This window comes from Hyla sarda, chromosome 8 (genome assembly GCF_029499605.1).
Source record: "Hyla sarda isolate aHylSar1 chromosome 8, aHylSar1.hap1, whole genome shotgun sequence".
Classification (NCBI taxonomy): domain Eukaryota; kingdom Metazoa; phylum Chordata; class Amphibia; order Anura; family Hylidae; genus Hyla; species Hyla sarda.
The window spans coordinates 201,336,330-201,624,687 of record NC_079196.1 but is presented as its reverse complement, the minus strand read 5'-3'; the positions used below and the strand labels follow the sequence as shown (position 1 = coordinate 201,624,687).

At 45.5% G+C, this 288,358-nt stretch overlaps 5 protein-coding genes and 1 long non-coding RNA gene across 11 annotated transcripts in view; 3 read left to right on the top strand and 3 right to left on the bottom strand.

Moving 5' to 3' along the window:
- Positions 1-115,896, top strand: part of IFT140 (intraflagellar transport 140) — a 128,202-nt gene extending 12,306 nt beyond the window's left edge. Inside the window, exons 2-31 of one of the 4 annotated variants that reach the window (XM_056533601.1) lie at positions 2,185-2,254; positions 23,439-23,606; positions 23,707-23,928; positions 25,026-25,147; positions 27,533-27,654; positions 36,361-36,536; positions 37,545-37,636; positions 38,075-38,181; positions 38,716-38,861; positions 41,719-41,922; positions 43,042-43,114; positions 48,403-48,494; positions 48,903-49,030; positions 49,290-49,407; positions 51,799-51,917; positions 52,662-52,824; positions 54,615-54,746; positions 61,271-61,473; positions 91,023-91,200; positions 91,898-92,088; positions 92,300-92,395; positions 95,931-96,063; positions 96,253-96,396; positions 100,538-100,666; positions 101,161-101,343; positions 104,167-104,373; positions 104,587-104,799; positions 104,876-105,042; positions 113,577-113,718; positions 114,422-115,896. In XM_056533601.1, coding sequence (XP_056389576.1) covers positions 23,460-23,606; positions 23,707-23,928; positions 25,026-25,147; positions 27,533-27,654; positions 36,361-36,536; positions 37,545-37,636; positions 38,075-38,181; positions 38,716-38,861; positions 41,719-41,922; positions 43,042-43,114; positions 48,403-48,494; positions 48,903-49,030; positions 49,290-49,407; positions 51,799-51,917; positions 52,662-52,824; positions 54,615-54,746; positions 61,271-61,473; positions 91,023-91,200; positions 91,898-92,088; positions 92,300-92,395; positions 95,931-96,063; positions 96,253-96,396; positions 100,538-100,666; positions 101,161-101,343; positions 104,167-104,373; positions 104,587-104,799; positions 104,876-105,042; positions 113,577-113,718; positions 114,422-114,622 — 4,350 coding nt within the window. In that variant the 5' untranslated portion in view covers positions 2,185-2,254; positions 23,439-23,459 and the 3' untranslated portion in view covers positions 114,623-115,896. Of the gene's footprint in view, positions 1-2,184; positions 2,255-19,007; positions 19,156-23,438; positions 23,607-23,706; positions 23,929-25,025; positions 25,148-27,532; positions 27,655-36,360; positions 36,537-37,544; positions 37,637-38,074; positions 38,182-38,715; positions 38,862-41,718; positions 41,923-43,041; positions 43,115-48,402; positions 48,495-48,902; positions 49,031-49,289; positions 49,408-51,798; positions 51,918-52,661; positions 52,825-54,614; positions 54,747-61,270; positions 61,474-91,022; positions 91,201-91,897; positions 92,089-92,299; positions 92,396-95,930; positions 96,064-96,252; positions 96,397-100,537; positions 100,667-101,160; positions 101,344-104,166; positions 104,374-104,586; positions 104,800-104,875; positions 105,043-113,576; positions 113,719-114,421 lie in introns of those variants that run through there. The other 3 variants (XM_056533599.1, XM_056533600.1, XM_056533603.1) reach the window with 3 other exon arrangements.
- TMEM204 (transmembrane protein 204) lies at positions 64,758-78,318 on the bottom strand. Its single transcript, XM_056533604.1, has 3 exons — positions 77,308-78,318; positions 68,485-68,640; positions 64,758-65,578 (listed from the first exon to the last, which is right to left on the bottom strand). Exons 1-3 carry the CDS (start codon positions 77,567-77,569, stop codon positions 65,334-65,336), a joined length of 663 nt encoding a protein of 220 aa, XP_056389579.1. The 5' UTR covers positions 77,570-78,318; the 3' UTR covers positions 64,758-65,333.
- A 21,246-nt stretch (positions 115,897-137,142) lies between the features above and the next one.
- RNPS1 (RNA binding protein with serine rich domain 1) lies at positions 137,143-155,195 on the bottom strand. Its single transcript, XM_056534705.1, has 7 exons — positions 154,967-155,195; positions 147,796-147,951; positions 147,507-147,701; positions 145,433-145,535; positions 145,038-145,191; positions 139,799-139,943; positions 137,143-138,062 (listed from the first exon to the last, which is right to left on the bottom strand). Exons 1-7 carry the CDS (start codon positions 155,041-155,043, stop codon positions 137,963-137,965), a joined length of 930 nt encoding a protein of 309 aa, XP_056390680.1. The 5' UTR covers positions 155,044-155,195; the 3' UTR covers positions 137,143-137,962.
- On the top strand, positions 155,155-198,374 carry LOC130284394 (uncharacterized). The gene is made up of 5 exons (XM_056534704.1): positions 155,155-155,292; positions 193,985-194,489; positions 195,864-196,045; positions 196,135-196,242; positions 197,751-198,374. Exons 2-5 carry the CDS (start codon positions 194,033-194,035, stop codon positions 198,057-198,059), a joined length of 1,056 nt encoding a protein of 351 aa, XP_056390679.1. The 5' UTR covers positions 155,155-155,292; positions 193,985-194,032; the 3' UTR covers positions 198,060-198,374.
- A 9,454-nt stretch (positions 198,375-207,828) lies between these two features.
- On the bottom strand, positions 207,829-261,461 carry LOC130284591 (uncharacterized). Of its 2 annotated transcripts, none has more exons than XM_056535067.1 (15): positions 261,193-261,461; positions 255,196-255,352; positions 251,156-252,200; positions 250,558-250,771; positions 249,765-249,907; positions 249,430-249,537; positions 248,132-248,323; positions 245,701-246,245; positions 242,927-243,248; positions 225,252-225,462; positions 222,103-222,251; positions 219,531-219,644; positions 219,244-219,426; positions 214,860-214,953; positions 207,829-208,455 (listed from the first exon to the last, which is right to left on the bottom strand). In XM_056535067.1, the coding sequence occupies exons 3-15, from the start codon at positions 252,084-252,086 to the stop codon at positions 208,392-208,394; spliced, it is 3,270 nt and encodes a 1,089-aa protein (XP_056391042.1). In that variant the 5' UTR covers positions 252,087-252,200; positions 255,196-255,352; positions 261,193-261,461; the 3' UTR covers positions 207,829-208,391. The 2 variants fall into 2 exon arrangements, with proteins under 2 accessions (XP_056391042.1, XP_056391044.1); XM_056535069.1 differs by having other exon boundaries at positions 245,701-246,230; positions 261,193-261,458.
- LOC130284592 (uncharacterized) lies at positions 232,604-261,871 on the top strand. 2 transcript variants are annotated; one of them, XR_008847101.1, is made up of 3 exons: positions 232,604-232,688; positions 259,975-260,208; positions 261,678-261,871. It is a non-coding gene; the product is annotated as an uncharacterized LOC130284592 (long non-coding RNA). The 2 variants fall into 2 exon arrangements; XR_008847100.1 differs by lacking the exon at positions 232,604-232,688 and adding an exon at positions 247,944-247,995.
- Positions 261,872-288,358: the final 26,487 nt, after the last annotated feature.

Here is a 288,358-nt window from a genome sequence, read left to right as displayed (position 1 = left end):
TGGAGATTGTACCACCTATCTTCAAGTTAGTAAAGCCTACGTTAAACTGCAACCTAGTGTGGAGTCAATTCTTTCCTTGCTAGCCTGTGGGGACACGGAGTTCCCCGGACCTGTAGTACCCCGGGAGATACCAAGACTACAGTGGCGTCACGTGATATTAAGGGTTAATACCATCCGGCCCTGGGTTAATACCCCCAAGAACCGAGTAGCTAACCCCAGCGTAGTGGTGGCTGCGGACCTCACCCGTGGCCACCACAGAACCACAGGTGGTCCACAGAAATAGGATTAAACTATGTCTAAAAGAAGAGTTGCCAAAGCCACCACCTCCTACTCCCCCAGCTGCAAGACCGGTGAGAGAATATGTTCCAGGAGAAGGGATTCATCCATCAATGGACGTTCCAATGTTCTCCCCTCATCAGCCTGCAATGTTCTGTGGTGTACCGCGGTCAGCCCCAGTCCAACCATCTTTGATCTCCTCGCCCGGTTCTAATGAGTCTCCAGTGGCAACTCCAAGCAACGCCTATTTCAATGGGTTCTCTCAGTCCAGACAGGGATCTTACTCCTGCTTCCAGACCTCAAGCTGGTCCCTCAGGGACTGAAGTCGTCCGAGGGTTGTTGATCGACGAGGTTCCGAATAGTCAGATATGGTGTTGCGTCGTTCTCAAAGGTCTACTCAGGGTAATTAAGATACCAAGACTGACTCTTCAAATAATTCCTGTACACATAGTACATCAAATAATCACTTTAGTGTACCTACCTCACTCTAACTTAGTACACAAAACAAAAAAATATCTAATATTCTAAGTAAAATAAAAAATACAAAACTTTAACCCCTTAAGGACTCAGGGTTTTTCCGTCTTTGCAGTTTCGTTTTTTCCTCCTTACCTTTTAAAAATCATAACCCTTTCAATTTTCCACCTAAAAATCCATATTATGGCTTATTTTTTGGGTCACCAGTTCTACTTTGTAGTGACATCAGTCATTTTACCCAAAAATTCACGACGAAACGGAAAAAAAAATCATTGTGCGACAAAATCGAAGAAAAAACGCCATTTTGTAACTTTTGGGGGCTTCTGTTTCTACGCAGTGCATATTTCGGTAAAAATGACACCTTTTTATTATTCTGTAGGTCCATACGGTTAAAATGAGACCCTACTTATATAGGTTTGATTTTGTCGTACTTCTGGAAAAAATCATAACTACATGCAGGAAAATGTATACGTTTAAAAATGTCCTTTTTTGACCCCTATAACATTTTTATTTTTTCACGTACAGGGCGTTATGAGGGCTCATTTCTTGCGCTGTGATCTGAAGTTTTTATCGGTATGATTTTTGTTTTGATCGGACTTTTTGATCACTTTTATTCATTTTTTAATGGTATAAAAAGTGACCAAATACGCTTTTTTGGACTTTGGAATTTTTTTGCGCGTACGCCATTGACCGTGCGGTTTAATTAATGATATATTTTTATAGTTCGGACATTTACGCACGCGGCGATACCACATATGTTTATTTTTATTTACACTGTTTTATTTTTTTTATGGGAAAAGGGGGGTGATTCAAACTTTTATTAGGGAAGGGGTTAAATGACCTTTATTAACACTTTTTTTTACTTTTTTTTTGCAGTGTTATAGATCCCATAGGGACCTATAACACTGCACACACTGATCTCCTATGCTGATCACTGGCGTGTATTAACACGCCTGTGATCAGCGTTATCGGCGCTTGACTGCTCCTGCCTGGATCTCAGGCACGGAGCAGTCATTCGTCGATCGGACACCGAGGAGGCAGGTAAGGGCCCTCCCGGTGTCCTGCTAGCTGTTCGGGACAGCGCGATTTCACCGCGGCGGTCCCGAACAACCCGACTGACTAGCCGGGATACTTTCACTTTCGCTTTAGAAGTGGCGGTCAAAGCTTTGACCGCCGCTTCTAAAGGGTTAATACCGCACATCGCCGTGATTGGCGATGTGTGGTATTAGCCGCGGGTCCAGGCCGTTGATGAGCGCCGGGACCGACGTGATGTGATGTGGGGTCGCAGCGCGACCCCGCTTCATATCGCGGGAGCCGGCGCAGGACGTAAATATACGTCCTGCGTCGTTAAAGGGTTAAGGGATTGTAGCCTATGTCAGTATTCAATTTCTGCCACTGTTATGTACGCTAACTTTGTTCTCTTTACGTGTTCAGGATGCTCTTCCTGGCCAGAAGGCGCTCCTGTAAGCCTAAGTGTATACACGTATTCAAAAAGGTAACCTAGGTAAGGTTTATCTTACTCCAGTGTACTAAACAGGTAACTAATGTGATAAATAAAAATGTCAAGTGAGATTTATAATATAAGTAAGTAAAAGTGTTAGGATGTATCTAATGTCTTATAATGTCATCCTGTTACTAAATTCGTGAACAGAATATTCCTGTTCGTGAGTTTATCAGTACTCATGTTTGTACATCAAAAAAATGAATAATTTTGTTCACCTAAACATAAAAGAAAAAATAATAATACTAATTTCTCCTGTTGTGTTCATACAGCCTGAATAATGGACATTTAAAAAATTATGCCCAGAACTGTTAAAAAAAAAAGCAACTGTTGCACTTTGTCCCTCTGCCTTAGGGGACAGACGTCGAGGTCGACTTATCTTAAAGAGCACCTGTCATCAACTAAACTTTCCCTAATCCCCCTCCCCATCTGTCCCTGACGCTAACTATCTCTATCCCTGTATTTATTTTTGTTTAAAACCTCATGTATATACCTTTTTCATAGCATCTTCGGTAGCTCAGTGTTGAGCAGTATACGAGGGCAGGAAGTGGGCGTGGCCCGGCAGGCACGACGTCATCAGAAGCCTGGCTGGGCCAGCATCCGCCCTTCTTCCTGTATGCTGTGCTCTCTTTCTGGAGCGCGCATACAGATGGAGTACAGGGGAGGGCCAGTGTGAGGTGGATTGTTGCACCCCCATCAATTCTTGCATCTGCTCCTCCCCCAGCTCTCCGAAGATTTCCGAAGCTAGAGCTGGGGGAGGGCAAAGCAAGGGGAGAGAGGAGGTACACGCCACCTCCCTCATCTCCCCGAGGTCAGAGGACGCAGATCTCCACGGGGAGAAGTACACGCCCCATCTCTTATCTCCCCTAGCTGAGGCCTCAGATCTCCACGGAAAGCCAAAGCAGGGGAGAGAGGAGCATGGCTAGAGCAGGTCTAGAAGCTAGAGCACTGTTCCTCATGTCTGACTGTGTTTGCTGTACACGGACTGGGGATTCATACACTGCAGGGACTGGGAATAAATCTCTGCCTGAGGATGCTGGGAATTGTAGTCCCTGTTAGGTGTGTGTGTATGCTGGGAGTTGTAGTCCCTGTTAGGTGTGTGTATTTATGCTGGGAATTGTAGTTCCTGTTAGGTGTGTATGTATGCTGGGAGTTGCAGTTTCTGTTAGGTGTGTGTGTATGCTGGGAGTTGTAGTCCCTGTTAGGTGTGTGTATGCTGGGAGTTGTAGTCCCTGTTTGGTGTATGTATGCTGGGAGTTGTAGTCCCTGTTAGGTGTGTGTATGCTGGGAGTTGTTGTCCCTGTTAGGTGTGTGTGTGTATGCTGGGAGTTGTAGTCCCTGTTAGGTGTGTGTGTATGCTGGGAGTTGTAGTCTCTGTTAGGTGTGTGTGTATGCTGGGAGTTGTAGTCGCTGTTATGTGTGTGTATTTATGCTGGGAGTTGTAGTCCCTGTTAGGTGTGTGTATGTATGCTGGGAGTTGTAGTCCCTGTTAGGTGTGTGTATGCTGGGAGTTGTAGTCCCTGTTGGGTGTGTGTATGCTGGGAGTTGTAGTCCCTGTTATATGTGTGTATGCTGGAAGTTGTAGTCCCTGTTAGGTGTGTGTGTGTGTGTGTGTATGCTGGGAGTTGTAGTCCCTGTTAGGTGTGTGTGTATGCTGGGAGTTGTAGTCTCTGTTAGGTGTGTGTGCATGCTGGGAGTTGTAGTCCCTGTTAGGTGTGTGTGTATTTATCCTGGGAGCTGTAGTCCCTGTTAGGTGTGTGTATGTATGATGGGAGTTGTAGTCCCTGTTAGGTGTGTGTATGCTGGGAGTTGTAGTCCCTGTTAGGTGTGTGTATGATGGGAGTTGTAGTCCCTGTTAGGTGTGTGTATGCCGGGAGTTGTAGTCCCTGTTATATGTGTGTGTATGCTGGAAGTTGTAGTCCCTGTTAGGTGTGTGTGTATGCTGGGAGTTGTAGTCCCTGTTAGGTGTATGTATGTATGCTGGGAGTTGTAGTCCCTGTTAGGTGTGTGTATGCTGGGAGTTGTAGTCCCTGTTAGGTGTATGTATGTATGCTGGGAGTTGTAGTCCCTGTTAGGTGTGTGTATGCTGGGAGTTGTAGTCCCTGTTAGGTGTGTGTATGCTGGGAGTTGTAGTCCATGTGAGGTGTGTGTGTGTGTGTGTATGCGGGGAGTTGTAGTCCCTGTTAGGTGTGTGTATGCTGGGAGTTGTAGTCCCTGTTAGGTGTGTGTATGCTGGGAGTTGTAGTCCATGTTAGGTGTGTGTGTGTGTATGCTGGGAGTTGTAGTCTCTGTTAAGTGTGTGTGTGTATGCTGGGAGTTGTAGTCCCTGTTAGGTGTGTGTGTATTCTAGGAGTTGTAGTCCCTGTTAGGTGTGTGTATGCTGGGAGTTGTAGTCCCTGTTATATGTGTGTATTCTGGAAGTTGTAGTCCCTGTTAGGTGTGTGTGTGTGTATTCTGGGAGTTGTAGTCCCTGTTAGGTGTGTGTATTTATGCTGGGAGTTGTAGTCCCTGTTAGGTGTATGTATGCTGGGAGTTGTAGTCCCTGTTAGGTGTGTGTATGCTGGGAGCTGTAGTCCCTGTTAGGTGTGTGTATGCTGGGAGTTGTAGTCCCTGTTAGCTTTGTGTTTGTGCTGGGAGTTGTAGTCTCTATTAGGTGTGTGTGTGTGTATGCTGGGAGTTGTAGTCCCTGTTAGGTGTATGTATTTATGCTGGGAGTTGTAGTCCCTGTTAGGTGTGTGTATGTATGCTGGGAGTTGTAGTCCCTGTTAGGTGTGTGTGTATGCTGGGAGTTGTAGTCCCTGTTAGGTGTGTGTATGCTGGAAGTTGTAGTCCCTGTTAGGTGTGTGTGTATGCTGGGAGTTGTAGTCCCTGTTAGGTGTGTGTGTGTGTGTATGCTGGGAGTTGTAGTCCCTGTTAGGTGTGTGTGTATGCTGGGAGTTGTAGTTCCTGTTAGGTGTGTGTGTGTGTGTGTATGCTGGGAGTTGTAGTCCCTGTTAGGTGTGTGTGTGCATGCTGGGAGTTGTAGTCCCTGTTAGGTGTGTGTGTATGCTGGGAGTTGTAGTCCCTGTTAGGTGTGTGTGTGTGCATGCTGGGAGTTGTAGTCCCTGTTATGTGTGTGTGTATTCTGGGAGTTGTAGTCCCTGTTAGGCGTGTGTGTGTGTATGCTGGGAGTTGTAGTCCCTGTTAGGTGTGTGTGTATGCTGGGAGTTGTAGTTCATGTTAGGTGTGTGTGTGTGTGTGTGTGTGCATGCTGGGAGTTGTAGTCCCTGTTAGGTGTGTGTGTGTGTGTGTGTGTGTATTCTGGGAGTTGTAGTCTCTGTTAGGTGTGTGTGTATGCTGGGAGTTGTAGTCCCTGTTAGGTGTGTGTGTGTGTGTATGCTGGGAGTTGTAGTCTCTGTTAGGTGTGTGTATGCTGGGAGTTGTAGTCCCTGTTAGGTGTGTGTGCATGCTGGGAGTTGTAGTCCCTGTTAGGTGTGTGTGTGTGTATGCTGGAAGTTGTAGTCCCTGTTAGGTGTGTGTGTGTATGCTGGGAGTTGCAGTCCCTGTTAGGTGTGTGTATGCTAGTGTTTCCCAACCAGGGCATGCTATTTGTCAAGAAGTCACCCATTTGGGTACTTTTGGTTAACCACCATACTTTATGACCTCATGGTCCTTGAGTTATTCAGTCACCTACAATCTTTACTGTGAGATTATTCTGCAGATGGTTCATTGTCGTTTTGGTGGTGGTTACTTCCATCCATTCCGTGCTGTTCTTCATCCAGTTTTATTCTTGTCCTAATACCTGTTTCTTCCCCGCTGTCAAGCGCCACTGCTGTGGTCTTCCATGTCAGCGTTGTTTACTTGGCTACAGAGATAAAGTGCCTGTATACTCATGTCACTATTGCAGCCAATCCATAATCTCAGGCTATGTTCACAAGGCAATATCCGTACGGAAAATCTCTGTGTGGACATTGCCCCTGAATGCAGAGCGCTGCCATAACATGCCGGCCCTAAGACCACCGGAAATGTGTCATCTCATAGACATCAATGTATTCCATACAGAGTCCACAGAAAGAATAGACAAGTCCATTTCTTCTGAGGACACCGGAATTTGAATTTCTGGCTTGAAAATCCTGCTATGTGCACAGCGCAGCAGAATCCCATTGAATTAAAATGCAGAATTCCACACAGAAATTCTGGCATGGGAACATAGCCTCAGGGTTTAATGTCCTCTTTTCCTGAGATTGGCTGTAGTGTTGACATTGTAAAACATGTGAACTGCGCTGGCAGGGATGATCAGTGTAGAGGTGCCTGATGTAGTATGGAATAAACTGGTAAGTTTTTTATTTATTTTTTTCACACTAAAGCATTTCTTGTGCAGCAGCCTCCCAATGTCTTCAATGGGATTCTGTTGTGCAGTGCACCGTGCAGAATTCCGCAGCAGATGTTAAATTTTTTTCACCAGAACCCACGTGTACTACATTGCTGTCAATGGTGGCGGCGCATGTCCTTGCAGTCCTAGTGGCGATGGATTTTATCATGGCTGAATTTATTAACAATTCTAGAACAAATGACACCAGAGACACTTTTTATCTTTTAGATGCACGTTTTTATTAAAGAGCTTTATTTGCGCTTTTTAATTATATTTTTATTAGGGCGATCTTACAGGGGTATTAGCCACACTGCACCTGGACATGTACCCCAAAACAGAGGCCAGTCCAGTTACAAATAGTAGTAAATCACGTGGTAGTCACAGCTGCTAATGCCCTTCTAAGAGTGTCCTTAGCAGTAGGCAGAGGTTTCATAGTCTATTAAATAATGAAGCTTGTGACTCTTTCTCGGGTCCAGTACAGAGTAAACCTGAAGAAGAGCCACCGCCGGGTAATCCAGAGGAAGGCGAAGAAAAACCCCGGAGATTTCAATCTCAGGGGAAAAAATAATTCCTTCCTGACCCCGCAAGTGGCGATCGGACATAACCCTGGATCACGTCTATCGTCTGCCTCCTGCTGCTGAGTGTGACTATTATCATCTCTATACAACACAATGGTACTTATACATCTCTATACAATACAATGCAATGATACTTATTCATCTCTATAAAATACAATGCAATGATACTTATTCATCTCTATACAATACAATGATACTTATTCATCTCTATACAATACAATGCAATGATACTTATTCATCTCTATAAAATACAATGCAATGATACTTATTCATCTCTATACAATACAATGCAATGATACTTCTACTCTATACGATACAGTGATACTTAGACACTTTTCAATAGATCCCCCATAAAAGGGATCCCGCTTTCTCCATCTGTATCTTCAGCAGCTTCTTTCTTCAGCTAAATCTTCAGCCTCTTCAGCCACAACTCAGCAGCTCCAGCTGTGTCTCCTTCTTTTGTACAAGTACATCATTGTGATGTCACACAGTGTTGGTTTTGTGATGTCATGTCTTGCCAAGGATATCAAAGCAAACGGCAGCCATTTTGTTGGTCTTGTTATTAAATTTCTAATACTAGCTACTGGCCTTAGATCATTTATTCTCCAGGAATGCAGATTTAACCTGTTGAACACCAGAACATTTTAATATTATTGTTTTTTTCATCCTTGCCTTCTAGGCGCCATAACTCTTTTATTTATTTATTTTTATCTACAAAGGCCTTTTTTTTATTGCAGAGCCCAATGTCCTTCATTTTACCACAAAATGGACTACAAACCAATAATGAATTATGTATGGGTGAAATTGTGGTGGTCCAGTACAGGAGTTTTACCCCTGTACCCTAGCTGCCCTGTCAGGCAGCCTCCCTGCTGTGTCCCCTGGGCCTGCCCTGCACCTGTTCCCCCTGTACAGTTATCTTTATGCTGTGTATTGTATATAAAAGTGTTATGGGGGAGATTTATCAAAACCTGTCCAGAGGAGAAGTTGCCCAGTTTCCTTTAGCAACCAATAAGATCGCTTCTTTCATTTTTAACAAGGCCACTGCAAAGTGAAAGAAGCGATCTGATTGGTTGCTTTGGGCAATTGGGCAACTTTTCCTCTGGACAGGTTTTGATAAATCTCCCCATATGTCTTTAAGAACCGTTGACATGTGATTAACCAGTGTCATGTGATTGTAACCCAGTGAGGTATCAGTGACCATGTGACCTTAGCGTGACCTATGAAACCCCTCCAAGTAACCCGCATATAAGCCCTTGGAGGAGCTAGCTCAGTCTCTTGATTTCCAGTTAAAGGGGTACTCCGCTGCTCGGCGCCGTCTCCAGCGTTCGGAACAGTTTGTTCCTAACGCTGAGCAGCGGAGCACCCCTTTAAATCTTTGCTGAGGTCCAGTGCAGTCAAGTCCTAAGAGTGTGTCTGGAGTCCAGAGGAGGCCTCAAGTCAACCACGCAGCCACAAGTCTACAAGTTTACTACCCCCAGGTCCCAGTCAAACCCTGGTAAGCTACAAACAGGGTTTAGTCAGTCTCAGTCAAGTCAGTCAAAGTCAACCTGTCTTCAGTCAGCGTGGCCTGCATCAAAATTGTCCCAGTCCACTAAAAGTCCCAGCAAGCCCTAAGGTCACTGGTCACCTCCGTGGGCCTGACTAAGCTGTATAGACTATTCCACCTGTCTAACTCAGTAAAACTACCGTTGTTCCGTAACTTGGCGTCGGAGTCATTATTGCACCCGTGCCTAGCCCAGGATCCAGTGGTATACCTTCGTCTGGTATTGAAGATAAACCATGCCCTGGCATCACGAACACAAGGGGTTAATGCCATCTGCCCCCCGGGGTAATTCCATCTGCCCTGCATCACAACCTCTACCACAAAATTGGGAAAAAAAACATGATTCTGCAACATTTGTGGGGATCCATATATTCGCCATTCACCATGTGGTAAAACTGACCTGTTAAATATATTCTACAGGTCAACATGGTTACAGTAATAACCAATTTATATAATATTTGTTGTGTTTTACTACTTATATATGAATAAAACCTTTTTATTGCTTTGTATCACCATATTCTAACCCCTTTTATGCTGCGTGAAGCACACAGTGTAAACTGCAGTAAAATAGATTGAAAACAAATGGCCCAGATCAATGGCCCAGATCAATCTGCTTGAAAGCCAGACTGTCTGGTGTTGCCCATAGCAACCAATCACAGCTAAGGCTGCATTCACACCTTGTTCTCAGCCTACAGTTGCAGGATCCGGCTGGGGGAGGGGCAAACCGGGCTCTCCCATACCCCAGCCGGACCGGCGCTCCAATTCATTTACTTTAACCTCTTCAGGACATAGGGCGTATGGATACGCCCTGAATCCCGAGTCCTTAAGGACCGAGGGCGTATCCATACGCCCGTGGGAATTCCGGCCCCCACCGCTAGCCGGTTGGGGACCGGAGCCGGATGCCTGCTGAAATCGTTCAGCAGGCATCCCGGCATATCGCCCAGGGGGGTCATTATGCCCCCCCATGTCGGCGATCGCCGCAGATCACTGGACAATTCAGTCCAGCGATCTGTGGCGATTCCGGGTCAATCGGGTCTCCAGTGACCCGGTGACCCGGAATTACTGGCTGTTCGGGGCCGTCTCTGACGGCCCCGAACAGCCAGAGCCTGCAGGGGTGAGGTGGCACTGGTGCCACCTCACGATCGCCCTGATTCGTCGGCCGGATTACCGGCCGACCAATCAGGGCGCCTGCTGCGGGTGTCACTCCCGCAACCGCTCCGCCCCTCTTCTGGAGGACGTGAGCGGGTGCGGGACGTGCACCCCGGGTGCTGGGGACCCCGATCCCCGGCGCCCCTGTTGGGATCGGGGCCCCAGGAGCAGCTGCGGCGGCGGGACTGACCTGCAGCGTCTGGATCGTTGGAGGTGAGTGACAGCCTCCTGCTGTTGCTTACCAACAGCTCCCAGCATGCAAAAAGGGCATGCTGGGAGCTGTAGTTATGCAACAGCAGAAGGCAGACCACCACAACTCCCAGCATTCCCTTATGGGCATGCTGGGACTTATGGTTTTGCAACAGCTGGAGGCACATTCTTTCTATGGAAAAGTGTACCTTCAGCTGTTGTCTAACTACAACTCCCAGCTTGCACAAACAGCTAAAGTGCATGCTGGGAGTTGTAGTGGTGCATCTGCTGGTTGCATAACTACAACTCCCAGCATGCCCGTTGGCTGTCGGTGACTGCTGAGAGTTGTAGTTTTGCAACAGCTGAAGGCACACTGGTTGTGAACCTCAGAGTTTTTTTTTACCTAACTCAGTGTTTCACGACCGGTGTGCCTCCAGCTGTTGCAAACTACAACTCTCAGCGGTCACCGTACACCATGCACCGTACATGCTGGGAGTTGTAGTTTTGCAACAGCTGGAGGCACACTGGTTGTGAAACACTGAGTTAGGTCACAAACTCAGTGATACATAACCAGTGTGCCTACAGTTGTTGCAAAACTGCAACTCTCAGCAGTCACCGACAGCCAACGGGCATGCTGGGAGTTGTAGTTATGCAACAGCTGGATGACCCCCCCCCCCCAATGTGAACGTACAGGGTACACTCACATGGGCGAAGGATTACAGTAAGTATCTAGCTGCAAATTTGAGCTGCCGCAAACTTTCTGCTGCAGCTCAAATTGCCAGCGAGAAACTACTGTGAACCCCAGCCCGTGCGACTGTACCCTAAAAACACTACACTACACTACCACAAAAAATAAAATAAAAAGTAAAAAACACTACGTATACACATACCCCTACACAGCCCCCCTCCCCTCCCCAATAAAAATGAAAAACGTCTGGTACGCCACTGTTTCCAGAACGGAGCCTCCAGCTGTTGCAAAACAACTCCCAGTATTGTCGGACAGCCGTTGACTGTCCAGGCATGCTGGGAGTTTTGCAACAGCTGGAGGCACCCTGTTTGGGAATCACTGGCGTAGAATACCCCTATGTCCACCCCTATGCAATCCCTAATTTAGGCCTCAAATGCGCATGGCGCTCTCACTTTGGAGCCCTGTCGTATTTCAAGGCAACAGTTTAGGGTCACATATGGGGTATCTCCGTACTCGGGAGAAATTGTGTTACAAATTTTGGGGGGTATTTTCTGCTTTTACCCTTTTTAAAAATGTAAAATTTTTGGGAAAACAAGCATTTTAGGTAAAAAAAAATTTTTTTTTTACATATGCAAAAGTCGTGAAACACCTGTGGGGTATAAAGGTTCACTTAACCCCTTGTTACGTTCCCCGAGGGGTCTAGTTTCCAAAATGATATGCCATGTGTTTTTTTTTTTGCTGTCCTGGCACCATAGGGGCTTCCTAAATGCGGCATGCCCCCAGAGAAAAATTTGCGTTCAAAAAGCCAAATGTGACTCCTTCTCTTCCGAGACCTGTAGTGCGCCAGCAGAGCACTTTTCACCCCCATATGGGGTGTTTTCTGAATCGGGAGAAATTGGGCTTCAAATTTTTAGGGGTATTTTCTGCTATTACCCTTTTTAAAAATAAAATTTTTTGGGTAAAACAAGCATTTTAGGTAAAAAAAATTTATTTTTTTTTCACATTTGCAAAAGTCGTGAAACACCTGTGGGGTATTAAGGTTCACTTTATCCCATGTTACATTCCCCGAGGGGTCTAGTTTCCAAAATGGTATGCCATGTGGTTTTTTTTTGCTGTTCTGGCACCATAAGGGCTTCCTAAAGGTAACATGCCCCCCAAAAACCATTTCAGAAAAACGTACTCTCCAAAATCCCCTTGTCACTCCTTCCCTTCTGAGCCCTCTACTGCGCCCGCCGAACACTTTACATAGACATATGAGGTATGTGCTTACTCGAGAGAAATTGGGCTACAAATACAAGTAAAAATTTTGTCCTTTTACCCCTTGTAAAAATTCAAAAATTGGGTCTACAAGAACATGTGAGTGTAAAAAATGAAGATTGTGAATTTTCTCCTTCACTTTGCTGCTATTCGTGTGAAACACCTAAAGGGTTAAAACGCTGACTGAATGTCATTTTGAATACTTTGGAGGGTGTAGTTTTTATAATGGGGTCATTTATGGGGTATTTCTAATATGAAGACCCTTCAAATCCACTTCAAACCTGAACTGGTCCCTGAAAAATACTGAGTTTGAAAATTTTGTGAAAAATCGGAAAATTGCTGCTGACCGTTGAAGCCCTCTGGTGTCTTCCAAAAGTAAAAACACGTCAATTTTATGATGCAAACATAAAGTAGACATATTGTATATGTGAACCAAAAAAAATGTATTCGTAATATCCATTTTCCTTACAAGCAGAGAGCTTCAAAGTTAGAAAAATGCTAAATTTTCAAATTTGTCATCAAATTTACGGATTTTTCACCAAGAAAGGATGCAAGTATCGACAAAAATTTACCACTATGTTAAAGTAGAATATGTCACGAAAAAACAATCTCGGAATCAGAATGATAACTAAAAGCATTCCAGAGTTATTAATGTTTAAAGTGACAGTGGTCAGATGTGCAAAAAACGCTCCGGTCCTTAAGGCCAAAATGGGCTCCGTCCTGAAGGGGTTAAAGAGCCGACCGGAGTCAAACGGTGACTCCGGTCGGCTCATTTTTGATCCATATCCGGTTTCCTGACCAGACCTAAAACCGTCGTTTACTATGGTTTTAGGTCCGGCCACAAAACCGGATACGGGTCAAAATTAGCCGACCGGAGTCAAACAGGCTCATTAAAGTAAATGGATTTCAGCGCCGGTCCGGCTGGGGTATGGGAGAGCCCGGTTTTCCCCTCCCCCAGCCGTATCCGGCAACTGTAGGCTGAAAGCAAGGTGTGAATGCAGCCTTAGCTTGCATATCTTATTGAGCTTTGATAAAATGAAAGTTGAACTGTGATTGGTTGTTATAGGCATAGCCAGATCAGTTTGGTTTAAGGCTGATGGGTAAATCTGGCTGCACATTATATATGGTAAAATCTTTTTCCATGCCCGGTAGACGTTTCTGCCGGCAGTGATGGTGAAGAACTGAAGTCCCCTGCCGGCCCATAAGTAGTCCCCTGGGCAGGGAGCCATCCTCTGCTAGTCCCGTCTGCTCAGGCTATGATCACACAGAGGGGCCAGATCCCAGGATGGGTCAGGGTGTCACCGCACCGGGTGACAACAACACCCCCACCCCGTAGCAACAACACCACGAAGCTATGTTCACACAGTATAAAATTAAAGTAAAAATATATCCGTAAAATAGGGATAAAATCCATCCATATTTTGAATCGGATAATGTGCGCAATTAAATAAATGATGTCCGTATTTATAAACACTGTGGGCACTGACAGCCACTTTTCCATATACTTTCATTGTTCACATCAGATTCAAAATATGGACATATTGTTTTCCATTTTAAGGGTATGTTCACACTGGTTAAGGTGTGAGCGGAACGTTCGTTTAAAAAAATCTGCTAAAAAACGCAGGTTTTTTTTTGTGTTCGGAATTTGCTCTGAATTTGTGCGGAATTCCGCTCTGATTTCCTTGCGGAAATTAAAGACGATAGGACACACAAGTAATGCGCAAATTCTGTGCAAAGTCCGCGCGGAAGCGTGACAGACTGCCAACATTTTTTACATTGACTTCTATGGAGTTACGAGCCGAATTCCGCATGAAGAAAGAACATGTTCATTCTTCATGCGGAACGGAATTCTGTGACAGAATTCTGCTAGCGGAATTTCCTCAGTATGAACTGAGGAGAGGAAAGTTAACTAAATACTATGGGGTATGGCGCTGCTGAATGAATTGGAGAGGAATAAGCGAGCAGAATTACTCATGGAAATTCCTCTCCAATTCCTTAGTGTGAACATACACTTAAAGCCATATTTTTGCCTGAACATAGTCTAAGGCTGGGATTACACTTGGCATTTTTGTGATAAAACACCCCAAAAAACACCCTACTCACTCATTTTTGTGCCAAAAATACTATGGTTAGATACTAACTTGGAGTCAATAGAGAAATATATTAGAAGCCATGCCTACAATGCCTAAGCAAAAAAACATTATATATAGGTATGGCATTTTATATTTTACTATAAACTACCAGATAATGGACACAGCATTGTTTCAGGAAAAAAAAAATTAATGTGGGAAACCACACAGCTCTTGTTTGTCGTTTATTTTGGTCATTAAATGGGTATTCCGGGCAAAAACATCTTATGCCCTATCCAAAGAATGAGATGTCTGATCGCTGGGAGCCCCCTGCGCAGGGCCGTACCTAGAGCATTTGGCCCCCAGGGCGGTCCGCTTTGTTTAGCACCCACCCCACCTGCACCCCCCCCCCCCTTTAATTACACCCCCAACCACCCTTAATTACACCCCCACCCTTCCCCCCCTTTAATTACACCCCCTCCTCCCCCCCCCTTAATTACACCCCCTCCCTCCCCTCCCCCCAGGGGCGGACTGACAACACTCGGGGTCCCCGGACCAAAAAAAAGCTAGGCTCTGCAACTCGTCAATCTTCTGCCACGCTCCTATTCAACCCAAATTCCACACACACACAATAAACTAAAATTTATATATGTAAGAAACACTTTAACGTAGGTAAATTTCCATGACCAATAATACTGGTATATAAGGAATAAATATATACCACCACACAACAACTGGATAATACCGCCATACTGTACTGAATAAAACCACAATACACAGACCACTATACTATAAAGGATCTGTATACAATATAAGCGATTATATACAGGACCATATGGCGGTAGATATCAGCTATACGCAGGATCTGTACACCATATAAGCGATTACAGTTACATTTTGGGACTCACAATTTCGTCTTTTCTGATCAGCGTTGTCCTTGTTCCTTTTCTTCTCCGTCCGGATAAGACCGCTATGTGGATCTCTTAACATCTGCAGGAAAAACATGTTAGACTCTGCATTTTTTCCAGTGCTCTCCCCTCCTCTACAATCTTTCCATCTATAGACCCACAAACTGTAATAATGCCCTCCTTAGTGTCCTGCACAGTAAAAGGGCATATAGGTAGGTAGCCAGGTAAATAGGTAACTAGGTAGGTAGATCAGGAAGCCAGATATGTAGGTAGGTGACATGTAAGGTAGGTAGGGGGCTAGCTAGGTAGTTATGCAGCCATATATGAAGGCCAGGTATGTACATAGTTAGGTAGCTGGGTATGTAGGTAAGTAGTTAGGCATCCAGGTATAAAGTTATGTAGCCCCCTCCTTCCCTGTAGGTATAGGCAGCAGAGTTAACCCCTCCCCTTCCCTGTAGGTAAAGGCAGCAGAGTTAACCTCCCTCCCCCAAAGGTATAGGCAGCAGTTAGCCCCCCACCCTTCCCCATAGGTATATGCAGAGTAACTCCCCCCCCCCTTCCCCATAGGTATTTGCAGAGTAACCCCCCCCCTTCCCCATAGGTATATGCAGAGTAACTCCCCCCCCCTCTTCCCCATAGGGATATGCAGAGTATCCCCCCTTCCCCATAGGTATATGCAGAGTAACCCCCCCCCCCAGTTATATGCAGAGTAACCCCCCATCTTCCCCATAGGTTTATGCAGAGTAACCCCCCCCCCTCTTCCCCATAGGTATATGCAGAGTATCCCCCCTCACCCATAGGTATATGCAGAGTTGAGGGGGGAAAAAATAAAAAAGGATGCTCACCGGATATCCCACGCAGTGATCTCCTCAGCAGCAGGGCCCGCGTCTTCTCCCCTCAACAGTACAGGTGCCGGATGAGTGACGTCACCGGCGCCTGTTCTGTGTGCTGCGTGGGGGCGGAGGTCACGTCTCCTCTGTGTAAGCTGCAGATGCGGCTCACACAGAGGGGACGTCTTCTCCTGTATGTGCGTGTATCGCGCATACAGAAGAAGGCACCGCTGTCTGCTGGGCATCTGGGACGAGTGTCCCGGACCTCAGTAGCAGCGGCGGGTCAGTCCACCCCTGGCACCCCCATCGTGAGTGGCACCAGGGGTGGGTCGCCCCCTCCGCACCCCCCTTGGTACGCCACTGCCCCTGCGATCTCCCTGCAGCATCCGCATTCTATGCAGGGCTGTGTCTCCAGTTTCGGAAACCACAAGGTTTTCGGGACTGGAGACATGACATCACGCCACGCCCCCTTGTGATGTCACGTCATGCCCCTGAGCACTCCCCTAGCCCCCCATTCTTTACAGTGTAGTGTACCCCTTACCCCCCATTCTTTATAGTGCACCACCTCCTCACCCATCTATGATAGTGCACCTTCCACTTCAGCCTACACATTTTTACAATACACAGGTTTGGGTGAACTCAAGGATGGGAAAGGGACTGAGGAATAGATGCACCATAAAGCACCTGCACCAATACTGATGCATTTGTGGTGTCCCAGTACTGTATTGCATACCGTACCTTGTATGGTGGTCCCCAAAGTCAGAGTCACTACGTTCAGGTAGGGTCCCCCAGGTGGGACAGCCCCTAGTCGCCTCCTCTTTCTCTCATTTTATAATGTTTATGTGTACATATTTGATAATGTATATAATTAATATAATGTATATTATTAGTACTTACCTTGGTAGCGTCACAGGACCTTCGGTCATGTGACTATCTTAACTCCTCTATGGTATGTTGGAGGACCTTTGTAGGTCCTTGGGTCACATGTTTACCCATAACCCTTTGTAAAGATGATTGACAGAAGTACTGGACCAATGAGCTTTAATCCAGCCCCTACCCATATAAGGGAACTGTAGCCAATGATCGGTCTCTTGGGTTGCTGCTCTCGTGGATGCCGGACTAGCAGGACGGATCTGCGCAACTTTCAAAGACAAGCTAGGCCAGAAAACCTGCCGGCCTCAGCCTAAACTAAACTGTGAGTTAAAATCTCAATCCCCGCTAAAGCTAGCGTGATTACTGGACAGAATCTAAACCCCTAAATCCAGTGGATCACCGCAACAATTATCTTCCTAAGCTCAATAGACTCACGAGGTCCCAACCACTGTCAATCTCTAAGAGACTGTTCCAGTTATGAAGCTTGCATAAAATCTTCAGTTAAAGTTCCGACTGTTTTCAGCAAACTCTCCAGTTGTGGACATTCAATTATTCCATACCTCCCTATCGCTCTTGGGAAGGGTGGCGGTAGGACAAGCATGGCAGAGGAGCATTCACCCATGCGTCACGAATAGAAAGGGTTAATCAGACACCCTTTAATTACCGCACAGCTACACCCCATCTACCCTACACCCCCAGGCTATCACACATTGTATACGAGGGGGGACATCCTAGTGCAACTTTATAGTCATGTAAGTACTATCTCTACAAATGGCACCTGAAGTCCTCTGTATACCTGCTAGCACTACCCAGTAATCTGCCTGGCCAGGCAGATTGTCAGTCTGGGTCTGAATGGGACGACATGTATATGGGTGCCACCGTATAGCAGGTGTTTTTTTTCTTTTGTTCCTAGAGGAGATAACCTGCTGCGGGCGGTGTCTGGCAACTGCTCCTTCCTCTTTAGCCATCAAAATAAATATGCTGAAGTATGGATGTGATGGAGGGTTTGGGAGGAATAACTGTAAGCCAATAGTTACTAAATGTGAACGGCCACCTAAAGTCGGCCATAGTCTTTTTCTGTCCATATATAGCACTGTACTCGGCTATCTCCGGCAGCTCCCAAAGGCAACAAATGGAGTGACCGTGCCTTAAAACGTGAATTTGGAGCCCTTTATGAGATTGCGGGGGTCATCTCCGCTAGAGAAATTCTTCAAAATGAAATGAGTAATATAGATGATAAGTAATATCTGTCTGTAGTGCACAACAGAGGAACCCAGGTCAGCAGAACTAAACATGAAGGAAGGAATCATTAACTGGCATGTGCCTGCAAAATTGCGTGCGTTTCTATTTTGTGCATTGTCTTGCGCTTAAAAATTCATCCAATTTTGCACAACTTTATTTTGTCTATGCTGGCCTTGTTATTATTCTTATTGTGCCCTTCCAGGGGTTATGGTTTGCAAACGCACTGGTTTGGCAAAAGTTATTATTATTTTTATTATTAATATTATTATTATTATTATTAAATTTTTTGCGCAAATGTACTTCAGCTTTTCACCCTGACATTTGCACAAATTTATGAAGTATCCTGCACAACATAATACATTTTGTACAGCAGCTGGGAATACCACACACCTGTGCAGCAGATTTCGCATTGCGCAAATCAACAGTGCACACTTTTGCACAAATACTAAACCTGCTGTGTAAGTATGTGACTTTCCTACCTGCTGCCACTGGTTACTGGAGTACATTGGCGCAAGATAATTATTTCTGCTCAGGTGAAAAATTCAGCGCATCAACTTGTGCATCTAGAAGCGCCCGCATAACATAAAGAAAACACCACAAAATGAGATGATAATGTCAGTGCAAGTCAATGCGCAAAATAAAAACACGCTGTGCATGCAACGTTGTGGGTGTATGACGTTGACTTTCGCCAAAGTTATCATCTGGTTTTGTGCACTTTATTTGCTGTCTGTGCTGTTTTCGTCAATTTTCTTGTGTGCTTGCAGGGAGCCTGGTTAGCATAAAAACTGGGTGATGCGCTGAGTTTATCACTTGCGGAAAAAAACATTTTGCGCATATTTTTGCACAAATGTATTTTGCTGATCAGCTGATGTAGGAATGTGTGCGAGCTTTTCCCCCTTGTTGCCCTATCCAGGGGTTTTCTTTCATTTGCGCAAAGTTGTGAGGTGCGCAACATATTACATGTTTGGAAATCACGTGACCGGATAATTTCACAACATAACATAATCCCATGAAAGACCATAGAACTTTCATTCTAGAGCAATTCAAACCATTCACCGCCGGGTGGCGCTTAAGTGATGCAAGCCGTGATAGGAGCGTTTTGAGCACGTGGTTCTCTACCCCGTTGTCAGGGTAACGGGAAAGCGAAGCGGCCTGGTTGTGGAGTTGAAGCCTAACGGGAGAGCGGAGGAAAGCGAGGAGGAGGCCGGGGGGTGAGGAATATACCGCGTGAGTGACCGGGGGGACTGTGTGTACGGGGCTCAGGGGGATGTATAGACGTGTATATACGGGACGTCCCCTCAGTACATAGCGGTGTAATATACAGTCACTGATGCCTTTTGTGGTATATTACTATTATCTCAGGGATTATGTTTTTTTTTTATTTATTTTTTATTTTTTAATATACACAGTGATGTCACTGTACAGGGATAATATACACAGTGATGTCACAGTACTGGGATAATATACACAGTGATGTCACAGTACAGGGATAATATACACAGTGATGTCTCAGTACAGGGATAATACACAGTGATGTCTCAGTACAGGGATAATACACACAGTGATGTCACAGTACAGGGATAATATACACAGTGATGTCACAGTACAGGGATAATATACACAGTGATGTCACAGTACAGGGATAATACACACAGTGATGTCACAGTACAGGGATAATACACACAGTGATGTCACAGTACAGGGATAATACACACAGTGATGTTACAGTACAGGGATAATATACACAGTGATGTCACAGTACAGGGATAATACACACAGTGATGTCACAGTACAGGGATAATACACACAGTGATGTCACAGTACAGGGATAATACACACAGTGATGTCACAGTACAGGGATAATATACACAGTGATGTCACAGTACAGGGATAATACACAGTGATGTCACAGTACAGGGATAATACACAGTGATGTCACAGTACAGGGATAATACACACAGTGATGTCACAGTACAGGGATAATATACACAGTGATGTCACAGTACAGGGATAATATACACAGTGATGTCACAGTACAGGGATAATATACACAGTGATGTCTCAGTACAGGGATAATACACAGTGATGTCTCAGTACAGGGATAATACACAGTGATGTCACAGTACAGGGATAATACACAGTGATGTCTCAGTACAGGGATAATACACAGTGATGTCACAGTACAGGGATAATACACACAGTGATGTCACAGTACAGGGATAATATACACAGTGATGTCACTGTACAGGGATAATACACACAGTGATGTCACAGTACAGGGATAATACACACAGTGATGTCTCAGTACAGGGATAATACACACAGTTATGTCACAGTACAGGGATAATATACACAGTGATGTCACAGTACAGGGATAATATACACACAGTGATGTCACAGTACTGGGATAATATACACAGTGATGTCTCAGTACAGGGATAATACACAGTGATGTCTCAGTACAGGGATAATACACAGTGATGTCACAGTACAGGGATAATACACACAGTGATGTCATAGTACAGGGATAATACACACAGTGATGTCTCAGTACAGGGATAATACACACAGTTATGTCACAGTACAGGGATAATATACACAGTGATGTCACAGTACAGGGATAATACACACAGTGATGTCACAGTACAGGGATAATATACACAGTGATGTCACAGTACAGGGATAATATACACAGTGATGTCACAGTACAGGGATAATACACACAGTGATGTCACAGTACAGGGATAATACACACAGTGATGTCACAGTACAGGGATAATATACACAGTGATGTCACAGTACAGGGATAATATACACAGTGATGTCACAGTACAGGGATAATATACACAGTGATGTCACAGTACAGGGATAATACACACAGTGATGTCACAGTACAGGGATAATACACAGTGATGTCACAGTACAGGGATAATATACACTGTGATGTCACAGTACAGGGATAATACACACAGTGATGTTACAGTACAGGGATAATATACACAGTGATGTCACAGTACAGGGATAATATACACAGTGATGTCACAGTACAGGGATAATACACACAGTGATGTCACAGTACAGGGGAAATATACACAGTGATGTCACAGTACAGGGATAATATACACAGTGATGTCAGAGTACAGAGATAATACACACAGTGATGTCACAGTACAGGGATAATATACACAGTGATGTCACAGTACAGGGATAATATACACAGTGATGTCACAGTACAGGGATAATACACACAGTGATGTCACAGTACAGGGATAATACACACAGTGATGTCACAGTACAGGGATAATACACACAGTGATGTCACAGTACAGGGATAATATACACAGTGATTTCACAGTACAGGGATAATACACACAGTGATGTCACAGTACAGGGGTAATATACACAGTGATTTCACAGTACAGGGATAATATACACAGTGATGTCACAGTACAGGATAATACACACAGTGATGTCACAGTACAGAGATAATACAACCAGTGATGTCACAGTACAGGGGTAATATACACAGTGATGTCACAGTACAGGGATAATACACACAGTGATGTCACAGTAAAGGGATAATACACACAGTGATGTCACAGTAAAGGGATAATACACAGTGATGTCACAGTACAGGGATAATACACACAGTGATGTCACAGTACAGGGATAATATATACAGTGATGTCACAGTACAGGGATAATACACACAGTGATGTCACAGTACAGGGATAATATACACAGTGATGTCACAGTACAGGATAATACTCACAGTGATGTCATAGTACATGTATAATGTACATAGTGATGTTAGTCTTATGGGCTGTTCCTAAAGTTCTTCATGGGCGCCCAATGTTCATTGATGTGTGTGGGTAGTGAAGTGGGTTCAGTGCCCTCTTGTTAATATCCCACTACTGTAGACTATGCTGGCTGTGATGGTGTCATAATACACAGGGCACTGCAGATTGATGGGTATGGTACTGTGTAGTGCAGACCACTCAGTATTCCATGGTGACCCCATGTTCACTGCCTAAGGCACTCCACTGAGCATCAAAACTGGACCATGGAGCAATGGAAGAAGGCGTTTGCACTGATGGATCAGGTTTTTCTTTTACATCATGTGGAGGGCCGTATGTGTGGGGGTCACTTACCTGGGGAAAAGATGACAACGGGATCCACTATGGGAAGAAGACAAGCTGGGGAGATGGGCAATGGTCTGCTAGGAAACCTTGACCCCTTGCATCATTTGATGTTACTGTGACATGTACCACCTCCCTAAATATTATACAGACCAAGGACTGGTAAGTAGATGGGGCCCCGGTACAGGAGATCGCGAGGGGTCCTAGCGGTCCGGCCCCACAATCAGACACTTATCCCCTATCCTGTGGATAAGTGTGTCCTGTAGATAGGAGGAGATATGTGTCTGATAAGTTCACTTCCCTGGACTACCCCTTTATCTATTTGTATTAGCAAGAAATTGTACAGGTGTCTTTTTGATTTCTTTTCTGATATTTCTATAGATATTTCTGTGATAGGGTTCTTTACCTGAATAAATTGTTATACGAGCTTCATATTTTTAGTGTTTTTTAAAGTGGCCAGTGAGTGTATATTATGCTTGTTTGGCATTTCCAGGATACCATAAATTTTTTTGATGGAAACTAGGGCTGGGCGGTATACCGGTTCATACCGAATACCGAATTTTTTGGGCTGCACGATATGAATTTTCCGCCATACCGCAATACCGGTTGGGCCCCTCCCCCTCGGGAATGTATTATCAGCCCAGCGCAGCGCTGTCCCCACATCCGGGAACTAATCCTATGTTACCCACCAGCGCTGTTCTGCCCCCCTCCCCAATTAATGATCAGCCCAGCGGGGTACTACTCACATATGTCACCTTCAAGCACTGCCCTCCTCCTCTTTGTTGGGGGCCGCCGGGCGCTGGAACTCTATACTGTACGCCAGTGGTCTCCAACCTGCAGACCTCCAGATGTTGCAAAACTACAACTCCTAGCATGACCGGACAGCCAACGGCTGTCCGGGCATGCTGGGAGTTGTAGTTTTGCAACGGTTGGAGGTCCGCAGGTTGGAGACCACTGCTGTACGCTGTATCCCTATGCCCGGGCTGCAAAAGATACAGAAAATAAACTTTAAACTCACCTACGTCGGCTACACACTGGGGACTGGAATGTCGGACAGCCGTCAGCCTATCACCGGCCGGAGCGATGTCCCGCCCCGGCCAGTGATAGGCTGAGCCCACTGTCATGTAAGAAGCTGTCCAGAGCTTCTTACATGACAGTGGGCTCAATACCGTTATATACCGTGGAACCGCCGTAAGTTAAAAAAAATACTGTGATACACATATTTGGTCATACCGTCCAGCCCTAATGGAAACATCCCTTAAAATTACATGTATGTGCAATAAAAACACGGTGTGTACAGTGGTTGTGTGACCTAGCACAAGTTGTTTTGCATATATGTTAACCCACAGGTTATGTTTCTGTGGCACACAGGTCTCGGAGGCACTTAGAACAATGGCTGTGTATTTTGATCACCATATAGAAACTCCAAATCTTTCAGTATCGCCATCTATCATCACGTGGCATAATGTTCACACTTTGCTGGCTGTGGGTTCGGTCAGCCCAACTTCTGGTGGTTGTGTCGACATCTACGGTGAACTGGTAGGTGCTTTTGTGCTCCAAACGAGGGGATGTAAAACAAGGAGATTGTATCTTGATGCAAGTAGAAAAACTTACTTTTTTCTTGCCTGTTCTGTTATAGGGTGACCATGTTATTAGTTCACATGTCGAAAGATCCTACCAGCTGACCCTTCTGAGCTGGCATCCCACCAAAAAGTTGCTTGCAGTGGGATGGGCAATGGGCGAAGTCTTTATTCTAAATGAGCCAGACAAAGAGCATCATACCTTTCCATCAACACACAGTGCGGAGATCACATTGCTGGAGTGGAGCAGTAATAACGGCCGCCTCATTTCAGGAGACCTGGTGAGTATTGCAAGCTTTTAACATTGCTATTCAGCCCGCAATGGAGGCACGGAGCCGACTCATCCAGCTCCCCTGCCTCTTCCATATTCTCTGTCTGCCCTGCCCCCTTTATTAATATGCTAATGAATGTCACAGGTAAGCACTCTGCTCTCTCTGCACTTAGCTGTGTTCTTTATAAGCATAATAATGAAGGGGCGGGGTAGAAAGAGAATATGAAGAAGGCAAGGGAGCAGGGTGCAAAGCAATGTAGCAGGAAGTCTACAGTGCCAGAACTCTGCATATACTCACTGGTTTTAAGTAAGTGACCCCTCTTTTTGTAAAGCTGTTCACTCGCACTATAACCCAGTTTATTGCGTTTAGAGCGGGTAAACAGTGTCAGATTCTCTGTAAAGGGGTACTCCGCCCCTAGACATCTTATCCCCTATCCAAAGGATAGGGGATAAGATGTCAGATCGCGGGGGTCCTGCCGCTGGGGACCCCTGGGATCTCGGCTGCAGCCCCCTGCTGTCTTTATTCCACAGAGCAAACTCACTCTGTGTATAATGATGGGCAATACAGGGGCCGGAGCATCGTAACGTCATGGCTCCACCCCTCGTGATGTCACAGCCCACCCCCTTAATGCAAGTCCATGGGAGGGGGCGTGACTGAGAGGTAGAGGCGGAGGGAGGGGAAGAATATTGATGAGCTGGGCGGCGCTGCGGCCAGCGGCGCTGACGTCAGAGTGCCAGTTAGCCCAGCCGGTGCCAGTTAGCACCTAATAAGCATATACCGAAGATAACGGGCGAATGATGCGGCGGATCCGGGCACGGTAAGCATCAAACTGATCTGCGTCCCCCGCACTACCAGCCATTACTGCTGGTTAGTGTGGGGGGAGCAAGCTGACAGTTTTCCTTTAAGTAAGCAGAACTTAATCAAAAAGAATGTTGGAAAGTTTTATTTTATTTTTTTTCATTTTGCTGAAACTGTAATATCTTCAGGGCAATAGTCTAGCAAATGTTTTAGAATTCTAATCATGTGTAAAATAATACAAATGTTACAGTATTTAACATTCTGATATCATATCTGTAATAAATAAAAAAAATATTTATTTTTTGTAGAATGGTTTACTTGTTATGTGGAAACTGGACCAACGAGGGCGAGTTCAGGGGCCACCATTACTGAAGCTGGAGTATCACAAGCCTTTGACTCACTGCCTCTTCAAACCAGTGGCTCCACAGGAGTAAGTGCTAATCTAGTCAATATATTGCCAGCATATCGTTTTCTCTTTCCCTGCCAAGAGCGCTAGGTGCTGATATGCGCTATAAGCCACACCACTGAATTGCTTTTTTTTCTCAGGATTGGTCTGTGCCCCAAAGATTGACTCATTGGCGGTAATCTTTTGAGTTAAAATGATGCCTAAAATTTTGCTAACAATTTATTGCAGAAGGTATTTGCCCAAAAGGGATGTGCCATAGCAAAAAGTATAGCAGAGAAGAGGCTGTACACTCCACTATGCAATTGAAGAGACTCGTGTGCAGTCTTTTATGTCAGTGTGATCCATTTCCAACAATGACAGTATCTGAGACTAAGGTTTACATGACTGATTTCATTACTCCCTGTGGGACCAACCTGTTGCTAGCAACAGATGCTTCCCTTGCTGCAATTTCCCTTTATATTATACAGGAAGCTACAACATGCAGTATCATAATGCGGTGTGGTATTATGTGGCGACATTGTTACCTATACTATACTATATAAGGGAGGACCTGCCTACCACTAGGGGCTAACCTATCTACTTAGGGCAGTGCTTCCCAACCATGGTGCCTCCAGCTGTTGCAAAACTACAACTCTCAGCATGCCCGGACAGCCTTAGGTTGTCCAGACATGCTGGGAGTTGTAGTTTTGCAGCAGCTGGAGGCACCCTGGTTGAAACTTAGGGGGTATAATTGTTTAAATAGGAACCCTACCTGCCGGGGGTCATATCTATCTGGGAGCCTTTCTACCTACTGGAAAGCCCCAACTAATCATCAGGTAGGGCTCCCCAGTAGGTAGACAGGCCTCAAAATAGATATGACCCCCCAATAGTGATTGGAGTCATATCTATATGGGGGTCTGACTATCGGAGAGCCCTACCTGATGGGGGTCATATCTGTCTGGGGGCCTTTCTACCTACTGAAGAGCCCTACCTGATGGGAGTCATATCTGTCTGGGGGCCTTTCTACCTACTGAAGAGCCCTACCTGATGGGGGTCATATCTGTCTGGGGGCCTTTCTACCTACTGAAGAGCCCAACCTGATGGGGGTCATATCTGTCTGGGGGCCTTTCTACCTACTGAAGAGCCCTACCTGATGGGGGGGTCATATCTATATGGGGGCCTTTCTACCTACTGAAGAGCCTTACCTGATGGGGGTCATATCTATATGGGGGCCTTTCTACCTACTGAAGAGCCCTACCTGATGGGGGTCATATCTATCTGCGGACCTGTCTACATATGGGTGAACTCTACCTAATGGGGGACATATCTTTCTGGGGCTTTGTCTGTCTACTGGGGGAGCCCACCCTTCCTACCAACTGGGGGGACATATCTATCTGGGGCATTATTTACTTACTAGCGGAGCCCTACCTGCCTACCTACCTGATGAGGGCGCGTACCTACCTGATAAAGGGACATACCTTCCTAAAGGGGGGACTACCTACTTAATGGGGCAGACTTACTTATCATGGGCCCTATCTACTTAATGGGGTGACATACTGGTCTGCCTGTTAAGTTTCTATTAATAAAGACCTCATTTACAGACTATTTTGGTTGAAATTATTCTATGTACCTGGAAAAATGGATCGTCATGAGGGACAAGTAGATTGTGCTTTGTTTTAGTCCCTTAGACAAGTAGTTTTTTTTTAAATTTCCACTCCCCTGTACCTGTGTTGTCCAACCCTCCACATGCACTGATCTTGCATTGCCTTTCATTTGTCTACTTCAGAGTAGTCAACAAAATAAGTATTTGGTCTTTTATTTTTTTTTTTTCCCTGGATTTAAAGAAAAACTGTCAGCCTGTTCACCCACACTAAACCCAATACACTGGGTTATAGTGTGGGAGAACAGGAGTCCAACGCGGGATCACTTACTTAAATATGTCCAGTAGGTCCTGAGATATGTTCCCCAATTCTGCTGAATTCATGAATCGCGCACAGGAGGCGGGGCTCCGCCAGCTCAAATTACATATTTATTGTCTGTGACTCCACATCATAGTGAAGTGGAGTCACAGATAATGAATATTTAAATTGAGCAGGCAGAGCCCCTCCCGCCTACAACCTAGTGAAGTGGATCCACAGATAATGAATATTTAAATTGAGCAGGCAGAGCCCTGCCCCCTGTGCGCGATTCACTGAATTTAGCAGAGGATCTTTTGGGGGACATATCTCAGGACCTACTGGACATATTTAAGTAAGTGGCCCCTCTGTGGACTCCTGTTCACTCAAGCTATAACCCAGTGTAATGTGTTTAGTGTGGGTGAACAAGGTGACAGGTTTCCTTTAAAGCAAAAGGAGTGAATTGATTGGTTGCTACATCACAGTTTTTAAGCATTAGTGGTATGATATAATATTGTTATGCTTTTTTTTACAGGGATATGGCACAACTGGCCAAAGCTGCAGTGAGTGGGGATGAAAAGGCTTTGGATATGTTTAACTGGAAAATGAAGGCAGCCGCCCAACAGGAGTTCTCCTTCTTCCTTAGCACAGGAGATGGTATGTACAGTAGAGTATACACTTTTGGGTGATAAGTTTTTGATTATAAAGACTAAAGTATCTAATGGGTGCTTTCCATCTGTAATAAAGGAAGGGAAGTTTCCTATCTGACAAATCTCTCATAAAAGCTTAAAACAAAACAGGGACATGTATGGGTTATTTTCTGACAGAACTAGGGTCTAGGGAACACTGTGCTCTTGCCGGGATTCCCCTGTACACATTAGATTTACAGTAGGTGATGCCACTTAGGTTAAGTTCACATCTGCATCAGAGGCTCTGTGCTTACTACAAATTTTTGTCTGGTTACTTGAGCAAATTTTTTTGTCCTGTTAACATGAAGTAAAACGACGCACACTAGCTGGAAACCGGACTGACCCCATTTAAGTCAACGGGGTCCTTTAACCCCTTAAGAACGAAGCCCATTTGGGCCTTAAGGACGCAGACAATTTTATTTTTACGTTTTCATTTCTCTATCGGCTCCATTGGGGGACACAAACCTTGGGTATATGCTGTTGTTGCTAGGAGACTTGACACTATGGAAACCAAAAAGTCGGCTCCTCCCAGCAGGATATACCCGCCTACAGCGCCTGAGGTAATCAGTTTTAGCTTAGTGTCGCAGGAGATGGACAGTAGTCTGGGGTTCTCCCCAGACTTGGTCTAACTTTTTAATTTTTTCTAATAGGGACGTTTAGTTTCTTATTTCCTTTTATTTTCCTGTTTTCAGGTGGGGACTCAGGAACATAGTGTTCACTGTTTCCCCATTTGTGATTGAGGGGGCACAGACATCGTGGATGTACTGTCAACCCCCTCTCGCCAACGGCCAGCGCCTGGGGTTGTACCTCATGGGTCCGGGTCCCCCACCTTTCCCTGCTCGTCTCGCTTTTCAAGCCCGGCATGATGCAGGTGACAAAAAGCTGGCTGAAGACTTCATGACTGAAGACTTCATTAGGTAAGTTCATCAGACTAAGGTGAGTATATTTCCCCTTTTATCCTTAGGGCCGGATTTTCAACAGCTGGAGACCCCAAGTTTGTGGCCCACCTTTTTATATGGGGGCTAATGGGACTGGCCAGGAGGGTTTTTTTGCCCTCCTTTCTGCATTCTATGGGGGAAAGTTTTATTATGTGTGTGTTTGGTGCACTGGGGCGTGTCTCTCATTACTGCGGGCGCTCTTTCAGCCCAGCCGCACAGCGCCGTTTTTACTTTCACTTTGGCAGTGTAACTGCCGACTGCGTTCGCCCGCTCCGTTCCCCCGAGGCGCATATGCGTTCGCATTTGGGCGCCATCTTGGATCGGGCTATTATTACTTCGGCGACCTGGTGCGCTTTAGCTCCGCCCAACCAGGACAGCCGAAGCTTTTCAGGAGGGCGCAAATACCCTCCAATCAGCGCTGTGTGCGCGCAGGGTGTTACAGGGCCATTCAGCAGTGCCCTTAATGCTAGCACGCCCCCTCTGGCCATTGGTCCAGCGTTTGCTCTCTTTTCTCCCTCTCTCTGCCGGAGTTCTCCTCACAGCAGCAGCCTGAAGGACACAGACTTGGGTGAGACCATTCTTTTTTATTACTTTTTACACCTGTAATAACTGTAACACCGAAATGTCTGGTTCTGCTGAACCTACTTGTTCTGCCTGCACCACTGCTCCCCCAGACCCCCCAGCTATTACTACCCCGGATGTTCTACCAGACCCGGTGGGTTCGGCCTTCCCTCCAGCCTGGGTTTTTCCCTCTCACAGTCTATATCCGGCTTGGCGCAGGTCTCCCGTTCTGTGATGACTGCCTTGGAGAGGTCCTCCCTCCGGTGGCCCTCCGGGGGACTCGCTCCCCTTCTCCCTATGCTTCTCGCAAGCGTAATAGGGGTGGTTCCTCTTAATCATCCCCGGGGTCTTCGGACAGGTACGGGCGTTCCCATCATAGGTCTCGCCCCGTTACCTCAGCTTATCACAAGCGTCCCTCTTCCTGAGGATGCTCCCGCAGTCGCCGCTCTGGCTCTCCAGAGCCGCGAACCGGGTCAGTCTCTCCCTCATCTAGGGCCGCCCCAATGCGTTCCCATTCACCTGGAGAGCTTGTGGATGAGGTTTCCGAATCGGCATCTGACTCAGAGGACCGCTCGGATTCTGCCGACACGGTGAACTCATTGATTTCGGCCATAAGAGACACCTTTCATCTAGAGGACCCAGGAACTTTGACATGGCTCCAGAAGTTGCCTTTCATCGTGACTGACCTCTTCCAGGGCTGCCTCAACTCATTCTCTTTCACCTGGTGAACTTGTGGATGAGGTTTCTGATTCGGCCTCCGACTCAGAGGGCTGCATGGATATGCCTGATGTGGTGTACTCATTGGTTTCGGCCATAAGAGACACCTTCCAGCTAAAGGACCCAGGATCTTCGGACGTGTCTCCAGGAGGCACCCAAGACTTTCAGCTCTCTCATTGAATTTGACGCCCTGCTGGAATCTGCCTGAAGGCACCCTGACAATAAAGTTTCAGGAAACGAAGAAGGTTCAAGCGCCGCATCCCTTCGCAAAGGACCTTCATTGCGCGGTGGACCTTCTCTCCAGCTGTGAATCTACCGGTCTCCCGCCTCTCTAAGGCGACTGTCCTGCCGTTGACTAATGCGGCTACCTTCAAGGATCCAGCGGACAAGAAGGTGGAGACTTTGGCAAAATTTGCCTTTGAGACAGCAGGTTCTTCCTTTCTTCCTGCTTTTGCTTCTGCCTGGGTGTCAGATGCCCTTTCAGTATGGTCTCCCAACTCCGCCAGGGTAGTATTCAGGATCCCTTCAGGGGATTTATCGAGACTAGTTCTCCGATGGAGATTTTATGGTTTCTGCTTCCATGCGCAGCCGCTGTGCTGCCTTTGCCACAGGCTACCTGGTAGCCCTCCTTCGCCCATGTGGCTTATAGCCTGGAATGCGGTGAGGCGTCGGGCGGAAAGAGTTTCTTATACCTCGGGATAAGGCTCGCAGAACCCCTTTCCATCGGAAGTCTTCCTCCTTCCGGTCCTGCGGATCTTTGGTACCAACAGAGATCCAGCCAGGCGCCTTCACGGCAAGAGGGCTCCCTCCTTCCTGACCTGTCCATCCTGGAGGTCGGCTAACAGTTCCGGCCGTTTTGCGGCCCCATCAGGCACCCGTAGGCCTACCTCGGCCTGAGGGGTCGCCCCCACCCGCCGACTTTTCTCGGGTGGTTGGTCGTCTTACTCTTCCGCGATGCCTGGACATGCACATTCAGATTTCCTGGGTCAGGGATGTTGTAATCAATGGATACTGGGTCGATTTTGCCTCCCTTCCATGGGACTGCTTTTTTTCTTTTCCGGACCCCCCGGTCCTCTTCTCTATCAGAGGCATTTCGGGGTGCGTTCCAGTTCCCTTTCATCCAGGGAGTAATTGTCCCGGTTCCTTCAGGGGAATGTTTTCAAGGTTTTTCATTCCAACCTCTTTGTGGTTCCCAAGACGGGCGTTTCGGTTTGCCCAATCTTGGTTCTGGAGGATCTCCACCAGCATCTTCTGCTTCCCATTCCAAATGGAGTCTCTCCGTTCGGTGCTTGAGTCCATGGTTCATGGGGAGTTTTTGTTTACTCGGTGGACATCACGGATGCCTGCCTCCACATTCCAATATTTCCCAGTCTTCAGCGGTACTTCCGCTTTGCAGTTCCGGATGGCCATTTTCTATTGTGGCTCTCCCTTTCGGTCTGACCTCTACTCCGCGGGTCCTTACCAAGGACCTGACGCCTGTGATAGCCCTGTTACGGACAAGAGTTGTTTCAGTGATTCCTTACTTGGACGACCTCCTGATCAGAGCTCCAACCAGGGCTCAGAGTCTGGGGAGTCTTAGTCTCAACCTCCAACCCTTGTTTTCTCTTCAGTTGGATGGTTAATCGTGACAAGTTCAACCTCTCTCCTGGGGCTCCAGTTCGACGCGGCCTCTGCCCGCTTTCGACTCTGCCGGACATTCGGCTGACTCTCTCTCTCCAGTTTCCTTTCGCTTTTGCATGACTGTCCTGGGTCGGTTGCTGGCGACCGTGGAGGCCGTGCCATTCGCACAGTTTAATCACCGACCTCTTCAACTGATGATTCTCTTCCGGTGGGACAGGTCTCCTTGGTCTCTCGAGCACAAGATCGTTCTCTCTCGACAGTCTTGTCGGTCCCTTCTTGGTGGCTTTGTTTCCCCCTGCTTTTCAGGGACGCTCCTTCCTGCCCTTTCCTGCCGGTCTGTTGGACTGGGAGGTGTTTTCAGGACCGGGCGGTCTGGGGCCTGGGTCCCCCCAGAAGCCCTTCTCCCTACCAGCATGCTGGGACTAGGGAAATTCTATCTTTGCTTACTTCTTCAGGAAATTCCCTTCTGGGCGGAACTCAAGTTTCCGACCATCTCAGCGATCTTCATTCCGAACATACTCAACTGGGAGGTGGTCTGTCTCAGCTGGTCCTCAGCCGTCCAAGGCGAGTGGTCCCTACATCCGGAGGTGTTTGCAGTTACCTGCAACCTCTAGGGCGCTCCAGATGTGGACCTCTACTCGTCCCGCCACAACTGCAGCGTTCCTCTCTCTTGGTCGGGCTTTGCCCTACCTTATCTGTCTCTTAGTCGGGCCTGGCCCTACCTTATCTGTTTCCTCCCCTTCCTCTCATTCCAGAGTTCTGAGGAAACTCACAGCAGAGGGTGCTCTCACCATTCTCGTGGCCCAGACTGGCTCCGGCGGCATGGTACGTCGTCGCGGTCAGGCTCCTACCGACTTACCGCTGCACCTTCCCTCTCGCCCAGACTTCCTATCTCAGGTCCCCTGTGCCACCCCTATTTACCTGCTCGGCTTTTGACGACGTGGAGGTTTAGACTGCGGTTTCTCTTCCCAAGTGATTTGCACCATGCTCGCCAGCTTTCCTCTGTGAAAATTTACCACCATACCTGGCGGTCTTATTTTCATTGGTGTGAATCTCAGCCTTTTTTCTCTGGCCGTGGTTTTCCTTCCCCAACCCCTTTTCCCTTTCCAGTCAGGGTTGGCCCAAAGGTTGGCTCTCAGCTCCCTTTAGGGTCAAAGTTCGGCCCTTTTCATTCTTTTTCAAAGTCCTCTGGCGTTCAATTTTTCATGTCCAGACCTTCTTCAGGGAGTGACACACACTGACCCTCTTTCTCGGTCCCCTTCTCCCCCTTGGGACTTACACTTGGTCTTAGTTACCCTGTAAGGCGCTCCTTTTGAACCTCTCAGGGACATTCCTCTTCGCCTCCTTCCCTGGAATGTGGCGTTCCTTATTACTATTACCTCTGTTAGGTGGGTGTCAGAGCTGGCAGTTTTCTCCTGCCGTTCTGCCTTCCTGGTTGTATACGAGGACAAGTTGTTTTCCGTCCAGGTCCGTCCTTTTTACCTGAGATGGTTTCGACTTTTTCATCTCAATGAGGACATCGTCCTGCCGTCTTTTTGTCCGGACCCTTCTCATCCCAGGGCGTTTGCTCCACAAACTGGTTGTGGAGAGGGCTGTTCGGACTTATCTCTCAGTCACTTCCTTTCGGCAGTGTGACTCCTTTTTTTGTTTTTCCGGAAGGTCATTTTACAGGATGACCTGCTTCTACGGCCACCATTTTCTGTTGGATCCGGTCTGCTTCCGCTGCAAGGGGAAGATTCCCCCTTCCGGGTTTTGGCTCATTCCGCCCGTTTTTCGGGGCATCCTGGGCCTTTCACTTTGTGGCTTCGGCCTCGCAGTTCTGTACAGCGGCCACGTGGCCGTCTTTGCTCTCTTTCACAAGGTTCTACCGGATTTATACTTTTGCATCAGCTGATGCTACTCTGGGCCGTAAGGCGTTGCAGGCGGCGGTGGTCCAGCCGTTCGCCTGACTGATTCCTTACCCACCCAAGGGACGGCTTTATACGTCCCAAGGTCTGTGTCCTCCAATGGAGCCGATAGAGAAAAAGGGATTTTTGTCTTACCGTAAAATCCTTTTCTCGGAGGATCCATTGGGGGACACAGACCTTGGGTATATGCTGTTGTTGCTAGGAGACTTGACACTATGGAAACCAAAAAGTCGGCTCTTCCCAGCAGGATATACCCACCTACAGAGCCTGAGGTAATCAGTAGAGATGAGCGAATTTACAGTAAATTTGATTTGTCACGAACTTCTCGGCTCGGCAGTTGATGACTTATCCTGCATAAATTAGTTCAGCTTTCAGGTGCTCCCGTGGGCTGGAAAAGGTGGATACAGTCCTAGGAGACTCTTTCCTAGGACTGTATCCACCTTTTCCAGCCCACCGGAGCACCTGAAAGCTGAACTAATTTATGCAGGAAAAGTCATCAACTGCCGAGCCGAGAAGTTTGTGATGAATCGAATTTACTGTAAATTCGCTCATCTCTAGTAATCAGTTTAGTCACCAAGCAGTAGGAGATGACCGAGAGGCAGAGAACCAAGACCAGTCGAAGGCAACCAGAACAAAAAATAACTGAACACATCCTTGGACAGGTAACCAAACACAAGAACACCAAAGAAAGGGCGAGAGCTGTGTCCCCCAATGGATTCTCAGAGAAAAGGATTTTACGGTAAGACAAAAATCCCTTTTTTTTTCCTCCTCGCCTTCAAAAAATCATAACTCTTTTTTATATTTTCATCCACAGACTAGTATGAGGGATGGTTTTTTGCGTGACCAGTTGTCCGTTGTAATGCCATCACTCACTTTACCATAAAATGTATGGTGAACCAAAAAAATACTATTTGTGTGAGGAAATGAAAAAGAAAACCGCAATTTTGCTAATTTTGGAAGGTTTCGTTTTCACGCTGTACAATTTATGGTAAAAGTGACGTGTTCTTTATTCTTTGGGTCAATACGATTAAAATGATACCCATGATAATATACTTTTCTATTACTGTTGCGCTTAAAAAATCGCAAACTGTTTAACCAAATTAGTACGTTTAAAATCCCCCTATTTTGAAGACCTATAACTTTTTCATTTTTCCGTATAAGCGGCGATAAGTGCCGTGATCTGTACTTTTTATTGATACCATATTTGCTTATATAAAACTTTTAATACTTTTTTTATTTTATTTTTTTGGGAATAAAGTGTTATAAAAAAAGCTGCTATTTTGGACTTTTTTTTCTTTTTTCAAACGTTCACGCCGTTCATCATACGGTATCCAAAAAGAAAAAGAAACACGCAAAACAGTGCACACCCATAAATATCAAAAAGTACTCTTTATTAATACATGAATCAAAAAGACAGACAAGGTTATTAAAAACATTTAAAACAGGCCTAAAGCAGCCAAAGCACAAAACAGGGTGAGCCCCCCTCAACAAAGTAGTTTGTAGTGATTGTTCATCATACGGTATCATCAACATTTTATTTTAATAGTTGGGATATTTACGCACGCGGCGATGCCAAATATGTATATAAAACATTTTTTTACACTTTTTGGGGGTGAAATAGGGAAAATAGGACAATTTACGTTTTTATTGGGGGAGGGGGTTTTTCACATTTTTTTAACTTTTATTTTTACACTTTAATAGTCCCCATAGGGGACTATTTATAGCAATCATTCGATTGCTAATACTGTTCAGTGCTATGTATAGGACATAGCACTGATCAGTATTATCGGTCATCTTCTACTCTGGTCTGCTCGATCGCAGACCAGAGCAGAAGACCCCGGGAGACAGTGAGGGGACCTCCGGCCGCCATGCTGGATGATCGGATCGCCGCGGAAGCGCTGCGGGCGATCTCATCATCCATTCAAAGTACCACGATGCTGCAGATGCCGTGATCTGTATTGATCACGGCATCTGAGGGGTTAATGGCAGACATCTGCGCGATTGCGGATGTCCGCCATTACGGGCGGGTCCCTGGCTGCTATCAGCAGCCGGGACCTGCCGCGCATGACGCGAGCATCGCTCCGATGCTCGTGATTATGCATAGGACGTAAATGTACGTCCTGGTGCGTTAAGTACTAGCTCGCCAGGACGTACATTTACGTCCTGCGTCGTTAAGGGGTTAAGCTCCATTGGAGTCCGTCATGTAGCGGATTCGATGTCTCAATTTTTTTTCCATTTTGCTCCCAGGAAGAGCAAATGAATGGAAAGTTAACTGAGCCTTTACACAGGTGTGAACCTAGCGTTAGCAGTATTTACCTACATCTATCCAGTGTGTAAGGGCAGCTTTACCTTGTAGGCACATGCTTCACACCACCATTGATTTTTCCAGTGTTCAGCTCTAATAGCAGTTCTGGATCCCCTGCATGCTAAACATTAACAGTACCCAGTGAGTACCATTGATTTTAATGGTGTTTGCTATTTTACCAGACAAAATAGTACTGCATGCTTCACTTAGCGGTTTGGGATATTTCAGTGAATCTGTGACAGAGGATCCTAACAGAGCCTCCAATTCTAATGTGATTAGAGTTTAAAATAGCATGGATTTAGCTTATTTAGTTTCTTTTTATTTTATTTTTTTTATTCAAGCTTTACTGTTGTCCAGACATGTCAAAAGTTTTGATTGCATGAGATCTCAGTCCTGAGACCTGCTGAGATCACGAGATATAACCTGGTAAAATGGCTGCCTCAATTCACTCTATTATAGTTTATGGTGAATGTGTTGGGTTTGACTGCAAGCCAGGGACTGCCTCGCTTTTCAATGGCTTATAAATCTAACTTGCACCGGGTCAGTCAGGAAAATCCATTTTGGGTTTATGATACGATATCTATTGATCTGTACCTTTTTTTTTTTTTTTTTTTTTTTGGTGTCAGGTTCCATACACTGGGTGAATGAACAGGCAAAGAGCAGCCAGATAATTGGAATGGACAGTCCTGCGCAGAGGCTTATCTTCTTGGAGAAGAAATCCATATTAGTGGTGGTGACAGAGAATTTGCTGCTGTCACAATTCTTTTTGAGTCCCGAAGGAGATGCTGAGGAGCTATCCAAGGTAGGAAGTGTTTGAATATGTACTGCTTGCCTATAGTGATGATGGTATTTTATGGTTTCCCAGTTTTTATGGAAATACAGCACTGATCTATTTTCTTCCAGGATCCTGTCATGTGACTTTTGATTTGAACATCTATGTTTACCTCTCTGTTGCCATAGGGATTGACTTGTGTTGCGTAACATTTAGGACATCAGCGTTTGCAGACTACAGTAACAGATATAGTGCAGAAATCCACAGGCAGAGAATTTTTCAGCTGTGGGTCTTGCTGCAAATTTGTGGTCACTACACAACAAAATCTACGGGTTATATGCTAAATTTACAAAGGATTGCACTGTGGATTTCACCCCTGTACATTGAAGGATAGGACACTTCTGCTATATGTAGATGCCGTTTTCAAAAGTGCATCCTCATGTATCATACTGCAAATTGCACTAGCTAAATCCGCCATGACTAAACTTACCCGAACATGCACAACAGGGAGATAGTGGGGTGCTTAAAGGGGCACTCTGGCCCTAAGACATCTTATCCCTATCCAAAGGATAGGGGATAAATTGTCTGATCGCAGGGGTCATGCCGCTGGGGAACCCCCCAATCTCTCATGCAGCACCCACCTGTGTGAGCTGCATGCATTGCTGATGGCTCCGAGTCTGAAGCCTCGCGACCATGGGTCCGGAATATTGTGACGTCACGACTCCGCCCCCCGTGTGAAGGCGGGACCTCCGCGATCAGACATCTTCTCCCCTAACCTTTGGATAGGGGATAAGATGTCTTAGGGTCGGGTTTAAACACTACCTATTGCATGTTTATGGGACAGATGCGGTTGAGAGAATGTTCTTAAGTGTAAGGTTCCGTCTGTTCAATTCTGTTGGAGTTATGGAAACAGCCAAGCATGCTCAGGTGGGATCAGTATCTATAAAACCATATCCTGTAGACCTATAAAGCTTATGCCATAAATGTCCAGATGGGAATATGCCTTTAACTATGATTTAAATTGATTTTGTTGAACAGGTGAAGCTGTCTGGGAGGACTGGTAAAACAGCAGACATTATCTGTGTCAATAACACCTTACTGATCACAGCAACTGGAGAAAGTGTCATAAGGTAAGTCAATCTTTTCATTTCTTTTTTTATATTTAAATATGTTTAATCAAGTGCATGATGCACATGAAGACAGGTTGTTCTATGCAGCCTACTGAATCTACATTCTATGCTACATTAAAGGGGTACTCCGCACCCCTAGACATCTTATCCCCTATGCAAACGATAGGGGTTAAGATGTCAGATCACCGGGATCCCGCTGCTGGGGACCCCCGGGATCTCGGCTGCAGCCCCCACCTGTACGGCTTCCACCTCACACCGGCATTGCTTGTGGCTTCGGATCCCGACCACAATGGCGGAAGAGCGTGATTTCACGACTCCGCCCCGTTTTTCTCAGTGCTGTAAATGTTTATTTAGCTGTATATCACTACTTCTTTGTAAAGCACAATCAAAATCAGGGGGTAAAGCACAAACAAAATCAGGTGAATATTTTCTTTCCAGGTTCTGGGATCTGGAACGAGATGACAATTATGTGCTGTTCCTGGATGAGCAATTGGGATTTGAAGCAGAAGAAACAATAAACTGTATTTCTTACTGTCCTACCAAAGGTATTGCAGCCCCTCTCTGTTGTAACTGTAGAAAGAATTACGCAGCACTTGCTTATTGCTTCATGCATTGGTGTTTATTTACATATTAAATAGCATTTACAGATGCATTAAATGCACGCTGCATATGAAGCAATAAGGGAATGCTGGGCAGTTCCTCTGACCTTCTTGTTATTATCCCAGCAATGATCTCATCAAGATATAAGCACAGATCCCACTTTAACTATGGCTATGAGGATGCTATTTAACTTTTACAGTTTAATTTCACTGTATTTTCATGCACTTTTGAGTCCTTAAAGGGGTACTCTGCTGCTCAGCGTTTGGAACAAACTGTTCCAAACGCTGGAGCCGGCGCCGGGAGCTCGTGACATCATAGCCCCGCACCCCCGTGACGTCTCGCCGCACCCCCCTCAATGCAAGTCTATGGGAGGGGGCATGACGTCACAAGCTCCCGCCTCCAGCGTTCGGAACAGTTGGTTCCAAACACTGAGCAGCGGAGTACCCCTTTAAGTGCCTATACATCTTCATGTGTTGCAGCAATATTGGCAGCTGGCACCAGTAAGGGCAAGGTGGCTATGTGGAACAAAATCCCTGATGGACGGAAGGCCATGAGGGCCGAAGGAAAAGATATCTGGAAGCTTAGCACACCAACAGAATTGGAAGGCAACATCTCACAGATCAAAGTGAGTGGTTTTGGTGCAGCCTTATTTGTCACCTACAACTGGTAATGTAAATAAGTAGACTTGAAAGTGCAGCTCTCTGAAAAACAGTTTAAAGGGGTACTCCGGTGGAAAACTTTATTTTTTTCATCAACTGGTGCCAGAAAGTTAAACAGATTTGTAAATTACTTCTATTAAAAAAATCTTAATCCTTCCAGTACTTATTAGCTGCTGAATACTACAGAAGAATTATTTTCTTTTTGGAACACAGAGCTCTGTGCTGACATCACGAGCACAGTGCTCTCTGCTGACATCTCTGTCCATTTTTAGAACTGTCCAGAGTAGGAGAAAATCCCCCATAGCAAACATATGCTGCTCAGGTCAATTCCTAAAATGGACAGAGATGTCAATAGAGAGCACTGTGCTCGTGATTCAGCAGAGAGCACTGTGTTCCAAAAAGAAAAGAATTTCCTCTAGTATTCAGAAGCTAATAAGTGCTGTAAGGATTAAGATTTTTTAATAGAAGTAATTTACAAATCTATAGAAAATTTGCCCAGACCTTCCAGGAAAGTGTAAATAATTATTGTATATTCTATATAAAAATCGATAACTAAAATCGTGCTTCAATAATAATTCAATTGTTTTATTAAAATGACACAATATAAAATAAGATACTCCTCACAGGGCCCTTGCGAGAAGAACACATATAATAAAGGCAATTCAATAATAAAAATATATGTATATCACTGGTAGTGGAAATGACAATGCTCATATCCTTAGATAAAATGTATCAATAATAGACAGTTTGTAGCATGTGTGATACAATATTAACGGTCCTGTATGGTATAGAAGCAGTTCACTCGGCTCAAACAGCTTAAGCTGGAAGATGGATGCCGTTGATTAGGTGCTGAGATTGATGGTGGCACAATGTTGCAGGGTAATGTTGGTACCTTTAACAGGCGGAGTCCCGATATACAGCAAGAGTCTCAGGCAGAGAGTGCTGATATGTGTGGATACTCCGAATGAGCATTGGCACGTGCTGATGTTCCAGGAGACCGGGAGCCCGTTGGCGCTGGCAGGCGCTTTGGATGGTAGGTTTCCTCACCGCTGGACTTTGGAACTGGTTGCTCGCTGGAATGCAATCATAGACCTCACACTGTGTATGGAGGTCTCACCTCGTGTTGCCGGCATGTGACGTCAGCGGATGTTGTGGCCGAGGTAGCCAAAGCAGGACTGGGATAGCGAGGTCAAAGCAGGACTGGATCAATTGTTATGCAAAAGTCCACAGGCGTTGACCTATTCAGGCCGTATATGATGGATACAATTCATATGCAGCGTTAATACCAGTGATATAAATAGCAATATAGACTAGACGCGTTTCAGGGTTCTAGAGTACGACCCTTTCCCCTTTCCTGAGGAAAGGGTCGTACTCTAGAACCATGAAACGCGTCTCGCACCTCGGATCGTGTCGGTTATTAATTGTGAGCTGCACTTGTACATTTCCTTTTTTCTTTTAACTTACAAATCTGTTTAACTTTCTGGCATCAGTTGATTAAAAAAAAAAAAAAAGTTTTCCACCGGAGTACCCCTTTAAGCATGGAGCAAAGTGTAAGATTGTAAACGGAGCAAACTTGGTCACTAGACTGTGTTTGGTCCATTGATATTACGCACAGTTATGCCATGGTCAATGGGGGGTATTTATCAAAGGATTTATGTGTTTTTTTTAACGTAACTTTGGCGCAGTGTCTTTTTGCGCCAAAGTTTGGCACATTTTCTCCACTGTCATTTTTACAACTTTATCAAAATCACACGGTCCTGTGTGTGATTTTAACTTTAGTCAGTAATTCATCATTTGCGCCAATCGATCTTTGGCGCAATTTTGCGCCTTTATTTTTTTTTTGGCGCAAATCACCGCCATGAAATTTTGCACATGGAAAACACACTTAGCAATGTCAGAAAATGTAAAGGCGTCAAAATACATTAAAACATTTTTTTGTGAAAGCAGCGACGCCTCAGGGGCTGCGCAATACTATCCTGTGACATAGTTGTCTCTGAGGCACCTTCACCCTCCGTTGAGCCAGCATTGGACATGGCCGCACAGGTTCAGGAAAGGTAAGCACTAAAGCAGTGGTCTCCAACCTGCGGACCTCCAGATGTTGCAAAACTACAACTCCCAGCATGCCCGGACAGCCAATGGCTGTCAGGGCATGCTGGGAATTGTAGTTTTGCAACATCTGGAGGTCCGCAGGTTGAAGACCACTGCACTAAAGTAACAACAACAAAAAAAAAAACTACCCAAGTTGAAAATGAAATCCATTTCACATGGTGGCTATAAACCCCACAAAAGAAAATAACTCACGTCGCTTGCTGATATACTGCAGGAGGGACTCCGAAATGGCTGCTCTACAGGGTAAAATACGCGTCCTCTGTGGGGGTAAGTTCTGTGTAAAAGGCGCTGTGAACAGCTGATTTCAACATTTGAGCCAAAATTACTAACAACTTGCACCAAATGATAAATTTGTTGCATGTCCACGAAAACCAAAGTGAAAAAAAAAAAAAAAGGGTAAAAAGAAACTGTCAACAGGCAAAATTGATAAATACCCCCAATGTGCTGACATATCCCTGTAGAATGTAGGATATTTATCTGATGTGACCATAGCTTAAAACAGACAAACACTCAAACAAATACATCAGTCAGGGAAGTTTTTATTGAAAAGCTTATCCACATTAGCAGCCATCAACAATTTGCTAATGTAGCTCTAGGCTATCGTCTCATACATTGCAATTTAAAATACTTGTAGCCTAGTAAAATACTTGTTATCCTCACTATCTCCTCATTTGTTGTTCTGTGTCTAAGATATTTTGCTTTGTCCTGATACAGTGGGGATCATCAAAGAATCTGCTAGCTGTAAACAACCTCAGCACTGTGCTGATCCTCAGCGAGCATGTCATGTCCTCCCATTTCCATCAACAAGTTGCAGCAATTCAGGTGGCACCTTCCCAGCTCAGCCTGACCTATTTCAGCACAGGAACCAGGCACAGCTTGAAGACTGATATGTACATAAAAGGGGTCTTTGTCACTAAGGTGAGCAAACTGGGCAGTACTTGATGTCAGCATTTGGGTTCCTATACTGTAGCTTTACTGTATGTTTTGTTAATTCTTTATATATATATATATATATATATATATATATATATATATATCTGTTTATTTTTTAAATATATATAACTGTTTATTTTTGAAATTTTACAGGAAAATAAAAAAAATTTCCATTAACATATAGATAACATACAGTAACAAAGGACTAAGAAAAATATATGAAAAAAATAAAATAAAAAATAGAAACACTTTCAGAGATTTCCATCTACACATGTCCAATGGAGACAAAACGCCAATAGGGCGAATCCGAGACACATATAATCTGGACAGATAACATTCCTCAAATGTCATGTTTTGTTAATTCTATAATTCTATCATCACATTAAGTCTTGGTTTACCTATTTATATCATACAACTAACTGTTTTATGTACTAGGTCAGTAATCTCCAACCTGCGGACCTCCAGATGTTGCAAAACTACAACTCCCAGCATGCCCGGACAGCCGATGGCTGTCCGGGCATGCTGGGAATTGTAGTTTTGCAACATCTGGAGGTCTGCAGGTTGAAGACCACTGTGCTAGGTTAAATTAGAAAGCAGATTTTATAAGCAATGCAGTTCGATAGGAAGACTCAGTGGCTGACCATTTACATTCAACAAATATGTAGTAAATTTGAGTAGCCGTATTAGTCCAGTGATGCAGATGCAAATCATAAAATGTTGCAGTATCTTGTAATACATTTTTTATTGGACTAACAGTATTTTGTAGAGACAAGCTTTCGGGATTCCTCCCTTTTTCGAGGAATCCCGAAAGTTCAACAAATAGAAACAGATAATTTTTATATTTCAACCAATTTATTCCTAATTCTGTGCGTTTACATTGGAAAATTACTGAAATTATCATTCAGATTAATTTGGATAATAGTGATAATTATTTTGTGTAATTTGACCTTTTTTTTAAATCTTTATTTACCTAAATATGTAGTTGTTTACTGAAGAGTCATAGGTTGGCAAACACTTGCTTGTTGTTGTTCTTTACACCTGTTCTCTAGTAGTCGATATTTATGACAAATGACCAAGGTAAATATTTTTGTCTCAAATTTTCAGAACTTGGTTGCAGTATGGAATGGTAAATTGGTGACAGTCTATGAACTTGGTGGGCCCACCCTTAGGAATACAGGTATATGCATCAGCCTCATTAATCCATCCATTTATATTTTGACATCAGGCTTAAAACAAAGCTGTTATGTTGAACATGCTGTTCAGACTACCAGTAGCATGTTCTAGAGCAGGTTGAGCTGGGAATATTGATATATTGTTTTATGGGAAAATATTCTGTAAAAGTCTCAGTCACTGAGCAGGACCGCTTCCGGACTCCTACACACAGAATGAGCAGAGATAAAGATTAATATAATACAGGTTATACCGAATCCGTCCTTACAAAACTATCTATTCGTTTTTACAACTCCAGTTCCTGTATTACATGGCAATAGCAGATTGGGCTGCTTTTTGATTGTGACAGGTTTTCTTAAAGATCATGGTTTGAGAGTGATTAAGGGGGAATTCACACACACCAGACTTGTTGCATACATTTCTGCATCAAATGTGAGGTTGCTTTGGACTTTTTCTGCAAACCCATTCATTTTGGGAAAGCTGCAGAAATTTCTTCAACAAGTGTGCAACATGTAACAAGTGTGCAACGAGTAACATTCACACTATAAAATTCATCCGTTTTAAAGATCCGTTATGAAAACCCTTAAAATTGGCTGTTAAACGGCCTTTACAAAATTTGTTACATTATCCATTTTAACCTGTCATAGTCCGTTATTAATAACGGACATTATTTTGTGACTGGATAAAGAACGGAAGAAATAGTGTATGCACTATTTCTCCCGTTACTTTCTCCCCTCACAAAATAACGTTCGTTATTAATAACGGGCTATGACAGGTTAAAACGGATAATGTAAAAATCCCAAAGACTATAATTGGATTTTGTAACGGCTGTAAGTGCCATGTTGTATCACACAGCTTTATCCAGGATTGCAGCCAGGGCAATTGCCCTATTTCCCGGTCGGCTCCATTGGGGGACACAGGAACCGTGACTATATCTCGCTGCCACTAGGAGGCTGACACTAGGCAACATAAAAAAAGAAAGTCGCCCCCTCCTGGCAGGATACACCCAACCTACTGACCCTGAGCTAATCATGTTTAGCTTAGTGTCATTAGGAGGAAGACACAGGTCTGGAGTTCTCCAGACCTGGTCTTTTGCTTTTTTTATTTTCTAGTTAGGGCAATGTATGTAGGTTTTTCCTCCCTTTTTGTTTCTGTTTTGAGGTGGGAGTTCAGGAGCATGGTGCTACCTGTTCCCCCATATGCGATGAAGGGGCACAGGACATAGAGTATGCACTGTTAACCCCTTCTCACCACCGGCAAGCACCTGGGGTTGTACCTTTGGTCCGGGTCTGGCTCTTCACTGGAGTCCTGAGTCCCCCCACAGCTCACGCTCCTCTTCCCCGGCCTCCCGGCAGCGCCCTCACTCTAGGGGATGCTCTACAGGTCACCCTCCAAGGTCTCCTGCTCTCCATCCCAGATCCGCCTCGCCTGCGTCTAAGGCTCCCTCCACACGCCCCCGATCTCCTGGGGAACTGGAGGATGAGATGTCCGATTCTGCCTTGGATCCAGAGGACCGGGTCAGTGCATCCGACATGGTGGACAGTTTGGTGTCAGCCATCAGGACACCTTTTGTCTAGAGTACCACGGAACTTCGGACCCAGCTCTGAAAGTTTCATTCCGCTGCTCCCGTCGCTCTTCCAAGGTATTCAGTTCTCATACAGAATTTGACTCCTTGCTGGACACAGCTTGAAAACACCCAGACAAGCGCTTCCAAGGGACTTCAAGTGTAGTTTCCATTTTCTCAAGACTTGATTGCGAAGTGGACGCTACCTGCCGTAGATCCTCCGGTCTCCCCAGGCTAAAAGCCTGGGATGCTGATGCTGCTTTGAAGAAGTCTCTCACGGAACTACCCTTATCTGGTACCCGACTCTTCGGGAAACGCCTGAATGAGGTTATTTCCAAGGCTACTGGATATAAGAGCTACCTGCTGCCACAGAATAGACCTCGCCGTGCCGATTCCCGCCGAAAGACAACTTCCTTTTTACCCTTTTGGTCCTTTGCCTCGGGTTGTTTAGTCAAGCCGACACCCTCACAAGATCGGAAGGCTCCTTCCTTCAAGGCGCGCCCTTCCTGAAAGTCGGATGGCCGTCCTGGCCGCTTCGAAGCCAAGGCAAGGTAACTGCAAGTCTGCTCCGCCTGAAGGAACGCCCCCACCTGTGACTTCTTCTCGAGTTGAAGGTCGTTTGTCCCTGTTCCGGAACATTTGGTTAGCTCATATTCAGGATTCCTGGGTCCGAGACGTCGTTTCAGACTGCTATCCGATCGAGTTTGCTTCTTTTCCCTGGGATCGTTCTCCTTCTTTAGCGGCGGCCTTTCGGGTCGCACTGCAGACCCTTCTCGCTCAGGCAGCGATCATTATGGTTCCTCCCGAGGAGCGTTTTTCAGGGTTCTACTCAAATCTTTGTTGTCCCCAAGAAGGGGGGTCTCCGTCTGCCCTATCCTGAATGTGAAGCTACTCAACCACCACTTGCTCCTGCGGCATTTCCGCATGTAGTCTCTCTGTTCTGTAGTGGTGTCCATGGATCAGGGGGAGTATTTTTCCTCCGTAGATATCCGCGACGCGTATCTTCACATCCCAATATTTCCTGCTCATCAGCGGTACATCCGTTTTGCTGTTCTGGAGGGCCATGGCCCCCAGGGTCTTCACCAACATCTTGGCGGCGGTAATTGCCAACCTTCGAGCCCGGGGTGTGTCAGTGATCCCTTACCTGGACGATCTTCTGCTCAAGGCTCCATTCCGGACCCAGAACCCAAACCTTGTCCTGTTTTGGCTGGGTGATCAACTGGGAGAAGTAAATTCTGTCACCCACCCAGTCTCTGATTTTTTTGGGACTCCAGTTCAACACGGTGGCCACTTGGTTTCGGCTTCGCCTGACTAGTGCCGTCGTGCTGCTCCGGTTTCCATTCGCTCATGCATGGAAGTCCTGGGTCGGATGGTGGCAGCCATGGAAGATGTCCCCTTTGTCCAGTTTCATTGTCAACCTCTTCAGCTGGCCCTTCTCTCCTGGTGGGACAAGTCCCCGCTTTCTCTAGATCGCAGGATTCTTCATCCCTCCAAGTTTTGCCAGTCTCTCCTGTGGTGCGGCGGGGACTGTCCTTCCTTCCTCCGACGGATGCGAGTCTCAGCGGTTTGGGGGGGAGTCTTCCCGGATTGGACAGTCCAAGGCCATTGGTCCTCACAGGAGACTCTCCTCTCCATCAACATTGTATCTACTAACCACACCCCCTGGAAGTGCACAACAAGAAAAATGTTGCAGACATCATAAAGATAATGCAAAATTAGATAATAAAGTCAATGTGCAAAATTAAAACACACCTTCAGGGAATTTATCTGAGTGGCAAAATTGCACAGTCCTTGGTCGCGCTTCATTGGGGGACACAGATACTCATGGGTATATGGTCTTGCCACTAGGCGGCGCGGACACTAAGGAAAAAAAGTGGCTCCTCGCGGGCACGATATATCCGCCCACTAGAAGAGGCGAGGTAATCAGTTTAGCTTAGTGTCAATAGGAGGCAAGACACAGGTCTGGAGTTCTCCAGATCTGGACTCTTTTTTATTGTTCTCTAATTAGGGCTGTTTAGTTATTTTTTTTTTTTTTTTTTTCCTTTGTCTCCTCCATTGGGAGCGGCTTCTTCGGGGCCATCCTGTTCGTGTCCAGTCGGACAATGCCACAGCTTTGGCGTGTGTCAATCGTCGGGGCGACACTCGCAGCCCCTCGGCAATGGCTGAAGTCTCCAGGATCCTGCTCTGGGCGGAACATAGAGTTCTCTCCATCTCAGTGATTCACTTTCCGGGGGTGGACAATTGGGAGGCGGACTTTCTCATCCGCTCCTCGGCCGACCCTGGGGAGTGGTCCCTTCATTCGAAGGTGTTTGCGGAACTCTGCAACCGCTGGGGGACCCCGGATGTGGATCTCTTTGCGTCACACCACAACAGGCAAGTTCCTCGCTTCATCGCAAAGTCCCGCGATCCTCTGACTCTGGCCGTGGACGCACTAGTGATCCCCTGGTCGCCCTTTGTCCTTCCCTATCTCTTTCCTCCTCTACCCCTCCTTCCCAGGGTCATGAGGAAGCTCAAGGCGGAGGGTATCTCCGCCATCCTCGTGGCTCCGACGTACCAATACGCCGACGTCGGTCGCCTCGTAGCCGATGTACCACTGTGTCTCCCAGCTTGTCCCGACCTGCTCTCCCAAGATCCCCTCTGCCACCCCAATTTACTGTCGCTGCATTTGACGGCATGGCTGTTGAAACCGCGGTTCTGAGGGCCCGGGGAGTTTCTCCCCAGGTGATCCGCACAATGATCCGAGCCCGTAAACCTTCCTCCGCAAAGATTTATCACCGTACTTGGCGGGCATATTTCCGATGGTGTGAGTCTCAGTCATTCTCACTAGTCGTCGTCTTTCCTTTATGCAGTCTGGCCTAGAGCAACCTTTGGCCCTCAGTTCTCCCTGTTGCCTCTCGGCCCAGGGCCTGGCCCGCGAGATTGCAACAGTTGTGGTTCAGTCTCTTGACTGACTCTCTCTCTAGGGTTGTTCTTCCCTCCCTGGGGGACTGCTTTGGTACGTGCCATCAGTATATGTGTCACCTAATGAAGAGCGACCAAGAAAAGCTGATTTTTTTGTTCTCACCGTAAAATCTCTTTCTCATAGCCTTCATTAGGGGACACAGCACCCTCCCTTTTCTTCATGTCTTGTCTGGATGATCTTTTCCGGTTCTGGGTTTTTAATCCTGGATTCCCGTCAGGGGTCCTTCGGACGTGTCTCTCGTTGGCTTCTCCTACTGCTTTGTGACAAAACTGATTACCTCACTTCCAGTGGGCGGGTATATCCTGCCAGGGAGAACCCGACTTTTTTTCCTTAGTTTAAGTGCCTCATAGTGGCAAGAGCATATACCCATCTTTATCTGTGTCCCCCAATGAAGGCTACGAGAAAGAGATTTTAGGGTGAGTACAAAAAATTTACTTATATTCTGCAAGCCCTGCAAAATTGTTTACACAAACTTCTACTTTTCGTAAATATTTTGCGCAAAAACTAAGCTTGTGGGAAAAAATTTCACAATGTTGCCACTCTGCACCAGCAAAGAGAATGATAAATTCCTCCAACTGGCACCCAATTTTGATAAAAAAAACAACTTTTAGCTTTTAAAATGGAAGCATATCGGAGTGAGACACACTGTCAGACTCTTGTTATTTTTTTTTTTTTTACATTGCTTTTACAATATCTAGCACTATGTACACAAATGTCATTGTGAAATTAATTGATGTCTTTTGTTGGATAATCATAATATTACATCTAGGTTCCTTTGCCAGTGATTCTCCTGTGCTGGCAGTTCATGAGGAGAATATCTACACTGTAGAGCCTGGCAGAGTCCAAATTCGTACATTGCAGGTAAGTACATTAGAACACATTAGAAGAATTGTATTATTTTTTTTTTTGAGTATATAATCAAAATTATACAGCCGAAACGCGTCACTGTACCCTGTGTTCCTGTTATGACCATCTGGTGAATAAATATTATCCTCCGAGTTTCTGGACGCTGGACTCCTCTTTCTTCCAAAATTATACAGTATATAATTTAACAATATAATTATATTATTTAATTTAACAATATATAATCCAATATAAATTCTGTCAATGGATAATTTTTATGGTTATATCATTCAACATGTGGGATACATAATATTACGTCATTTGTGGCAATACCAAATTTTATTGGCTTGTATTTTATATAACAAAATGTATTGATATGAAAATACCCTATGTATTGGTGTTGATCTGCCTTTCTTATGTTTCCAGGGGACTGTGAAGCAGCTGCTCCCATTCTCTGTGTCAGAAGGAAACCCATGTATGCTGGACATATGCGGCACTTTCCTCGTGGTCGCCACTGATGCCGCCCACTTCAAGCTTTTTGACCTTTCTAGGAGGTACGATTATTGCTTTTGAAGAATAATCCGTATAGTCCTGATATCAATGATCTTGTCATTGCTGCTAAATCAACAGATCCAAATATAAAGACACTAGAAGAATGGGAATCAGAGGGCAGGAGCTGGTATACCATGATGTGTTTATCCATAATTCTCCCAGAGACAATAATAATACCCTAGTAAATGTTCTCTTCATCACGTCGTTTCTCTTTTGTTACTGGCCTGTGATTATACTGACATTTTTTTTGTTTATCTAAAGGGAGGCCAAAGCCCACAGCAATTGTAAGAACCTCTCTGAGCTGGTGCCAGGACTTGGTAGCATTGTGTCTATCAGGTGCAATGCCAATGGCAGTAAAGTCAGCATCCTCGCCAATAGGGTAAGAATGATTTGGTAATCACCTGCATTATCAAACATGACATTTAGAACACTCATGTACATTACTATATCTGTAGTTTCTTACTTCATTGCCTTGTACGGTTCAAATATGCCAAGGATACATTAGGTATAACATATTTACTCCCGAATCTGCGGACGACAATTTTTGTTTTTGTTGTTGATTTCTTAAATGACAATGGAAAAAAAACTGTTACAGATCTTGGTAAAAATAAATCATTGATAGATAGTGAATGCTGTCTACATGCCCCCAGATCTCTGCCGATATGTATGGTGTTTTATGGTACCCTACGTATATGTATTGTTACAAATTTTCAAGGTAGATTCTGCAACTTATCTGCTCCATGGGAACATCAACATTGGAGCATGCTTTTAAAAGGGTATTCCTATCTTCTAAAGGTATCACTTTATGTTTGGGGGGGAGGCTAGGGGGTCCAACCTTTGGAACAAAGGCCAAGCCTAAAAAAAGGAAGCCATTAAAGCGCTAAATCAGTTCTGCAGACTCCACACCTTAACAGGACCAGTAGGTCAGTGTGACCATTAGCAACCAGCAGGTGACCACCAGGTTGCCACTGTGCAAGGAGAGACTGTAAAAGGGATGCAAGAAGTCCCAGAAGTCAGACCCCCACAAATCATAAAGTGAAAACATATAGTAGTGATACGTTATCACTTCATATGATGGGAATAATTCTATCAATATAAAGTTTCAACAAAGTTGATTTTCCTTACTTGTTCTGGAAAAGAGAAACAACAACCACCATGAGTACATTTCATTAATTCATTCATTCATTCAGTCACTTTGTTCTGTACTTTAAATCTGTCATGACCAGGTCTTCAATGTGCACAATTTCTTTATTTTTAATATATTTGTAGCCTTAGCGTGACCTGCATCAGACATACATGTATTTTAAGCTTTCCCCATTTTAAATCTCTAAAGCAAATCTCTAGGGCTTATGGCATGGGGGTCTTCTGAATTTCCAGGAACATTTATTTCATTTTGTTAATGCTTTGCAATGCTGATAATCTGTTCTGATGTTCTTATCTGTTTTTTGCCCATTATTTTATAGTGTTTATCTTTCAAATGAGCCGTCATCTGAATGTTTACACTTTAGTAAATTACTATCATTTTCTATTTTATTGCTTTGATTATTGTAAAGATTTTAATGCTAAACTATAAATAAATATGGGACAATAAGACTGCATCAAAATCTTTACAATAGTTATAGCGTGGAAAACTCCATTCCGGCATCCGCAAAAAGAATAGGCTTTTGCTTAGAAAAGGATTGCCGTCTATGAGACTGCACATTTTCGATCAGTGCTATAGTCTGCTGGATTATTCAAATGTGGACATTCGCACATTTTACACTGTGTGAACAGGAAATCTAGGAATGATAGCATCCCTTGATCCAAGGGTTTTCCTGTTGGAGTAATCATAATCTTGCAACGGAGGCTTGTCAGGCTTTGTTTACCACTAGGTGGCACACAATATATATAATGTGACCACTACAGAAATATCCATGAAAACACAGATATTCCTGAAAATGTCTTCAGTGTATTAGTAAAACATTAAAATAAGCTACACAAGTGATTTAAATTAGTAGCTCCTTTCAAGTAATCTACTTTTATTAGGTTGGGTCCACACATTGCATCTGCGATTGAAATGTGCATTTACTGCAGTAAATCTGCAGCCCTAGACACTTATCCCCAGCGTTCGGACCCCCCCCGTGATCCCCTGTATGGGGCCGCGGCTCTCCCGTGCAGGAGGCATGTCGGGCCCCCTCCATGTATCTCTATGGGAGAGGCAGAGATACAGAGCTGTAGGGAGGGGGCATGTCTTCGACTTAGTGAGGTCAACAACACGCGCATTAGCCATGCAGAGCCACGTCAATGCTGGGTCCCCGTACAGGAGATCGTGGGGGGGGTTCCCAGCGGTTGGACCACCCGCAATCAGACACTTACACACTATCCTGCTAATAGGGGAGAAGTGTCTAAGACTGCAGTACTTCTTTAATGGCTGCACGGTTTTGCAGGTAAACAATATTTTAACTTCAAAAAATTTCACCGCTAAAAACAAATTTGAAAACTATGCTGATTTGCTGTTGGCATGACTACAGTCGCAATGTACCAAGCTCAAATGTAAAGCAAAAAAAATTAGTGCACAGTTCAGCTTATAGACTATTACATTGTATGTAACATTTTATAGTTACACTATGAATTGTATCACATGTTTCTTTTAATCATCCTGTAATAAAACTAGTTGAGATCATCAATGTTTACATTGAAGACCTATTCTTGGTGTCTATACATTATTTGAGCTCAGCATTAAACACATTTCATCCCATCTAATTTAACTCTGTAATGACTATTCCTCAAGGCTGACGGTCACCTGGACTCCAAAATGTACTTCTATGATGTTGACCTGGATACCATTTCATTCTATGACTTCTGGAATGGCCAAGCTGATCAGCAAGATCCTACATCCAACGTGGACCCGTAAGAAATTCTCCTGCTTTACATAGTGTGGGTGTCAGAATAAAGATTACTGGAGGTCTAAAAATTTATTGCTGGTGCTACAAATATGTCAAGTGCCTGACTCTGGAGTAGAGGATACACACAGTGAGCGTGATGACATTTAACTAGATTATGAAAAACTCCATGTGATCCAACTCCTGCTGCTTGGCATAAGAAAGCTTACAACATGTTTGTGCATCTGCTATGGATATGGGACTAAATAGTTTCCACACTTAAGTGTAAGATAAATGTTTGTTAGGGTTTATAAACACCATGTTATTGCAATATATGGCAGCAGGATCCAGCGGGGGAATTCTAAAAACAGATGCTGCCGTATCCCCGTCGAACCCATGCCGCAACCCATTCAATCGAATGAGAAGAACGGAGTCAGATAGTAACTTCGGTCTGTTCATTTTTTAACCGTATCGGCTTTATTGCCAGAATAAAAACCGTGGCAGACCACGGTTTTCAGTCCAACAACAAGACCGGATATGGTTCAAAAATGAGCCGATCGAAGTCACTATTCATTAAAGTAAATGGGGTGCTGTGGAGATGCGGCAGCAGACCTTTTTAAATTCTCCCGCTGGATCTGGCTGCCTTATTGCAAAAACGTGGTGTGAATGCACCCTTAGTTTTGGAAATACTTGGAGTATACCACAACACCCAGTAGAATTTCCAAGTGTATTGTTATTTGAAGTAAGATTTTTATTTATTTCCTACCTACAGGAACCTTACAGAGAGCACAAAACTCCTTGACCGCATTCCTATCAGTCACTTCTGGGATCAAAGCGAACCGCGGCTGCTAGTATGTGAGGCAATGCTGGCCATCCCGAATTCAGTTAATCCATCGCCGAAACACAACCAGCTCATAGAGGTTCCTCAAGGAAAGGTGATGATTTAAGTTCTATTAAATCAGTAGTAAATGTGGCAAGCCTAAATGGTTATTCCCATCTAAAGCCCCTTTCACACTACTGTTATGTTCCTGCATTCTGACACCCGTTATTCAGCAATAACGGGTCATGAAAAAATGGATGAAATAAATGAATACAACGGATGATAACTGATGACCAATTTTGATAGACATTCTGTCAAAATAACCGACAGGTGCCATCCGTCATGCACCAATATAGTCCATTATTTTATTTCCATGTGACTTCCTGGTTGTGATGCTGTACTGAGCATGCTCAGTAGCAATAACTGATCATAACGGAACATAAAAATGACAGATGTCATTCATGAACATCCGTCACCCATAGACTTCAATGTTAAAATTTTAATGTCCGTTATTCCACTGTTCTTTTTGATGGGACAAAAATTAGTGCATGCACCGTTATTTGCCCCGTCAAAAATAACAGACGTCAGTCATAACGAGACATAACTGATGCAAAAGGATGTTCAAAAAAATCCCATTGACATGAACGGCTGTTTTATGGACTTTCTGACGGGAGTTCATGACTGGAGTTTTTGCAGGGACATAACGGTAGTGTGAAAGGGGCCTAATAAAGGTATGCAATGTCACCAGGGATACTATCTTTGCAGATAAGGGAAAGCGGCACTAAATCAATGCAACATCCCCCTTCATTCTCTTGGACTTCCTGGTGATATGACTTTGTAAGATGGGAAATGTTATTATTATTTATGAGGTCACTAATAATGGTTCCGATTTTATTGATTGCCTATGTTCAGAATAAACCACCAACATCTGACTGGTGGGGGTCCAACATAGTACAGTGGCTGTGATGGGTTATTGCAGCTCAGCTCTCATTGAAGTGAATGGGAGCTTAACTTCAGTAAACCAGCACAGTAACGTCACAGAAATGGTGTACTAGCAAAAACAAGGGTCCTGAAAGGGTTAAAGGACATTTGCATTAGCTGTGTATCCTCAAGAGTGGCCGCAATTGTAACGTTGGGGGATCCAATACCGTGAACAGAGCTAGAAGCAGACAGCTCTGTATAATGTGTAGGGCAATAGATTATTATTGCTTCTTATGGTCCGTTTTTATTTTACATACCTCGAGTCTATTCTCAATTACAGTATCCTGCATGTATTTGATGTGCAGGATTTAATGCTGTGTTTAGTCATTTAGTTTACATTTAAATCTGCAGCTTCAAATCCTGTGCATCAAATACTCCCCGGATACTGTACATGTAAATACACCCCTTAATTAAGTCTGTAAGAGCCCATGCAAGTAACTACAGTGGAGAGTAGAGGTTTATATGGGCAAGCTCATTAAAAAATGTTTTGCTATTGCACTCCTTATGGTAAATAAAAAATCTTTCTAATGTAGAAAATAAAGTTTTCTATGTTTTATTTGTGTTTAAAAAATATGCCACTAGTTCTCCCCTGTATAGCTTCAGATGATGTCACACCTGCTGGGGAACGCCCCTTCCCAGTTTGTGAATCTGACTGAGACTGAGCAGAAAATAGAGAGCAATATCAAGGTAGAAAACTAAAAAATAATAAAAATAAAGGGGTGGCATGGGGCTGTGGCAGCAAAGGGATGTAATGGGCACTAAGGTCTGCCCCCCGCTTTAGTTACTTACATAAAGGGCTGTAACAGAATTACTTCATAACTGGTAAAGGGCAAGGCCTACTTATTTTGTGATTTTCTTATATCACATTGACACTGTCCAGTGGTTTAGATCTTGGATTGACAGCTCTGATCACTTTACTTACAGGAAGATGTGCTGGTTATGTCATTCTTCAGCACCCAGGAACATGGCCTATTACTTCAGGAAAGCTTTCCACGACCTATGTCCTTCCAGTCTCTTCTCGGTATTGAGGTCCCACATTATTATTTTACAAGAAAGGTGAGTGAGCAGTTATTGTGCAGAAAATATGATGATTGTATACCAGGGCATACTGAAAGAAGCCTCTCCAGCCTATGTATTTGATACTGCATGTAAGAACATATAAGTGGATTTTCTTTCTTGGAGGAGAGGAAAAAAAACATGTACCAAATAAGAGTGACACGTTTTCTCAATGTGGAATACAGCACCATGGGTATAGCACCTGTTATTAGGAGGTTAACGCTAAGAATCATGTTTGGTTCCTGGTACTGTTGCCTTTAATTTAATTTGCATTCTACTAATGTGTAGCTAGGTGGCGATATATTGCACTGTGATGGGTACAAAAGAACACAGTAGTAGATCAGCTCACCAACTCTTCATGCGTAACAGGCACCATTCTGTAAGGTCCCGTAATTAAACTTGAGAAGTTTAATTACCTTTCACCTTATCAGCTCCCAGCCCAGCACATCAGTTCCTATCCCTGGAGGCGGGCTTTTCACGGCAGGCTCTGACACTATTCAGTAGGTATTTAAACCCCCGTGTGACATGGTACCGGTGCCATGACTAAGAGCTTATGCTCAAAACGCGTCTGTGTTTCTCTCCTGCTTTTATGAGTGACATGTCACTTGCCGCTATGGTGGCTTACCATTTTTAATGTGCAGGAATAAACCTTACATTTTACTGGATTTTCCTTTCCTTCACTTTCCTGATATATTGCACTACAGCAGCACATTTGAATGTACTACAAAATAATGTTATACATAATGGCCCCGATTTACTAAGAGTGAAGTGTAGTTTTCTTTTGTGGGTTTTAATTTCCTATAATTTTTTTTCCACGGTATTTACTAAGGTTTCCCTACATTTTCCACTTTCCCTACACTTTGCTTTTTTTTTTTTTACACATGCTCTGATCTGTCTGCTTTTCCTCAGCTCAAATCCACCACATTTTCTATGGAAACCTTAGTAAATATGTTGTTTTTTTTTTTTAAATGTCGGGGGCACGCTCCTTTTCAGTGACAACGCCCCTTTTTCAGAGCCCCCCCCCCCCCCCAATTAAATTCTAGTGCAAATTCTGGTGCACGCACAATTTGTGGTGCAATCGCAACACGTGTTGGGTTTACAATAGTAAATCAGGGCCATAGTGACCACAGAAACATAGCATCAGAGACTCAAATTAAAGGGGTTATCCCAATCTTAAAACGCATGCTTGACTGCTGCTCTGTTCACATGGAGGGACACAGGGCCTTATTGTAATTGCTAGAGGTTCCAATGTTCAGATACCTGCAACAGACAGAAGGTTTTAATACTCTGATAAGTTCGGGTACTCATGTAGTTATATGTTGGTTTTGTAATCCTGCCTGCTAGTAAGCAGATGTTGTAAGTGTTGCACATTAACTGTGTCCTGTCCTTTCCACCATGAACATATTAGGTAAAATGTTCACAGATAAAGAGCGCAAATGCACCACTGGCTTGTCAATAGATCATTGCATGCACATCTAGATGGCACTAGCACCAAACCCTTTGCCACTTACTGCAGTTTCCTGCTGATTCAGCCAAGAACACAAGATTATCCCACAGTTGCTCTATTGTTGCTGCAGTCAGGATGCAACCAGCAGATATAACCACAAGCTAACTATGTCTTCTACTGGGCAGAGGGGGCACAGGAAAACTATAACCTATATACCTTCCATGTGAGACAAGATGGCACTAATCCATCATCCAGTCAAGAGCTAAAAAATGACATGTAAGGGTGCATTCATATCCATTTTGTGCCTCCATGGCATCAATCCGATTTCTAAACACGGAAGACAACGGTTTTCAGTCCAATTCTAAAGTCTGATACAATGGAAGAATGACCTGAATGTAGTCACAAGCTGACTATGTTCGGGTTATAGGATTTAATAGCATCAATGGAGGTCTGTGAACAGATAGGATTGTAGCCAATTTGAGCTTTAGAAATGGGATAAATGCCTCAGAGGCCTAAAACGTGAAGTGGAAGCCCCCTATGTCAACACCTGCCTTTTATTCCTCTCAGATCTTTCTGCTTGGTTGCGTTTTAGCTCACCCCACCTCAGATTGGCTGATGTGTATAAGGCCAAGTTTCCACTTGTTTTTTTTTTCTGGCAGTTTTTGGAAAACTGTCACTGCAGTTTTTGAGCCAAAGTCAGAAGTGGATCCATAAGGGAGGAGAAGTCCTTCCTTTATATGTCCTATTCCTTTTTAATACACTTCTGGCTTTGGCTCAAAAACTGCAGTGACAGAAATCCAAAAACTGCCAGAAAAAAAGCCAAGTGGAAACTTAGCCTAACACAAGTCAACCTGACCAGAAATTCTGTGCATGTAGCGCATTATGCTGAACTATAGACTTAAGAAACATCTGGTTTGAAAAAAAAAAAAAAAAACATTGAGTTTTTCGTACATACACTGTGTAGGAAACAAGCGCTAAATCAGTTCTGCATTTTTTTCTTGTGTTTTTCCATCTCTTCTGTTTCTGTTCTGCGTGTCTTTTTGCTTCTTTTGTTATTTTTGGTCATACATTTCTGTGCACTTATTTTTTGCTTTGCATCTCATATTTATTTCTGTTTGTATTTTTTGCCATTTGCCTTCAGTTGTTGTTCCGGAGAGGCTGTATTTATCAGCCTGTTGTAAGTATGAATGCACCGTCATGTAGTATTTTGTTTGTTTTTTTGTTTTTCTTGATTTGGCTCCTTCTACATGCAAAGTTTCACTTGGAAATGTGCACTGAAATCTTTACAAAATAACTCTGGGCATGCTGGAAGTTGTAGTTTTGCAACATCTGGAGGTCTGCAAGTTGAAGACCACTGATGAAGGGATTGACAGGTGGTGATGATGAAGGGGGGGGGATGATGACCGGGGTCTGGATGATGACATGGGGGGATGATGTATTTCCCACCCTAGGCTTATAGTCGAGTCAATAACTTCCTGGGTTTTTGGGGTGAAATTAGGGGCCTTGGCTTATATTTGGGTCGGCTTATATTCGAGTATATACGGTAGTTCTTGTCAAGGTTAACTTTAGGTAATCTAACAAGCATTAGTGCCTTTCAGAGCTATAAATGTTCTGCTAATGCAGTGTGCCCCAACCTGTGACTCTCCAGTTGTGAAAAAACTACAACTCCCACCATGTCCTGACAGCCAAAGTTGTAGTTTTGCAGCAGCTGGAGGGCCACAGCTTGGGGCACACACTGTACTAATGTTTAGCCAGGCGGTGACATGCCACACTACAGGATGCAATGTAAAGATGTAGGATAATGGCAATAAATAGATAAAAAAGAAGAAAAAAAATTGTGCTGTCAGACATCTAAACATAAGTATACAAGAGATATGGAATATATGTCTCTGTATTAAAAAAAACAGATAAATAGGATCTATTGTTCGCTTTTATCAGCTGTCTCAGGCACTGGATTAGCGACACTTCCCCATGCTGCCTCTATGTTCATTACTCTTTCTCACATAGTTCATGTGAATAGTTAGCCTTATAAGATCACTCTTTTGTACTATGATCTCTTAAGATTCACCCTTCAAACAGGACCTGTAGTTAACTCCAAAAAATTACTTGTTATTATCATTAAAGGGGTACTCCGATTGAAAACAAAAGTTTTGAAATCAACTGGTGCCAAAAAATTATACAGATTTGTTAATAACTTCTATATTAAAATCTTAATCCTTCCAGTACTTATCAGCTGCTGTATGCTCCAGAGGAAGTTGTGTAATTCTTTCCAGTCTGACTGCCACCTTTGTCCCTGTCAGGAACTGTCTAGTGTAGAAGCAAATCCCCATAGCAAACCTCTCCTATTCTGTACAGTTCCTGAGACAGACAGAGGTGGCATCAGAGAGCATTATTACGGGACACAGAGACCGTGGATATATGCTGCTGCCACTAGGAGGCTGACACTAGGCAACAAAAAGAAAGTAGTTCCTGATACAGACAGAGGTGGCAGCAGAGAGCGCTGTGGTTAGACTGTAAGGGAGTGTTCACACATGCGTATTTTCTGCTTCAGCAGATTTTGCTGCCCATTGAAGTTATTGGCCAGCAAAATCTGCAGCAGAAAATACGCTCGTGTGAACATACCCTTAAGAACTACACAACTTTCGCTGGATCATATAGCAGCTGATAAGTACTGGAAGGATTAAGATTTTTAAATAGAAGTCATTTACAAATCTGTTTACCTTACTGGCATCGGTTGATTTGAAAACTGGAGTACCCCTTTAAATAACATATGCTGCCCTGATCACACATCTGTTTACCAATCCTTGTTACGTCCTCTCGTTCCTTAGATATGAGGGTTTAGAATTTGTCTGACAATTCAGGGAATCATATAAACACAATGGAGAGGCTCCTGTCTATCTGACCGTCACTGAAGACCCGACCAACCCAACAAACACCTATACCCACGGTGTAAAAAATAGGGACAATATATTAAAAGTAAATGGGGCTCAAAGGTCAAAGATATCTGGTTTAGAATAATTTGTATTTATTAATATAGAAAAAATGAATTAAATAGGGAATGCACAGGGCCCTTGTACTCCCCTAATTAATTTAATACACAGTAAAATATATAATAATCCCAATATAAAAATAGCAACTAAAAACTAAAATTAAATATAAACTAAAAATAACAACTATAAAATTATTCTGCGATTTGAGCCTGTGTGATCAATAGGGCGATCTACTAATCCTGTAGAAAAGCACAGTACAAATGTTCATTCCTGTTCTCAGAGCTCTTCAATAAAACCGATACAATGTAGCAGCTGCAGATAACGGTTAGTCAATTGCTATTGTATCTGTCCAGCCAGTGGCAACTAAATTCCACCGATATAGTGATACAATATAGCGCTTTGTGGATAGTCGCTTAAAATCGATCTTTAAGTATCTCTGTATATACCGCAAAATATCAAATGAACCAGTTGGCAATAAACTCCATAAAATGCTCACCGCTCCCGGGATACCATGGATCTCCCTTCGGTGTAGTCCTGTGGACCGGCTGTATAGCGTATTTCGCCCGGTGACTAGCCTCAGTCAGGGATCGTGCTGCTGGAGTCTCGGCCGACTCCTAAGGGCGCAGCACTTGGTGGTGGGCACCGTTTGGGGGAACTGCAGCGCTGTCAAGCGGAGTCCCTTGGTCGGACCAACTGGGAATGAAGGCGGTCAGCAAGTATCGAATCCTTGGTGTAGATAGCCCGGTTAGCTTTATACTTGTGATTAAAATAGCGGCTGGATGCGGTATGTAGAGTGAATAACCCGGCGGCGTTCCTCGTGCACAGGTCGCGCGCTCGGGAGATAGCGCACTGTAACAAATGTCTTGGATCTGTCGGATGATCGCTAGTGCTAGTCAGATGGGCATTAAATTATTTCTCATATTGGGAATGACGGGGTGGGTAATGGGCGGGATTATACAGTCAGGGGTGTTTTAGGCATACACTCCCCTCAATGCATAACATTCACACCCCTTGACCGTATAACTCCGCCCATCAACTTATAGTCACTCCTATTATTAAAATGAAGTTAACGCCCTTCTGACTGATTCCCTGAATTGTCAGACAAATTATAAACCCAGATAAGGCTGGGTTCACATCACGTTTTTGACATACTGTTTTCAATCAGTTTTTCTAAAGAGAACCGTATGGCAAAAAAACGGATGGAACAGTATGAGAAAAAGTAAACCGTATGTGTTTGTAAACAGTATACTGTTTTTAAAAGTGCATACAGTTCCGTACGTTTTTATAGAAAAAAAAAACATACGTTTTTGAAAATTTTGTCCATTTTTAATGAGAGGGGTGTTGGGTGGGGACTTTAGGATGCAAATGCGCATGTGCAAAGTAAAAACCGTATACGTTTTTCCCGTATGGAACCGTATACATGTGCGTTTCCCATTGACGTCCATGTTAAAAAAAAAAAAAAAACGTATGCGGTTGGAGTACAGTTTTTAAACCGGAGTCAAAACTATGGTTGACCACGATTTTGTCTCCGGTTTAAAAACAGTACTGCAACCACATACGTTTTTTTTAACATGGACGTCAATGGGAAACGCACATGTATACAGTTCCATACGGGAAACCGTATACGGTTTTTACTTTGCATATGCGCATTTGCATCCCAAAGTCCCCACCCAAAACCCCTCCCATTAAAAACGTATGTTTTTTTTTTCTATAAAAACGGACAGAACTGTATGCACTTTTAAAAACAGTATACTGTTTACAAACGCATACAATTTACTTTTTCCCATACTGTTCCATCCGTTTTTTTGCCATACGTTTTTTTTTTTTTTTTTTTTTTTTTTTTAAACTGATTGAAAACAGTATGGCAAAATCGTGATGTGAACCCAGCCTACCTCGGAAACAGAAGGACATATCAAAAAAACTGTAAAAAGGTGTGTGATCAGGGCACCATAAACTATTTAATGATATTTGAGTAGAGTTCTTCTATAAAAATACACTGTAAAATGCACCTTATGATAGATGTGCATTCTGCTGCCTGTGTAACAATAGGAAGCTCTATTCTTTTCTTATGCTTTGGACATTTACAGCCTGGTGAAGATGAAGACAAACCTGAAAGTACAGAAGTGGGCACACCACAGATCCCCCAAATGGTGGCCAAGAAGCCACTGCGAGACTTCATTGGACTAGAGGACTGTGAGAAGGTAACACGAGATGCCCTGCTGAACTTTAGCTTCTACCTCACTGTAGGAGACATGGACGAAGCCTTCAAGTCGATCAAGCTCATAAAGAGGTAGGAGGATCAGTGTGTCTGTACACATATACAATGGGTGTTTATTTTACCTATTTACAATGGTTAAAATGGGTGTTTGTTTTCTAGAGATGCCCACTGGTCAGTAGGGAATGGTGTTTTTATAAATTTTTTTTTTTTTTATAAAAAAACATTATACAGCATCTTTCCAAGTTGCATCAGTCACCAGATTATTCCATATGTTTCATATATGGGATTCGACCACTGTGACCCCCACCAATCTCTAAACTTGTTTGTAGTGGAACAAGCAAGTTTCTGGAGGTTTAAAGAGGTACTCCGGTGAAAAGCTTTTTTTTTTTTTTTTTTTTTAATTCAACTGGTGCCAGAAAGAATCTTAATCCTTCCTGTACTTATTAGCTGCTGAATACTACAGCGGAAATTCTTTTCTTTTTGAAACACAGAGCTGTCTGCTGACATCACGAGCACAGTGCTCTCTGCTGACATCTCTGTCCATTTTAGAAACTGTCCAGAGTAAAAGGAAATCCCCATAGCAAACATATGCTGTTCTGGACAGTTCCTAAAATGGACAGAGATGTCAGCAGAGAGCACTGTGCTCATGATGTCAGCAGACAGCTCTGTGTTTATAACGGAAAAGAATTTCCACTGTAGTATTCAGCAGCTAATAAGTACACGAAGGATTAAGATTTTTTAATAGAAGTTATTTACAAATCTGTTTAACTTTCTGGCACCAGTTGATTTAAAAAAAAAAAAAAGTTTTTCACCGGAGTACCCCTTTAATGGTTATAGTCAATCACCATGCGGAGAAGACAGTAAACTAAATATAACTTAAAGGGGTACTCTGGTGGAAATATTTTTTAAATCAACTAGTGCCAGAAAGTTAAAGAGATTTGTAAATTACTTATATTAAAGAATCTTTACCCTTCCAGTGCTTTTTATTGGCTGTATACTATAGAGGAAATTCTTTTCTTTTTGAATTTCTTTTTTGTCTTTTCCACAGTGCTCTCTGCTGACACCTGATGCCCGTATCAGGAACTGTCCAGAGCAGGAGAAAATCCCCATAGCAAACCTCTCCTGCTCTGGACAGTTCCTGACACGGACAGAGGTGTCAGCAGAGAGCACTGTGGAAAAGACAAAAAAGAAATTCAAAAGGAAAATAATTTCCTCTGTAGCATGCAGCTGCTAAAATGTACTGGAAGGGTAAATATTTTTAATAGAAGTCATTTACAAATCTGTTCAACTCTGGCATCAGTTCATTTAAAAAAATAAAAATTCCACCGGAGTACCCCTTTAAAGGGGTACTCCGCCTCTAGACATCTTATCCCCTATCCAAAGGATAAGGCATAAGATGTCCGATCGCGGGGGTCCCGCTGCTGGGGACCCCTGCAATCTCTCTGCTGCATTCGGTGTTCGTTTAGAACGTCGGGTGCAGCGCCGGAGGCTCGTGACGTCACGGCCACACCCTCTTAATGCAAGTCTATGGGAGGGGGCGTGACGACCATCACGCCCCCTCCTATAGACTTGCATTGTGGGGGCGTGGCCTTGACATCACAAGCGGGGCATGGCTGTGACGTTATGAGCCTCCGCCCCGTATCGCCAGTCATCTGGCACGGAACGAAGTTCACTTCGTGCACCAGATGTCTGGGGGTACTGCAGACGAGATCGCAGGGGTCACCAGCGGCAGGACCCCACGATCAGATATCTTATCCCTTATCCTTTGGATAGGGGATAAGATGTCTAGGATTGGAGTACCCCTTTAAGCTGGCCATACCCATTTGATATGTTTAGGCAGGATCCGCTGATTTTGGTGAGACCGGCCATCATCTAGTGTGTATTGTGGTGACTCTACTCTTCCTGACAGCTGATGTAGACATATTGGATTTCACCTGCCCGACCCTTTTGTTCCGAGGGGTGGTATGCCACCTTAATATGTGATTGCCAGCAGTTTTCTCCTCTCTCCCTGTTCAGAAAGTTTACATGCCTTCAGAACAGGCATGTGTGTGAAAGGATGGGAAGCAATAATCCATCAGTATCTGTATGAGACAACCTTTTAATATTTATTTTTGGAATCTGCAGCATCAAATCCTGCGCATCAATTATGTGCAGGATACTGTACGTGTGAATACACCCTCAATGTGGATTTCACACTTAAATTTAAAGGGAAGTGGCCTTGGACCCTTTTTGCTGAGGACCATGATTGTTTAGGAGACTGATGCGTCTCTCAATTGACAAAGGAAATTCACTCAAGCTGTGACTTCAAAAGGAAATCCACACTATGGTGCAAGTTGTTTCTTTAATAGGGACATTTTCACACCACTTAGGAAGTGCTCAGTAAATGATGAGTTGAAAAGGAAGTAGATTTGGCTTGTATTGAGGATCCGCAGAAGAAGAGGATAGGGCGACATTGAGGATTTTTCAGAACTGTTGGAGTAAGCAGCTTGGGCTGCATTCAGACAGTGAAAAAAAAAAAAAAAAAATATGGCTGGAAAATATGTATAAAAAAAAAGCTTTTTTTATTTTAATGATGTGTTCCATTAAAGTCTATGGAAAAGCGTCCCTTAGTGCTCGCACTCTATAATAATGCAGCCGTTTTTATATCTATTTTACAGCTGTATATTTCTTTTGATTTTAAAAGTGTGAACCCAGCCTTAGAACTAGGGATCGACCAATATCATTTTTTTTAGGGCCGATACCGATAATCGGTGGAGGTTAGGGCCGATAGCCGATAACTTATATCGATATTCCGGTATAAGTTATCGGCTATTTAACCCCCCGAGACACCGCTGCAGATCATTGATTTAAAGCGGGCGCTTTAAATCAATGCACTGCAGTGGCTTTTGCGGTGCCATAGGCCGCCGCCACCACCCGCTTCTCTCCCCCTACCTGTCAGGGTGGTCTGGGTCATCCTTCCTTCCTGTAGTGTCCGGCGGCATTCCGGGTGGAGGGTGAACCGGTCCGGGCTGTTCTTCTTCTCCGGGGGTCATCTTCTCCACTCCGGGCACGGCTGTCACGCCCCTTCCCAAAGACTTGCATTGAGGGGGTTGGGTGTGACATCATGAGGGGGCGGGGCTATGACGTCACAAGCTCCCGGCGACGGCTCCAGCGTTCGGAACAGTTTGTTCCAAACCCTTTAATGGTGCAGTGATTCTAATGAAAACTATTTTAATCTTTTATTTACATTTTTTTTTAATCTGCTAGTGATACCTACTTAGCATTTTTAAGCTAGATTATCTTGGTGGCTGCTGGATAATAATGTGTGGTCGTATTAAAAAAACGTTCAATGGTAATTTTTTTTTTTTACTTTATAATGCAAAATGGTGATAAATAACAAAACATAAAAATATGCTGCTATTGGTTATTTTAATACATTAATAGGATATAAAATAGGTCACTTGTGAAATCTTTCTTTGCTCAGTATGCAGATCCTTCAATGCATCATAAGGAGAATGACCTTTTGGTTTTCAGTTAATTGCTGACTAGTTTCATAAATGGAGAATCCTAAGCACTTTGGTCCTGGAATATTTTAAGTTTCGGACTCGTAGGTAAAAAAAAAAAAAAAGTGCTGCGTTGCACCGGTGCAAGCACAGTGAAGCATCATGGTCTCATGAAAGGTCCAACACAAGAAAGGTCAGAATCTGCAGCCACCTTCTTGTAGCACCTTATAAACACAGTGATGTATAACCATGGTAGGTTCTCCATATTGTATCCATACACATTGTGAGATGTCCATAATAATAGAAGAGGCCCTCTGTAAGTGAATAAATGGTGTGATACATATGTATGCATTTAATACGTATGGATTTACACCACTTGCTGAATTGAGAAAGGCGTCGATCCGTATACCATATGAAGACTATCAATGGTGTCCCCTCTCTGTGCCCTCATCAGCAGGGAGATTCAACATAATCATTGTCCAGGCCCCTGCGGAAGCGGTTAGTGAGTGTACGGCTGATGACAATGACTCGAGGTGCCATACAGTCTTCCCGCCGGTGGAGGATGTTCCAAATCAGGATAGCAGCGGCCAAAGTTGCCAGTAGGCAAGCACCAATATCTAGGTAGCAGGACCAGGATAAGGTCGTGTGGGGTCCAATTCGGTAGAAGGTCACCAGACCTATGACCAGAACAAAACCTAAAAACGAAAAGAGTAAGTTGTATTAGTGTGTCCCTCATAATGAAAAGTTATCTTACAGGCGCAGCTTTAAAAGCATTTTTATTCTAGCTTTGTTCTTATTACTTTATAAAAAAAATTTAGAACACGTGTTTTGATACAGTTTAGTCCAGTTTTGACGAATCAGTTTTTCATCAAAAACCTGATACGGGAACTGTATTGCAAAAACGTGGTGTGAATGCACCCTAACCACTGCGGGGCATCCATACTGTAATGCAGTGTTTCCCAACCAGGATGCCTCCAGCTGTTGCAAAACTACTACCCCCAGCATGCCCGGACAGCCTTTGGCTGTCTGGGCATGCTGGGAGTTGTAGTTTTGCAACAGCTGGAGGCATCCTGTTTGGGAAACACTGTATTACAGTATGGATGCCCCGCAGTGGTTACACGGATTAGCAGCTTTCTTTGCCGCGGCCGCAGTCATCCTGCCTGTTGTGAATGGGAAGGAAGCTGAGTGTGTTGTTATTTTGTCTCTCATGGCACACAGCAGCATGCACACTCCCCATGGCTATATTTAGCCTGCCCCGAACTTCCTTTTTTTGTGCTGCAGTCTGCTCCGAACACTGGGCGAAGGGACAGAGACTGAAGGGCGCCAGGATGTCCCCTCACAGGAGGAGGAAATGCCTGTTACTACCTGTTATGCAAACTGGGCCTTGAAAGCTTGGGACATGAAAAATCGAAAGGGGGGCTTTGGAAGAGAAAAACTGTTGAGGAAGCAGCTTAAAGGGGTAGTCCCGTAGAATGCCATAATGAGATAATGGAAAATACTTTACTGTATAAACTATTAAGCCTGTGATAGCACTGCAGGTGTTCGCAGGCTTTATAATCAGGGCATTGAAGTGGAACATCATGTTCTTGTTTTTTTTTTCTTTTTTGCTTACGTATGTGCTTAAATATATGCAGTATATGTTCAAATACATAAGAATAACCCGAACTGTAAGAAAAACGAACTAGATAAAGACTGACTCCATCCACTTGAAGCACAGATGACCAGCGTGAGGTCATATACTACAGGACAAAAATATGTGACGCCTGAATATCACATCCATACCGGTTTTTATAACATATTATTCAAAGACCAGAGACCGTAATGGACGCTTCCACTTTGTACTAGATATTGGAGTCATGTCTATTCTTCCACAATAGGGTTAAAGGGGTACTCCAAAGGATAGGGGATAAGATGTCTGATTGCGGGTGTCCCGCCGCTGGCTGGGGACCCCCATGATCTCCCTGCTGTAAGCGGCGTTCATTTAGAGCATCGGGAGCAGCGCCGGAGGCTCGTGACGTCACGGGCTTGCCCAGCTCGTGACATCAAGGCCACGCCCCCTCAATGCAAGTCTATGTGAGGGGGCGTGACGGCCGTCACGCCCCCTCCCATAGACATGCATTAAGGGGGCATGACTGTGATGTCACAAGCCTCTGCCCCGCATCGCCAGTTTGCTCCGTGCACCGGATGTCTGGGGTAGGGGATAAGATGTCTAGGGGCGGAGCACCCCTTTAAGGTAGCACTCATGTTGGTGATCCAAATTCATGCTAGGAGTGTTAGGGTATGTTCACACTATGTAATTCTCACGGAATTCTGTGAGCGGAATTCCGTGAACGGAATTACGTGCTGTGAACATAAACATCAGTGTGAATGGGTTTCTGAGAGACAATTGTCCGCCGCTGAAATTGTTCCGCGCAAAGAAAGAACATGTTCATTCTTTGCGCGGAAGTCCGCGAACACTGCATAGTCGTCAATGGTGACGGCGCAGTGCCGCGCGGCCGTACTGCCGAAGTATTTCGGCGGCAGTCGCCAGAATGGAATGTCCGCTCGGGGAATTCTGCAAGCGGAGATTCCGTTCATAATCTGTAGTGTGAGAGTCCGAACTCGCCCCTCTAGAGATACAGCTACCTCTTCCACCAGGACCCGGTATCACTGGCTAGCCTTCTAGTCCACTGCAGAATACCAACCACTTGGAGTAGACCATTTGTCATCTCCTTGTTGGGTCTGACACCACTGAAAGTGCATGACATTTACCGTTAGCTTCTAAGAAAAAATGGGACTGGAAATAGTCAACTTAGCTCCATTCTTAGAAAACTTTGTTCAGTATCTTCTTTTGCTATAGCCCAGTGGTCTCCAAACTATGGATCTCCATCCTGGGAGTTAAAGGGGTACTCTGCTGGAAACATCTTATCCCCTATACAAAGGATTGGGGATAAGATGTTTGATTGCGGGGTTCCGTCGGTTGGGACCCCGCGATCTCCTAGCCTGCAGCGGCGGTGTCCAGAACACGTAAGCTGTAAGCTTGCAGTTTTCGCATTCGTGACGTCACACCATGCACCCTCTGTTCATGTCTATGGGAGGGGGTGTGACTGCTAGTATATAGCCCTCATGCCAATACACATGAATGAAGCATCGCCAGTCATCGGGCACGGAGCGGAGTTTGCTCCATGCAACAAATGACAGGGCCACAGCGGAGATCGCTATCTAACCTCTTATGCCCTATTCTTTGGATAGGGGATAAGATGTTTCCAGCAGAGTACCCCTTTAAGGTTTTAAGGTCCACAATTTGAAGACCACTGCCATAGCCCTTCCTAGTAGCTAATGGCTAATGTATCTACTGTATCTACTGTATGTATCTAATGTATCTACTGTATTTACAACTAATGTATCTACTGTATGTGTGACACTAAACATCTCTATAAACCAGTGTTTTTCCCAACCAGGGTGCCTCCAGCTGTTGCAAAACTACAACTCCCAGCATGCCCGGACAGCCTTTAGCTGTCCGGGCATGCTGGGAGTTGTAGTTTTGCAACAGCTGGGGGCACCCTGGTTGGGAAACACTGCCATAAGCATACGAGTCACATTTTTCACATGTCATACTTACTTGCAAGTTGAAAGACAGCAGCTATGGCTTCTTCCCACCACTGAGAGTCTTGGGTAATGATGGGCAGCTCCACTAGACCCATGAGGAAGATGAGCTGCCCAGCAGTCAGAGCAACCGTAGCAATCAGATTACATGCCCTCATCATGTCAAACTGCACTGTACGGGGAGACAGGAAACATCATGTCACTACACCCATTTTATGTTTACAGTTTTCTTAATTTAGAAAAAAAAAAACATAGATTTCTACAAAGAAACATTTTAGAGAGACGGGCAAAAATAGTATCTCTAGGAGCCAAGATGTATGGAAAGATGTAACCGCCTTCGTGTTTAAAGCGATATTCCATCACCGGAAGGATGTAGCCTAAAAGCAAAATTCGATATAAATAAATGTTTATTATTTCTGTTTATAATTGTTGCGGCTCTGTTTTCTCTGTTACAGAGCATTGAATCTCATGTAAAGCCATAGAATAAAATGTAATATTTCTGACTGTCAGCAGCCGTCACTAGGGAGAGATGACAGCATAAAACTGGATAAATATTTATGGGATATGTTGGCATCCGATGATCGCCACTGGAAGCAGACAACAGTTCAGCTCCCTGATGCTGTAAGACATGTCACCTGACAGGTTAGCTCCCATAATGCACTGCATGTTACCAGCATCGTTTTGAGTTTAGCTTTAGGAGATGTTTACTACTACAGAAATTATGCACTGAATTTCCATGAGGAAATTCAATGTATATTCCGCTGGCAGCATCCTCTCATTGCTTTCAATGGAGGCTGCTGCTTTCAGTGGTAGACTGCTGCTTTCAGTGGGAGGCTGATGCTTTCAGTGGGAGGCTGATGCTTTCAGTGGGAGGCTGCTGATTTCAGTGGGAGGCTGCTGCTTTCAGTGGGAGGCTGCTGATTTCAATGGGAGGGTGCTGCTTTCAATGAGAGGCTGCTGCTTTCAATGGGAGGCTGCTGCTTTCAATGGGAGGCTGCTGCTTTCAGTGGGAGGCTGCTGATTTCAATGGGAGGGTGCTGCTTTCAATGAGAGGCTACTGCTTTCAATGGGAGGCTGCTGCTTTCAATGGGAGGCTGCTGCTTTCAATGGGAGGCTGCTGCTTTCAGTGGGAGGCTGCTGCTTTCAGTGGGAGGCTGCTGATTTCAGTGGGAGGCTGCTGATTTCAGTGGGAGGCTGCTGCTTTCAGTGGGAGGCTGCTGCTTTCAGTGGGAGGCTGCTGCTTTCAGTGGGAGGCTGCTGCTTTCAATGGGATGCTGCTGCTTTCAATGGGATGCTGCTGCTTTCAGTGCGAGGCTGCTGCTTTCAATGGGAGGTTGCTGATTTCAATAGGAGGCTGCAGCTTTTAAAGGGGTACTCCACTGCCCCAGCATCCGGAACAGTTTTTTCCAAATGCTGGGCATCGGAATACCCCTTTAAGCCAAATATTAGTTAATTCATATCGTAGTTTTTTTTTGTCTCCATTTCACCATTTCCAGTACATTATGTTTAATTTCGTTGTATGCATTGTGTGCGGAAACATAGTCAACTACATTATTGTGTACACACACACACACAAAAAAAAATATGTTATGGGTTAAGATTTGTTTTTCTTATGATGTAACTCAGTTGGGAACAGATTGCATACAGCAGCATCCATTAACGTATATGTTCTTTCCTGAAAATCATATACATTAAGCAGAAACAAAAACGTGGTAAATGCACCCTTACTAAGTTGCTGAACATTATGAAAAAAAAAATACATATAGATATGGGAATTCTAGTTCAAAAGCAGAAAAGTCCTTAAAATAATTCCTGATCTATGTCTATTAAGTTTCCCGTAATTGTAGGCACTGTATCTCCACACACATAGAGCCTTGATAAGGACAATACTGAAGAAGGTGCCACAGCAGGGATTGTTTAAAGTCCAGCGACAACAGTGGATGTTAATGTCTACGCTGCTGTTGTGTATGAATGTTATGGCCTTCTGCTATGGCAACTTCTATTAAAATCTTCTGTCTCGATAAGGATCTCATTATTACACTGCATAGTCTTTGTGTGAATTACACATGCTGTTGTGTATCCTGCACATGTGGTTCTGGATATCCTGTCCAGCTTTACTTCTCTTATATCAGGCCTAAGTTACAGTTAGTTCCATAGCTGTACTCTGTATTCTACTGGTGAGGTCACTGTGTACATACATTACATTACTGATCCTGTACTGATCCTGAGTTATATCCTGTATTATACTCCAGAGCTGTACTCACTATTCTGCTGGTGAGGTCACTGTGTATATACATTACATTACTGATCCTGTACTGATCCTGAGTTATATCCTGTATTATACTCCAGAACTTTACTCACTATTCTGCTGGTGAGGTCACTGTGTACATACATTACATTACTGATCCTGTACTGATCCTGAGTTATATCCTGTATTATACTCCAGAGCTGTACTCACTATTCTGCTGGTGAGGTCACTGTGTACATACATTACATTACTGATCCTGTATTATACCCCAGAGCTGTACTCACTATTCTGCTGGTGAGGTCACTGTGTACATACATTACATTACTTATCCTGTACTGATCCTGAGTTATATCCTGTATTATACTCCAGAGCTGTACTCACTATTCTGCTGGTGGGGTCACTGTGTACATACATTACATTACTTATCCTGTACTGATCCTGAGTTATATCCTGTATTATACTCCAGAGCTGTACTCACTATTCTGCTGGTGAGGTCACTGTGTACATACATTACATTACTTATCCTATACTGATCCTGAGTTATATCCTGTATTATATTCCAGAGCTGTACTCACTATTCTGCTGGTGAGGTCACTGTGTATACACATTACTTATCCTGTACTGATCCTGAGTTATATCCTGTATTATACTCCAGAGCTGCACTCACTATTCTGCTGGTGAGATCACTGTGTACATACATTACATTACTTATCCTGTACTGATCCTAAGTTATATCCTGTATTATACTCCAGAGCTGTACTCACTATTCTGCTGGTGAGGTCACTGTGTACATACATTACATTACTTATCCTGTACTGATCCTGAGTTATATCCTGTATTATACGACAGAGCTGTGCTCACTATTCTGCTGGTGAGGTCACTGTGTACATACATTACATTACTTATCCTGTACTGATCCTGAGTTATATCCTGTATTATACTCCAGAGCTGCACTCACTATTCTGCTGGTGAGATCACTGTGTACATACATTACATTACTTATCCTGTAATGATTCTGTGCTTATTATTCTGCTGCATTGGCAAGTTGTTGAATAGTCTTATTTAATCAGCAGGAAACATCCCCAAGTCCTATGACACTTATATATTCTTTGAATGCATCTCTGTTACTCCGTAGGACATCTCCTCTAAAACTAAATCTGCTGCTTTGAATACATTGACAGAGCATGTTATGCTTCTCCTCACTTTGGAATGGGTCCCACATTCTGGTGATAATAAGGATCCTAATGATAGGACCGCTGCCGATCTAGCATCTATGGAGCATGGGTCCAACATACCATGCATTACCTCTGGGGAGCGCCGGAGATACTTGAGTACACGGCTCATGTATATCCAGTGCTCCCATAGAGAATGCATGGAGTCCGTTCGGAACACCCTGCGATCAGACACTTATCCTCTATCCTGTGTATTGCACATATTCATTTACTCGCTGGAGTACCCCTTTAATAACCCCAAGGCAGCGATCACACAAGTTATAAAGTATAGTGGTTTGTTAGAGAATGAACATGGCGGCAGAGAATTGGCTTGGAGCGCTGGCTGGCGCTGCACACACTATCCTGTAACATGCACTTCACTAAGCTGCACACTGTTATACACACTGCTTTCTACATGTGGTATTTGACCTTTGGGGGAGCGCAGAGGGGGGGAAGGAAAGTGAATGATGAATGTTTTATTACCAGTGACCTAATGCATGCTGTGCATTTTCTGTGTAACCATTTCCATGCTGGCCAGAACCGTATCACACTACAGCTCTCTCTCTCCTTTCACTAACGGAAGAGGTTAATATCCTAAACTACATTACACAGGGATAAGGGATAGGCCTCAGAATGTCTTCATTCTTGGACTGGCAGGAAAATACCAGATTTTTCTGGATAGAATCTTTGAAGGCATCCTAGATTTTTCCTTTTTTGTGCAGGTCCTATTGCAAATTTCTGGTCATTGAAATAAAAAAAACATACAGGATTCTGTATAAAAACACTATACAGTATTGTTGTTTTGAACATTTAATACAGATGTGAACCTAGCCTGGTGACTAGATAGTTTAGCAGACCATAAAGGGGTTCTCCTGTGGAAAACTTTTTTTTTTAATCAACTGGTGCCAGAAAGTTAAACAGATTTGTAAATTACTTCTATTAAAAAATCTTAATCCTTCCAGTACTTATTAGCTGCAGAATAGCGAGTAGGAGATCCCCATAGCAAACATATGCTGCTCTGGACAGTTCCTAAAATGGACAGAGATGTCAGCAGAGAGCACTGGGGTCATGATGTCAGCAGAGAGCTCTGTGTTCCAAAAAGAAAACAATTTCCTCTGTAGTATTCAGCAGCTAATTAGTACTGGAAGGATTAAGATTTTTTTTTATAGAAGTAATTTACAAATCTGTTTAACTTTCTGGCACTAGTTGATTTAAAAAAAAAAGTTTTCCACGGGAGTACCCCTTTAACCCCTTAAGGACGCAGGACGTAAATGTACGTCCTGGTGAGGTGGTACTTAACGCACCAGGACGTACATTTACGTCCTGTGCATAACCGCGGGCATCGGAGCGATGCCCGTGTCATGCGCGGCTGATCCCAGCTGCTGATCGCAGCCAGGGACCCGCTGGCAATGGCCGACGCCCGCGATCTCGCGGGCGTCCGCCATTAACCCCTCAGGTGCCGGGATCAATACAGATCCCGGCATCTGCGGCAGTGCGCGATTTGAATGAATGATCGGATCGCCCGCAGCGCTGCTGCGGGGATCCGATCATTCATAACGCCGCACGGAGGTCCCCTCTCCTTCCTCCTTCCGGCTCCCGGCGTCTCCTGCTCTGGTCTGTGATCGAGCAGACCAGAGCAGAAGATCACCGAAAACACTGATCTGTTCTATGTCCTATACATAGAACAGAACAGTATTAGCAATCATGGTATTGCTATGAATAGTCCCCTATGGGGACTATTCAAGTGTAAAAAAAAAATGTAAAAGTAAAAAAAAAGTGAAAAATCCCCTCCCCCAATAAAAAAGTAAAACGTCCGTTTTTTCCTATTTTACCCCCCAAAAAGCATAAATTTTTTTTTTTATAGACATATTTGGTATCGACGCATGCGTAAATGTCCGAACTATTAAAATAAAATGTTAATGATCCCGTACGGTGAACGGCGTGAACGAAAAAAAAAAAAAGTCCAAAATTCCTACTTTTTTAATACATTTTATTTAAAAAAAAATTATAAAAAATGTATTAAAAGTTTTTTATATGCAAATGTGGTATCAAAAAAAAGTACAGATCATGGCGCAAAAAATGAGCCCCCATACCGCCGCTTATACGGAAAAATAAAAAAGTTAGAGGTCATCAAAATAAAGGGATTATAAACGTACTAATTTGGTTAAAAATTTTCTGATTTTTTTTAAGCGCAACAATAATAGAAAAGTATGTAATCATTTTAATCGTATTGACCCTCAGAATAAAGAACACATGTCATTTTTACCATAAATTGTACGGCGTGAAAACGAAACCTTCCAAAATTTGCAAAATTGCGTTTTTCGTTTTAATTTCCCCACAAAAATAGTGTTTTTTGGTTGCGCCATACATTTTATGATATAATGAGTGATGTCATTACAAAGGACAACTGGTCGCGCAAAAAACAAGCCCTCATACTAGTCTGTGGATGAAAATATAAAAGAGTTATGATTTTTAGAAGGCGAGGAGGAAAAAATGAAAACGTAAAAATTAAATTGTCTGAGTCCTTAAGGCCAAAATGGGCTGAGTCCTTAAGGGGTTAAAGGGGTACTCCACTGCCCCAGGGTCCGGAACATTTAGTTCCGAATGCTGGGTACGGGCTGCGGGGGTCGTGATGTCACACCACGCCCCCTCAATGCAAGTCTATGGGAGGGGGCATGACGGCCATCACGCCCCCTCCCATAGACTTGCATTGAGGGGGTGTGACGTCATGACCTACGCACCCAGCGTTCTGAACTAAAAGTTTTAGACGCTGGGGCAGTGGAGTGCCCCTTTAAAGAGGTACTTTGATACTGAAGTTTCTGATTGCGGGAGGTCCAAGCGATTAGTCCCCCTGCCTCTCCTCATGCACGGAATGGTGTGCGGTGGTCGACACACCCCTTCAATGCATCTTAATGGGAAAGTCGGAGATACATGAGCGCTGTATCTTTGGCTATCCCATAGAGATGCATGGAGGGGGTGTGTCGATTAATGCTCTGTCACAACTCTGTGCACATAGCCGTCTTTGATCGCAGATCGCAGGGGGTCCCAGCCATTGGACCCCCCCACGATCAGACACTTAGGGGATAAGAACTTTTGTACTGGAGTTCCCCTTTAAACATGGGTGTAAATAAGCTACATATGGTTCATCATCAAGGTTCATGGCATACCTTTTCATCTCCATTGACCTTTCCAGTGCCTAAATATAATCCTTTTTGTAATATGTAAATGAGGCTTAAAAGTCCAAGGGGTGTTCTCTAACATGGCAAGAGTCCGGGTAATTCCAGCCATGTCCTTTTTATCAGTCAAACAGGGTAGGCGGATGCAATCGGGTTCCGAACTATGGACGTGGGTGGCAGCCTCTAGAAGAGCTATAGGTGTTGCTAGTAATCTAGTAATGCTTCCACGCACATTGGGGGATATTTATCAAAACCTGTGCAGAGGAAAAGTTGACCAGTTGTCCATAGCAACCAATCAGATTGCTTCTTTCATTTTTCATAGGCCCTTTTCAAAATGAAATAAGCGATCTGATTGGTGCTATTGACAGACCTTCTCCCCCAGGGTATTGTATATTCTAATGCTAAAATGCATAAAAGTTTAGAATACTAGGATAGACTCCTCAAGGCATGAGGAGCCCTGCAGTTCCTGACACAGCCATTGGGGGCAGCAGAGAGCCCACTATCAGCTCTTACTGCTACAACTTGGTGTATAGAGTATGTAACAATAAAATAGTAATTATTTTTCTAATAAAATTTTAATTACTAAACAAAATTAAAGAAATGTAAAAATAAAACAGAAAAAAAATTCTGGAGTGCCCCTTTTAATAGCTATTTGGTTAAAAATTAAAATAAATAAAATATAAACATTTCATAATACTCATACTAATTCAAATGAGGGATAGAACCATTTAGGACCCTCCACTACAACCCAGAGTAGAGAGCAGCTGCAAACCTGTACATTACAGAGACAGCACACTGATTTCAATTAGAGCCGTGTAATACTTTATTGTATCTATGGAGGAGCTAGTCCACAACCCCCATCCCCCCCCCAAAAAAAAAATTAATAAAAATTTACAAGTGATTGCTCTTTGACCAAAATTGCTGATTTTATGTGGTTGCTTGACTACATATACGTGACTCTATGAACAGCATGATCATTTCTGTCTATTCATGTATGATGTATTCATGTATGATGCATCTTAATACATAGTCACTTAGGTAGTTGCTTCATGTGTGTGCCATATGGAGCATTTACCATAACAACCATATTTGATCCTCTCACTTACCTGGACATGAGTTTTAAAAAAAATCCTACTTGGTACGTACACCACATTTCACCTATTCCTTAATCCCCTTATAATTCATAGCTTGCCATGGGGCCATACTGTAGCTTTGTTTTTTAGTTAGTTTTTTCACATATTTATGCAGAGGGGATAACATGATGCCTAAAGGTGTGTAATACAGACCTTTGGGCCTTCACGTAGTAGCATATAGAGTCTATATATACACACAGCCATTCTTTCTCTGTATGTGATGAGGCCATAAATTGAAACATCGCCATAAATTGGAACGTCTGTAGACAAAATTATACAGGACATAAACCACTAGAAGTATTGGATGTCTCCGAAATCAATTTCTACTATTAACTAGAAGGAGCGTAGGCAGTGTTTACAGCTCTTCAATGTCCAGGTGACCTTGTCATGAGATCTTATGGTAAAGCAGATCCCACTGATCATGAACAATGGGATCAATTATTGCATATCATAACAAGTCTGTTCCTTTAGTTGTAAAAATATTTCAATACACTACAATCCTATAAATATCCAGGAATTTAGGCAAATGCAGAAATCAGAATGAAATGTTATAGCTTTACATGATGTTACCCTTGAATAGTATGTTACCTCTGAATATCTTAAGCACATCCTTCACAGAGTACAAGTCTGTTTAACCGGTTTGTTTGGCAGAAACTTAATACTAATATTTAGCCATAACTAATCAAAAACTTCCCGCATCAGTCTGAGATATTGCTGAAGAATAAACTGACCATAGACCTAAAAATTTCCACCAGTCTGACCAACATTCAACATCTGACGCCAGTCATTAAAGGGTTATACTTTTACATTTTTTCAATAAGATTTAAATCTATTTTCTTAGTAGATATAAAAAACCTTCCTGCTGTTCAGTAAAGTTTGGAGCTGTGCAGATTGTTTTTTGTTTTCTAAACTATTACATAATTATTTTAGTTATGAGGGAAGCGTATTATTGTTCTTCCTACCATTCATTGGTCTGAAGTCCATGAATTGCCTCTTATGCACAATGACAAGTACTACTCATTGATAGTGGTGAAACATGAGAGAAGTGAGTATATTTACACTCATACTTACACTTGACCGTGTTCCGGGATTCTTGCAAGCCAGATGGTTCTGACCCCCAACCAATAGATTGGCACACCCTTTCATCTCCTTGTCCTGGCCTGGTGTTTAATCCTCTACCGGCCAAACACATTTTCCAAAGACCAACGCTGCGCTTGCGCCCTTCCTCCATCGTTTGGTATACCCAGTTTGGTGTGAAGGCAGCCACATTGTTGAGAATAAGCGATACCAATGCTACCGCCACAGCCGCAGCCACAAGTTTTTGCATGCCCATTGCCTGCTGCCACTGGACCTCCGCTTAAACAGGATGAGCCCTTCTGCACCGCACAGGGTCAGGAGCAGCTAGAGGACATCTCCGCTCATTTTGGGAGGTAGAAGCCCCCCAGAAATGGCACAGCCAGCCGCGCCGGCTTGGCAGTCCCATGAAAAAGGAGATCTGAAGCAAGGAATCCCAAAAAGTTTCTGTCTCCACTCTATCCACACTCCTGCAAGGCAACCCCCACCTCCGGCACTTGGAGATGCAACAGCATTCCCGTCTGGACCCCACCAAGCAAAGGAGCCCCCACGAATGGTGGAAATCAGACTCTCGCCTTCCCACGCTCAAAGAAGACAGATGTGTTCCAGATGTGGCTCCTCTTAGTCCCAACCAAGGTGGGTGTCAAGTAGAAGTCACTTAAGAAGCAGAGGGGCAAAACTTTCCATATTGAAGGTGAATTCAAAACTGAAGACTACAGACTTCAAGGGAGAAAGTGAACTTGAGGAGAAGAAATCAGAGTTTCTCCCTGCGGCTGTTGGAAGATGAACGCTCAGTGAGAGCTCAATAGCGTGTGTGTGCAAGCAAAGCAAGTCTCACAGAGAGAGGGGATGGGGAGGCAGCAGCTGATAGGAAGTTTTTGTTTTACGGATATATATATTTTTGGCATGGGATTTTGATAATTTATTTCCTAACTGTCTCTCTCGGAGCAGAGGAAATGGTTTTTTTTTTTTCTCTCCTGTCGCTGTGTTTCCCACCCCCCCTTTCCTCCCAGCATCTCCCCTCCTCATTGGAGAGTTTTGGTCAAACTACTGGTGTAGATAGATATTTTGCGAAGAACCTCAAAGCAGGATGCATTTCCTGGAAGGCAGATTTTCCCGTCCAAAACCTAAATCCCTCCCCCCTTCCAACACTGTGTATTATTATTCACCATCTTATAAGAAGCACAGTTGGAGAGGTAGCAAGTACTCAATCCTCCTGAAAGTCATAAGGAATGTATTACTGTCGAATGTTCAGGTCATCTAATCTAAATAGACTGGAACCTTGACTAACTCCCTCAGGGTGAAATATTTTTTGTAATCAAAGCCAAACTTTGGATTTCAGGAATTTTCAACTTTAAAATAATTTTTTTTTAAATCCACCACCTCTGGTAAAACTGATGGAACCCCTGCACTTGTCACCCAGATTTATGACTTCATAGTAAATACACAAATCACAGCTATGACACAAAACAATGCTTAATAGCTGCACATTCTGGCTCCATGAACATTCCTCAGGGAAGATTATTAATGTCTTTATGTTTTTCTACTTCAGGTAACAGTAAACAATTTGGCATTACTCAGTTTTCAACAATTTTCTTGCATTCTGCATTTCTAGCACAAATTTCAACACTAAAATTGTAAAATTAAAAACGTTATGGTCAGCTCCTCCATGATAAAAATAAATGCACAAGGGCAACCTGCCAAGAGCGTGAATGTGAATAATGGAAAGAAATCGAAAACTCTTATGAGTGTGGAAAAAGATTTGGTTGTTCCCGATCACCCGTGTGTAAATTTTGGTGCATGTGTAAAGAAAATGGGTAAACAAAGAATGACATCGAAGCATCATGATGTTTTAGTTGAACAGAAAACTTTTCAATCCTGTGGCACAACCTTTCAAAGTGATACTTTCACTGGGATCAGAAAACCCAGTCTCCGTCTAAGGTCTTGCAAAGTCAGGTTGCACTAAAGTGAGACAGCTTTTAGCCTGTGCTGCCAAGGCAATATAATTTTCAGATAGGTTACTGTCTGCCACAGCTTGCACTTCTTTTACACAACTTATGGGGTTGCAGCAGTACCTTTATTATGGGAGTTGTTCTGAGCCTCTTGGATGCATTTTCTACGCCATTTACCTTGTGGTTGAGCCAACATGTTATTTTGGTACTTTAGGCCGGCCTGATTACAGCAATACCAGATTTGTAAAGTTTCCATCATGTTTTTTTTTTTTTTTACTTTTATGTCATTATCCATACAGGACATATATTGTTATATTTTAATATTTCGCACAATTGCGCACGCAGTGATACCAAATATATTTATTTTTATTATGTTTTCATGTTTTTATATAGGAAAAGGGAGTCCCGTAGGGGACTTTTAGGAGGAATCATTAGATTCCTCATACAGATCAATAGAGTTCTATTGAACTCCATTGATCTGTGTGCTCTGTGATCCATTGATAGAGTCTAGTCCAGCCAGGCTCTATCAGTGACAGAGCCACGGACACCAGGGAGTCAGAGGTAAGCCCTCCGACTACCTCTATAGTGGATCGCCCACCAACCCCCCTGCAGTCGTGCTGTGGGGGGGGGGGGGAGGGGGCGATCCACCCCACTAGCCCACCAGGGAGCATTCACATGTCCCTTTAGACGCTGCTGTCAGCTTTGACAGCAGCGATCTAAAGGGTTAATAGCCAGCCGCGCCGATCACCACATGCTGGCTATTAGCGGCGGCCCCCAATTACTGTGAAAACAGCCGGGGATTGCACAGTATGGAGCAGGCAGGAGTCAGGAGCCGCTCCATACACCCCTCTGAGCGCCGCCGTGCTTGTCAGGGGCTTTAAGGTCCAGCCCTGCTGAAAAATGTACCTGCCTGGCGCCTGGAACTGCATGTTCCGGGCGTTGGGCGATAGGAATTCCACATCCCTGCTACATTATAAAAGGGGAAGATAGTGTAGATAGAGAACTGTGACTTCTTAATATACCTGGGGGTTGAGAGGAGGGAGGTGTCAGAATAGTTAATAGGGATAGGCTTCATAGGAAAAAAAAACTCTAAATTTCATCCTGACTAATGCCAGAAGCCTGACCAATAAAACTGACGTTCTGGAGCTGATAATGTCTGAGGAAAATTATGACATAGTGGGTATAACAGAGACATGGTTGGACTATAACTATGAATGGTGGTCAACATACAGGGTTATAGTCTATTTAGGAAGGATCAAAAGGAGGGAGGAGTTCTTCTTTATGTAAAGTCCAGCCTGAAGGCCGCACTGCAGGAGGCTATATGGAGTAGAAATGAGAATGGAGAGTCATTATTGGTAGAAATATAATAAAAGCGGCAGAAGATCAATTATTGAGGCAAATGAACAAGATAGGAAATTACAACAAGGTGGTTATTATGGTGGAATTAGGATTATTTATTTAAGGAAAAAGACGTTGAAGGGGTGACCTAATAACTATTATATCAAGGGGCAGTACAGTGATCTCCCCCATGATCTTTTTACACCAAGAACTTTGTCTATAACAAGGGGTCATCATGTACGTTTTGTGGAGAGAAGGTTTCTACACCAGCACAGATGGGGGTTCTTTACTGTAAGAGCAGTGAGACTATGAAACTCTTTCCCATATGAAGTGGTCATGGTGAACTCCATAAAAGAGATCAGGAGGGGCCTGGATGCATTTCTGGAAGAGTTATAACATTACAGGTTATGGATACTCGATTTCTAGGGACAGAACGTTGATCCAGGGATCTATTCTGATGCCATATTTAGAGTCGGGAAGGAATTTTTTCTCTGTTATTGGGACAATTGGCATCAGCTTCATAAGGGCTTTTTGCCTTCCTCTGATACAATTCAGTAGAAACACAATAGGGATATACGTTGGACTTCATGGGCTCTTTTGTTCAGCCTTAAATAAATGAATGGGTGGACTACAGAGCCCAGAAAATTCTTAAAATGGTCAATATAGAGATCTCTGAACTTTTAAGAGGATGTAGCTCAAAATCAGCACCTAGCCCCCTAATTTTTATAATATCACTTAAAGGTGTACTCCAGAGGCAAAACGCCCTTCAGTACTTATCAGCTGCTGTATGCTCCAGAGGAAGTTGTGAAATTCTTTCCAATCTGACCACAGTGCTCTCCACATGAAAAACCTCTCCTGCTCTGGACAGTTCCTGACATGGACAAAGTTGGCAGCAGAGAGCACTGTGGTCAGACTGGAAAGAACAACACAACTTCCTCTGGAGCATAGAGCAGCTGATAAGTACTGGAAAACTTAAGGGGTACTGCAGTGTAGGAAATATATATTCCCTATCCAATGTGTCTGATCATGGAGGGGCCAACACCTTGGACCCCCCGCAATCTCCTGCACTGTGCTCCGCCTCTCCTCGCACATAGAGCTGGGGTCGGCATACACCCTGCCATTCATTTTAATGAGCCAGAAATGCTAGAGTGCTGTACTCGTGTATCTCCAGCTCTTCTAGAACTCTTCTAGAGATGAATGGAGGGCGCTTGCTGACCCACACCTCGTGCGCGAGGAGAGCCGGACACTACACTACAGTACCCCTTTAAGATTTTTAGATAGAAGTAATTTACAAATCTGTACAACATTTTGATACCAGTTGATTCCAAAACATTTATTTTTCTTCGGAGTATCCCTTTGATGTGATAGGGGGAAAAAAAACTTTTAAAACACTTTGGGGAATCATCTTTTAAGTTGAATTTGAAATGTTTGAACCTTTTTCAGCAGTTAGGAACAAGCTCAATAGGGGGCGCTAAAGAGAACTCAAAATTTCCACAAGGACAAAACAGTCATACAGGGAAAAGGAAAGAAGAAGGGAAAAAAAAAAAGACATCCATCCTCTGAAATCTGAACGAATTTTTCAATATTACTTTTAATATTTTTTTCTTTCTGTGCAGCATTCAAGCAGCCAACATTTTAGAAAAATATTGTTCCGCTCATGTACACTAATAATCCTATAATTTGGCATCCGGTAGTCCACAAATCTGTCTATTCTTAGCATGTTTTCTGGAGGAATATATAAATGTCCTCACCCATGATGTTAGGACTTATTTAAGGACTGCACTTTTACACCCCCTTCCCGGGTCCCCTTTGAGTAGTCACGTACCTCTCATCCACAGGGATGGGCCCCACCTTGTAGCTGCGTCACTTGTCTATTAGCAGGAAAATTGTTACCATGAGCTGCTCGGCCGGGGCTACTGATGTGATGAGAGTCTAGAGGAAGAGCGGGGTACACACCTTATCCTCTCCGTGCCACACACTCTTAAACAAGATTAAAGAGCCGCATATCATCTAGCCTGGAAAGGATAAAGCAGCAATTGTTCACAAGTCCTGCAGCATGCTTAGTGAATTTAGATATGAAATTTGGAATATAAATAATTTAATATTTTAGGATTTATTGGGTTTCCTATTAACCAAGCTTAGTGCTATAGAAGTGTCTCCCAACCAGCGTGCCTCCAGCTGTTGCAAAACTACAGCTTCCAGCATGCCCGGACAGCCTTCGGCTTCCAGACATGCTGGTAGTTGTAGTTTTGCAACAGCTGAAGGCACACTGGTTCGAAAGCACTGGCTTATAGTCTGGAGTAATCCAGCAGCAAGTATTCCTGCACTTACTGACATCCAGAAGAAGGAGTGAACAAGTACCATTACAAGTGTCAATAAAGGGGTGCTACAGTGGAATTTTTTTTTATTTTTTTTCAAATCAACTGGTGCCAGAAAGTTAAAGGGGTATTCCAGGCCAAAACTTTTTTTTATATATTAAGTGGCTCCGGAAAGTTAAACCTATTAAAAAATCTTAATCCTTCCAATAGTTATTAGCTTCTGAAGTTGAGTTGCTGTATTCTGTCTAACTGCTTTCTGATGACTCACGTCCCAGGAGCTGTGCAGCTCCTATGGGGATATTTTCCCATCATGCACAGCTCCCGGGACGTGACATCATCATTGAGCAGTTAGACAGAAAACTTCAGAAGCTAATAACTATTGGAAGGATTAAGATTTTTTAATAGAAGTAGTTTACAAATCTGTTTAACTTACTTTCCGGAGCCTGATGATATGTAAAAAAAAGTTTTTGCCTGGAATACCCCTTTAAACAGATATGTAAATTACTTACCTATTTACAAATCTTTTTCCAGTACTTATCAGCTGCTGTATGCTCTACAGGAAGTTCTTTTATTTTTGAATTTCTTTCCTGTCTGACCACAGTGCTCTCAGCTGACACCTCTATCCATGTCAGGAACTACTGTCCAGAGCAGGAGCAAATCCCCATAGAAAACCTCTCCTCCTCTGAACAGTTCCTGACATGGACAAAGGTGTCAGCAGAGAACACTGTGGTCAGATTGGAAAGAAATTCCTCTGGAGCATACAGCAGCTGATAAGTACTGGAAGGGTTAAGATTTTTAAACAGAAGTAATTTACCAATCTGTTGAACTTTCTGGCACCAGTTGATTTAAAATTATTATTATTATTTTTTTTTACATCAGAGTACCCGTTTAAGGAGTTATATCCCCCACCATTTATTTTGACTTGTAATTCTCATTTAGAAACGCAAAATGCAGCACTTAAATGGGTCCTGTCAGAAGCAAAAACTTTTTATATGTTGTACATCTTGACAAAACATTAAACTTTCTAATATAATTCATAAAATAATTTTCTGCTTTATATAGAAATCATGGCTTATAAAAAAAAAAAGCCATAAGGGGTCCCCGTACCATCCAGAACATAATCCTGTCCGGCTGCAGCATCATCTTTGTCCCCAGCTGAAGCACAGGCTGGGACAAAATCCAGGAAGGGAGGGCGGGATTAGCATTCCTCTGTGCTCATTCCTGTCCTGTTAGGGTACGTTCACATGCGCGGATTTTCTGCTGATTTTACGTTGCAGATCCGCTGGTGAAGGCCTGCTCTATGCTGGCTTTACATGTGCCTGCTCGTAGTGGCAATACGCCGCTACCAGCATGCACACTGCGATGTGCGAGTCGCAGTATACTCGCACATCGCGGGAGCTCTCTGCCTAGCTCAGAGCAGGGAGAGCGGCCGCGATGTGCGAGTACGCCGCGCACATCGCTGCAGTGTGTCTGCTCATAGCGGCGTATTGCCGCTACCAACAGGCACATGTAAAGCCAGCATAGAGCGGGCCTTCACCAGCGGATCCGCAGCTAAATACGGATTGGATTAAGAGATCCAGCACAGCAGACTCAGGGAGAAAGTGAATGCATGGTGAGTGAGGGCAGGCTCGGTGCTTACCTGGGAATAAGTGAGCAGCAGAACAGACGGATTTGTGAGCCAAATACAGAAGCTAGACACATGAGGAACACATGGGAAGAATCTGCATGACTTAGTAAATAACATATAGAAGCATTATTTTTTTCTGTGATATGACAGGTATGCCTTAAGATTGCAATTTCAGGTACAGTTTAGCGGCACAACTGTACATTCTGGCAGCCGCATGCGGATGAAACTATGCCTAATAGCCGCACGATTTACCAACAAGAATCTTCTGGCCATTGGCCACCACATGTGAGTATAGTTTTGTCCCCATGAGGCTGCTTTGTGCGGCTTTGCTGTAATGGGTGTATCTGCGAGTATCTTGAAGGGGTACTTCACTGGAAAACATTTATTTATTTATTTTTAAATCAACTGGTGCCAGAAAGTTAAACAGATTTGTAAATTACTTCTATTAAAAAATCTTTACCATTCCAGTACTTATCAGCTGCTGTATGTTCCAGAGTTCTTATTGTTTTCAACACTGGATACCTCCAGCTGGAGGGCTTTTTCTCCTGACTATGGAAACACATCCACATATGGGGTAATGTGCTGGGCGGGCGCACAACAAGGCTCAGAAGACATAGAGGTCTATGGCATATCAGTAGCTGACGGTAACATACTTTCAGAGGAAAATACAAAAATGAAACACCAACATGTGACACCATTACAGAAAGTACCCCCCCTGAGGAATGGGTATAGGGGTAAAGAGGACATTTTGAACTCACGGGTGTTTCCTAAATTTATTTTCCTGGAATGTAGCTTTTGAAAATTGCAATTTTCAACCCATGCTCTGCTTCATTTTTCTGGGAACAACTAACATGTGACTCCGAATTGTCGCCTGGAAATACGACAGAGCTCATGAGCGAGAACTCTTCGCATTTGAGGCGGATGTTTGTTGCGGACCTAACAGTTACATACATTCAGAGGAAAATACAAGAAAGGAACACCCACATGTGAGCCTATTACAAACAGTACACCCCTTAGGGAAGGTGCATAGGGGTGAAGTGGAGATTTGGAACAGATCGGTGTTCCTTAAATTTATTTTCCAGGAATGGATGAAGTGTTCTATGGGGGGGAAATTGCAATTTTAATACTGATATGACAATTCCCAGAATGAGGACCCAGAGTATAGCCAAAAGAAAAAATGATGCTCGCCCTAAACCCTATGCTCTGAATCATCATTCTGGGAATGTGAAGTGTGTGGCCATCCCTAACCTGTTACCTCAAATGCGCACCCCGTTCAGGGGGAGAGAGAGCGCTGCACATTTGAGGCAACTGCAAACCCCCAATGTTGTTGACTCTCTGTCCCATGACCCATTTTTTGGGGGGGAAAAGATATTAGGGGTATTGGGAAAGAGTTTTTTTTTTTTTTTTTGGGGGGGGGGGGGGGGTATTGGTTTTAAAATTTGGAAGACAATGTACTCTGGACTGGTACATTGGAGTCGAATTCTGGGGAATTAAAATTAGGGAAAAGGATAAAAAATGTAGTGCTCCATGGAATTGTGATACTCCCTGAAGCAGTTTTTAATGCAGAGGCCTGGATGATCGGGGCAAGTGTCGCACTGAGTGGTGGTGTCCTTTACGAATCCCCCTCCTGTGACACACTGCATTTTTTCTGGGATCGTTTCTTTTTTCCAGTGTGGGGGACCTCACCTGGAAAGTGTTGGCCGGGGACGATCCGGGGCACTGAAGTTCCAGAGGTGCTCTGACCCGCTCTTTGGCGGTCACCAAAGATGAGGGCCTTTAGAACTACCTCTAGAAACTGCAGGAATGTCCCTGTGTTGCCAGCGTGCTGGAACAGTACAAAAGAGTTGTACATGGCAACCTGTACCATGTAGACCACATTTTTTTTGTACCATGTCCGTGTTTTCCGCATGGCATCATATGGCTTGAGGACTTGATCAGAAAGATCAACTCCCCCCATATACTGATTGTAGTCCAGAATACAATTAGGTTTGAGGACCGGTCCTGCGGTACCTTGCACAGGGACAGGTGAGCTGCCGTTCCCATGAATAGTGGTGAGCATAAGGGCATCCCTCTTGTCCTTATACCTGACCAGCAACAGGTTTTATGGGAAAAGGCACGGGACTCACCCCGGGTGATAGAAGCATGTAGGGGATGGGGTGGAAGGCCTCTTTGATTCTTCTGGACTGTTCCACAAGCGAGCGTGGACCTGGCGACGAAGGATGTGAAGAGAGGGATACTAGTATAAAAATTATCCACGTAAAGGTGGTAACCTTTATCTAGCAATGGGTGCAAAAGGCCCCAAAGATTTTCCCGCTAACACCCAAAGTGGGGGGACATTCTGGGGGTTCGATATGGTAATCTTGTCCATCATACACCATAAACTTGTAAGTGTACCCTGAGGTACTCTCACAAAGTTTATACATCTTCACGTCATACCGCGCTTGCTTGGTTGGGATGTATTGCCGAAAGTTAAGTCTCCCCTTAAGCTGATGAGAGACTCCTCAATAGCGACCTCCTGCTCAGGCACATAGGCCTCCCAAAATTTGGCCCCGAAGAGATTGATGACCGGCCTGATTTTATACAGGCGATCATACGCGGGATTAGTTCGGGGGAGACATGCTGCATTATCAGCATAGATGATCCATCAGAGGTGAGTGGATATTTGAGCATTAGGCTCAGAATTTGTGCTAGGGTCCCATCCTAAATGAGGCCACCTCCCGTGGTGGATGGGAGACACGTTTTCATCAAAAAGTGCGCTAAAAGCCTCAATTTTTTTGACCAATGTGTGCTGCTGCAATCCTCTTTTTTTGTATACTCTGTTTCTGCCATAGCAGTGTGCACCCGTGTATTAGGTTGTTGTGCTGGCTATTTTTCTTTTTGCTTGTTTGTACAACTCAGGGGGAATGGCACCCTCTTTAGCTGTGCACCCCTCCCCCTTTTTCACAGGTGGAGTTTTAAATTGTTTATGGATCCAGCATGTCTCCCAGTCAGAGGCTATGTGCCCAGCAGAGATGAGTGGATATTTGAGCGTTAGGCTCAGAATTTGTGCTAGGGTCCCATCCTAAATGAGGCCACCTCCCCGTGGTGGATGGGAGACACATTTTGATCAAAAAGTGCCCTAAGAGCCAAAATTTTTTGACCAATGTGTGCTGCTGCAATCCTCTTTTTTTGTATACTCTGTATCTGCCATAGCAGTGTGCACCCGTGTATTAGGTTGTTGTGCTGGCTATTTTTCTTTTTGCTTATTATCAGCATAATGCAAACATTTCCGAATGGCCTTGAACTGGGGGAAACCTTTTTGGTGTGTGTGCTGCATGTGGTATGGTGCGATACTTCCTTCCCTAACCCACCCTAACCTAACTAACTAACCTGCCCTAAGAACAAAAATATAAAAATATAAAATAAAACTAATCTTTAAAAAAAATCGACTTCTAGTGCAAAAAACCCTGCGCCCCCCAAAAAAAGCTGGGGGCAGACTGCAGCGACCCTATAGGGCCAGGGTCATGCAGCTAAAGGTGCTAAGGACCCGCGGACACCTACAGACGGTATGCCCCCCCCCCCCCCAAAAAATCATTTTTTTAACCCCTAACTGTCCCTACCTAATCTAATGCTTTACCTGACGTCTTTCTGTGCCCAGGGGCCACAAAAAGGGGGCAAGGGGGCACTTTTTAATAACTTTTTTAGAACTGTGGGGGGAAATGACAGTACGGGGCGCCATCCTGCACACCAGTTCTCTAGGAAATGGTGGGCAGAACAGAGCAGCGTGCTCCTGATCCCACCTCCCCATACTGCAGTGATTGGTGCGTTCACAGTGTTGCCCCACAGTACTGTACGGATGATGATTGGTGGTGTATATTACACCAACGATCATCATCATTATCCGATCACACATGACCCAGATGACCCGGAACCGCGGCAGACCGCCGGCAGGCATCCAGCTCCGATCCCCACCCTGCGAGTGGCGGGGAACAGAATCACTGTCCTCGGCGATGTGTCGGGATGCCTGCTGAATGATTTCAGCAGGCATCCCGGTCCCCAACCGGCTAGAGGCGGGGACCGGAATTCCCAAGGGCGTACCCATACGCCCTCAGTACTTAAGGACTTTAAAACAGGGGCGTATGGATACGCCCGGCCTTCCTTAAGGGGTTAAATTAGAAGATTGGTGACTGTCAGCAGTGACAAAGCCAAAGTATTTAGTGGGCCATTGATGTCCCCTTCGCAAGAATGGATGTTAAAGGGGTACTCCACTGGCCAGCGTTTGGAAGTAAATGTTCTGAACGCTGTTTTTGCACTGTGAGGGTCGGCCACGCCCCTTGTGTCATCACAGCCACGCCTCCTCAATGCAAGTGTATGGGAGGAGGCGTGACACCGTCACGCCCCCTCCCATAGACTTGCATTGAGGGGGCTTGCTGTGAGGTCACAAGGGGCGTAGCCGATCCCCGCAGCAAAAAAAAACATCGTTTAGAACATTTACTTCCAAACGCTGGCCAGTGGAGTACCCTTTTAAGTGTTCCTCAAGTGCATGGAGTGGCAGCACACATTCTTGGCCAAACCTTTATTCACCATTTATGGGACTTTTGAACATGGCCGAGTTTAGATCCTTTTAACGGTTGGATGAGATTATAATAACGTGGCTGCTATCTTCCAGAAACCAGGTCATCATGTCCTTGAGCTACATCTTTTATGACAGCCCACCATCGTTAGGTTACATTCACAAGGGATTGGGTACACTGGGGATTTTCCATCTATGTTTTCAGGGGGAAATCTACAACGTTTTAGTAGGAAAAATCTGAAACCGCAAACTTTTACTAAATTGTGCTGATTTTGTAGATATTTGCAGATATTTTAAAGTGAAAAGTTTAATAATTTTTTAAAATAATATGGACACTTTAACATCTCATAGAGACATGCTCCCCCCCCCCCCCCACACTTTTAAAGTGCCATGGAACCAAGGGCAACTTATAAATAAATAAAAAATAATAATGTCAGAAGTTTGGGTGCTCAGACCCCCACCGATCTCTAGAATGAGCAGGAAAGAGGTGTTCAGCTAAGTGCTTCTACCCTATCTCTCTCAGCAGTAGATGAATTTTATAGAAGGTTTATGGAGTCCATCTCATAGAGAGAGCACTATGCCAAGTGTGTACCCCAGCTCATTTTAGCGATTAGTAGAGGTCTGAACTGAACACCTAAGACCCCGACCGATCTAAACTTTTGACTCTATTGCTATGCTATGTCAGGTGATTAAATGAAAGTGACACTATAAAATCTCATTCGTTTTGCTAGTACTGTATTACCCTGCTGAATTTCTGCTCCAAAAATCCAAATGGAAAACCCACAGTGTGTCTTTCCCAATCTGGACATTTTCTTAAAGCGGTACTCTGCCCCTACATCTTATAAGATGTCTGATCGGCTGCGGCACCCCAGACATCCGGTGCACGGAGTGAACTTCGCTATGCGGGACGGAGGCTCGTGACATCATGGTCACGCCCCACTCTTGACATCACGGCCACGCCCCCTCAATGCAAGTCTATGGGAGGGGGCGTGACGTCCATCACGCCCCCTCCCATAGACTTGCATTGAGGGGGCGTGACCGTGATGTCACGAGCGGGGCGTGACCGTGATGTCACTAGCCGCCGGCGCTGCACCAGACGCTCTAAACGAACGCCGGGTGCAGCAGGGAGATCCCCAGAGGCGGGACCCCCGCAATCAGACATCTTATCCCCTATCTTTTGGATAGGGTATAAGATGGCGGAACTGCAATACCAGTGGCAGCCTGTGGACAAGAGTGTTGCTGTTTCTGGAAGACAGCAGCTATGTCTTATCTTTAATCACATAAGATGTATAAAAGGAGACATGTCATCTGTTTTCTAATGCAACTCTCGATTCCCAGAGATGCGTCTCTGTCTCTCTGACCTACCTTGTACCCCGCACGCCTTCTCCTCTCCTGTCATTCAGACCCAATGTTTCTCATACTGTTCTCGGTTTAGTAACAGGAAATCCTCCTACTCCAGCATGGTGGGAATAGGAAGGTGTTTACTGATGGGAAGGCAGCCTGTGTACGTGTTCTCGTGTTGAGCCGTGTTTGTGCTGCCCATGAGCCATCCATAAACACTCATCACCCCATCTAGTAAACATCACGGACATAGACATAACTATGAGGCCATGCCAAGATTCAAAGGTCACAAGATGGTTCTCCAGCAGTGAACTTTCTCTCCATTTTATGGAGATTCTGCATATTTATCAATATATTACATACCATATATCCTGAGACAACCAACATGACTACTTATCGTAGGTATATCAACAACTAATCGGCTTAGCATACATGGGTGAAGGATGTATGGCTGCTTAGAGTTTCTATTTAACAGCCCCTTTGGAACCAGTAATGGAAGCCATATTGATTATCATCCATATTTTTTACATTATGTGATCAATTTCAATTAACTACCTTTCCCTGTTGTTTTTTTTTTTTCCTAGTGAAACAGTCTGGGAAAATATGGCTCGTATGTGTGTCAAGACGAGAAGACTGGATGTCGCCAAAGTGTGCCTGGGAAAAATGGGCCATGCTAGGGGTGCCAAAGCACTGCGGGAGGCAGAGCAAGAGTCTGAGATAGAAGCCAGAGTTGCCATGTTGGCCATACAGCTTGGAATGCTGGTGAGTTATAAAGGGGTTATCCAGGGAAAAAAAAACAACTTTTTTTTATACATCAACTGGCTCCAGAAAGTTAAACAGATTTGTAAATTACTTCTATTAAAAAATCTTAATCCTTTCAGTACTTATGAGCTGCTGAAGTTGAGTTGTTCTTTACTGTCTAAGTGCTCTCTGATGACACCTCTGTCTGTCTCGGGAACGGTCCAGAGCAGAAGCAAATCCCCATAGAAAACCTCTTCTACTCTGCGCAGTTCCCGAGAATAGCAGATATGTCAGCAGAGAGCACTGTTGCCAGACAGAAAAGAACAACTCAACTTCAGCAGCTGATAATTATTGGAAGGATTAAGATTTTTTTAATAGAATTAATTTACAAATCTGTTTAGCTTTCTGGAGCCAGTTGAGATATATATATATATATATATATATATATATATATATATATATATATATACATACGTACATATATTTAAAAAGTTTTTTCCTGGAATATGCCTTTAATGTCTATGGACTGAATTGGGTATCTGACATAGGTACAGACCAAAGCATAAGCGATACTGGACTGACATGAAAGGGTTTATGAAGCCTATTCCTCCAACCACCACCATTACTGAATCATCTGTATAGCTGTGTTAGGGCATCCTAAGAGAGTATATGGATGTTGGTTGTTTTCTGCATGTACAGTATCTGTGCTTTTTTGTAGGAGGATGCAGAGCAGCTATACAAAACCTGCAAACGTTACGATCTTCTGAATAGACTGTACCAGGCTTGGGGCCAGTGGCAAAAAGCTATTGAGACTGCAGAGAACAATGACCGCGTCCACCTGAGAAGCACCTATTATCACTATGCAAAGCACTTGGAAGCTATGGGAGAGCATAATGTGTCACTTAACTAGTAAGTGCACTGTGGATGCGGACCGCCTATGTCAGTGTTTCCCAACCAGGGCGCCTCCAGCTGTTGCAAAACAACAAATCCCAGCATGCTGGGAGTTGTAGTTTTGCAACAGCTGGAGGCACCCTGGTTGGGAAACACTGCCCCATTTATAAGGTAGAACTGTAGATCTGAAAAAAATATTTCCCTGAACTCTTCTTTTTTTATTCCTTAGTTACGAGAAGTCAGACACCCACCGTTTCGAGGTTCCTAGGATGCTCCTAGAGAATCCACAGAACCTGGAGACCTACATCAATAGCAAGAAAGACAAGTAAGGCAGCTGGGGACTTCTCATTAAGGAAAGGGTTCCAGGATTCATATATATTATACCCTGATCAGCCATATCATTAAAACCACTGGCAGGTGAAATCAATGGCCGGCATTTATCATTGTAGGTGTAAGTGAAGCATTTTTCACCAAAAAGCTAAGTTAAAGGGGTACTCCGGCAGAAAACATTTTTATTTTTATTTTTTAAATCAACTGGTGCCAGAAAGTTAAACAGATTTGTAAATTACTTTAATAAAAAAAAATATTTATCCTTCCAGTACTTTTTAGCAGCTGTATGTTACAAAGAAAATTCTTTTTTTTTTTTTATATCTTTTTGTCTTGTCCACAGTGCTCTCTGCTGACACCTGATGCCGTGTCAGGAACTGTCCAGAGAAGGAGAAAATCCTCATAGCAAACCTATGCTGCTCTGGACAGTTCCTGGCACGGAGAGAGGTGTCAGCACAGAGCACTGTGGACAAGACAAAAAATAAATTCAAAAAGTAAAGCATACAACTGCTAATAAGTACTGGAAGGATAAATATTTTTTTTAATAGAAGTAATTTACAAATCTGTTTTAATTTTCTGGCACCAGTTCATAAAAAAAAAAAAAAAAAAAATAACGTTTTCCACCGGAATACCCCTTTAAGTCTGGGCTTGTGTAGTTTTAGAGACTTTTCAGTGGCTTTGCGCCTTTTTTGCGCCTTTTCACAAAAAGGCGCAGTTCATAAAAAAAAACTTTCATATCATGTGTATTGCCAAAATCAGTGGAATGCAACTCAAAATCAGCAGAAATGTGTAAACCAAATGGCGCAAAAAAGGCGCAAATAAACCCTGCTTGCGCCTTTTTTTGTCTAAAGACAATGATAAATGTCGGCCAATAACTTTGATTATCTGGTGATAGTGGTGCCTGTCAAGGTGATATATACTGAATTAAGTGAAAAGTGACCATTCAGTTCTTGAAGTTAAAAAGTGCAGAAGCAGGAAGCATGGGCAAGTGTAAGAATCCTAGCAAATTCAACAAGGGCCAAATTCATATAGCGAGATAACAGGATCAGAGCATCTATAAAAGACACCCACCATTTCCAAACCCACTGGAAAGCTGTTGTAGGGAGAAATGCCTTAAATCACAGCTTGTTGTGTATGGGGCTATGTGGCCCCATGCTGACCATTTCTACCACTGAGAGTACTTTCTAAAAGTGCTTCCTGTGCCTCCTTGTTCTCCTGGAGGTGTGTAATATGTGGAGATGTATACTGATGACTAAGTTCAGACACAAAAGAAAAATGAAAAAAATGTAATAAAAAGGGAATGTGGAACATAGGCTGTGGTCAACCCAGTTTAGGCAAAACACATTTCTAGACCTTCTTGGTCCCTTCTTCAGTAGTTACAAGTTTGGTGACGTCTAGAGGGCTATTTTTCATCTTCTTAAATATTATTGTAAAATACAAAGAGAAAAAGAAACATGGCCGCACATCCACTATTTGTATTTTGATCTATTTGCTTCTCAGCATAAATTCAAACACTAACAGGTTGTTATTATGCATTTTGATAAAAAAAAAGTACAAGCCCACTCGCCACATCATGGCCACCTATTTAGAGTGGGTCCGTAACCCAACATTGGCATAGCGGCGGCCACCACGACCGCAACACCATGCCCACAGGGGGAGCGACCCAGTGGCCAGGCAGCCCCACTGCTGCCCATCCAAGCCCCTGGCTCCGGGCCACACATCACCCCACAGACAAAGCATCACAGTAACAATGACCACCGCAGTGCAACCACACCAATGTGAATACCTACCAAGTGCTCCCTGCAAAAGGGCTGGGAGAAAGCTAGGAGGAAACCCTTATACTGTCTCCTGCTAATTAAAAATGCCTGGGCCAAATAGGTGGAGCAGAGTGTTGGCCATGAAAGAGGGGACAGACTACAGCCCTCTGGCAGGGAACACTTGGTAGGTGTTCACACTGGTGGGGCTCTCTGTGGCGGCCATTGTTTCTGTGATGCTTTGTCTGTGGGGTGGTGCGGCCCAGAGCCAGGGGCTTGGTCAGGCACCAGTAGGCCTGCCTGGCCACTGGGTCGTTCCCCCTGTGGGCATGATGTCTCGGAGGCAGTGGTCGCCGCCCCGCGCTACGCCAGTGTTCAGTTAGGGACCCACTCTGACTAGGTGGCCTTGATGTGGCGAGTGGGCTTGTACTTTTTCATCAAAATGTATAATAACAGCCTGTTAGTTTTTTAAATTATGCTGAGAAGCAAGTAGATCAAAATACAAATGGTGGATGTGCGGCTGTGTTTCTGTATTTGTGTTGTACATTCCTAAATATTATACCAACCAAGTCCCCCCTTCATGGCAGCGGACTCCCCTAATGTGAGAAGCGTTTTTTAGCAGGATAATGTCCCAGCCACGTGGCAAACATTGTTCGGGAATGAAGACTATGGCAAGGAGCTCAAGGTGGAGAATCCCCAGATCACAATCCAGTCAATCATCAGTGAGATGTGCTGGAAAAACAAAGTCTGATCCATGGAGGCTGCACCTCACAACTTACAGGACTTACAGGATCTAATGCTGATGTCTTGGTGCCAGATACCACAAGTCACCTCTTGTGAAGTCCAGGCCTTGGCGTGTAGGAGATGTTTTGGAGACTTAATTATATGGCTGATCAGTATTATATATTTTGTTTTGCTTAGGTACATGTTTTTGGATTGGAGACAATACAGTTTTCTAGTTGGGCCATCTTGGTCCTATCCTTGACACTTACAGATATTCTTTCATTAAAGGGGTACTCCGCTGTTCATCGTTTGAAACAAAATGTTCCGAACGCTTGAGCCGGCACCCCCTCATGATGTCACGCCCACCCCCTTATTGCAAGTCTATGAGAGGGGGCCTGACAGCCGTCACGCCCCCTCCAATACACTTCATTGAGCGGGCGGGGTGTAACGACATAAGGGGGTGGAGCTATGACATCACGAGCTCCCAGCTCCAGCATTCGGAACAGTTTGCTCCAAACGCTGAGCAGCGTTTAAAACTACTAGATCTGCATCCTCTCCATCTCATTGTAATTTACCTGAGACCCCTCCCCAAAACCTGTTGGGTCCCATTCCTTTACTTTTAAATACATTTTTTTACACAAGCATTGATTTTATATGGCATTCTCCTGTATATCTGTATATCCTACTTCACTCTTCCTTTAGTGATTGTATCAGTTACCATCTACTTGTACTATTTTGTTATTATTATTTTTAAAATATTTATTTCCGATTTTCAATACAATCAAATGGCAAAATTTCCCTACGCAAAGGGATGCAAACAAAGGAACAGTACCAATAAACAAGAAGGCATGGCCAATAGGGGGGCCAGGGCGTTCATCATGGACCAGACCAACACACATGGACATGTTATCTATTTGTACTATTTCTGTTTGGATTCTACCAAGCTTTGGGTTTACACAGGTTGCAGTAAACAGGAGGCTGTTGCAGGAAACAGAAGTCTATGATGATACTTTACATCTAACTGTTTTATGTTTTTTCCTGACTGTCCTTATACAGAATTCTGTGGAAATGGTGGGCACAGTACCTTGAGAGCCAGTCAGAATTGGATAACGCTCTCAAATATTATGAGATGGCACAAGACTACCTGTCTTTAGTGCGAGTACACTGCTTCCTGCGCAATATACAAAAGGTATGAGACAACAGCAGTATATATACTTTATATATGTAATGCATTCAAAGGTTTTTTTCCATTTCAGAACATAGTACAGTGTTTTCCAACCCAAAAATGGCTTAGTACATGTATACAGATTATCTCCAACTACTCCTAGGCCAGTAATAAAAACTACTTCTTGTTTTTTTTTTATTTATTTTTTTCCAGGCTGCAGAAATCGCCAATGAGACTGGTAACTTGGCAGCTTCTTACCACCTGGCACGTCAATATGAAAGCCAAGGGGATGTAAAACAGGCAGTGCATTTCTATACCAGAGCCCAGGCTTATAATAACGCCATCAGGCTTTGCAAGGTAGATACATATATTTTATTACCACACTGTTCAATGAACCTTAAAGTGTACCTGTTGTTAACAAAAACTTTTTCTATAATGTAGATAATACAATATACAATATGTATATTTGTAATATACATTGGTTAATAATGTGTATATTTTGGGGTGAAAAAAGGCTATCCCTGCAGTTATTGCATGTTTGTCTCTGTGAGGAGATCAAATACAGGTAGTGACGGTAGGACAAGTAGGGCTCTTTGCAGACTCTCGAATTTTCATGACCAAATATGTGTATCACTGTATTTTTGTAACTAATGACAGTCCCACGCTATATAACGGTATTCCCCCCCCCCTTAAATCATGTGACCCGCAAGCGCTGTTCTGCTACCCCCCCCCCCCCCCCCAAATGAATCATCAGTCCAGCACTGCGCTGTCCCCATCTAGGTACTACTCACATATGTCACAAGCAAGCGCTGCCCTCCTCATCCTCCTGTTTGTTGCGGGCTGCCTGCGCTGGCTGGAACTGTGTACTGCACGCTGTATCTCTATGCTGTATCCCTATGCGGCCGTCAGCCTATCACCGGCCGCAGCGATGTTCCGCCTCGGCCGGTGATAGGTTGAGCCCACTGTCATGTAAGAAGCCGGCCAGAGCTCCTTACATGACAGTGAGCTCAGCCTATCACCGGCCGAGGTGGAACATCGCTGAGGCCGGTAATAGGCTGACGGCCGCATAGGGATACAGCATAGAGATACAGCGTACAGTACACAGTTCAAGCCAGCACAGGCGGCCCAAAACAAACAGGAAGACGAGGAGAGCAGCGCTTGCGGGTGACATATGTGAGTAGTACCCTAATGGGGAATGCGCAGTGCTGGGCTAATGATTAATTTGGGGGGGAAGCAGAACAGGGCTCGCGGGTCACATATGATTAGTTCCCCGATGTGGGGACAGCGCAGCACTGGGTTCATAATTCATTCATTCCCGAGGGGAGGGGCCAAACCGGTATTGCGGTATGGGGAAAAATTCATATCTTGCAGGACAAAAATTTCAGTATTCGGTATGAACCGGAATACCGCCCAGTCCTATTTCAACCATCCTGCCGGGGGCATGTCACAGAGCCTCACTGCACAGAGCCCTACTTGTCCTCAGTGTACAGAGCCCTGCTTGTCCTCACTGCACAGAGCCCTGCTTGTCCTCAGTGTACAGAGCCCCGCTTGTTTTCAGTGTACAGAGCCCTGCATGTCCTCAGTCTACAGAGCCCTGCTTGTCCTCAGTGTACAGAGCCCTGCTTGTCCTCAGTGTACAGAGCCCTGCTTGTCCTCAGTGTACAGAGCCCTGCTTGTCCTCAGTGTACGGAGCCCTGCTTGTCCTCAGTGTATGGAGCCCTGCTTGTCCTCAGTGTACAGAGCCCTGCTTGTGCTCACTGCACAGAGCCCTGCTTGTCCTCAGTGTACAGAGCCCTGCTTGTCCTCAGTGTACAGACCCCTGCTTGTCCTCAGTGTACAGACCCCTGCTTGTCCTCAGTGTACAGACCCCTGCTTGTCCTCAGTGCACTGAGCCCTGCTTGTCCTCACTGCACAGAGCCCTGCTTGTCCTCAGTGCACTGAGCCTTGCTTGTCCTCAGTGCACAGAGCCCTGCTTGTCTTCAGTGTACAGAGCCCTGCTTGTCCTCAATGTACAGAGCCAATTTTAAGAAGTTACCCCCAATCCACAGGAAAGGGGATTAACTAGGGAGTCTGATTGCTGGGGCCCCACCTATTCTGAGAAAAGATTATTATCCGCTATCCTGTGGAGAGAGGCTAACTTGCTCAGATGACAATACCCATTTAGGGTAGGGTCACATGTAAAGGATCCACAGCATATTTTACGCTTCGAATCTACCGATGATACGACCCATAGTGTGCCTCCAGCTGTTCCCACCCCCTGCCCCGCCCCTTGGCCCCCTTGCAGCAGCAATCCGCCACTCCGAGCAGCCAGAAAGGGGCCTGCAAGTTGCCGGGTGCATGCGCAGTGTACTTAGACATTGTGGCTGCTCCGCGATGTCTATTAACACTGCAGTGCACTTGGCAACTTGCAGGCCCTCTGTCTCAGAGCAGCATATTGCCGCTGCGAGCAGGTTAGGGGGCGGGGCGAGGTAGGGCGGGTTGTGGCCACAGCTGGTGACTAATACCAAAAAAGAAAGAAAGGCAACCACAGATAATGCACACCAACACATGTATAGATGAATATGAAAATAACTTTATTAGCAAAACCACAAAAGGGGAGACCATATTAAAAACAATTAAAACCACATGTAAATACACAGAGGAAAGGGACGTAACCCTACCTCCACCCCCTAACCCACGCTTAATAGCGTGTAAGTTGGCAACTGTCCAAAAAATAAATGCAAATATACCATGCCTAGCCCTCTAAAAATGACAAAAATATAGATATCAAAAATGAAACTATGCAATAATAATAAAGTGTCACGTGCAATACCGATAATAATCCAAGAAAAAAAAATGAGTGAATGAATAAATAGACACCACTATACACTCTACCAAATGATTAACACCAATGTGCCTATAAAACAAATGATGTATACATCAATAAACTATTCTCCTAAATGGAGAAGAAATGTGTAGCAATGGACAATAAGGTATACTCAAGAACTCAAGCCCAAGGAAAGAATGTAGAAATGAAAAAATACAGGACAGTTTCCACCGCGGGATAGGGGGACAAATCTTCGCCATGCGGTAGTATCAGATATGTAAAAAAAAAACTGTTATTTTACTTTTTTTGTATAGCAATAGGAAAAGGGGGAGCTAATTTTTATTGGAGGAGCAGTTAATTAAATTTTTTTTTTTTTTTACTTTACTCTTTTTATATAGCACTCCTATACACATAGGGGTATGTGCAGACTGCAGAGCATTGCACCCGACCCATGTCTGTAGTACAGACTCTGTAGTACTACAAATACTAGCAAGGGGTATGTGCAGAGCATTGCATCCTACTGTCTGTACTACAGACACAAGGGTGCAAATGCTCTGCACACACCCCCATGTGTATAGCAGTGTTTATGTACTACATACACACCGCTATACCCATGGGGGGTATGTGCAGAGCATTGCACCTTTGTGTCTGTAGTACAGTGTGCAGTGGACACCGCTATACCCATGGAGGTATGTTCAGAGCATTGCACCCTTGTGGCTGTAGTACACCCCCATGGGTAAAGCAGTGTCCACTGTACTACAGACACTAGGATGCAATGCTCTGCACATACCACCATGTGTATAGCAGTGTGTGTGTGTGTGTACTACATACACACTGCTATAAATATTGTATTATGTGCAGAGCATTGCATCCTAGTGTCTGTACTACAGACACAAGAGTGCAATGCTCTGCATATACCCCTATGTGTATAGCAGTGTGTGCAGAGCATTGCACCCTCGTGTCTGGAGATTACACTAGGGTGTGTGTATACATATTTACACAATTAATTCCCTCCCAACACCTCATATACAGGGCTGCTGATGCACTTACAGGGAGCTGTCTTGCTAAGTGCCTGGAGGAAGCCTTGCGCTCAGAAACACAGTAGCGGGACTGAACTATAGGGTGGTGGTGGGACAGAACTGTAGGGAGGCGGCGGAACAGTGTTTACCGTGCGCCGCTAACACAGTGCAGGGAGTGGGAAAGGTTTTGGATGGGGATTGTGCGCATCGTTAAGACTGTAGCCCGGGGGTGGGGAATGTTTGCACGCCAATTACACTGTGGGACTGAGATCTGGTTTGCCAAACCTGCATGTGTGATTTGTAAGCAGAGGGTGGGACAGGGACTTGATGAACAGAGGCTGCGGCCTAGCGTCTGACCACCCTGCCCACAGCAGCCTTATGACCGGTGCCAACGAATCAGCTGATTATTCGATGACGTGATTCGTCGACAATAATTCCTGTTATCGAATTTAATTGAATAATCGTTGCAGCCCTACATCAGACCCTATTCATTCTGCATCTAATTTGTGGTCAGGGACCACTGTGCAGGGCAAAATCTGTGAATGAGATGCAGCACTACGATTGGTGGAGGTCCCAGAGGTTGGTTCTCAACTCAATCATAGTAATATACCATTACTTTATGTGAAAGAAATATGCAATATCAGATGTTACCCACATACTCATTTCCATACAGGAAAATAATCTGGATGACCAACTCATGAACCTGGCATTGCTGAGCACCCCAGAGGACATGATGGATGCAGCTCGGTATTATGAAGAAAAGGGAGAGCAAATGGATAGAGCCGTCATGCTTTACCACAAGGTAAAAGGAAAGAAGCTAAGGACTGGATGAGAAGTGTTTTGTATTATCACTTTTGTGTTACTAAGTCGATACACTGCTAGTAATAACATACTTTACTTATTATAATACTGTTATTCTACTATCAGAATTTAAGCATACTTTTCATTAATAATTCTATGCTGATTCATTTTATAGCATGTCTCAATAAGGGTCTAAGCCCCTTAAACCATTGAGGTAAATGATAAAACTCTGGCTGCCTGTAACCTCCATTAGGGGGAGCAGAGGAGCTAAACAAAGACTGGTTTATTGTTATGTTCAAAGGCAACTAAATATGTCTTAGTAGTTGATCATTTAATGCTAAATCTGTTTATATGGAAGCAGGATTTGGGGGATTTATACATATAAGCTAAATAGGCTTTGAATAGTTTCAAGCACTAACTAGTTTTTTTTAATAAGATTATTTGTATTGATTTTTAAAACAATTTAACAAACATACAGATTCTTCTCACTTCTAGTCAGGTCATCTCTCCAAGGCGTTGGAGTTGGCGTTTGCTACTGAACAGTTTGGTGCTCTTCAGCTGATAGCCGAGGACCTAGATGAGAAGTCGGACCCAGCCCTTCTTGCTCGCTGCTCTGATTTCTTCATTGAGCACGACCAGTTTGAGAAAGCTGTGGAACTGCTGCTAGCCGCCAAAAAGGTAAAGTGTTAATATATTTTGTTTTGTTTTTTTATCAGAAACATTTTTAATAAATACAGTGAACATGCCCTACAACTCAACACCCCCTTAATCCTCTGGTACAGGTACATTTACCAAAGAGCACGAAGTCCATCACACTCATAAGTTGACGTCACAGAAATTGTTAATATATTACAAAGACATTGATGACACTGCGATCTTTATTGTGGAAGTCACACCGGATTTTTTATATATACATTTTACATGCCAAATGCACTGTAGTTACCATGCTTGTAAGATTCCTTATCAAATATTGTATTACAGCAATTTGAGCAGAGAAGGCCAGGTTATGACTATTAAAGCAAATAATTGCTGTATCATGTGGAATAACAGACCCCCATGACACATCATTTGATACATTTACACACTTTAAGTTAGCATGGGAGTCTATGTAGCGGATTTATCTTCGTGAAATCCCCCACGGATTTGCTACCCCTTGACTTCAGTGGGTCTGCAAACCTGTCACTAACTTTGGCAAGTTCGCAAACCCATGAAAGGTGATGGGTAGCAAATCAGCAGCAGATTTCATACAAATAAATACACTATGTAAAATCCTCTGCTGACTCACAGAGCGGGAACATACCCTTAAAGAGGTTTCCCCACAAAACCTATTTTGTGGTTATCTCCTAGATATGTTAATGGTGCAGGAGTCACATATTTTTGTTTGAAACAGGGATCACTCAGGGACCAGTTTGGACTCCTAATCAGAGATACTTTTGTTTTGTGTCAAATTCAAGGGGTATTCTGGAAATTATAATTTTTTTGTATATAACTTTGTCCAAGCAGGGGGTAAATAAAAAAAAAACTACGGTATACCTACTTTCTTTTCTCCTCCACCACTGCTGATATTACAGTGCTCTGGTCCCATTGCACAACACTTCTGGGATTTGGGTCGGCATGTAAAATTGACCATTTAGCCAGTCGGTGGCCGCTGTATTTTCCCACCTCAACCACTGATTGGTTGAATATGTATAGCCACAAACCGAACCCTGAAGTACTGTGGAGTGAGGAAGGTTAGTATATGTTATTTTTCTCTTTAGCATCTGCCTGGGCACATAAATAAATACTTATCCCCCAAAAAACCCATGTAATGTGCCATAAATGTTTTTTAATGAGAAAATCCCTTTAATGGAATATCATTGAGCTTAAAGTGTACCTGTCAGGTCCCACAAAAAAGTAAAAAAAAACTGTTATATGTTACTCAGTACCTTATCCTGATCCATGTACATGTACTTTATATGTCTCTATCACCCATATTTTACAAAAAAAAATTGCATATTATAGCTGCTCAATGTCTTTTCCATCTTGTCAAAGGGAGGGGGTGTGTCCCTTTCTTGCCTGCACTGTGATTACTCCTCACCTCCCTCACTCTGCTGACTCACTGCTCTTGGGAGCCTGCCAATCCTGCTCTGTACCCCTTTCCTCTCTAGATTTATGCTGTACACACACACACACACACACACACACACAATGGTTATTGGAGATTGCCTGTACTCTACCACTAAAGACAATATCGTGAGTGTATAACTTACATCTTCCTATGTCATTCATGTGTATCATCCTTAGGCAGTCCTGTAATGCTGGGACTTGTAGTTTAGGAATAGTTAGAAGTACAGTGTTTGGATAACTCTTTAACAGCTGTGTTGCCTTCAGCTGTGTGCCTACAGCTTTTGCGCAACTACAACTCCCAGCATGCCCAGACATCTTTTGACTGTCCAGGCATGCTTGGAGTTTTAGTTTTGCAACAGCTGGAGGCACATGTTTGGTAGAACTCTGTGTTACAGCAGTGTTGCTGCAGGCTGTGTTCCTCCTGCAGCCTTGTCAATCAGCCATCTTGTGTCCATGACCCTTGGACACGCTCATTCTTCTGTGGGACTCATCAGTGTCCCAGGAGGTATGGGGTCCCCTAGTGGTGGGATTTCCAAACGCAATTTTCCATTTTTCTTTAATAAAATGTGAAACATTTTTAAAGAAGTATATGAGAAAAACTATTGTTTTGCCAAGATGTACAACATATAAAAAGTTTTTATATCTGACAGTGCCCATTCAGCAGGGCTTGTCCAAATGGAGCACCAATGGGGACCCCACAGATAGGGACTAGGTATTAATCAGGCTGTTTTCCAGAGCAGGAGTTCCTTTCCTAATAGAATATGTAGACTTGGGTTCATCAGTTGGTATAAGGCTGGGTTCACATCCCATTTTTCCCAATAATGGACCGCATAAGTCTGGGGGGAGCTAAAACCGGGCGCTCCCGTATCCCTGCCATATGCCACCCGTATGTAATGATTTCAATGAGCCGACCGGAGTGAACCGGTCGGCTCATTTTTGCCCGTATGCGGTTTTCTACCGGACCTAAAACCGTGGTATGCGGTCCTGTATTGGGAAAAATGTGATGTGAACCCAGCCTAACCCTTGTAAAGCATTGGTTGAAGGCATTGGGAGCCTGAAGGATATTACAAAAAAAACAAAAACATTTGGTTATATACTTAAATGGGTATTCTTATCTCATAAATTGATGGCACATTGCAAGGTTGTCCCATTACTTTATGATGAGTAGGGGTCCAAACCTCTAAATAGAAAGGGGCTGCAGAACTGTGCAGAGTGAATCAGCACTGCGACCTTGCCTTCCTCTGAGGGGGTCTGACCTCTGGGACTGGAATGGGAATATATCTTTAATGTAAAATACAGGCTTAGTCCCCCCCAACTCGGGTATCGCTTGGAACAATGTGGTGACCATGTGTGTTCAATTCACATTCCAATCTTTAGTGTATATTTGTCCCGCAGTACTATGATGCCCTGCAGTTGTGCCTGGAGCAGAATCTCATTATCACAGAGGACATGGCAGAAAAGATGACGGTATCTAAAAACTCCAAGGAGCTTAGCGAGGAAGCCAGACGGGAACTGCTTGAACGAATTGCTGACTGCTGCATGCGACAAGGGAATTATCACCTTGCAACCAAGAAATACACTCAGGCTGGAAACAAGGTCAAGGTAAGATGTGATATTAGTATGGAAAAGGAATCTTCTAACATGCATCCTATGTGGATTCCTGCCCATGGGACACTAGATACTATAGTATAAACTACTGTATTAGGTAAATAAGGATTCTTACTGCATTTAGAGTTTTCCCAGTGCACAGAAAGGAGGCAAACTGAAGCAGGAGGTCACTTCTTATTATTGTGACGTATCTTCTCTTTTTTCCAGGCCATGAGATCTTTATTGAAGTCAGGTGATACTGAGAAGATTGTGTTCTTTGCTGGAGTGTCCCGACAGAAGGAAATCTACATAATGGCTGCCAACTACTTGCAGTCTCTGGATTGGCGGCAAGATCCCCATATTGTTAATAACATTATCAACTTCTACACCAAAGGAAGAGCTCTTGACCTTCTGGCCGGTTTCTACGATGCCTGTGCCCAGGTGAGTCATCTGTACAGAGACTTCTCCATGATCTGCAAATCCTCCTTGTCTTCTCCTGACTTCTTTTCTGTCTTAGGTGGAGATTGATGAATATCAGAATTATGAGAAGGCCATGGGAGCACTGACTGAGGCTTACAAGTGTTTGTCTAAAGCCAAAATGCGCAGCCCAGAGGAGCAAGAAAGGCGACTTTCTGATATGCAAAACAAGATTACTCTGGTCAAGAGGTTTATCCAGGCTCGTAGGTAATGTGTCCAGAGCAGGGCCGGAATTTGGGGTGTACAACCTGTGCAATTGCAATGTGTGCATCTCTTCAACAAGTGAAAGTGGGAGCAATACTGCCTGCGTTTCCACTCCTCTGTCTGTGTTTTGAGGTGCCCGGCAGCTTTGCAGCTGTATGTCTGCTCTGCTCTCAGACATGATGTATCACATGACATTTCAATGCAGCATGTTTGTCAGACTCAGTGGAGCACTAAGGCCGGAGCAGAGAAGGAGCGCTAGTAAGCAATGAGTGGTAATTGAAAACCACTGCTTGGTCCTAGGCTCAAATGCAGCCATAATTTATGTTATTATAGAAAATAATTGCTATGTGGCACAGTGGGGGACACCAAGGGGTTGTTGGGGGTATAAGTGGGCTGTATGCTGTGTGGGGAGACATAATGTTATTGTGTGACAGACAATGGGGGCATAAGGGGGCTGGCTGTTATATTCTGCGTGGAGTGGTGTAAGGGGGCAGTATTTATACTATGTGGAGTTCACACATAGTATTATACAGTGTGGGGTCACTAACAGAGGCTTTATATTGTGTTGGGGCACTAAACGGGGCCCTATATTATGTAGGGAACTTTGGGGCATTATACTGTGTGGAGGCACTATGGCAAGCATTATAATGTGTGCTGTTTTAATGGGTGCAAGTTGTTGGGGCATATAGAGGGTGGGCCATTTATATGGAGACACCTTAATAAAATGGGAATGGTTGGTGATATTAACTTCCTGTTTGTGGCACATTAGTATATGTGAGGGGGGAAACTTTTCAAGATTGGTGGTGATCATGGCGGCCATTTTGAAGTTGGCCATTTTGAATCCAACTTTTGTTTTTTCAATAGGAAGAGGGTCATGTGACACATCAAACTTATTGGGAATTTCACAAGAAAAACAATGATGTGCTTGGTTTTAACGTAACTTTATTCTTTCATTAGTTATTTGCAAGTGTTGGATTGTCAGTGCAACCCTTTTCTCCCACTCTTTACACACTTATAGCAACACCAAAGGAGAAATGCTAGCACAGGCTTCCAGTATCTGTAGTTTCAGGTGCTGCACATCTCGTATCTTCACAGCATAGACAATTGCCTTCAGATGACCCCAAAGTTAAAAGTCTAAGGGGGTCAGATCGGGAGATCTTGGGGGCCATTCAACTGGCCCACGACGACCAATCCACTTTCCAGGAAACTGTTCATCTAGCAATGCTCGGACCTGACACCCATAATGTGGTGGTGCACCATCTTGCTGAAAAAACTCAGGGAACGTGCCAGCTTCAGTGCATAAAGAGGGAAACACATCATCATGTAGCAATTTCGCATATCCAGTGGCCTTGAGGTTTCCATTGATGAAGAATGGCCCCGCAATCTTTGTACCCCATATACCACGCCATACCATCAATTTTTATGTTCCAACAGTCTTGGAGGGATCTATCCAATGTGGGTTAGTGTCAGACCAATAGCGGTGGTTTTGTTTGTTAACTTCACCATTCACATAAAAGTTTGCCTCATCACTGAACAAAATCTTCTGCGTAAACTGAGGGTCCTGTTCCAATTTTTGTTTTGCCCATTCTGCAGCACCTGAAACTATGGATACTGGAAGCCTGTGCTAGCATTTCTCCTGCGGTGTATATAGTAGTATATAGCAGTGTATACTGATACTGAAAGCCTGTGCTAGCATTTCTCCTGTGGTGTATATAGTAGTATATAGCAGTGTATACGGATACTGGAAGCCTGTGCTAGCATTTCTCCTGCGGTGTATATAGTAGTATATAGCAGTGTATACGGATACTGGAAGCCTGTGCTAGCATTTCTCCTGCGGTGTTGCTATCAGTTTGTGAAGAGTGGGAGAAAAGGGTTGCATTGACAATCCAACACAATGGGCAGCACATTGAACACATTTTATAAGTGGTCAGAAACTTGTAAATAACACATGAAAGAATATAGTTACGTTAAAACCGAGCACATCATTGTTTTTCTTGTGAAATTCCCAATAAGTTTGATTTGTCACATGACTCTTCCTAATGAAAAAACAAAAGTTGGATTCAAAATAGCCGACTTCAAAATGGCCGCCATGGTCACCACCCATCTTGAAAAGTTTCCCCCCTCACATATACTAATGTGCCACAAACAGGAAGTTAATATCACCAACCATTCCCATTTTATTAAGGTGTATCCATATAAATGGCCCGCCCTGTACATTATACTGTGCAGGGACACTTAGAGGACAAAATACTGTGTCTTTAAAATAATGTGTCAACAAAAATTATTAGCAGTGTACTCACTGTAGTATTTGAGCGCACTCCCTAATATACATTTTGGCCCTTCATATCGCTGCGGGGGACCGGAAGTCTTGTTTCACAGTCTCCTTTTCTTGGTTGGCTCCATTGGGGGACACAGAGACCGTGGGTATATCTTGCTGCCACTAGGAGGCGGACACTAGGCATACAAAAGAAAGTCGGCCCTTCCTGGCAGGATATACCCCGCCTACTGACTCTGATCAGTTTTAGCTTAGTGTCAGTAGGAGACAGACACAGGTCTGGAGTTCTCCAGACCTGGTCTTCTTTTTTATTTTATAGCTAGTGCCTGTTGTAGGCCCTCCCCATTCTTCCTTCCTTGCTTGCTTTAGGGGGCCCCTTATACCTCATTTTTTATTACTTTTTATTATGGGGGGCAGGAATACAGGCTCCGGTCTTTATATTGCAGTGTCGGGACTCCGGGGACCACGGGGCAGCTCTCCTCCCCCTCCCCTTCACCATCCCCGACACTGCTTACTCACTTTCATTCTTCTCTGGCTCGCCGAGCGCAGCGCCTGTCAGCTGGGCTGCGTTCGCTCGGCCAGCTCTTCAGTTTACTTAAATTTTGGCCCGCTTCTTGGGCCACCGCGTCGGGCATGAAATCAATTGAGGCCGCGGCTGTGGCCTGGTTCGGCACCTAACTCCGCCCACTCTTCACATTCGGGTGCGCTGGTGGGTCTCCCACCTCCTGCTGCCGGCCAATAGTCTATCAGCACGCGCACCAGGGGGTCACTGATTCTCCTATCAGCTCGGTGCGTGTGCTTTGGGGGGGGGGGGGTCAACTTCTTTTCTCCTCCCTCTCCTCCTCCAATGGGGTCCATCTGGGTGTGGAGTCCGCCCCCCTTCTCTCCTTTCTGCTCAACTCCAGCTGCGGGACACAGGACCTGGGTGAGACTAATTTATTTGCTGACTGCCTCCTTACTAGCACTTATGTCCGACCCCAGACCCGAACCTCCCCCCGGACAGGAAGCCACAGTCTTAGTCGCCTACTACTCTTGCGTCGGCTGCATGACCAAAGTGCCCTGTGGTTCCACTGAATTCACCTGTTCCGCCTGCTCTACCACGTGCTTCCCCTCCTGTGTCTGTCTCTCAGGATGTCCCCCTGGAACTCGCGGTGTCCGCCCCTCCCCCAGAGTGGGTTTCTTCCCTTTCTCAGTCTTTCTCCGACCTGGCTAGGGTCTCCAGATCAGTGGCCTCTGCTTTTGAACGGTCTTCCCTGCGCACGACCCCCAGGGAGTCCCGCTCAGTTTCTCCTGACCCCATCTTCCAGCACTCTCACAAGCGTCCTAAAGTGATTTTGTCAGGCTCTTCTCCAGAGTCGTGTAATTGGGATAGACATTCTCCCCGTAGATCTCGCTCCTCCTCCCCAGCTCGCCGGCAGCGCCCCACTCTAGGGGCCGCTCCCCCTGTGCCCATGCCAGGTCCCGACTCCTTGTTCTAGGTCTAACACACCTCAGTCTAAGGCTACTACCGCACACTCCCACTCTCCAGGGGAAGTAGCGGATGACTGGTCAGAATCCACCTCGGATCATGAGGACAGCTTGGTGTCAGCCATCAGGGACACGTTTCATCTGGAGGACCCAAGAACTTCGGTTCCTGATCCGGAAGTTTCTTTTCACCGCTCTCAGCGTTCCCCCAAGGCTTTCAGTTCTCATGCTGAATTTGATGCCTTGTTGGACACGGCTTGGAAGCATCCGGACAAACAATTCCAGGGAACCAAGAATTGGTTGGAACCAAGAATTCCCTTTCCGCCGGATCTGGTTTCCAAGTGAACGGCACCACCTGCAGTTGATCCTCCAGTTTCTCGTCTGTCCAAATCTACTACCCTGCCTCTGGCGGACGCAGCATCCTTTACGGATCCTGTGGACAAGAAGATCGAGAACTTGGCTTAATTTGCCTTTGAAGCGGCAGGTTTATCCTTGTTACCCACCTTCACATGAGCTTGGGTGGCCAAGGCAGTTTCGGTTTGGGCTTCTCAGCTATGGCTGGGCATCCTGTCAGGCGCACCTCGGGAGGACTTGGCAGATCTTGCTCGCCAACTTTCTCAGGCCGGAGACTTCCTTTGTTCAGCAGCCTTGGAGTCAGCCCGATGCAGGGCCTTTGCCTCGGGTAATTTTGGTTGCGATTCTTCGCTTCATGTGGCTGAAGGCGTGGGATGCAGATGCTGCTTCAAAGAAATCTAACAGAGTTACCGCTCTCCGCTCTTTGGGAAATGCCTAGATTAAATTATTTCCCAAGCTACTGGGGGTAAAAGTTCTCTGCTGCCGCAGAACAAACCTCGCCACTCCGATCCCTGTCAGAAGTCGGCTTCCTTTCGGCCCTTTTCGGTCCTATGCATCGGGTCGCCCTCCTAAGCAGTCGCACTCCCAATCTTTCAAGGCACTTCCTTCCTGGAAGTCAGACAACCGTTCTGGTGGTTTAACGGCCAAGTCTGGTAACTGTAAGCCTCCTTCCTCCTGAAGGGATGCCCCCACCTGTGTCCTCTCCTCGGGTGGGAGGGCATCTGTCTCTTTTCCAGGACGTTTGGCTAGTGCAGGTTCAGGACTCCTTAGTCCGGGACGTCCTATCCGATGGTTACCGGATAGAGTTCGCCTCCCTTCCCGGGATCGTTTCTTCTGATCCCGCCCTCCTCGTTTCCCTTCTTTGGCGGCGGCCTTTCAGATTGCTTTAAGTACCCTTCTCACTCAAGGAGTGATTGTGCCAGCTCCTCCAGGGGAGCGCTTTTCGTGTTCTACTCGAATCTCTTTGTCGTTCCCAAGAAAGAGCGCTCTGCCCACCCCATTCTGGAGCTCAAGCTACTCAACTGCCATTTGCGGCTACGTCATTTTCACATGGAGTCCCTCCGCTCCGTGGTGGCGTCCATGAATCAGGGGGAGTTGCTTTCTTCAGTGGATATCCGGGATGCCTATCTGCGCATCCCCATTTTCCCCGCCCATCAACGTTTCTCCTCTTCGCTGTTCCCGCGGGTCACTTTCAGTTCGTGGCTCTTCATTTTGGCCTAGCTACGGCTCTCAAAGTCAGGGTGGCGGTGATTGCCATCCTTCGGGTCCGGGGGATCTCGGTCCCCCCTTATCTGGACGATCTTTTGATCAAAGCTCCGTCCTAGTCCCAAAATTTGGAGAGCCTTCATCTCATGGTACAGACTCTGTCCGCCTTCGGTTGGGTGATCAACCAGGAAAAGTCCAACCTGTCTCCCTCCCAGTCTCTTGTCTTACTGGGTCTCGTTTTCGACACAGTAGCCGCCCATGTTCGACTTCCGTTGGACAAGCGGCGCTCCCTGCAGGAAGTTGTCCATCGCCTACGGCGCCCCATCCAATTGTTCCAATTCGAGGTACTGGGCCGGATGGTGGCGGCCATGGAGGCGGTCCCTTTCACCCAGTTCTGCTATCGCCCTCTCCAGCTGGCCATCTTGGCCCAGTGGGACAAGTCGCCATCTACTCTGGATCGCCAAATTTTTCTGCCCCCCTCTATTCGTCGGTCCCTTCTGTGGCGGCTCCAATCTCCCCTCCTTCTCCAGGGGCGGTCGTTTCTTCCCCTCCACTGGCAAGTCGTCACGACCAATGTGAGTCTCCAGGGTTGGGGAGGTGTGTTTCAGGACCTGATGGTCCAGGGTCGCTGGTCCCCTCAGGAGGCACACCTTCCCATCAATCTTCTGGAGCTCCGTGCCATCTTTCTTTGCCTCCTTCACTGGGAGATCCTCCTACAGGGTTGTCCGGTTCGTGTCCAATCGGACAACGCCACGGCTGTGGCATATATCAATCGTCAGGGTGGCACGCTCAGTCGCTTGGCGATGGAGTAGGTCTCCAAGTTTCTGCTCTCACATCCACACCTTCCTGCAGGGCGTGGCCCATGCGGCGCCGCCTTTCTGGTCTCCCACTCCTCCTTGGGATCTCAACCTGGTGCTTAGCGCTTTGAGAGAGGCTCCGTTCGAACCTCTCCGGAACGCCTCTCTTCGCATCCTTTCGTGGAAGGTCGCCTTCCTCATCGCGATTACCTTCATTAGGAGGGTCTCCAAGCTGGTGGCTCTCTCTTGTCGCTCTCCCTTCTTAGTCCTTCATCAGGACGAGGTGGTTTTTCGTCCGCCTCCCTCCTTCTTGCCCAAGGTGGTTTCCCCTTTCACATGAACGAGGAGATCGTTCTTCCTTCATTTTGTCCTTCCAGCGCTAAGGAGCGTTCCCTACATAGTCTGGATGTTGTTCGAGCTGTCCAGATCTATCTTTCCGTCACCTCCTCCTTTCTGTAGGGTGACTCCTTCTTTGTCATTGATCGCAAGGGTCTTCAGGCTTCCAAGGCGACCATAAAGGGAAGCTCCCACCTTTTCGAGTTACTGCGCATTCCACGTGTTCCGTTGGGGCTTCTTGGGTGCTCCGCAATAGGGCTTTGGCTTTGCAAGTCTGTAAGGTGGCCATCTGGTCGTCTTTGCACACTTTCACTAAATTCTATCAGGTGCACACATTTGCGTCAGATGACGCTGGTTTGGGTTGCAAAGTGTTGCAGGTGGCAGTGGGTCAGTCTTCTGCCTGATACTGAGTTGGGTATTTTTCCCACCCCGGGGACTGCTTTGGTACATCCCACTGTCTCTGTGTCCCCCAATGGAGCCGACCTAGAAAAGTAGATTTTTTTTTTAATGCTTACCGTAAAATCTTTCTCGGAGGATCCATTGGGGGACACAGCACCCACCCATTATGTTTGTTGGCTATGGTTCGGTTTTCTTTCTGATGGGTTGTTTTTGGTTCCTTTTTTTTGTCTGGTTCCCTTAGACACCTGCTGGTTTCTTCCTCTGTCAGTCCTCTCCTACTGCTTTGGGACTAAACTGATTAGCTCAGGGTCAGTAGGTGGGGTATATCCTGCCAGGAGGTGCCGGATCACCAGTCAATTCATTTGGGAGTTTCTGCCTCTTCTGGTCATTTTTCCTCTCATTAGAATCAATGGGAGGTTTAAAAACTGCGCTCCTTTAATTTAAAGAGTACCTGTCATCAATAAAAACTTTTAATATGTTGTTCATAATCATTAATGAAGACATATTGTAATATATCTCCATTAAAAAATATGAATATTTATACCAGTTTTTTCATTTTATACTTTTGGCCACTAGGGGTCTCTCTTCTATGCCTGGTCTGCAGGCAGCTTCCTATGCTTTTCATAGTAAGTGTACAGCTTTTAGGACTAATGCTGAAAGAGCTCTGGTCCTTCCACAGGAAGTTCAGTACTCTCAGCTCACTGTGAGCTACAAGCCTGCACATGCCTCTCATATAACAGAGGCCAGTCACTTTCCCCCATGCTCTGTGTTCTCCCTGCCCCTCACCACACGTTATTTTATACTTTGTATTATCTCACTGCACTCCCTGCTCTGTACCCCCCCCCCCCCGGCATTCATCTTAATTACTGCCTCTGTAATTGCTCCCACCGCCCCTGGTTCTCAGCATTGACTTTTTAGTGCAGAGAGACACAGGAGAGAGAGAGAGAGAGAGAGAGACAGAGGCTGCCGTCCCTCCCCTGTACTTAGTCTGTATGCTGTTGGCTGTCTGGGCGTGCTGGGAGTTGTAGTTTTGCAACAGCTGGAGGTACCCTGGTTGGGAAACACTGCTGCAGAGGGAGAGCAGCATACAGGAAGACTGGCAGAAGCAGAGTCCCGGCCAGGCTTCATGTGACATCATGCCTGCCGGGACCCACCTCCTTTCACTCCTCAGAAAGACAGTGCTCCTAAGCTAATGAAAAGGGATAAAAAAAAAGGTATTTCCACAGCATTTTAAACCGCAATAAACACAGGGATAGGCATAGTTAGAGTAAGGGACAGATGGGGAGGGGGATCAGGGAAAGTTTAGTTGATGACAGGTACTCTTTAATCATCTTGTGTGCTTCTTTTGTTCTTCTTTTGACACTGAAACACTCCAAACGCAGTTTTTGCAAGCTTCTTTTTACATGCATGAATATATCCTTACATTGAATAGTGCCCTGTATAGTGCCTTCCATTGCTATCCCCCTAATAATGTACTCTTTATATAGTGTACAAATGATCATACAGTAAAGTGCTAAATTATATGCCACACTCAGTATGGTAAATAACTAGTCTATACAGTGCAGCCACCACCACACACAGCACAAACAATACAGTATGTAATACTGCACAATACCACCACACAGTGCTCAGATAATAGCTTCATACATTTGTTCTGTTTTGCTGGTACTTTAATCTGACATTCATAGTATTTGTATTTTTTACAGGGCATATCCCACAGACAAGCAGGAAGCCATCAGACAGTGTGAGCTGCTCCTAGAAGAAGCTGATTTAGAGGGTGCTGTCCGCATTGGCGATGTGTACGGATTTCTGGTGGAACATTACACACAGCAGGGAGACTTTCAGAAGGTACAGATGAGAGTCCTGTTGGATTTCAGTGTGCATATTCCGTCCATCCAACCACCAGAGGTGTCTGGCAGTAGCTTACCCCTTCTTCCCTTGCAAAAACACTACCTCCAACAACCAAGCCTGCAAATGTATGGGGAGTTAAAGGGGTACTCTGGTGGAAAACTTTTTTTTTTTTAAATCAACTGGTGCCAGAAAGTTAAACACATTTGTAAATGACTTCTATTAAAATAATCTTTAACCTTCCATTACTTTTTAGCAGCTGTATGCTACAGAGGAAATGCTTTTATTTTTGAATTTATTTTTGTCTTGTCCACAGTGCTCTCTGCTGACACCTCTGTCTGTGTCAGGAACTGTCCAGAGCAGCATAGGTTTGCGATGGGGATTTTCTCCTGCTCTGGACAGTTCCTGATACGGGCATCAGGTGTCAGCCGAGAGCACTGTGGAGAAGACAAAAAAGAAATTAAAAATGAAAAGAATTTCTTCTGTAGCATACAGCTGCTAAAAAGTACTGGAAGGGTAAAGATTTGTTAACATTTACAAATCTGTTTAACTTTCTGTCACCAGTTGATTTAAAAATAAAAAAAATAAAGGTTTTCCTCCGGAGAACCCCTTTAAGGGAAATAGCTGTCAAGTGAACATGTGTTTGACATGTATCTGAAGTATATGGCCAGATTAATTCTAAACTGTTGTCCTTTCTCACCAGGCGTATCGGTGCCTAGAAGAAATGAGATCCAAGATGCCGTCTGTCAATCTCAGCTTCTACGTATCACAGAGCACAGTGGAGGCCATATACCGTGCCCTTTCCATCCCAGTCACGCACCAGTCTACTGAGCATGTGCGGCACAACAGTGTAGAAGACAGCGAGGAGGTGGAAGAAGCGCCTGACATAGACTTTGACGGTTAACCCTTTCCTCATCACAGATTCCTTTATTTTTGTTCAATGTCATCACGTTTGACATATATCCTTAAAAACACTGGCAGCCTTTGCACCAAATGTCCTTAAGGGACTGCACCACAGATGTGGCAACTTAAGCAATGAGCGTGTAAAGCAGTGTTTCCCAACCAGGGTGCCCCCAGCTGTTGCAAAACTACAATTCCCAGCATGCCCGGACAGCCGAAGGCTGTCTGGGCATGCTGGGAGTTGTAGTTTTGAAACAGCTGTGGGCACCCTGGTTGGGAAACACTTGTGTATAGAACATGATGTACTGTACCATAAGGCACGAGGGCATGGCATGCAGTTGTATGTTATTTGAGGGCATGTACAATTTTGCAAGGAATTTGTTTATAATTCTGAAACGGCTTAAAAAAAAAATATATATAACTTTTGCAGACAGTCTTCGATAAAAATTTCCAACCGTTTTGCATATACAGCTCCGTTGCCAACCTATGTGTATCCATGGCAACGTACCACACCTAAACCATGTGAGTAGTCTGATCCCACAGTCACGTTACTCCATTTCCCAGTACAAGATGGGTCAAAGTGGAAGAGAGTAAGGGCCCATTCACACTAGAGAAATTCTGGCAGAGATTCTGGCACAGCAGCAGCCTCCCATTGTCTTCAATGTAATTCTGCTGCACTGTGCACACTGCGGAATTTCCGTGGCAGAAATTCAAATTCCGAATTCTTCTAGAATAAAAAATGAACATGTGGATTTTTTCTGGGGAATTCCACAGGAAATTGCATTGTAGTCCGTGGGGACGGCACATGTTGACGCGGTCATAGCACTGATTCATTCCGTCGGGCCCTGCTGCACACGGAATCTCCATGCAGATTTTTCTCTGAGTGGAAATTCAATAGTGTGAACGGATCGGGTTCACATGTGGGGGAAACCACATATATATTTGTATAGCTAAGATGGCCTCCATCATACCTAGGTCCCAATAGTAATACAAACAAACAAACAATCATATACATCGCAGTATGTTTATTATTACATTATCCAACTAATTTAAATAACACTAAGGTCTGTGCTATTTCATCCAGCAAACCCCTATGGATACATCCTGAATGGAGGCTAAAATTATACCCAAGTGACCCCTGTTGGGTAAATGGTGGAAAACTTTATTTATTTATTTTTTTTTTAATCAACTGGTGCCGGAAAGTTAAACAAATTTGTAAATTACTTCTATTAAAAATTTTCATAAATCTTCATCCTTCCAGTACTTATTAGCTGCTTAATACTACAGAGGAAATTATTTTCTTTTTGGAACACAGTGCTCTCTGCTGACATCTCTGTCCATTTTAGGAACTGTCCAGAGCAGCATATGTTTGCTATGGGGATTTTTTCCTATTCTGGACAGTTCTTAAAATGGATAGAGATGTCAGCAGAGAGCACTGTGTTCCAAAAAGAAAAGAATTTCCTTTGTAGTATTCAGCAGCTAATAAATACTGGAAGGATTAAGATTTTTTATAGAAGTAATTTACAAATCTGTTTAACTTTCTAGAGCCAGTTGATGAAAAAATATAGTTTTTCATGGAATACCCCTTTAACGCATGTGCCGGGTCCTGTTCCAGCGCTTGTGTTAAATGAGACCTGTTGGGCACTGCCTTCTTTAGAGGCTGTGTAGTTCAGAGGACAAAGGATTTGCTTGTCATTTGTTACCATGGAGACACACAGTCCTATACAGAAGCTGTACTGGTAGAAAATGGTAGGGAATTTTTAATAAAGACATATTGCTTCCTTTTTATTTAGATGCAATGAGGCAATAAAAATGGTTGCCGAAGTCTATGTCCTCTATAAGGGTACGTTTACACGTACATAATCCGCTGTGGAATTCCTCTGCAAGAAGTACGCCAGTGTTTCCCAACCAGGGTGCCTCCAGATGTTGTAAAACTACAACTCCCAGCATGCCCGGACAGCCAAAGGCTGTCCGGGCATGCTGGGAGTTGTAGTTTTGCAACACCTGGAGGCACCCCCGATGGGAAACACTGAAGTAAGTAATCGGATTATGTTGGTACCCATTGACTTCGATGGGTCTGCAGAAAATCTGCTGCAGAATTTCCGCTTCTGAACGTACACTAAGAATGTGCGTGGACACCTAATATTCCATATAAACCGCAGCACTACAGGAGCCCTCATATGACTTGTATCCCAGTGACCAGCATGTAGCCAAAATCTGAACGCTTCCTTCTGGGTCCACGTAGTGTCACAGTGTCTGCGGTAACGTATACTACCACGTCCCCACCACAGAAGTGAAACCGCCGGCCTGCTCTTACTTTTTATATATATTCATAACAAAGGAAATACTAAAATGTGTGTTTTTCTACCTAAGTAAATTATTTTTTATTGTCAGTTTCTATATAAGTGTATATAAAAAAAGATTTTATTAACTGTTGTAGTGTATTCTCTGCACTGAACCGCCATATCTAAGTGTACCTTAGGGACAGGGCAACTGAGGGTTGGGTTGCTGTCCGGGCATGCTGGGAGTTGTATTTTTGCAACAGCTGGAGGTCCACAGTTCAGAAACCTATGCTATAGAGCGGTGTTTCCCAATCAGGGTGCCTCCAGCTGTTGCAAAACTACAACTCCCACATGCCCGGACAGCCGAAGGCATGCTGGGAGTTGTAGATTTGCAACAGCTGGAGGCACACTGGTTGGGAAACACTGCTATAGAGCAACTACAAAAGGATAACAAAAACACACTTATGCAAATTTGTGGGGCCGTCTTTTTTTCTGAGTTCATCGTACGGTAAGTCCGGCATGTTACCTTTCTTGTGCAGGTCAGTACAATTACAGTAATACCAGATTTATTTCATTTAAAAAAACAGCAATACTCTGACCCCCTTTAGCATATTGTTTTTACCTATGTAGCTGTGTTTTTGTCTTTTTCATGCAGTGATCTGTACTTTTTCTTGGACCATTTTGGGGTAGATGGGACTTTTTGATCAGTTTTTATTCCATGTTTTTGTAGGATGTGAGATGACAAAAAAACACAGTTCCAGCAGGGTTTATGATGTTCACCTTGTAGGATAACTAAATCTGGACACTTCTGCTTGCAGTGATACCAGATATGTAAATTTCTGTTAAAGTTTAGATTAGTTTATTTTTTATAAAATAAAAAATAAGGGTTAGGGCTTGAATTTTTAGTAGGCATGATTTTTCATATTTTTAAAACCTTTATTTTTACACTTATTTTTAATCCCCCTTGGTGACTTGTGCAAGGAATATTTATATTGCTTATACAGTAACATAGTAATATAGTTTATAAGGTTGAAAAAAGACCAGAGTCCATCAAGTTCAACCTCTAACCCTAATGAGTCCCTACAGAGTTGATCCAGAGGAAGGCAAAAACAAACAAACATCATACTAGAGGTAAAAATTCCTTCCCGCTCCAAATATGGCATCAGAATAAATCCCTGGATCAATGTTCTGTCCCTATAAACCTAGACTACATAACCAGCGATGTTATTATTCTCCAAAAATGCATCCAGACCCCTTTTGAACTCTTTTACTGAGTTCACCATGACCACCTCCTCAGGCAGAGAATTCCAGAGTCTCACTGCTCTTACAGTAAAGAACCCCCGTCTGTGCTGGTGTAGAAACCTTCTTTCCTCTAGACGTAGAGGATGCCTCCTTGTTATAGATACAGTCCTGGGTATAAATAGATCATGGGATAGATCTCTGTACGGTCCCCTGATATATTTATACATAGTTATTAGGTCTCCCCTAAGCTTTCTTTTATCTAAACTAAATAACCCTAATTCTGATAATCTTTCTGGGTACTGTAGTCCTCCCATTCCCCTGGTTGCCCATCTTTGAACCCTCTCCAGCTCCACTATATCTTTCTTGTACACTGGTGCCCAGTACTGTACACAGTATTCTATGTGTGGTCTGACTAGTGATTTGTACAGCGGTAGAATTATTTCCTTGTCGTGGGCATCTGTGTCCCTATTGATGCACTCCATGATTTTATTTGCCTTGGCAGCAGCTGCCCGACACTGGTCACTACAGCTAAATTTACTATTAGCTAAGACTCCCAAGTCCTTTTCCACGTCAGTCGTCCTAAGTGTGCTCCCATTTAATACATAATCCCAGCCCAGATGTTTCCTCCCCATGTGCATTACCGTATATTTATCAGTGTTGAACCTCATCTGCCACTTCCCAAACCTCCAAACTATCCAGATCCATTCGTAACAGTGCACTGTCCTCTATTGTGTTTACCGCTTTACAAAGTTTAGTATCATCTGCAAAGATTGCTACTTTACTATTCAACCCCTCTACAAGGTCATTAATAAATATATTAAATAGAACAGGACCCAAGACTGACCCCTAGTAACAGTCACCCAATCAGAATAAGTACCATAAATAACCACCCTCTGTTTCCTATCACTGAGCCAGTTACTTACCCACTTACACACATTCTCCCCCAGAGTTTACCTTATCTCTTTGTATTTCACCTGGCATTTCATTTTCCCAGGTGAATACAGTGGAGAAGAATTTTTTTAATATATTAGTTTTTTCCTGATCTCCGTTTATAATTTCTTCTTTCTCGTTTTTTAAAGGGCCAACACTTAAATTTTGAACCTTTTTGCTATTTATATAGTTAAAGAACATTTTGGGGTTAGTTTTACACTCTTTGGCAATGAGTCTCTCTATTTTTGCGGCTTTTGTCAGTTTTTTTTTTACATATTTTAAATTTTTCTCTATAGCTCTGTAATGCTTCTTCACTGCCGTCTTGTTTTAGTAGTATAAATGCTTTATTTTTGTAATTTATTGCCCCCTTAAAATTTTTATTCATCCATATTGGTTTTCTTTTATTTCTGACCCTTATATTCCCATAAGGTATATACATCTTACAGTGAGCAGGGCATACCTGTACGCCCTGCGCCCGGTCCCGGTATATAACGCGGGGTCCTGCCGTGACCCCGCGTCATCCCGTGGCTAATGATAGCCACCACCCTGGGCTAATAGCGTGCGTCACCGATCGTTTTGCCGCGCTCTATTAACCCTTTGTACGTGACGATCAAAGTTGATCGCCGCATCTAAAATGAAAGTAAAAGCTTCCCAGCAGCTCAGTTGGGCTGATCCAGACCATTGCGATAAAATCGTAATCTCCCGATCAGCTAGCACGCGAGCGGAGGTCCCCTCATCTGTCTCCGTCACGTCCGATTGGCGATTGCTTGCTCCAAGCCTGAGATTCAGGCTTGAGCAATCGACCACCTATAACACTGATCAATGCAAAGCTATGGCTTTGCAGTGAACAGTGTAAAAGATCAGTGTGTGCAATGTTATAGCCCCCTATGGGAGCTATAACATTGTGGAAAAAAAAGTTAATAAAGGTCATTTAACCCCTTCCCTAATGTTTGCTTCACCCCCCTTTTCCCATAAAAAAAAGTGTAAAAATAAACATATGTGGTATCGCCACGTGTGGAAATGTCCGAATTATAAAAATATATCGTTAATAAAACCGCACGGTCAATGGCATAAGCGCCACAAAATTCCAAAGTCCAAAATAGCGTATTTTTGGTCACTTTTTATATCATGAAAAAATTTATAAAAAGCGATCAAAAAGTCCAATCAATACAAAAATGAAGAAAAAGCAGGACAGTGTGCACTGAAGCTCTATAACATGCTCCTGGCTCATACATCAGGATGATTAACAAGCCAGGAGTCTGCACAGGGCCCTACTTGTCCTGTCCTCACTTCCTGTTTTTGGACTCATCATAGAGACACATAGCTGCAGGGACAGCATTTTTTCACCCAAAAATAATACAATTTTTAACCAACGTAAATTACAATTATACATAGTATTATCTACATTATATTAAAAAAAAAAAAAAAGTTTTTGTTGACGACAGGTACACTTTAAGGGTCTATTCACACCTACAGTATCCTGCTCATATTTGATGTGCAGTATTTAAAAGGTAAACTGACAGTTTACCCGCACTAAACCCAGTATACTGTATTATAGTGTGGGTGAACAGCTTTAAAATGATGGGTAACTGGAGGTGCAGAGTTATGTTGGTAAATACCTTTAGCCTAATGCGCTCCAGCATGCATTGGAGGCAGGGAGCCGGCTGACTAGCTCCCCTGCCTCATCTATATTCCACCTGCGGCCCACCCCCGGCTTCATTATTCAAATTGTTCACTCTCGCATCACTACGAGGTGAGAGCCAGTGGTGGGGGGGAGGTGAGCCCTCTACTCTCTGAGCAGAGAACAGGCGCCAAAGCCTCGCTACACCCGGAAGTCACCTCACTTCCCAATCACCTCCGGGAGCAGCAAGCAGACACTTGAATGGGACAAGGCTGCAGTACCCTACTACTATGAATATGGTGATGTAGGTATGAGTGCTGGTAAACAATGAAGGAGCTGTGGCACTCACTAAGTGACAGATCAGCTTATCCTAAGGATAACAAGTGGAACAACAAAGAAAAATTACAGACCTAATAACTGCTCACAAATATGACGAAAAAAAAACTCGAGGGTGAGACTTTAACACAAAAATGCAGGGCCTTTATCAGTCCATGGTTTCAGAGAATTGCTCTCCTTCCTTAGATTTTAGGACAAGCTTGCATCCCTTTGCGGGCCGGGCATGCTGGGTGTTGTTGTTTTGCGACAGCTGACATGCCACGGTTTGGAGAAGGTTGATTTTAAGATGTGAGCCATCATTTTACAAAATCTGCCGTGTTCAGTCAGCTCCGATAATTTCCCCAGTTAAGGTGTCTCCCAATTGCTCATATGCCAGGGGGAGCCGCCCTGTGCACGGAGTCGTGAGAAGATGATCCCGCTGAGTATTTTTAGCTTTTTATGTTTTTTTTTTTTTTTTTTTTTTTTGCATGGGATCAGCCTGGCTTAATATAGTGTGTCCTCTGTGTGACTCCTCATCTGCCAGTTCCTTTTTCCTTCCCCAGGACTTTTTGTCCAGGATGTAGAATTGAGTCAAACAACATGAAAAGGGATGTTTGGTTTCCTACCTACAGCCAACATGGCTGCCAATCTAGTCTGTGTGTGCGTGTGTGTGTGTGTGTACAATTGCAACATGGTGCAATTTACATTACTGCACTCACAATGTAAGGCAGTGTTTCCCAACCAGGGTTCCTCCAGATGTTGCAAAACTACAACTCCCAGCATGCCTGGACAGCCAAAGGCATGCTGGGAGTTGTAGTTTTGCAACACCCTGAGGCACCCTGGTTGGGAAAAACTGATGTAAGGTGTCCCTAAAGCAGTGGATCAAAGTTATTTGGAAAGATCATGTGCATTGTGCCACCCCCCTAAGGTGGCAAAGCAATCAGGGAGGCTTTGTGTTTACCCCCTCTTCATCACAGCAAAATATTTTTCATTCTTTTTTTTTTTCCCACTCACCTTAGAAGATCTATTAAAAGTCATATTATGCTTTTTTTTTTTAACTAGCGCTCTTCATATTACCTAATAACATAATGCAAATTATTATTATTTTTTTTTCTATCTATGGAGTTTTAGGAGTTATTTTTTTGTGCAGTGAGCTGTACTTTTCTAGGAACATTTTGGGTTAGATGGGGCTTTTTCGTGGGTTTTTATTCCATGTTATGTAAAATGCGCAGTACCAACAAGAAAAAATTAATCTGACTGGGTATTTTTTTTCGTTCATGTTGTTCACACCTTGTAGAATAACTAATGTAATATTAGTTCGGACATTTCCACTCACATAAATACCAAATAATGACTGTATACTGCAATAAGGAGATTTTTTTTGACTTACCGTAAAATCTTTTTCTCGAAGGATCCATTGGGGGACACAGAACCTTGAGTATATGCTGCTGTCTCTAGGAGGTTGACACTATGGTAACCAAAAAGTCGGCTCCTCCCAGCAGGATATACCCGCCTCCAGGCCACAGAGCAATTCAGTTTTATTCCCAGAGCAATAGGAGGAGACCGACAGGTCAAAGGAAAAAAAGATGAACTGTTCGAGTACCAGAAGAAAAATCAACTGCACACTCCCTCGGACAGATAACTGAAAAGGAACCCCAGAAAAGGGCGGGAGCTGTGTCCCCCAATGGATCCTTCGAGAAAGAGATTTTACGGTAAGTCTAAAAAATCTCCTTTTCTCTATTGGCTCCATTGGGGGACACAGAACCTTGGGACGTACCAAAGCCGTCCCTTGGGTGGGCAGAGAAAAAAGGTCAGGCAGTCGGCTGTACCAACGCCGCCTGCAACACTTTATGGCACAGAATAGCATCAGCCAATGCGAAGGTATGAACCTGGTAAAGGCTCGAAAAAAGTGTGCAAAAGTGGCCGCTTTTCAGATCTGCGAGGCCGAGGCCTCGTTTCGGAGAGCCCAGGATGCTCCCACAGAGCGGTGAAATGAGCCAAAAAAAAACCTGAAGAGCGGGACCTTCCCCATGCAGCGGTAAGCTTCCGAAATAGCACATCGGATCCACCTGGAAATGGTGGCCTTGGAAGCAGGCTGTCCCTTCCGCCGACCTTCCATAAGGACGAAAAAAGAAAGGATCGCACTGGCGGAAGGAAGAGGTGAGAGATAGATAAGCCCGAACAGTCCGTACCACGTCCAATTTGTGGAGAAGCGCTCCCTGGGATGAAAAGGAGCGGGACAAAAAGATGGAAGGACAATGTCCTCGTTGAGAAGAAAAGACGAAACGACCTTAGGTAAGAAGGACGGATCTGGCCGGACAACAATGTTGTCCTGAAGAACTATCAGGAAAGGAGAACGGCAGGAAGAGCTGCCAGCTCAGATGCTCTCCTAATGGAAGTAATAGCCAAGGAAAAACCACCTCCCAGGATAGGAGGCGAAGAAGGACCTCCCTAAGAGGCTCAAAAGGTGCGTCCTGGAGAACATCTAGGACTAAGTTCAAGTCTCGAGAGGGAGAAGGGGACCGGTAAAGGGGGGACAGCGTGTGCCACGCCCTGAAGGAAGGTCCGGACATGCGAATTGGAACCAGGGGACGCTGAAGAAATGGAAAGGGCCGAAACCTGACCCCTAAGGGAGCTGAGAGTCAGCCCTCGTTCCAACCCCGACTGCAAAAAGGAGAGGAGACTGGAAACTGTAACTGGAGAAAAAAGGGTCCGAGTTTCGCACCAACGAAAGTAAGCCCACCAGGTACGGTGATAAATCCTCGCAGAGGAGGACTTGCGAACCCTGAGCAAGGTGCGAATGACCTGGGAAGAGAAGCCGTGGCCCCTTAGAACCGCGGTCTCGACCGCCATGCCGTCAAATGCAGCGATTGTAAAAAGGGGAGACAGAGTGGACCCTGTGACAGTAGGTCTGGATGAAGTGGGAGACGGAACGGAACGTTGTCCAGAAGCCAGACCACGGTGGCGTACCATGCCCTTCGGGGCCAGTCTGGAGCCACCAGAATGGCGGAAAGTCCTTCCACTAAGAGCTTACTCCGAACCCTGGAAGAAGAGGGAGGGAACAGAGAGGGCAGGAAGAAAACCCGACCACGGAATTAATAGGGCATCCACGGCAGAGCCAGGGGGGTCCCTGGACTTTGACACAACATCTGAATCTTCCGGTTGTGTTGAGACGCGAAGAGATCCACGTCCGGAATCCCCCAGAGGTCTCAAATCTGTGCGAACACCTCCGGAAGAGGAGGCCATTCTCCGGGGTTGGCTGAGGACCGACTGAGGAAACCCGCTTCCCAGTTGAGCACTCCCGGAATGAGAATAGCCGAAACGTCCGGAACTCCGTGTTCCGCCCAAGGGGGGGATCTTTGTCACCTCGGACATGGCTGCTGAGCTGCGAGTGCTGCCCTGCCGATTGGTGTACGCCACGGCCGTGGTGTTGTCGACTGGACACGGACAGGGTGGCCCTGAGGCAGGGACTCCCAATGCTTCAGACAAGATATATCGCCCTCAGATCCAGGATGTTCATGGACAGAAAGGCTTCTCGGGGAGGCCGAGGCCTTGAACCGTCTGATCCCTGAAAACACTCCCCCAGCTCGACAGGCTGGCATCCGTCGTGACCACCTGCCAGTGGAGGGGGAAGACAGAGCCACCAGCGCAGGGACCAACGGGTCCAAAGAGGGAGAACAATCTTGAGATCGAGAGAGAGAGGACGACCTGTCCCACCGGCAAGAATCGCCAGCTGAAGAGGACGAAGAGAAACTGGGCAAAGGGCGCGGCCTCCATGGATGCCACCATCCGACCCAGGACTTCCATGCAAGTACGGATGGTGACCGGGGATGGTATCCGGAGGGAGCGGATTCCTGACAAGAGGGCCAGACGTTTGTACGGCGGGAAGCGAACCCAAGCAGAGGCCGAGTCGAAACTGAAGCCCCAAGAAGACCAGAGACTGGGTGGGGGAGAGAACAGACTTGTCTCGGTTGACCATCCACCCGAAGCGATAAAAGGTCTGAAGAGGGAAAAAAAAAATCACATTTTCCCAAGCCTAGGCACTGGTGGAAGCCTTGACGAGGAGGTCGTCCAAGGAAGGAATCACTGAGACACCCCGCGACCAAAGGAGGGCTATGACGGGTGCCAAGACCTTAGTAAATACCCGCGGGGCAGAGGTCAGACCGAAGGGGAGGGCCACAAATCGCAAATGACCTTCCGGAACCGCAAGCGGAGGTACCGCTGATGGCCGGGAAATATAGGAACCTGGAGGTAGGCATCCTAGATATCCACTGAGGAAAGAAACTCCCCCTGATCCATAGACACCACCACTGAGCGGAGATATTCCATTCGGGAATGGCGTATTAGAAGGTGTTGATTGAGACCCAAGATGGGCCGCACAGAACCGCCCTACTTGCGAACCCCGAAAGCGCTCCCTGGAAGGGACCGGGACAATGACTCCCTGGATGAGAAGGGACTGAAGCGCCCCCCGAAATTCCCCCGCTAGGGAAGGAGATCGGGGGGCTACGGGAGAGAAGCAATTTCGATCCGGTATCCATTGGAAACCACGTCCGCCCGCCCAGACGTCTTGAAAAAAATAAAAGACAACCTCCCACCCGAGAAAAATTTGCGAGTGGGAGTGTCCCTTCATGCGGAAGTGGATTTGCAGGTGCCAGACTTGGCTGCAAAACGGGCGGAACGAATTTCCGATTTTCAAGAGGGGCGCGCCCGGAAGGAGGGAACCTTTTTGTCCCACGAGGGCGCCTGCCCCGACCCATTATTGGCACTAGCAGTCCGGAAGGACCGAAAGGCAAAGGACTTCCTACGGGAAGTAGTGCGAGCTCTATTCCAAGGTAATAAGGAACTCTTTGCCGTCCGTTGCCTCAGAGATGATTTCATCAAGTCGCTTGCCAAAAAGACGGGAGCCGGCAAATGGAAGCTCAGTAAGAGACTTCTCAGAAGCAGCATCCGTGTCCCATGCCTAAAGCCACCTGGAACAACGGAGGGCCACTAGGATACCAGTGGCAAGGGCAATACAGCGGACTGACTGCATGGGAGCGGAACATAGAAAGTCTCCAGCATTGGAGCGCTAGGTCAGACAGTTCCTCCGGAGGAGATCTAGAAAGAATACCTTGACGGAGTTGGGAGGACCAACTGAAAGTGCCTTCCGACACCCAGGCAGAAGCAAAGGCGGGAAGCAGAGAGAAGCCCGCCGCATCGAATGCAAACTTTGCCAAGGTCTCTACCCTTTTTGTCTGCCGGATCTTGAAGGCAGCCACATCCGCCAGCGGCAGCGGCGTAGCACTAGAGAGGCGTTAGACTGTCGGGTCCGCCGAAGGAGGAAAAGTCCACTTTAAGATGAGGTCCTTGACGAAAGGAAACTGCGCCAGAACCTTCCTACTTCCTGAAACCTCTTGTCAGAATGCCTCCAGGCAGATTCCAGCATTCAACATCTTGGGTGCTGGACGGGCACGATGAAAGGATAATTCAGGACTAAGTCCGAAGATCCTGGGTCCTCTAAATGGAAGATGTCTCTTATGGCAAAAACCAATGAGTTCACCGTGTCAGCCATATCCGATCGGTCCTCTGAATCAGATGCCAAATCGGAGACTTCATCCGCAAATTCTCCAGGAGAATGGGAGCGAGTTGAGGCGGCCCTGGATGAGGGAGAGGCTGACCTGGTAAGCGGGTCTGGCGAGCCAGAGCAGCGGACTATGAGAGCATCCTCTGGAAGAGAGACGCCTGCAACCTGCGGAGCAGGGGAGCGATTCCTCAGAGAGGAGCGTCCATGCTTGCAGGAGACTCAGGGGAAGACCCTGAAGAAACACCCCGATGACACTTACGAGCGCGGTTAGCATAGGGGGGAGGAGAACAGGTCCCTCTGGAGGGCCGGTGAGAAACCCAGGCTGGAGGGACAACCGAAAACCACAGGGTCTGTATGGGACATCCGGAACAAAAACGACCCGGGGGTCTGGGGGAGCAGTGAAGCAGGCAGAGCAAGCTGGTTCTGCAGAACCAGACATTTTAGGGTTAGAAAACCTTTAAAAGTGTAATAAGAAAATAGCCTCACCCAAGTCAGGTCCCTTAACCAGGCAGCTACTGGAAGAACTCCTGTAAGCTAGCTGGGATGGACCAAGGAGCAGGGGAGGGGGGCTGGGCTAGAATAAGGGCACACCGATTGGCTGAGAAAACGCCTCTCTCTCTGTGCGCGCAAAGCGCTTGTAGGAGAGTTTTTGTGCCAGAGAACAGTACAAGGCGGTGTGCGGAGCTAACCGCACTATTGTGAAGCCCCTGTAATGGCGCCCGGCCCCGACCGCATCTGCGAACCGCATGTGCGAAGGACGGGAGCGGACGGAGATAACCCGCCGGCAGTTTCCCAGCTGACGGCGGCCAGCACACACACGCGGCCGATGAGAAAGTGAAAGTAAAAGCGCTGAAGTCGGCAGCCGCGCGCATAGTAATCCCTGGCCCGGAGTGCTGGGAAAAAACACCACACAAAAGCACCACTGTACTTCCCCACATGAATAAAGAGAGCCCCTTCCCCACATGAATAAAGAGAGACCCTTTCCATATAAAAAAGGGGGCTCCATATAGAGAATAAGGAGGGAACTATACCCTCCAGGCAGACCCCAGAAAAAAAGTATAAGAGTGGTCACAAGTCAGGGGTCTCCAGAGGTTGCAATGGCTCTTCCAGGACCTGTAGAGAGAGAGGGAGATATACTCACCTTGTCTGAAGAACTTACCTCATGGAGTCTTCAGTCAGCATTTTCACCTGCGGCAAGCCAAGCTCATAGCGAGGCAAACAGGGAGGTAGGGGGACCCGGACCCATGAGGTACAACCCCAAGCGCTGACCGTTGACGAGAGGGGGTTAACAGTACATCCAAGATGCCTGCCACCTCTCGCAATGGGGAAACAGTGAACTGAGTCCCCACCTGAAAACAGAAATAAAAAGGAATAAAGAACTAACACATTCCCTAAACCTAATACCGTATATACTCGAGTATAAGCCGACCCGAGTATAAGCAGAGACCCCTAATTTCAACCCAAAATCCCAGGAAAAGTTATTGACTCGAGTATAAGCCTAGGGTGGGAAATACCTCATCCCCCCCTGTCATCATCCAGACCCGTCATTAACATCCTCATCATCCCCTTGTCATCATCCCACACATCCCCCCTTCATCATCCCCTTGTCATCATCCCACACATCCCCTTATCATCCCACACATCCCCCCTTCATCATCCCCTTGTCATCATCCCACACATCCCCTTATCATCCCACACATCCCCCCTTCATCATCCCCTTGTCATCATCCCACACATCCCCCCTTCATCATCCCCTTGTCATCATCCCACACATCCCCTTATCCGACACATCCCCCCTTCATCATCCCCTTGTCATCATCCCACACATCCCCTTATCCCACACATCCCCCTTCATCATCCCCTTGTCATCATCCCACACATCCCCCCTTCATCATCCCCTTGTCATCATCCCACACATCCCCTTATCATCCCACACATCCCCCCTTCATCATCCCCTTGTAATCATCCCACACCCCCCCTTCATCATCCCCACCCCCCTTCATCATCCCCACACCCCCCCCCCCCTTCATCATCCTCTTCTCATCATTCGCCCTCAGTGGTCTTCAACCTGCGGACCTCCAGAGGTTTCAAAACTACAACTCCCAGCAAGCCCGGGCAGCCATCGGCTGTCCGGGCTTGCTGGGAGTTGTAGTTTTGAAACCTCCGGAGGTCCGCAGGTTGAAGACCACTGCGGCCTTCAACATGCGGACCTCCAGAGGTTTCAAAACTACAACTCCCAGCAAGCCCGGGCAGCCATCGGCTGTCCGGGCTTGCTGGGAGTTGTAGTTTTGAAACCTCCGGAGGTCCGCAGGTTGAAGACCACTGCGGCCTTCAACATGCGGACCTCCAGAGGTTTCAAAACTACAACTCCCAGCAAGCCCGGGCAGCCATCGGCTGTCCGGGCTTGCTGGGAGTTGTAGTTTTGAAACCTCCGGAGGTCCGCAGGTTGAAGACCACTGCGGCCTTCAACATCATCCAGCCCCCTCTCACCCCCTTTAGTTCTGAGTACTCACCTCCGCTCGGCGCTGGTCCGGTCCTGCAGGGCTGTCCGGTAAGGAGGTGGTCCGGTGAGGAGGTGGTCCGGGCTGCTATCTTCACCGGGGGCGCCTCTTCTCCGCGCTTCCGGCCCGGAATAGAGCCGTTGCCTTGACAACGACGTATCTGCGTCGTTGTCAAGGCAACGTGACTATTCTGAGGCCGGGCCCGAAGCGCTTAGAAGAGGCCTCCCCGGTGAAGATAGCAGCCCGGACCACCTCCTCACCGGACCACCTCCTTACCGGACAGCCCTGCAGGACCGGACCAGCGCCGAGCGGAGGTGAGTACTCAGAACTAAAGGGGGTGAGAGGGGGCTGGATGATGTTGAAGGCCGCAGTGGTCTTCAACCTGCGGACCTCCGGAGGTTTCAAAACTACAACTCCCAGCAAGCCCGGACAGCCGATGGCTGCCCTGGCTTGCTGGGAGTTGTAGTTTTGAAACCTCTGGAAGTCCGCAGGTTGAAGACCACTGCGGGTGGGGGAGTTCACTCGAGTATAAGCCGAGGGGGGTGTTTTCAGCACGAAAAATCGTGCTGAAAAACTCGGCTTATACTCGAGTATATACGGTAAATAAAAAATATGAGACTTGGTCTGGAGAAAACCAGACCATGTCCACCTCCTTAGACACTAAGCAAAAACTGAATTGCTCAGTGGCCTGGAGGCGGGTATATCCTGCTGGGAGGAGCTGAGTTTTTGGTTACCATAGTGTCAACCTCGTAGAGACAGCAGCATATACCCAAGGTTCTGTGTCCCCCAATGGAGCCGATAGAGAAAAGGAGATTTTTTTTTGTGCTCACCGTAAAATCTCTCTCTCTTTCTCGTAGCCTTCATTGGGGGACACCTTACTGATGGGTATATGCTCTTGTCACAAGGAGGCGCTGACACTAGGAAAAAAAAAAGTCGGCTCCTCCCTGGCAGGATATACCCACCCACTGGAAGTGAGGTAATCAGTTTTGTCACAAAGCAGAATGAGAAGCCAACCAAGGATATGTCCGAAGGTCCCCAGAAAGAATTCCGGACAAAAAAACCTAACCACCGGATATGATCATCCGGACAAAAAGTGAAGAAATGGGTGGGTGCGATGTCCCCCAATGAAGGCTACGAGAAAGATTTTACAGCGAGTACCAAAAAATCTCCTTTTCTCGGTCGCTCTTCTTTGGGGGACACCTTACTGATAGGACGTACCAAAGCAGTCCCCTAGGGTGGGAAAAACAACCACCAGAGAAAAGGAAGCAGTCCCGAGACAGAAATCACATGTCCACAAAGGCCTGCGGACGAGTCCTCAGGCCAGACAAACCAGGCCCAGAAATTGGGCTCCCAGAAGATCCCACGTCCTGCAGAAAAAAACCATACCTGATTTACAAATGGTGCCGCACACCAAGCCTGCAGGCGCAGAATCAAGAGAAAAAGGATGTATGCGGAGCAGGAAACATACAGACACCGTTGGACCTTACAGGTAGAAAGGTCCCACAAAGATACACTTTGCGGAAGGTCACCTGGAAGAGAGACAAAGGACTGCAGACGTAGAAACGGAGGAGGTGACCTGATGGACCAGAAAAGCATACAGACACAGTCTGGTCATGTGGCATAGGGACCATGGCCACGCCGGTCCCGCATACGGAAACACACAGCGAAGTGAGATTTCAGCCTTAGATAGAGTAACAGGCATGCAGAGAGGAATCTGGTAAAGTAGGGAACCCTACAAACCAGCATGTGGTGCATAGTAGAAGGGCCCCAGAGCCACCCGAGGAGACTCAGAACTACCCCTTGGCAGTGTCTTATACCAGAACCACCGTCTACGGTGTGGAAAGAGTATGGCAGGTGACCCAACGTAGTAGGAGACCATGCGGAAAACCGTCCGGCCGACTGGAATAGGATCCCTGAGCGCACAGGGTCACTCCATTCAACCTCCCACAGAAAGCAAGGAACTGGAGTGCGGCCCATCCTATGGGCAACCTGGTGGCGTAGAAGACCAAACAGACGAAGGACTGTCTGACTGGCATGAACCCCTGTGAATCTATAGGGACCCTCCTCCAGAACCTCCACCAGGAGACATGGATAGAAACCCTGCCCCCTAGAGATAGGGGAAGGCAGAGGGGCTGTAGAATGCATCCTTGTCATCCGATAGGGTCCGCAGGACACGCATGGTCAGTTCTACGTATAACGCACGGCAGAGGGCCACCAGAATGCCAGCTGCGGATACATCCGCAGATGAAAGGCGGTGTAGGAGACACTGCCGACCACTGTCTGGCGTACTGGTACGGGTCCATAGCGGACAACAAGTCATTCCGACGGGCACCTCAAAGGGTAGTCAGGTACCGGGTCCAGCCGCAGCTACATCAGTCATGAGATGTGTGACAGGCGGTGTAGGAAACCATGCAGACCACTGTCCAGCTTACCGACATGGGACCAGAGGGGATAACCAGTAAATCCATCAGACCTGTCGCACAGAAGTGAGTTACCGTAATTCCAGCAGCAGATACAGCAGCCAATTGATGTGTGACCGGCAGCCGAATAACCATGCAGACCACTGTCTGACTTGCTGGTATGGGTTCATAGTAGACAAGTCATGCAGTCGGGCACTTCGTAGTAGTGAGGTACCGGAACTCCAGCCACAGCTACATCAGTCGTGTGATGTAGTAAACCATGCAGACCACAGTCTGGCTTACTGGTATGGGTCCATAGTAGATAACGGTTCATTCCATCAGACACCTTGCTCAGTAGTGAGGTACTGGAATTCCAGCAGCAGATCCATCAGCCACGTGATGTGTGACAAGCGGCAGAGGAAACCACGCAGACCTGTGTCTGGCTTACTGGTATGGGTGCATAGTGGACAACAAGTCATGCAGCCGGGCACCTCGCAGTAATGAGATACCGGAACTCCAGCCGCAGGTATATCAACCGTGTGATAGGCCATGCAGGAGACCAGGTAGGGGGGTTTGGTATACTCACCCATCCGCCACATACTCACCCTTGAAGACTTTGACCAGCTAGGGCCACCTGCCTTAAGCCGACCTGGTAAATGAGGGACCCGGACCCAGGGTACACCACCAGGCGCTGGTTGTTGGCATGGAGGGGTTAACGGCTCATCCAGCAATGCCCCGTGCCCCTAGCTCGCAAGTGGGGGATCAGACAGCGCAATGTTCCAGTCACCCCACACTAGAAAAAACAAAAGGAGAGAAAAACTAAACTTTAGACTGAAACTAAGGAAGAAAAAAAAAAGCGAGAAAAAGACATGGTCTGGGGAGCTCCCAGATCTGTGTCTTGCCTCCTTACTGACCAGCTAAAACTGGTTACCTCACTTCCGGTGGGCAGGTATATCCTGCCAGGGAGGAGCCAACTTTTTTTTCCTAGTGTCAGCGCCTCCTAGTGGCAAGAACATATACCCATCAGTAAAGTGTCCCCCATTGAAGAGCGACCAAGAAATAGTAGTATTGCAGTTTACAGTATAAGCAATTGCAAGATTTTTTTTTAATTAAAAATATTAAACTACCCATAAAAATTATATTTAATGATTTACTATTAACAGAAGGGCCTCTGAAGTCCTCTGGCTGCCTTTGCCATCAGATAATTTCCTAGTTGCCGTGGTCACCATTGACTTCAGCATCTAAGCAGTTAAACATCCTAGCATCTAAGTGATCTCCAGATCTGGCCACTGGTGGCTGCAGATAGCAGCCAGCACCCACTGGGTACAGAGCAGGCTTAGCTCCCGAGTCTTCTCCATCCTTCCCACCTGACATACGCGGCCGGAAACCTATTTCGAGAAAGGAGCTTTATAAGCCTGTATGCATTAGCTCACCTGGGAATGCAGTTTACATATAAAGGTTTTTGGCATTGGAATGTTCTAACAGGCAAAGATATTTGGGGAGGAAGATCATATTAAGGCAGTGTTCACATAGACTGATCCGCAGCGTCCCATGGCGCAGCACTTTTGCTCACACCATGGGTCAGGGGGTCCAGAGAGCTGTGGATCTGTCCGTGTGAACGCGGCCTAATACTATTGGCCATAGGAGAGCATTCCAAGATTTACACTGATCAGTGAGAAGAACCAGATGCGCAACATTCGATCTTTACGATTCCTTAGGTGCCCTAGTGATCATATCTAGGTCAACCACGGTTTTAGGTCCGGTGAGAAAACCGCACGGGACAAAAATGAGCCGACCGGAGTCAGCGTTTCACTCCGGTCGGCTCATTGAAATACATTACATACGGGCAGCATACGGCAGGGATACGGGAGAGCCCGGTTTTAGCTCCCCCCAGCCTTATGTGGGCCCGTATGGCTGAAAACATGATGTGAACCCTGCCTTATCCATTCTGCTACTAATTTGACCACCATAAAGAGAGCCTTCTTGCCGTAGCCACACGGCTAAGGGCTCTATCAATTAAAGGGGTACTCCACCCCTAGACCTTATCCCCCATCCATAGATGGGAACCCCCGCTATTTCGGCTGCGGCACTCCAGATGTCCAGTGCATGGAGCGAAGTTCGCTCCGTGCCGGATGACTGGCGATGTGGGGCGGAGACTCGTGCCATCACGCCCCGCTCGTGACATCACAGCCATGCCCCTCAATGCAAGTCTATGGGAGGGGGCATGACGTCATGAGCCTCCGGCGCTAAACCCAGCGCTCTAAACGAACGCCGGATGCAGCATGGTGGTGATCGCAGGGGTCTCCAGCAGCGAGACCCCGCGATATGGGATAAGATGTCTAGGGGCAGAGTACTCCTTTAACACCAATAACAATGGTAGGAAGGCATCCTTATCAGGTATCTCTGCAAGCCAAAAAAGGCCGGTTTACAAACATCAACTAGGACACTAGCACAAGGGGCACAATAGAAAACCGGGAACAAACCTAAGCAGAACTTGCCGCAGAACGTTCCACTCCATGGAATTGGTGAGAGATGAAGGCCCATTTCTGACATTGTGCAAAGCCAACATGTGGCAGGACTTGGGTACATCTAATGTTATCTATGGTCTGGGGAGCAAACACTATAGTCACCCTTAGTATTGATACGAGGGACATTGACTGCTCCGCCATATATGCCAGAATTCCAAATGGCATTTTTAGCAGGATCACGCATGCCCGGGTATCCTAGGAATGTCTCCAATATTTCTTTGGCTGCCCAGTCACCACATTTATCTCCAATCAAGCATTTATGGTGCCAGCTTCAGCAACCTATCAGTGTTCAGTGTCCAGCTGTAACATCTGTGGGCAAAAGTGCCACAGGATGCCATAGGGAACCCAACCATATCTCATCTTGTATTCACACTAGAGACGGCCAACAGGTAACTAAAGCCTCTAGAGTTGAGCGAACTTACAGTAAATTGGCTCATAGCGAACCTCGCAGCTCGGCTATTGATTACTTTAATCTGCGTAAATTAGTTCAGCTTTCCAAGGGCTCCTGTTGCCTGGAAAAGGTGGATACAGACCTAGGAGACCTAAGGCTGTCATCTCAGACTTTTCCAGGCGACCAGAGCCCTTGGAAAGCTGAACTAATTTATGCAGACTTAAGTAATCAACAGCAGAGCAGCGAGGTTCGCTACAAGCCAATTTACTGTAAGATCACAACTCTAAAAGCCACCTCTCACTTTTAGTTTTCCCCCAATAAACGTCTCTTTCTCCTATTGTAATCGCCTACATATATCATTACAGTCCCCACAGAAACTTTCATTCAACCCCAACAATTCCTACTTGCCGTGTCTCAGTTCTGTTTGACAACTGATTGGTTGAAGTTCACTCTGTGTCCAGCAGGTGGCACAAGCGGATCGCTCGTGTGTGATTCACCACGCTCACTCGTTTATAATCAATCAGGACTCTCAATGACCAACGAGACCTCTGCTCCATAAATCGTCTGTTTAATCCACAGTTCTCAGTTTACAGATATGGAACAGACATTTAAAATAAAACAAAAAAATAAACAAAAACACTACAAAATAAAACATTGAATGTAAAAAGGTCATCTGTACAGGTTCTACCTTCCAATATATTTTCCATACGAAGGTCAACTGGAAATATTAATCAGCTCCTGGCTGCAGAACATCGCACCCTGAAGACTCAGGGACATCGGGGGATCCTTACAAGTCACGGTCACTGGTTCTAAAAATGGTTGTAATATACTTGAGTTTGTCTGATCTCTTAATGATTTAGGGCAGTGTTTCCCAACCAGGGTGCCTCCAGCTGTTGCAAAACTAAAACTCCCAGCATGCCCGGACAGCCTCCGGCTGTCCGGGCATGCTGGGAGTTGTAGTTTTGCAACAGCTGGAGGCACACTGGTTGGGAAACACTCTTTTAGGTTATGTTCACACTTTTTTTGCTGCAGAGTTTCTGCATATTTTGCTGCAGAGTTTCTGACTAATTGGCTTCAATGGGAAGCAAAATTTGCTTGAGAAAATCTGCATCAGGAGGAGCAGAGTAGATGTATGTATATTATATGTATTTGTGGGGAAAGATTCAGTATAACGTGTCATTTATTAAAAATCTCCAAACTTTCCATGCTTTGGAGTCCAGTGGGCGGTACTAAAATAGAGTCACACCACCCACTGGACTCCTAAGCACAGAAAGAGATTTTAAATCAATAAAATTACAAGTTATGCTGAGGCTTTTCCCACAAAACTACATAAATCAATCTACTCAGCTCCTCCTGTTCTATAATCTGAGGCTGATGAATTAGATCAGTGTTTCACCAAACAATGTGCCTCCAGCTGTTGACGACAACTCCCAAAATGGCTGGACAGCATGCTGGGAGCTGTATTTTTGCAACAGCTGGAGGCATGCTGGTTGGGAAACACTGGATTAGACAGTGGTTTCCTGGTCATAGGTTCCATTTAATCTAACCCAGTGTTTCCTGCTGAGTGTGCCTCCAGCTGTTGCAAAACTGGCTGTACGGGTATGCTGGAAGTTGTAGTTTTGCAACAGCTGGAGGCACACCGGCTCCCGAAACACTTATCTAACCTAATGCTCCATCCCTAACAAGTTTAAAGAGGGTCGTCACAGGGAACCAATTGCATTTATAGATGCATGATGTCTTATCATAAGCTTTTGCTCCCGCCATGGGCCGGGGGTCCAGAGTTCTGGGTTTTATGAATTCAGAACCAAATCGTAGCTCTAAATGGTGTTCATAGGACTTTGCTTCCAATAATTATTGGTCAAACCCATCTCCATTCCTAAGATTCACATTGCATTTAAAAAGGGGTACTCCACTCAAAATGTTTTTTTTTAAATCAACTGGTGCCAGAAAAGTTAAACAGATTTGTACTTCCAGTACTTAACTGCTGTATGATCCAGAGGAAGTTATTTTCTTTTTGAATTTCCTTTCTGTCTGACCACAGTGCTCTCTGCTGACACCTCTGTCCATTTTAGGAACTGTCCAGAGCAGGATAGGTTTGGTATGGGGATTTACTCCTGATCTGGCAAGTTCCTAAAATGGACAGAGGTGTCAGCAGAGAGCACTGTGGTCATACAGAAAGGAAATTCAAAAAGAAAATAACTTCCTGTGGATCATAACAGCAGCTGATAAGTACTGGAAGGATTAAGTTTTTTTTTAATAGAAGTAATTTATAAATCTGTTTTAACTTTCTGGCACCAGTTGATTTAAAAAAACAAAAAATGTTTTCCAGTGGAGTACCCCTTTAAAAGGGGTCCCATAATGTACTGAGGACAGGGGGTGGTATGGAGGAAGAATGTTTTTATACACGATATAGCACCCCAATAAAAATTCAATGTGCTCTTGCTGGGACAGAGGATAGCATCAGTCTATAACATAATATGGCTCATACAGGTACATATAGATTTTTACGGGTGGTTTCACACACAGGGTTTCTTCTGGAAGAGGGGGGGTGGGATTTCTGCACCCCACCAAAACTTCCAATAGGAATTAATTATAAAGAAAGGATTAAAAGGGGTACTCTCGTGAAAAAAGACATTTTAATTCACTGGTGCCAGAACGTTAAAAAGATTTGTAAATTACTTCTATTTAAAAATCTTAATCCTTCCAGCTGCTGTATACCCCAGAGAAAGTTCTTTTCTTTATAAGTTTATTTTCTGTCTGATCACAGTGCTCTCTGCTGACACCTCTGTCCATGGCAGGAACTTTCCAGAGCAGGAGAGGTTTGCTATGGGGATTTGCTCCTACTCTGGACAGTTCCTGACATGGACAGAGGTGTCAGCAGAGAGCACTGTGGTCAGACAAAGGAAATTTAAAAAGAAAAGAACTTTCTCTGGATTATACAGCAGCTGATAAATACTGGAGGGATTAAGATTTTTTTTAATAGAAGTAATTTACAAATCTGTTTAATGTTCTGGCACCGGTGAATTAAAAAAAATAATAATAATTCACCGGAGTACCCCTTTAAGGCTCTTTTTACAGCACGATTGCCGAAACGTACACATGGCCCCCGGCCATAAAAGTGCCATTCTGGCCTCCATTATGGTGGTTTACATAAAAAGGTTTCGATGTTTGGAATCAAAAACGGCAATGACATTTTTTTGACAGAAAAGAAAAATGTGTGTGAAACCATCCCGTAAACCAGTTTAAACCATATTTAAAAGAGTAGGTTAAAAAAAGTCGAAAAAAAACAATCATCATCTATGACAGCAAATGGGAAACAGTGAGAAATGACAACATTTTGGGGGTATTAAAACAGTAAAGACAAACTAAGATTTCTGTTTTATTCTTACAAAACGTCTTTGATGGATATATATATTACAAGCTCGCCTCTTAAGGTCAGGCTACAGCCGTGTTTCGCCTCGTTCCGTATAACAGTCCTTGATGTGGCTGTACCGTCAACAAACGTGGGTCTTTTTATTGTGAGTTGGAGGCCTGGCGGGTGGGATGTCGTGACAAGAGGGAAGATGGGAGTTTCACCGTGATGAGTTGGAGCTGGAACGGCTGCGGTGACGGCGGCGTGCAGGGGACCGAGAGCGGCGCCGGACAGGGGAGCGTCGGCGAGGGGAACGGGACCTGCAGAGGGAACAGAGAGTGTTACCTGCTACACCATATATACTTCATATTTAAAAAAAAATAATAATTTAAAAAAAAAAGTGGACAATGCTTTAAAGGTAGTATTTTTTTGTTAAATTTTTTTTTTCATATCAACTGGCTCCAGAAAGTTAAACAGATGTTTTAATTACTTCTATTAAAAAAATCTTAATCCTTCCAGTACTTATCTGCTGAAATTGAGTTACTCTTTTGTCAGACAGAGGTGTCAGCAGAGAGCACTGTGGTCAGACAAAAGAACAACTCACCTTCAGCAGGTAAGTACTGGAAGGATTAAGATTTATTTTATCAGCTGCTAAAGTTGAGTTGTTCTTTTCTGTCTGACCACAGTGCTCTCTGCTGACATCTCTGTCTGCCTCAGGGACTGTCCAGAGCAGAAGAGGTGTGCTATGGGGATTTGCTGCTATTCTGGACAGTTCCTGAGAGACAGAGGTGTCAGCAGAGAGCACTGTGATCAGACTGAAAAGAACAACTCAACTTCAGCAGATGATAAGTACTGGAAGGATTAAGATTTTTTTAATAGAAGTAATTTACAAATCTGGTTAACATTCTGGAGCCTTTTTTTCATGGAATACCCCTTTAACAAGTGTGCCTCCAGCTGATGCAAAACTACAACTTCCAGCCGAAGGCTGTCCGGGCATGCTGGGAGTTGTAGTTTTGCATATGCTGGAGGCACACTTGTTAATAACACTGCTTTAAAAAGATGTGATGTAGGATTAGAAAAATGAAGAATGGATCCTAGAAACAATGGGCTGCAATACCAGACACCGCCACTAGACAAAAGTGACACAGATTTTTGGAGGGTCGGGGAAGAGTCATATTTGAGGCTTCCGTCTGGCAATATACCTCCAACAGATACACGTGAACAGAGCCTTTTGGAAAAAAAAATTCAAAAACACTATGACCAAATTGATACCATGTTTTGCTGAATGCAGAAGGGTACAGCCACGACACAGGGATCTCTCTGACATTTTTCGTGTCATGCTCTGCCCCCTGAGGCCCTGCACTTCGCTTATCACAGTATCAGTCCTGCCCAGAGTGTTCCTTTATTAAAGGCGCATTTGTGTTTGGAGCCAAGACTACGCTGCTCAGCCCATACAGAAACAGGGAAAACAAATCAGTGTCCAGAAATAAGGAAGAGATCACCCAAGGAGGCACAAGCTACTTATAGATCCAGGAGGTTAGGCAAAGCTTAAGCCATGAGAGTTAAAGGGGCTATCCAGGAAAAAAAAACTTATATATTATATTTAAAAATTAACGTGCTCCAGAAAATTAAACAGATTTGTAAATTAAATCTTAATCCTTTCCGTACTTATGAGCTGCTGAAGTTGAGTTGTTCTTTTCTGTCTGTGCTCTCTGATGACACTTGTCTCGGCAACTGTCCAGAGTAGAAACAAATCCCCATAGCAAACCTCTTCAACTCTGTGCAGTTCCCGAGACAAGCAGAGATGTCAGCAGAGAGCACTGTTGCCAGACAGAAAAACAACAACAACTCAACTTCAGCAGCTGATAAGTACTGAAAGGATTACGATTTTTTTATAGAAGTAATTTACAAATCTGTTTAACTTTATGGAGCAAGAATAAAGGGGTATTCCTGGAATACCCCTTTACAATGCTGAATGGAAAGGAGTTAGAGTTATAAAGGAGAGTGCAGAGAACATGGCTGCTTTGGTGCTTGCACAAGACAGAAGATGCACTACCTCCTCCTCATACGCGGGGGAGAACGACGCCACATAGGGGGAGGGGGCAACATCCGACGGGGAGGGCTGAATCTTCGAGGCACCACCCGCATGGGTCGAGGGGTTAGCACTGCTGAAGCGGTGATCTCCTGGCCGTCAATCTGTCCTGAAAGGGATACAAAAAACAAATCTCTGTCAGTTCCTGGCGTCATTCTTTCAAATCCAGCTGGCTGTACAACATACATGAGTGTGTTAGTCCAAACCAGCGTTGAGCGCGAATATTCGAAATGTGAATTTTTACCGCCAATATCGGCACTTCGGGATTTCGCAAATATTTAGACTATAGTGATATATATTCGTAAGGACGAATATTCATTTTTTATTCAAATTTTTAAGCAAATGTATGCGAATATCTGCACTTCCAGACTGGACACTGAGCCCTCCCTTCTTTTAGGTGGAAGATATAATTGCGCATGAAATGCAAATTTCATTATGAGTTTTCACATAAAAAAAAAAAAAAACACAACATAAGCGAATATGCAAATTTCATTATGAGTTTTCACATAAAAAAAAAAAAAAAAACATAAGCGAATATGCAAATTTCGCTAACATAGGACGAATATTCATCCATACAGTCACGAAATATCGCAAATTTGAATATGGCCCCTGCGGCTCATCACTAGTCCAAACCCACTGATTACTATTCTCCACCCCCCCCAAACAGCGGATGTTAGGGGAAGAGAAGGATCAGGCTGCTATAATTGTGTGCAATCTATTTGTTCTTAACCTCTTCAGGACACAGGGCGTATGGATACACCCTGCATTTCGAGTCCTTAAGGACACAGGCCGTATCCATACGCCCGTGGGAATTCAGGTCCCCACCGCTAGCCGGTTGGGGACCGGAGCCGGATGCCTGCTGAAATCGTTCAGCAGGCATCGCGGCATATTGCCCAGGGGGGGTTCATTATGTCCCCCCATGTCGGCGATGGCCGCAGATCGCTGGGCAATTCAGCCCAGCGATCTGCAGCAGATTCCGGGTCAATCGGGTCTCCAGTGTCTGACGGCACCGAACAGCCATAGCCAGCAGGGGTGAGGTGGCACTGGTGCCACCTCACGATCGCCCCGATTCGTCGGCCGGTTTACCGGCCGACCAATCAGGGCACCTGCTGCGGGTGTCACTCTCGCAACCCGCTCCGCCCCTCTTCCGGAGGACGTGAGCGGGTGCAGGAAGAAGACCCCGGGAGCTGGGGACCCCGTTCCCCGTCGTCCCTGTTGGAATCGGGGCATCAGGAGCGGCAGCGGCGAGGGACTGACCTGGAAAGCAGCAAATGGAGATGATTGACAGCCTCCTACTGTTGCTTAGCAACAGCTCCCAGCATGCAAAAAGGGCATGCTGGGAGCTGTAGTTATGCAACAGCAGGAGGCAGACCACCACAACTCCCAGCATTCCCTTATGGGCATGCTGGGACTTATAGTTTTGCAACAGCTGGAGGCACATTTTTTCTATGGAAAAGTGTACCTTCAGCTGTTGTATAACTACAACTCCCAGCTTGCACAAACAGCTAAAGTGCATGCTGGGAGTTGTAGTGGTGCATCTGCTGGTTGCATAACTACAACTCCCAGCATGCCCGTTGGCTGTCGGTGACTGCTGAGAGTTGTAGTTTTGCAACAGCTGAAGGCACACTGGTTGTGAAACACTGAGGTAGGTCACAAACTCAGTTATACACAACCAGTGTGCCTACAGCTGTTGCAAAACTAAAACTCTCAGCATGTACAGTCTGTCAGCGCATGCTGGGAGTTGTAATTTTGCAACAGCTGGATGTCCCCCCCCCCCCCCCCCCAATGTGAACGTACAGGGTACACTCACATGGGCGGAGGTTTACAGTAAGTATCCGGCTGCAAGTTTGAGCTGCGGCAAATTTTCTGCCGCAGCTCAAACTGCCAGCGAGAAACTACTGTGAACCCCTGCCCGTGTGACTGTACCCTAAAAACACTACACTACCACAAAAAATGTAAAAAACAACACTACATATACCCCTCCACAGCCCCCCTCCACTCCCCAATAAAAATGAAAAAAGTCTGGTACGCCACTGTTTCCAAAACGGAGCCTCCAGCTGTTGCAAAACAACTACTCCCAGTATTACCAGATAGCCACTGACCAGGCATGCTGGGAGTTTTACAACAGCTGGAGGCACCCTGTTTGGGAATCACTGGCGTAGAATACCCCTATGTCAACCCCTATGCAAGTCCCTAATTTAGGCCCCAAATGTGCATGGCGCTCTCACTTTGGAGCCCTGTCGTATTTCAAGGCAACAGTTTAGGGCCACATATGGGGTATCGCCATACTCGGGAGAAATTGGGCTTCAAATTTTGGGGGGTATTTTCTGCTTTTACCCTTTTTAAAAATGTAAAATTTTGGGGAAAACAAGCATTTTAGGTCAAATTTTTTTTTTTTTTTACATTTGCAAAAGTCATGAAACACCTGTGGGGTATTAAGTCTCACTTTATCCCATGTTACATTCCCCGAAAGGTCTAGTTTCCAAAATGATATGCCATGTGTAGGGATCGACCGATTATCGGTATGGCCGATATTATCGTCCGATAATTACCTTGCCGATAAGCCTATAATGCCCAGCCCCACGCACCGCCCCCACCGCAACCCCCCCCCCCCCCCCCCCCGCGACCGCTCCCCCCACCGTAGTGCTGGGCGGTATACCAGTATGGATTTTTGCCCATACCGCTATACCGGTCGGGCCCCTCCCCCACCCTCCGAGTCAATAAAAAAAAAATTAAACTTACCCGTAATGGGGGTGGTCCGGGCCATCCATCCTTCCTTCCTGTAGTGTCCGGCGGCATTCCGGGTGGAGGGTGAACCGGTCAGGGCTGTCCTTCTCCGGGGGTCATCTTCTCCACTCCGGGCAGGCTCAAGCCTAGTACGCTGCATAGACGCCGCTACGCCGTGACGTCAGGTGCGTCTATGCAGCGTACTAGGCCGGAGCCTGCCCGGAGTGGAGAAGATGATCCCCGGAAAAGAAGTACAGCCCGGACCGGTTCACCCTCCACCCGGAATGCCGCCGGACACTACAGGAAGGAAGGATGGCCCGGACCACCCTGACAGGTAGGGGGAGAGAAGCGGGTGGCGGCAGCGGTCTATGGCACCGCAAAAGCCACTGCAGTGCATTGATTCAAAGCGCCTGCTTTAAATCAATGATCTGCAGCGGTGTCGAGGGGGGATAAATAGCCGATAACTTACACCGGAATATCGGTATAAGTTATCGGCTATCAGCCCTAACCTCCACCGATTATCGGTATCTGTCCTAAAAAACAGATATCGGTCGATCCCTAGCCATATGTTTTTTTTTTTTTTTTGCTGTTTTGACACCATAGGGGCTTCCAAAAGGTGACATGCCCCCCAAAAACCATTTCAGAAAAATGTTCTCTCCAAAATCCCCTTGTGGCTCCTTGCCTTCTGAGCCCTCTACTTCTACTCAAAAATTGGGTCTACAAGAACATGTGAGTGTAAAAAAATGAAGATTTTGAATTTTCTACTTCACTTTGCTGCTATTCCTGTGAAACACCTAAAGGTTTAAAAACATTTACTGAATGTCATTTTGAATACTTTGGGGGTGTAGTTTTTATAATGGGGTCATTTGTGGGGTATTTCTAATATGAAGACCCTTCAAATCCACTTCAAAACTGAACTGGTCCCTGAAAAATATCGAGTTTGAAAAATTGGAAAATTGCTGCTGAACTTTGAAGCCCTCTGGTGTCTTCCAAAAGTAAAAACTCATAAATTTTATGATGCAAAAATAAAGTAGACATATTGTATATGTGAATAAAAAAAAAAAATATTTGGAATATCCATTTTCCTTACAAGCAGAGAGCTTCAAAGTTAGAAAAATGCATAATTTTCTAATTTTTCAACAAATTTTGGGATTTTTCACCAAGAAAGGATGCAAGTTACCAAAAAATTTTACCACTATGTTAAAGTAGAATATGTCACGAAAAAACTATCTCTGAATCAGAATGATAACTAAAAGCATTCCAGAGTTATTAATGTTTAAAGTTACAGTGGTCAGATGTGCAAAAAACTCTCTGGTCCTTAAGGCCAAAATGGGCTTGGTCCTTAAGGGGTTAAATTGTACCTCTCATGATCTTGTTACATTTTACAATCCTCCCAATTCACGGCCCCCATTATGATAAACCATCCCCTGCCTTTATTGTTATTATTTTTTAGTTTTCTACCTTGATATTGCTCTGTATTTTCTGCTCAGTCTCAGACAGATTCACAGACTGGGAAGGGGTGTTACCCAGCAGGCGTGACATCATCTGAAGTCATACAGGGGAGAACTTCCTCCCTCACTCTGCTACACACAGCCCAGAGCAGTTCAGTGTGAGATGTGCTATAATTGGCTAATGCTGCACTGACCTGGTGTCCAAAAGGAGCAGCTAACCCTGGTACAGGTAAAGACAGACACCAGTCAGTGCACGCACTTCAGTAGTACAGGTAAGGAGTAGCACAGAACATGTAATACCTCCCTGAACTGTAGGGGGCACTACCAGACACCAGTCAGTGCACGCACTTCAGTAGTACAGGTGTTTTATCAGTGAATGTCCATTCTGATTGGTTGGTTCTTCCAGCCATTGACACGTTTCACAGATCTGGACTGTCCGTACATTGTATGTTGAGTCTGGTTACAAGTTACAATGGTCCAGAAAAGACCATTACAGGTTGAAACTATTGTTGAGGCCATTGTAAGTTGAGAGATCACTGTATTGTCTTTATTACATAAAAGGGGTACTCTACTGTTTAAACACTCATCCCCTATCCACAGCATAAGTGTCTGATCATGGGAGGGTCCGTCTGCTGCCCCCCCCCCCCCCCCTCCTAAATATCTGTGTCTACATGCCACCTCCATGCATTCTCTATAGGAGCGCTCGAGACAACCAACTGCTGTACTCGTGTATCTCCAGCACTCCCATAGACAGTGCATGGAGGGAGCGCGCCGCCCCCCACTTTGTAAACAGGGACATTCAGGCGCCATTTGGAAGAAAGTGCGCCAGATTAAGTTGTCAATCGCTGGTGTACGCCTTTAAGAGCCTCATGCACAGGGCTGCATTACAGAACCCACTCTGTACAAATGTATGTTCTACACCAAGCATGACACACAAAACATATGGGTGCATGACCTATCCTATGACAATATACACAGACATCTCTACAAATATTGATAAAAACATCTTAATGTCCCTCCATTACCTCCATCCATGTGTTTCAGGGCCTTGTCTGCCTCATCTGGAGCCTCAAATTCCACATATGCGTAGCCCTTGTTGAGATGTGGGTGGATGCGGTCTATGGGCATGTCAATCATCTTAATCTTCCCGTAGGTAGAGAAGATCTCCATTATGTGGTCCTAGGAAAAACAGCATATAGAAATGTGTAAGTTTAGTCATGGGTGTGCGTTAAATCCATAACATGTCCATGTATGCAGCACAAAGATTGCGACAATTCCCCATGGAATTTATAGGGTAAAGTCTTAACCCTTTTGCTGCGGATGACTGACAGATCTATAACAAAATGCGCAACTGTGGAATTTAAGTCATTTTTGTTTTGACAACGGCAACTCAGGAAGACTTGGGGCAGTCTGAGCTAACCTTTGTAACGTTCCTTGTCAGCCTCCCAATATGCACTTTTGTTGGTTTTGGACTCGGACTCCTCCTTTTCCTCTCTTTTTCATCACGTTTTGGCTGTTTTGATCTGTTAACATAAATAAATAAAAATTCAATTTTTTTTACATTTGATCATTGTAACTTGAAACCAGACTCACCATACAATGCTACAGACAGTCCAGATCTGTGAAACATGTCAATGGCTGGAAGATATGAACAATCAGAATGGACATTCACTGGTAAAACACCTGTATTACTTAAAGGGGAAGTCCAGTTGTGAAAAACGTATCCCCCATCCTAAGAATAGGGAATACGTTTCAGATCGTGGGGGGTCCGACCACTGGGGCCCCCCCGCAATCGCCATGTACGGTTCCCCTGGCTCGCTGGCCATATAGCGGGTGTCGCCCCCTCAATACAGCGTTATGGCAGAGCTGTAGATTGACGAAGGCAGTGCTATAGAGTTGTTTTGAGGGGGCGTGTCTGGTAGCGCCCTCTACAGTACAGGGAGGTATTACATGTTCTGTACTCTTTACCTGTATCAGGGTTAGCTGCTCCTTGGGACACCAGGTGAGGGCGGCTCCATGTTACTATTTTAGGACATTGTGTGTTCTGTACAGGACCCTGAAGAAGCTCCTGTCCTCTACATAAACAGTGATTATAGCTCCCAGCAGATCTGTATTACTTTTAAATGTAAGGATTTGATTTATCTATATTAGTTATCTACTTATTTTTCTTTAATTCTCACTTTTTCCTATTTTTGGATGATATTTTGGTGGCTTCAGAACCAATTACCAGGTTTTCAGAGTTATGGTCTCAACATACAATGGTTTCACCATACAATGGTCGTCCTGGAACCAATTAATACTGTAACATGAGGGACTGCTCTGTGTGTGTGTGTGTGTGTGTGTATATGTATGTATGTATGTATGTATGTATGTATGTATGTATGTGTATATATATGACACTATAGGTTCTCCTGGTAACTAAAGGAAAGATCTATACTGCGCCAATGAATGTGCCTGTACTTGTTTCTGCTTTGTGTCCTGGCAGTTTAGCTTTGTCATATGGACATAACATAGTTCAGCTGTATAAGGATATTTATGCAGATGGTGAACTGCATTAAAAAAGAAAGAAAAAAAAAAAAGGGTGGGGGGCACAAAAAAAATTCAATAACTGATCTGTTTCATATTCACCCTAGTATAAATAGTGATAGTGAGAATGTGGACTCTTATAGATATAAGGGGTGATTGATCATTGCTGGTGTAGGTGAACAATTTTTGTCCGCTATTAAATTGTGCAGATGTGTATGTGCGCCAAATGTATTTATTCCATAAATACTGGGCACCTACACAATGAATGACATTTTAGTTCAGTACAACCTTTTCTATGGTTTTACTTGCTGCGCAGAACTTTACGACTTAATCCCATTGTGAAGAAAAAAAAGTTACCATTGCATCCACCAAGTAAGGCTGGGTTCACACTACGTTTTCTCCCATACGGGAGCGCATACGGCAGGGGAGAGCTAAAACCTTGCGCTCCTGTATGCCTTCGTATGCGCTCCCGTATGTCATTCATTTCAATGAGCCGGCCGGAGTGAAACGTTCGGTCCGGTCGGCTCATTTTTGCGCCGTATGCGCTTTTACGACCGGACCTCAAACCATGGTTGACCACAGTTTTAGGTCCGGTTGTAAAAGCGCATACGGCGTGTGCCGTAGTGTGAACCCACCCTAAAACAAACTTCAATAGCAAATCTGCAAACTTTGCAAAATTCTAATGCAATGTGCAAATATTTGTGATTTTGTAAAAAGTGTAAACACAATGCTAAATCTCCCCCCAAAGTTTCAAATGGGGAGAGATTTATCAAAACCTGTCTAGAGGTCAAGTTGCCCAGTTGCCCATAGCAACCAATCAGATCGCTTCTTTCATTTCTGAAAAACTAAAGAAGCGATCTGATTGGTTGATATGGGCAACTTTTCCTCTGGACGGGTTTTGATAAAGTGTTGTAATGGAGGCACTGAGGCAGCGCATCTGTGATCAAATGAAATCAGATAGAACATACTTAGAGCGGGAGCGCCTTCGGTTATCATGGCGGCGGCGGGAAGGACTCGGTGAACCGGAGGAGCTGCTGGAGCTGGAGCTTCGTGATGAGCTGGAGCTACCCGACCGGCTGGAAGCAGAGGAAGAACTGGATCCTGAGCTAGAGCCGGAGCTGGAGCCAGAGGATGAACTGGATGAGGAGCTGGACCGGGAGCGACTGAAAGGAAGAAGCAGAGAATACTTGTCATTCAGTAACAGAGACATCAGGGACCTCAGTGCTGAATCCTCAGGACATTACAGAGCACACGTACCTGCTGCTACTGCTACCACTGGAGGCGCTGCGCCTCTTTCTTGTTTTGTCCCGGCCGCGATCTTTCTCCCCTGCCTCTTTATTGGGCACCTTCTCTTTGGTACGCTCCTTAGCCCGGTCCTCGGAGCGCTCTTTGCGTTTGCTTGGAGAGGGAGCCCTGGAAGAAAATAAAGAAATAGAATGTGTGTGTGAGAGAGAGAGTGAGTGTGTGTGTGTGAGTATATTTTTTTCCCTACACATTCTATTATATATTACAAACTAGAAGCAATCATATAGCCAAAAGTGATAACTAATAATCCCCTTCTTCAGTGTGCTTCCAGCTGTTGCAAAACTACATCTCCCAGTATGACCGGAAAGCCTTTGGCCCGGGCATGCTGGGAATTGTAGTTTTGCAACAGCTGGAGGCGCCCTAGTTGGGAAACACTGCTATGCAGGCAAGAAATGTTGTGGCTATTGTAACACAAAGCCACTTAATATGATAGAATAAATAAGTCAATTCTCCCATTGTATTGTATGGAGTGGTGAATGAGAAGACGAGATTACACAGGTATACAAAGCCAGCCCAGGACACACCCAGCACTGCAAGCATCAGCACTCCAAATACAGCATCATATGGAAACGATGTATTCAGCTACAGTGTATACACAGACAAGAACAAATGCAAAACAGATACCTATAATCCCCATACACAGCAGGTATCGCATAGGCATGAACAGGTTAACAATATACACATCCATAGTGAAAGGAACAGGAGGGTGCGGTATTCTACTGTGCACTGTGGGGGTCCAGTCTGCCATCTCACCTGAGGGGCTTATGTTTTCCTATTTAGTACATTTTTCATAAGGGGCGTTTTATTATGGAGGCGCTGAGCTGACATTAGTGGTCTATGGTGTGTGTGTGTATATATATATATATATATTAGGGGTGTGAATCGCCAAGAATTTGGCGATTCGATTCGAATCGCGATACCAGTGTGGCGATTCGATATATCGCGATACCGTCTAGGTGACGATACATCGCGATATATCGCCCACCTGGGAGCATTCATAGATCCCAATAGACGCCGCTGTCAGCTTTGACAGCGGCGATCTAGTACTCCGGTGCTCACTTTTCTCATGTTATCCCGTCCGGGCTGCAAAATAAAATAAAACGCACTTTATCTTACCTGCCAACGAGCCCGCGGAGCTCCGGTACAGTCCGGTACAGGTGTTCGGTCCCCGGGCTGTATTCTTCTTACTTCCTGTTAGTCCGGCACGTCACATGGAGCTTCAGCCTATCACCAGCCGCAGCGATGTCCCGCCTCCGCTGGTGATAGGCTGAAGCTCCATGTGACGTGCCGGACTAACAGGAAGTAAGAAGAATACAGCCCGGGGACCGAACACCTGTACCGGACTGTACCGGAGCTCCGCGGGCCCGTTGGCAGGTAAGAGAAAGTGCGTTTTATTAAAAATTCCACATCCCTAAAAGAATCGATTCAAAAATATTTTGAATCGATTCTGTATCGGCAAATGAAAAATCGCGATTATCGCGAGAATCGATTTTTTCTTACATCCCTAATATATATATATATATACACACACACACACACACACATACACACACACACACACACATATACATATACATACACACACACACACACACAACATTCCATATGTATCTGATGGACTCCTACAGATAGACTGATGAGGAGGATAGGGGGTTCCTACGGATACAATGATGTGGAGGATAAGGGGGTCCTACGGATACAATGATGTGGAGGATAAGGGGGTCCTACGGATACAATGATGTGGAGGATAAGGGGGTCCTACGGATACAATGATGTGGAGGATAAGGGGGTCCTACGGATACAATGATGTGGAGGATAAGGGGGTCCTACGGATACAATGATGTGGAGGATAAGGGGGTCCTACACATACACTGATGAGGAGGATAAGGGGGTCCTACGGATACAATGATGTGGAGGATAAGGGGGTCCTACGGATACAGTGATGATGAGGATAAGGGGGTCCTACAGATACACTGATGGAGGATAAGGGGTCCTACAGATACACTGATGGAGGATAAGGGGTCCTACAGATACACTGATGGAGGATAAGGGGTCCTACAGATACACTGATGGAGGATAAGGGGTCCTACAGATACACTGATGGAGGATAAGGGGTCCTACAGATACACTGATGGAGGATAAGGGGTCCTACAGATACACTGATGGAGGATAAGGGGTCCTACAGATACACTGATGGAGGATAAGGGGTCCTACAGATACACTGATGGAGGATAAGGGGTCCTACAGATACACTGATGGAGGATAAGGGGTCCTACAGATACACTGATGGAGGATAAGGGGTCCTACAGATACACTGATGGAGGATAAGGGGTCCTACAGATACACTGATGGAGGATAAGGGGTCCTACAGATACACTGATGATGAAGATAAGGGGGTCCTACGGATACACTAATGTGGAGGATAAGGGGGTCCTACAGATACAATGATGTGGAGGATAAGGGGGTCCTACGGATACAATGATGTGGAGGATAAGGGGGTCCTACACATACACTGATGAGGAGGATAAGGGGGTCCTACGGATACACTGATGGAGGATAAGGGGTCCTACAGATACACTGATGGAGGATAAGGGGTCCTACAGATACACTGATGGAGGATAAGGGGTCCTACAGATACACTGATGGAGGATAAGGGGTCCTACAGATACACTGATGGAGGATAAGGGGTCCTACAGATACACTGATGGAGGATAAGGGGTCCTACAGATACACTGATGGAGGATAAGGGGTCCTACAGATACACTGATGATGAAGATAAGGGGGTCCTACGGATACACTAATGTGGAGGATAAGGGGGTCCTACAGATACAATGATGTGGAGGATAAGGGGGTCCTACAGATACAATGATGTGGAGGATAAGGGGGTCCTACGGATACAATGATGTGGAGGATAAGGGGGTCCTACGGATACAATGATATGGAGGATAAGGGGGTCCTACAGATACAGTGATGTGGAGGATAAGGGGGTCCTACGGATAAACTGATGTGGAGGATAAGGGGGTCCTATGGATACACTAATGACGATAATGGAGGGGCTTGGTTTCCCAGCGTTTGAACCCTCGTGATCTAAAACTTATCCCCTTCTTTGGATAGGGGATACGTTTTATTTCACTGGGAATACTCTTAAAATAGCTTTTTCTTTACAGAAAAAAAAAAAAAAAAGTGAAACGTAAACAAAATGCAATGTGAACCCGATCTCTTCTATACAGCAGAAAAAAAAGTGTAAATGCAACATATGAACTGGTCCTATTTTATACAACCAAAAAAACAAAAGCCACACACACACACACACTAAAACATAAGCAAAACCCAGTGTAAAAAAATATAAGAAACGACTATTTTATAATGCAAAAATAATTAAAATAACAAAAAACCCTCAAAGTAAAACAGAGAAATGTAAAGAAAAAGAAGAGTGAACCCACCCTTACTGCTTTGAAAGGGATTGGCCAGGTAACTTAAAAAGGTTTTAATGTATTTGAGACAAATAAAAACAAACGCAGTGTAAATCCGGGCTGTATAAAAAAAAATAAAAAAAAAAAAAAAGTGTGAACAAAATTCAGTGTTCGTCCGATTCTAGAAATTTTTTTTTTTTTATATTATGTATATAATAAATTAAAGGAAACAATGATAAAATAAAAAAAAATAAAAAAAACAGTAAAACGTAAACAAAACAAAAAACACAGCAGCAGCAGCAGCAGCACTCCGCCCATACACAGTCCAGCCCCCTGGACTCTGAACATTTTCACAACGCACGGCCCAGAGATCCCCTTTAAAAATAAGACCCCACGGTAACACAGTAGGGCTATGATCACACAGGGGAATGTCCACCAGTATATTTCCGCGCAGAGCGTGGCGGTGCAGGACCGCTCAAAAACACGCCATCTTCATAGACACAATGGCCGACATTTATCATTGTCTTTATAGACTGTTTTTTGTGTCTAGAAAAGGCGCAAAAAAGGCGAAAGCAGGGTTTATTTGCTCCTTTTGGTTTATACATTTTTGTGCTGATTTTGAGTTGCAATCCACTGATTTTGGCAACACACACGATATAAAAGGGTTTTATGAACTGCGCCTTTTTTGGGAAAAAGGCGAAAAGCCGCTGAAATGTCTCTACAAACTCAACCAGCCCAGTGTATATGGTGAATGTGAAGAGAGAAATTGCAGAAAATGTGACCTGCACAAAATTTATCAAATGCTCTGCGACCATTTAATAAATGTGGCGCTCCTACACATTACCAATGAACAAAAAAATAAAAATAAAAAAAGTGTAGAAAAATGCTCCACTTACACCTACAACTAGTGCTGGGCGGTATACCGGTTCATACCGAAATGTTTGTCCTGCGCGATATGAATTTTTCCCCACACCGCAATACCAGTTTGGCCCCTCCCCCTCGGGAATGCATGAATTATCAGCCCAACGCTGACCCGCGAGTGCTGTTCTGCCCCCCCCCCACCAAATTAATTATTAGCGCAGCACTGCTCTGTTCCCATCGGGGTAAATACTCACATATCACTCGCAAGCGCTGCCCTCCTCGTCCTCCTGTTTGTTGTGGCCACCGGCGCTGACACTATTAGGGATCGACCGCTATCGTTTTTTTTTTAGGGCCGATACCGATAATCTGTGGCCTATCAGGCCGATAACTTATACCGATATTCCGGTATAAGTTATCGGCTATTTCTCCACCCCTTAAGAAGCCGCTGCAGGTCATTGATTTAAAGCGGGCGCTTTAAATCAATGAACTGCAGCGGCTTTGGCTGAATCAGAGACCACCGCCGCACACGCTTCTCTCCCCCTGCCTGTCCGGGGGTCCTCCCAACCACCGCCGCTGCCCCCCAGCCATCCCACCCCTACCCCCGCACCGTACACAGCCGCTATCCCCCCATGCACCGCACCCCACCGCTGCCCCATTGCCTCCCCTATCCCCGGTTTTATAATTACCTGTTCCCGGGGTCCGAGGTCCGCGTTACTTCTGGCTCCCATCCTGCGCTGTCACTGAGCGCACTGACTGTGACGTCACGTTGAGGACGTCACCGCGCTGCGCAGCGCACCGTGTAACGCAGCAGGAGCCAGAAGTAGCGCGGGCCCCAGACCCCGGGAACAGGTAATTATAAAACCGGGGATAGGGGAGGCAATGGGGGCGGTGTGCGGTGTGGTGGCGTGCGGCGGGACATTATCTCAAGGTAATTGCCGATAACGTCAAAAACCGTGAATATCGGCCGATCCCTACACTCTATACTGTATCCCTATGCCCGGGCTGCAAATGGTAAACAAAAATTTTAACGCACCTTCCTACGTCAGCCTTACGCTCTTCCAGGGGATGGGAATGTCGGAGAGCCGTCAGCCTATCAGCTGCCGCAGCGATGTTCTGCCTCAGCCAGTGACAGGCTGAGCCCACTGTCATGTAAGAAGCCATCACTGGCCGAGAAGGAACATCGCTGCGGCCGCTGATAGGCTGACGGCTCTCCGACATTCCCGTCCCCTGGAAGAGCGTAAGGCCGACGTAGGAAGGTGCGTTACAGTTTTTGTTTACCATTTGCAGCCAGGGCATAGGGATACAGCGTACAGTATAGAGTGTCAGCGCCGGCGGCCACAACAAACGGGAGGACGAGGAGGGCAGCGCTTGCGGGTGATATGTGAGTATTTACCCCGATGGGGACAGCGCAGCGCTGGGCTGGGCTGATAATTTTTTGGGGAGGGGGAAATACTGTTATATACCGTGGAACCGCCATAAGTTACAAAAATACCGTGATACACACATTTGGTCGTACCGCCCAGCTCTACCTACACTGATAAATGCCGGCCAATGCATTTCCGAGCCGATTCCACAAAAAAAAAAATTAACATTTCTGTGAAGGTTGGAACTGGAATTTCCGTGGCAGAAGTTCCCTCTGCAAAAATTTCACCGTGAAAACAATGGGACTCTGCTGCAACTGATTTTCCAAGTGGAATTTTTCCACGGATTCCGCAGTGTGAATATAGCTTAAGGCTGCATTCACACAACGAGATATAGATAGAATATTATATTATATATTTTTTTTCTCTTTAATATAAATACATATATATATATATATATATATATATATATATATATTATTTTCGATATATATTTCTCTTTTTTTTTTTTTTTTTTTTTTTATACAACTACAGTGAATTTCAATGTACCCTTTGACTTCTATTGGCTGATTGTAGACTTGCGCCCGTATTGGTCCGATGTTTAATCTTTTTTCACATCACTGTGTGTAAATCGTATCACTCTGCGTTGTGACCAACTTACTCATGTACTTTTTCAATTTCACACACACTTTTTTTTTGGGCAATAGCCTAAAACAATCAAGGGAATAAAACTGAACAAACAGGGTTTACAAAAAGTAAACAGAACAAAACCCTTCTACCGTATGTCTGGCATATTCGCTTTTTACACAGACGTATAACAGTACATTCAACGGATACAAAAATTGCGCGGTGAATGCAAACTAACCAAGTGATTCCCAACCATTCCATGCAAAACTACAACTCCCAGCATGCCTGCACAGCCAACTGTAGACATGTTGGCTGGGAAACAAACCGTACAAGAACCTACATGACCCTCAGCAGTGTTTCCTAACCAGAGCGCCTCCAGCTGTTGCAAAACTACAACTCCCAGCATGCCCGGACAGCCAAAGGCTGTCCGGGCATGCTGGGAGTTGTAGTTTTGCAACAGCTGCAGGCACCCTGGTTAGGAAACACTGCTCTAATATGCTTGCTGTCAGTGAATGGAAACAGTCTAATTCTTCTTGACCTGGTGGTGCTCACACAGCTGAGCGTTTGCTACAATGTATCAGTATAATATATCTAATATACAGAACAGCTATGGACCATATAGTGAGGGGAGAGTGAATGGTCACTCTGGGAGCCGCCATCTTTACCCCTAATAAGAGCTGAGGGGAGTTAATACATAGAAGGCTGAGGCCTGGCGACAATTCATACAAACCGCGCATCATCCGGGAACAATTCACACTCACAGACAACGACAACACCCAGCAGAGCGATAACCGGGCCCTCCCGGAGGGATCAGGGTCCCCGCGCCACAGGATGGACGAGGATTGCGGACGAGGCACTTACATTTTCCCGAGCTTTCTCTGCTTCTCCCTCCTGAGCTCCGATAAGCCGTCGCGCTCGCTATGACGCGGGGCCGCCATTCTGCAGCCTACAAGACTCCGGTCGCTGTGGAGATGACGTCACGCAGTGAGAGAAAAGAGAGAGAGAGAGGGGAAGGGGCGTGTCCTCTAGGAAAGGAAAGACTCCAGTGCTGGTTTCCATGGGGAATGTTCGGTCACTAAAGGGTTCAATTCACCAAGTCTCCGCCCACTCCCATAACCCCTCTGTGATTCCTTCTCCCTATGTAAACAAACAAAAGACAGGAAGATGGCGACACTACCGGAGATACGGTATGTATGGGGAGAAGGACTACAGAGCTCAGCATGCCCTGATGTCTGTGTATTAGGAGGAGGGGTCTGTGTCCTGGTGTCTGTGTATTAGGAGGAGGAGAGGTCTGTGTATTAGGAGGAGGAGAGGTCAGTGTCCTGATGTCTGTGTATTAGGAGGAGGGGAGGTCTGTGTCCTGATGTCTGTGTATTAGGAGGAGGAGAGGTCTGTGTCCTGATGTCTGTGTATTAGGAGGAGGAGGGGTCTGTGTCCTGATGTCTGTGTATTAGGAGGAGGAGAGGGCTGTGTATTAGGAGGAGGAGGGGTCTGTGTCCTGGTGTCTGTGTATTAGGAGGAGGAGAGGTCTGTGTCCTGATGTCTGTGTATTAGGAGGAGGAGAGGTCTGTGTATTAGGAGGAGGAGGGGTCTGTGTCCTGATGTCTGTGTATTAGGAGGAGGAGGGGTCTGTGTCCTGATGTCTGTGTATTAGGAGGAGGAGGGGTCTGTGTCCTGATGTCTGTGTATTAGGAGGAGGAGGGATCAGTGTCCTGATGTCTGTGTATTAGGAGGAGGAGGGGTCAGTGTCCTGATGTCTGTGTATTAGGAGGAGGAGGGGTCTGTGTCCTGATGTCTGTGTATTAGGAGGAGGAGAGGTCTGTGTCCTGATGTCTGTGTATTAGGAGGAGGAGGGGTCTGTGTCCTGATGTCTGTGTATTAGGAGGAGGAGAGGTCTGTGTCCTGATGTCTGTGTATTAGGAGGAGGAGGAGAGGGCTGTGTCCTGATGTCTGTGTATTAGGAGGAGGAGAGGTCTGTGTCCTGATGTCTGTGTATTAGGAGGAGGAGAGGGCTGTGTCCTGATATCTGTGTATTAGGAGGAGGAGGGGTCTGTGTCCTGATGTCTGTGTATTAGGAGGAGGAGAGGTCTGTGTCCTGATGTCTGTGTATTAGGAGGAGGAGGGGTCTGTGTCCTGATGTCTGTGTATTAGGAGGAGGAGGGGTCTGTGTCCTGATGTCTGTGTATTAGGAGGAGGAGGGGTCTGTGTCCTGATGTCTGTGTATTAGGAGGAGGGGTCTGTGTCCTGATGTCTGTGTATTAGGAGGAGGAGGGGGTCTGTGTACTGATGTCTGTGTATTAGGAGGAGGAGAGGTCTGTGTCCTGATGTCTGTGTATTAGGAGAAGGAGAGGGCTGTGTCCTGATGTCTGTGTATTAGGAGGAGGAGAGGGCTGTGTCCTGATGTCTGTGTATTAGGAGGAGGAGAGGTCTGTGTCCTGATGTCTGTGTATTAGGAGGAGGAGAGGTCTGTGTCCTGATGTCTGTGTATAAGGAGGAGGAGAGGTCTGTGTCCTGATGTCTGTGTATTAGGAGGAGGAGGGGTCTGTGTCCTGATGTCTGTGTATTAGGAGGAGGAGGGGTCTGTGTCCTGAAGTCTGTGTATTAGGAGGAGGAGGAGAGGGCTGTGTCCTGATGTCTGTGTATTAGGAGGAGGAGGGGTCTGTGTCCTGATGTCTGTGTATTAGGAGGAGGAGGAGAGGGCTGTGTCCTGATGTCTGTGTATTAGGAGGAAAGGTCTGTGTCCTGATGTCTGTGTATTAGGAGGAGGAGAGGTCTGTGTCCTGATGTCTGTGTATTAGGGGGAGGAGAGGTCTGTGTCCTGATGTCTGTGTATTAGGAGGAGGGGTCTGTGTCCTGATGTCTGTGTATTAGGAGGAGGAGGGGGTCTGTGTACTGATGTCTGTGTATTAGGAGGAGGAGAGGTCTGTGTCCTGATGTCTGTGTATTAGGAGAAGGAGAGGGCTGTGTCCTGATGTCTGTGTATTAGGAGGAGGAGAGGGCTGTGTCCTGATGTCTGTGTATTAGGAGGAGGAGAGGTCTGTGTCCTGATGTCTGTGTATTAGGAGGAGGAGAGGTCTGTGTCCTGATGTCTGTGTATAAGGAGGAGGAGAGGTCTGTGTCCTGATGTCTGTGTATTAGGAGGAGGAGGGGTCTGTGTCCTGATGTCTGTGTATTAGGAGGAGGAGGGGTCTGTGTCCTGAAGTCTGTGTATTAGGAGGAGGAGGAGAGGGCTGTGTCCTGATGTCTGTGTATTAGGAGGAGGAGGGGTCTGTGTCCTGATGTCTGTGTATTAGGAGGAGGAGGAGAGGGCTGTGTCCTGATGTCTGTGTATTAGGAGGAAAGGTCTGTGTCCTGATGTCTGTGTATTAGGAGGAGGAGAGGTCTGTGTCCTGATGTCTGTGTATTAGGGGGAGGAGAGGTCTGTGTCCTGATGTCTGTGTATTAGGAGGAGGAGAGGGCTGTGTCCTGATGTCTGTGTATTAGGAGGAGGAGGAGAGGGCTGTGTCCTGATGTCTGTGTATTAGGAGGAGGAGAGGTCTGTGTATTAGGAGGAGGAGAGGTCTGTGTCCTGATGTCTGTGTATTAGGAGGAGGAGAGGTCTGTGTCCTGATGTCTGTGTATTAGGAGGAGGAGAGGTCTGTGTCTTCATGTCTGTGTATTAGGAGGAGGAGAGGTCTGTGTCCTGATGTCTGTGTATTAGGAGGAGGAGAGGTCTGTGTATTAGGAGGAGGAGAGGTCTGTGTCCTGATGTCTGTGTATTAGGAGGAGGAGGGGTCTGTGTCCTGATGTCTGTGTATTAGGAGGAGGAGAAGTCTGTGTCCTAATGTCTGTGTATTAGGAGGAGGAGAGGTCTGTGTCCTGATGTCTGTGTATTAGGAGGAGGAGAGGTCTGTGTATTAGGAGGAGGAGAGGTCTGTGTCCTGATGTCTGTGTATTAGGAGGAGGAGAGGTCTGTGTCCTGATGTCTGTGTATTAGGAGGAGGAGAGGTCTGTGACCTGATGTCTGTGTATTAGGAGGAGGAGGGGTCTGTGTCCTGATGTCTATTTATTATTAGGAGGAGGAGAGGTCTGTGTCCTGATGTCTGTGTATTAGGAGTAGGAGAGGTCTGTGTCCTGATGTCTGTGTATTAGGAGGAGGAGGGGTCTGTGTCCTGATGTCTGTGCATTAGGAGGAGGAGGGGTCTGTGTCCTGATGTCTGTGTATTAGGAGGAGGAAGGGTCTGTGTCCTGATGTCTGTGTATTAGGAGGAGGAGAGGTCTGTGTCCTGATGTCTGTGTATTAGGAGTAGGAGAGGTCTGTGTCCTGATGTCTGTGTATTAGGAGGAGGAGGGGTCTGTGTCCTAATGTCTGTGTATTAGGAGGAGGAGAGGGCTGTGTCCTGATGTCTGTGTATTAGGAGGAGGAGAGGTCTGTGTCCTGATGTCTGTGTATTAGGAGGAGGAGAGGTCTGTGTCCTGATGTCTGTGTATTAGGAGGAGGAGAGGGCTGTGTCCTGATGTCTGTGTATTAGGAGGAGGAGAGGTCTGTGTCCTGATGTCTGTGTATTAGGAGGAGGAGGGGTCTGTGTCCTGATGTCTGTGTATTAGGAGGAGGAGAGGTCTGTGTCCTGATGTCTGTGTATTAGGAGGAGGAGAGGGCTGTGTCCTGATGTCTGTGTATCAGGAGGAGGAGAGGTCTGTGTCCTGATGTCTGTGTATTAGGAGGAGGAGGGGTCTGTGTCCTGATGTCTGTGTATTAGGAGGAGGGGAGGTCTGTGTCCTGATGTCTGTGTATTAGGAGGAGGAGAGGGCTGTGTCCTGATGTCTGTGTATTAGGAGGAGGAGAGGTCTGTGTCCTGATGTCTGTGTATTAGGAGGAGGAGAGGTCTGTGTATTAGGAGGAGGAGAGGTCTGTGTCCTGATGTCTGTGTATTAGGAGGAGGAGAGGGCTGTGTCCTGATGTCTGTGTATTAGGAGGAGGAGAGGTCTGTGTCCTGATGTCTGTGTATTAGGAGGAGGAGAGGTCTGTGTATTAGGAGGAGGAGAGGGCTGTGTCCTGATGTCTGTGTATTAGGAGGAGGAGAGGGCTGTGTCCTGATGTCTGTGTATTAGGAGGAGGAGAGGTCTGTGTATTAGGAGGAGGAGAGGTCTGTGTCCTGATGTCTGTGTATTAGGAGGAGGAGAGGGCTGTGTCCTGATGTCTGTGTATTAGGAGGAGGAGAGGGCTGTGTCCTGATGTCTGTGTATTAGGAGGAGGAGAGGTCTGTGTCCTGATGTCTGTGTATTAGGAGTAGGAGAGGTCTGTGTCCTGATGTCTGTGTATTAGGAGGAGGAGAGGTCAGTGTCCTGATGTCTGTGTATTAGGAGGAGGAGAGGGCTGTGTCCTGATGTCTGTGTATTAGGAGGAGGAGAGGGCTGTGTCCTGATGTCTGTGTATTAGGAGGAGGAGAGGGCTGTGTCCTGATGTCTGTGTATTAGGAGGAGGAGAGGGCTGTGTCCTGATGTCTGTGTATTAGGAGGAGGAGAGGGCTGTGTCCTGATGTCTGTGTATTAGGAGGAGGAGAGGGCTGTGTCCTGATGTCTGTGTATTAGGAGGAGGAGAGGGCTGTGTCCTGATGTCTGTGTATTAGGAGGAGGAGAGGTCTGTGTCCTGATGTCTGTGTATTAGGAGGAGGAGAGGGCTGTGTCCTGATGTCTGTGTATTAGGAGGAGGAGAGGGCTGTGTCCTGATGTCTGTGTATTAGGAGGAGGAGAGGTCTGTGTATTAGGAGGAGGAGAGGTCTGTGTCCTGATGTCTGTGTATTAGGAGGAGGAGAGGGCTGTGTCCTGATGTCTGTGTATTAGGAGGAGGAGAGGTCTGTGTATTAGGAGGAGGAGAGGTCTGTGTATTAGGAGGAGGAGAGGTCTGTGTCCTGATGTCTGTGTATTAGGAGGAGGAGAGGGCTGTGTCCTTATGTCTGTGTATTAGGAGGAGGGGAGGTCTGTGTCCTGATGTCTGTGTATTAGGAGGAGGAGAGGTCTGTGTCCTGATGTCTGTGTATTAGGAGGAGGAGAGGTCTGTGTATTAGGAGGAGGAGAGGTCTGTGTCCTGATGTCTGTGTATTAGGAGGAGACGAGGGCTGTGTCCTGATGTCTGTGTATTAGGAGGAGGAGAGGTCTGTGTATTAGGAAGAGGAGAGGTCTGTGTCCTGATGTCTGTGTATTAGGAGGAGGAGGAGGGGTCTGTGTCCTGATGTCTGTGTATTAGGAGGAGGGGAGGTCTGTGTCCTGATGTCTGTGTATTAGGAGGAGGAGAGGTCTGTGTATTAGGAGGAGGAGAGGTCTGTGTCCTGATGTCTGTGTATTAGGAGGAGGAGAGGGCTGTGTCCTGATGTCTGTGTATTAGGAGGAGGAGAGGTCTGTGTATTAGGAGGAGGAGAGGTCTGTGTCCTGATGTCTGTGTATTAGGAGGAGGAGAGGGCTGTGTCCTGATGTCTGTGTATTAGGAGGAGGAGAGGGCTGTGTCCTGATGTCTGTGTATTAGGAGGAGGAGAGGGCTGTGTCCTGATGTCTGTGTATTAGGAGGAGGAGAGGGCTGTGTCCTGATGTCTGTGTATTAGGAGGAGGAGAGGGCTGTGTCCTGATGTCTGTGTATTAGGAGGAGGAGAGGGCTGTGTCCTGATGTCTGTGTATTAGGAGGAGGAGAGGGCTGTGTCCTGATGTCTGTGTATTAGGAGGAGGAGAGGGCTGTGTCCTGATGTCTGTGTATTAGGAGGAGGAGAGGGCTGTGTCCTGATGTCTGTGTATTAGGAGGAGGAGAGGTCTGTGTCCTGATGTCTGTGTATTAGGAGGAGGAGAGGGCTGTGTCCTGATGTCTGTGTATTAGGAGGAGGAGAGGTCTGTGTATTAGGAGGAGGAGAGGTCTGTGTCCTGATGTCTGTGTATTAGGAGGAGGAGAGGGCTGTGTCCTGATGTCTGTGTATTAGGAGGAGGAGAGGTCTGTGTATTAGGAGGAGGAGAGGTCTGTGTCCTGATGTCTGTGTATTAGGAGGAGGAGAGGGCTGTGTCCTGATGTCTGTGTATTAGGAGGAGGAGAGGTCTGTGTATTAGGAGGAGGAGAGGTCTGTGTATTAGGAGGAGGAGAGGTCTGTGTCCTGATGTCTGTGTATTAGGAGGAGGAGAGGGCTGTGTACTTATGTCTGTGTATTAGGAGGAGGGGAGGTCTGTGTCCTGATGTCTGTGTATTAGGAGGAGGAGAGGTCTGTGTCCTGATGTCTGTGTATTAGGAGGAGGAGAGGTCTGTGTATTAGGAGGAGGAGAGGTCTGTGTCCTGATGTCTGTGTATTAGGAGGAGGAGAGGGCTGTGTCCTGATGTCTGTGTATTAGGAGGAGGAGAGGTCTGTGTATTAGGAGGAGGAGAGGTCTGTGTCCTGATGTCTGTGTATTAGGAGGAGGAGGAGGGGTCTGTGTCCTGGTGTCTGTGTATTAGGAGGAGAAGAGGTCTGTGTCCTGGTGTCTGTGTATTAGGAGGAGGAGAGGTCTGTGTCCTGATGACTGTGTATTAGGAGGAGGATAGGTCTGTGTCCTGATGTCTGTGTATTAGGAGGAGGAGGGGTCTGTGTCCTGATGTCTGTGTATTAGGAGGAGGAGAGGTCTGTGTCCTGATGTCTGTGTATTAGGAGGAGGGGTCTGTGTCCTGATGTCTGTGTATTAGAAGGAGGAGGGGTCTGTGTCCTGATGTCTGTGTATTAGGAGGAGGAGAGGTCGGTGTCCTTATGTCTGTGTATTAGAAGGAGGAGGGGTCTGTGTCCTGATGTCTGTGTATTAGGAGGAGGAGAGGTCTGTGTCCTGATGTCTGTGTATTAGGAGGAGGAGGGGTCTGTGTCCTAATGTCTGTGTATTAGGAGGAGGAGAGGGCTGTGTCCTGATGTCTGTGTATTAGGAGGAGGAGAGGTCTGTGTCCTGATGTCTGTGTATTAGGAGGAGGAGAGGTCAGTGTCCTGATGTCTGTGTATTAGGAGGAGGAGAGGGCTGTGTCCTGATGTCTGTGTATTAGGAGGAGGAGAGGGCTGTGTCCTGATGTCTGTGTATTAGGAGGAGGAGAGGGCTGTGTCCTGATGTCTGTGTATTAGGAGGAGGAGAGGTCAGTGTCCTGATGTCTGTGTATTAGGAGGAGGAGAGGGCTGTGTCCTGATGTCTGTGTATTAGGAGGAGGAGAGGGCTGTGTCCTGATGTCTGTGTATTAGGAGGAGGAGAGGGCTGTGTCCTGATGTCTGTGTATTAGGAGGAGGAGAGGGCTGTGTCCTGATGTCTGTGTATTAGGAGGAGGAGAGGGCTGTGTCCTGATGTCTGTGTATTAGGAGGAGGAGAGGGCTGTGTCCTGATGTCTGTGTATTAGGAGGAGGAGAGGGCTGTGTCCTGATGTCTGTGTATTAGGAGGAGAGGTCTGTGTCCTGATGTCTGTGTATTAGGAGGAGGAGAGGGCTGTGTCCTGATGTCTGTGTATTAGGAGGAGGAGAGGGCTGTGTCCTGATGTCTGTGTATTAGGAGGAGGAGAGGTCTGTGTATTAGGAGGAGGAGAGGTCTGTGTCCTGATGTCTGTGTATTAGGAGGAGGAGAGGGCTGTGTCCTGATGTCTGTGTATTAGGAGGAGGAGAGGTCTGTGTATTAGGAGGAGGAGAGGTCTGTGTATTAGGAGGAGGAGAGGTCTGTGTCCTGATGTCTGTGTATTAGGAGGAGGAGAGGTCTGTGTCCTGATGTCTGTGTATTAGGAGGAGGAGAGGTCTGTGTATTAGGAGGAGGAGAGGTCTGTGTCCTGATGTCTGTGTATTAGGAGGAGGAGAGGGCTGTGTCCTGATGTCTGTGTATTAGGAGGAGGAGAGGTCTGTGTATTAGGAGGAGGAGAGGTCTGTGTCCTGATGTCTGTGTATTAGGAGGAGGAGGAGGGGTCTGTGTCCTGGTGTCTGTGTATTAGGAGGAGGAGAGGTCTGTGTCCTGGTGTCTGTGTATTAGGAGGAGGAGAGGTCTGTGTCCTGATGACTGTGTATTAGGAGGAGGAGAGGTCTGTGTCCTGATGTCTGTGTATTAGGAGGAGGAGGGGTCTGTGTCCTGATGTCTGTGTATTAGGAGGAGGAGAGGTCTGTGTCCTGATGTCTGTGTATTAGGAGGAGGGGGTCTGTGTCCTGATGTCTGTGTATTAGGAGGAGGAGGGGTCTGTGTCCTGATGTCTGTGTATTAGAAGGAGGAGGGGTCTGTGTCCTGATGTCTGTGTATTAGGAGGAGGAGAGGTCGGTGTCCTTATGTCTGTGTATTAGAAGGAGGAGGGGTCTGTGTCCTGATGTCTGTGTATTAGGAGGAGGAGAGGTCGGTGTCCTTATGTCTGTGTATTAGGAGGAGGAGAGGACTGTGTCCTGATGTCTGTGTATTAGGAGGAGGAGAGGGCTGTGTCCTGATGTCTGTGTATTAGGAGGAGGAGGGGTCTGTGTCCTGATGTCTGTGTATTAGGAGGAGGGGTCTGTGTCCTGATGTCTGTGTATTAGGAGGAGGAGGGGTCTGTGTCCTGATGTCTGTGTATTAGGAGGAGGAGAGGTCTGTGTCCTGATGTCTGTGTATTAGGAGGAGGAGGGGTCTGTGTCCTGATGTCTGTGTATTAGGAGGAGAGGGCTGTGTCCTGATGTCTGTGTATTAGGAGGAGGAGGGGTCTGTGTCCTGATGTCTGTGTATTAGGAGGAGGAGAGGTCTGTGTCCTGATGTCTGTGTATTAGGAGGAGGAGGGGTCTGTGTCCTGATGTCTGTGTATTAGGAGGAGGAGGGGTCTGTGTCCTGATGTCTGTGTATTAGGAGGAGGAGAGGGCTGTGTCCTGATGTCTGTGTATTAGGAGGAGGAGAGGGCTGTGTCCTGATGTCTGTGTATTAGGAGGAGGAGAGGGCTGTGTCCTGATGTCTGTGTATTAGGAGTAGGAGGGGTCTGTGTCCTGATGTCTGTGTATTAGGAGAGGTCTGTGTCCTGATGCCTGTGTATTAGGAGGAGGAGAGGTCTGTGTCCTGATGTCTGTGTATTAGGAGGAGGAGGGGTCTGTGTCCTGATGACTGTGTATTAGGAGGAGGAGAGGTCTGTGTCCTGATGTCTGTGTATTAGGAGGAGGAGAGGTCTGTGTCCTGATGTCTGTGTATTAGGAGGAGGAGAGGTCTGTGTCCTGATGTCTGTGTATTAGGAGGAGGAGGAGAGGTCTGTGTCCTGATGTCTGTGTATTAGGAGAAGGAGAGGTCTGTGTCCTGATGTCTGTGTATTAGGAGGAGGATAGGTCTGTGTCCTGATGTCTGTGTATTAGGAGGAGGAGAGGTCTGTGTCCTGATGTCTGTGTATTAGGAGGAGGAGAGGTCTGTGTCCTGATGTCTGTGTATTAGGAGGAGGAGAGGTCTGTGTCCTGATGTCTGTGTATTAGGAGGAGGAGGGGTCTGTGTCCTGATGTCTGTGTATTAGGAGGAGGAGGGGTCTGTGTCCTGATGTCTGTGTATTAGGAGGAGGAGGGGTCTGTGTCCTGATGTCTGTGTATTAGGAGGAGGAGGGGTCTGTGTCTTGATGTCTGTGTATTAGGAGGAGGAGAGGTCTGTGTCCTGATGTCTGTGTATTAGGAGGAGGAGAGGTCTGTGTCCTGATGTCTGTGTATTAGGAGGAGGAGAGGTCTGTGTCCTGATGTCTGTGTATTAGGAGGAGGAGAGGTCTGTGTCCTGATGTCTGTGTATTAGGAGGAGGAGAGGTCTGTGTCCTGATGTCTGTGTATAAGGAGGAGGAGAGGTCTGTGTCCTGATGTCTGTGTATTAGGAGGAGGAGGAGGGGTCTGTGTCCTGATGTCTGTGTATTAGGAGGAGAGGTCTGTGTCCTGATGTCTGTGTATTAGGAGGAGGAGAGGTCTGTGTCCTGATGTCTGTGTATTAGGAGGAGGAGAGGTCTGTGTCCTGATGTCTGTGTATTAGGAGGAGGAGCGGTCTGTGTCCTGATGTCTGTGTATTAGGAGGAGGAGAGGGCTGTGTCCTGATGTCTGTGTATTAGGAGGAGGAGGGGTCTGTGTCCTGATGTCTGTGTATTAGGAGGAGGAGAGGGCTGTGTCCTGATGTCTGTGTATTAGGAGGAGGAGAGGGCTGTGTCCTGATGTCTGTGTATTAGGAGGAGAGGTCTGTGTCCTGATGTCTTTGTATAAGGAGGAGGAGAGGTCTGTGTCCTGATGTCTGTGTATTAGGAGGAGGAGGGGTCTGTGTCCTGATGTATGTGTATTAGGAGGAGGAGGGGTCTGTGTCCTGATGTCTGTGTATTAGGAGGAGGAGAGGTCTGTGTCCTGATGTCTGTGTATTAGGAGGAGGAGAGGGCTGTGTCCTGATGTCTGTGTATTAGGAGGAGGAGAGATCTGTGTCCATCCTGATGCCTGTGTATTAGGAGGAGGAGAGGTCTGTGTCCTGATGTCTGTGTATTAGGAGGAGGAGAGGTCTGTGTCCTGATGTCTGTGTATTAGGAGGAGGAGAGGTCTGTGTCCTGATGTCTGTGTATTAGGAGGAGGAGGGGTCTGTGTCCTGATGTCTGTGTATTAGGAGGAGGAGGGGTCTGTGTCCTGATGTCTGTGTATTAGGAGGAGGAGAGGTCTGTGTCCTGATGTCTGTGTATTAGGAGGAGGAGAGGTCTGTGTATTAGGAGGAGGAGAGGTCTGTGTCCTGGTGTCTGTGTATTAGGAGGAGGAGGGGTCTGTGTCCTGATGTCTGTGTATTAGGAGGAGGAGAGGTCTGTGTCCTGGTGTCTGTGTATTAGGAGGAGGAGGGGTCTGTGTCCTGATGTCTGTGTATTAGGAGGAGGAGAGGTCTGTGTCCTGGTGTCTGTGTATTAGGAGGAGGAGGGGTCTGTGTCCTGATGTCTGTGTATTAGGAGGAGGAGAGGTCTGTGTCCTGATGTCTGTGTATTAGGAGGAGGAGAGGTCTGTGTCCTGATGTCTGTGTATTAGGAGGAGGAGAGGTCTGTGTCCTGATGTCTGTGTATTAGGAGGAGGAGAGGGCTGTGTCCTGATGTCTGTGTATTAGGAGGAGGAGAGGTCTGTGTCCTGATGTCTGTGTATTAGGAGGAGGAGAGGGCTGTGTCCTGATGTCTGTGTATTAGGAGGAGGAGAGGTCTGTGTCCTGATGTCTGTGTATTAGGAGGAGGAGAGTGTCCTGATGTCTGTGTATTAGGAGGAGGAGAGTGTCCTGATGTCTGTGTATTAGGAGGAGGAAAGGTCTGTGTCCTGATGTCTGTGCATTAGGAGGAGGAGGAGTCTGTGTATTAGGAGGAGGAGGGGTCTGTGTCCTGATATCTGTGTATTAGGAGGAGGAGAGGTCTGTGTCCTGATGTCTGTGTATTAGGAGGGGGAGGGGTCTGTGTCCTGATGTCTGTGTATTAGGAGGAGGAGAGGTCTGTGTCCTGATGTCTGTGTATTAGGAGGAGGAGAGGTCTGTGTCCTGATGTCTGTGTATTAGAAGGAGGAGAGGGCTGTGTCCTGATGTCTGTGTATTAGGAGGAGGAGGGGAGGTCTGTGTCCTGATGTCTGTGTATTAGGAGGAGGAGAGGTCTGTGTCCTGATGTCTGTGTATTAGGAGGAGGAGGGGAGGTCTGTGTCCTGATGTCTGTGTATTAGGAGGAGGGGAGGTCTGTGTCCTGATATCTGTGTATTAGAAGGAGGAGAGGGCTGTGTCCTGATGTCTGTGTATTAGGAGGAAAGGTCTGTGTCCTGATGTCTGTGTATTAGGAGGAAAGGTCTGTGTCCTGATGTCTGTGTATTAGGAGGAGGAGAGGTCTGTGTCCTGATATCTGTGTATTATGAGGAGGAGAGGTCTGTGTCCTGATGTCTGTGTATTAGGAGGAGGAGAGGTCTGTGTCCTGATGTCTGTGTATTAGGAGGAGGAGAGGTCTGTGTCCTGATGTCTGTGTATTAGGAGGAGGAGGAGGGGTCTGTGTCCTGATGTCTGTGTATTAGGAGGAGGAGGGGTCTGTGTCCTGATGTCTGTGTATTAGGAGGAGGAGAGGTCTGTGTCCTGATGTCTGTGTATTAGGAGTAGGAGAGGTCTGTGTCCTGATGTCTGTGTATTAGGAGGAGGAGAGGTCTGTGTCCTGATGTCTGTGTATTAGGAGGAGGAGGGGTCTGTGTCCTGATGTCTGTGTATTAGGAGGAGGAGAGGTCTGTGTCCTGATGTCTGTGTATTAGGAGGAGGAGAGGTCTGTGTCCTGATGTCTGTGTATTAGGAGGAGGAGGGGTCTGTGTCCTGATGTCTGTGTATTAGGAGGAGGAGAGGTCTGTGTCCTGATGTCTGTGTATTAGGAGGAGGAGAGGTCTGTGTCCTGATGTCTGTGTATTAGAAGGAGGAGAGGGCTGTGTCCTGATGTCTGTGTATTAGGAGGAGGAGGGGAGGTCTGTGTCCTGATGTCTGTGTATTAGGAGGAGGAGAGGTCTGTGTCCTGATGTCTGTGTATTAGGAGGAGGAGGGGAGGTCTGTGTCCTGATGTCTGTGTATTAGGAGGAGGGGAGGTCTGTGTCCTGATATCTGTGTATTAGAAGGAGGAGAGGGCTGTGTCCTGATGTCTGTGTATTAGGAGGAAAGGTCTGTGTCCTGATGTCTGTGTATTAGGAGGAAAGGTCTGTGTCCTGATGTCTGTGTATTAGGAGGAGGAGGGGTCTGTGTCCTGATATCTGTGTATTATGAGGAGGAGAGGTCTGTGTCCTGATGTCTGTGTATTAGGAGGAGGAGAGGTCTGTGTCCTGATGTCTGTGTATTAGGAGGAGGAGAGGTCTGTGTCCTGATATCTGTGTATTAGGAGGAGGAGGAGGGGTCTGTGTCCTGATGTCTGTGTATTAGGAGGAGGAGGGGTCTGTGTCCTGATGTCTATTTATTATTAGGAGGAGGAGAGGTCTGTGTCCTGATGTCTGTGTATTAGGAGTAGGAGAGGTCTGTGTCCTGATGTCATTGTATTAGGAGGAGGAGAGGTCTGTGTCCTGATGTCTGTGCATTAGGAGGAGGAGTGGTCTGTGTCCTGATGTCTGTGTATTAGGAGGAGGAGGGGGTCTGTGTCCTGATGTCTGTGTATTAGGAGGAGGAGAGGTCTGTGTCCTGATGTCTGTGTATTAGGAGTAGGAGAGGTCTGTGTCCTGATGTCTGTGTATTAGGAGAAGGAGGGGGTCTGTGTCCTAATGTCTGTGTATTAGGAGGAGGAGAGGGCTGTGTCCTGATGTCTGTGTATTAGGAGGAGGAGAGGTCTGTGTCCTGATGTCTGTGTATTAGGAGGAGGAGAGGTCTGTGTCCTGATGTCTGTGTATTAGGAGGAGGAGAGGTCTGTGTCCTGATGTCTGTGTATTAGAAGGAGGAGAGGGCTGTGTCCTGATGTCTGTGTATTAGGAGGAGGAGAGGGCTGTGTCCTGATGTCTGTGTATTAGGAGGAGGAGAGGTCTGTGTCCTGATGTCTGTGTATTAGGAGGAGGAGGGGTCTGTGTCCTGATGTCTGTGTATTAGGAGGAGGAGAGGTCTGTGTCCTGATGTCTGTGTATTAGGAGGAGGAGAGGGCTGTGTCCTGATGTCTGTGTATCAGGAGGAGGAGAGGTCTGTGTCCTGATGTCTGTGTATTAGGAGGAGGAGGGGTCTGTGTCCTGATGTCTGTGTATTAGGAGGAGGGGAGGTCTGTGTCCTGATGTCTGTGTATTAGGAGGAGGAGAGGGCTGTGTCCTGATGTCTGTGTATTAGGAGGAGGAGAGGTCTGTGTCCTGATGTCTGTGTATTAGGAGGAGGAGAGGTCTGTGTATTAGGAGGAGGAGAGGTCTGTGTCCTGATGTCTGTGTATTAGGAGGAGGAGAGGGCTGTGTCCTGCTGTCTGTGTATTAGGAGGAGGAGGGGTCTGTGTCCTGATGTCTGTGTATTAGGAGGAGGAGGGGTCTGTGTCCTGATGTCTGTGTATTAGGAGGAGGAGGGGTCTGTGTCCTGATGTCTGTGTATTAGGAGGAGGAGGGGTCTGTGTCCTGATGTCTGTGTATTAGGAGGAGGAGGGGTCTGTGTCCTGATGTCTGTGTATTAGGAGGAGGAGAGGTCTGTGTCCTGATGTCTGTGTATTAGGAGGAGGAGAGGTCTGTGTATTAGGAGGAGGAGAGGTCTGTGTCCTGATGTCTGTGTATTAGGAGGAGGAGAGGTCTGTGTCCTGATGTCTGTGTATTAGGAGGAGGAGAGGTCGGTGTCCTGATGTCTGTGTATTAGGAGGAGGAGAGGGCTGTGTCCTGATGTCTGTGTATTAGGAGGAGGAGGGGTCTGTGTCCTGATATCTGTGTATTATGAGGAGGAGAGGTCTGTGTCCTGATGTCTGTGTATTAGGAGGAGGAGAGGTCTGTGTCCTGATGTCTGTGTATTAGGAGGAGGAGAGGTCTGTGTCCTGATGTCTGTGTATTAGGAGGAGGAGAGGTCTGTGTATTAGGAGGAGGAGAGGTCTGTGTCCTGATATCTGTGTATTAGGAGGAGGAGGAGGGGTCTGTGTCCTGATGTCTGTGTATTAGGAGGAGGAGGGGTCTGTGTCCTGATGTCTATTTATTATTAGGAGGAGGAGAGGTCTGTGTCCTGATGTCTGTGTATTAGGAGTAGGAGAGGTCTGTGTCCTGATGTCTGTGTATTAGGAGGAGGAGAGGTCTGTGTCCTGATGTCTGTGCATTAGGAGGAGGAGTGGTCTGTGTCCTGATGTCTGTGTATTAGGAGGAGGAGGGGGTCTGTGTCCTGATGTCTGTGTATTAGGAGGAGGAGAGGTCTGTGTCCTGATGTCTGTGTATTAGGAGTAGGAGAGGTCTGTGTCCTGATGTCTGTGTATTAGGAGGAGGAGGGGGTCTGTGTCCTAATGTCTGTGTATTAGGAGGAGGAGAGGGCTGTGTCCTGATGTCTGTGTATTAGGAGGAGGAGAGGTCTGTGTCCTGATGTCTGTGTATTAGGAGGAGGAGAGGTCTGTGTCCTGATGTCTGTGTATTAGGAGGAGGAGAGGGCTGTGTCCTGATGTCTGTGTATTAGGAGGAGGAGAGGTCTGTGTCCGGATGTCTGTGTATTAGGAGGAGGAGGGGTCTGTGTCCTGATGTCTGTGTATTAGGAGGAGGAGAGGTCTGTGTCCTGATGTCTGTGTATTAGGAGGAGGAGAGGGCTGTGTCCTGATGTCTGTGTATCAGGAGGAGGAGAGGTCTGTGTCCTGATGTCTGTGTATTAGGAGGAGGAGGGGTCTGTGTCCTGATGTCTGTGTATTAGGAGGAGGGGAGGTCTGTGTCCTGATGTCTGTGTATTAGGAGGAGGAGAGGGCTGTGTCCTGATGTCTGTGTATTAGGAGGAGGAGAGGTCTGTGTCCTGATGTCTGTGTATTAGGAGGAGGAGAGGTCTGTGTATTAGGAGGAGGAGAGGTCTGTGTCCTGATGTCTGTGTATTAGGAGGAGGAGAGGGCTGTGTCCTGATGTCTGTGTATTAGGAGGAGGAGGGGTCTGTGTCCTGATGTCTGTGTATTAGGAGGAGGAGGGGTCTGTGTCCTGATGTCTGTGTATTAGGAGGAGGAGGGGTCTGTGTCCTGATGTCTGTGTATTAGGAGGAGGAGGAGGGGTCTGTGTCCTGATGTCTGTGTATTAGGAGGAGGAGAGGTCTGTGTCCTGATGTCTGTGTATTAGGAGGAGGAGAGGTCTGTGTATTAGGAGGAGGAGAGGTCTGTGTCCTGATGTCTGTGTATTAGGAGGAGGAGAGGTCTGTGTCCTGATGTCTGTGTATTAGGAGGAGGAGAGGTCGGTGTCCTGATGTCTGTGTATTAGGAGGAGGAGAGGGCTGTGTCCTGATGTCTGTGTATTAGGAGGAGGAGAGGTCTGTGTCCTGATGTCTGTGTATTAGGAGGAGGAGAGGTCTGTGTCCTGATGTCTGTGTATTAGGAGGAGGAGGGGTCTGTGTCCTGATGTCTGTGCATTAGGAGGAGGAGGAGTCTGTGTATTAGGAGGAGGAGGGGTCTGTGTCCTGATATCTGTGTATTAGGAGGAGGAGAGGGCTGTGTCCTGATGTCTGTGTATTAGGAGGAGGAGAGGTCTGTGTCCTGATGTCTGTGTATTAGGAGGAGGAGAGTGTCCTGATGTCTGTGTATTAGGAGGAGGAGAGGGCTGTGTCCTGATGTCTGTGTATTAGGAGGAGGAGAGGGCTGTGTCCTGATGTCTGTGTATTAGGAGGAGGAGGGGTCTGTGTCTTGATGTCTGTGTATTAGGAGGAGGAGGTGTCTGTGTCCTGATGTCTGTGTATTAGGAGGAGGAGAGGTCTGTGTCCTGATGTCTGTGTATTAGGAGGAGGAGAGGTCTGTGTCCTGATGTCTGTGTATTAGGAGGAGGAGGGGTCTGTGTCCTGATGTCTGTGCATTAGGAGGAGGAGGAGTCTGTGTATTAGGAGGAGGAGGGGTCTGTGTCCTGATATCTGTGTATTAGGAGGAGGAGAGGTCTGTGTCCTGATGTCTGTGTATTAGGAGGAGGAGATGTCTGTGTCCTGGTGTCTGTGTATTAGGAGGAGGAGGGGTCTGTGTCCTGATGTCTGTGTATTAGGAGGAGGAGAGGTCTGTGTCCTGGTGTCTGTGTATTAGGAGGAGGAGGGGTCTGTGTCCTGATGTCTGTGTATTAGGAGGAGGAGAGGTCTGTGTCCTGGTGTCTGTGTATTAGGAGGAGGAGAGGTCTGTGTCCTGATGTCTGTGTATTAGGAGGAGGAGAGGTCGGTGTCCTGATGTCTGTGTATTAGGAGGAGGAGAGGGCTGTGTCCTGATGTCTGTGTATTAGGAGGAGGAGAGGTCTGTGTCCTGATGTCTGTGTATTAGGAGGAGGAGAGGGCTGTGTCCTGATGTCTGTGTATTAGGAGGAGGAGAGGTCTGTGTCCTGATGTCTGTGTATTAGGAGGAGGAGAGTGTCCTGATGTCTGTGTATTAGGAGGAGGAGAGTGTCCTGATGTCTGTGTATTAGGAGGAGGAGAGGTCTGTGTCCTGATGTCTGTGTATTAGGAGGAGGAGGGGTCTGTGTCCTGATGTCTGTGCATTAGGAGGAGGAGGAGTCTGTGTATTAGGAGGAGGAGGGGTCTGTGTCCTGATATCTGTGTATTAGGAGGAGGAGAGGTCTGTGTCCTGATGTCTGTGTATTAGGAGGAGGAGAGGTCTGTGTCCTGATGTCTGTGTATTAGGAGGAGGAGGGGTCTGTGTCCTGATGTCTGTGTATTAGGAGGAGGAGAGGTCTGTGTCCTGATGTCTGTGTATTAGAAGGAGGAGAGGGCTGTGTCCTGATGTCTGTGTATTAGGAGGAGGAGGGGAGGTCTGTGTCCTGATGTCTGTGTATTAGGAGGAGGAGAGGTCTGTGTCCTGATGTCTGTGTATTAGGAGGAGGAGGGGAGGTCTGTGTCCTGATGTCTGTGTATTAGGAGGAGGGGAGGTCTGTGTCCTGATATCTGTGTATTAGAAGGAGGAGAGGGCTGTGTCCTGATGTCTGTGTATTAGGAGGAAAGGTCTGTGTCCTGATGTCTGTGTATTAGGAGGAGGAGGGGTCTGTGTCCTGATGTCTGTGTATTATGAGGAGGAGAGGTCTGTGTCCTGATGTCTATTTATTATTAGGAGGAGGAGAGGTCTGTGTCCTGATGTCTGTGTATTAGGAGGAGGGGTCTGTGTCCTGATGTCTGTGTATTAGGAGTAGGAGAGGTCTGTGTCCTGATGTCTGTGTATTAGGAGGAGGAGAGGTCTGTGTCCTGATGTCTGTGCATTAGGAGGAGGAGTGGTCTGTGTCCTGATGTCTGTGTATTAGGAGGAGGAGGGGGTCTGTGTCCTGATGTCTGTGTATTAGGAGGAGGAGGGGTCTGTGTCCTAATGTCTGTGTATTAGGAGGAGGAGAGGGCTGTGTCCTGATGTCTGTGTATTAGGAGGAGGAGAGGGCTGTGTCCTGATGTCTGTGTATTAGGAGGAGGAGAGGTCTGTGTCCTGATGTCTGTGTATTAGGAGGAGGAGGGGTCTGTGTCCTGATGTCTGTGTATTAGGAGGAGGAGAGGTCTGTGTATTAGGAGGAGGAGAGGTCTGTGTCCTGATATCTGTGTATTAGGAGGAGGAGGAGGGGTCTGTGTCCTGATGTCTGTGTATTAGGAGGAGGAGAGGGCTGTGTCCTGATGTCTGTGTATTAGGAGGAGGAGAGGGCTGTGTCCTGATGTCTGTGTATTAGGAGGAGGAGAAGTCTGTGTCCTGATGTCTGTGTATTAGGAGGAGGAGAAGTCTGTGTCCTGATGTCTGTGTATTAGGAGGAGGAGAGGTCTGTGTATTAGGAGGAGGAGAGGTCTGTGTCCAGATGTCTGTGTATTAGGAGGAGGAGAGGTCTGTGTATTAGGAGGAGGAGAGGTCTGTGTCCTGATGTCTGTGTATTAGGAGGAGGAGAGGTCTGTGTATTAGGAGGAGGAGAGGTCTGTGTCCTGATGTCTGTGTATTAGGAGGAGGAGAGGTCTGTGTCCTTATGTCTGTGTATTAGGAGGAGGAGAGGTCTGTGACCTGATGTCTGTGTATTAGGAGGAGGAGGGGTCTGTGTCCTGATGTCTATTTATTATTAGGAGGAGGAGAGGTCTGTGTCCTGATGTCTGTGTATTAGGAGTAGGAGAGGTCTGTGTCCTGATGTCTGTGTATTAGGAGGAGGAGAGGTCTGTGTCCTGATGTCTGTGCATTAGGAGTAGGAGAGGTCTGTGTCCTGATGTCTGTGTATTAGGAGGAGGAGGGGTCTGTGTCCTAATGTCTGTGTATTAGGAGGAGGAGAGGGCTGTGTCCTGATGTCTGTGTATTAGGAGGAGGAGAGGTCTGTGTCCTGATGTCTGTGTATTAGGAGGAGGAGAGGTTTGTGTCCTGATGTCTGTGTATTAGGAGGAGGAGAGGGCTGTGTCCTGATGTCTGTGTATTAGGAGGAGGAGAGGTCTGTGTCCTGATGTCTGTGTATTAGGAGGAGGAGGAGTCTGTGTCCTGATGTCTGTGTATTAGGAGTAGGAGGGGTCTGTGTCCTGATGTCTGTGTATTAGGAGGAGGAGAGGTCAGTGTCCTGATGTCTGTGTATTAGGAGGAGGAGAGGGCTGTGTCCTGATGTCTGTGTATAAGAAGGAGGAGAGGGCTGTGTCCTGATGTCTGTGTATTAGGAGGAGGAGAGGGCTGTGTCCTGATGTCTGTGTATTAGGAGGAGGAGAGGGCTGTGTCCTGATGTCTGTGTATTAGGAGGAGGAGAGGGCTGTGTCCTGATGTCTGTGTATTAGGAGAAGGAGAGGGCTGTGTCCTGATGTCTGTGTATTAGGAGGAGGAGAGGTCTGTGTATTAGGAGGAGGAGAGGTCTGTGTCCTGATGTCTGTGTATTAGGAGGAGGAGAGGGCTGTGTCCTGATGTCTGTGTATTAGGAGGAGGAGAGGTCTGTGTATTAGGAGGAGGAGAGGTCTGTGTATTAGGAGGAGGAGAGGTCTGTGTCCTGATGTCTGTGTATTAGGAGGAGGAGAGGGCTGTGTACTTATGTCTGTGTATTAGGAGGAGGGGAGGTCTGTGTCCTGATGTCTGTGTATTAGGAGGAGGAGAGGGCTGTGTACTTATGTCTGTGTATTAGGAGGAGGGGAGGTCTGTGTCCTGATGTCTGTGTATTAGGAGGAGGAGAGGTCTGTGTCCTGATGTCTGTGTATTAGGAGGAGGAGAGGTCTGTGTATTAGGAGGAGGAGAGGCCTGTGTCCTGATGTCTGTGTATTAGGAGGAGGAGAGGGCTGTGTCCTGATGTCTGTGTATTAGGAGGAGGAGAGGTCTGTGTATTAGGAGGAGGAGAGGTCTGTGTCCTGATGTCTGTGTATTAGGAGGAGGAGGAGGGGTCTGTGTCCTGGTGTCTGTGTATTAGGAGGAGAAGAGGTCTGTGTCCTGGTGTCTGTGTATTAGGAGGAGGAGAGGTCTGTGTCCTGATGACTGTGTATTAGGAGGAGGATAGGTCTGTGTCCTGATGTCTGTGTATTAGGAGGAGGAGGGGTCTGTGTCCTGATGTCTGTGTATTAGGAGGAGGAGAGGTCTGTGTCCTGATGTCTGTGTATTAGGAGGAGGGGTCTGTGTCCTGATGTCTGTGTATTAGGAGGAGGAGGGGTCTGTGTCCTGATGTCTGTGTATTAGGAGGAGGGGTCGGTGTCCTGATGTCTGTGTATTAGGAGGAGGAGAGGTCGGTGTCCTTATGTCTGTGTATTAGAAGGAGGAGGGGTCTGTGTCCTGATGTCTGTGTATTAGGAGGAGGAGAGGTCTGTATCCTGATGTCTGTGTATTAGGAGTAGGAGAGATCTGTGTCCTGATGTCTGTGTATTAGGAGGAGGAGGGGTCTGTGTCCTAATGTCTGTGTATTAGGAGGAGGAGAGGGCTGTGTCCTGATGTCTGTGTATTAGGAGGAGGAGAGGTCTGTGTCCTGATGTCTGTGTATTAGGAGGAGGAGAGGTCAGTGTCCTGATGTCTGTGTATTAGGAGGAGGAGAGGGCTGTGTCCTGATGTCTGTGTATTAGGAGGAGGAGAGGGCTGTGTCCTGATGTCTGTGTATTAGGAGGAGGAGAGGGCTGTGTCCTGATGTCTGTGTATTAGGAGGAGGAGAGGGCTGTGTCCTGATGTCTGTGTATTAGGAGGAGGAGAGGGCTGTGTCCTGATGTCTGTGTATTAGGAGGAGAGGTCTGTGTCCTGATGTCTGTGTATTAGGAGGAGGAGAGGTCTGTGTCCTGATGTCTGTGTATTAGGAGGAGGAGAGGGCTGTGTCCTGATGTCTGTGTATTAGGAGGAGGAGAGGTCTGTGTATTAGGAGGAGGAGAGGTCTGTGTCCTGATGTCTGTGTATTAGGAGGAGGAGAGGGCTGTGTCCTGATGTCTGTGTATTAGGAGGAGGAGAGGTCTGTGTATTAGGAGGAGGAGAGGTCTGTGTATTAGGAGGAGGAGAGGTCTGTGTCCTGATGTCTGTGTATTAGGAGGAGGAGAGGGCTGTGTCCTTATGTCTGTGTATTAGGAGGAGGGGAGGTCTGTGTCCTGATGTCTGTGTATTAGGAGGAGGAGAGGTCTGTGTCCTGATGTCTGTGTATTAGGAGGAGGAGAGGTCTGTGTATTAGGAGGAGGAGAGGTCTGTGTCCTGATGTCTGTGTATTAGGAGGAGGAGAGGGCTGTGTCCTGATGTCTGTGTATTAGGAGGAGGAGAGGTCTGTGTATTAGGAGGAGGAGAGGTCTGTGTCCTGATGTCTGTGTATTAGGAGGAGGAGGAGGGGTCTGTGTCCTGGTGTCTGTGTATTAGGAGGAGGAGAGGTCTGTGTCCTGGTGTCTGTGTATTAGGAGGAGGAGAGGTCTGTGTCCTGATGACTGTGTATTAGGAGGAGGATAGGTCTGTGTCCTGATGTCTGTGTATTAGGAGGAGGAGAGGTCTGTGTCCTGATGTCTGTGTATTAGGAGGAGGAGGGGTCTGTGTCCTCATGTCTGTGTATTAGGAGGAGGAGAGGTCTGTGTCCTGATGTCTGTGTATTAGGAGGAGGGGTCTGTGTCCTGATGTCTGTGTATTAGGAGGAGGAGGGGTCTGTGTCCTGATGTCTGTGTATTAGAAGGAGGAGGGGTCTGTGTCCTGATGTCTGTGTATTAGGAGGAGGAGAGGTCGGTGTCCTTATGTCTGTGTATTAGAAGGAGGAGGGGTCTGTGTCCTGATGTCTGTGTATTAGGAGGAGGAGAGGTCGGTGTCCTTATGTCTGTGTATTAGGAGGAGGAGAGGACTGTGTCCTGATGTCTGTGTATTAGGAGGAGGAGAGGGCTGTGTCCTGATGTCTGTGTATTAGGAGGAGGAGGGGTCTGTGTCCTGATGTCTGTGTATTAGGAGGAGGGGTCTGTGTCCTGATGGCTGTGTATTAGGAGGAGGAGGGGTCTGTGTCCTGATGTCTGTGTATTAGGAGGAGGAGAGGTCTGTGTCCTGATGTCTGTGTATTAGGAGGAGGAGAGGTCTGTGTCCTGATGTCTGTGTATTAGGAGGAGGAGAGGTCTGTGTCCTGATGTCTGTGTATTAGGAGGAGGGGGTCTGTGTCCTGATGTCTGTGTATTAGGAGGAGGAGAGGGCTGTGTCCTGATGTCTGTGTATTAGGAGGAGGAGAGGGCTGTGTCCTGATGTCTGTGTATTAGGAGGAGGAGGGGTCTGTGTCCTGATGTCTGTGTATTAGGAGGAGGAGAGGTCTGTGTCCTGATGTCTGTGTATTAGGAGCAGGAGGGGTCTGTGTCCTGATGTCTGTGTATTAGGAGGAGGAGGGGTCTGTGTCCTGATGTCTGTGTATTAGGAGGAGGAGAGGGCTGTGTCCTGATGTCTGTGTATTAGGAGGAGGAGAGGGCTGTGTCCTGATGTCTGTGTATTAGGAGGAGGAGAGGGCTGTGTCCTGATGTCTGTGTATTAGGAGGAGGAGGGGTCTGTGTCCTGATGTCTGTGTATTAGGAGAGGTCTGTGTCCTGATGCCTGTGTATTAGGAGGAGGAGAGGTCTGTGTCCTGATGTCTGTGTATTAGGAGGAGGAGGGGTCTGTGTCCTGATGACTGTGTATTAGGAGGAGGAGAGGTCTGTGTCCTGATGTCTGTGTATTAGGAGGAGGAGAGGTCTGTGTCCTGATGTCTGTGTATTAGGAGGAGGAGAGGTCTGTGTCCTGATGTCTGTGTATTAGGAGAAGGAGAGGTCTGTGTATTAGGAGGAGGAGAGGGCTGTCTCCTGATGTCTGTGTATTAGGAGGAGGAGAGGTCTGTGTCCTGATGCCTGTGTATTAGGAGGAGGAGAGGTCTGTGTCCTGATGTCTGTGTATTAGGAGGAGGAGCGGTCTGTGTCCTGATGTCGTCTGTGTATTAGGAGGAGGAGAGGGCTGTGTCCTGATGTCTGTGTATTAGGAGGAGGAGGGGTCTGTGTCCTGATGTCTGTGTATTAGGAGGAGGAGAGGGCTGTGTCTTGATGTCTGTGTATTAGGAGGAGGAGGGGTCTGTGTCCTGATGTCTGTGTATTAGGAGGAGAGGTCTGTGTCCTGATGTCTGTTTATAAGGAGGAGGAGAGCTCTGTGTCCTGATGTCTGTGTATTAGGAGGAGGAGAGGTCTGTGTCCTGATGTCTGTGTATTAGGAGGAGGAGAGGGCTGTGTCCTGATGTCTGTGTATTAGGAGGAGGAGAGGTCTGTGTCCTGATGTCTGTGTATTAGGAGGAGGAGAGGTTTGTGTCCTGATGTCTGTGTATTAGGAGGAGGAGAGGTCTGTGTCCTGATGTCTGTGTATTAGGAGGAGGAGAGGTCTGTGTCCTGATGTCTGTGTATTAGGAGGAGGAGAGGTCTGTGTCCTGATGTCTGTGTATTAGGAGGAGGAGGAGGGGTCTGTGTCCTGATGTATGTGTATTAGGAGGAGAGGTCTGTGTCCTGATGTCTGTGTATTAGGAGGAGGAGAGGTCTGTGTCCTGATGTCTGTGTATTAGGAGGAGGAGAGGTCTGTGTCCTGATGTCTGTGTATTAGGAGGAGGAGCGGTCTGTGTCCTGATGTCTGTGTATTAGGAGGAGGAGAGGGCTGTGTCCTGATGTCTGTGTATTAGGAGGAGGAGGGGTCTGTGTCCTGATGTCTGTGTATTAGGAGGAGGAGAGGGCTGTGTCCTGATGTCTGTGTATTAGGAGGAGGAGAGGGCTGTGTCCTGATGTCTGTGTATTAGGAGGAGAGGTCTGTGTCCTGATGTCTTTGTATACGGAGGAGGAGAGGTCTGTGTCCTGATGTCTGTGTATTAGGAGGAGGAGAGGTCTGTGTCCTGATGTCTGTGTATTAGGAGGAGGAGGGGTCTGTGTCCTGATGTCTGTGTATTAGGAGGAGGAGGGGTCTGTGTCCTGATGTCTGTGTATTAGGAGGAGGAGAGGTCTGTGTCCTGATGTCTGTGTATTAGGAGGAGGAGAGGTCTGTGTATTAGGAGGAGGAGAGGTCTGTGTCCTGGTGTCTGTGTATTAGGAGGAGGAGGGGTCTGTGTCCTGATGTCTGTGTATTAGGAGGAGGAGAGGTCTGTGTCCTGGTGTCTGTGTATTAGGAGGAGGAGGGGTCTGTGTCCTGATGTCTGTGTATTAGGAGGAGGAGAGGTCTGTGTCCTGATGTCTGTGTATTAGGAGGAGGAGAGGTCTGTGTCCTGATGTCTGTGTATTAGGAGGAGGGGGTCTGTGTCCTGATGTCTGTGTATTAGGAGGAGGGGTCTGTGTCCTGATGGCTGTGTATTAGGAGGAGGAGGGGTCTGTGTCCTGATGTCTGTGTATTAGGAGGAGGAGAGGTCTGTGTCCTGATGTCTGTGTATTAGGAGGAGGAGAGGTCTGTGTCCTGATGTCTGTGTATTAGGAGGAGGAGAGGTCTGTGTCCTGATGTCTGTGTATTAGGAGGAGGGGGTCTGTGTCCTGATGTCTGTGTATTAGGAGGAGGAGAGGGCTGTGTCCTGATGTCTGTGTATTAGGAGGAGGAGAGGGCTGTGTCCTGATGTCTGTGTATTAGGAGGAGGAGGGGTCTGTGTCCTGATGTCTGTGTATTAGGAGGAGGAGAGGTCTGTGTCCTGATGTCTGTGTATTAGGAGCAGGAGGGGTCTGTGTCCTGATGTCTGTGTATTAGGAGGAGGAGGGGTCTGTGTCCTGATGTCTGTGTATTAGGAGGAGGAGAGGGCTGTGTCCTGATGTCTGTGTATTAGGAGGAGGAGAGGGCTGTGTCCTGATGTCTGTGTATTAGGAGGAGGAGAGGGCTGTGTCCTGATGTCTGTGTATTAGGAGGAGGAGGGGTCTGTGTCCTGATGTCTGTGTATTAGGAGGAGGAGAGGGCTGTGTCCTGATGTCTGTGTATTAGGAGGAGGAGAGGGCTGTGTCCTGATGTCTGTGTATTAGGAGGAGGAGGGGTCTGTGTCCTGATGTCTGTGTATTAGGAGAGGTCTGTGTCCTGATGCCTGTGTATTAGGAGGAGGAGGGGTCTGTGTCCTGATGACTGTGTATTAGGAGGAGGAGAGGTCTGTGTCCTGATGTCTGTGTATTAGGAGGAGGAGAGGTCTGTGTCCTGATGTCTGTGTATTAGGAGGAGGAGAGGTCTGTGTCCTGATGTCTGTGTATTAGGAGGAGGAGAGGTCTGTGTCCTGATGTCTGTGTATTAGGAGAAGGAGAGGTCTGTGTATTAGGAGGAGGAGAGGTCTGTGTCCTGATGTCTGTGTATTAGGAGGAGGAGAGGTCTGTGTCCTGATGCCTGTGTATTAGGAGGAGGAGAGGTATGTGTCCTGATGTCTGTGTATTAGGAGGAGGAGCGGTCTGTGTCCTGATGTCGTCTGTGTATTAGGAGGAGGAGAGGGCTGTGTCCTGATGTCTGTGTATTAGGAGGAGGAGGGGTCTGTGTCCTGATGTCTGTGTATTAGGAGGAGGAGAGGGCTGTGTCTTGATGTCTGTGTATTAGGAGGAGGAGGGGTCTGTGTCCTGATGTCTGTGTATTAGGAGGAGAGGTCTGTGTCCTGATGTCTGTTTATAAGGAGGAGGAGAGCTCTGTGTCCTGATGTCTGTGTATTAGGAGGAGGAGAGGTCTGTGTCCTGATGTCTGTGTATTAGGAGGAGGAGGGGTCTGTGTCCTGATGTCTGTGTATTAGGAGGAGGAGGGGTCTGTGTCCTGATGTCTGTGTATTAGGAGGAGGAGGGGTCTGTGTCCTGATGTCTGTGTATTAGGAGGAGGAGGGGTCTGTGTCTTGATGTCTGTGTATTAGGAGGAGGAGAGGTCTGTGTCCTGATGTCTGTGTATTAGGAGGAGGAGAGGTCTGTGTCCTGATGTCTGTGTATTAGGAGGAGGAGAGGTCTGTGTCCTGATGTCTATGTATTAGGAGGAGGAGAGGTCTGTGTCCTGATGTATGTGTATTAGGAGGAGGAGTGGTCTGTGTCCTGATGTCTGTGTATTAGGAGGAGGAGAGGTCTGTGTCCTGATGTCTGTGTATTAGGAGGAGGAGAGGTCTGTGTCCTGATGTCTGTATATTAGGAGGAGGAGAGGGCTGTGTCCTGATGTCTGTGTATTAGGAGGAGGAGAGGTCTGTGTCCTGATGTCTGTGTATTAGGAGGAGGAGAGGTTTGTGTCCTGATGTCTGTGTATTAGGAGGAGGAGAGGTCTGTGTCCTGATGTCTGTGTATTAGGAGGAGGAGAGGTCTGTGTCCTGATGTCTGTGTATTAGGAGGAGGAGAGGTCTGTGTCCTGATGTCTGTGTATTAGGAGGAGGAGGAGGGGTCTGTGTCCTGATGTCTGTGTATTAGGAGGAGAGGTCTGTGTCCTGATGTCTGTGTATTAGGAGGAGGAGAGGTCTGTGTCCTGATGTCTGTGTATTAGGAGGAGGAGAGGTCTGTGTTCTGATGTCTGTGTATTAGGAGGAGGAGAGGTCTGTGTCCTGATGTCTGTGTATTAGGAGGAGGAGAGGTCTGTGTCCTGATGTCTGTGTATTAGGAGGAGGAGCGGTCTGTGTCCTGATGTCTGTGTATTAGGAGGAGGAGAGGGCTGTGTCCTGATGTCTGTGTATTAGGAGGAGGAGGGGTCTGTGTCCTGATGTCTGTGTATTAGGAGGAGGAGAGGGCTGTGTCCTGATGTCTGTGTATTAGGAGGAGGAGAGGGCTGTGTCCTGATGTCTGTGTATTAGGAGGAGAGGTCTGTGTCCTGATGTCTTTGTATACGGAGGAGGAGAGGTCTGTGTCCTGATGTCTGTGTATTAGGAGGAGGAGAGGTCTGTGTCCTGATGTCTGTGTATTAGGAGGAGGAGGGGTCTGTGTCCTGATGTCTGTGTATTAGGAGGAGGAGGGGTCTGTGTCCTGATGTCTGTGTATTAGGAGGAGGAGAGGTCTGTGTCCTGATGTCTGTGTATTAGGAGGAGGAGAGGTCTGTGTATTAGGAGGAGGAGAGGTCTGTGTCCTGGTGTCTGTGTATTAGGAGGAGGAGGGGTCTGTGTCCTGATGTCTGTGTATTAGGAGGAGGAGAGGTCTGTGTCCTGGTGTCTGTGTATTAGGAGGAGGAGGGGTCTGTGTCCTGATGTCTGTGTATTAGGAGGAGGAGAGGTCTGTGTCCTGATGTCTGTGTATTAGGAGGAGGAGAGGTCTGTGTCCTGATGTCTGTGTATTAGGAGGAGGAGAGGTCTGTGTCCTGATGTCTGTGTATTAGGAGGAGGAGAGTGTCCTGATGTCTGTGTATTAGGAGGAGGAGAGTGTCCTGATGTCTGTGTATTAGGAGGAGGAAAGGTCTGTGTCCTGATGTCTGTGTATTAGGAGGAGGAGAGGTCTGTGTCCTGATGTCTGTGTATTAGGAGGAGGAGGGGTCTGTGTCCTGATGTCTGTGCATTAGGAGGAGGAGGAGTCTGTGTATTAGGAGGAGGAGGGGTCTGTGTCCTGATATCTGTGTATTAGGAGGAGGAGAGGTCTGTGTCCTGATGTCTGTGTATTAGGAGGAGGAGGGGTCTGTGTCCTGATGTCTGTGTATTAGGAGGAGGAGAGGTCTGTGTCCTGATGTCTGTGTATTAGGAGGAGGAGAGGTCTGTGTCCTGATGTCTGTGTATTAGAAGGAGGAGAGGGCTGTGTCCTGATGTCTGTGTATTAGGAGGAGGAGGGGAGGTCTGTGTCCTGATGTCTGTGTATTAGGAGGAGGAGAGGTCTGTGTCCTGATGTCTGTGTATTAGGAGGAGGAGGGGAGGTCTGTGTCCTGATGTCTGTGTATTAGGAGGAGGGGAGGTCTGTGTCCTGATATCTGTGTATTAGAAGGAGGAGAGGGCTGTGTCCTGATGTCTGTGTATTAGGAGGAGGAGGGGTCTGTGTCCTGATGTCTGTGTATTATGAGGAGGAGAGGTCTGTGTCCTGATGTCTGTGTATTAGGAGGAGGAGAGGTCTGTGTCCTGATGTCTGTGTATTAGGAGGAGGAGAGGTCTGTGTCCTGATGTCTGTGTATTAGGAGGAGGAGAGTGTCCTGATGTCTGTGTATTAGGAGGAGGAGAGGTCTGTGTCCTGATGTCTGTGTATTAGGAGGAGGAAAGGTCTGTGTCCTGATGTCTGTGTATTAGGAGGAGGAGAGGTCTGTGTCCTGATGTCTGTGTATTAGGAGGAGGAGGGGTCTGTGTCCTGATGTCTGTGCATTAGGAGGAGGAGGAGTCTGTGTATTAGGAGGAGGAGGGGTCTGTGTCCTGATATCTGTGTATTAGGAGGAGGAGAGGTCTGTGTCCTGATGTCTGTGTATTAGGAGGAGGAGGGGTCTGTGTCCTGATGTCTGTGTATTAGGAGGAGGAGAGGTCTGTGTCCTGATGTCTGTGTATTAGGAGGAGGAGAGGTCTGTGTCCTGATGTCTGTGTATTAGAAGGAGGAGAGGGCTGTGTCCTGATGTCTGTGTATTAGGAGGAGGAGGGGGGTCTGTGTCCTGATGTCTGTGTATTAGGAGGAGGAGAGGTCTGTGTCCTGATGTCTGTGTATTAGGAGGAGGAGAGGTCTGTGTATTAGGAGGAGGAGAGGTCTGTGTCCTGGTGTCTGTGTATTAGGAGGAGGAGGGGTCTGTGTCCTGATGTCTGTGTATTAGGAGGAGGAGAGGTCTGTGTCCTGGTGTCTGTGTATTAGGAGGAGGAGGGGTCTGTGTCCTGATGTCTGTGTATTATGAGGAGGAGAGGTCTGTGTCCTGATGTCTGTGTATTAGGAGGAGGAGAGGTCTGTGTCCTGATGTCTGTGTATTAGGAGGAGGAGAGGTCTGTGTCCTGATGTCTGTGTATTAGGAGGAGGAGAGGTCTGTGTATTAGGAGGAGGAGAGGTCTGTGTCCTGATATCTGTGTATTAGGAGGAGGAGGAGGGGTCTGTGTCCTGATGTCTGTGTATTAGGAGGAGGAGAGGGCTGTGTCCTGATGTCTGTGTATTAGGAGGAGGAGGGGTCTGTGTCCTGATGTCTGTGTATTAGGAGGAGGAGAGGGCTGTGTCCTGATGTCTGTGTATTAGGAGGAGGAGGGGTCTGTGTCCTGATGTCTGTGTATTAGGAGGAGGAGAGGACTGTGTCCTGATGTCTGTGTATTAGGAGGAGGAGAGGGCTGTGTCCTGATGTCTGTGTATTAGGAGGAGGAGAGGGCTGTGTCCTGATGTCTGTGTATTAGGAGGAGGAGGGGTCTGTGTCCTGATGTCTGTGTATTAGGAGGAGGAGAGGTCGGTGTCCTTATGTCTGTGTATTAGAAGGAGGAGGGGTCTGTGTCCTGATGTCTGTGTATTAGGAGGAGGAGAGGTCGGTGTCCTTATGTCTGTGTATTAGGAGGAGGAGTCTGTGTCCTGATGTCTGTGTATTAGGAGTAGGAGGGGTCTGTGTCCTGATGTCTGTGTATTAGGAGGAGGAGAGGTCTGTGTCCTGATGTCTGTGTATTAGGAGGAGGAGAGGTCTGTGTCCTGATGTCTGTGTATTAGGAGGAGGAGAGGTCTGTGTCCTGATGTCTGTGTATTAGGAGGAGGGGTCTGTGTCCTGATGTCTGTGTATTAGGAGGAGGAGAGGGCTGTGTCCTGATGTCTGTGTATTAGGAGGAGGAGAGGGCTGTGTCCTGATGTCTATGTATTAGGAGGAGGAGGGGTCTGTGTCCTGATGTCTGTGTATTAGGAGGAGGAGAGGTCTGTGTCCTGATGTCTGTGTATTAGGAGGAGGAGGGGTCTGTGTCCTGATGTCTGTGTATTAGGAGGAGGGGTCTGTGTCCTGATGTCTGTGTATTAGGAGGAGGAGAGGGCTGTGTCCTGATGTCTGTGTATTAGGAGGAGGAGAGGGCTGTGTCCTGATGTCTGTGTATTAGGAGGAGGAGAGGGCTGTGTCCTGATGTCTGTGTATTAGGAGGAGGAGGGGTCTGTGTCCTGATGTCTGTGTATTAGGAGGAGGAGAGGTCTGTGTCCTGATGTCTGTGTATTAGGAGGAGGAGGGGTCTGTGTCCTGATGTCTGTGTATTAGGAGGAGGAGGGGTCTGTGTCCTGATGTCTGTGTATTAGGAGGAGGAGAGGTCTGTGTCCTGATGTCTGTGTATTAGGAGGAGTAGAGGTCTGTGTCCTGATGTCTGTGTATTAGGAGGAGGAGAGGTCTGTGTCCTGATGCCTGTGTATTAGGAGGAGGAGAGGTCTGTGTCCTGATGTCTGTGTATTAGGAGGAGGAGAGGGCTGTGTCCTGATGTCTGTGTATTAGGAGGAGGAGAGGGCTGTGTCCTGATGTCTGTGTATTAGGAGGAGGAGAGGGCTGTGTCCTGATGTCTGTGTATTAGGAGGAGGAGGGGTCTGTGTCCTGATGTCTGTGTATTAGGAGGAGGAGAGGTCTGTGTCCTGATGTCTGTGTATTAGGAGGAGGAGGGGTCTGTGTCCTGATGTCTGTGTATTAGGAGGAGGAGGGGTCTGTGTCCTGGTGTCTGTGTATTAGGAGGAGGAGGGGTCTGTGTCCTGATGTCTGTGTATTAGGAGGAGGAGAGGTCTGTGTCCTGGTGTCTGTGTATTAGGAGGAGGAGGGGTCTGTGTCCTGATGTCTGTGTATTATGAGGAGGAGAGGTCTGTGTCCTGATGTCTGTGTATTAGGAGGAGGAGAGGTCTGTGTCCTGATGTCTGTGTATTAGGAGGAGGAGAGGTCTGTGTCCTGATGTCTGTGTATTAGGAGGAGGAGAGGTCTGTGTATTAGGAGGAGGAGAGGTCTGTGTCCTGATATCTGTGTATTAGGAGGAGGAGGAGGGGTCTGTGTCCTGATGTCTGTGTATTAGGAGGAGGAGAGGGCTGTGTCCTGATGTCTGTGTATTAGGAGGAGGAGGGGTCTGTGTCCTGATGTCTGTGTATTAGGAGGAGGAGAGGGCTGTGTCCTGATGTCTGTGTATTAGGAGGAGGAGGGGTCTGTGTCCTGATGTCTGTGTATTAGGAGGAGGAGAGGGCTGTGTCCTGATGTCTGTGTATTAGGAGGAGGAGAGGGCTGTGTCCTGATGTCTGTGTATTAGGAGGAGGAGAGGGCTGTGTCCTGATGTCTGTGTATTAGGAGGAGGAGGGGTCTGTGTCCTGATGTCTGTGTATTAGGAGGAGGAGAGGTCGATGTCCTTATGTCTGTGTATTAGAAGGAGGAGGGGTCTGTGTCCTGATGTCTGTGTATTAGGAGGAGGAGAGGTCGGTGTCCTTATGTCTGTGTATTAGGAGGAGGAGTCTGTGTCCTGATGTCTGTGTATTAGGAGTAGGAGGGGTCTGTGTCCTGATGTCTGTGTATTAGGAGGAGGAGAGGTCTGTGTCCTGATGTCTGTGTATTAGGAGGAGGAGAGGTCTGTGTCCTGATGTCTGTGTATTAGGAGGAGGAGAGGTCTGTGTCCTGATGTCTGTGTATTAGGAGGAGGGGTCTGTGTCCTGATGTCTGTGTATTAGGAGGAGGAGAGGGCTGTGTCCTGATGTCTGTGTATTAGGAGGAGGAGAGGGCTGTGTCCTGATGTCTATGTATTAGGAGGAGGAGGGGTCTGTGTCCTGATGTCTGTGTATTAGGAGGAGGAGAGGTCTGTGTCCTGATGTCTGTGTATTAGGAGGAGGAGGGGTCTGTGTCCTGATGTCTGTGTATTAGGAGGAGGGGTCTGTGTCCTGATGTCTGTGTATTAGGAGGAGGAGAGGGCTGTGTCCTGATGTCTGTGTATTAGGAGGAGGAGAGGGCTGTGTCCTGATGTCTGTGTATTAGGAGGAGGAGAGGGCTGTGTCCTGATGTCTGTGTATTAGGAGGAGGAGGGGTCTGTGTCCTGATGTCTGTGTATTAGGAGGAGGAGAGGTCTGTGTCCTGATGTTTGTGTATTAGGAGGAGGAGGGGTCTGTGTCCTGATGTCTGTGTATTAGGAGGAGGAGGGGTCTGTGTCCTGATGTCTGTGTATTAGGAGGAGGAGAGGTCTGTGTCCTGATGTCTGTGTATTAGGAGGAGGAGAGGTCTGTGTCCTGATGTCTGTGTATTAGGAGGAGGAGAGGTCTGTGTCCTGATGCCTGTGTATTAGGAGGAGGAGAGGTCTGTGTCCTGATGTCTGTGTATTAGGAGGAGGAGAGGGCTGTGTCCTGATGCCTGTGTATTAGGAGGAGGAGAGGTCTGTGTCCTGATGTCTGTGTATTAGGAGGAGGAGCGGTCTGTGTCCTGATGTCTGTGTATTAGGAGGAGGAGAGGGCTGTGTCCTGATGTCTGTGTATTAGGAGGAGGAGGGGTCTGTGTCCTGATGTCTGTGTATTAGGAGGAGGAGAGGGCTGTGTCTTGATGTCTGTGTATTAGGAGGAGGAGGGGTCTGTGTCCTGATGTCTGTGTATTAGGAGGAGAGGTCTGTGTCCTGATGTCTGTGTATAAGGAGGAGGAGAGCTCTGTGTCCTGATGTCTGTGTATTAGGAGGAGGAGGAGGAGAGGTCTGTGTCCTTATGTCTGTGTATTAGGAGGAGGAGGAGGGGTCTGTGTCCTGATGTCTGTGTATTAGGAGGAGAGGTCTGTGTCCTGATGTCTGTGTATTAGGAGGAGGAGAGGTCTGTGTCCTGATGTCTGTGTATTAGGAGGAGGAGAGGTCTGTGTCCTGATGTCTGTGTATTAGGAGGAGGAGCGGTCTGTGTCCTGATGTCTGTGTATTAGGAGGAGGAGAGGGCTGTGTCCTGATGTCTGTGTATTAGGAGGAGGAGGGGTCTGTGTCCTGATGTCTGTGTATTAGGAGGAGGAGAGGGCTGTGTCCTGATGTCTGTGTATTAGGAGGAGGAGAGGGCTGTGTCCTGATGTCTGTGTATTAGGAGGAGAGGTCTGTGTCCTGATGTCTGTGTATAAGGAGGAGGAGAGGTCTGTGTCCTGATGTCTGTGTATTAGGAGGAGGAGAGGTCTGTGTCCTGATGTCTGTGTATTAGGAGGAGGAGGGGTCTGTGTCCTGATGTCTGTGTATTAGGAGGAGGAGGGGTCTGTGTCCTGATGTCTATGTATTAGGAGGAGGAGGGGTCTGTGTCCTGATGTCTGTGTATTAGGAGGAGGAGGGGTCTGTGTCCTGATGTCTGTGTATTAGGAGGAGGAGAGGTCTGTGTCCTGATGTCTGTGTATTAGGAGGAGGAGAGGTCTGTGTATTAGGAGGAGGAGGGGTCTGTGTACTGATGTCTGTGTATTAGGAGGAGGAGGGGTCTGTGTCCTGATGTCTGTGTATTAGGAGGAGGAGAGGTCTGTGTCCTGATGTCTGTGTATTAGGAGGAGGAGGGGTCTGTGTCCTGATGTCTGTGTATTAGGAGGAGGAGAGGTCTGTGTCCTGGTGTCTGTGTTTTAGGAGGAGGAGGGGTCTGTGTCCTGATGTCTGTGTATTAGGAGGAGGAGAGGTCTGTGTCCTGGTGTCTGTGTATTAGGAGGAGGAGAGGGCTGTGTCCTGATGTCTGTGTATTAGGAGGAGGAGAGGTCTGTGTCCTGATGTCTGTGTATTAGGAGGAGGAGGGGTCTGTGCCCTGATGTCTTTGTATTAGGAGGAGGATGGGTCTGTGTCCTGATGTCTGTGTATTAGGAGGAGGAGGGGTCTGTGTCCTGATGTCTGTGTATTAGAAGGAGGAGGGGTCTGTGTCCTGATGTCTGTGTATTAGGAGGAGGAGAGGTCTGTGTCCTGATGTCTGTGTATTAGGAGGAGGAGAGGTCGGTGTCCTGATGTCTGTGTATTAGGAGGAGGAGAGGGCTGTGTCCTGATGTCTGTGTATTAGGAGGAGGAGAGGTCTGTGTCCTGATGTCTGTGTATTAGGAGGAGGAGAGGGCTGTGTCCTGATGTCTGTGTATTAGGAGGAGGAGAGGTCTGTGTCCTGATGTCTGTGTATTAGGAGGAGGAGAGTGTCCTGATGTCTGTGTATTAGGAGGAGGAAAGGTCTGTGTCCTGATGTCTGTGTATTAGGAGGAGGAGAGGTCTGTGTCCTGATATGTTTATTAGGAGGAGGAGAGGTCTGTGTCCTGATGTCTGTGCATTAGGAGGAGGAGGAGTCTGTGTATTAGGAGGAGGAGGGGTCTGTGTCCTGATATGTGTATTAGGAGGAGGAGAGGTCTGTGTCCTGATGTCTGTGCATTAGGAGGAGGAGGGGTCTGTGTCCTGATGTCTGTGTATTAGGAGGAGGAGAGGTCTGTGTCCTGATGTCTGTGTATTAGGAGGAGGAGGGGTCTGTGTCCTGATGTCTGTGTATTAGGAGGAGGAGAGGTCTGTGTCCTGATGTCTGTGTATTAGGAGGAGGAGAGGTCTGTGTCCTGATGTCTGTGTATTAGAAGGAGGAGAGGGCTGTTTCCTGATGTCTGTGTATTAGGAGGAGGAGGGGAGGTCTGTGTCCTGATGTCTGTGTATTAGGAGGAGGAGAGGTCTGTGTCCTGATGTCTGTGTATTAGGAGGAGGAGGGGAGGTCTGTGTCCTGATGTCTGTGTATTAGGAGGAGGAGAGGTCTGTGTCCTGATATCTGTGTATTAGAAGGAGGAGAGGGCTGTGTCCTGATGTCTGTGAATTAGGAGGAAAGGTCTGTGTCCTGATGTCTGTGTATTAGGAGGAAAGGTCTGTGTCCTGATGTCTGTGTATTAGGAGGAGAAGGGGCCTGTGTCCTGATGTCTGTGTATTATGAGGAGGAGAGGTCTGTGTCCTGATGTCTGTGTATTAGGAGGAGGAGAGGTCTGTGTCCTGATGTCTGTGTATTAGGAGGAGGAGAGGTCTGTGTCCTGATGCCTGTGTATTAGGAGGAGGAGAGGTCTGTGTCCTGATGTCTGTGTATTAGGAGGAGGAGAGGTCTGTGTATTAGGAGGAGGAGAGGTCTGTGTCCTGATATCTGTGTATTAGGAGGAGGAGGAGGGGTCTGTGTCCTGATGTCTGTGTATTAGGAGGAGGAGAGGGCTGTGTCCTGATGTCTGTGTATTAGGAGGAGGAGGGGTCTGTGTCCTGATGTCTGTGTATTAGGAGGAGGAGAGGTCTGTGCCCTGATGTCTGTGTATTGGGAGGAGGAGGAGGGGTCTGTGTCCTGATGTCTGTGTATTAGGAGGGGTCTGTGTCCTGATGTCTGTGTATTAGGAGGGGTCTGTGTCCTGATGTCTGTGTATTAGGAGGAGAGGTCTGTGTCCTGATGTCTGTGTATTAGGAGGAGGAGAGGTCTGTGTCCTGATGTCTGTGTATTAGGAGGAGGAGGAGGGGTCTGTGTCCTGATGTCTGTGTATTAGGAGGAGAGGTCTGTGTCCTGATGTCTGTGTATTAGGAGGAGAGGTCTGTGTCCTGATGTCTGTGTATTAGGAGGAGGAGAGGTCTGTGTCCTGATGTCTGTGTATTAGGAGGAGGAGGGGTCTGTGCCCTGATGTCTTTGTATTAGGAGGAGGATGGGTCTGTGTCCTGATGTCTGTGTATTAGGAGGAGGAGGGGTCTGTGTCCTGATGTCTGTGTATTAGGAGGAGGAGGGGTCTGTGTCCTGATGTCTGTGTATTAGGAGGAGGAGAGGTCTGTGTCCTGGTGTCTGTGTATTAGAAGGAGGAGGGGTCTGTGTCCTGATGTCTGTGTATTAGGAGGAGGAGAGGTCTGTGTCCTGATGTCTGTGTATTAGGAGGAGGAGAGGTCGGTGTCCTGATGTCTGTGTATTAGGAGGAGGAGAGGGCTGTGTCCTGATGTCTGTGTATTAGGAGGAGGAGAGGTCTGTGTCCTGATGTCTGTGTATTAGGAGGAGGAGAGGGCTGTGTCCTGATGTCTGTGTATTAGGAGGAGGAGAGGTCTGTGTCCTGATGTCTGTGTATTAGGAGGAGGAGAGTGTCCTGATGTCTGTGTATTAGGAGGAGGAAAGGTCTGTGTCCTGATGTCTGTGTATTAGGAGGAGGAGAGGTCTGTGTCCTGATATGTGTATTAGGAGGAGGAGAGGGCTGTGTCCTGATGTCTGTGTATTAGGAGGAGGAGTGGTCTGTGTCCTGATGTCTGTGCATTAGGAGGAGGAGGAGTCTGTGTATTAGGAGGAGGAGGGGTCTGTGTCCTGATATGTGTATTAGGAGGAGGAGAGGTCTGTGTCCTGATGTCTGTGCATTAGGAGGAGGAGGGGTCTGTGTCCTGATGTCTGTGTATTAGGAGGAGGAGAGGTCTGTGTCCTGATGTCTGTGTATTAGGAGGAGGAGGGGTCTGTGTCCTGATGTCTGTGTATTAGGAGGAGGAGAGGTCTGTGTCCTGATGTCTGTGTATTAGGAGGAGGAGAGGTCTGTGTCCTGATGTCTGTGTATTAGAAGGAGGAGAGGGCTGTTTCCTGATGTCTGTGTATTAGGAGGAGGAGGGGAGGTCTGTGTATTAGGAGGAGGAGAGGTCTGTGTCCTGATGTCTGTGTATTAGGAGGAGGAGGGGAGGTCTGTGTCCTGATGTCTGTGTATTAGGAGGAGGAGAGGTCTGTGTCCTGATATCTGTGTATTAGAAGGAGGAGAGGGCTGTGTCCTGATGTCTGTGTATTAGGAGGAAAGGTCTGTGTCCTGATGTCTGTGTATTAGGAGGAAAGGTCTGTGTCCTGATGTCTGTGTATTAGGAGGAGAAGGGGCCTGTGTCCTGATGTCTGTGTATTATGAGGAGGAGAGGTCTGTGTCCTGATGTCTGTGTATTAGGAGGAGGAGAGGTCTGTGTCCTGATGTCTGTGTATTAGGAGGAGGAGAGGTCTGTGTCCTGATGCCTGTGTATTAGGAGGAGGAGAGGTCTGTGTCCTGATGTCTGTGTATTAGGAGGAGGAGAGGTCTGTGTATTAGGAGGAGGAGAGGTCTGTGTCCTGATATCTGTGTATTAGGAGGAGGAGGAGGGGTCTGTGTCCTGATGTCTGTGTATTAGGAGGAGGAGAGGGCTGTGTCCTGATGTCTGTGTATTAGGAGGAGGAGGGGTCTGTGTCCTGATGTCTGTGTATTAGGAGGAGGAGAGGTCTGTGCCCTGATGTCTGTGTATTGGGAGGAGGAGGAGGGGTCTGTGTCCTGATGTCTGTGTATTAGGAGGGGTCTGTGTCCTGATGTCTGTGTATTAGGAGGGGTCTGTGTCCTGATGTCTGTGTATTAGGAGGAGAGGTCTGTGTCCTGATGTCTGTGTATTAGGAGGAGGAGAGGTCTGTGTCCTGATGTCTGTGTATTAGGAGGAGGAGGAGGGGTCTGTGTCCTGATGTCTGTGTATTAGGAGGAGAGGTCTGTGTCCTGATGTCTGTGTATTAGGAGGAGAGGTCTGTGTCCTTATGTCTGTGTATTAGGAGGAGGAGAGGTCTGTGTCCTGATGTCTGTGTATTAGGAGGAGGAGGGGTCTGTGTCCTGATGTCTGTGTATTAGGAGGAGAGGTCTGTGTCCTGATGTCTGTGTATTAGGAGGAGGAGAGGTCTGTGTCCTGATGTCTGTGTATTAGGAGGAGGAGGGGTCTGTGTCCTGATGTCTGTGTATTAGGAGGAGGAGAGGTCTGTGTCCTGATGTCTGTGTATTAGGAGGAGGAGGGGTCTGTGTCCTGATGTCTGTGTATTATTAGGAGGAGGGGTCTGTGTCCTGATGTCTGTGTATTAGGAGGAGGAGAGGTCTGTGTCCTGATGTCTGTGTATTAGGAGGAGGAGAGGTCTGTGTCCTGATGTCTGTGTATTAGGAGGAGGAGAGGTCTGTGTCCTGATGTCTGTGTATTAGGAGGAGGAGAGGTCTGTGTATTAGGAGGAGGAGAGGTCTGTGTAGTAGGAGGAGGAGAGGTCTGTGTCCTGATATCTGTGTATTAGGAGGAGGAGAGGGCTGTGTCCTGATGTCTGTGTATTAGGAGGAGGAGGGGTCTGTGTCCTGATGTCTGTGTATTAGGAGGAGGAGAGGTCTGTGTCCTGATGTCTGTGTATTAGGAGGAGGAGAGGTCTGTGTATTAGGAGGAGGAGAGGTCTGTGTCCTGATATCTGTGTATTAGGAGGAGGAGGAGGGGTCTGTGTCCTGATGTCTGTGTATTAGGAGGAGGAGAGGGCTGTGTCCTGATGTCTGTGTATTAGGAGGAGGAGAGGTCTGTGCCCTGATGTCTGTGTATTGGGAGGAGGAGGAGGGGTCTGTGTCCTGATGTCTGTGTATTAGGAGGGGTCTGTGTCCTGATGTCTGTGTATTAGGAGGGGTCTGTGTCCTGATGTCTGTGTATTAGGAGGAGAGGTCTGTGTCCTGATGTCTGTGTATTAGGAGGAGGAGAGGTCTGTGTCCTGATGTCTGTGTATTAGGAGGAGGAGAGGTCTGTGTCCTGATGTCTGTGTATTAGGAGGAGAGGTCTGTGTCCTGATGTCTGTGTATTAGGAGGAGAGGTCTGTGTCCTGATGTCTGTGTATTAGGAGGAGGGGTCTGTGTCCTGATGTCTGTGTATTAGGAGGAGGAGGAGGGGTCTGTGTCCTGATGTCTGTGTATTAGGAGGAGAGGTCTGTGTCCTGATGTCTGTGTATTAGGAGGAGAGGTCTGTGTCCTTATGTCTGTGTATTAGGAGGAGAGGTCTGTGTCCTGATGTCTGTGTATTAGGAGGAGAGGTCTGTGTCCTGATGTCTGTGTATTAGGAGGAGGAGAGGTCTGTGTCCTGATGTCTGTGTATTAGGAGGAGGAGGGGTCTGTGTCCTGATGTCTGTGTATTAGGAGGAGGAGAGGTCTGTGTCCTGATGTCTGTGTATTAGGAGGAGGAGGGGTCTGTGTCCTGATGTCTGTGTATTATTAGGAGGAGGGGTCTGTGTCCTGATGTCTGTGTATTAGGAGGAGGAGAGGGCTGTGTCCTGATGTCTGTGTATTAGGAGGAGGAGAGGTCTGTGTCCTGATGTCTGTGTATTAGGAGGAGGAGAGGTCTGTGTCCTGATGTCTGTGTATTAGGAGGAGGAGAGGTCTGTGTATTAGGAGGAGGAGAGGTCTGTGTAGTAGGAGGAGGAGAGGTCTGTGTATTAGGATGAATATATTTATCTTTATTTCGGTGATGATATACTTGGATTTCCTCCCAGGACTCTTCTCCGTGCCGCCATCTTGTGAAGTCCTAGACACCTGCAGTTATGGGCCGACTGGATGATCAGGCAAAGCACAGGATCGTGGTGTTGAGGAAAGCCGGTCTGAGCTTCCGTAAAATCAAAAAGGTCCTTGAGTTGGACAATATAAAGGTGACCCCACAAGCCATCTACCTCTACCTGAAACGTAAGAATATAGAACCTGAGAAGTCTTGTGGTGCTCCCCAGAACCTACCTGCAAAAGGACAACCATGGGAACAAGCCCAGCTCTGGAGCCTTCTACAGGACAATGGTGGCCAGAAAAGGGAGGGGGCTTCTCAGGTACCCAGTGCCCAGCAAACCACCAGTGACCTGAAACCACAAGATGGCAAAGAAGAAGGGATAAAGATTGTGAGTGTGACTTCTCTTTCTCAAGGAAATCCATCCCTGGAGCCACCAACCAGTGTATTAAGAACTGTGCCTCAAGGTCAGACGGTGTCACAAGGACCGCGGGTTCAGGAGACACGTAAGTATCCATTACTTAAAGGGGTATTCCGGCTTTATACATCTTATTTCCTATCCAAAGGACAGGGGATAAGATATATGATACCAGGGTTCCCGCCGCTGGGGCCCCCCGCCATCTCAGTGCAGCCTCTGGCATTCTGTGCTGAGTGCTGCCTCCGAAACGGGGACTTAACGTCACGGCCACGCCCCCTAGTGATGTCACACCATGCCCCCTTAATTCATGTTTATGGGAGGGGGCTCACGCTCCCTCCAATAGACATGAATGGAGGGGGCGTGGCCATGATCTCAGCCCCCCCCTAGTGACGCCCCCTAGTGACATCATGCCACGCCCGCTCCATTTATGTCTATGGGAGGAGGCTCACGCTCCCTCCAATAGACATGAATGAAGGGGGCATTACCATGACGTCACGCCCCCTAGCAATCCCCTAGTAATACCCCCTAGTGACACACCATGCCTCCTCCATTCATGTCTATGGGAGGGGGCTCACACTCCCTCCAATAGACATGAATGGAGGGGGCATGGTCATGATGTCATGCCCCCCCCAGTGACGCCCCCCCTCGTGACATCATGCCACGCCCCCTCTATTATGTCTATGGGAGGGGGCTCATGCTCCCTCCAATAGACATGAATGGAGGGGGCGTGGCTATGATCTCAGCCCCCCCCTAGTGACGCCCCCTAGTGACATTATGCCACGCCCCCTCCATTTATGTCTATGGGAGGGGCTCACGCTCCCTCCAATAGACATGAATGAAGGGGGCATTGCCATGACGTCACGCCCCCTAGCGATCCCCTAGTGACACACCATGCCTCCTCCATTCATGTCTATGGGAGGGGGCTCACACTCCCTCCAATAGACATGAATGAAGGGGGCATTGCCATGATGTCATGCCCCCTCTATTATGTCTATGGGAGGGGGCTCATGCTCCTTCCCATAAACATGAATTGAGGGGTCGTAGCCATGACGTGACGCCCCCTAGTGATCCCCTAGTAATACTCCCTAGTGACACCACGCCCACTCCATTCATGTCTCTGGGAGGGGGCTCACGCCCCCTCCCATAGACATGAATGGAGGGGATGTGGCCGTGACCTCACTACGGGGCATGGCACATCCCCCGTCTCGGAGTCAGCGCCCGGCACAGGATGCCGGGGGCTGCACTGAGATCGCAGGGGTCCCCAGTGGCGGGACCCCTGCGATCATACATCTTATCCCCTGTCCTTTGCATAGGGGATAAGATGTATAAAGCCGGAATACTCCTTTAATAACAATTCATCCAGGGGCATCTTGAGAAGCTAGGTTGGGAGACCCCTTTTGGTCAAGGTGGAATGGTCATATTCTACAATACTAACCGGAAGTATTCCATTTGCTTTTTCAAGGATCCTGTACTATCCGTCCTACCCAGCATCCCCCACTGAGTGCGACTCGCCCCAACCCTACATATCTAACATCTCATAATCACATTAATGGGAGAGCAAGGACACCGCTGCCCATACCCAGGAACCCAGCGCTGCTTGTCACAAAGAAGTTAGTAGACAAAGCCATCACCTTACAGAAGAAGGTACTGGGAAAGATCCTTTTGCAAGCCAATTCTGTGCAACTATAGTTATAAGAGAGAGTGACTTTTGTTTTCTTGTTTTTCTGTATTAGGTAATATTTCAAAATGGAGGTCAGACCCCGAATCAGGGAGGACAATATACACTTTCTGCAACAAGCCATCAGCATCCTGTAAGACCTGAGGTCAAAGGAAGCACTCAGGTATCCTTGGTGTCTAGTGGTGTCAATAATACCATCTTTGGGTTCTACCGTATGGGTTAATAATACCATCCCTGGTGTGTAGTGGGGTATACAATACCATCCCTGGTGTGTAGTGGGGTTAATCATACCATCCCTGGTGTGTAGTGGGGTTAATAATACCATCCCTGGTGTGTAGTGGGTTAATAATACCATCCCTGGTGTGTAGTGGGGTTAATAATACCATCCCTGGTGTGTAGTGGGGTTAATAATACCATCCCTGGTGTGTAGTGGGGTTAATAATACAATCCCTGGTGTGTAGTGGGGTTAATAATACAATCCCTGGTGTGTAGTGGGGTTAATAATACCATCCCTGGTGTGTAGTGGGGTTAATAATACCATCCCTGGTGTGTAGTGGGGTTAATAATACCATCCCTGGTGTGTAGTGGGGTTAATCCTACCATCCCTGGTGTGTAGCGGGGTTAATAATACCACCCTGGTGTGTAGTGGGGTTAATAATACCATCCCTGGTGTGTAGTGGGGTTAATAATACCATCCCTGGTGTGTAGTGGGGTTAATAAAACCATCTTTGGTTTCTTCCTTCTGGGGTTAAAAATACTATCTCTGGTCTCTAGTGAGGTTAATAACACCATCCAAGCGGTCTAATAGGGTAAGTAATAATATTTCTACTGTGTAGTGAGGTCAATAATACCATCCCTGCTTTTTAGTGAAGTCAATAATATCATCCCTGCTGTCTAATAGGATTAATAATACCACCCCTGTTGTCTAGTGGGATCAATATTACCCTCCCTGGTCTCTGGTGGAGTCAATAATACCATCCCTGCTGTCTAGTGGGGTTATATTACCATCACTGGTGTCTAGTGGAGTACATAATACCCTTCCTGATGACTAGTAGGGTCAATATTACCCTCCCTGGTGTGTAATGGGATCAATTTTACCCTCCTTAGTGTCTAGTGGAGTAAATAATACCATCCCTGATCTTTGGTGGAGTCAATAATATTATCCCTGCTGTCTAGTGGGATTATATTACCATCACTGGTGTCTAGTGGAGTCCATAAAACACTCCCTGATGACTAGTAGGGTCAATAATTCCCTCCCTGGTATGTAATGGGATCAATATTACCCTCCCTGGTGTCTAGTGTTGTAATAATACTATCCGTGTGTAGAGTGGGGGGGGGGGGAATGACCACAATTGCCATCTCCTGGGGTTCACTGATGCCTAGAACATTAGTAGTGTCATATGTACTCTCTAGTTGGCCAACATTGTTATCTTATGTTGCCTGGTCTTCCTATGATAGCATCCTGGGAGTCTGGTGGGGTTGACAGTACCACCCCGGTGTCCTAGTGGGTTTATAAAATTTGTCTAGTTTGTAGGTGATAGTATCCCTTATGTCCTAGTGTTCAATCAACCTCCATGTTCCAGCGATATCACAGTATATATCACCCGAAACAGACATAACGGAGTCTACAGCTGCAGGTTTTCTGTACTCGTTCTTCTCCGTTTCTTCTAGATAAAAGACGCGAGCACACAGACGGCACCGTCCTTTCCTCCAGCCAAGGCAGAAGTAAGTGCAGAACAATTGGACTCCATAAGAGGGGAGCTGCACAGGATGACGCAAGTCATGCAGACCCTTATAGAAAGGCAGAACCGGTGGGAACAAGAACAGATGAGGCAACGGCAGTGCAACCACCAGGAGGTGCTATCACAGATCCAACAGCTGGGGGCAAAGCTTTCTCAGACCTGTATGCCGTTCAGCAATGGCCAAGAGACTGAGCCTCCGCTGCCCGATTTTGGACACTTCAAGATGGAACTATTGTAGAGCAGACGACGCTCGAGTCTTGAAAGAGGACATAAGAGCTCAGGACCCCGGTCCTGAGATCTTATGTCCTCTTTCAAGACTCGAGCGTCGTCTCTATGTGTTATATGAGGCTATGCTGTGGATATGTTCTTATACATTCCACTGTACAGCTAGTGTCCGAATTAAAGCGCTTTCCTTTTCGTAGATGGAGAAGACATCTGCATCATCAGTCATTGGAACCCCCAGTAGATACAGAGAGGAGGCTGATCAGAGGACAACAGATACGGAGGACAATAGAACCTCTTAGGGCTGTGTTTCCCAACCAGTGTGCCTCCAGCTGTTACAAAACTACAACTCCCAGCATGCCCGGACAGCCTTTGGCTGTCCGGGCATGCTGGGAGTTGTAGTTTTGCAACAGCTGGAGGCACACTGGTTGGGAAACACTGTCTTAGGGAATGGTTAAAGGGGTACTCCAGAGGAAAGAAAATTGTTTTCAAATCAACCTGTGTCTTCGGCTGTCCGGGCATGCTGGGAGTTGTAGTTTTGCAACAGCTGGAGTCACACTGGTTGGGAAACACTGTCTTAGGGAATGGTTAAAGGGGTACTCCAGAGGAAAGAAAATTGTTTTCAAATCAACCTGTGTCTTCGGCTGTCCGGGCATGCTGGGAGTTGAAGTTTTGCAACAGCTGGAGGCACACTGGTTGGGAAACATTGTCTTAAAGGGGTACTCCAGGGGAAAGAAAAAATGTTTTCAAATCAACTGGTGCCAGAATGCTAAAAAGATTTTTAAATTAATTCTGTTTAAAAATCTGAATCCTTCCAGCACTTATCAGCTGCTGTTGTGTAGTTCTTTCCAGTCTGACCACAGTGCTCTCTGCTGACACCTGTCAGGAACTCTCCATAGCAAACCTCTCCTGCTCCGGACAGTTCCCGACAGAGGTGGCAGCAGAGAGCGCTGTGGTCATACAGAAAAAAACTACACAACTTCCAGTACTTATCAACTGCTGTTGTACTCTTTTTGAATTTCTGTCTGACCACAGTGCTTTCTGCTTCCATTTTAGGAACTGTCCAGAGAAGGAGAGGTTTGCTATGGGGGGATTTGCTTTTACTCTGGACAGTTCCTAAAATGGACAGAGGTGTCAGCAGAGAGCACTGTGGTTAGACAGAAAGGAAATTCAAAAAGAAAAGAACTTCCTCTGGAGCATACAGCAGCTGATAAGTACTGGAAGGGATAAGATTTTTAAATAGAAGTAATTTACAAATCAGTATAACTTTCTGGCACCGGTTGATCTGAATTTTTTTATTTTTCTTCGGAGTACCCTTGTCATTTTCAGTATATGAATGCAGCACCTTGTTAATGAATCAGTCTTTGGGGAAAACAGTGATAGATTTGACGTGCGTCGACCCAATTCCTGTGCTGGAAAAGTGGAGGACATCCACAAAAAAAACCTACTTTTCATGGTGGTGGAAATACACTGATAAATACGCTCCGGGGTATTACCGGTGGGGTTTGGGTAAGAGTGGCCCCCGGTGTCGCTGGCTCTATCTGTCCATGTGTTATGTAGACTAGCAACTCATCTGTATGGCCACCGTGTACAGTGACTTGCATAAGTATTCACCACCCTTGGACTTTTCTACACTTTGTCATGGTATAACCATCAAATGTATTTCATTGGGGTTTTTATTTAACAAGCAAAAAGAGTGGTAGAGAGGCTCCTATTGACCTGGCAACCTGAGACTCGTGCTGCCCAAATAACACCTATACCCACGGTGCCGAAAAATGTGAAATAGAATACAGAAATTGGGGCTCAGAGTCGTGAATATTAGGATAACGTATGTTTATTTCAGTATATAATTGGGATTTTTATTTAACCCCTTAAAGGGGTACTCCGGTGAAAAGTTAAACAGATTTGTAAATGACTTCTATCAAAAAATCTTTACCCTTCCAGTACTTTTTAGCAGCTGTATGCTACAGAGGAAATTATTTTCTTTTTGAATTTCTTTTTTGTCTTGTCCACAGTGCTCTCTGCTGACCCCTCTGTCCATGTCAGGAACTGTCCAGAGCAGCATAAGTTTGCTATGGGGATTTTCTCCTGCTCTGGACAGTTCCTAATATGGACATCAGGTGTCAGCATAGAGCACTGTGTACAAGACAAAAAAGGAATTCAAAAAGAAAAGAATTTCCTCTGTAGCATACAGCTCCTAAAATTACTGAAAGGATTAAGATTTTTTAAAAGAAGTCATTTACAAAATCTGTTTAACTTTATGGCACCAGTTGATAAAAAAAAAAGTGCCAGAAAGTTAAACAGATTTTGTAAATGACTTCTTTTAAAAAATCTTATTCCTTCCAGTACTTATTAGCTGCTGAATACTACAGAGGAAATTATTTTCTTTTTGGAACACAGAGCTCTCTGCTGACATCACGAGCACGGTGCTCTCTGCTGACATCTCTGTCCATTTTAAGAACTGTCCAGAGTAGGAGAAAATCCCCATAGAAAACATATGCTGCTCTGGACAGTTCCCAAAATGGAAAGAGGTGTCAGCAGAGAGCACTGTGGTCATGATGTCAGCAGAGAGCTCCTCTGTAGTATTCAGCAGCTAATAAGTACTGGAAGGATTAAGATTTTTTTAATATAAGTAATTTACAAATCTGTTTAACTTTCTGGCACCATTTGATAAAAAAAAAAAGTTTTCCACTGGAGTACCCCTTTAAGGACAGTGGGGGAGATTTATCAAAACCTGTGCAGAGGAAAAGTTGCCCAGTTGCCCAGAGCAACCAATCAGATGGCTTCTTTCATCTTTCAGAGGCCTTTATAAAAGTGAAAGAAGCGATCTCATTGATTGTTATGGGCAACTTTTCCTCTACACAGGTTTTGATACATTTCCCACAATGGACATGCCTCCTGGTGCGATGGTACCTAAAACACCAGGACGTACATTTACGTCCTGTACATGAAGGGAGCCAAGGAGCCGCGCTCGCTTTATGCACAACGGCTCAGCCGGTAATGGCAGCGATCTTGCTGGTGCCCGCCATTAAGCCCTCAGATGCTGTGATCAATACAGCATTATCAAGACTATGGTCAGGTGGGGGACTCAACGGACCACCTGCAGCATAATCGCAGGAGTTAAAGGAGTCGTAATGGCTGCCAGATGTCCCCTCATCTGCCCTTCCGGCTGCTCTGCCTTCTAGCAGACCCGAGAAGTAGATTGTCGAAATTACTGATCAGTGATATGCATAGCAGTCATCAGTAATAATCTAATGATTGATACAGATAGTCCCCTATGGGGACATAAAAAAAATAAAAATAAAAAAAAGTCATATACGCAAAAAGTGGAAACAATGAAAACTACAGATACGGGCACAAGAAATAAGCTCGTATATGGAAAAGTGAGAAAGTTATTGGGATCAGAATAGAAAGATTTCAAACATACTAATTTTGTTCAATTTTAATTATTATTATGTTTTTTAACGTAGTACAGTAAGGCTGGGATCACACTACGATCTGACGATACAGTCACTCCGGTCAGCTCATTTATGCCCCCTATCCGTTTTTTTGACCGGACCTAAAACCATGGCCTACCACGGTTTTAGTTCTGGTCACAAAACTGGATACGCGGCAAAAATTTGCTGATTGGAGTCACTATCTGACTCCAATCGGCTCATTCAAATGAATGAAATACAGGCCGGGTCTTGCTGAAATACGGGAGCGCCCGGTTTTCACTCCCCCAGTCAGATCCGGTGACCATATTGTCAAATCGTAGTGTGAACCCAGCCTAACAGACAAGCATGTAACGTGTATCGATTTAATCTTATTGAGCTACAGAATAAAGATAACATGTAAAACGTTTTTTACCATACAGTGCATTGCCCAAAAACGAAACCCTCCAAAATTTGCAGTGGTTTTCCTTTGAATTTTCCTAAATTTTCCTAATTTTTATTTGGTTGTGTCATACGTGTTAGAGTAAAATTTAAGGTGTCATTACAAGTACAATTATTCACACAAACGAGTTATGGCTCATAAAAAGGCGAACGAAAATACAAAAATAAAACTGGCTGTGTCTTAAAGGGGTTAATAGACCAACACAAAATAATCCAACATGCATTTTTTTAAATAAGTGACAAAAAAAAATCTGAAAAATGCATTATGTATTAACCCCCTTTACTGTAAAGCCCTGGACAAGTGACATAATTAGTAAATAGGCTCCACCTGTCTGCAATTTTATCCCAGAACAAACACACCTGTTCTGTGAAAGCCTCAGAGTTTGTAAGAGAGCATTACTGAACAAACAGCTGCATGAAGACCAAGGAGCTCACCAAGTAGGTCAAAGATAAAGTTGTGGAGAGGTACAAAGCATGGTTAGGTTTTTTTTTTTTTTTTTTTTTTTTTTTTTTTTAAATCCTAAGCTTTGGACATTTTATAATATGAAAGGAAAGAATACGGCACAACCATAAGGGGGTGAATACTTATGCGAGGCACTGTAATACTACACTTCTTTACGGTCTGCTGCAGGAGCGGGAAATGTCTGGCTGTTCTCCGCCTTTTCCTCCAATGAAATCATCTGCTCGCTGGGAGCTCGACCCCCGGTGACCGGCTAAAGCGTCTCCAGTATGACAGAACACCCACAATGCACTGTGCTCTGAAACAGGAAACCAGCATAGTTCTGAAAGGGGTACTCCACTGCCCCAGTGTTCAGAACATTTTGTGCAGGCTGCCACGCCCCCTCCCATAGACTTGCATTGAGGGGGCGTGGCGTCACGACCCCCGCACCCAGCGTTCGAAACAAATTGTTCCGAACGCTTGGGCAGTGGAGTACCCCTTGAAGTTTAGCTTTGGATGTGAATGGAGGAGAAAAGTTTGCAAAATTTTAAACCAATACTAGATAAGTAAATAAAGTATTAACAGTTTGCTTGTTTTTTTTGTGTGTTTTTTTTTTCTATATTTGGCGTAGAGGTAAAATTTTGATTTTTCCGCTAACTTTTCCAAAATCATTGTTATGCCCCAGCACTTCAGAGCTGCTACAGAGACTAATGGCTGTAGATGAGATATGGTGATATGAGAGATGTGTTTTTTTATTTTATTTATTTTTTACCTGCAGAAAAATCTAAAATCTTATAAATTTGGGTTAATTACATGCCAGCCTCATAGCAGTACCCATGAGAAAGTCCATATGACTCCCTCTCTCTTATAAGCCATTGACTAGGTTGTTACCTTCAGGTCAGACCTTGCGCTCCTTTCTTACTTTTTGTAATCCCTACAAGTGAAACAGAAATTTTGTAACAGATAAAAACCGTATTTGTACAGAAGATTCTGTGTGATGATTTGATACCTGTCTCTTTACCTACATAACTCACAATATACGCTCTGTACAAGGTTTGGAAGAATTATTAAAAAGTTATTTGCCATTGTCTTATTGTCTCTGCTTTTGTCTGTATATATGACCTTTAACCCCTTAAAGAGGTACTCCTGAAGTAGAACTTTTTTGAACCATTATCCCTGGGCTTCCGGCATTTAAAACAACAACCTTGACTTACTTGCCCGCGGTTCCCTGATCCTGACTACTACAACTCCCACCAATCGATCAAATTATAGGGGAAATTTTCCATTTCACTATCTGTATTTTATAATAATCCTAAAATATTGTAATTATTATTCTGGCCAAGGGGTATGCTACCTCTTGGTAGTGCTGTGCCCAAATGGGTATGGGTGTGGCTTATTGTGGGTGGGGCTAGTCACAGAGTGGGTTTTATTTTTTCTCAGCGCAGCGTGACCCACCAGAAGCAGAAGAAGACAGGGAACGGAGAACAGGAGACCGATATCGGCGCAATGGGGAACGTAGAAAGGTGAGTTAAAGTTTGATTTGTTTCGTTTGGCAGCCCGGGCACAGAGGGATAATCAAAAACACATCATAGTACTCCTTTAAGGACAATACAGAGGGAGGGGATCACCCACAACAGAGTGTTCCAGTCAGTCAAGACTCAGCCGCTGCAGTACATCACCAAGCCTCTTAAAGAGACAGCACACTCAAATTAAGGGCCAGTGACTACAGACAGGGGAACACCAGGATCATCTGCTGCATCATCGCCGGTGAGGCTGTCCCCTCACCACTGGACCTGGGGGTCCTAGGCCGAAATACCCAAGGAAGAGTCGGAAGTAAGTACCCCGGCTGAAGCCACTTTTTCTACACCTCCTTCCACTCAGCCCAGAGCATGCCCCCCAGGCCTAGAAGTCTGTTGAGTCCACTGCACACCTGCAGTCACCATCCTTGCCTAAATGGTTAGTCGGTGATGAGCCAAGTCTTATCCAGTACATCAGGGAGCACCTTTTTCCCCCTGCCCCTACAAAAGTAATCTGATAGTGTGCCCAGGCCTACTCCTAGGAGCGAGGAGGTTTGGCCTAGTCAGCGGGCACCAACGAAAGTGCCTCGGCCTACTCCAGCTGTTGCGGAGGTTTGGCCGGCCCACCAGGCACCAACTGTTATTCCCCCAGTGGCGAAAGCTGCTGCGGTACAAGTGGTGGTCACTGTGAGCCCGACCATCACAGAGTCCCGTCTGTCCCATGTTGCGTGGAGCACCCATGTGAACCCCATGGAGGGGGTCCAGTCTCACGGTCCTAGGTTTATGTCACAGCCTAGGAAACAGTCCGATAGGCGAGACTGGGATGGAAAGATGCCCATGTAAAGAAACGTCCTATTTGTGTACTCGTGTACAGTAACTTTACCAAAATGGTCGCCGAGACCAACTAACTGTGTTACGTGTGAGAACACTTTTGTTGCTACGGGTTATAAGCTACATTCAAGTATAGAGCCTGACGAACTTGTCAAGACCATTTTGTGTAACCAATCTTGTAAGTGTTGTACCTGACTCCTAGTCGAGATTCTCTAAGGAGAACTCTATACTGTACCTGGACTGTCGAGCGGTACAAGGGACACTTGTGTACATTTTATTGAGAGTAATATATTTTTGCTTACCACTTTGCACTTATTGGTACTTCTGTAAAGTGTATTATAGTAAAATGTCTGTAAATTGTTTGTACATGAAAGTCATAGTGTACCGTGTTTTTCTGGTGTCTGGCAGTTCTTAATAGGAGGTATCCTGATCCATTTAGGAGAGGCAACATTTCCACCTCACTGACAACACCATGCACAGTTAAAGACTAAATACTAATACAGTCTAGTATCACACAGATAGTCATGCACACGTATCAGTCATGTCATTAGGACTATAACACTACCACATACCAGTCCATATAAATGTCTTTAAATTGTCATATGTCTATGTGATTTTCTTGTGTCCCCTTGCTCAGGATACTTTGCTGGCCAGAAGGTATTCCTGTACCCGCAACGCACGTAACTAAAAAGTCTAAGGTAACAAGGGTCAATTGTTGTCTAGAATCTATATATCTAGTGTTCTGGGGAGAAGTGTGTCATGCCAAGGGACCCCAGTAGCCAAGGCATTGGGCAGAAATCCTCAGGCAACCCAGTCCGCAATCATTCTGTCTCTAAAGTAAATATTCAGTTGTAGTCATATGTATAGTTGTCCTATGCATAGTCATAGTCTCATAAGTCGTGTTTATAACATAGTCATACGTATATTGTTGGTGATATATAGTCCTTATTCTCATTTGTACAGAGACTCTTATTAATCATCCATTCACTTCAAGCACAGCCTGGATATGACGTTAAGTGTAATGTCCCAGGACTGCATGCAGCCCCATGGCCACTTCGCTCCTCCACACTCCAGGACTGGCGCCGAGGGCGACTTCATTTAAGTAAGGGGGTTTGTAATGTCTCAGTATGGGATGTTGCCGTAATGTACTTCTGCCCTGTCAGGCAGTGTCCCTGCGTGTCCTTTGGGGCTCTCCTACAGCAAACCCTATAGTATTTACAGGTTATGTGTAGTTATGTATTGTAAGTGTAATATACCTTTAAATCTTTACCACATGATTGCATTGTTACCCAGAGAACCCCAGTGACCAGGTGACATCCTAAGTGACCTATGGGCTCCGTGCACAGCCCCCCTATATAATATGGGGAGGGGCTGTAAGCTCATTGCTACTTCTGCTGAGGTCCAGTGCAGTCAAGTGTCCCAGGGTCCATGCCCAGAGCATTGGAGGCCTCAAGCCTAAATTACTGCAGCCACCATTCGGTCCTGAGTAAGTCGTCATCTCAATTGTCTGTCACCATCACAGTCAAGTCATATATAGTCACCATGGCCTGCATTATAGTCTGTCAAGTCACTGCAAGTCCCAGCCTGCGAGGTCCCCCTGTGTCACTGGCCACCTCTCTGGGATATTGGCTGAACTGCATAGACTGTACCATCTGTGTTAACTCAGGAAAGTTACCGTTACCCTTAACCTGGCCTTGGACTCTCTATTGCGCCTGCCTAACCTAGAATTAGTGGTACTACCTTCGGGTGGTTATAAAGGAAAACCACACCCTGGCGTCATGACAAGAAGGGGTTAATACCATTTACCCCTGGGTCCATAACATCTGCCCCCTTACACCTCACATCACACTCTGTGGTGAACCACAGGTAGATGTGAGGAGCACTTGGGAAACTTTTTTTGAGGCTCTCCAGTGGTCAGACCATCAATGCTAACCATCTCATCCCAACTCGGTGAATAGTTCATAAATGCTTTTAGTAAGAAGACCCCTTTAATGGGAGCTCACTGTATACAGATTTATTATTATTTTCTTCTTCGGTAACTATATACAGTAATCTTCACCATACAGCCATACACTTACATGTAGTATTACATGCCAACTATTCTCATACATGGATTGGACGACCTTGTGACATATTAATGGGCCAGTCCACCAGAGTAGACTGGCCCTGGATAATCAAGGGGGTCCCAAGTCATAGGGCATATGTTGTCTTTTCCATAGACGCAACATTTTTGGAAGGGACTGCTAAAAATTATACTAGACAGTCCCTGAGTTTGGGTTACTCCGGGGGAAATTTTTTATTTTTTAAATCAACTGGTGCCAGAAAGTTAAACAGATTTGTAAATGACTTCTATTAAAAAATCTTAATCCTTCCAGTAGTTATTATCTGCTGGATACTACAGAGGAAATTCTTTTCTTTTTGGAACACTGTGCTCGTGATGTCAGCAGAGAGCACTGTGTTCCAAAAAGAAAAGAATTTCCTCTGTAGTATTCAGCAGCTAATAAGTACTGGATGGTTTAAGATTTTTTAATAGAAGTAATTTACAAATCTGTTTAACTTTCTGGAACTAGTTGATTTAAAAAAAAAAAAAAAAAAAAGTTTTCCACTGGAGTACCCCTTTAAAGTGTTATTGTCATTAAAAAAATGTTTTTGACATGTTGTCCACACACGTCAAAAGTTTTGATCGCTCCAGGTCTTATTCCTGAAACCTGCTGCGATTGCTAGTTATAAGCTGGGGAAGTGTGCGGCATATCGCTCGACTCCCCAGCCTTTTCGTTTCATGGACTCAAACAGTGAAAAGGTTGGATTTGATTAACAGCAGGAGTGTGAGTGGCGTGCACTTCCCCAGTTTATAACTAGTAATTGCAGCTGGTCTCAGTAGTGAGACCTGGTGTGATCAAAACTATTGACAACATGTCTGGCCAACAGGCCTGCGGCTGTCAGGGCATACTTGGAGCTGTAGTTTCACAACAGATGGAGAGACCTTTGTATTGGGGTATACATACCTAGAATTTACCAGAGTTATTGGGGCTGATGCTGGACCCTATTGTTCTTACTCTTCTTGACCACCAAGCTACCATCACTGCCCAGATACATTTTTGACACCTCACACCCATCTACGCATTTTATTTTATTTTTTAATTAAAAATTTTTTCTTGGAAAACAAAAACTGTACAAAAATATTCATGTCCTTTGCTTTGCAAAACTGAAGAAATCTAAAGCCTAATAACGGTGAGTAAATCTCCGTCTCCAAGACAGTTAATTGGATCGGACCCATCCATCATGTGGAGCCATCGAGTAGCATTCATCTTCTTTGGGCCTTGGCATCTGCTCTTGAGCTAGAAATCCCAACTAAAGTGACTTCAGTATATTCTATCCATTAGTGACCTATAACCGAGAGACTGAACGTCATTAGAGAAGCTTCCTCCATTGTGATGGAAATCCAGATGTCTTTGATCTGAGATATTAAGGATTGATGGTCTTGGATTGGGTATATTCTAGCATTGTAATACCAGACTAAGGATGTCCGCTTTTTAATAGTTGTATATCCTTGGATATTTGTCATTTGGAGGAGTTTTAAAGTTGAGCACGCTTGGACCCCAGCTAAGACGTGATCCTAGACATGGCTGAGCTTGAGATGTGTCCCCTGTGTGTAGTCCACGTTCTTACTGGTGGGGCTTCAGTCATCAGTATTCGAATGTTAACTCTGTATGTGGATTCATTTCAATGGTTGTATAGTTCTGAGGACTCCTGGAGAAGAAATGGTAATGAAATAAAACTTTATGATACATTTATGATACACATTCGGTTAGGCGTGGAACAAGGTTCACTATGCCCCGCTGCCGACATGCTTATCCACTGTACGTCAGCGATGGGGCCGCTGTGTAATTGACACACAGGTCCCAGACAGGCCCGTCGCTAAAGGACAGGCAAACCAAGCAAATGCTTGGGGCCCCGAGCCGGCCCAGGGCCCCAAGCAGAGCTGGTGCTTGTTGTGCTTCCTATAAGGCTGCAGCCATCTGAGCGCTCTATAGAGAGCCTCAGGCGGTGGCAGCACTCCTGGTCACCTCCTGAGTTCCTCCCCTTCCCTGTAGCGTGGCCGAGCTCCTCTTCTTCCTGGCTGTCAGTCCAGCCAGGTACCGCGCAGTACAGGAACGGGAGATTCAGTTTCCTGTTCCCGGCAGGACTGACAGGAAGTGTACACTGAGTGCTCACTTCCTTTCAGGACTGAGTGACAGCCAGGAGGTAGAGGAGCTCAGCCATACTACAGGGTCCAGTGAAGGAGCCGGAGGAGGTAACTGAGAACATAGGTAGGGTAGGGAGGGGGAAAAAACATAGAGGGGGGAGTAAAAAAAAAAAACATGGGGGGGGGGGGGAATAAGAAGGACACGGGGAACGGAATAAGAAGGACACAGAGAGGGGGAGGGGGGAGTAAGAAGGACATGGAGGAGGGGAATAAGAAGGAGGGGGTGGTGGTGCCCCCTATTTTGCTTGGGGCCCCCAAATTCTTTCAAACGGCCCTGGTCCCAGAGCATGCACATCTTAGCTTATCCCTTAGCTGCGGCATGCACGGGGGATAAGCTAAGATGCGCATGCTCTGGGACCTGTGTGTCAATTACACAGCGGTCCCAGCGCTGATGTACAGGGGATAGGCATGGCGGCGGCGAGGCATAGCAAACCTTGCACCACGCCTATCCGACTGTGTGCGGCTGCTATCAAAAACATTTTTTGGGGTGATAAAAGCAGAGAGAACTAAGGTAAAAACACTAATGTAGACACAATCTGCACAAAGTACATAGGCTGTGTGTAGGTTATATAGCCTCAAGTTCATGACAGTTGCGCTTTAAGGAAAAGCTCCATATCTGAAAAATAATTATAGTGCAGCACTGTGCACAATAAAAATGTTTCTAAATTACTTTCATATTTTAGAGATGCTCTAGGCCATTCATAACTATACATAGCACCCATGGTCAGCATGAGACCCAGTGCTATAGAATGTAATATGATTCTACAAAGCTGTCAATGGGTGCTAGGGAGACAAAGAAAACTCTCCATCTTCTAATACATAGTGTTGAGCATCTGTGAGCATGTACAAAGGAAGATTTCTATGGCTATTTACAAGCTGAATTGAAAATGAAAGTAACTTGGAAAAATTATTATTGTGCACAGTGCTGCACTATAACTATTTTTCTTCTAACATTACAGTTATATTTTAAATAGAGCAGAGTTACAATGCCAGCCTCAACCCCTAAATAGGCGTGGCATCGTTCCTAAAATGTTTGCAATTTTTTTTTCTAATTCTTTTCAACCCCTTTAAGATATTGTCAAAAGTGTTGACCCATTTTGCTGGGAAGATGGGAAGGGCAGGGAAGTTACGCAATTTGTGACACTCCCATTGACGATACGTATGACTATACTTATGAGCTTACTATACGTAGTTCATGGGGCTACGTTGTTTAAAGCTGCAAATTGCGTAGCTTCCCAGCTTCCCCAGTTTCTGGCTTTCCTGACCACCTCCTGTGGCCACAAATAGCTGGTTGGACAACTGAAACAGCAAGGTGGCACAACCCCTTCAAAGTTTAAAGGGGTACTCCACTAGAAAACATTTTTTTTTTTTAAATCAACTGGTGCCAGAAAGTTAAACAGATTTGTAAATTACTTCTATTAAAAAATCTTAATCCTTCCAGTACTTATCAGCTGCTTTTATGATCCACAGGAAGTTTTTTTCTTTTTGAATTGCCTTTCTGCCTGACCACAGTGCTCTCTACTGACACCTCTGTCCATTTTAGGAACCCTCCAGAGAAGAATAGATTTGCTATGGGGATTTATTCCCGCTCTGGACAGTTCCTGACATGACAGAGGTGTCAGTAGAGAGCACTGTGGTCAGGCAGAAAGTAAATTCAAAAAGAATAGAACTTCCTGTGGAGCATACAGCAGCTGATAAATAATGGAAGGATTAAGACTTTTTAATAGAAGTAATTTACAAATCTGTTTAACTTTCTGGCACCAGATGATTAAAAAAAAAATGTTTTCCAGAGGAGTACCCCTTTAAAAATTCAGGAGGTGATGTTGGAAATAATGGCCAGGTAAAAGTTAATGTTGTCAATTACAATTACTATTAACATTTCTTCTATTAATCATTGACAAAAAATTATAATGAAAGTCAGGATTTAAAGTGTGGTAATACTGGTTAGGTTTTCTAATAGACTTTGGCTGCTGTATGCAGGGTCCTAACACTCGAGAGCTACTTAAAGGGGTGGGCCCATTAACCACACTTATCACCTATCCACAGGATTGGTATGTATGATCACTTGGCTACCCACCACTGGGACCCCATGAAATCTGGGGGTCTTTAGTCCCCTGTGTGAAGGGAGGGGTAGTGCACGCTGCTCCATTCATTTTCTATGGGACCTTCAAAATGGATGTCAGTCCCCTGGACAGTAAATTAGGCAGTACTCATTCACACACACTACCCCCCTTTCCCCTCCCCCTTAGGGGCCCCTATTCTCATAACTGGTGGACTGACTACCCAGTAACCATACAATTATTACCTTAAACCTGTGGATAAAGGATAAATGGACAAGAGAAATACTGTACTAAGTAAAATGTGCGGAGGGTGATGTCGACATGCCCCTCCACACATTCTCTATAGGAGCGCTGGAGATACATGAGAGCAGTACTCTTGCATTTCCAGTGCTCACATAGACAGTGTTGACAAGTTAACCCCATGCTCCATGCACAGGGAGATTTAGGCATTGTTCTGGAGATTGTAGGAGGGCCAGGGGAGGACTGTACTGGGGATCCTGGACATTTGTCCTGGATCTCCAGGCTGACGTTCGCGCTTTTCTGCTGTATGTGCGGCTAACGCCTCCCCTCAGTGTGGTTGCATATGCGGCCTACACTGATAGAAGACGTGACTGCGTAGTGCAGGCGCAGATTACATAACTCATCTGTGCCTGCACTCTGGAAGCTAAAGAATGCGGCCCAGCAGCAGTACAGAGGAGATCACTGAGTGAGACAGGTGAGCATCTGTCTTTGTTTTGTTTTTTACTTTTTTTCTTATTTTTTTGCTTCAACTGGGAGGGGAGGGCATACCTGGCTGCTCCCACTGCCCCCACATACCTGGCTGCTCCCACTGCCCGCACATACCTGGCTGCTCCCACTGCCCCCACATACCTGGCTGCTCCCACTGCCCGCACATACCTGGCTGCTCCCACTGCCCCCACATACCTGGCTGCTCCCACTGCCCGCACATACCTGGCTGCTCCCACTGCCCCCACATACCTGGCTGCTCCCACTGCCCCCACATACCTGACCGCCCCCACTGCCCCCACATACCTGGCTGCTCCCACTGCCCCCACATACCTGGATGCTCCCACTGCCCTCCACATACCTGGCTGCTCCCACTGCCCCTACATACCTGACTGCCCCCACTGCCCCCACATACCTGGCTGCTGCCACTGTCCCCCACATACCTGGCTGCTCCCAATGCCCCCCCCCCCCCCCCCCCAAACACACATACCTGGCTGCTCCCACTGCCCCCTCATACCTGGCTGCTCCTGCTGCCCCCACATACCTGGCTGCTCCCACTGCCCCCGCATACCTGACCATCCCCAGTGCCACCACATACCTGGCTGCCGCCCACATACCTGGCTGCCTAACCTGGCCCACATACCTGGCTGCTTAACTATCTACCTACCTACCTACATATAGACAATGCAGAAATGAATCCATAGCACTCCAAAGTAGTGTTGAGCAGCATAGACCATATTCGAATTCGCGAATATTCGCGAATATATGGACGAATATTCGTCATATATTCGCGAATATTCGCATATTCGTAATAATCTCGTTTTATTTTCGCATATGCGAAAAATTCGCATATGCGAAAATAACATATATGAAAATTAGCATATACAAAATTAGCATAAGCAAAAATTCGCATATGCGGAAATTCGTGCACCAGTCTCACACAGTAGTATTAGAGCCTTCTTTACACCACACAAGCTGGAAGAAGAGAGGGGTGATCACTGTGATGTGTACTGTGAAGAAAAAAAAACAAAAAAAACGAATATTCATAATTACGAATATATAGCGCTATATTCGCGAATATTCGTGAATTCGCGAATATGCGATATTCGTGAATAAAATTCGTATTGCGAATATTCGCGAGCAACACTACTCCAAAGTAAGGTGAAAAATCAGGTGTGCACTTTATTCACCTATGGATAAAGTTACAATGTTTCAATGGCCTCTCGCGATCTTTCTCAAGCATGATGCTTGTGGCGAGAGGCCATTGAAATGTTGTACCTTGAACCATGGGTGAATAAAGTGCACACTTGTTTTTTCACCTTACTTTGGAGTGCTGTGGGTTCATTTCTGCATTGTCTAGAATTATACAGACGGTGACCTGGCCTGTTTTCTGCTGGCACCCTTATATACCAATTAGTTGTGCTGCTTCTTTTTTGGAACTACCTACATACATGGCTACCTAACTACCTAGCTAGCTACTTGGATACCTAAATACCTAATTACATACCTACCCACATACTTGGCTACCGAAGTACCTAGCTAGCTACCTAACTATATGCCTGTCTACCTGGCTAGTTACCTACCTACAAATCTGGCTACCTAACTACCTAGTTAGCTACCTACCTGGCAACCTACATACCTGCCCTTTTGTGCAGGACACCCAGGAGGGAATTATAACAGTTTGCGGCCTATAGATGGGAAGATTGTGTAGAGGAGGGCACTGAAAAATGCAGAAGCTAACATGTTTGTCCCACAGATTATGTCAATAGATGAGTTTTGGATGGAAGAAGTCTTCATGGTGGTGGTATATATATATCTCCTGTATACACCGCCATATGGTCCTGTATATAATGTCTCATATGGTATACAGATCCTGTGTACATATGGTATCTACCTCTATATTGTCCCATATATAATCACTTATATGGTGTATATATCTGGTGAACAGCTGGTATCTTCCAATATATGGTCCTGTAAATAATCACTTATATGATATACTGATCCTGTGTACAGCTGGTAACTACCTCTTTATGATCTTGTATATAATCACTTATATGATATACAGATCTGTGTACAGCTGGTAACTACCTCTTTATGATCTTGTATATAATCACTTATATGATATACTGATCCTGTGTACAGCTGGTATCTACCACTATATGGTCCTGTGTATAATCACTTATATTGTATACAGATCTGTGTACAGCTGGTATCTACCACTATATGGTCCTATGTATAATCACTTATATGGTATACAGATCTGTGTACAGCTGGTATCTACCACTATATGGGCACTGATGGGGATACTGGTCTGTGTATACAGGCTTTATTCAGTACAGTATGGCGGTATTATCAATTATTGTATGGCGGTATATATTTCCTCCTTCTGTACCAGTATCATTGGTCATGGAAATTATCTTTCCTATGTTAATGTTTTATATACATATAATTTTATTTTATATTGTGCGTAGGGGTGGGGCATGATGAGAGATTTGGGTGGGATATGAGCATGACAGAGGTGTGGCAAGGGGCGGAGTCTCGCAGGGAGCCCTTGCTTTATTTGGTCTGGGGGCCCTGAGTGTTGTCAGTCCGCCTCCTGAGGAGGGTCCCAGCTATTAGACCCTAATGATCAAATACATATCCCCTATCCTTTAGATAGGGGAAATATATGAAAATGCTGGAGTACCCCTTTAATAGTTAAACTGCCAAAGTTAAGCTGAAAAAATTCCACCTCCATAAGCAGCTACAGAATGCACTGGGGAGCAGGAGCAGTCAGGTCACAGTAAAAAATAAGGCAAGTATTCAGTGTAAGGTCTCTGCATACAGCAGCCAAGATCTCTTCTTCAGGACCCCTGTAGATAAGACTTGGGAAGCAGTTAGATGTTACACTTAAAGGGGTTATCCAGAAATTCAAAAACAGCACAATTTTTCCAAAAACAGCTCCATACCTGTTCCCAGATTGTGTGCAATATTACAACTTGGCCCCATTCACTTCAATAGAACTGAGCTGCAATACCACACACAACCTGAGGACAGGGGTGGCGCTGTTGTTGAAAAATTCAGCTCTATTTTTCTATTCCTTTATAAGCACTTTTTGGGATCTGGGTGAAGGATCAGTTTACCTTTTACGCAGGTAGAATATTAACCCAATAACTCCACATATTAGGAGCAGTAACAGCAACACCAGGAGAGAGACTTGCCAAGCTTTAAAAGATCCTGAAAACACAGATATCAAGGTTATTCTCACGGCAAGACAAGACAGTAAATATCCTGTAAAATCTTAAATAGACACTGTCAAATAAAAGAACTTTAATATGTTGTAAATCTTGGCAAAACATTAACCTTTCTAATATTCTTCATAAAAAATGTTATTTCCTTTCTATAGAAATCATAGCTTATAAAAAAAATAAAATAAAAAAATACCACTATGGGTCCTCATAGCATCCAGAACATAATCCTGTTCGGCTGCAGCATTATCTTTGTCCCAGCTGAAACACAGGCTGGGACAAAGTTCAGGAAGTGAGGGCGGGACTAGCACTGCTCTGTGCTCACTCCTGTCCTGTCAGACTGCAGCATGTAAACAGAGAGGAGGGGGTTACAGAGCAGCCTGCAGTGATTGGATGAAAAGACCTAACACAGGAGACTCAGGAAGTAAGCTGAGTCATGTAGGGTGAGGACACACCCCCCTACAGATCACAGGATGACAAACCAAGTGAGCAACAGATATTTTTGAGAGAAATATAGGTGCTAGACACATAATAATGTTATGCGCATGGTCAGAATTGGTAATCTGTAACATATAACAGTTTTTTTGTGAAATTAAGGCATTTCTTAACTTATAAAATATTACAATGGATCTGAGCATTCATGTTATCTGAAATGTGATATTTAAAGGGAGGTTCTAGATTTTATAAATCATAAAGGGGTATTCCGTCTATTTACACTGGCTGTGTTCATGTCAATGGAAAGAGATGCACATGTGTCTAGCTCTTCTAGTATTCCTCTCTTATCTGTAGACACCGTTTACTACACATCTGCCAGAGGTAGCACCCCCAGGTATTTATAGCATTTACAGTAGATATGCCATAAATACTATTAGTCAGGATACTTCTTAATATATATAGTAAAAGGTTCTGCAACTTTCTAATAAAGTTTGTGTTTTCTGTCAGTGAATAGACCAGTGTTCCCCAACCAGTGTGCCTTAAAGGGGTACTCCAATGGAAAAAAAAATTTTTTAAATCAACTGATGCTAGGAAGTTAAAAAGATTTGTAAATGACCTTTATTTAAATATCTTAATCCTTCCAGTACTTATCAGATGCTGTATGCTACAAAGGAAGTTGTGTAATTCTTTCCAGACTGACACAGTTCTCTCTGATGACACCTCTGTCCATGTCAGGAACTGTCCAGAGTAGGATCAAATCCCCATAGTATCCTGCTGTGGACAATTCCTGACATGGACAGAGGTGTCAGCAGAGAGCACTGTGGTCAGACAGAAAATAAATTCAAAAAGAAAAGAACTTCCTCTGGAGCATACAGCAGCTCATAAGTACTGGAAGGATTAAGATTTTTACATAGAAGTAATTTACAAATCTGTTTAACTTTCTGACACCAGTTGATTTATTAAGAAAAAAAAAATGTTTTCCAGTGGAGTACACCTTTTGGTTGTTGCAAAACTACAACTACCAGCATGTCCGGACAGCGTTTGGCTGTCGGGGCATGCTGGGAGTTGTAGTTTTGCAACAGCTGGAGGCATCCTGGTTGGGAAACACTGACAATAGAGCATTCTTCTAAGCTTCAAAAGATATTAGAGGAGTACAGTTTTAATCCTCATTCACTGACAGCAAACAGAGATCTTGATAACGTTGATAAATTGCATGTATATTAGGAAGTTAGGAAATAAACATCTCGTACTAGTCATTTTGCCATATATCTATGAGTCTGGTCAATGTGGATTTTACATTTGGTGACGTAACATAAGAAAGAATACTTGGTTGGAGAGCCGGACTGGCAGAACACACAGGTCGCCATATTATGGGAACGATATACTGCTGATATCATCCATCGCTTGTGGCTGCGCTCTCCTCCACCCTGCCCTATAAATATCTAAGGATTAGATGTCTTCATCTGGCACTGTACTGAAGCAGGTTCAGGAAAAAAAAGCGGTCGAAGGCTCACGCCAAGTAGTAGATGACACTGCAAGTTAAAGGTCAAGATGGAAAAGAAAGATGAGATTCAGGGTGCAGGTTTTTGTGACCCTCTAAATACATAAACACCATATGCTATGATTTAAAGGAACACTCCACTCAAATCTGAGTTATGCCAAGTGCTGAGTCTGAGGAAGCGGAGCAAAATCTAGGGGTACAATGAGCACCAAAGTATCCCAGAACTCTACCCGCTCCATCCCTGCACCAGATATAACTCAGTAGATCAAGTCTCTCCAGAGTAGTCCTTTAAAGGGGTACTCCGCCCCTAGACATCTTATCCCCTATCCATATAGGGGATAAGATGTCTGATTGCGGGGGTCCCAGTGATCTCTGCTGCAGCACCCCAGTCATCCGGTGCATGGAGCAAACTTCACTCCATGCTGGTTTACTAGCGATGCAGCACTGGAGGCTCATGCCATCACGGCCACGCCCCCTCAATGCATGTTTTTGACAGGGGGCGTGGCTGATGTCATAACCATGCCCCCTCAATACAAGTCTATGGGAGGGGCGTGGCCATGACATCAAGAGCCTTCACCCCGCATCACTAGTCATCCGTCACAGAGCAAATGCACCGGATGACTGGGGTGCCGCAGCAGAGATCAATGGGACCCCCGCAATCAGACATCTTATCCCCTATCCTTTGGATAGGGGATAAGATGTCTAGGGGCAGAGTACCCTTTAAAGGACTACTCTAGAGTGACTTGATCTACTGAGTTATATCTGAGTTAAAGTGAAGGAGAAAATTCAAAATCTTCATTTTTTACACTCGCATGTTCTTGTAGACCCAGTTTTTGAATTTTTACAAGGGGTAAAAGGAAAAAAAGCCCCTCAAAATGTGTAACCAAATTTCTCTTGAGTAAGGAAATACCTCATATGTGAATGTAAAGTGCTCTATGGGTGCACTAGAGGGCTCAGAAAGGAAGGAACGACAATGGGATTTTGGAGAGTGAGTTTTTCTGAAATGTTTTTAGGGGGCATGTCACATTTCGGAAGCCCCCATGGCTTGAATGATTTCAGCAGGCATCCTGGTCCGTTCCTCGCCCAGTGAGCAGCGGGGACCGGAATTCCCACGGGCGTACAGGTACGCCCTGTGTCCTCAACTACCAGGATGTCAGGGCGTACCCATACGCTCTATGTCCTTAACTGGTTAAAGGGTGTTAAAAAGTGACTGGAATAATGGTCAGGGATCGCTATATTTCCCCAAGTTTCCTGTCGTATCTGGATACCAGGTTTCAGGAAGCTCAAATCTCATCCAGAGAAACCTGGATGAGATATGGGAAATCCAGAAAAAGTATAATTCCCTGGAGAGACTTAGTCTTGTTGTCAGTCCTGAATTTTTATTGGATCAGAAGGATAAGTGGGGTCTTTTGTTCCCTTTCTGGGCCATGCCAGGTTTTCAGGCTGGCCCAGATCAGCACAGGTGCTGAAGACAGCTTATCACTTGGCTTTCAAACTAGGTGAGAGTCAGTCTGCAAGTGAGGCTGTGATAAACCTGCACCACTGAGGAGAATTTGAATTTGGAGGTTTTCAGCCAAAAAAGGGAACATTGTAAGCTGTGTAACACATATGTTGACTGTTGTGTTGGGTGGCTAGTAGTAAGCTACCTGTGGAGACAGGGATGTTTTATATTTGTAGTTAACACTGGACAAGCAGGATTAATTTAAGTTTAAACCTGAGTGTGATGGGTGAATCTGTATTGTTACTGAAAACTAAAGACAGATGAAGCCCTCTTTATACATTACTTCCGTGTCCCTGTCTCTAACTGCTACGTAAAGGGAATGTACAGGAAATAAAATCTACAGGTCGGATCCAGTCTACTTGCCAATACTAAGTTCCAAAATGTTAATTACAAACATCACATTACTGAAGCTCCAAAAAGGACTAACAAAATCACAAAGCTGACCCAGGTTTCGCATTGTATAGCTTTTCTAAGGACATATCCTCAGAAGAAGCTGTAATAGATGAAGTTGGAGCTGTGCTTTACTGCCTTGTGATGATATTCTTTTTTATATATATATCCTTGTGAGTGGATGTCAATATATGATTATATGCACTAGAGTGCATGTTATACAAAAAAAGAAGATTGCAACAGCACACTTGGTCTGAAAATGGAGGCTCTTAGCGCACTTTTTGATCAAAACGTGTCCCCCCATCCACCATGCTAGAGTGCATGTACATCGGTATATGCCTATTCGTAGCTTTTTTGTGGCTGCAGACCGAAGACACTGTACAGCACTGAGCAGCTTGCAATGTATTGGAATTCATGAAAGCTGCAGAAATAAAGCTCTGCCTTTGGTTTACCTTGTATCCTCTCTGGCATTAGACACACCATGAAAGAGCCCATCGAGCTGCCTTGTAAAGTGAATTGATCTCCGTGGCTGATTATGTCTGCATTCCATCTTCGTATGAGGTGTTGGTCACTGAGTGTGGTCAATACATTACCGGAGATGGAAAGCTTCTCCTGGCTACAAATAACATTCACATCTAAAAGAGGAGAAAGAGCACAATACATAAGCATTTACCATATAGGGCACCCAAAAAAATTTTTTTTTCAAAAAAGGAATAATAGAAATTTGAAGTGTGGTGACCTTGTATATAGGATGGAGGGGCTGTACATGAACAGTGGTGCTGCATGGACTGGCTGAGGCTGATCTTCATTCTATCCAGCACACTTTGCTCCACCGACTGCCATTCAGAGCAATCTGTGAGAAGGGGATATAAATAATTTCACAATATGAGATACAGTGGACAAACATATAGACAATGCTATACTGTGATGGCCGAGCTATGGTGGATATACAAGTTATCCATGGAGTTGTCTGCCACGTAAATAAGCAATGTGATACTTCATGGATATTGCCCAATGATGTATTTACAATATTACGGCATGATGAAAAGTTATGCTGTTTTCCAATATACCTTCTGTGTCAATTAAACATGATTTTGGAGAACTCTGTGGTCACACCATGGGAACATTCATTGCCCAGTAAAGGGTTTAGAATTAGTACCATAAAAGTCATAGTTTGGCTTTCTTTTACCTGGAGGAAAGGGTACCCAAACCATGTTACTAAATATCTAGATACCATGGCCAAGGCAAAGTGGCTTTTTGCCACCCACTTACAGTCAACACCTGAGGCATTTTCCCTTGTTGACCCCCCCCCCCCATCCCAGCTTTGTCAGTGTATAACATAGACCATGCAGTGGCTATGGGGCTCTTGGAGAGCACTGGTACAGCCTATAGCCTTTGCTGTCAAGTAACGAGGACCCATATAGAACAGAAGAACTAGAGGAGCGTGTAAAATGAGCCCAAAAGTTATTAACCAGGTAGGAGGGAGAAACAAACACCTTCGATTCTAGATGGCCCTGCTTCATTAGCATTAACGGCAATGCAGTTTGTGCATAATTTTGCCGAAAGAATGAACATGTTCATTCTTTAAGCCTGTGAATTTCTGCAGTGGGATTTTCTGCCACTGAAATTCTGCAGTGTAAATGGGTCAACAAAAGACCCATTTACACCAATGCTAGAAAAAAACAATGCTAGAGAAAAAAAAACAATACTGGGTGTGTGGAGTTTTTTGGGGCCAGATACAGTCATGGCCGTAAATGTTGGCACCCCTGAAATTTTTCTAGAAAATGAAGTATTTCTCACAGTAAAGGATTGCAGTAACACATGTTTTGCTTCACACATGTTTATTTCCTTTGTGTGTATTGGAACTAAACCAAAAAAAGGGAAGAAAAAAAGCAAATTGGACATAATGTCACCAAACTCCAAAAATGGGCTGGACAAAATTATTGGCACCCTTTCAAAATTGTAAATACATAAGATTGTTTCAAGCATGTGATGCTCCTTTAAAAATCACACCTGAAAGCAGATAAAAAGGAGAGAAGTTCACTTAGTCTTTGCATTGTGTGTCTGTGTGTGCCACACTAAGCATGGACAACAGAAAGAGGAGAAGAGAACTGTCTGAGGACTTGAGAACCAAAACTGTGGGAAAATATCAACAATCTCAAGGTTACATTACTTTTTGATAAAGCACATAAAACACTGTTTACCAAAAACGGAATGAGGCCTACAAAGAAAAGAACACAGTACCTACAGTGAAGTATGGTGGAGGTTCAATGATGTTTTGGGGTTGTTCTGCTGCCTCTGGCACTGGGTTACTTGAATATGTACAAGGCATCATGAAATCTGAGGATTACCAATAGATTTTGGGTCGCACTGTACAGCCCTGTGTCAGAAAGCTGGGTCTGTGTCCGAGATCTTGGGTCTTCCAGCAGGACAATGACCCCAAACATACATCAAAAAGCCCCGAGAAATGGATGGCAACAAAGCGCTGGAGAGTTCTGAAGTGGCAGCAATGAGTCCAGATCTAAATCCCATTGAACACCTGTGGAGAGATCTTAAAATTGCTGTTGGGAAAAGGCGCCTTCCAATAAGAGAGATCTAGAGCAGTTTGCAAAGGAAGAGTTGTCCAACATTCCGGCTGAGAGGTGTAAGAAGCTTATTGATGGTTATAGGAAGTGACTGATTTCAGTTATTTTTTCCAAAGGGTGTGCAACAAAATATTAAGTTAAGGGTGCCAATAATTTTGTCCAGACCATTTTTGGAGTTTGGTGACATTATGTCCAATTCGACTTTTTTTCTCCCTTTTTTGGTTTAGTTCCAAAACACACAAAGGGAATAAACATGTGTATAGCAAAACATGTGTTACTGCAATCCTTTTCTGTGAGAAGTACTTCATTTTCATGAAATATTTCAGGGGTGCCGATATTTACGGCCATGACTGTATTAGATGTGAGTCAATGGGAATTATGAAAAACCTGACCCACGTGCTTTTGGAGTTTTTCCCCCTTTTGCAGCGTTTTTAGGCTCACGGTTAGTTCTGTTCTATTCACAGAAATAAAATAACCTGACCTGTAAAAAAAAAAAAAAAAAAGAGAAAAATCACTAAACTAACACACGCTATTTATTTTTTTTTTTTAACGAGGTGTCACTTTTTGTGGTGGTGGTGTTTGTTTTTCAGATAAAAAAAAACATAGCACAAAAGTTGTATTGAATCGCATCCTTAGGGGTGAAAAAACAGACTGTGAACATGGCCTAAGGAATATCCATCAATAACTACAACTGGCTGCCAATGTCACTAAACAGCCCTCAGTTACCCATGCTGGAGTCCTTTACACAAAGGTCAAGCTGTATTGCGGTGGCTGAGGAAGGACAGATATTTTCGGAGCCTGGGCTCGGTTGTTGGACGGGCAGTATTGAGGTAGATGATCCGCCAGGTTGCGTGCAGAGACTCACTGACACCAATCTGAGGAGGGATATAAAAAAAGCAAAGGATAAAAGTGCTACATAACATAAGACAACATAATACAATGTGCTAAAACTGCACTACAATAACTGCAAGATGTGGAATTGGCGCTTATGTTCCACAGAATTTGGCGCAGAAATGTTCTATTGTCTTAATGAGATTTTGCTAACAGGTAACACTGCTGTGTGCGCAGAGTCAATAGGAGACTGATGTGAGGCGGAATCTGGAAGGAATTTAACACGAACAGTCCTTGTGAATTCTGCCTTATTTTTGCCTAGTGTGAACTTGCTCTTAGGACAGTGTTTTTCAAACAGTGTGCCTCCAGCTGTTGCAAAACTACAACTCCCAGTATTGGGCATGCTGGGAGATGTAGTTTTGCAACAGCTGGAGACATGCTTTTTGGAAAACACTGTCTAAAGGTACCCATACCTCTGAGTTCATATCCACTGCTACAGTCATTATTATTTATTTAAAGCATCATTATCTGGAGATTTGTATATACAGGAGATAAACATCCATCTCTTTCTCTCTACAGATTTGAAATGAATCTTTGTTATGGTAGATGCAGCATTATATACATTAAAATAGTGATTCCTCAACTTACAATGGCCTCAATATACAATATTTTCAGCATACGTGACTGGTGTCTGGTAGTGCAGGGAGGTATTACATGTTCTGTACTCTTTACCTGTATTACTGAAGTGTATGCACTGACTGGTGTCTGGTAGCGCCCCCTACAGTACAGGGAGGTATTACATGTTCTATACTCATACCTGTATTACTGAAGTGTATGCACTGACTGGTGTCTGTTAGCGCCCCCTACAGTACAGGAAGGTATTACATGTTCTGTACTCTTTACCTGTATTACTGAAGTGTATGCACTGACTGATGTCTGGTAGCGCCCCCTACAGTACAGGGAGGTATTACATTTTCTGTACTCTTTACCTGTACCAGGGTTACCTGCTCCTTTGGACACCAGGTGAGGGCGGCTCCATGTTACTTTTTTAGTACATTGTGTCCTGTACAGGACCCCGAAGAAGCTCCTGTCCTCTACATAGACAGTGATTACAGCTCCCAGCAGATCTTTATTGCTTTTATATGTAAGGATTTGCTTTATCTATATTAGTTATCTACTTATTTTTCTTTAATTCTCACTTTTTCCTATTTTTGGATGATATTTTGTGGCTTTAGAACAAATTACAGGTTTCTATAGAGTTATAGTCTCAACATACAATGGTCGTCCAGGAACCAAATAATATTGTAACTTAAAGGAGAAATGCGGCCCAAAATTTTTACCTTTTCCTGTGCCCAGGCTGCAAAAACAAAAAAAAAAATTTTAATAACTCACCATCCTACATTCCCCCTGATATCGGCGTCCCCTTCCTCCTGCACTGCTTGGCTCCCTGCTTCTTACCCTCGGAACGTCACACTGCGGTCAGGGTATTGCATGCCGCAGTGATGTGCCGCCTCGGCCGGTGATAGGCTGAGCGCACTGTCATGAAAAGAGCCCAGGCCGGGACACCGATACTGGCGCAACGGGGGAACGTAGTGAGGTGGGTTAAAGTTTTTTTTTTTTTTTTTTACAACCAGGACACAGGGAGACTTAAAAGTTTTGGGCCACATTTCTTCTTTAAGGGACCACTGTATTAGAAGCATGCATTAGACTATTCATCTCATAGAAAGGGGAAAAAAAAGGAAGATCTGGAAGCAGGCAACCGAGGAGGGTGAGACATTTTTACAAGCCACCTCATGTTATGTGCACAAAATAGTGCGCCAAAGTGTTAAAATGTCCCTAGAAAAAAGGGCCAAAATGAGGAGAACAAGTAATGGTCTTTCTGCTTGACGGTCCTTTTGCTTGATGGTCCTTTTGCTAGAAGAACCATTAAAGGGGTACTCTGGTGGAAAACTTTTTTGTTAAATGAACTGGTGTCAGAAAGTTAAACAGATTTGTAAATTACTTCTATTAAAAAATCTTAATCCTTTCAGTACTTATTAGCAGCTGTATGCTACAGAGGAAATTCTTTACTTTCTGAATTTCTTTTTTGTGTTGTCCACAGTGCTCTCTGCTGACACCTCTGTCCGTGTCAGGAACTGTCCAGAGCAGGATAGGTTTGATATGGGGATTTTCTCCTGCTCTGGACAGTTCCTGATATGGACAGAGGTGTCAGCAGAGAGCACTATGGACAACACAAAAAATAAAATAAAAATAAAATAAAGATTTTCCTCTGTAGCATACAGCTGCTAAAAAGTACTGAAAGGATTAAGATTTTTAATAGAAGTAATTTACAAATCTGTCTAACTTTCTGGCACCGGTTCATAAAAAAAAAAAACGTTTTCCACCGGAGTACCCATTTAAGCATACCCTCTACAACAACCTCTTTACCAGAACATCTACCACACCCTCTACCAAACTCTCTAACAAACCTTACGCCAGAACGTCTACCAGAATATCTACCACAACCTCTACCACAAGGTTTTAAATAGATAAGTTAATGATATACAGTTAAAACTCTGCAAAAGGCCACCCCCTTATCCAGACCAGATGTTGTGTGCAGATTTTCATCCCACCATACAGTATATTATTCATAGTGTTCTTTTTCTTTAAAGGGGTACTCCACTGGCCAGCGTTCGGAAGTAAATGCTCCGAAGGCTGTTTTTTTGCTGCTGGAGTTAGCCACGCCCCTCAAGATGTCATGGTCATGCCCCCTCAATGCAAGTCAATTGGAGGGGGCGTGAGAGCCATCACGCCCCTCCCATTGACTTACATTGAGGGGGCGTGACCATGACATCACGAGGGGCGTAGCCGACCCCGCAGTGCCAAAACAGCCTTCGGAGCATTTACTTCTGAACGCTGGCCAGTGGAGTACCCCTTTAAGAAGGCTCTCCCCAATTCAATGCAATTTTGTTTGGTCTTCCCAAAGTAGTTTCACCGTAAAGTGATAAAAATGTGCACAGTTACTTTTTTAATGTACAGGTGTGTAATGAGCTGGTGATACTCACTGTTGGGTTTCATAGAAGGTGACAATGTGTTGAGTCAAATCTCTTAGAACTTCTGTTCTTGAGCTATTTTTCCATGATAAAATAAAGGCGTCCAAAATATCTGTTTTAGTCAGGAAGGATCCAGCAGGGAATGACTCAGGGCGCCCCCTGTAGAGAGCTATGGCCTCGGGGCTAAGAATGTATGGTCGATAGATCAAGGGAAGTTGCTGGTCTGTGAATACAAAGCAATAGACATCATATCTAGCCCGGAGTGAACTGGGTATTTAGTGTAAATGATTGTCACAATATTTATTACACTCAAATGTATATTACATTAAAAAAATACATGAAGAGTCGTAAAGATCGTAAAGTATTTATGTATACCTATACAATATACAAAAGAGATACAGAAAAACTTCTTCATGCCAACAGAGAACTATTAACATGCCATAGCACAAGTTCAAGCCTTACAGCCATGCCAATCTCAGCCTTAAGTCGTAGCACAGCACAAACTCATTACAGCTTTTTTGTGTAATAAAGTAAACTATTAGGGATAATAATATTAATGGTGCCCAACCTGGAATTTGTGTACTCCGCCCCTAGACATCTTATCCCCTATCCAGTCGAGCCTAAGAGTCTGGAGTCATAGGAGCCTCAAGTCAAGTCTGCAGTCACAAGTCTACAAGTAAGTTAAAGTCACAGGTTAGTCTGTCTCTGTCAAGTCATCAGTCACTGTCATCTATTGTCAAGTCAACGTGGCCGGAAGTTGTGGTGGCGGGGTGTGTGGTGCAGGGCAGATGTTGTTACCCTGGGGGAAGATGGCATTAACCCCTTGTATTTGTGACGCCAGGGCGGGGTTTAGCCTATAAGCACCCGAAGGTATACCGCTGGATCCTGGTCTAGGCACGGGGGCAATAAAGACTCCGACGCCAAGTTACAGACAACGGTAGATTTACTGAGGGTAGACAGTTGGTAAAGTCCATACAGTTCAGCCAGGGCCCAAGGAGGTGACCAGTGACGCAGAGACCTTAAGGGCTTGCTGGGACTTATAGTAGGACTGGACAATTGAATGCAGACCATGCTGACTTGACAGATGACAGGGACTGACTTGACTCATAAAGCTGTGACTTTATCTTACTTGACTTAATGGTGGCTGCAGGACTGGACTTTGAGATCTCCAACACTCGGGACACACACACTAGACAAGACTGCACTGGACCTCAGCTTAGCAGAAGAGCAGATCTCAAAAAGAGAGAGAAGCTCCACCCAGGGGTAATATGGGGGAGACTAGCAGCAGGGAGCTCATAGGTCACTCTTGGGATCACCTGGTCACTGGTACCTCCTGGGTAACAATCACATGACATATCACATGGTATAACTCTTAAAGCAACATTACATTTTATAACAATTTACATGGTAAAACATATTTACAATTGGGAAACAAGTGCAGGGGGCCTTGTGGACACTGAAGGAGGCTGCCTGACAGGACAGCAGGAGCACGGGGTAACACCTCCCGTACTGGGCCACCACAAACTCCCCCTCTTAATTAAAGTTGTCCTCGATTCCCAGTCCTGGAGGGCGATGGACTGAAGTGGCCACTGAGGCCTAGTTACAGTTCCTGGGGCATTTATGTCCTTCTCAAGTCTGGATTACGAAACAATTTAAGGATGAGTCCATGAGGAATGGTGAATGTCCATACATGCTCTTTAAACATATGGGTTTAATTTGACTTTGTAACTGCTTCCTGAAGACACTCAAGACAACAACATACATATCAATATATATAGAATCATGGATTGGGCTGCCGGAGGCTATCTACCCTATGCCTTGGCTGCTGGGGCCCCTCGGTTCTCAACTCTTCTCCCCAGAACTCAATATACGTTGTTACACTATGCAATAGTGTTACCTTTACATTTATCAATTCTGTCACACTACGTGCATTATCTACATATCAGGTGAACCCTCTGGCCAGTAGAGTACCCTGTGCATGTGGAACTTGTGAACTGGGAAGACAAATAATGTTACAGTCCTATCTTAACTATTTGCTATGTGTGGACTACTTTTACCATATGTGAACTGACTATGTGTGGTACATAACTACATTATGAGTTAATCTTTGTACCTGGCGGGAATTTGTCCGTTGGGACCTTTGCAACACCACTTCGGGGTAAACTGGAACTCTTGCATCTTCGGGAGCCCTTGGAGCCTCTGAAGCTGCAGCTAACACTCTTCCTCGACAAATTCAAGAGTGGGTATAGGTCCAGGACTGGCGGAACCCAGAGTTGCTGGTATTTGCACTGGAGAGGCTGGAGACTGAGTTGGTACTCTAGAGACTGGCGTATAGGCCGGAGCCAATGGTGACAAGACTGGGACTGGTGTGGAGACTAGTGTTGGTTGAACCGCCCCGGGGTTGGTGAGACACAGAAGATCGCAGGCTGAGTTGGAGAAAACATGGGGAAATCCACGGATGGGTGGATTCCCTTGCCTGGGACATATTCACAATTCCGACAGTTGGAGGAGGTGGTGCTGGGAGCACTGGTAGATCTTCTTTCAGACACAACTTGATTTGGTTTCGGTGAACAACTAGTGGCTCATACCCAGACTTTTGAACTTCATATACATCAGAGTCCAGATAGGGTATGGCCGTCACCGTGTACGGTTCTGTCTCCCAGATAGAGTCTAACTTGTGGGTCCTTGGAAACTTCCGCAGCCAGACTTTATCGCCCAACTGAAGTGGTTTGGCAGAAGCATGACGGTTATAATTCTCCTGTTGTCTCTGCTGTGCCTCGCCCATCTTCTTGCTGACAATTTCTTTGGCCTTTTGGATTCTTCTCTGGTGGTCAGAGACCCACTCCAGGGAGGCTTGCAGAGAGTTGTTGAACGGGGCTTGGAGCCCAAATGTTCGGTCAGCTGTCCATGGCACCCCATCATCAAGTAGAAAGGGGTGTACCCCGTAGAACAGTGGACTGTGTAATTATAGATCTCCAATAGTTCGGGCAGCAGTCGGGGCCACTCTTCTTGTCTTGACACAGAGGCGGCTCGCAACATTTGGATAAAGACTTGGTTGATGCGCTCACAGAGACCATTTCCCTGGGGGTGATAAGCAGTAGTCCGGAGTTTCTTGCAGGCATGAAATTGTCACAACTCTTGGAAGAGTTGGGCCTCAAAAGCCATTCCCCAGTCCATAAGGACAGACTCCGGACACCCAAGGGTTTGCACCCAATTGGAGTAGAACATCTGGGCTGCTGTCTTGGCTGGATGATCTTTGACGAGGACAACGACAACCCATTTAGAGTAGTGATCCACCATGGTGAAAGCATAAGTGTACCCGGACCGGGTAGGAGACAATTTGACATGGTCTAGCACGACCAACTGGTTAGGCCTTTCACTCTGGATGGAATAGAGTCAATCACCAGAAACCAGATCCAAAGAATTTTGGCACAACAACCCTTTGTGCAGAAACAGTCGCTTCCTCTGTCGCCACAGACGTTTCAGCTCATAATCACACTGGGCCCAGCGTAGATGCGTTGGTATCTTTTTAGCCAGATGGTGGTCCAACAGATACCCCATGACTCGACTTTCATCTTGAAGAGTCTTCCAGGTGTACAGATCTTCTTTAACCTTTTCGGACCTGGGTTCACCGTCCATCAGGTTCATGAACCGTTGATAAAATGGGGGCATCTCCACGTCCTCCTACACGTCTTTGACAGGTAGTTCTTTGCCGAGGGTCTTCCGAGACAGTACATTGGCATTGAAATTTGATTTGCCGCTTCTGCACTTGATGGTGAAACTGTAATTGGCTAATCTTGAAGCCCAACGTTGTTCGATGGCATCCAGTGTTCAGGTGGAACAATGGGTTATTATCCGTGTAGACAGTAAATGGCGTGGCAGCTAAGTAGTCTTTGAACTTTTCGGTCACGGCCCATACCAGGGCAAGAAGTTCTAACTTGAGTGAGTTGTAGTTTGCATCGTTCTTCTCTGCTTTTTGCAGGTTACAACTGGCATAAGCAACTACTTGCTCTTGCCCTTCCTGGACTTGGAACAGGACAACTATTAGACCTTCAAAACTGGCATCGGTATATAACATATAACCGGAACAGCTGACTGTAGTCTGGATACTCCAGGATGGGTGGTTCTGTCAGCAGACGTTTAAGAGCTCGGAACGCTGTCTCTTGCTCTTCGGCCTATTCAACAGGTAGTTTTCATCGTAGTTCTCCTTCACCGTACCCCATAAGAGAGCTGTGAGGGGTTCTGCAATCTGGGCAAAGTGGGAAATGAAGTGGCGGTAGTAGCCGACAAATCCCAGGAAGCTCCTGACATCTTTCACCGTGCGCGAGGTAGGCCAGTTCTTGACAACTTCCCCCTTTTCAGGATTGGGCTTGACTTCTTCGGCGCTGACAACATGACCCAGATAGTGTACCTGAGGTTTGAGCAAGTGACACTTTGACGGCTTGATCTTCAGCCCATGCATGATCAGGGCTTGGAAGACGTCTTACAGATGACTGAGGTGTTCCTGGTAGGACTTGGAATACACAATGACATTGTCCAGGTACAGTAGGACACTTTGAAAATTCAGATGGCCCAGGCACCTTTCAATCAAATGCTGAAACGTAGCAGGGGGATTACATAGCCCAAACTGCATACTTTTAAACTCGAACAGTCCCATGGGTGTCGCAAAGGCGGCCTTCTCATGGTCTTCCACGGCCATGGGCACTTGCCAATATCTGCTGGTTAAGTCAAGGGTGGAGAAGTAAGCAGCAGACCCAAGGGCTGTGAGTGACTCCTCGATCCTTGACAGAGCATAAGCGCCCTTATGTGTGACATTGTTCAGTTTCCTGTAGTTGAAACAGAAGCGGATGGTTCTGTCTTTTTTCTTGACCTGGACAAGTGGCGCCGTCCAGGGACTCTGACTTTGTTGGATGACGTCTGCCTCTTTCATGTCGGCCACCATCTTCTTGACAGTCTGATACATGCCTGCGGCGATCGGGTGGTGTCTTTCCTTGATAGGTGGGCTGTCACCTGTGAGGATTCGGTGTTGGATCATGGACGTTTGCCCGAAATCTGTGGGGTGTTTGATAAAAGTTTCATGGTACCTTTTGGTGACATTGATGACTCCCTTGACTCCAGTGTCATCTTCAACTTGGAGTTGTGCCCACCAGGGCTTGGGAGAACTCATACGGGATCCTTCAGCCACTTGGGCTGCACGCTGTCAGGCCACCATACTTTCTGTTAAGATGTCCTTTGACTCTATGATATACAACTGGGCTACTGGGGTGTATTTGGGTAACACAGTAGCAGCATCAGACAGGTTGACTAACCGGACTGGAACCCTCCCGTTGGTAACGGTGACAAGGCTTCTCACAGCTCGGACAATAGGGTGGTCATCTAGTTGCAGGGCTTGATAGTCTCTATTCTTGACTCCGGGACGTGCACAACACCAGATGCTGGTCTCCGTGTTGGGTTGCAAGGTCACCGACCAGATGTCTTGGACTCGAACTCTGCAGATTTAATCTTGCTTGTTTGCAAACTTCCGCTCCACTTGTAGAACTTTCAAGTGGTGCTGTGCAGCCCACTGGCCTGAAGGGGACATATGGGGAACAGAGGCATGCAAGGCCTCTATTTCAACAATACAGTTTTTCATAGTGTTCATCCCCAGTATAAATTCAGCAGACCCCTTATCTGTCACATTAGTTACAATCACTCCCTGCGCGCCATGTATATGCTCTCCCAACTGAATGGTTAGCTCCCAGTATCCATGTCTGGGAACTGGTTGACCATTACCCGCAACTACTCTGAAGTTAACATCCTCCGGTTCACAAAATAAACTAGCATCCCAATGCTGATAGAATTTTTTTTTAGTTATAGTAGAAACTTGTGACCCTGTATCTATCAATGCCTCCAACGGTACACTTTCTACAATAATTTTTACATAGGGGCAGGAGGCGACAAACTGAGAGTCCTGACTGAGGTCATTCGGGGATTGGACCTGGGGATTGGGAAATCCATTTAAACCCCAACACTGCATTTTCTTCCAATGTCCTGGTTTATTACAATAGGTTGAAATTGCGGGAAGCAGGAGCTGGGGCAGATTTTCTGGGTAAGGGCGGTTCACGTTCAGGTGGGGCAAACCGGGTGGCAAGCTCCTTCACAGCCTTAGTCAGTTGTTCAAAGTCCTGCCTAACACTCTGTAAATCTGAGGCTGCGGTGACTGGCTTAGCAGGTGACACTGGGGCAGGGGCTGGTGATGGTGGTGGTATGGGTCTGGCTAACGCCCCTAATGGCTCTTGGACAGGTGGACAAGCTTCCTCTAACTCAGTCCTGGACTAGCCAGTCTCTTGAAAGCAGGGAATGACAAGTTGGGCTTTTGAACCGCAAACATTCGCAGCTAGGCTTTGTCCCACTTATTATATGCACCATCAATAAATATGTCCATTAACACCTTGTTGCCCTGCTCGGGAGTTATACCATCTAATTTCTGAACAGTTTCTAGGGCATTCTGTAGGGCTACGGCATATGCTCTCAAGGTCTCACCTGGCTTCTGTCGCCTTTCATACAGCCGGAGATGTACCTCTAATGGAGAATGGGACCCAAATACCTGGTACAGTCCTTCAAAGATCTGCTCTACAGTTGCCTTCTCGGAGGCAGGCCAGGTGCGGACTTCCTCTAACGCTGGTCCCTGTAGTTGTCCTGTGAGCAATTGCACCTGTTGGTTAGGAGGAAAAGAGTAAAAGACAAACAAACTCTGGATCCTTTCTTTGAAATCCCTCAGGGTGAAGGGGTCTCCATTGTAGGTAGAGAGGACACGGTTCCCCATGAATACCGGTGCAGATGCTGGAGCACCAGGGTTGTTGATGTGGACTGCAAGCAGGATTGGCAACATTCTGGCCACTGGGGCAGGTGATGATCCCGCTGCTGGAGTTGGAGGGGAACTGTCGCCTGGTTGATCTGGAGAGCCAGGTTCTGACATCTTGTTGAATTTTGAGTGCGCTGTTGCTTTAAGAATAAAAGGTGTTTTCCCCTTTAGGTTAATTGCTGAAGTGCTGCAGCGGCTCAGACTCGGCTAGTGGGAGTACTATAATGAATGCTCCCCCTCTATTTTGCAGGTACCCGGTAGTAATTTGTCTTGCGACCAGACTTGCAGACACTATTGGGTTAATGCTGATAGTTACCGGCATCGGAGACTTGATCCTGGTAATCGTTGGCATTTGCAGAGTCTGCGCTGCAGCGGGTGCTTGATAGAAAACTGCAGAGCCGGACGCAGCCATCGTAACCTCCAATATGGCTGCGCCCAGGGGACTTCCGGTTGTGGTCCGGTCGGCAAAGAGTTTCCCTGAGCAACACAGGGCAGCTCTTTGGTTCCTCCTCACTGTGCTGGAGAGGCGTCACCGCTGGGGACTGATTGGGCACAGCTACGACCACTCGCGCGCGGGAAGCACCGGACCCAATTAACCCTTTCAGGTACCCACTCTCTACAATCCACGATGGCAAATAACAGTCTTTTCTTCACCTCCCCCTCTGTTTCACAAGCGCCACGAGTAAAACACTTTTCACTTGCAAAGTCCCATACAATTTTTTGGCGCAGATTTCAATCGCATCGGCATACGGTTTTTGTTTTGCAGATAATATTGGACACAATTCAGACTAGGGGGAGGACTTGTGGCATAAGGCACACACCCGTATCCTGTTCGTGATGCCAAAAGTTGTGGTGGTGGGGTGTGTGGTGCAGGGCAGATGTTGTTGCCCTAGGAGCAGATGGCATTAACCCCTTGTATTCGTGACGCCACAGTGTGGTTTAGCCTATAAGCACCCGAAGGTATACCGCTGGATCCTGGTCTAGGCACAGGGGCAATAAAGACACCAACGCCAAGTTACGGACAATGGTAGCTTTACTGAGGGTAGACAGTTGGTAAAGTCTATACAATTCAGCCAGGGCCCAAGGAAGTGACCAGTGATGCAGAGACCTTAAGGGCTTGCTGGGACTTGTAGTAGGACTGGACAATTGAATGCAGATCACGCTGACTTGACAGATGACAGGGACTGACTCATAAAGCTGTGACTTTATCTTACTTGACTTGATGGTGGCTGCAGGACTGGACTTTGAGGCCTCCAACACTCTGGACACACACACTAGGCGACTGCACTGGACCTCAGCAGAAGAGCAGAGCTCAAAAAGAGTGAAGATCCACCCAGGGTTTATATGGGGGAGACTAGCAGGGAGCCCATAGGTCACTCTTGGGGTCACCTGGTCACTGGTACCTCCTGGGTAACAATCACATGACATATCACATGATATAACTCTTAATGAAATATTACATTTTATAACACTTTACATGGTAAAACATATTTACAATGGGGAAACAAGTGCAGGGGCCTTGGGGACACTGAAGGAAGCTGCCTGACAGGACAGCAGGAGCACGAGGTAACACCTCCCGTACTTAGCCACCACACACTAAATTGTCTAAAACCACTGCAAGTCCCAGAAAGCCCTTAAGGTCTCTGAAGTCACTGGTCACCTCTGTGGGTCTGGCTACACTGTATAGACTGTACCATCTGTCACTCACAAATACAAGGGGTTAATCCCATCTGCCCCTAGGGTAATTCCATCGGCACTGCATCACACCCCATACAATACTTGCATTGAGGGGGCACGGTGTTGATGTCACGAGCCTCCAGCGCTGAACCCAACGCTCTAAACGAATGCCGGGTGCAGCATGTAGATTGCAGAGGTCCCCAGCGGCGGGACCCCCGAGATCAGACATCTTATCACCTATCCATTAGGGGATAAGATAGATAGGGGATAAGATGTCTAGGAGCGGAGTACCCCTTTAAGAGTCTCTGATCAGCGCAGAAGCACTGAGGTCCAGCATCCTGGTGTTTTCATGCCCACTAGCCACCTACCTTTGGGATTTTGTTATTTCCTGGCTAATTCCTCATTCTAGTTCTTCTGTATTGATCTTCTGGCTTCGGAGCCTTTTGGACTGTGTACCAGTAGCCCGTCTTGTCTACGATTCTGTCATTACATGACTTCCTGGTATGACTTTTTGGACTGTTAACCCTTTGCCTACAAATTCGTGAGACCTCCTGGCTTACTGATCTCTGGACTGCACTGTTGTTTCCCTACAAGTCTTTCTTGGTACTGGCTGTGAGTTTTTGGTCTGAAGTTTACCATTCAGGATGAAACCCCCAGATTCAGTACAGAAAGATAAAGATAGGTGGAGAGAGATAAGGGAAAGATGGATTGGCTGAGCTGCCATTTCCCTATGCCGACACCATCACAAGAAAGTGTCAGGACCGTACTCTGTGAGAATGGTGTGGTGGTGGGAAGTAGGGAAGGTAAGTATAGTTTTTTTCCCCATTTTAAAGCAGCCTGAGCCTAACTATGTGTTAACATTACCCCAGGAACACCCCTTTAACTCAACACCTAAATGACATAGTACATATCAAGTACTGGTTGCAATGACTTGTTAGCTTTTCAGTCCTGGCAGACATTACAGTGTCTGACCGCTGGCCAATACTAAGCTAAGAATATGATACTGTGCTGCAGTCTAAGAATAGGCAATCCTAATACCTGACACTGTAATACTGTAAAAACCTCCATATCGTGAATTTAACCTGTTAAGGACATAGGACGTTCTCTAACGTCCTCACTACCTGGGCTTTAATGCCCAAGGACGTTAGAGAACGTCCTGTTGTATTTCCGGTCTCTGCCGCGCGCCGGGCAGTGATCGGAACTGGATGCCTGCTGAAATGCTTCAGCAGGCATCCAGGGCAAATGCCGAGGGGGGCCATGTATGCCCCCCATGTCGGCGATCGCCGCAAATCGCAAGGGAAATCGCCCTTGCGATCTGCGGTGATACCGAGCTGATCGGGTCTCTGGGACCCGACCGCCCGGTAATTTCGCATGATCCCGGCTGTCACAGACAGCCAGGACCATGCTGAAGTATCGGAGCGAGGTGGCAAGCCTGCCACCTCCTCCGATCCCCTGCGATCCGTCGGTTAACTAACCGACCAATCGCAGGAGGGAGGGCGGTTACTTCCTCCCGTCCTGCCCGGCCCCTTGAAGTCCGGAGAGGACGGGAGGAAGACCGGAGGACGCGGCGGGGGACGGGGGAGTGCTGGGGACCGGCCCCGGTACTTACCTCGTCCCTGAAGACCCGGATCCCGGCGAGGAAGATGGCGGCGGCGGCGACAGGTGAGTAGATCTTCAGCCGCGGTCGGGCCCTTTACAGCAATGCACGTTGCCGTAAAGCGACATGCATTGCTGTATTGGGACCCTGTAAACTACAACTCCCAGCATGCCCAGACAGCCCTTGGCGTCTGGGCATGCTGGGAGTTGCAGTTTTGCAACATCTGGAGGTCCGCAGTTTGGAGACCACTGTGCCCTTCCAGATGTTGCAAAACTACACATCCTCAGCATGCCCTTACTGTCCAGGCATGCTGGGAGTTGTAGTTCTGTAACATCTGGCCCTTCAGATGTTGCAGAACTACAACTCCCAGCATGCCTGGACAGTTTTGGCATACTGGGAGTTGTAGTTTTGCAACATCTGGAAGGGCACAGATTGGGAACCACTGTATTAGTGATCTGCAAACTGTAGTCCTCCAGATGTTGCAAAACTACAACTCCCAGCATGCTGGGAGTTGTAGTTCGGCAACATCTGGCTCTAAAGATGTTGCCGAACTACTACTCCCAGCGTGCCTGAGAATGCTGGGAGTTGTGGTTTTGCAACAACTGGAGGCACACTGGTTGGGAAACATTGTCTGTTTCCTAACTCAGTGTTTCCCAACCGTATGCCTCCAGCTGTTGCAAAACTATAACTACCAGCATGCACTGATAAACTGTGCATGCTGGGAGTTTTAGTTTTGTAACAGCTGGAGGTCCCCCCCCCCCTGTGAATGTACAGGGTACATTCACATGGGCAGGGGGCTTACAGTGAGTATCAGGCTGCAAGTTTGCGATGCAACAAATTTTGCGCGGCAGCTCAAACTCGCAGCGGGAACTTGCTGTAATCCCCCGCCCGTGTGACTGTACCCTAAAAACACTACACTACACTACCACAAAATAAAATAAAAAGTAAAAAACACTACATATACACATACCCCTACACAGCCCCCCTCCCCTCCCAATAAAAATGAAAAACGTCCGGTACGCCACTGTTTCCAAAATGGAGCCTCCAGCTGTTGCAAAACAACAACTCCCAGTATTGCTGGACAGCCGTTGACTGTCCAAGCATGCTGGGAGTTTTTCAACAGCTGGAGGCACCCTGTTTGGGAATCACTGGCGTAGAATACCCCTATGTCCACCCCTATGCAAATCCCTAATTCAGGCCTCAAATGCGAATGGCGCTCTCACTTTGGAGCCCTGTCGTATTTCAAGGCAACAGTATAGGGTCACATATGGGGTATCGCCGTACTCGGGAGAAATTGTGTTACAAATTTTGGGGGGATTTTTCTCCTTTAACCCCTTATGAAAAGGTGAAGTTGGGGTCTACAACAGCGTGTTAGTGTAAAAAAAAAAAAATTTTTTACACTAACACGCTGGTGTTGCCCTATACTGTTCATTTTGACAAGAGGTAAAAGGGAAAAACGCCCCCCAAAATTTGTAATGCAATTTCTCCCGACTACGGAGATACCCCATAAGTGGGCGCAAACTTCTCTGGGGGCGCACAACAAGGCCCAGAAGGGAGAGTGCACCATGTACATTTGAGGTGATTTGCACAGGGGTGGCTGATTGTTACAGCGGTTTTGACAAACGCAAAAAAAAAAAACCCCACATGTGACCCCATTTCGGAAACTACACCCCTTACGGAATATAATGAGGGGTGAAGTGAGAATTTACACCCCACAGGTGTCTGACAGATCTTTGGAAGAGTGGGCTGTGCAAATTAAAAATTTTGTACAGCCCACTGTTCCAAAGTTCTGACAGACACCAGTGGGGGGTAAATGCTCACTGTACCCCTTGTTACGTTCCTCAAGGGGTCTAGTTTCCAAAATGGTATGCCATGTGGGACTTATTTTGCTGTCCTGGCACCATAGGGGCTTCCTAAATGCGACATGCCCCCCGAGCAAAATTTGCTCTCCAAAAGCCAAATATGACTCCTTCTCTTCTGAGCATTGTAGTTAGCCCGTAGTGCACTTCAGGTCCACTTATGGGGTACCTTCATACTCAGAAGAGATGGGGTTACAAATTTTTGGGGGTATTTTCTGCTATTAACCCTTGCAAAAATGTGAAATTTGGGGGGAAACACACATTTTAGTGAAAATTTTTTTTTTTTTTTACATATGCAAAAGTCGTGAAACACCTGTGGGGTATTAAGGTTCACTTTACCCCTTGTTACGTTCCCCAAGGGGTCTAGTTTCCAAAATGGTATGCCATGTGGGGATTTTTTGCTGTTCTGGTACCATAGGGGCTTCCTAAATGCAACATGCCCCCCAAAAACTATTTCAGAAAAACGTACTCTCCAAAATTCCCTTGTCGCTCCTTCGCTTCTGAGCCCTCTACTGCGCCCGCCGAACACTTTACATAGACATATGAGATATGTGCTTACTCGAGAGAAATTGGGCTACAAATATTAGTATAAATTTTATCTTTTACCCCTTGTAAAAATTCAAAAATTGGGTCTACAAGAACATGCGAGTGTAAAAAATGAAGATGGTGAATTTTCTCCTTCACTTTGCTGCTATTGCTGTGAAACACCTAAAGGGTTAAAACGCTCACTGAATGTCATTTTGAATACTTTGGGGGGTGCAGTTTTTATAATGGGGTCATTTGTGGGGTATTTCTAATATGAAGACCCTTCAAATCCACTTCAAACCTGAACTGGTCCCTGAAAAATAGTGAGTTTGAAAATTTTGTGAAAAATTGGAAAATTGCTGCTGAACTTTGAAGCCTCTGGTGTCTTCCAAAAGTAAAATCACGTCAATTTTATGATGCAAACATAAAGTAGACATATTGTATTTGTGAATAAAAAATTTTTTTTATTTGGAATATCCATTTTCCTTACAAGCAGAGAGCTTCAAAGTTAGAAAAATGCTAAATTTTCAATTTTTTCAGCAAATTTTTAAATTTTTCACTATGAAACGATGCAAGTATCGACAAAATTTTACCAATAACATAAAGTAGAATATGTCACGAAAAAACTATCTCGGAATCAGAATGATAGGTAAAAGCATTCCAGAGTTATTAATGTTTAAAGTGACAGTGGTCAGATGTTCAAAAAACGCTCCGGTCCTAAGGTGTAAAATGGCCTGGTCCTTAAGGGGTTAAAGGGGTACTCCGGTGGAAAACTTTTTTTTTTTTTTTTTTTTAAATCAACTGGTACCAGAAAATTAAACAGATTTGTAAATTACCTATATTAAAAAATCTGAATCCTTCCAGTACTTATTAGCTGCTGAATACTACAGAGGAAATTCTTTTCTTTTTGGAACACAGTGCTCTCTGCTGACATCTCTGTCCATTTTCGGAACTGTCCAGAGTAGGAGAAAATCCCTATAGCAAACATATGCTGCTCTGGACAGTTCCTAAAATGGACAGAGATGTCAGCAGAGAGCACTGTGTCCATGATGTCAGCAGAGAGCACTGTGTTCCAAAAAGAAAAGAATTTCCTCTGTAATATTCAGCAGCTAATAAGTACTGGAAGGATTAAGATTTTTATAGAAGTAATTTACAAATCTGTTTAACTTTCTGGCACCAGTTAAAGTTTTCCACCGAAGGACCCCTTTAATTTGGAAGAAAAAAATAAACTGGTCCCTCATAGGGACATGAAAATAATAAATTCCATAGTCAACAACTAAAGTTGAAATCCAATATGTTGTCAAAGGACAGTCACAAGGCCCCCACTATTGATACCACTGGAAGATTTCACTGAATTCAACTTTTTTTTTTTAAGGTGTATGGCCAAAGAGCGAGGTATATAGTGGGGGTTGGTATAGTCTTCCAAAATACAAATTCATTCTCCTAGAGCCCCCAACATGTATGTGCACTATGATCATATCCCGGGAGAGATGTATGGAGATAGTTGTTTTAGTCCACACCTCCACTATGCACCTTTGTTCTTATAATGGCAGGTTAAGAAGTGAACCCTCTGCAGTGCTCTGGTACCCATTTACAGGCTGCTGCTGTATGAAGGTTGTAGTGTGACTGCAGTTTAATGCGTACATTGCTTTTTGTACATGTGTATACACTAGGGTGGCCACCTGGCTGGTATTTCTATATTAAAAAAACTGGCAGTGCAATGGCCGGTATATATTCAACCAATCCTCCAACTCCCGGAATGTTGCACCATAACCTATACCAGTGTTTCCCAACCAGAGCACCTCCAGCTGTTGCAAAACTACAACTCCCAGCATGCTGGAAGTTGTAGTTTTGCAACTGCTGGAGGCACCCCTGGTTGGGAAACACTGACCTATACTATATACTACTATATGGTCTAACATGCTGGGAGTTGTAGTTTTGCAACAGCTGGAGGCACCCCTGGTTGGAAAAAACTGACCTATACTATATACTACTATATACTACAACATGCTGGGAGTTGTAGTTTTGGAACAGCTGGAGGCACCCCTGGTTGGAAAACACTGACCCATACTATATACTACAACATGCTGGGAGTTGTATTTTTGGAACAGCTGGAGGCCCCCCTGGTTGGGAAACACTGACCTATACTATATACTACTATATACTACAACATGCTGGGAGTTGTAGTTTTGGAACAGCTGGAAGCACCCCTGGTTGGAAAACACTGACCCATACTATATACTACTATATACTACAACATGCTGGGAGTTGTAGTTTTGGAACAGCTGGAGGCACCCCTGGTTGGGAAACACTGACCTATACTATATACTACTATGTACTACAACATGCTGGGAGTTGTAGTTTTGGAACAGCTGGAGGCACCCCTGGTTGGGAAACACTGACCTATACTATATACTACTATATACCACAACATGCTGGGAGTTGTAGTTTTGGAACAGCTGGAGGCCCCCCTGGTTGGGAAACACTGACCTATACTATATACTACTATATGGTCTAACATGCTGGGAGTTGTAGTTTTGCAACTGCTGGAGGCACCCCTGTTTGGGAAACACTGACCTATACTATATGCTACTATAAAGTCCAACATGCTGGGAGTTGTAGTTTTGCAACAGCTGGAGGCACCCCTGGTTGGGAAACATTGATCTATAGTATATACTACTATATAGTACAACATGCTGGGAGTTGTAGTTTTGCAACAGCTGGAGGCACGGAAACATTGACCTATACTAAATACTACTATATGGTCTAACATGCTGGGAGTTGTAGTTTTGCAACTGCTAGAGGCACCCCTGGTTGGAAAACACTGACCTATACTATATACTACAACATGCAGGGAGTTGTAGTTTTGGAACAGCTGGAGGCACCCTTTGTTGGGAAACACTGACCTATACTATTTACTACTATATGGTCTAACATGCTGGGAGTTGTAGTTTTGCAATTGCTGGAGGCACCCCTGGTTGGGAAAACACTGACCTATACTACATACTACTATATAGTCCAACATGCTGGGAGTTGTAGTTTTGCAACAGCTGGAGGCACCCCTGGTTGGGAAATATTGACCGTTACTACATACTACTATATAGTCCAACATGCTGGGAGTTGTAGCTTTGCAACAGCTGGAGGCACCCCTGGTTGGAAAACAGTGATGTATACTATATACTACTATATGATTCAACATGCTGGGAGTTGTAGTTTTTGTTTGGGGCAGCTGCTGAGCCACAGGCTGTATCAGGGAATGCTGGGAGTTGTAGTTAGTAACTAACTGCAACTCCCAAATTTAATATATATATATATAAAAAAAATGCGAAAACCCACTTAAAAACAAAAATGGTACTTTTAAAAACTACAGGTGCCAAAAATGAGCCCTCATATAGGCCCATATGAGGAGAAATATAAAAGTTATAGGGGTCAGAAAATTTCCCCCGCATATGCGTATCCTGCGATGTCACGCATATATAATAAATTATGCAAATTAGCATGGGCAGGAAAAGTGGCAACCCTAATATACACTGAGGCGTTAAGATATACAAGGGTTAAAGGGGTTTCCCAAGTAAAATGTATTTACGATCTATCCTCAAGATAGCTCATCAATGCCGACATCCACTGCCCCGACATCCAATGCCACAACATTCCCTGTGAAACAGAGCAAGAATCAGACAGCGCCGTACATTGTGTAGTGGCCATGTTGGATTACTGCAGCTCTGAGCTGAAGTTATCCAGTAAGTAATCCAGTCTGTTTCAATGTGCAAGGTGGTGCCATTACTCTGGCACACAATTGATTGGTCGGATAGGTCACCAATACATTTTGCCCCCCAAAAAAACATTATTTTTCTGTACTGCCACCACTGCCCTTCAGTCAGGCTTCTGCCCTGGAAGAAACTTTAATTTTTCTCTTCCCAAAAGGGCTGGAAGCAGTTTAAAGGGGTTCATCAACTGGTGCCAGAAAGTTAAACAGATTTGTAAATTACTTGTATTAAAAAATCTTAATCCTTCCAGTACTTATCAGCTGCTGTATGATCCATAGAAAGTTCTTTTCTTTTTGAATTTCCTTTCTGTCTGACCACAGTGCTCTCTGCTGACAACTCTGTCCATGTCAGGAACTGTCCAAAGCAGGAGAGGTTTTCTATGGGGATTTGCTCCTATTCTGGACAGTTCCTGACATGGACAGAGGTGTAAGCAGAGAGAACTGTGGTCAGAAAGACAGGAAATTCAAAAAGAAAAGAACTTCCTGTGGGTCATACAGAAGCTGATAAGTTCTGGAAGGATTAAGATTTTTTAATAGAAGTAATTTACTTAAATCTGTTTAACTTTCTGGCACCAGTTGATTTAAAAAAAAAAGGTTTTCCAGTGGAGTACTCCTTTAAACAAGTTAGTCTAGACTTGGCCAGAAAAGTGTTAAGGTGTCTCTTAGCTCTTCTGCTTCAGACTAGACCATTAACCTGCTCTGCTCCGGCTTTGCTAGAGAAGTTTAATCTTGTTTCAAGTTGCTAATTCCAAACAAAGTCAGCACTGGGTCAGTCGCAGTGAATCACGGCACCATTGGCATTTAGGAAGGTGTATTGTCTCCAGTCCATGCCGAGAAGGTACTGTTGTTCTACATTCGTGTTCCTGCTTCACAAAGGGCTAGTTTATCAAGCCAGAAGATATATAAGCTGTACACGTGCTCTTCTGCTATCACTGGACTCTATATGGCCTTTCGGTTGGAATCAGTGCTGCGTGAATTACAGGTCACAGACTATTTAGCCTTATGTCCTGCAATAGAGTATCTATACCTCATACTCTGTGCTGTAAGAAGTCTGAACTCTAGCATTGGTGTGCACAGAGGATCACCAGTAAAGTTGTTTCTGTTTTCAAATTTACACTCGTGTCTGGTTCAAGTTATTCTCATCACGAGTACACTAGCGCCCAGATACCATTGAGTCAAGGACTTTATTAACAGTGCAGAACCCCAATTACAAAATCACAAAAGTCGCAGGGACCCCAGGAGAACATACAGAGTCCAGACAGACAACAAAGCTACTACAAACACAATAGACTTTACTAAAGGTACTACTACCCCCAGCTACCCTTCACCCCTCGTGGGCACCATGCTATACCTTGAAGAACAACCCTACCTAATCAACTAATATTCATAAATCAGATATGTAAAGTAAGAGCTACTTACCACTAGTGTCATTGGTACCAATGAGATACAACCCATTATCTCGGATGTTGCCTTGTAAACCAATTCTGTGATAGACCTTCCCATCGCTAGAATAGATCACCAATGTGTAATCCTGAACTTGGGCTCCGGGGGGTCCCTTAAGTTCAATGAAATTGTATGCGATAGATCCCTGCAACACCCCCACCTCGCTGATGAAAATCATGGGAGTAAAAGGTGTCCCAGGATAAGTAGAGACTGTAGACAGGCTTGAGGTAACAAAGGGAGCTCTGGAAGTTAATTCAGTCTCACAGTCATTCTTCGTAAGAGGCGTAATCCTAGTGATCTAGAATAGAAAGCAAAATGTGACTCATTGTAAAATGTTATCATCCCATGTTGTGTTTAATGATTAATAGCAATCAATTATAATGAAGATTGGGCCCTAAGGGATAGCACCGCATCACTGTGGACCATCAAGTCCAATGGTTCTGGATCCCAAGGAAGAGTATCCAAGATCTCCATAAACAGGTTATGGGCTAAAACCCATGTTTCTTCATGGTAGACGTCTGTGGGGAAATTGTATTAAATGCCCTATGTGGTCTTCAAAACTTCCCATAGGACATATAACTGTGATGTATGGTGTATGTGTCATGATATAGCACTATGGAGAGAACAGTAGGGTCCGGCACTGACCCGACTAGGGTGAGTCCGCTATAGTGTGAAGCAGCAGCGTGAGCTTGCTGACTATGGACATATGGTGGTGCAATGTCCGTAGAAGATAAATGGCAATGTAACGGATAGAAGACACGGAACAGCACTCACCATCCAACTGATCTTTATTTCCAAGCGTTCGGAAGGATCTGAAGTAGACCCAGGTGGAGGCCGGGAGCACAGCCGGGGCAGACTGTTTCACGCAATTAGCGCTTCCTCAAGCCGGTGTACACCGGCTTGAGGAAGCGCTAATTGAGTGAAACAGTCTGTCCCGGCTGTGCTCCCCGCCTCCACCTGGGTCTACTTCAGATCCTTCCGAACGCTTGGAAATAAAGATCACTTGGATGGTGAGTGCTGTCCCGTGTCTTCTACGCGTTACATTGTATGTGTCATGAGTCACATTAGTCAGATTTCGGATAATTCTGTTGCTGAAATTGTTCAGCGCAAAGAAAGAACATGTTCATTCTTTGCCTGGAATTCCGCGAGTACTGCATAGCCCGCGGTCCTACCACCTAAGTATTTTCGCCGGTGACCACCTGATGGAATTGGATTCCGCAGTGTGAACATACCCTAAGAGGACCAAATTTCTCTTCTCCTACATAAGGCCACACCAGTATTCTAAATGACACATAGTAGGTGGGGTCCAGGCAGTGCTGGTGCAAGGATTTTTGCCATCTAATTTTGCCATCCTTTGACCCTGTCCATTGGCTCACCATTTGATACACCCTACCTTACTACTGGAGTGATGCACTGTAACAAACCCCCTCCTCATGTAATCACCTTACTACTGGGGTGACACACTGTAACAAACCTCCTCCTCATATAATCTCCTTACTACTGGAGTGATGAACTGTAACAAACCTCCTCCTCGTGTAATCACCTTAATACAGGGGTGACACACTGTAACAAACCTCCTCCTCATGTAATCACCTTAATACTGGGGTGACACACTGTAACAAACTATCTCCTCCGTATAATATCCTTACTACTGGGGTGACACACTGTAACAAACCTCCTCCTCATGTAATCTCCTTACTACTGGAGTGATGCACTGTAACAAACCTCCTCCTCATGTAATCACCTTACTACTGGGGTGACACACTGTAAAAAACCTCCTCCTCGTGTAATCACCTTAATACTGGGGTGACACACTGTAACAAACCTCCTCCTCATGTAATCACCTTAATACTGGGGTGACACACTGTAACAAACCTCGTCCTCATGTAATTACCTTACTACTGGGGTGACACACTGTAACAAACCTCCTCCTCATGTTATCACCTTACTACTACGGTGACACACTGTAACCAACCTCCTCCTCATGTAATCACCTTACGACTTGGGTGACACACTGTAACCAATCTCCTCCTCATGTAATTACCTTACTACTGGGGTGACACACTGTAAGAAACCCCCTCCTCATGTAATCACCTTAATACTGGGGTGACACACTGTAACAAACCTCCTCCTCATGTAATCTCCTTACTACTGGGGTGACACACTGTAACAAACCTTCTCCTCATGTAATCTCCTTACTACTGGGGTGACACACTGTAACAAACCCCCTCCTCATGTAATCACCTTACTACGGGGGTGACACACTGTAACAAACCTCCTCCTCATGTAATATCCTTATTACTGGGGTGACACACTGTAACAAACCCCTCCTCATGTAGTCTCCTTACTACTGGGGTGACACACTGTAACAAAACCCCTCCTCATATAATCACCTTACTACGGGGGTGACACACTGTAACAAACCTCCTTTTAATGTAATCACCTACTACTGGGGTGACACACTGTAACAAAATCCCTCCTCACGTGACGGTTCTGGCTGGGCGGGGGCTTCAGATGAGCGGCGGGTGCTTCAGATGCTAGCTGGTTGCTAACTTCCTTGCATCGGATAGAGCGGCGTCCACCCATAAAGAGGGCCTCTAGGCAGCTGCCTATTTTGCAGAACCGACCCTGGGTCAGGGAACTTTAGGTTACACCTGGAAACCTGTTCCATTTTGACACTGCTGGCCCTTCTAAACTCCAATCTGACCCTTGGGACTCATGACTTATGTGAGGTCATTTTTTTATTGTACCTTAAAGCTGGAATGATCCAACAGTGTAAAACCATGGCAGCGACTCAAAGACTCATCCTCCACCAGAAATCTTTCATCTTCACATATAGCTTGCTGTTTCGGAGTTAAAACATTAAGAAGGCCAGAAGCGTCATCTCTTGCTTGTGAGACGTACACCACAGCGTCCACCAGCCCATCATTAGTCACAGGTTTGTTGACAATATATTCCTTTCCCGGACGATAATACAGAGCGACAGCATCTGCCCCATTCTGTATGGTGTTTGAACGTAACACAATGTGAGGCTTTGGTGTCACCTTGGCACTGCCTACCAGGAAGTAGCCATTCTTATCCGTGTAGTGCCCCTTGAGGTTCAGAACACTGTATACCAAATTGTTTTTTCCATTGATGAGCACAAGCCAGTAACCAGCAAGGCTGACCGAGCTATTGCTTGTGTGGTAAAGCTCCACAAATTCCGTATCTTCAGCTGATCCTGGATTATTGGGGTTCACTTCACTGATCAGAAGTACAGGAGGCGTGCTGGTCGGGGGTCCTGTAGAAATAGAAGCTATCAGGTCAATAGTACCATGGTAACCATTACGAATCAAAAAGATAAAGATAACACAAAAAATGTTGACCCTAATAATCTGCCCTATGTCCGTTTAAGCAATATGCCTTTATTATTCCATTTTTTATAACTTGTTTGAACAAGTGTCACAGCAAATCAATTCAACCATCTAAATCGATACCATCAAACAATGATACACCCTTACAGAATCCATGACTCCATAGTGGGAAGTAATATGGTGTGAAGGTAACGTGTATACAGGGACTGTCAGACTGGGGGTCTGTGGGCCCATCAGAGGAAATGGCTTTGAGGCCCACCGTACATCTATTCAGAACATATGCACATTCCCTTTTAAAAGGGTTGTCCAGTGGAAAACTTTTTTTTTTTTTTTTTATCAACTGGTGCCAGAAAGTTAAACAGATTAGTAAATGACTTCTATTAAAAAATCTCAATCCTTCCAGTACTTATTAGCTGCTGAATACTGCAGAGGAAATTCTTTTTTTTTTTTGGAACACAGAGCTTTCTGCTGACATCACGAGCACAGTGCTCTCTGCTGACACCTCTGTCCATTTTAGGAACTGTCCAGAGCAGCATGTTTTTGCTATGGGGATTTTCTCCTACTCTGGACAGTTCTTAAAATGGACAGAGGTGTCAGCAGAGAGCACTGTGCTCGTGATGTCAGCAGAGAGCTCTGTGTTCCAAAAAGAAAAGAACTTCCTCTGTAGTATTCAGCAGCTAATAAGTACTGGAAGGATTAAGATTTTTTAATAGAAGTAATTTACAAATCTGTTTAACTTTCTGGCACCAGTTGATTAAAAAAATATATATATATATTTTCCACCGGAGTACCTTTAAATGGCATTGTAATTTTTTTTTTTTTTTTGGACATATCAAAAATAAGGTTTTTGAATCGTCATTTAAGAAATAGACCATAGTGATGAGTGATTGAGTCCAATATCACCTCCAAATGGGGTTGTCTTCTGCTGGACCTTAGGGACCATTATTGTGGCAAAGCCAGGGCCCAATGGGGACTGCTCTAGTAGTTTGGTGAGCCAGTTGACCTCTGAGTATGACAATTGTGGTTGATTTCCTCATACTTTTAGACGCTAATTCAGCATTGACTAATAGCTTCCTGGCAGAAACCAACCCTACGCACTACTTGACACATAAAATAGGGAAGTACAATAATAAATCTTATAGGTTATTTGTGAATATTCCCATATGATACTGAATATAGTGGAAGTGATTGGCTCCCAAGTCACCTCCAAATAGGGTTGTCTTCTGCTGGACCTCGAGGCCTGTTATTGTAGAAAAGCCTGAGCCCAATGGAGGATCCTCTGGTACTTTGAAGGTCCAGTCTACCCTGGAACTACCTTTGAATGTGACAATTATGAAGTTTTGCTTTTTTTCTACAGAAAATCATTTACTTTTAGACAGTGATTCAGCTTTACTTTGGCAGGCCAGTCACCCATGTCCACCTTTAAATAGGTCAACTATGAAGTATTACTCCAGATAACCATATACTTGTACGAATCTAGCTGCAATAACTGCGCACTGAAATACCCAATGAAGGAGATTTATCAAAATCTGTGCAAAGGAAAAATTGCCCAGTTGCCCATAGCAACCAATCAGATCACTTCTTTCATTTTCTAGAGGCCTTTTCAGAAAAATGAAAGAAGCGATCTGATTGGTTGCTATGGGCAACTGGGCAACTTTTCCTCTGGACAGGTTTTGATAAATCTCCCCCACTGTGAGCACTTTTATATAATATCTTATAATTTTTTTATAATAATTATATATATATATATATATATATATATATATATATATATATTAGTATTATTATTATTATTATTATTTTTTCTTATAATTTTAATATGTATTACCTAGAGTTGGAGTTGGCTTCTCATCAGCTTGTGGGCAGACGGTGAAGGTAGCATTCTTGTTCTGCACATTAATAACTCTCCCTATTAATACAAAGGGCAGGGCGACATCAAGTTCGGCGTTTTGAGGTGATAATGTAGCGTTCGGTCTGACATGAAGAGTCAACTGGTGTGACTGGCAAGTGAGATTGGCATCTACATAGAAATAAAGAAATCAGTTAGAGGTAGTCAACTCAATGGGGCACTCCGCTGCCGGCGTCACGCCCCCTCCCATAGACTTGCATTGATGGGGCGGGGTGTGACGTCATGGGGGGGAGCATGTTCAGGGTCACAGAAGTGGCACGGGTACATATCAGGTATTTACAGAATATCTACAGGATCTGTTGCCTTAATAGGAACCTTCACTCATTACTTTGAGGAGATAAAAACCCGCTCTGATGATGGCGGCAAAGATGCATGGTTTGTTACAGTACGTATAGTTAGTTGCAACAAGGACTGCACTTGCCAGAGCACATAACCAGGGCCAGCAGGAACCCTCAGGGGAAAAAAAATAAACAATTCCCATTGCTTGACAGGAAGCAGGGATCTTGACACACGTTCCATGCATTCTCTATGGGAGCACTGGAAATACATGGGTGATGTACTCAAGTGCTTCTTTCACTCCCATGGACACACATCCCATTAAATAGCAGATAAAAATTATACCGTAAACCTTAAAGGGGTACTCCGCCCCAGACATATTATCCCCTATTCAAAGGATAGGCAATGGCAATGATTTCACAAACACGGCGTAGCCGTGAAGTCACGAGCCTCTGGTTCTGAACCCGACGCCGGGTGCGCAGGGTGCAGCACGGAGATAGCAGGTGTCCCCAGTGGCGGGACCCCCATGATCAGACATCTTATACCCTATCCTTTGGATAAGGGATAAGATGTCTAGGGGCGGAGTATCCCTTTAAAGCTTTTTTTAATCCATAAGAAAAATGTTCAATTAACATACAAACAGTCTCAACACAGAAGACTCAACGGGTTTCTTGGCGAACCACCTAATTATAAGTCTGAGACTTATGATTAAGTGGTTAACCACGAAACGCGTTAAGCCGCTATACTTGTGGAATGTCCGTGCACTACTAGGCTGATTGTTTGCCTTTGTTTTTGCACCCCCATTTAAGGTGTCCCCTTCCACACACACATAGTATATGGGGTAGAATAGGTGTAATACCAAGCTTGGTTGACCTGATCATTCCAGTCCCCTGATCCAACCATCTCACAATATACAGTAACAATTCACTGTTTAAACTCACCAGTAAATAAGCTCGAAGATACGTGACATTTGCATTGAGACTGCCAGGACCTGACCACAGCATTGAGAACCTTCGAGGGGACTTGGTCTCCTTCCCATTCAGAGCAATCTGTATTGAGACAGTGGGGACAAAGAATATTGCTGAGTCCATTAATATAACTGTTTTTCCAATTTAAAAGGTGACCAATAAGAGCAGTAAGAATAGTCTGCCTATAAATTTAAAAACAGTGCCACCCTTGCACATGGGCTGTGCCTGGTATTGCAACTTGCTCACATTCAAGTATCGATATCAGGCATGCTGTAATTGAACTTTGTTGGAAATGTTAATTTATTTACCTGTAGTTATCTCAAAGCATAGTCTCAGACTGTGTTGCGCCAACCCTTGGGGGCAATTATTCGGCTGTCCTGGAGTGCTGCCTCCAAGTATAAAAAGGGGGTCCTCATCCTCGCTGCACAGGCTGGCAGAAATGTTTACATCCCTAGATGTGAGAAGAACAATGTATCACCCATAACATAGTGATATGCCCGTTGTTAAATTGATAGTCTATCCCAGTGTTTCCCAACCAGGGTGCCTCCAGCTGTTGCACCCTGTTGCAAACAGCTGGAAGTACCCTGGTTGGGAAACACTGGCCTATCCTCATTATAGTCCATCAATATCTGATTGGTGGGGGTCCTACACCCGGCATCCCGACTGATCAAAGATTGATGGCTATCAACTGAGTAGACTTTTAACCTTTTAATGATTGTTTGCTAAGCCAATACATACTTTTTTTAGGGCCAAATTTTCACCATGTGGGGTATTAGCACATATTAGCATTTAATTTGTTTAAATGTTTTATATAAAATAAATTTAAAAAAAACGTTGACTGTGACTTGGCCTTGACTATGACTAGGCTTTAACTATGACTAGGCTTTGACTAGGCTTGACTATGACTAGGCCTTGATTATGACTAGGCTTAAACTATGACTAGGATTTGACTATAACTAGGCTTTCACTATGACTAGGCCTTGATTATGACTAGGCTTTGACTATGATTAGGTCTTGATTATGACTAGGCTTTGACGATGACTAGGCTTTGACTATAACTAGGCTTTGACTATGACAAAGCCCCTGTGTTCTTCCACTTACCATGTATGCCAGTAAATTATATTATTTCCTATGGTCATATCCTGAAGAGGATGAGCTGCCATGTCTTCGTAGTCACCATATACCAGCGCGTTGATCAATCCGCTTGTAGTGTACCGCTTGTTCTGCAAAACCTCACTGCTCTTCCCCTTATACAACGCTACTGCGCCGCCACCCTTCTTGAACAAGCGAGCACTGTCAGGTAGTGTCTGCTGAGCTGGATGTTAGGAAAAGAAATAGCAGATACTTCACAACAGGGACCAAAGATATTGGTAAATGCCAGGCTATGGGAACCATAAGACAGATCCATGGGTAGACACACCACCACAACAAAAACATCAGGCATTTTGAACTCTAATATGGCTGACACTTTTCGCCAACTTTTTTTAGGGAACAGAGTTGGGTGGTCACCACACATATTAGATGGTTGGCCGATCCCACTATAATCGGTAGGTTTGGCCAACTTTAATGTCATGTGTAGGGTCAACTTTAGGAAGACAAATAACAATCACTTCATGAAGAATCTATAGAGCTTCCAAAAGAATTTGGCATCAAATAAGAACTGAGAAGTAAATTTTCTTTCATACTTGCTTGTGCTTACCTCGATTATCGTGCTTTTCACTTACGAGCAGAAACAAGCCATTGGTGTCAGTCTGACCTTTGATGTCCGTAGCGTAATAGACAGATTGGTCCATTCCACTGATAAATGCCAGGGTCAGGCCATAGAGAAAGGTGGAGGACGGCCCATGGATTTCTACGTATAAATCATCAGCATATGGAGATGAAATTTCATTCAGTGCGACTAAAGTCACGCTGCAGTAATTCTCGCTGCCTGGTGACAGATGTGTCAATTGGAAGGTGAGCTGTCCATTTATATCCAAGCATCTCCCAATGGACTCATCAGTGATCTGATAATTTACATCCTCCAAGAAGGCCTCCATTCCTGGCGTCAAGACATTGACAAGATCATCAGCTTGGTCTGTGCTCCTTGTCTTGTGCACCAGGGCATCCACTAACCCATCACGGGTTACACGCATTGATGTATCGTAAGGTCCCTTTCCAAAATAAAGAGCTATAGCATCTGGTCCATTCTGGATAGTGTTGTTTGGTAAGATAATGTTGGGAACTGGTCTAACACTCGAAGACCCAATGAGAAAGAACCCTTTCTTATCTGTGGTGTATCCAGTTAAGTTTAGCACTTTATAGGCTGTGTTGGTTTTGCCATTGTAGAAGACCAACGTAAAGCCATCGAGAGAGACATTTTGTCCACTAGTATGATGAAGTTCAAGAAACTCAGCGATATCATGGCCAGGGTTATCTGGGTTAACTTCACTGATGATGAGTCGTCCTTCCATATTTATCTCCTTGGTGTTTTTAATAAGGTTCTGACACTTATTGACCAAGAAAATCCCAAGCAACACGACTACTGTTAAGTTTGAAGATGCCATGTCTCCTTTTATTCTGCTATCAGGTCCCTTAAAATTAAGAACTAAGAAAATCTGCAAATTTTTTCTAGAAGAAAAGTTTATCATTCAATGTAGTAGGCAATATGGGAACACTATGTTGAGGATCTCAAGGGCACAGTGGTCCGGAGATGGTATGTCTTCTCCAAATTGTTGGTTATAGTGTTTCAACATATCAAAAGTCTAAAAAAAAGAAATCATCCATCAATATAAAAGTCACAGCTACATCAAAATTTAAGGTAATAATGAAATCGGAATCTTAAAATTAATATTGTGGCAGCATCAATTTCATCCCATTCATCCCATTATAATGGTACGTTCAGACGAGCAGATCCACAGTGTATTTTACGCTACCGATCCGCCGCTGAAGGACCGTTGTATGCTGCCTTTACAGGTGCCTGCTCAGAGCAGCAATCCGCCGCTACGAACAGACACACTGCTGCCATGTGAGATTTGCCGCGCATGTGCGGTGTACTCGCAAACATCACGGTCGCTCCCCCTGCTCCCTGAGCTAGGCCGAGAGCAGTCGTGATGAGCGAGTATACTGCGCATGCGCTTTGCGACTCGCACATCGCAGTGTGTCTGCTCATAGCGGCGTATTGCCACTCCGAGCATGCACCTGTAAAGGCAGCATACAGAGGTCCTTCAGCGGCGGATCAGCAGCATAATATGCACTGGGGATCCGCTTGTGTGAACATACCCTAAGTCAAGCAAATCTTTCTTGAAATTGCAGTATACAAAAGACATAATACAACAAATATAAGCATGGTAGTGGTGGGGCATTTTCTACTCTATACTTTATGGGATGAAGTGAATTTGTAGGGTACACACGGTGTCCTCAAAGATGGCAATTTATGCAGGGAAAAGAATAAACCTTGAGAGTGTATTCACATATACAGTATCCTGTGCATATTTGATGCGCAGGATTTGAAGCTGCAGATTTTATGCTGCAGAGTTCAATGTAAACTAAATGACTGAATGCAGCATCAAATCTGATGCTTCATACCCTGCGCATCAAATATGCACAAAGTACTGTACGTGTGAATGCACCCTCAGGGTAGGATCACTGAGGGTGCATTCACCTGCCTTCAAGCTGTATGTCCCCTGTGTACTCTTTGGGAGTAGCACCACCAAAATTCATACTTCTGCTATCCCCTCTAACATAGATTTCTCACCAACCCCTTTAAAACTCTTTAGGGAGTGTAGAGTTAACAGTCACACCCTAGTCCTAGTTCCTAGGCCGAGTCCAAAGGTCCTTCAACCATTAAAACATAAGAAGACAATAATATTATACATAGCACATAGTAGGTTGGGGTGGCCTGTTACGGATTTTCCAAAATGAGTGGATGATGTGCGGCCTGCAGCTCCACGTTTTCCAGAGAGCCCGGACTGTTCTGGAGATAGCAGGGTTCCCAGCAGTCGGACAGTGACATCACCAAGGCCTCTTTGGGGAACTCAGTCTTCCTCTCCTCTACCTAAGCCCCCACCAGAGAAGTGGTCCTACTGACAGCCCCTAAGACACACATTAAAATGTACCTGTCATTTGAATAAACTTTTGACATGTCAAAACTTTTGATCGGTCGGGGTCTCAATGCTGAGACACCCGCTGATCAGGAGGATGTGCGAGGAGAAGCGCCAGGGAGCTCTCAGTGATCTCTGTCCAGTTTTTATGAACGGCACCTAAGAATTATAATGGGACCAAAGGACGCAAATTGCTATGAGCCAAGAAGTAAAGCGTGCTACCACTTGCTTCTCAGTCTTTCTTCTGATTGGTGGAGGTCTCAGTACTGAGACCCTAACTTTGAACATGGCTCTGTGACATGTCAAATGCTTTTTTTTTTTCTTTAAATGACAGAGACACTATAATGCAAACTGGGTATTAAAGGGGTACTCCGATGAAAAAACTTTTTTTTTTTTAAATCAACTGGTGTCAGAAAGTTAAACAGATTTGTAAATGACTTCTATAAAAAAAAAATCTTTACCCTTCCAGTACTTGTTAGCGGCTGTATGCTACAGAGGAAATTATTTTCTTTCTGAATTTCTTTTTTGTCTTGTCCACAGTGCTCTCTGCTGACACCTCTGTCCGTGTCAGGAACTGTCCAGAGCAGGATAGGTTTGCTATGGGGATTTTCTCCTGCTCTGGACAGTTCCTGATACGGGCATCAGGTGTCAGCAGAGAGCACTGTGGACGAGACAAAAAAAAAATTTCAAAAAGAAAAGAATTTCCTCTGTAGCATACAGCTGCTATAAAGTACTGGAAGGGTAAACTTTTTTTTTTTTTTTTTTTATAAAAGTCATTTACAAATCTGTTTAACTTTCTGGCACCAGTTGATTACAAAAATAAATAAAGAAATGTTTTCCACCGGAGTACCCCTTTAAGTGGGTTAAATCACTGCATTAGGGGTTGCAAAGGAGGAGGAGAGGAAGTTGTCCCCTGCATTTCTGCCCCTGTAAGCTGCAGAAATAGTGTCCATAAATAGATGGTGACACAACTGGAGCTTCCCAAAGTATCTGTTGTATTGTTAGTATGGTTTCTGATAACAGATACATTTAAGTATAAAACAACATAATCCATTACAATTAGAGATGAGCGAACTTACAGTAAATTCGATTCGTCACAAACTTCTCGGCTCGGCAGTTGATGACTTTTCCTGCATAAATTAGTTCAGCTTTCAGGTGCTCCAGTGGGCTGGAAAAGATGGATACAGTCCTAGGAATGTATCCACCTTTTCCAGCCCACTGAGCACCTGAAGTCTGAACTAATTTACGCAGTAAAAGTCATCAACTGCTGAGCCGAGAAGTTCGTGACGGATCGAATTTACTGTAAGTTCGCTCATCTCTAATTACAATATTACTTTGCTGCAGTAACAGAGGATCTAAGGCAGTGTTTGCCAACCAGGGTGCCTCCAGCTGTTGCAAAACCACAACTCCCAGCATGCCCGGACAGCCTTTGGCTGTCCGGGCTTGCTGGGAGTTGTGGTTTTGCAACAGCTGGAGGCACCCCGGTTGGGAAACGCTGATCTAAGGGCTTCAGTGGACCCCAATGGACACATTTAGTTTGTACCTTTAAGAGCTTTCCTGAGATATATACATAGTTCGCAGGTTGCAGGATAATAGAAAGGGAAAAGCATCAAAATATCCAAATTATCAGGCAAGATTGTCGCCTCTTAGTACTGACCATATGCAGATGCTCCTGGATCCAGACATCTCCGGAAAGTGCTTAAATATGTTCTGTTTTCACTCCCTTTAGGCACATGATCAAAATCCCGAGTGTTTATAAGTCGCTGTCATTCTGATGATTCAATGGTGGGCGTGACTCACAGGATATTTAGTAACTATTACAAAAAAATATTTAGTAACTATTACAAAAAATAAACAAGAAACAGTACAAAAAAAATAAAATAATAGTCATAGACGATTTAAAATGTGTCACGCGTCATTATAAAAATGCAAAAAAAAATATATTCATTTTAAATGTACCATCCAGACCCACTACTTTGCTAGAGTGGGTATAGAGCAAGCAGTTAGGGTGCGTTCACACTGGGTAATTCCTCTTGGATTCTCCGCTTCAAATGAATGCACATCTCCTCTGCCCATTGACTTTAATGTTCCTTCCGCTGTCCTGTTCACGCTGCGGAAATTCCGACGCTGAATTCCTTTCCGCTTGAAGAAAGAGCATGTTTATTCTTCGAGCGGAATCCGCCAGCAGAATTCAATAGAAATCAATGGTTAAAAAAAAAATTTCATGCAGAATTCAAGCGGAATCCAGAAAAGTAGAATTGAATAGCCTCCTCCTTCATTCCGCTTTATTTTCGCTCGAATTCCGCACAGACAGACAGAAGGCATCAATTTCCTGACCGAAATGATTCCTCATGAATTCCTTAGTGTGAACGCAACCTTACAACCAGAATCCGGTGGGTTGGGGAATATAACAGTATCAGCCAGAATCTTATTGGGCCGGCCCCGGCCCTAGGGGTGTTTACCTACTCCCTCCTACAGGGCTGATTGGACGTCCCTCATTAGGGAGCACCACCGATGGCTAGGCAAGTGAGGCTTGTAATTACTAGGAATCCTAATAATATGGGAGAATAATTTACACAATATATAGCACATTTATGAAATTTACTTTATCTATAGAGCTGCTATTTATCCACTATATTTTGCAACTATTTGAGCAATGTAAAGTTTTATATAAACACTGTATGTTGGTATTATTTGAGCACTGTATGTTGGTATTATTTGAGCACTGTATGTTGGTATTATTTGAGCACTGTATGTTGGTATTATTTGAGCATTGTATGTTGGTATTATTTGAGCACTGTATGTTGGTATTATTTGAGCACTGTATGTTGGTATTATTTGAGCAGTGTATATTGGTATTATTTGAGCACTGTATGTTGGTATTATTTGAGCACTGTATGTTGGTATTATTTGAGCACTGTATGTTGGTATTATTTGAGCACTGTATGTTGGTATTATTTGAGCAGTGTATGTTGGTATTATTTGAGCATTGTATGTTGGTATTATTTGAGCACTGTATGTTGGTATTATTTGAGCACTGTATGTTGGTATTATTTGAGCACTGTATGTTGGTATTATTTGAGCACTGTATGTTGGTATTATTTGAGCACTGTATGTTGGTATTATTTGAGCACTGTATGTTGGTATTATTTGAGCACTGTATGTTGGTATTATTTGAGCACTGTATGTTGGTATTATTTGAGCACTGTATGTTGGTATGAGTTGAGCACTGTATGTTGGTATTATTTGAGCACTGTATGTTGGTATTATTTGAGCACTGTATATTGGTATTATTTGAGCACTGTATGTTGGTATTATTTGAGCACTGTATGTTGGTATTATTTGAGCACTGTATATTGGTATTATTTGAGCACTGTATGTTGGTATTATTTGAGCACTGTATGTTGGTATGAGTTGAGCACTGTATAAAGGTATTATTTGAGCATTGTATGTTGGTATTATTTGAGCATTGTATGTTGGTATTAGTTGAGCACTGTATGTTGGTATTTTTTATGGAGCACTGTATGTTAGCATTATTTAAGCATTGTATGTTGGTATTATTTGAGCACTGTATGTTTGTATTATTTGAGCATTGTATGTTGGTATCATTTGAGCACTGTATGTTAGCATTATTTAAGAACTGTATGTTGGTATTATTTGAGCATTGTATGTTTGTATTAGTTGAGCACTGTATGTTGGTATTTTTTATGGAGCACTGTATTTTGGTATTATTTGAGCACTATATGTTGGTATTTTTGGAGCACTGTATGTTTGTATTATTTAAGCACTGTATGTTGGTATTATTTGAGCGTTGTATGTTGGTATTATTTGAGCATTGTATGTTGGTATTATTCGAGCATTGTATGTTGATATTATTTGAGCACTATATGTTGGTATTTTTGGAGAATTGTTTATTGGCATTTTTATGGAGCACTGTATGTTAGTATTATTTTAGCACTGTATGTTGGTATTATTTTAGCACTGTATGTTGGTATTATTTGAGCATTGTATGTTGGTATTATTTGAGCACTATATGTTGGTATTTTTGGAGAACTGTTTATTGGTATTATTTGAGCATTGTATGTTGGTATTATTTGAGCACTATATGTTGGTATTATTTAAGAATTAAAATGTGTCTTACTAGCCTATAGCAACCAGTCACAGCTCAGCTTTCATTTTACTAAACAATCTAAGAAATAACACCTGAGCTGTGGTTGGTGGCTATCAGACACATTTATGTCTCATTGCTTAATCTGTGCCTGTATATATTTTCAGTGCAACATATTATGTAAGTACAGTGGTCCCTCAAGTTACAATATTAATTGGTTCTGGGACGACCATTGTATGTTGAAACCATTGTATGTTGAGACCAGAACTCTATGGAAACCTGGTAATTGGTTCTTAAACCCCAAAATGTCATCCAAAAATAGGAAAAAGTGAGGATTAAAGAAAAATAAGTAGATAACTAATATAGATGAAGCAAATCCTTACATATAAAAGTAAGAAAGATCTGCTGGGGGCTGTAATCACTGTTTATGTCAGTGTTTTCCAAGCAGGGAGCCTCCAGCTGTTGCAAAACTACAACTCCCAGCATGCTGGGAGTTGTAGTTCTGCAACAGCTGGGGACACCCTGCTTGGGAAACACTGGTCTATGTAGAGGACAGGAGCTTCTTCAGGGTCCTGTACAGTACACAGTGTCCTAAAAAAGTAACATGGAGTCGCCCCCTCACCTGGTGTCCAAAGGAGCAGCTAACCCTGGCACAGGTAAAGTGAACAGAACATGTAATACCACCCTGTACTGTAGGGGGCGCTACCAGACACCAGTCAGTGCATACGCTTCAGTAATACAGGGGTTTTACCAGTGAATTCCCATTCTGATTGGTCAGATCTTCCGGCCATTGACACGTTTCACAGATCTGGACTGTCTGTATGTTGAGTCTGGTTTCAACTTACAATGGTCCTGAATAGACCAATGTATGTTGAAACTATTGTATGTTGAGGCCATTGTAAGTTGAGGGATCACTGTACTGTATGTTGGTATTATTTGAGTGCTTTATGTTGATATTATTGGAGCACTGTACGTTGGTATTATTAAAAGGGTAACTCCAATCATTGTCCTGGTGGCAGAATATGAGCTTAAATTTAGCTTCTACCTCTCATCCTGAAGACCTTCTGTCCATTAAATAGCTGCAGGTGAAGGGGCATGTGTTATAATGCACCATTCAGCCCCCTTAATAGTTTCCTGTGTGCAGTGTGTTACTATGGAGGAGGCTGAATGACGTCTCATCACATGCCCCTCAACCCGCAGTCATCTAATAGACGTCAGCATTATATGGAGGGAACAGAAGACTGGCTGAGCAAGGGGACGTGACTTCAGAAACATAGAAAAAAGGAGTTTCAACATTTCAAAAAAAGAAAGTATTCGAAAGTAGAATGCATACATCATAAACATATAATGCTTTACATGGCAATAAAGTGGCCAACCTCTTCAAGGAGTATGGCGGTGGCTGCAGCATTGCTATTTAGACAACAATATAAAAAGGGTTGTTTAGACACCATAGTGTATGACCCTCATATGTAGGCATTGTTTGGTATGGTTATTTGTACACTATATGATACTACACATGGGAACAAATGATACCTCATAGGGCGCCATCCAGTCCTGGATGTAATTATTGACACGATCATAGGGAGCCATCCAGTCCTGGATGTAATTATTGACACGATCATAGGGAGCCATCCAGTCCTGGATGTAATTATTGACACGATCATAGGGAGCCATCCAGTCCTATATGTAATTATTGACACGATCATAGGGAGCCATCCAGTCCTGGATGTAATTATTGACACTATCATAGGGCGCCATCCAGTCCTGGATGTAATTATTGACACGATCATAGGGCGCCATCCAGTCCTGGATGTAATTATTGACACGATCATAGGGAGCCATCCAGTCCTGGATGTAATTATTGACACGATCATTGGGAGCCATCCAGTCCTGGATGTAATTATTGACACGATCATAGGGAGCCATCCAGTCCTGGATGTAATTATTGACACGATCATTGGGAGCCATCCAGTCCTGGATGTAATTATTGACACGATCATAGGGAGCCATCCAGTCCTGAATGTAATTATTGACACGATCATAGGGAGCCATCCAGTCCTGGATGTAATTATTGACACGATCATAGGGCGCCATCCAGTCCTGGATGTAATTATTGACACGATCATAGGGAGCCATCCAGTCCTGGATGTAATTATTGCTATGTGGGATCATAAGGATCGGTTGATGTCCCAGCTCATTCCTATGAGATGTCCACAAATCTTCCATCTCACCAATGTAACTTATGAACATTGATTTCTTGTGTCTTGAGTTGAAATGTAACATGTGGCCTAATGGAACCAGATAAAGCTATATTGTTCTAATCCACAGGAAATATGGGATGGTTAGGATTTGGTCCACTACTACAGGCACTACGAGAAGTCTTCAGACCTGCCATGTCTACACAATCTGGGTATCGTGTCCACGAGGAGGCTCAAAAGATAAGAAACTTAACGTTTGCAGAAACAAAGTTTAGAAGAGAAAGGGCAGTGTTATTTTTTTTACATATACAACCAATATTTAGCACCTTTCTGTCCTACGAAACTAAAGCTTCAATTCTTTACTGTAAGTAGAATTCTCTCATCTCCAGTGGAGTTTTTGCCAAAATATTCAGGATGTGATGGTCACTATACTGGTCGCTACCCAGCATTCCCATAACCCAATATACAGAACCTAATTGGGTATAGATAGATAGATAGATAGATAGATAGATAGATATGAGATAGATAGATATGAGAGATAGATATGAGACAGATAGATATGAGATAGATAGATATGGGATAGATAGAAAGATATGAGATGGATAGATAGATAGATATGACATAGATATATAGTTAGATAGGTAGATATGAGATAGATAGATAGATAGATTTGAGATAGATAGATATGAGATAGATATGAGATAGATAGATAGATATGAGATAGATAGATAGATAGATAGATAGATAGATAGATATGAGATAGATATGAGATATAGATATGACATAGATATATAGTTAGATAGGTAGATATGAGATAGATAGATAGATAGATAGATAGATAGATATGAGATAGATAGGTAGATATGAGATAGATAGATAGATATGAGATAGATAAATAGATAGATATGAGATAGATAGATAGATAGATAGATATTAGATAGATAGGTAGATAGATATGAGATAGATAGATAGATATGAGATAGATAGATATGAGATAGATAGATATGGGATAGATAGATATGAGATAGATATGAGATAGATATGAGATAGATATGGGATAGATATGAGATAGATAGATAAAAATTTCCATTGCAACATATTATCCTTCCCTACTGTACATGTTATCCAGACATTGAACCACAGGAAGAACTAAAGATATTTTCTTGCATTAAACATGCTGGACACCCCAGGAACATAAGCCGGATGATATAAGGGACAAAGTTCTATAAGCTCAGAGGAGTGTGGGCTTTTCCGGCCCAGCGGCCTATCCTGTCAATACAGCGATCATAAAGGATCCATCTCTATAATCCCACCACTAATTTAGCATTACAGGCCCCTGGAAACTTACTGAGCATCTTGTCTCCTCCACCGCATGTCTGCCCTAATTTTTTGTGAAGGCCACTTCCCCGCTTCCTCTTCTCCACCCCTCTCATTCCCAGAAACCCGGGATTAAAAAAAAAACCAAAAAGAGTGTGTTACTTTTCTCTGAAATCCGAAACCTTTAATGTACACGTTGCTGTAAAACACCAAGATCTGTTTTAGGATCCTTCTCCACTATAGGGATTTGGGATGGGGGTAGAGAGGGGGCCTGATCATTACCAGATGTTTGTCACTGCTGATGGGAGGCTGGTTAACCCTTTGTCTTTACACTTACTGACCTCTAGCCAAGAACTAAGCTTCCTGACGAAAAAGAAGCTCTTCCTACGCAGGAAATTTGACGACAAGTATAATGCTCAATCATTGGTATCTGAAGAATAATATACTGTGTAGCTGTACATAAATGTATGACATATTGATTCAAGTATATCTTCTGTCTATCTATCTTACATCTAGTGCAGTGGTCTCCAACCTGTGGTCCTCCAGATGTTGCAAAACTACAACTCCCAGCATGCCCGGACAGCCACCATTTTATCTACATTAAATATCACAGCAGCGCATCCAGATAGAGGTTAAAGTACAGTGGCGATGTTTCGTCCATCCCGCATGGCCATTGTTAAAGGGTCACTCTCATTACAACACATTTTTGCTATTGCCCTCCTTATGGTAAATAAAAAAATATTTCTAATATACTTTGTTTAAAAAAAGGAAGTTTTCCATGTTTTATTTGTGCTTAAAAAAGCTCAAGAGCACATTTTCCCCCATCTCATACACAGACTTAGGACCAAAGTCCAAACACAGGAAGTGCAGCCTGGAGTTGCTGAGGGGGGTGTGTCCAACCTCATCCAATCATAGCTCCTCTCACACTTAACTGCCATATGCTGTTGGTTGGACACCCCCCCCCCCTCAGCACTCCAGGCTGCACTTCCTGTGTTTGGACTTCGGTCCTAAGTCTGTGTATGAGATGGGGGAAAATGTGCTCTTGAGCTTTAAGCACAAATAAAACATAGAAAACTTCATTTTTTTTTTTACACAAAGTATATTAGAAATATTTTTTATTTACCATAAGGAGTGCAATAGCAAACATTTGTTTTAATGAGAGTTACCATTTAATGGCCGTGCGAGATGGCCGAAACAACGCCACAGCATTCTGGTCTTAAATGGGCACTATCATTAAAACAATTTTTTTTGCTATTGCATTCCTTATGGTAAATAAAAAATCTTTCTAATGTATTTTGTTTAAAAAAAAAAAAAAGTTTTCTATGTTTTATTTGTGTTTAAAAAAGCTACCACTAGGTGTCTCCCTACTTGTCCAGAGCACATTTCACCCCCAATCTCTTGCACAGACTTTGGACTCCTGCTGGCCTGGCAGAAGTCCAAAATCAGGAAATGCCAACTGGAGGGCTGAGGGTGTGTGTGTGAAACATAGAAACATAGAATGTGTCGGCAGATAAGAACCATTTGGCCCATCTAGTCTGCCCAATAATCTGAATACTATGAATAGTCCCTGGCCCTATCTTATATGAAGGATAGCCTTATGCCTATCCCATGCATGTTTAAACTCCTTCACTGTATTTGCAGCTACCTCTTCTGCAGGAAGGCTATTCCATGCATCCACTACTCTCTCAGTAAAGTTATACTTCCTGATATTAGTTTTAAACCTTTGCCCCTCTAATTTAAAACTATGTCCTCTTGTGGTAGCTCTCCTCCTTTACCGTGTTGATTCCCTTTACGTATTTAAAAGTCTCTATCATATCCCTCTGTCTCTTCTTTCTTCTATACATGTTAAGGTCCTTTAACCTTTCCTGGTAAGTTTTATCCTGCAATCCATGTACTAGTTTAGTGTGCAGCCTTATCCAATCATAAATCATCTCACACTGAACTGCTCTGGGCTGTGTGTAGCAGAGTGAGGGCGGAAGTTCTCCCCTGTATGGCTTCAGATGATGTCACGCCTGCTGGGGAACGCCCCTTCCCAGTCTGTGAATCTGACTGAGACTGAGCAGAAAATACAGAGCAATATCAAGGTAGAAAACTAACAAATAATAAAAATAAAGGCAGAGGGTGGTTTATCATGATGGGGGCAGTGATCTGGGAGGATTATAACATTTAACAAGATTATGAGACGTACTCTTTAAATAAAGCCACACTTTAACCTCTTGTAGATATTACAGAGGCTGTTAGACCAAGTTTTTCCAGAGCTGGGACCCTATATGGACTTCTTTGGTTGTGCTGCTCCTTTTAGTTGTTTTTTTTAATCTATTTATATCTCATATCTATCTATCTAATATACATATGTGTATCCGTATCTTCATATCATATGTACATACCTTTTGGAAAATGTGGGTCCCCTGTTATGCCTTATAGCCCAGCACAACCTAGCCACAGAGGACAGGTAAGTGTGAGTATTCTGTGGTAATGCTGGGGCTACACAGTGCCATGTCGCACTACAGCAATGCAACCCCATGTAGTCACCTTAGCCCCGACACAGTGTGACACTGTGATTTTTGGTCACGACACCCCTGTCGCAGACAAAATTGCTATGTAGCCCCAGTCTTATTGGTAGCAATAGATGAATGGCAATGGCATGAATGGCAAATCATCATCTCAAAGGCCACTTTCACACTGTCTTTGTGCCCCACCTGAAAACGTCAGTTATTGAGACGGGGCACATCGGGTCCCGATGGATCCCACTGACTATAATGGTGCCCGTAGGGCGCCGTTACTTTTTTAGCGGGAGTAGCGGGAGAAAAAGACGTTGCATGCACTCATTTTTCTCCCACTATCCTCCCCTCCTTTCCTGGCGTCCGCTGCCTGCCGGGTCACAACGGCATTGTGAAAAGGGGCCTTACCCGAGATTACAAGTCAGTCCTAATAGCTTGTCAATTCCAATGATTCAAAATGTAGCTTGTTTCGGAACAGTAAGGTCCGTATTTAAAGGGATGTGACCATGATAGCATGGTCTTCTATAAGACAGTATAAGACAGGTGGAATTATCTTCACAGCTAAGGCCAAAATTACCAGAGAGGACCTCGAAGCTTGGTGGAACAATTATACTTGTAATTAACTTGACTTGAGACTTGACTTTTAGATGGGACTTGACTGGTAGCTGGACTTGACTACTTGTAGTGACAGCAGACATAGACTTGAGACTTACTGGAATGACTGTAGCTTTTGGGTCTTCCAGATGCTGATCACTTGCACTGGAGATCTCTGGTGATTGCTGTGCTCAGCAAAGACTTGATGCTTGCAGCAGCAGAGCTGGTAGCAAAGAGACAGAATTGTAATGGCCGCCCCTTTATATAGTGGGGGGCAGGTCTAAAGCCCATTGGTCAAGCTGCGGGTCATAGGTTTAGCTGGTGCTCTCTGGGAGAACACGTGACAACAAATCATGTGACTGCATAACTTAACATGTGACAGCTTACACAGGTCCATGAGACCTCTCACAGGTCCTCTATGCTACCTATACATAGGGATCCTGTCTAGACATTAAAGTGATATAAACACACCATTATAAAACCAACAGGGGGAGACCTTGCAGGGGAGCCCCCAGGTCACTGAGGGGCTCAACCTGACGGGGCCTAAGGGTAGTACAGGACAATGTCCTGTACTGGGACATCACAGATAGCACCACCGCATGTTGAGCTGGCAACTGTGCATGGGTTTGGCTATTAGCAGTGGCATAATTGGTGTTACTGGATCCACTATACTGGCAGTGCTCAGTATATCTGTTTCTACGGTTAGTGAGGACAAATAGATGAGCCGCACACATTCTCAGGATCACCTGACTTGTGACGCGTTGTCTTGAGCCACACAGCAAGGCTTGAAACGATAACAATCCCTAGTGCACAAGAATGCAGAACCTCTGGGGGCATAAGAACACAAAAAATGGGACGATGCACTCAAGACAGGTAATGCAAGGCACCATACATAACTGGGCATCACAGGCACTAAACCGAAAAGTTTGAAAATCCTGGAATACCCTTTTAAAGGGGTACTGCCGTGGAAAACTTTTTTTTGTTTGTTTTTGTTTTTTTTAAATCAACTGGTGGCAGAAAGTTAAACAGATTTGTAAATTATTTCTATTAAAAAAATCTTAATCCTTCCAGAACTTTTTAGGGGCTGTGTACTACAGCCGAAATGCTTTACTTTTTAGATTTCTCTGATGTCATGACCACAGTGCTCTCTGCTGACCTCTCTGTCCATTTTAGGAACTGTCCAGAGCAGCATATGTTTGCTATGGGGATTTTCTCCTACTCTGGACAGTTCCTAAAATGGACAGCAGGGGTCAGCAGAGAGCACTGTGGTCATGACATCAGAGAAATCTAAAAAGTAAGGCATTTCCTCTGTAGTATACAGCCCCTAACAAGTACTGGAAGGATTAAGATTTTTTTAATAGAAGTCATTTACAAATCTGTTTAACTTTCTGCCACCAGTTGATTTAAAAATAAAAAAGTTTTCCACGGGAGTACCCCTTTAATAACTAGTCAGAAAATATCATTATCATCATGCAAACTGATATACACAGGATTGTGAGGTCTCCAGGAAGTTACACAATAACGCAATAAAAAAAAATGACCCAGACATAACAGAAAAGGGTTTTTATTGTTAAAGAGAATTACTGTGAAGAACCAAAAGTAGATATAAACTTGCGTAACGTTATTTCCTTATCACGAGATGGAAGAGTCACTAAAGGCTTGTTCTATCTTCATCTTCAGGGAGGGGTGTTTAGGAAAAAAAAGAGTGAGCTCAATTGCAAAAATCAAACTGGAACCCCTCATCCCCATAGACCACCATTAGAGATGAGTGAAATTACAGTAAATTCGATTCGTCACGAACTTCTCGGCTCGGCAGTTGATGACTTTTCCTGCATAAATTAGTTCAGCTTTCCGATGCTCCGGCGGGCTGGAAAAGGTGGATACATTCCTAGGAAAGAGTCTCCTAGGACTGTATCCACCTTTTCCAGCCCACCGGAGCACCGGAAAGCTGAACTAATTTACGCAGGATAAGTCATCAACTGCCGAGCCGAGAAGTTCATGACGAATCGAATTTACTGTAAGTTCGCTCATCTCTAACCACCATCCTTCGTTGTTCGATCCTTAGGTCATAGCCATACATGGGATCATATAGCCAACCTGCGTCCTTTACTTGCAGTAGGCCCCAGGCTTTGCCTCTATGGCCCTTTTCTGATAGGATGGCCTTTACACTATAGTGGTATCTGACCCCCCAAAAAATAAACTTTCAGGTAAACTTTTACATACACATACTGTAGTTAAAGGGGTACTCCGGTGGAAAACATTTTTTTTTTTTTTTATTAATGAACTGGTGCCAGAAAGTTAAACAGATTTGTAAATTACTTCTATTAAAAAATCTTAATCCTTCCAGTACTTTTTAACAGCTGTATGCTACAGAGGAAATTCTATTCTTTTTTTTTTATTTCTTTTTTTGTCTTGTCCACCGTGCTCTCTGCTGACACCTGATGCCCATATTAGGAATTGTCCAGAGCAGGAGAAAATCCCCATTGCAAACCTATGCTGCTCTGGACAGAGGTGTCAGCAGAGAGCACTGTGGACAAGACAAAAAAGAAATTCAAAAAGAACAGAATTTTCTCTGTAGCATACAGCCACTAAAAGTAATGGAAGGTTAAAGATTTTTTTTAACAGAAGTAATTTGCAGATCTGTTTAACTTTCTGGCACCAGTTGACTTATAATGACCTTAAAAAAAATGTTTTCCACCGGAGTACCCCTTTAAGACTCATATATTTGTCATACACTCTCACCATAGTCACTGCATTAACCCAAACATTTCACAAGCCTATGTATTTACATGCAGGGGTGTTCTCACAAAATAGATATGTCTATGGGTTCATGTTGGATTATATTATCCCTTATGGGTGTATAATTTTTGGTGCAACTACTGTGGACCTCCAGATGATGCAAAACTACAAATCCCAGCATGCCCGGACAGCCAGCGGCTGTCTGGGCATGCTGGGAGTTGTAGTTTTGCAACATCTGGAAGTTCACGGTTTGGAAACCATTGAATTTATTGGGTTCTTATTATATGGCATTGTTCACACTGGCAAAATACGGATGCATTTTTTCCATTTTTATTATGGCAGCAAGTCTTGGACTTTTATCAAACCCATGGTCAGGCCGAGAATTACTACTGTAATTCAGATGCATAAATGCATCTGTTTTATGCTAGAGTATCCCAAGTTTGAGAGTTAAAGGGGTATTCCAGGAAAAACTTTTTTATATATATCAACTGGCTCCAGAAAGTTAAACAGATTTGTAAATTACTTCTATTAAAAAATCTTAATCCTTTCAGTACTATGAGCTTCTGAAGTTAAGGTCGTTCTTTTCTGTCTAAATCCTCTCTGATGACACGTGTCTCGGGAAACGCCCAGTTTAGAAGAGGTTTGCTATGGGGATTTGCTTCTAAACTGGGCGTTTCCCGAGACAGGTGTCATCAGAGAGGACTTAGACAGAAAAGAACAACCTTAACTTCAGAAGCTCATAAGTACTGAAAGAATTAAGATTTTTTAATAGAAGTAATTTACAAATCTGTTTAACTTTCTGGAGCCAGTTGATATATATATATATATATATATATATATATATATATATATATATATATATATATATATATAAAGTTTTTTTTCCTGGATAACCCCTTTAAGTAAAGAGCTGCAGATAAGGGAATGAAAAGAAAAGATTAGAAGAAAATTTCTTTATTTACTGAAACAGCGCCACTCTTGTCTATAGGTTGCATCTGGTATTGTAGCACAGACTCATTCAGGCAAATGGTCAGAACTGCAATACTTGGCATGCCCTATATGCAAGAACGGCGCCGTTTCTGGAAAAAAAGACATACCCTTTTAGTGTAACCTCTAAATGGACATAAACCATGCAACAATAAATGCAACATGAAACCTTTAATGGACATTACAAATAGGTACAATCCATGTATGTACACTTCAGTGTGACCCCGTGAGGGTTCTGACGTCTGCATTCATTGATCAGAAGTCGGCCGGATGTGGGGTTTCTTCTTGGTTAACTCCTCGGCAGACTCTGTAGGCGATAGGAGAAGAGCAGGAACAATGTGAAGGCTGTGTAGATAACAAGAGGAACTTAATAAAGAGGAAGTGCTGGACCAGACATGACAATGAGACGTACTAAATAATCATGAGACATACTAAATAATCATGCCCTGCAACAATTTATTTGGCTTATATAGTGCAGCATAGGCTATTATTACAGAGGAAAACTGTAGAGAACCAGATACATGACCGCAGATCCACCATTTGTATTTTGATCTACTTGCTTCTCAGCATAATTTTAAAAACTAACAGGATGTACAAGTCCACTCGCCATGTCAAGGCCACCTAGTCAGAGTGGTCCCTAACCTAACACTGGCGTAGCGCCGGGCGGTGACCACTGCCTCCGAGATACCAAGCCCACAGGGGGAGTAACCCAGTGGCCAGGCAGCCCCACTGCTGCCCGACCAAGCCCCCGGCTCTGGGCCACACCACCCCACAGACAAAGCATCACAGTAACAATGGCCGCCACAGAGAACCACACCAGTGTGAACACCTACCATGTGCTTCCTGCCAGAGGGCTGGGACAATGCTAGGAGTAAACCCATATGCAGTCTCCTCCTAATTAAAAACGCCTGGGCCGAATGGGTGTTCGGTGGTGACCATTGTTGCTGTAATGCTTTGTCTGTAGGGTGGTGCGGCCCAGAGCCGGGGGCTTGGTCGGGCAGCAGTGGGGCTGCCTGGCCACTGGGTCGTTCCCCCAGTGGGCTTGGTGTCGCGGAGGCAGTGGTCGCCACCTGGCGCTACACCATTGTTAGGTTAGGGACCCATTCTGACTAGGTGGCCTTGACGTGGCGAGTGGGCTTGTACTTTGGGATCAAAATGTATAATAACAGCCTGTTCATTTTTGAAATTATGCTAAGGAGCAAGTAGATCAAAACACAAATGGTGGATGTGCGCCTATGTTTCTGTTTCTCTATTTTTGTTTTATTATTACAGAATAATTCAGTGGCTCCTATGCCTTGTGTTTGCCTGTTTAAGTTGATGTGACATATGTGGGCCAGTTGCCATTTTGGCTTCTTCTTTAGCCCTGCAGACTACATTTCTCAATATGCCTCTGTAAAGAGGAGCAGGGTCTCATCATACAGCTCCTACTATGCCCAATTCTATCTCAAGACAAGTGCTAGAGTACAGTGACCTAGAACATTCATTATACATTGCAGTCTCAGTGCATACCTATGAGATGCAGCTTCACACTGTCTCCCCTACCTCCTGCTTGTAAGAGATTTTCTCCCTCTCAGCTCATAATGTATGTTCGCATCTAATTTTGTTGACAACCTGGCAGAACCTGAGGCCACCTATGGAATCTTGCAAACTAACGGTATACACTTAGAAATAAACTAAAGGTAGTCATTTTAAGAGTTTGTTTGGCATATTAAAATCAATGGATCCGGTGCAGAATAGATGTGAACAGAACATTACAAGCAAAAGGCAAGGACAGCAGTGTAAAGTATAGGACTGCAATGCGATTGGGATCCCATGAGACCCAATATCAGCAGGCGGGAAAGGGCGGTCACAGAACATACAGCGGGTCCTGCAAACCTCTGAAATGCCACAGGGGGCAGATGAAATGGCACCACACAGCACTTATGAATGTGGGGAGATTTAGACGTGCAGCTAATCACTCTACAGACTCACCTACCATATCACTGCTCTCCCGGTCTCTTAGGGCAGAAATGATATCTTCAGCAGCACTCTTGACATAGGGCACATACAGAGGAACAAGGAAAGTGCAGCTGAGGACTATTTTACACAGGCCAATGTGAGGGAAACAGACAGCGCTAATCTTGCTGACCAGCACTTGTTACACAGCTCAATCAATTGAGCAATGGGGCCACATGAACTATCGCTGGATTGTTCGGGTGGACATTCAAATTTATCATTATCGGTGTCACATTGCAATACTGTATGCCTACTTACCAGGGGATTGGATCTCCTCACATACCCTCTGTCTCAGTCCTGTTGAAGAAAACACTATTAATTCTGAGAAATAAAAAATTTCCTCCTTGTACTACAGCATTACCCCAAAGCTGGCTATATATATAACATAGCTGTCAGCCAAACATTTGTCTTGCCAACAGTGATCTCTTCTGACCTCCTCCATGCACATGCATGCTCAGCTCGGTTGAGCATGCATGTGTTCTTAATGGGAAAAAAGCATCTGTCAGGCTTATCTCCCAAAGTACAATAGGATCAGGTAGGTGAAATCCAATATGGTGGATCGTTCTCTCACCCAATATCATTCTCTGTCATTGCTAGATATGCGAGGAAGACAATTACACCAGGGCAGTGTTCCGTAACCTGTGGCTCTCTAGATGTTGCAAAACTACAACTCTTATCATGTCCTGACAGCCTTCGGCTGTCAGGACATGATGGGAGTTGTAGTTTGGCAACCACTGGAAAACCATAGGTTGGAAAACACTGCACTAGAGGGTTTCCAAAAATCTATACAGAGCACTTCATAATCTTGTAGAAGAAAACTTGCCATTGCCTTGCCCGTGCTGCTGCCCGTTCCTGCCTGCGTCTGGCATAGTAGTCTGGTTCTACAGTCTCCTGCACAGCTTGTTCTAGGAAAACAGAAGAAGAACATTTAAGTTGTCTAAAACCTTACATCTTGATATAAGAACATATAGCATATTCATTCAATGACAGAATCCACTATAATCACTTGGGAATGGCAATTAAGTGAATGGTGGTGAGCTGCAATACCAGACACTGCCCACAGGCAAGAGTGGCGCTGTTTGTTTTTTTGGGGGAAAAGTATGAAAGTCCAGGTGCATGTGTAGCTGTAATGCTGACCTGACATTTGGCTAAATTACATCCTTACTTCAGTTTAAAGAGTACCTGTCACCAAATAAAACTTTTAATATAGTGTTCCTTGTGTAATTAGCAGTCACTTTCCCATTCACTTGCTTGTAAAATTATCAACATAAATATGTTTAAAATGTGAAATAAAAATGGCCACTAGGTAGCTCTGTTAAGTTCCCTGTCACAATTAATACAGTGAGTTCGGTCTCCTCCCGGCCTGGCAGGAGTCCAAACTCAGGAAGTGTTTCTCTGCACTGAGTTTGATCGTCAGCTGCACAGAAAGTGAAAGCTCCAAAGATTCTCACAGACAGCCACACAGACTGACAGCTGAAGGAGAGCCTTACTGATAGCAACACAGACTGACAGCTGAAGGAGATCCTCACTAAAATCTGCACAGACTGAAATATGCACAGAGCCTAAGGTGTTCTATTCATCACAATGCTGCAACAATGTGAGGGCAGAAGTTGTCCCCCAGCAGGCTTCAGTGATGTCATGCCTGCTGGGAAACACCCACTTTCTCCTGCTGGGAAATTGCACTATGTGAGCAAGAAGAAAGGTATTATACACAGCTTTTTAAAGCTCTGAAATTGTTTTTAAGGGCAGGAGGGGTGTTAGAAGTAGTTAGGGAGCACAGCCTGAGTTTAGTTTAGAACAGTTTATTTGGTGACAGGTACTTTTTAAAATACAGTTACAGGGCTGGGCTCTGTATAAGTTGCAGCTTAATGGAAATGTATGACCAGTTTTGGCACAATTAAATCGCTGGACTTGATTTAACCCCTTCCTTATCTACATCTATACTTGCAGTTGGGAGTATAGCACAGACTTGGGAGCTGGGACTGTGCCATTCCGTGTGAGTGTCAGCTGCTATCTGCAGCCAACGCCGACTGATAATGAACGACAACGGAGTTCACTCCGATATCAGTCATTTAACTGTTTAGATGCCATCAATAGCCATTGCAGCATCTAAACAGTATTTAGATTTGTCATTGGTGGTGCAGTGTACTGTTTGGCAGCCTTTGGCTCGGGCCTGCCGTGACTGGTCTGCAGGCTGTACATGCAAAGTGTTAATAAGGTAGATTAATGCACTGCATATGCATTGCTCTGATCTACAGTATGTAAACAATTAAGTGATTGCTCATAAATATCCCCTAGGGTCACAAAAAAGTGTGAAAATATTTTTTAAAATATAAAGAAAAGAATCCCTGAAAATAAAAATAAATAAATGATTTAATTAATTAATTAATTAATTTAATAAATACATTTTGGTAAATATTTGGCATTGCCAAGTGCAGAATTGTCTGAACTATTAAATTAGGACATTTTTGATCCCAGGCTCTCAATGGCATAAATGCAAAAAAAATTCCAATGTTGTAGATTATTTTAACATTCTATACAAAATGCCGATAGAAAATACAATTGGTCAGAGCAGGTCAGAACATGGCAATGCACAGATATAGTTTGTTTAACAACTTAAAAAAATTTTTTTTACAGCAAAACAAAATAAAAAATTTCAAATTTGGTATTGTTGGAATGTAAAATCAGTTACATCTTACATTTACTGTACAGTGACCTCCGATTTTTTTCTTTCGTTTTGCCCAACAAATATAAATTTTCTGGCTTTGTTATACATTATATGGTAAAATAATTGGTAAATGTAAAAGTACAACTTTTCCCAGTAAAGTAAGCACTAATTCAACTGTGCCAGTGGAAAAATAAAAATGTTATTGGTCTTAGAAGGCGAAAAGTAAGAAAACAAAATGCAAAATTAGGGAGGTCCGGCGCTTAGACATCTTATCCTCTATGCAAAGGATAGGGGATAAGATGCCTGATCGTGGGGGTCCCGCCGCTGGGGACCCCCCATGATCTTGCACGCCGCACCCCGTTTAAAATCAGTCCCCGGAACATGTTGGCTCCGGGTCTGATTACTGTCGATCATGGGGCGTCAAGGACGTCAAGGCTCAATGCAAGCCTATGGGAGGGGGCGTGACAGCTGTTGAATTAGTGCTTACTTTACTTGAACAAGTTGTACTTTTACATTTACCAATTATTTTGCTGTCACGCCCCCATACGCCTCCCATAGGCTTGCATTGAGGGGGCGGAGTCACACGGGGCGGAGTCTTGACGTCACAACGCTCCAGCCCCGTGATCGACAGTAATCAGACCCGGAGCGAACATGCTCCGGGGACTGATTTTAAACGTGGTGCCGTGTGCAAGATCACGGGGGTCCCCAGCGGCGGGACCCCCGTGATCAGGCATCTTATACCCTATCCTTTGGATAGGGGATAAGATGTCTAAGCGCCGGAGTACCCCTTTGAGTGTAACACAGGACTGGACTAGTGCTTGTTTTACATGTTTTTTTTTTTTTTTTCGGTCTCAGACAGATGGACCAACGTATATAACATAGATCAATAGGAATCACCTTTATATATACCTAAATTACCCTCCACACCTGTGCAATAGCTGAATACCCACTTACCTATTTCATCCATGATATTTTCAACAGCAGCGGGGGCAGATCTCTCCTATAACACAGAAAACATCCCATTTATCAGACAACAAAACACAGAAAGATGGTAAAAACTGAACATATACAGCATCATGAATACAAACCAAAAGGATCTGTTTTTTAATAAAACTGCACATTTACTTGGGTTGGTTACCACAGGAAACAACAGCTATGTTGTTTTTCTTGTCCCAGTACTCTGTAGCTATATCATATAAAAGCAGAAAAAGGAAGAAAATACTATCTGTGTCTACATCATTTACATGGAAAAACAAGGAGGTAGTATTATCTGTCCCTACATCATTTACAGGAAAATGCAAGCATGCAGTACCATCTGTGCCTACATCATTAACAGAGAGAAGCAAGAAAGTAGTACTATCTGTGCCTAGACTAGACTAGAGGCAGTGCTATATCTACCTTCATCTTCATTTTACAGGGAGAAGCATGGAGGCTGTATTATCTATGCCTATATCATTTAACAAGACAGACAGGCAGTACTCTCTGTACCTTCAACATTTGCAAGAAGAGACTAGGACAGTACTCTTTTGTACCTACATAATTTATTAAGGCCAAAAAGAAGATAGCACTATCTGAGCCTTATAGGAAAACACAGGGAGGAAACACTAATGTGTGCCTACATCATGTACAGGGAATGACAAGGAGGCAGAACTATCTGTACCTATATCATGAATGAAAGAGACAGAGATGCGGTACTATCTTTAGCTGCATTATTAATATGGAGAAAAAAGGGGCAGTACTATTTTCACCTTCATTCACAGGGAGAGAAGCAAAAAGGCAATACTACGTGTGCCTAAATCATTTAGGAGGAGGGAAAAGGAGACAGAATTATCAGTACCTACATCATTTATGAAAGAGACAGGGGGGCAGGATTATCTCTATCATTTACAGAAATAAGGAGGCAGTTCCATCTGTACCTACATCAATTACATGGAAGGAACAGGTAGAATAATATATGCCCACATTAACAGACCAAGTCATGAAGGCACTTCTATTATGGACAGAGAGAAACAGGGAGTTGGTATTATCTATGCCTACCCCGTTTGCAAGGAAAAAAAAGATAGGGCATTCTGTTTCTACATTATTGTCAGGGAGAGACAGAGAGGTGATCTCATCTGTGCCTTAATAATGTACAGGAAGAGACAAGGAGGCAGTTTCTTCTGTCCCTACATAATTTATAGGCAGAGATAAGGAGGCAGCACTATCTGTGCCTACACCATTTACAAGGAAAAAAGGCAGGCAGTGCTATCAGTCCCTACACAAATTACAGGGAGAGACAGGGAGGTCATCTGAGTTTTGTCTTAAAGGAGAACTGTAGTGCAATATAACTTATCCCCTATCCGAAGGATAGGGGATAAGTTATAGATCGCAGGGGGTCCGAGCGCTGGGGCCCCCGGGATCTCCTGGATGGGGCTGCAGCAGAATGCTGGAAAGGGGGCGTTCCGTCCCCGCATGACGCTGTGGCCGACACGCCCCCTCCATATATCCCATAGAGATACCTGGAGGGGGCGTGTCTGCCGCGGCTTTCTGCTGGGGACGAAACTTCACTTCCTGCAGATCCCCCAGCGCTCGGACCCCCGCGATCTATAACTGATACCCTGTCCTTTGGATAGGGGATAAGTTATTTTGCGCTGGAATACTCCTTTAAAAATTTAGAGAATGAGATAAAGAGGCAGCATCGTCTATGCCTGCATCATTTATAGGCAGAGACAAGGATGCAGCACTATCTGTGCCTACACCATTTACAAGGAAAAAAAAGGCATGCAGTGCCATCAGTCCCTACACAATTTACTGGGAGAGACAGGGAGTTAATCTAGGTTTTGCCTTAATAATTAGAGAATAAGATAAGGAGGTAGCATCGTCTGTGCCTGCAACATTTATAGGCAGAGATAAGGAGGCAGTACTATCTGTGTCTACACCATTTACAAGGAAAAAAAAGCAGGCAGTGCTATCAGTCCCTACACAATTTACAGGGAGAGACAGGGAGGTAATCCAGGTTTTGTCTTAATAATTTAAAGGATGAGATAAGGAGGCAGCATTGTCTATGCCTGAATCATTTATAGGCAGAGATAAGGAGGCAGCACTATCTGTGCCTACACCATTTACAAGGAAAAAAAAGGCAGGCAGTGCTTATCAGTCCCTACACGATTTACAGGGAGAGACCGGGAGGTAATCTAGGTTTTGTCTTAATAATTTAGAGAATGGGATAAGGAGGCAGCATCGTCTGTGCCTGCGTCATTTATAGGCAGAGATAAGGAGGCAGCACTATCTGTGCCTACACCATTTACAAGGGGAAAAAGAAAGGCATTGCTATCTGTCCCTAAATGATTTACAAGGAGAGGCAGGGGGCATTATTGTTTGTGCCTATATCACTTACAGCAGTGATCTATATATCTCTCCGCGGGCTGTCAGAGTTTGCTGGGAGTTGTAGTTTTACAACAGCCTAAGGTTGGGGGACAATAATTAGTTTTTCATTAAAATCACATTGTAGATTGTACAGGCCATTAGAACCTGTGGTTCTTGTCTGGATCTCTGATGCATTGTTGGATTTCTTGAAGATTTATGCGGGATTATGCAATTATAGCGAGGAAATACCCCTACGCCATCCAGCTGCTCCCACTAAATTATCCCACGGACTGCGTTGGTTACATTTAGGAGGCCAGTGTATGATCATCTCAGTAAGGAATATTATATTGGGTCATGGAGCAGGACCATCCAAGATTCCTGAGAAAGCCTCTGGGTAATTCAATATGATGACTGCATCAAAACCTTATATGCAACACTGTCACTTCTCAGCTGTTAGTTACTCGCACTGATCCTTCCCTGACTTGTTCCTTAGGTTCTTTTCACACTGCATAGGCGCATGGAGGGGGTCTCGCAACAGCTGGATGGCCACCGGTTAAAAGCCATTATTTTAGGTGAGTGTTTCCCAACCAGGGTGCCTTTAGATGTTGCAAAACTACAACTCCCAGCATGCCCGAACAGCCTTTGGCTGTTCGGGCATGCTGGGAGTTGTAGTTTTGCAACAGCAGGAGGCACCCTGGTTGGGTAACACTGCTTTAGGTGATCAAAATAATGCATAGGTTTTTTAATGCAGTCCCTGATGCAGTCAGATGACTCCCGCAAAACCCGCAAGTCAGCTATGATATCTGAACATGTAACATACTATGACCAAGTCATATTATTAACCACTGGAAGTTTGTGTTTGCCATACCCCTGTTCCCAAAAATGTCATGTGGGTTTAGAATTGTTGTTTTTTTTGTGGTTTTTTTTCCAACCCCCCCCCCCTCCCCACCTAATTCTTCAATAGAAATCCTTGAGTCCCTTGTTGAAACAATTACACGACTTTTCATGAGAAAAATGCAGGGGGAAAAATGATTGGTTTTAGTCTTTTTTTCCTTTTGCGTACGGTGTGTCCGGTGATTTTTTCATCATGTGACTTAGGGATTTCAGTAAAAAGAAATGGTGGGGGAAAAAAACAAAAAAACAATGCTAAACCCCCTCAACGTTTTTGGGAACGGGTATGGCAAACACAAACTTCCAGTGGTTAATAATCTGCCTTGGTCATGTAATGGACACGCAGGTGCGTAGTGTGCTACATGTACAGATGTCATAGCTGACTGGCGGGTTTTGCGGGAGTTATTTGACTGCATCAGGGACTGCATTAAGAAAACCTATGGATTTTTTGACCGCCTAAAGCAGTGTTTCCCAACCAGGGTGCCTCCTGCTGTTGCAAAACTACAACTCGTGTCATGACATATTACAGATACAAACAATCTGTATGTTTTTTTATGGAAATTGGGAAATACATTTTAGCAACTATAGTTACTCCTTTTAAATGACAACCAAAAATGCCAAGATAGAAGAACAAATAGAGCGATAGAGTTGATAGATGACAGGTCGATATATTTGGAACAGAAATGAACGCTGCCATTCTACTTAGAACATACCAGGCTTAGTATCCAGGCGTTTATGGGGTTAACGTCACATTGGCAACAATCCTGTTACATTCCCAAAGGATCTGTGATCAACACGGAACCTAATGATAGATTTATGAGGCCAAATACATATGTAACCTCCACATTGCGTCACATATTTAGATATTTATAGGTGACAAGGACATTAGGTTCAACTAACAATGTTGGTGAAAGCCGAAGTCCCCGTCCCACATTTAGGACCCAGACTGCACCTGATTCACCATGTGGGAATGGTTGTGTATGTGCATGGCCCTCTGTACTAAAGTTCATGGAGACATTGGGGGAGATTTATCAAAACCTGCCCAGAGGAAACGTTGCTGAGTTGCCGACAGCAACCAATCAGATCGCTTCTTTCATTTTTCAGAGGCCTTTTCAAAAATGAAAGAAGCGATCTGATTGGTTGTTATGTGCAACTGGGCAACTTTTCCTCTGGACAGGTTTTGATAACTCTCCCCCAGTGACTCCTTTACTCCATAACAGAGAGGTACGCCCATGCATGGTCACTAGGGCGGCTGGTTTTTCCAGGCAAAAGTTGGCCACCCCTAAAGGACACCTCACGTGCACAATTTAGTTCAGAGCTTCATGTTTTACATAGGAAATGTGCCTTGGATTATGTCTACTTTCAATTCTGACGATGAAGCTAAGGATTGTAGTGAAATGATCACCACCCTAATGGCCACTTCATCTCTACATCTCTACTTCACTTCATTAGGTTCACCACACGGTCATCGGGGGAACTGGATGGTAGAGAACCCATTTTGAGGAGGCCCCACGTCACATGCTCTTCGGCTCTGCCCTGCGCAGTGCTGGGATCAATGAGGGGAATTTATCAAGCAATTTAGAAGTTTGTTTTTTTTCGTCTAAAGTTGTCACAGGAAAAGTCGCAGGCTGGTCCCGTGCGACTTTTCCTGCTTCATTTCATTTAGGGTGCATTCACACCACGTTTTGTACATATGGTTGCCGGATCCGGCGGGGGGAGGGGAAAACCGGGCGCTCCCGTACCCCGGCCGGATCAGCCCGTGACTCCATTTACTTTAATGATCCGACCGGAGTCAAACGATGACTCTGGTCAGCTCAGTTTTGACCCGTATGCGGTTTTGGACCTAAATCCATAGTATACTACGGCACCTGTATGTACAAAACGTGGTGTGAATGCACCCTTAGACTGTTTAATTTTTATTACCATGAAGTGATCTGATTTATATCACTTTGTGCAGTGGTCACTAATTTATCATGTGCGACTTTTCTCAGGAAAAAAAAAGTCGCACAGACCATATTTAGAAGATATCACAGGTTAATTCAACCCTGCCCTATATGCCTCCATGCGGCAATTGGATTAAGGTCCGTGCGACTTTAAATACAATTGTCGCACGGCCTGCCACTGATCTGCGACATCTAAACAGAGCAGTTCCAGCTGGCATTCATCAACGTCCATGCGCCATTTGATAAATTTGGCACCCGGGCGCCAATTTGAGTGCAACTTTTTTTTTATCTAAAGTGAACAAAAACTTTTGATAAATGCCCCTCAATGTGTAAACTTTTGCAACGAATTTGTATTATTGCTCTAATGTATCTAAAAATTGACTTTCAGTAGGTTGGGAAGAAGAGAGGGGCCATATGTCTGCATAGTAAGCCCTTTGGTATGAAGAGCACACCACGATTTCTAGACTGGAAGATTTCCAATCCAGTCTGTTTGCAGAGTTCCTTCTTTTGTTATCGTGCATGCACTGGAGCCATAAAGAATATTTCAACAGGAAGAAAAGCAAAACCAGACATTACACTATTTACTGGGTTCACATTTGACCAGGCCATCTTCTGCATGGAGCTTGGAAATCTCATTCTGCCAATGGTTGTACAGGTTGTCTCCTGGTATTCCAGCACTGTCATATCATGTGAATAATGGGATGGCATAAAATAGTCCCAGACTGGGAAAAATGCTTACTGGGATCTTTAATTGTTGACCTATCCATAGGGTATGCTATCAATGTGTGACCAGCAGGGGTCTGACACGGAACAGCAAAACACAGGGACTGTAGCACCATCTTTAAAGGGGTATTCCAGGAATTTTTTTTATTTGACGATGCTACAGGGGCTGTAAAGTTAGTGTAGTTGATAATATAGTGTCTGTACCTGTGTGTGACGGTTTTCTCACAATTCTTCTGTGATTTTCACCCCAATATTTATTTTTAATAGCCTACAAAATGACTGTTGTTTCAGATTAAGGCAATGAGCAAGGTAAGGCACCTCCCGCTGTCCTCTCAGCTGTTTGGAACATCGCAATTTCACTGCGGTGATCCCGAACAGCTCCGCTGAGCTAACCGGCAGTATTTTCTCACGGTTTAGATGCCACGATCAACTTTGATCATGGCGTCTAAAGGGCTAATACCCGACATCGCCTTGATCGGCGATGTCCGGTATTAGCTGCGGGTCCTGGTTTCTGATAGCAACTGGGACCTGTCGGGAATGAAGCGCTCTCAGCTCCTGGATGCGCTTCACATAAAGGGAGCCGGCGCAGGACATAAATATATGTCCTGCGTCATTAAGGGGTTAAACAGAGGGCAAAATGTGGAGTCCCAGCACCAATGGCTGTTCTGTGGCTTCGGACTGCTTTGGGCAACTTGGCAGAACAAGGTGTTGGGCCCACCAGAGACTTGCTGTTATACTAATTATGTTCGCATTTTATTGAAAAAGAAATATAATATATTTTTCTCATTAATTCTATTGTTATCTGTATATATCTGTTATTCCGGTGTTACTGTACCCTTAAGAGAGAGCGGTGAACCCCATGTGACCCTGCCTGCCAATGGGAACTCCTAAATTCTTCCCCATATAGTGTAGGGGGGAGGAGTTGCCCAAGTTCAGTGCTAGTCACTGTGGAGAATAGTGTAAGCTGAACAACAGTGAGGTTCAGGTGTGCTGTGGTGTGTGTGCTCTGAAGGAAGGCCTAGCTCAAATCTACTTCTGGTGGAAGTTCATGCCCTGGCGGAGAAGGCTTTAATACCTTGACAGAACCCTACCTACCAGGATTCATCTATCCGTCTTACAAGTCAGTATTAATCCATTTGGTGTAAGCACTACAAGTTCCAGCGAGGCAACAGGGCTCCCAAGGGGTTACGCTGCATCCTCTCACCCACAACCGTCTGTGTAATACCATCTGCACCCAGCCCAGTAAAGACAGTTATCTGTAACCTGATGTCAGTGTGTTCATTTACTCCCCGTGTCTGGCCCAGGAGAAGCTGTCCCCAACCTCGGACCGTGTATGGGATAACGGTGCCCTGGCGTCACAAAGCGATCAGGTATTTCTACTTACACCCCATGGCTACCACAAAAACATGATGTGAACCTCGCCTAAGAAATGAACATATAAGAAACTGTGAGATGCATCATCTTTGTAGGTCACTAAGAGAGACAGCTGCACTGGAAAAATACTAACGCCATGACATCCCGATCGGGCCGCGGTATCATTTCCCTACCCTGGGATAGAGTCAGGACTGACAAATACTGACCATGAAAGATATGCAGCCGACAGTGATATTACATACTGGAGATACATGAAACAGCATTCTAACGCTACTAACCATGTAATATAGTGACGATCGTATTACGTGGGAGCAAACACTACAGCCGCCAGCGTTCTTACAAGTTATCTCCAATTTTCTGGGGAGGGAAAGCTGGGTTTAACACGCTTTAAGAATCAAAGAATCGAATTGAGAAACTTTGTTAGCTTTAAAAAGCAATGTATTTTATAGATTGAGCAATGTTTTATTTCCACTAATAGAAGCAGGAAATTTTGTATTTCCTCCAAAATCATCATCATCATCATCACGGGAGATATTGCACAATACGATCCCCTCCCTCTGTTGTAATGGAATTAAATACAGTCATTTCTGATTAAAATGACCACATAAGGCAAAGCTGACTCACTGGTCCAAATGTATCAAAATGTCAGAGGACAACACTGTCACAGAGACCAATCACAGCTCAGCTTTCACTTTATCAGAAATCGTTATGTGATGTCCCAGTACAGGTACACGTTCCTGTATTACCTGTAGGCCCGGTCAGGTTGACTCCCTCAGTGACCTGGGGGCTCCCCTGCAGGGACTCCCCTTGTTCTCCTGTTAGTTTATTAAATTTGATGTATGTTCCTTTAAAAGCATAGACAGGATCCTTATGTCTAGATAGTACAGTGACCCCCCGACCTACAATGGCCCCGACATATGATCAAATCGATATACGATGCTTTTTTATGTCGGGGCCATCGCATTAAGTGCTATCCGACAGCGCAAAATGCTTAAGCTGCTGCCGGATAGCAGCTTAATGTTCCCCGTGTGGTGCGGTAAGTATTACTTACCCCTCCACGATGCTCCGAGGTGCCCTCCGGGTCCAGCGCTGGTCTTCCGGTGTCTTCTCGGCCCTCTCCGATGATGTCAATACGCTGCTGCGCAAGTCATCCAATAGGAATGGCGTACGCAGCGGCGTAATGACGTCACTACGCAGGCCCAGTAAGGCCTTGCGGAAGACAGTGGAGGACCGGAGAAGACAGCAGAGGACCGGAGATGACCAGGAGAGCCCAGCGGAGGCCCGGGGTCACCATCGGGAGCGGCGGGGACACCATCGCAAGCGGCGGGGACAGGTTAGTACAGCTTCCTATACTTTACATTGCACGAATCCCTCAACATACGATGGATTTGACAAACGATGGCTCGTTTGGAACGAATTACCATCGTATGTTGAGGGACCACTGTATACAGGACCTGTGAGTAAGCCTGTCACATGTTATGTAGTTATATGATTTGTTGTAACATGTACTCCCAGAGAGCACCAGCTTTAACCTATGACCCACAGCTTGACCAATAGGCTTTAGTCCAACCCCGTCACTATATAAAGGGGCAGCCATCTTTAATTCACTCTCTTAGCTTTACCACCTGCTGCTGAGAACAAGTCTTTACTGAAGCAGCTACAAGAGATCTCAGGACAAGTGTTCAGCATCTGGAGACTGACCAGAAAGTTACAAGTCTCCAGTAAGTCTACAAGTCTATGTCTGCTTTCACTGCATCTAGTCAAGTCCTGCACATAGTACAAGTCAAGTTTAATTACAAGTCAAAGTCAAATTTATTCCAAGTACTGGTCCAGCAAGCTGCGAGGTCCTCTGGGTCCTGGCCACCTCTCTGGGAATTCTGACCTTAGCTGTAGGCAAATCTATGGAGAAGATGCATTTCCGAGCGGTCCCGCTGCAAATTTCTCAGAAAAATCCCCACAACAATCTGAACCAAATCATACTAACTGTTACGCCGAGCGCTCCGGGTCCCCGCTCCTCCCCGGAGCGCTCGCTTCACTCTCCCCGCTGCAGCGCTCCGGTCACGTCCTCTGACCCGGGGCGCTGCGATTCCGCTGCCAGCCGGGATGCGATTCGCGATGCGGGTAGCGCCCGCTCGCGATGCGCACCCCGGCTCCCCTACCTGACTCGCTCTCCGTCTGTTCTGTCCCGGCGCGCGCGGCCCCGCTCCCTAGGGCGCGCGCGCGCCGGGTCTCTGCGATTTAAAGGGCCACTGCGCCGCTGATTGGCGCAGTGGTTCCAATTAGTGTCTTCACCTGTGCACTTCCCTATATCACCTCACTTCCCCTGCACTCCCTTGCCGGATCTTGTTGCCATTGTGCCAGTGAAAGCGTTCCTTGTGTGTTCCTAGCCTGTGTTCCAGACCTTCTGCCGTTGCCCCTGACTACGATCCTTGCTGCCTGCCCCGACCTTCTGCTACGTCCGACCTTGCTTCTGCCTACTCCCTTGTACCGCGCCTATCTTCAGCAGCCAGAGAGGTGAGCCGTTGCTAGTGGATACGACCTGGTCACTACCGCCGCAGCAAGACCATCCCGCTTTGCGGCGGGCTCTGGTGAAAACCAGTAGTGGCTTAGAACCGGTCCACTAGCACGGTCCACGCCAATCCCTCTCTGGCACAGAGGATCCACTACCTGCCAGCCGGCATCGTGACAGTAGATCCGGCCATGGATCCCGCTGAAGTTCCTCTGCCAGTTGTCGCTGACCTCACCACGGTGGTCGCCCAGCAGTCACAACAGATAGCGCAACAAGGCCAACAGCTGTCTCAACTGACCGTTATGCTACAACAGTTACTTCCACAGCTTCAGCAGTCATCTCCTCCGCCAGCTCCTGCACCTCCTCCGCAGCGAGTGGCCGCTCCTGGGATACGCTTATCCTTGCCGGATAAATTTGATGGGGACTCTAAGTTTTGCCGTGGCTTTCTTTCCCAATGTTCCCTGCATCTGGAGATGATGTCGGACCTGTTTCCCACTGAAAGGTCTAAGGTGGCTTTCGTAGTCAGCCTTCTGTCCGGAAAAGCCCTGTCATGGGCCACACCGCTCTGGGACCGCAATGACCCCGTCACTGCCTCTGTACACTCCTTCTTCTCGGAAATCCGAAGTGTCTTTGAGGAACCTGCCCGAGCCTCTTCTGCTGAGACTGCCCTGTTGAACCTGGTCCAGGGTAATTCTTCCGTTGGCGAGTATGCCGTACAATTCCGTACTCTTGCTTCAGAATTGTCCTGGAATAATGAGGCCCTCTGCGCGACCTTCAAAAAAGGCCTATCCAGCAACATTAAAGATGTTCTGGCCGCACGAGAAATTCCTGCTAATCTACATGAACTTATTCACCTAGCCACTCGCATTGACATGCGTTTTTCCGAAAGGCGTCAGGAACTCCGCCAAGATATGGACTCTGTTCGCACGAGGCGTTTCTTCTCCTCGGCTCCTCTCTCCTCTGGTCCCCTGCAATCTGTTCCTGTGCCTCCCGCCGTGGAGGCTATGCAGGTCGACCGGTCTCGCCTGACACCCCAAGAGAGGACACGACGCCGTATGGAGAACCTCTGCCTGTACTGTGCTAGTACCGAACACTTCCTGAGGGATTGTCCTATCCGTCCTCCCCGCCTGGAAAGACGTACGCTGACTCCGCACAAAGGTGAGACAGTCCTTGATGTCTACTCTGCTTCTCCACGTCTTACTGTGCCTGTGCGGATGTCTGCCTCTGCCTTCTCCTTCTCTACAGTGGCCTTCTTGGACTCTGGATCTGCAGGAAATTTTATTTTGGCCTCTCTCGTCAACAGGTTCAACATCCCCGTGACCAGTCTCGCCAGACCCCTCTACATCAATTGTGTAAATAATGAAAGATTGGACTGTACCATACGTTTCCGCACGGAGCCCCTTCTTATGAGCATCGGATCTCATCATGAGAGGATTGAACTTTTGGTCCTCCCCAATTGCACCTCGGAAATTCTCCTTGGACTTCCCTGGCTTCAACTTCATTCCCCAACCCTGGATTGGTCCACTGGGGAGATCAAGAGTTGGGGGTCCTCTTGTTCCAAGAACTGTCTAAAACCGGTTCCCAGTAACCCTTGCCGTAACTCTGTGGTTCCTCCAGTAACCGGTCTCCCTAAGGCCTATATGGATTTCGCGGATGTTTTCTGCAAAAAACAAGCTGAGACTCTACCTCCTCACAGGCCTTATGATTGCCCTATCGACCTCCTCCCGGGCACTACTCCACCCCGGGGCAGAATTTATCCTCTCTCTGCCCCAGAGACTCTTGCCATGTCCGAATACATCCAGGAGAATCTAAAAAAGGGCTTTATCCGTAAATCCTCCTCTCCTGCCGGAGCCGGATTTTTCTTTGTGTCCAAAAAAGATGGCTCCCTACGTCCTTGCATTGACTACCGCGGTCTTAATAAAATCACGGTTAAGAACCGCTACCCCTTACCCCTCATCTCTGAACTCTTTGATCGCCTCCAAGGTGCCCACATCTTTACTAAATTGGACTTAAGAGGCGCCTATAACCTCATCCGCATCAGAGAGGGGGACGAGTGGAAAACGGCATTTAACACCAGAGATGGACACTTTGAGTATCTGGTCATGCCCTTTGGCCTGTGCAACGCCCCTGCCGTCTTCCAAGACTTTGTCAATGAAATTTTTCGTGATCTGTTATACTCCTGTGTTGTTGTATATCTGGACGATATCCTAATTTTTTCTGCCAATCTAGAAGAACACCGCCAGCATGTCCGTATGGTTCTTCAGAGACTTCGTGACAACCAACTCTATGCCAAAATTGAGAAATGTCTGTTTGAATGCCAATCTCTTCCTTTTCTAGGATATTTGGTCTCTGGCCAGGGACTACAGATGGATCCAGACAAACTCTCTGCCGTCTTAGATTGGCCACGCCCCTCCGGACTCCGTGCTATCCAACGCTTTTTGGGGTTCGCCAATTATTACAGGCAATTTATTCCACATTTTTCTACCATTGTGGCTCCTATCGTGGCTTTAACCAAAAAAAATGCTGATCCCAAGTCCTGGCCTCCTCAAGCAGAAGACGCCTTTAAACGACTCAAGTCTGCCTTTTCTTCGGCTCCCGTCCTCTCCAGACCTGACCCTTCCAAACCCTTCCTATTGGAGGTTGATGCCTCCTCAGTGGGAGCTGGAGCTGTTCTTCTACAAAAAAATTCTTCCGGGCATGCTGTCACTTGTGGTTTTTTCTCTAGGACCTTCTCTCCAGCGGAGAGGAACTACTCCATCGGGGATCGAGAGCTTCTAGCCATTAAATTAGCACTTGAGGAATGGAGACATCTGCTGGAGGGATCAAGTTCTCCTGTTATTATCTACACCGACCACAAGAACCTCTCCTACCTCCAGTCTGCCCAACGGCTGAATCCTCGCCAGGCCCGGTGGTCTCTGTTCTTTGCCCGATTTAATTTTGAGATTCACTTTCGTCCTGCCGATAAGAACATTAGGGCCGATGCTCTCTCTCGTTCCTCGGATGCCTCAGAAGTTGAACTCTCTCCGCAACACATCATTCCACCTGACTGCCTGATCTCCACTTCTCCTGCCTCCATCAGGCAGACTCCTCCAGGAAAGACCTTTGTTTCTCCTCGCCAACGCCTCGGAATCCTCAAATGGGGTCACTCCTCCCATCTCGCAGGTCATGCGGGTATCAAGAAATCTGTGCAACTCATCTCCCGCTTCTATTGGTGGCCGACTCTGGAGACGGATGTTGTGGACTTTGTGCGAGCCTGCACTATCTGTGCCCGGGATAAGACTCCTCGCCAGAAGCCCGCTGGTTTTCTTCATCCTCTGCCTGTCCCCGAACAGCCTTGGTCTCTGATTGGTATGGATTTTATTACTGATTTACCCCCTTCCCGTGGCAACACTGTTATTTGGGTGGTCGTTGATCGATTCTCCAAAATGGCACATTTCATCCCTCTTCCTGGTCTTCCTTCTGCGCCTCAGTTGGCTAAACAATTTTTTGTACACATTTTTCGTCTTCACGGGTTGCCTACGCAGATTGTCTCGGATAGAGGCGTCCAATTCGTGTCTAAATTCTGGAGGGCTCTCTGTAAACAACTCAAGATTAAATTAAATTTTTCTTCTGCATATCATCCCCAGTCTAATGGACAAGTAGAAAGAGTTAACCAGATCTTGGGTGATTATTTGCGACATTTTGTTTCCTCCCGCCAGGATGACTGGGCAGATCTCCTCCCATGGGCCGAATTCTCGTATAACTTCAGGGTCTCTGAGTCTTCCTCCAAATCCCCATTTTTCGTGGTGTACGGCCGTCACCCTCTTCCCCCCCTCCCTACTCCCTTGCCCTCTGGTCTGCCCGCTGTGGATGAAATTTCTCGTGACCTTTCCATCATATGGAGAGAGACCCAAAATTCTCTCTTACAGGCTTCATCACGCATGAAGAAGTTCGCGGATAAGAAAAGAAGAGCTCCTCCCGTTTTTTCCCCTGGAGACAAGGTATGGCTCTCCGCTAAATATGTCCGCTTCCGTGTCCCTAGCTACAAGTTGGGACCACGCTATCTTGGTCCTTTCAAAATTTTGTGTCAAATTAATCCTGTCTCTTATAAACTTCTTCTTCCTCCTTCTCTTCGTATCCCTAATGCCTTTCACGTCTCTCTTCTCAAACCACTCATCCTCAACCGTTTTTCTCCCAAATCTGTTCCTCCCACTCCTGTTTCCGGCTCCTCGGACATCTTCTCGGTCAAAGAAATCTTAGCTGCCAAAAAGGTCAGAGGGAAAAATTTTTTTTTAGTGGACTGGGAGGGTTGTGGTCCTGAAGAGAGATCCTGGGAACCTGAGGACAACATCCTAGACAAAAGTCTGCTCCTCAGGTTCTCAGGCTCTAAGAAGAGGGGGAGACCCAAGGGGGGGGGTACTGTTACGCCGAGCGCTCCGGGTCCCCGCTCCTCCCCGGAGCGCTCGCTTCACTCTCCCCGCTGCAGCGCTCCGGTCACGTCCTCTGACCCGGGGCGCTGCGATTCCGCTGCCAGCCGGGATGCGATTCGCGATGCGGGTAGCGCCCGCTCGCGATGCGCACCCCGGCTCCCCTACCTGACTCGCTCTCCGTCTGTTCTGTCCCGGCGCGCGCGGCCCCGCTCCCTAGGGCGCGCGCGCGCCGGGTCTCTGCGATTTAAAGGGCCACTGCGCCGCTGATTGGCGCAGTGGTTCCAATTAGTGTCTTCACCTGTGCACTTCCCTATATCACCTCACTTCCCCTGCACTCCCTTGCCGGATCTTGTTGCCATTGTGCCAGTGAAAGCGTTCCTTGTGTGTTCCTAGCCTGTGTTCCAGACCTTCTGCCGTTGCCCCTGACTACGATCCTTGCTGCCTGCCCCGACCTTCTGCTACGTCCGACCTTGCTTCTGCCTACTCCCTTGTACCGCGCCTATCTTCAGCAGCCAGAGA

Bases quoted from the DNA above. Each gene is read 5' to 3' on its own strand.
- TMEM204 (XM_056533604.1), bottom strand. From the start codon at position 77,569: ATGGGCATGCAAAAACTTGTGGCTGCGGCTGTGGCGGTAGCATTGGTA. The intron at 68,641-77,307 runs GTAAGTATGAGT...CTCCCCGTACAG, and splicing joins ATCCCGGAACACGGTCAAGT to TGCAGTTTGACATGATGAGG. The intron at 65,579-68,484 runs GTAAGTATGACA...TTTCGTTTTTAG, and splicing joins TGCTGTCTTTCAACTTGCAA to GTTTTGTTCTGGTCATAGGT.
- LOC130284394 (XM_056534704.1), top strand. From the start codon at position 194,033: ATGGGCCGACTGGATGATCAGGCAAAGCACAGGATCGTGGTGTTGAGG. The intron at 196,046-196,134 runs GTACTGGGAAAG...TTTCTGTATTAG, and splicing joins CCATCACCTTACAGAAGAAG to GTAATATTTCAAAATGGAGG. The intron at 196,243-197,750 runs GTATCCTTGGTG...CGTTTCTTCTAG, and splicing joins AGGTCAAAGGAAGCACTCAG to ATAAAAGACGCGAGCACACA.
- LOC130284591 (XM_056535067.1), bottom strand. From the start codon at position 252,086: ATGATAAACTTTTCTTCTAGAAAAAATTTGCAGATTTTCTTAGTTCTT. The intron at 249,538-249,764 runs GTAAATAAATTA...GTCTCAATACAG, and splicing joins ATGCTTTGAGATAACTACAG to ATTGCTCTGAATGGGAAGGA. The intron at 243,249-245,700 runs GTACAATAAAAA...TTTCTATTCTAG, and splicing joins TGGATCATTCCAGCTTTAAG to ATCACTAGGATTACGCCTCT.
- RNPS1 (XM_056534705.1), bottom strand. From the start codon at position 155,043: ATGGCGGCCCCGCGTCATAGCGAGCGCGACGGCTTATCGGAGCTCAGG. The intron at 147,952-154,966 runs GTAAGTGCCTCG...ATTTTCTTCCAG, and splicing joins CAGAGAAAGCTCGGGAAAAT to GGCTCCCTCTCCAAGCAAAC. The intron at 139,944-145,037 runs GTAATGGAGGGA...TATCCCTTTCAG, and splicing joins CCTGAAACACATGGATGGAG to GACAGATTGACGGCCAGGAG.